At 39.4% G+C, this 246871-nt stretch overlaps 2 protein-coding genes across 4 annotated transcripts; one reads left to right on the plus strand and one right to left on the minus strand.

The window, feature by feature from the left end:
* The first annotated feature begins 1539 nt into the window (after nt 1–1539).
* On the plus strand, nt 1540–54159 carry LOC134538345 (major facilitator superfamily domain-containing protein 6). 3 transcript variants are annotated; one of them, XM_063379586.1, is made up of 10 exons: nt 1540–1686; nt 10868–10992; nt 27289–27572; nt 39250–39580; nt 41048–41238; nt 45164–45300; nt 47119–47234; nt 47950–48195; nt 51439–51591; nt 53487–54159. In XM_063379586.1, the coding sequence occupies exons 2-10, from the start codon at nt 10905–10907 to the stop codon at nt 53585–53587; spliced, it is 1647 nt and encodes a 548-aa protein (XP_063235656.1). In that variant the 5' UTR covers nt 1540–1686; nt 10868–10904; the 3' UTR covers nt 53588–54159. The 3 variants fall into 3 exon arrangements, with proteins under 3 accessions (XP_063235656.1, XP_063235657.1, XP_063235658.1); XM_063379587.1 differs by lacking the exon at nt 10868–10992; XM_063379588.1 differs by lacking the exons at nt 51439–51591; nt 53487–54159 and adding an exon at nt 50851–51426.
* Nucleotides 54160–56100: 1941 nt separating this feature from the next.
* LOC134538352 (protein neuralized) lies at nt 56101–133898 on the minus strand. The gene is given in 10 exon segments (XM_063379598.1): nt 56101–57522; nt 59893–60266; nt 62909–63070; nt 64004–64160; nt 64162–64203; nt 65806–65932; nt 67531–67915; nt 69317–69431; nt 75811–75983; nt 133651–133898. Coding segments are annotated over 10 exon segments (1941 nt in total). The 5' UTR covers nt 133796–133898; the 3' UTR covers nt 56101–57261.
* Between the last annotated feature and the right edge of the window lie 112973 nt (nt 133899–246871).

Genomic DNA, 246871 nt, shown 5'->3' on the forward strand with positions numbered 1-246871 from the left:
CACCCTAAAACAAGTAACTTTCGGTACTGGCTTTCTCCAGAACACTCGTAACCGCGCCCTGCGAGACTTCCGCAGCGAGTTCATTGTGTGATATTAGTGTCGTGTTTTGTTCTGTAAGTAACGTATGTTCACGTAACTATTCAACGGCTCAGACGCTGCATAGCACATTCGCGTAGTGTTTGTACCGGTTCTGCCACCACATAGAGTACGCATAGGGAGTACCGCGTACCCATGCGTACCACCGGAGAAGTCCGTTAATTAAACGTAAATCAACATAACCGGTGTCGCTTACAATTATTTCGCGCCACCCCGTCCTCCACACCGCCGAGCGGCCTCAGGGGATTTCAGGGTAGACTTCAAGCCGCGTACCTGGCGGGGCACGCGGGGGCAGAGTACCCACAACCCACCATCAATGGCCTAGTGTCTCACTAGCCTGGCGCCCCCCGGACAACAGCAGCACTACGACGCCCGTAGCGCCCGTCAGGTACTTCCGATGCCCTCAATAGAGGCCGGGTGATGGCACAGCATATAAAATACTTAGATCATTATTTTTGTGTCTTGGAATACTGGCCTAAGTAATAAATACTAATTTATAACAATAACTTTATAATCTTCTAGTAATTTAATTTCAAATTATAATCACATTGAAACTTGGCAAACGAAGCAGTAAGGATGTTTTATAATGTCCACAATGTGCCAGCTATGTCCATCATGACACCCAATTTGGATAGTTAAGCTGGGTGCACAATTAAAAAAAAATAAACAGTAACAGTAGGTTGTGCGCACAAATTTTGACCTCATTTTTTCGAACCTACTGATTTACAATAGCGCATAGGACGGTCGTGTGCATAGAAGACATAGAAGGGAAATGAATGTATTTTATTTCTGTTATGGACGCATGGAGCAACAAGCAATGAGAGTAGAATAGAAATCCTTTGTGATAGGACTAAAGAACTGTTTATATTTTCAATCATATTGTGGCAAGTTATTACAAAGATGATGTGTAATTCTTGCTTTAAAAATTAATTAATTCTATTAATTATAAGTAACTAGAAACAATTGTAAATAAAAAATGTGTCATGGTAGAAAAATTAACTAAAAATTTTATATAACCCTTATTTGTTTATATGTTGAATAACTATAATCACAAATTGATGTTTGTTGTCACGAGATAATCATTTGTTAGTTAATATAGTTAATAGTTACTTATACCTACTTCCAACAAATAAATGTCGAATACATCGCAAAATTTCCTTGGCTGAAAATAAAAGTAAGATATCAATTGTAAACCAACTACGTACAAGTCATGTGCACTCGCTTATTTTTTTAAATTGTGAATCCAGCCTTATAGGCATTTGAACTGTTCAATGGTAGATTCATAAATTTGAACTGAATAATTTGGGTTAAGGTTAATTCCACTTGGCTGCGCTGTGTATATTATTATTTTGTCAATGGTTGAAACTCGCGAGGAGGAGTTAGGCATTTATCTATGACACCGAACCACTCCCTCATATTTACATTTTTTTGTGTTGTGCTCGCACTTGCAGTGTTGTTGCCTTGGCCTTGAGGCTGTGGTTGTGTGCGTAACAGCTGGCTGCTCAAAAAGAAAGTATTTGTTATGCTCTTGTGTACTCTCATTTGTTAAGAGAGAACGTTAATGTTTCGAGTGTTTTATTAATTGTTCTGGTGAGTTACAATGTTAAATTAAATCTAACACTTAGGAGTGGACATTTTAAATATGTAATAGGTGCATTCATAATTCATATCCTAATTTCTTAAATCTGAAAAAAAAAAAAAAAAAAAAAACTTATGTTAGGCATTTTGGTTGGTTTAAGGTCTTTTAATATTCACAGTTAACAAATGTGTTAATAAATTTTTGAAGCAAATGGATGTCATAGATTAATTTTTTTATGAAAAACTTTTAAACTAGACATTAAATAATATTATTGTATCCCAGATAGCATTTTGGCCTGCGGAGAGCTGTGCAAGCTTACCATGTTGAGTTTTATTCAAGCTAACTTGATAATTATAACACAGATTTGCATCCGAAGGCTTGCAATAAGCTTGAATGAATCTAGCCAAGTTAACTTGTCCAACCGTACTTTACGTTCGATTTAAACTTGAGTCGAGCTTGTGCCAGCTTGATTCAAGCTTGCAGTAGCAATGTTGCAGTTGCAGTAAGCTGGACGCATTGGCGCACGCATAGGATAAAAAAAAAAAGGGGGAGGGGAAGTAAGGGTGTTTAAACTCCTTAAACTGTATAATTTCCGCACACAAATGGAAATAGTGGTTCTACAAACCACATCCCTCCCCCCACATTTTACCACAGAAAAATGCAATTCTGCGAACGCGCTTGACAAGACGGAAAAATTAATGAATGAATAGGTTCAACGTCTCGTCGAGATTGAGGCCATTGCAGACGATGAGAAATCCAACTGGCTCACAGAAACGTCCGCCACGTTTCGCACTTGTGAATATTCCGAGGACGACTCTGCCGAGAATCGAACCCTGGCGCCGTAGTAGTTGACGTGATCTGAAAACTTAGTTACCGTAGACAACCGCCTTCCCCTCTCTTCCCCTCTCTACCCCTTCTTCCCGGCTCTGCACAACCCACGGGCCTTTCTTTCTTTTTTATTTTTTTTTAAATATTTAACGCATGGAGACTAGTAGGTTTAAGGGATATCTGTGGAAGACGTATATGATAAATTAACTAAGCAGAATGTAATAACTTGGTAAGTATTCCATATCACGTATCCAATTTCATCCCTTGTTCATAATGGCAAAATTTTGTATTATACAGATCCTATGATATGTGATGCTCGCTGTCTTAATTTAGTACGTCGAAAGAGCCTGGACATAACAAACACACGAATATAACAACACAAGCAAATTATATCAGGTCTTGTGGGAAGTTTTTATTACGTATACATTTTGCAATCATATATTCATTGTTATATCACAAGTTTTGTTATGTTCAGGTTCTTTCAGTGCACTAAATTAAAGCTGCAGGCAACATGTACCACACGATCAGTTTATACAGAATCATGCCTTCAGGATCAAGAGATATACTTGCGTGCGTTATACGGAACTTTTACCACTTTAATTACAGATGCCATACAGGCATGTCTAAACATGCACACACATCAAGGGAGTACTTGCCGTGTTTAAATTTCAGAATTATCCCTCAAATAATATTTATTACGAGCTAGTCTTTCAGTACTTGCAAGAGACGTGCAAACATTTAACATTGGTGACGAGCATATTTATATCATCTTGTTCGTGTTGCAGATAAACTTACAATACGAGACTTGTACTTGAACTTTAACATAGAATTCTTTAAAATAATGCCGAACGTGATGAATATACTGATTAATAAAATATTCGCGGTTCAAGTACATAACAAAGTTTCTGGACGCGTATCACACACAATTCATTTTTTGTGCCCGTCACTAGAATTCGCTGCCTGAATCATAAAAGTTGCTTGCCACTATCACCCGCAGATGGCAGCACGCCACAAACGGGAATTTTAAACTATTAGAAACGGCTTCGATGAAAGCGAAAAAACACGGCGTTGGACCTGATTTTCGACAAGGAATTTTATTAAAATACTGTCCATCGTGGTATAATTTACTAAACAGTTATTTAATACTGTAAAGTTTCCGCACACGTTAGAAGTTGTACTTCTATGGCATTACTAAAATATGAACCGAAATATTTTCAAACACATAAACACTTAGTATATGTTTGTTTAAACCACAGAAATCAGTCTGTAAATAATTAATACAGACAAACCGTAACATTGTTGAGCTGATTCAACGTTATAATATAATATAATATAATATAATATAATATAATGGATCAAAATTTCTTGGCCCTGGACATCAGGAGAGCCCGGTTGAGTCACGATATATTTTTTTAATCTTGAGTTTACTCTGATAGGACGGAAAATTACAAGTCTATTGTTAATGAAAAGTTTAGGAAACCCTACAAGTAATGCTATACGCTCAGATCACGTTTACAGTTATGGCCACGGTAATGTTTGTAGTATTTAGAGTTTTGAAGTTACACTTCTTTAGGCGCGTTATAGAAAAATGATGAGAGTAATTTCACGATGCGCGCGCACCATGCGACGAAATTTTCACAGGAAAATAGCGGACTCGCATGTATGAACATAAACCAATATACTTATACAGTCACTTTCATAAAAATGAGGGGACATACCAAACGTTTTGGTGTTTCAAATGAAACTTTATGATAGTGAAACTACCCTGGAATATATTTGGTAAATTAAAATAGTGATTATAAAGCGTAATTTCAAGTTAAAAAAAAAAATCCAAGTAGGTGTATACAAGTATTACAACAATTAAAATAATATTGTCCTTGTCAGGCTTCGTAGCGCAGTGATTTCATTGCACTGTAAATATGTTAAAGGTCTGTGGTTCATAAATCGGCAGGGGGAAATATTTTACTTCTGTTTTAAATCAAAGATTACTGGATTGTAGAAATGTTGCTTTAATCAAACATATTTCCTATAATTATTAAATTAATATCTCAGTCCATTGGATTTTTTTTTAATTGTGCGGTTGTAAATTAAATAATAGGGAGGGGACTGGGTGAAATTATTTTTTCCCGGGCCCTTAACTTCTTTGTGTGTACTGCCCACACAGTACTATACCTGACCAATATTTCCAATAATGCATAACCACGATAGAAGAGGTCGTGGTAACAATTAAGCATCCAAACAAATACATACATATTTGTGTCAGCAGTGAATGCTGTTTACGTCGTGATCGTTCCAAAATCACATTTACTCTAGCTTTACTTCTGTGCGTTGATCTTTCAGTACGTGATGTTCCGGAACGCAGTCCAGAAACGCGCGGCGGCGCCGGCGCGTACGGTGCAGACGGCACCGTTAAAACCGTTAACAACTGTTAGAACTGTTAGAAAAACAGTCTGTCGGGACGACGCCGGTAAACTGTGCTATCAATACACTTGGCCCCTGCAGCACACTCGCGATAGCAATAGTGTTTGTGAGCGTTGAGAAGGGACAAGACAAATAAATCTAGTGTGTCTCACGGGAGAAACTATTTGTATCAGGGGCGTAGCCAGGGTGGGGGGTTAAGGGTTCAACCCCCCCACCCTAGCACCAAATCTTTAATTAATTTCTTATTCATCACTCAAACAAATTTAATATTACAATTAATATAATATTTACCATTACAATATTTAAATTTAAGAACAGAAAACTGCTAAAATAGCACTATTTTACACCTTCAAATCCGAATTTTTCCAGGGGGGACCCCCGGACCCCGCTTTAATACGGGGAGGGGCCATGCTTCTTAACACCCCCCATACACAAATCCACTGATTTGTATAGTCTTGTCTCACGCTTAGATTGCATTACAGAGTAAGTAGATTACGACCACTGTTGTCAGTTTGATACTACCATTGTTGATTACAATAAGTTTCAATATTTGTTTTTAAATCTGATTGTTTTTTAAGGCTATAAATGAATGTTTATTGATAATATTGTCACAGTTGTTTTCAATCTGACAAAATACTTCAATTTTAAACACCAATTGTTATTTCAAAGGAGAAACTATTTGTAACAGTCTGTAACTATTAATAACAAGGCATTCCATACAATTATGCACTATGCTAAAAAGCAAAATAAAAAAATAAAATCATATAAAAATTGTTGAAAAATATGATTTTTTTTAAAATTACCACTCGACGCACGAGACGCGCTACTACAGCGCTCCTAGCGGCGTGAGCTGTAAGCATACGTGCGAAATTAAAATTTGTATACGTGTTAATGGGTTACTTAGGGCATGGAGTAATACTTGCATGACTTAGGCATAGTCTTTATCTAAATCCTGGGAGAAAAAAAATTGTACTGAAAATAATGCTATTGTGTATTTTTCGCATTACTTCAAAGTTCTGAAAATGTGTCCATGCTTATATATGTATATATAATTTAAGTGAAATTAAAACGTCAAAATCTTGTTTACAGCGCTAGTTGCAGCTCTTGCCGCCAGGGTCGCTGAGCTCCACTTGTACCGCGGATGTTCGACGATTTTCCTTTATTAACCTACGGGAATATTTGATTACACTAAGTGAATATCTGTTGAAAATATTTGTGGCAGAAAAACAAATGCAGCGCAAGAATAAAAATTGTAGAAATAGCCCAAAAAATAATAGTAATGACGAAAAAATGAAAAACTCATCATGGCATATAAAACCGAGCTTGAACATATAATTATATGTAGACCGTGCACGTGAGGGAACGCAAGAAATGCTTCGATGTCCCCGTGGTTTTTTTTAATTTAAACAATTTTGCATTTGTTCTTTTGGTTCGGTAGGTGGGTGTCTGCATTGAAGTTGAAGTTTAACTGGTTTCTGTCTGTTCGTGGGTTCGTTCGAGCATCACGCAAAAGGTAAATATGTAGTGTAGATGTATTTGCGAGAAAAAAAAAATGTTAAAAATCCGAAAATACTTTTATTATATGCTCTTTCACTTCCTCTTTTCATTAAACCCGGCGGAGATAATAAATTCCAAATACTTTAGGTGATATCGCCGTTCTTATTTTCCAATACAAGTCCTGTGCTATCATTCGACCGTTGCCATGTTTTATTTTGCCGTGTGTTCGTGAATGCCTAATTAATTAAAATGGTCGATTAGGTCAGGTCAGTTACATTATAAATACTTTCAAACTAAGCGGACATTAAAAATAAAGTATTTGTAATTTCGTATCTCCGCCGGGTTTAATGAAAAGAGGAAGTGAAAGAGCATATAAAAAGAGTATTTTCGGATTTTTAACATTTTTTTTTCTCGCAAATACCGCTACACTACATATTTACCACGCAAAAATCTACTGGAGCGACTTTTCTGTGTTTAAAAATCTTATGATTTGGCTTAACAACTGGTGTATATTTCGTCTCGCTACGATTATGGGAGCAGGATATACAACAATAAAACCACAATTTTTTCACAACCAAGTGAGTGCGTGTCATTGCTGCCAGCGAACCAACAGCGCTTGTAACAGTTTCAGTTTTGAATTTCCTCGATAGATGGCGTTGCCTTGAATTTGAAACGCACCAACGTTTGGTGCGTCCGTCACGTCTTGCCCGGGTGTGATCCTGCCTTACCACAAACCGAAGTTGAAGGTTGGCGTCCCGATTTAGCTTATGCGTGACCTTGGTGCACCTTGTTTGCGCAACGGTGCGACTGGGGATAAACACATTCTCACCGGGACAGCTAAAGGAGGGAGCAGCGCGCATCCCAGTAATTTTCCATTACAATTTAAGAAGCTGCAATTCCTGCCAAAGTTCAGCACTTAACAATGACAGCGCCAAACATTGGAAAGAGGCAGGGATTCATTAGGGCACTCCATGCTCCTCGCCTGGTCAGCTCTATGTCGATTGTTCAAGAGTATCGATTCCCAAAAACTTAAACGTACTGGCGGAAAATGATAATATATTATATAATGGTGTCTACAGAAGAATATTGCATTAATAAAAGACTAAGAAACAATATAAAATACGCGATTCTTCTATTTCAATGAAGCTCAAAACTGCAGTACAACAAATACCCGTCTATATTTATTTATTTATTTATTTATTTATTCCCCCCATTTTTCCTCAACGCTGATGCAGTCGCGGGCAAAAGAATGTTATACAATCAGAAAAGTACTTGATCTATAACAAAAAAAAAAAAAAAGGCTTACGCATAACGGATTTAGTAAATATAATTCTTAAAAAGTTTTTATTATGATTTCAATCTTTTATACAGCTGACAATTTATTGTGTCCATTGCTTAAGTAAAAATGTTTTGAATATCACATAATTTTTGTATGATTGGGAAACTATCAAGCAGTGCAATTGCGCGGGACACTATATGTGATGTTCTTTGAAAATCTGCGCCTTAAAGGTGGTCAGTTTTCAATATTAAAATATAAAAATTTGTTACGGCATAAAATTTAATGAAACTAGTGACCCCGTTTAGTTCATTTGATTTTTTTGTGCTTATTTTACTTAGTGCCTTTCTTGGAATCGCCTATTTTGTTTTTAAATTGCTTGTCTTGGCTTGTTATCTGCGTACATGCTAACATATATTACATTTTTGTGTTGGATTTCTGTGACATACATATACCCCGCAACGGCGTATTGGCGTATGTCCGCCATTGCTTCCAGATGAACCCCAACTGTAGTGCTCTACCGTCTTGGCTCTGGGGTAGTGTGTCCGACTTGTGACTTGTAGGACCTGGGTTCGCGCCCCGGCTCCTCCAAGGCGGACTGTCTCTGGCAGATGGTGGCATTTGTCTGATAGGACCACAATCCCTTGCAGCAACTCGGACTACCCAGGAAGCGGGTTGGTTGGGCCGACCAAAACGAATCTGCGCAGTTGGCTTCCGTGATGTTGGTGTTTCCCATTGGCAGACGACATGGGAGGTTTCTCCTCGTGTGTCGTGGAGTTTTGCAACATAAATCACGCGCGTGTTTTCCCAATCACGCTGAATAACGAATTCAGTAATTACTTTACATCAAATATTTTATCGAACATTTGCGCAAAACATCATGTAGTTTTGAAACGAAGTAAACCAGTAATTGTTAGAATTCAGCAAACTGCAAAAACTATTGTAAAATATTTTTGGTTAAAATTTATTTTAACTATTTATTCTAAAGATAGGATTTAGATTTGAAGGTCTGAAAATCGTTTAATATATTCACGTGTTGGAAAAAAAAAATAATCATTTCTTAAATAACAGATGTGTACAAATAATTGAAACATATGAATTTGATTTTTTTTCTTAAAAAAGAAAAGAAAAAATCTGTTTAACGTGAACAAAGTATGAGCTTAGCGCCCTTGTTTTTATATAGAACTAGCTGTGGTATCCGTCGCGTTGACGGACTTGATTACAGCTAGGGCCGTAACTAGGGGGGGGGGGGGGGGGGGCGGGGGCAAGTGGGGCATACGCCTCGGGCGCAAAGCAGTGTGGGCGCCGAAATCGCTTGCATTGTAATTCCTACCACAAATGGTAACTGGTAAAAAGTTTTTGCTTGGAAGTTACAGTAGGTTAGAAACTGTTACATGTAGGTATGGAAAATACTTAAATAGCACCATTTTTCCGTGGGAGGGCCCCCGGACATCCGCTTTATTGGTGTGGTTTGTGCAAAAAAGAGGGGGGGGGGGGGGCGCATGAATCCATTCATGCCCCGGTTGCCAGAGACTCCAGTTGCGGCCCTGATTACAGCGCTATGATGCACTCAGCTCTGTATATAGCTTTATCACACCCCACCCCCCTGAGGACACGGCTATCGAGTGATAAAGCTCACTCGCACACCACCAAGTCCGGATCAAACACAGTAATATTTTTCGCTGAGAGTAGGAAACGTGGCTGACGTTGCCGTGAGACGTTTGTTGGTTGACTTCCGTTTGCGCCCCGCCCTTCTACCCCGCAAGTACTCTGAGCTCGTTTCTGTATTTGTTCCTTATTGCGTATCCAGTTGAATCCAACTATGTAATTACGGAAACATATTTGAGCTATTTTTCTGTTATATATATATATATATATATATATATATACATACCAATTTTTTTTTGACGTGACGTCTAATAAATCGATGAACGCCGGCTGCACGCACGAAAAAGTGTCCCGTTACGTACATTGTCCCGTTACGTACATTGTCCCGTTACGTTGTGCCCCGTTACGCTCATTGTACGCTTGCGCCGCATCTATCTCTCTTCCACTCGATTGGAAAAACCATCGATTTGACTTTTTCGAGGCACATTAAACTTGAAACACTCCCATTCGTTTCCTACTTGGCTACTTTTCCTATCATCGTCCTATCCTTAACAGAATAACACAGATTGGAAGAAGTTAAATAGCAAACATGTATAAAAGTTATAGTTAAACTAATCTCTTCGTTAAAGTAATAAACATATTTGAATTAATGAGTGCAAATAAAATTAAATATCAATTAAATTGTAGATTTCATTTCATCCTTCTTTGTATCCATACAAAATAGTGATAATGCAATAAAAATGATTCAATTTTATTCGTAAAAGTATGCAATCATTTCATCAATGTTTTGTTATGACGTTGTCACGTAAACTATCGTCCGTAAACCGACTTTACAGACAACCAATTTTTTTTTTGTTGGTGGAAGATATGCATTTGAAAATTTGATATAAACTGGACACACGATAATGAACATTGTTCCCGGGAGAAACGGTTACGTGTCGCATATCCAATTGTAGTTCGAAATATTCAAATAAAGTAATTAATTCAGCGTGTTTGTGATGCGACACTGTAGAATAATCAGAAATATTTGCTTTTGAAAACATTGAATTATAACACTTTCATGTGAGTTGGATACGCAATAAGGAACAATGGCCGTTTAGTGTAATGGTTGTGCGGTGTGATGGCTTCAGACACGCAGTTGAAGACCCTTCCTGACAGACACCGAAACATAAACATTTCGATCGATTCGAGATTCACTTATCACCCGACGGGCACGTTCATCACAGTCAAGTAAATTTTTTGAAGTGATGCTTCCTAAACACTTAAACTACACCGTATTTTTTTTTGACGTGTCAACGTCTAATAAATCGCACATTGTCCCACTACGGATGTCCCACTACGGATGTGTCCTGTTATGCCCATTGTACACATGCGTGGCATCTCTCTTCCCGATTTGACTTTGCAATCATATTTTCGTTGTTTGAATTATTAATATTATGTAATTTAACGATCGTCCACCGCTCTTGTGAGCTCTTTTGTGAGCGCTGTACTTCTGAAAGTGTGCTGTTCCGGTGACTGTTCACGAGCCAGTTAGAAACAGAAGGTGGGTTGAATGGTTGCAGTGTGACAGTGTAAACAGGGGTGGCCACAGGCGGCGCGATGTCCAGCTCGTCAGGGAGACGCAGCAGGTGGAAGGTGGACACCCGCCTGCTGCCCATCAAGGCCCACTACTTCTTCTTCATGGCGGGTGAGTGCGCGGCAGACGGTGTCAGGGCCCGCACACGGCCGGTGCTACCGTCGCTACGGCAAAGGGGGCCGTGGGCCAAGGGGGCTCGCGGAGAAAACAAAACTATTAAAACAAAAACAAAAGTAGACAATCTTAAATAAATCATAGAAAACTATTAAACAGTCAGGCCTAATTTCAGTTACTGATGAAATATCACACCAGAGTAATGTGATTTCGGAATATGCTGTTGCGTACATAACGTGTCTGAATCTACAACTGTGAGTAACGAAACCAGCACCATCCGACGTGGCACCATGTTGACAGTGCAGAAAACTTACACTCATTTATTTAAATTAATTCAAAATAATTTTACGCTGACAATCTAAACACTGGCTTAAAACAAGTTTTAAGGTGTGTGTGTGAAAAATAATTGTAATAAGGTTAAAAATTAATATAACTAAAACAATATACATAAAGGCCAAAAAATTTTTTTATCTTTGTCAGTAGGTGTGGGGGGATCATGACTTCTAGCAACGGGGCCCACATGATGATGTGGGGAATCTGGTCGGTGGTCTGTACTCTCAAAAGCAAAAACATTCCAGGCTACTTACGTATTAACGCCACCGCAGCTACAGATTTGGCGGTTTTTCAAGTGCCGCCAATCTACACCTAAAATTTTTCAATACCTGTGCATTGCTTCTGCCATCGCCAAAAAAATTCTTTACCCATGTATGTTTGTGTGTTTGTTTTGATGAACTTTATTCAAATAATGTGAATGGTCGATTAGGTAAGGTTAGCTACATAAAAAAAAAACTACAAAATATTTATTATGGTTGCTTAGGAATTACAAATTTAAGTTGTGGCTTCTGACCTTTGGAATCTTATTTATCAGAGTTCATATGGCGACAGCATCAGGTGAAAGAAAATAGAGACTATTTTGAATCTATGTTAAACTCTATATCGGCCTATTTTCCACCGAAATCCGATTGACTACATTGTTTTTAAATAAAGTGTTTTGATTTTAAATAAAGTGTTTTATTTTATGATTTGTCACAAAAATTTTATGTGTAAATTGGCAGCACCTGAAAAACCGCCAAATCTGTAGCTGCGGTGGCGTTAATACGTTAGTACCCATTCCAGTTGCCATGAAATAGTTTGTGATGCTACAACAAGCATATTGCAACTTTGTACAACACTTGCCTTTGGTAATTTCTGCATGCATGAAATACGTTTTTCCGAGATAATACTAAGCATTTATTACAAAAAAAATTGGCGCTTAGTTCTATATTTTAATTTATGTTTCATTCAAGCTTATATATATTTTTTAACAATAGAAATTAAATTGAATATGAAACAATTTGAATTTATTTTTAACACGCTTCACTTGTAACTAACGAACTACGTACACAAATCTTGGAAGTCTATTTTAACCTAATTTTTATCGTCGTATCGATTGGAAACTTTGCAAGAATATGTAATCCGGATGGCAGTACAATAATTTGGTACCATAGGACTGATATGATGGAGCCAGGAGGTGGATAATTGTTCTTTTAAATTTTTTAGTGTGTTTCTGATAAAACGTGATTTTTTTTGTAGTTTTTTAAACTATATATTTTTTATATTATGATTATTATGTGCGAAGTTAATCTATTTCAGAGTTAATAGCTATTTCAGAGAACGGTTTACAAGCAACTTTATCTATTGGAGTTATTGGGAAAACTCAAAGCTAAATTGCCCGGGTAACAATCCGATCCCAGTATTACTGTGAACACTGTTTTGTAGTAGTACAGTTGTTTTATTGTAAATTTACAACTTTATAAATACAAGAGGGCTGGCGACTACAGCGGCAGGGGATAAAACTAGCCTCGAGCCACGATGTCGCGGTGCCGTAGCGTGGGCGGCGATAAGGCCCCGAGGTGTGACAACGAGCTGAGAATAGGAGGAAGGCGAGTACACGCCTGACTCTTTGGCCGCATATTCCATGGTGTTATAATTGCTAACAAGAGCTTTGAATATGTATACTGTATAGAAGTCGCCAGCCCAGGTTAAAATTTCTAATACGGTTTTGAGGTAGTTGGTTAATTCACCGCCGCAATCGCCACCATCTCTAGGGCATCGACTTGCGGCGGTCCCTAGCGGACAAGTTTCCAACTCTTCAAACACCCCTTCCCCCTCCCGTTGAACGAACTTGAGCTGCAGTGAATGATAGGTGGGGTGGTGCGGGGAATGACAGCGGGCGACAGAGCTGCGCTCTAACGCGTAAATAACAACTAAGACGATACAGGGCGTTACGGCAGCGCACTGCAGCGGTGAAGTTCCCAAGCTGCTCATCATACGCTTCTGAAAAACGTAGAGTAAATCCTATCCACTCGCGACTTCTATGCAGTATATATATTCAAAGACAAGAGTGAGGCTGATATTTTTCCCCATAGTTTGTAGACACAAACTTTAAGCTGATGTTTAGACAAGTAATCAGAATTTTTTTTTTAATCTTGCTGTTTGTTTATGCAATGGCAGTTTAAATGCAAGCCCAGTGTAAATGATAATTTTACGTAAACATATAAATAATTGTTTTCCTATAAGTTTGTATTACCATTTTATACATTGTTATTGCGTGGCGAGGCCAATTATAGTTTACCGTGCCTGATAATTTTACAAGAATATTTCTGTACAACTAAAAAAAAAAAAAAAAAAAAAAAAAAAAACAGTGTACTACCCTTGGAGACGCGATTTCGTGTACGTGATTGCCAAGACCAGGTTTACAAGCGACGCAAAATGTTCAGCAACTATTTTTCAGAGTACCAGCTTATAAACTACGCAAGGCGTAATAACGCAACGAAAGTATTGTTCAACTACCAACTTTATTACGTTTTCGTCGGCCATAATGGAAGAAAAGTGTTCCGAAAACAACTAAGATGTTCTGTTTGATATATACGTAACGTTTTCAATTGTTGGACCTGCATAGAGTTAAAGAAAATAACACCTTTAAATTTATTGACAATTTCTTTTGTTTTCATGATTAATATGAATTATAAAAAAGAAGCTCGGGGTATAAATTTGTTTTCTACTGTTTTACAATTTTAAGTTTTGTTGTTGGTAACTTCTTGGAACTTGCGTGATATATAAAAGTGTAACTTTCTTGCATTAGTTGCGTGTTGCATTGTTGCTACGTTGGAATAGTCGCTTAGTTTATAAACCCACCGCAAAGTGGGTATAAACCACGCAACCAACATAAGGAGATTCGGATTGCAGGAGGGGAACAGTTAGGTACGTGGTGGGCGAACAGATAGAGGAGAGTGCGTCAGCGGCGACGCCACTCCAACGCATGCGCTAGCGGTCGAATGGGAAGACGGCAAAAGGGGGGATGCTATATGCTAGTTGTAACGGCCGGGAGGGGAGACGGCAGGGGAGAGGTGGAAATGACGCAGCAGTGACTCTGCTTGTGTTTGTCTACTCCTCAGTTTTCATAACGGTTAACCATTGATGCTACCATAATCGTTTTATTTTATTTAAAAGTGTCTACAATTAATTTTTTTAGTGCAAAAAAGAGTTATTGATTTGTGCAATTAACTTTATTAGTATCATTCATTTTTATGTGAGTAGTGTGATTGAAAATGTAAAAAAAAAAAGACGTACAGACTTAAGAGGTTAGCTTTATAAGTGTAATTTATTTTAGAGTATGTGAACACTGTGTCAGAAATGTCAAAAATACTTATAGGCCTGAGTGATAGACTTTATAAGTGTAATTTGTGTTCTATTGGGGTGTTTTTTATTCTTTCATTTTATTCAGCAGGAGATAGTGATTTAACATCATGCTTAGAAATAATAAAAATGCAGAAGCAGATAAGAGGTATTATCAAAGGCAACGTGGGAATGAGGCGCCAAAAGGTGCCAGTGAACAGATGCGAGAGTACAGGGCGCGAAAAAAAAAGGCATTTTTTTTTTAATTTGAGATCATATCCTAATCCTTATTCTCAATTGTTACCTCTTGTTCAATTAAAAAAAAATATATCTATACTTAATAGGCTAGAAGGTTCACTTCTTTCGCGCGTGGATTCCGCGTACACATTTTACTTATTTATTTTCAATCATATGGGCAACAACATTACGCTAACGACCATAGACTCGATCCTTAATCGATATTTTAAAGTTCACACCCGTGCCTCGCCCGGTGCTCGAACCAGAACCTCTCTCGTGAGTCCGACTGCGCCACGGAGGTTGGCGACCATTGCGTGAAAATTACGGTCGTTTATAAATCACGGAAGTCTAAAAATGTCACGAAGCCTACAGCTTGAAATTGTAAAACAGTTGAAAACAAATGTATTCCCTGGGCTTCTTTTTTTTTTTTTTTTTTTTTTTTTAAATTTTGAGTGGCCGCTGGAAGTGTCCTCCACCTTAAGGGGCCCGCCTACCTGGGCACACATACGGTGTGCAGAGCTTCAGGAAAAACAACGCGATTTCAAAACTACTCAAGATAACCGAGTGGGGCCTATTTACGAATAGCATTTAAGAGCGTGCATCAGATGGAGTTAAACTTTCTAATACAGTCATCCAGGATTCGGAAGATTACTACTATACTTTTACACGTTTAGCATTTCTGTTGACGCATTAAAAGAATTTAAATGTTGGTGAACATTTTAAATGCACAACATTTTGAAAATATCAATTGAAAGTTGCTTTAAAAGCATACTGTAATTGCCATTTTTAGCCATTTTCAAACGACGTTGTAGCCAAGAAATATAGGCACATCTCCATTCTGTTTTAATAGGCAAAAACTGTATTTCTTCGCCAGAAACTTTGTCGCTTTGTCCCCCATTGTCACCGCGACAAATCTCGAGTAATCTTCCTAAACCGAAGGCACTGCACGCGTTTATAGCATACTGCTGGGCGCGCCGGACTGCCGTGTATGTGTGAGAATGGAACAAGAGATACTCGCGGTTCCTATCTTGGAATGCGAAGAAGCGTCAAAGAGGAGACGAAGATAGATTTCTACCTGACCCGGCGCGCCGCGGCATTGCTGCGTAAGCTCAGATTACCAGGAAGTATTACCACCCTCGTAAATAACCAAAAGAAAATTTTTTTTGTTGTAAATTTGTAAATGTACTATTTTCCTAACTCTGATCATTTAATGTGTTTTAAAGGATAACTATATAAGAAAATAAGCTTAATTAAGTTGTAAGTAAGTTTATTCAAAGTTAATTGCAATTTTGAATGCATTAATAAGCCGCACGATGACTGGTTGTTAGACTGTAAGGTATAACTAAGTGTCTAAATTTTGGCTGTTAGGGTGTACAGAGAGTTTCAATCCTCCAATGAATACATAAAAATGTGTTTAGATGTAGCACCAAGACTTGGTGACCAAGTACTAAACAGCTATATCGTATTTGTTAGCACTTCGAAAATTCTAATTCATAGATAGTGTTGATGATTTTGGTGGTTGCTACCAGTGTAAAAAAAAAATTAAGTACTTAATTATTTATATCAATTACATCATATTTCTGCACGAATTAATTATTTTGAACTGATTTTTGCTACAAGTTGACGCTTCATTTTCAACGAATATCCAAAAACTTATTCCACAAAGTATTTTTTTGTAAAACCATTTCTAGAGTTCAACAGTTTAATGGTAAACGATAGTTTTACCATTATAACTAAATTTATGTTATTTATTTTAAAGGTCCTCTGATTCATAATGGTTCGTGTCAAAATAATTATATAACTATCTAAATTAATTATAGGTTAAACCCGACATTCGTTTTTATGAATTTTATTGTCAATGTAATTAAATTGATTATAACTAAATTTGCTACTTGATTATAGATATAGAGTTGATTTATTCAACCTGTGAAGTTAACTCGCCAATACATATTTTTTTTTGATTGCTTGAATTGATACATTTTGCTTAAAACTTCACACCATTAAAGTATTTTATAGTCTGAAGTTAATTTGAAACCAACAATTGAGAAGGTCATTTGCAATAAAACCTGTGTTCAGAAATTAGTTCAATTGCAATTATGTAACTTTTAAGTTACAGAAAATATTTAAATTTTAACTGGACAAATATGTGAACAATAACTTTTACATTCAAATTCTGGAACACATTATTCCTTATTTTTTTTTTTTTGTACTTTGTAGGACTGTATCAACTTTAAATGTACACTACTGTATCTTATTTATGTTCACGTCGTTTGTTATATTGTGTATATGTTGTATATGTGATTGTGTTACTGTATCTTGACCAGTGTTCTTTGCCGTGTGTTCTTGTTAGCCTACATTGATAAAAATAAAACCACTGTAACTTATGTACTGGTACTTAATCATGCAATTATGTAAATTAAAATTGTTTTCATAGGATAAAATGTCTGTGCTATACAACAGAAAACCAAGAACAATCTCTGTGTTGCTGTAGTTTATGTAATTTTTGTTTTTCATTGTCCTTCTGTTGGTGATCGTTGTGGAAGTAACTGAGAAATCGAGGTCGAGGTAACTCACAGGAATGACTATCGCTCGTTACTAACGCACTAATTACATAATGTATAAAAATTGTGTGCGTGGGTGCCACGCGTATTACAAGTGACATTTAGTTCCGTACTAAATGCCATTTTGTTTACGAAATGCGAACTGTGTTGCTATCAACACTACGTATTTTTTATTTGTACTTGTGGCTGAAATTGGGTATTACTAATTTATATATGAGAAACAAAATTGTCTGTTTGAAACGCAAAAAATTTGGTTCTTTTTTGAAAGAAGTAAATACATCAATGTTATTTTATACACTAAGACTGTATTATGTACGGTGATTATAATTTATTAAAATTGTGATCCATATATACTTAATCGTATAAAATGTGAACTAAGCTACTACGGAGATTGAAAAAAGAACTGTTGGCGACTTCAGCGTGTATCTTAGAGTGAAAACTACGAACTTATAATTGTCCTGCGAAATATCTTGCTTCGACTATTATGCTGGACCACGAACTTCAGGACGAGGGATAACTAAATCAAGAACCCCATAATTCAAATTTCATAATACCTTGAAGAACCTGGGTATACATGATGATAGTCAAACTCCGAATATAGAGTTGATGTCTAAGGATCTACTGGTTATTTCTACTGCTACCTACCAACAAACGCCGTGACAATGAAGACATTTATGGAGTGTCATGACTATATGTTATAGTTGGACGAATAACACCACGATATCCTTTGACTTATGTTTGGAACTACAGAAGGATTAAAGTGGTATGGAGTTACTGTTAATTGACAGTGTAAATATGTATGTGAAATGCTTTGAAATATTAGTAGGTAATCCAAACGACGTGCTGATCTGTAGATTTATTCCTGATTAATTAATGTAACATCAATATTATAATATTCAATTTGCTGCACCAATTATTGTGAAGTAATTTTCCATAACTATCATCAATTTAGAAAAGTAACTGACAAGCCTGTACCAGCTATATTTTGTTTTATTTAACTTTGAGTTCTCTATAATTGATTATGCTAGTCTAGAGTTGGTTTGTATTATCCCAGATAAAGCAAATTAAATGAATTTAAACTAATTTGGAATGTTAATATCTCCGACTTTGATTTTACATTGTTTCTCATAGAGGAAACTGAACCTTGTAATTTGGCGACATGTACTTCATGTTAAATTCAGTGTCACATCCAGAGATTAGAGAAATATACAGATGGAGAATGTCTGACTTTTGACGAGGGGGTTTAGATTATCGTATTTTGTCCGTAGTATTTAAAGATCATCAAAAAAAAATTGGTTGTCTGTAAAGTCGGGTTACGTACGATAGTTTAACGTGACGTCATAACAAAACATTGATGAAATGATTGCATACTTTATTAATAACAATTTAATCATTTTTATTGAATTATCACTATTTTGCATGGATACAAAATTAAATCTACAATTTAATTGATAAATTTACTTTTATTTGCACTCATTAATTCAAATATTTTTATTACTTTAACGAACAGATTATTTTAACTATAACTTTTTGAATGAAAGTGATTGTTTAATTGGAGTGTTCAATTGGCTCCATAAAATAGTATATTCCCTTGCACGTCGGTTAGGCGGTTCAACTTGATATTAAAATTTCTAAATATTTTTAAAATTCTCTTTTATGTTTCTTTTTGTTTATTGCTCTTTATTTTGGAAAAATGAAAAAAAACCAAAAAAATTAATTAATAAAAAATAGTTTAGTTAAAGTACTAAATTTAAAAGCTACTTTCGAGAAGCCCGCCTTAACCTATTTAATATAATAGTAGATTCATAGGCCAAACGAGTGGAAGATAGATGCGGCACAAGCGTAGAATGAACGTAACGGGACAATGAGTCATGCTTTTTCGTGCGTGCAGCCGGCGTTCATCGATTTATTAGACGTTGTTACGTCAAAAAATTAATTAATAAAAAAATTTGGTTGTCTGTAAAGTCGGTTTTCGGACGATAGTTTAACGTGACGTCATAACAAAACATTGATGAAATGATTGCATACTTTATGAATAAAATTTAATCATTTTTATTTTAATATTAAAAGAATAAATACTTGAAATTATACTAGTAATCAGATTTTTAAAATGCAAGAATAATTAACCTTTATTGCCGAAATTGTTGTTATAAGCATTGAAAACCACATTAACTTTTTTCACTTTATAAACAGTCGACGAAACAGTTCACCTGTAGATGACTTGTAATTAATTTTAAAAACTGGCGTTTAGCTATAAAGTTTAAATATAATTATGAACAAGTTTTCATATTAATAAACTGTAATCAAATATCTACCAATTATATGAATCACTATAATTTTTTAGTCAATTGTAACATAGCCTATTATTACTGCACTGGCCGACAGCGTAACGGAACACAGTGTAACGGAACAAAGAGCGTAACGGAACAATGAGCGCAACGGGACACTTTTTTGTGCGTGCAGCCGGAGTTCTTAGATGTATTAGACGTCACGTCAAAAATAGTTTAGTTAAAGTACTAAATTTAAAAGCTAATGATTAATTAATTAATAAAAAAATAGTTTAGTTAAAGTACTAAATTTAAAAGCTACTTTTGAAAAGCCCGCCTTAACCTATTTAATATAATAGTAGATTCATAGGCCAATCTAGTGGAAGAGAGATAGATGCGGCGCAAAGGTACAATGAGCGTAACGGGATAATGAGTCATCCTTTTTCGTGCGTGCAGCCGGCGTTCATAGATTTATTAGACGTTGTTACGTCAAAAATTAATATTTGCACTTATAGAAATTATTAACTAATTTGGAAAATTTTCTATCATAGTTCCTAGTTTCCCATTACAACTATTCGAAATGTATTCAAGTTAAAGTGCGGTATGTATTATAACACCATTTTTACTTTTGTGATTATAATATATTAATATGAAACAAGACTAAATAGGATGAGTGAATCGTTGGAGTGTACATATATACGTATGCGTAGCACCATTGAATATATATAATGTATAGAAGTCGCGAGCCCAGGTTAAATTTTCTGTCCAGTTTCTCAGAAGAATTGTTGTAGTTCCAAGCTCCGTCGCTGCGATCGCTTTCATCGCTGGGTATCGGCCGTATACGCCCCTGGTGGTATTTGGCAGAACTAGGTTAACCAGCCCAGTCGTGACATCATCCTTCACCCCCCCCCCCCCCCCCCCCCAGACACCCAAATCAAAGACCGATTCAAATTACCCGGCAGGTCTTATCAGCATCGTTAGGCGACCTTGAAGAGGAGCTTCCTTTACCGTCGTTTGAGAATGATGAAATCCCAAAAGAAGCTAGCCACGGAAATCACTGAATGATGGGCTTCTGTACCCGAGTGAAGTGAAAATTAGCTATTAAATCTTTGTATTGGGCCAATAGTCAGTGTTCCGTTCAAAATATGGTTTTATTTTAAAAGTAAAATACTTATTTAAATTATATTTCGCGTTTGTACAAATTTACTTTTAGATATTGGCAAGGAAAATCAACATACCTTAAACAACCTTCTCTTATTCAACATTATCTATTAAGTAGTAAAAGGGGTAGATATTATTTTTAAAAATAAAAAATGGATCCCACTAAATCAGTATTGGCAAGATATATATATAAATTAAATAATTAAATACGCATATTAAAATTTTTTGTATTTAACTTTTTTCGGTAATAAAAATTCAGGATGATTTTGGTTTAATTGGTTTACGTATATTGCTATATTTTCTAAATCACATAGAAAAGGGAAAAGAGTACATCAGTGAAAATTCAAAAATTTAGTTTAAGTAATACTAGCCATACCAAAAAATCAATATGCGAGATAAGAAATTTGGTAACTGCTCTACATTTCAAATAAAAATGCACTGGTTTCATGAATACTGAAATGTATGCGTAATAAGGCATATTATGTTATTATCCTAAGCATGACTATAACTAAAAAAATTACAGTAATTTCAAACGATGGCAGTCTTAACATACAATAAGTGCGCGAGTCTTAGTTTATATTTTAATTGGCTTCTTCGTCAGATGGAAAAGAGTTAAGAATTCATCAAGGAAATATATATTCTCAAAGTCACTAAACCGGGAGATAGAAAATAAGGTAGGTACTTAATTTTAAATAAAAGTTAAAATAGGCTTACGCTAAACCAATTAAAAATAAGTCGTAAAAATATTTTTATTTATTAAATATGTTCTATACTTGACAGTTCTTTGTGTATAATTCTTCAAAAATCTTAGGGAATTTAATTCATACTTTTCTTAAAATGGTAGAATATCAGCAATACCCGGAAATTACGTGAGCAAAGTCACGGGTTATTAGATATACTTTTAGCTTTTACTATAAAATAAAAACAACTATACCTACATTTGTAGTTCACGAATGTGATATTTTGTTTATTGCTTCACAACATTCATTTGCCAGTCTCAAATTTCATCGTACCACTTGTCAGAAATGTCACCAAAAATGAGAGATAGATTTTTTTTGACGAATTTCAATTACGAGGAAACCTTTCGCAAGATTTTTTTCTTCGCAGTAGTCACTGGGACACCATTTATTTAAATCCACTAAGATAATAAAATTGTATGTATAATGATTTGTTTTTGTGTATTTATATAACTTCCCAACCAATTTTTAATGATTTTCATGTGAATAAAAACTTGTAAAGCAATTTAATTAACTGTGTCATAATTCTTCTGATTAGATGGAAATACAAACTTTTCATCCGAAATATACGATGATAAAATATATTTATTATTGAAAAATAATATTCACTGTTCAAATGCAAATTTAAATAGATTATTCATACATGTTTCCTGCTAATTAATGGTTTAACATAATAATTTTTAGTATAAAATCCTTTTTCTCTTGTGTTAAAATGGGTTGCTAAAATGAGGAATTATAAATATATCACTTACTAAGTCCGTGCACAGATTTACACAAAACAGCAATGTAGATAATCTTTTTTGGTAGTTTCTAATGTTCTGCCCTGAATAACATGAATTTGGTTGAATTCATACCAAAGCGAATTTTTTGAACAACTTAAATTGATGTCATAAATAAATATTTATTTTATATTAAAAATCCACAAACTGTTTTTAAAATATAATATTTATCACGCCAGATGGAATATTAAACAAAAAATAGCTCCTATATGTTGTCTGTGTTTAAATAATTGTATTATATTTCATGGAAATAATATTAACCTTTCGGTTATTAAAAGAAAATATATTTGTATTCAAAATACTTGCGCATCGTTTTTACGAGCATAACTTGTGTATCTAACCTCAAAGCAAGGAATATAAAGAGTGGCAACTCAATGCTATAACAAAAACTCTTATTTTCTTTGGAGATCCGGGAAATGTGCGTTATTTATAAGCAACTTAGCATAGTAAATCGTTAACTTTTCAGATCTATGTTGGCAAAATTGATTTTTTTAGTGGTCATTCGTTACTGGGAATATTCACCATATAACGTTTAAGATTATTTATTTTGAATTACGAAACAACCAAAACATTATGTAAAAATGCTTCATCTTATGTTAAAAAAATTATAAACTGCATAGCCACAAAGTATGACATCATACCATTAGTTTCAGTTACTAATAACATTACGTGCACGCGTTTCAACAGTCATCGCAGCCATAGTTGTTTCATAGCTACCAAAATCATTCAACGTTGTCAAGAATTATTCCAAATTATGTTTTGCCATTTTACTCAATGCGCCACTCCGTTAACACAACATTTTATAAATTCTGAACTACGAATGTCAGTATTTTTTTTTACGTTATTACGTTTAAGAAATTTCTGTAGTTTTCTTATAATTAAAACCTAAATTTTTATGTTGGCATCTTTTAACAGCACTTTTTTTTTTCGGTGGTCGTACTCCTCCAATTCAGTTGCGCCCGCCCGTATCTAAGCGCTCGGATTTCAACAAAAGGCACCGCCTCTCGATAGAGTGAGACAGAAAATTACGCGCATGACCTTGAAAAAAGCGACGCTACAGCGCTCTGGCGTGGAAGCTGGTAACTACGAGTACCCTCTTGTGGAAAGAAGAGCTGTCTAGCGGCGGAGCTAACAACTACCACAGTTTTGGATCCGAAAATTGGAATAATAAATCCTATCCCCTCGCGACTTCTATAAGTTATATATATTCAATGGTAGCACTGTGGCTGTGGCTCGCATCGGTTGTTGTGCGTCCGTGGCCTTGGGAAGGGTTTATCTTGACAAGGGGCCCGCAAGGTGGGGGGAAGAAAGGTAACACCTCCCGAATGGTGTGGAGAAGACAGTACGAGAGCGATAACCGACACTTTTTTTGTCTCCTCCTTTTGCTCTCTTCGCGGTCACACACACACACACCCAAATGCAGATGCCAGGCGCGAGCTGAGAACTTGCTGCTCTGATGAACGCTCTTAAGAGTTCGCTGAGGGCCGAAAAGTACTTTTAATTTCGGATTAAGTTTTTAAACTGTATTTTTAGAAGCGTTAAAATGCCTAAAACGCGTGTTTTCAGAGTAATTTTTAGACATAAAAGAGTCAGTACATATTCTTGAAAGCACTTAAGGGGCTTGCATAACACCTTTATCTTCATTTCTCCGCCATATAATGTTACGGTCACCGCTCAAATTTCACAGTTATCCTGTGACGACGTGACGAATGCGCGCCAGTTCAGAGCCTTGCGCTTAGAGGCTATACCGCGCTGGAAGCACCAGCGAGCGTCGCGCTTATCATCCCGCCTCACTAACACACATACACCCCTTAAGGGGCCCGCCTCGTCAGGGGTGTATGTGTGTTAGTGAGGCGGGATGATAAGCGCGACGCTCGCTGGTGCTTCCAGCGCGGTATAGCCTCTAAGCGCAAGGCTCTGAACTGGCGCGCAGTCTTCTCGTCGTCAATTGATAACTGTGAAATTTGAGTGCTGACCGTATTTTTATATTACGGGGAAATTAAGATAAAGGTGTAATGCAAGTCCCTTAAGTGCTTCCAAGAATCTGTACCACTTTTTTTTACACCTAAAAATTACTCTGAAAACATGTGTTTTAGCCATTTTAACTCTTATAGAAATACAGTTTAAAAACATGATCCAAAATTAAAAGTACTTTTCGGGCCTCAGCGAACTCTTAAATGCTTTTCGTAAACAGGCCCCACTCGGATATCTTGAGTAGTTTTGAAATCGCGTTGTTTTTCCTGAAGCTCTGCACACCGTGTGTGTGAGCAGGTAGGCGGGCCCCTTAACATCCTTGGAGTTACTCTTCCAGTTTGCAGCAACTGAAGCTTCCTTAAATCATCCAACGGAACTCCTTAGTTACAACTTCTACACGCCGCTCGGTTGCCTGTTCAAGTTGAATTGACTGTTGTTCCTGTCGGACAAGTTGCAGTTCTTGTTGTACAAGTTTCCTTTTTGTTGTGCAAGATGCTGCTCCATACTCTGCACTTTGCCTTCAAACAAGATGCTGGTTTCATCTATCTACTTCTTCATTTATTCTTTGTTCTTCTTGATGTCCTCTATCTCTGTCTTCATAGCATTCTTCACCTCTTCTTGGCACTTCTTCATTTCAGTATTCATATCTTCTTGGCTATTATCAATATTATCCATCATCTCTTCTTGGCTATTATAAATTTTATTCTTCATCTCTTCTCGGCTATTATCAATTTTATGCTTCATCTCTACTTGGCCATTTTTAATTTCATTGTTCATGGTTCATTCCGTGTTCATCGTGACTGAAAACGTAGAAATCGTCAATATTTTGATTTTCTTTCACTTTGCGAAAGTTTGACACGAGAGGGTGTGATGAATATAGTAAAAACACCATCGTGCTTTCTATGCTCATAACGATGGCGTCTTTCAGAGTTTTCGGAACACTTCACTTACAAATTTGAAATGCGGAGACGCGAGAAGTTGAAAGATGGCCGATTCTTGCGTTGCGTAGTTTATGAACTGGCATTTGAAAACGTCGTCTATGAACTTATTGCGTTTGTTGCGTAGTTTATAAACCCGGCATGACTCAAACAAACGAGCGCCGAGTAGATATCCACAAGTAGTTCGGGACCAGCTAAAACCTTGGAGGTCCCGTCTCCTTTAGCCTCTGTGCTTGACCGTGCGGTGCAAAACTCCATCAAATCCAACCATAAATTGTTGAGAAATAAATGAGAATTATTTTGTAGATACATAGCTTAAGTTTTCATTAAAAAAAATTGGTTGTCTGTAAAGTCGGATTACGACGATAGTTTCACGTGACGTCATAACAAAACATTGATGAAATGATTGCATTCTTTTATTAATACAATAGAATAATTTTTATTTTAATAATAAATGAATAAATACTTGTAATTATACTAGTAATCAGATTTTTAAAATGCAAGAATAATTAACCTTTATTGCCGAAATTGTTTTTGTAATAAGCAAGGAAAACCACATTAACTGTTTACTTCACTTTATAAACAGTCGACGAAACAGTTCACGTGTAGATGACTTGTAATTAATTTTAAAAACTGGTGTTTAGCTATAAAGTTTAAATATAATTATAAACAAGTTTTCATATAAATAAACTGTAATCAAATATCTATAATCAATTATATGAATCACCATAATTTTTTAGTCAATTGTAACATAACCTATTATTACTGCACTCGCCGACAGATGCAACTTTTTGACGTGACAACGTCTAATAAATCGATGAACGCCTGCTGCACGCACGAAAAAATGTCCCGTAAAGCACATTGTTCCGTTACGCTGTGTCCCGTTACGCTCATTGTTCCGATACGCTGTGTCCCGTTACGCTCATTGTACGCTTGCGCCGCACCGACAGAAGTGAAAACTTAAAACTTTGTTTATAAATGTGTTTCTACGTCAAATGTACGTAAGAAAATGAATCTGATTACTAGTATAATTTCAAGTATTTATTCTTTTATTATTAAAAAAAGTAGCATCTGTCGGCGAGTGCAGTAATAATAGGTTATGTTATAATTGACTAAAAAATTATGGTGATTCATATAATTGATGATAGATATTTGATTACAGTTTATTTATATGAAAACTTGTTCATAATTATATTTAAACTTTATAGCTATACGCCAGTTTTTAAAATTAATTACAAGTCATCTACACGTGAACTGTATCGTCGACTGTTTATAAAGTGAATTGAAAAGTTAATGTGGTTTTCATTGCTTATTACTGCAACAATTTCGGCAATAAAGGTTAATTATTCTTGCATTTTAAAAATCTGATTACTAGTATAATTTCAAGTATTTATTCATTTATTATTAAAATAAAAATTATTCTATTGTATTCATAAAAGTATGCAATCATTTCATCAATGTTTTGTTATGACGTTGTCACGTTAAACTATCGTCCGTAAACCGACTTTACAGACAATCTTTCTTTTTTTACAATGTGTTTTACGTGCGTGAGAATAATAACACTACAGTAGTGGCATCTAGCGGCGTGGAGCGGAAAATGGCTAGAAAGAAATTATGATTTGCCAGAGTTTCCCACATTGTGGTATCACGGTATATGATCATTAGAGACCCGAAAAATTCGCGGGTTCATTTCGTGTTATGCTAAAATTCAAATAATTATACCTTAGTGCTGCTTCTGCCATTGGTTCACTGTTGTTCTGGAGTAATGAGGGCCAATTAGAGACCCTCACTCATAGAAGTGTCGAATCGCAGGCCACCCAGTCGAGACGACTCACAAGTCAGCAGCCAATGAACAGTTGGCATTTGCCCGAGTGTGTAGAGGATATTGGAGTCTATCCTGGAGGTCATTGAACCCGCGAATTTTACGGGTCTCTAATGATCATGTGGACCGAGCCGTTGAGCGCCACGTGGTGTTGGCTCAGCGATGGGGCCCGTGCTGCCGTTCCTGAACGTGTTCGGCAAGCAGCTGGGCGTGTCGGAGGTGGTGATGGGCACCATCACAGCCGTGCTGCCCATCCTCTTCCTGCTCGCCAAGCCCGCCTTCGGCCTGCTGGTGGACCGCTTCCGGCGGCGTCGCAAGCTGCTGTTCATGTGCCTGGTGGCGGCCACGGGCTGCTTCTACGTGCTGCTGGGCCTCGTGCCGCCGCCCGCCTCGCCGCGGCTGGCCGCCGTCACGTGCCGCGAGCTGCCCCCCTGCGACCAGCCCGTGAGTGCTGCCGTCTCATGCCGCCACCTCCTGTCACCTCCTGCCGTCTCCCGCCACTTCCTGCCATCTCCTGCCACCTCTTGCCACATCCTGCCATCTCCCTCCGTCTCCTGCCACATCCTGCCGTTGCCACCTCCTGCCATCTCCTTTAATTTCCTGCCACCTCCTTTCATATCCTGCCATCTCCTTTCATTTTCTGCCACCTCCTTTCATATCCTGCCATCTCCTGCCTGATCACAAACAACTACCCAACATATCACAACGAGTCTGTTTACGAGACGCATTTAAGGCCCGTTCTATAATGGCACAGACACTGACAGATACGTATTTTCCGGAACATTTCACTATCGCTGCTCACTGCTTACAAAATGCACGGAAACGTAACAAATGCCTACCAATAGTATTGCATTTCAAGGTTACTAATTAAAACAAATGTCTGAGTAATAATAAAACACTAGAGATTCTTTTACTTGAAACAATTTTTCACATATTTATAACATAAACAAACATGGCCACCGCCGCAGCCAAGTACTCGGCTTCTATTGGTCGCACGGAGCAACGTAAACGGAAGAGCTCGGCATTGCCGAGCTAATACGTACGGGTCCGTATACGTCTGCGTGCCATTGTAGAACGGATCTTCAGAATACAGAGAGTTTATTTTTTAACTGTGTTTTGTTAGAGAGTGAAAATGGCTGAAACATGAGTTTTCCGAATATTTTTTAGACATGCAAAATCTGGTAAATATTCTTGAAAGTACTTAAGAGATTTGAATTACTCTTTTATCATGATTGCACAGCCATATAATGTTACGGCTACCACTTAAACGTTGCTCGTATCAACCAGGTTAAGCCACACAGAAAGCTATGCTATGTCGGAAATACGCATGCCGTGGGATTCGAGTGATGATTCCGACGATTATGATTTTATTTTGGCTCCCACAGTATGTAAACGTAAAAAAAGAAATGGGTCCACGAAGTTAATCAAAAAAGAAAAGAATCTGAAGAATTCCATCATTTGATTAAGCATTTGCGCGTGAGGACGGAGCCACATTTTGTGGATTATTTAAGAAAAATTTCAGCTCAGTTTGACAACATTTCCTTGAAGTCAAATCCCAGGCAATGTCCTGCATATCCTGCGTTCTATATTCTTCCAAAGATTTATTCTAGAAACATGGATACGATCTTACATTATCAGTAAACTTTTCCGTCGACATGACTATTTTAAAACACAGTACTGAGAGAAATAAAACTTCTTAAAAAAATTGGTTGTCTGTAAAGTCGGTTTACGGACGATAGTTTAACGTGACAACGTCATAAGAAAACATTGATGAAATGATTGCATACTTTTATGAATAAAATTGAATTATTTTTATTGAATTATCACTATTTTGTATGGATACAAAGAAGGAGTGAAAAAAAAATCTACATTTTAATTGATAAATTTACTTTTATTTGCACTCATTAATTAAAATATATTTATTACTTTAACGAATAGATTATTTTAACTATAACTTTTATACATGTTTGCTATTTAACTTCTTCCAATCTGTGTTATTCTGTTAAGGATAGGACGATGATAGGAAAAGTAGGAAACGAATGGGAGTGTTTCAAGTTTAATTTGCCTAGAAAAAGTCAAATTGATGGTTGTTCCAATCGAGTGGAAGAGAGATAGATGCGGCGCAAGCGTACAATGAGCGTAACGGGACAATAAGTCATCCTTTTTCGTGCGTGCAGCCGGCGTTCATCGATTTATTAGACGTTGTCACGTCAAAAAGAATCGCAGTATTGCAGCCCAATTCAGCTACGTTTAGAAAGAATAAGCTGAGAACCAAACACCTGGGGTGACGACGTCGCCAGTACCGCCAACCTAGCGAACACAGCGAACACTGCTCGGCTTGGCCGGCGGCACCTGAGATGCAGCTGGCTGTATTTCACTCGCGCAGTTGTCATCGCAAACACGGGCGAGCTCAGCGCTCTGCGCTTCTCAAAGGCACCGCCCGTCAGGCGCTCTTGAGAGCCCAAGGACGTTAAAGGCCCTCCGTACAATGGCGCAGAAACGTTTAAAAAAAAAAAAAAAAAAAAAAAAAAACCGAAACCGATCACGCACCCGCTAGATACTCACGTTTCACTATCCGTCTGACGCTCCTCCAATGAACGGAGATGTAACAAACGGCAGCCAGTGAGATGGAACTTCACGGTTACAAAAAAAAAAATGTTTTCAGTCGAAATTTAATATTTTGCGATACTAGAATAAAACACTGTAAGAGTGTGTGTGTGTGTATATATATATGTGTGTGTGTGTATATATATATATATGTGTGTTTGTTTGTATAATTGATAGGTAGGGACCGAAAAAATTCGCGGGTTCAATGACCTGTAGGATGAACTCCATATTTCTACATACACTCGGTCAAATGCCACCCACTCATTGGCTGCTGTCTTGTGAGACGTCCCAACGTAGCAGCCTGTGATTCGATTAAGATTTGGCTGGGTGTTTCTCATTGGCCCAGAGTCATCCAGGTGAGTTGTGAACCAATATCAGAGGCAGCACTGAGGTATAACGATTTTTATTTTATTTTCATTTTATTTTAATGAATTCGCGAATTTTTCCGGTCTCTATCGATAGAACATTATGTTGTATCCGACTCGCAGTCGGACATGTGTGGGTTCGAGTACAGAGGATGTGCCTAATCTCGTAGTTGAATTTAAGGGATAGGTAGTGCTCAGACTGTTTGCTTATCAGACAACACTGCGACACAGTGTGCCGCAAACTGTATTGTCATCATAGCAGTTGCGGGCCTCGTGGTCCGTATGCCAGAACAAAGCATCGAACCAAGGGCCCGCGAAGAGTTCCAGGCCGCGGATTGCCGCCCACTACCTCTTGTTTTAAAATAGAGTTTATGTGTGGATGTCTGTGAAAATATGATGCTGAGTTACTTCTGTAGTGTTGTTTAACTTGTATCCTTTTTTGGGGGGCGGTCGGGGCTTTAAAAAACCTATTTGTGGATAAGAAAGTGGGGAGAGGGAGAAAAAAAAAAAAAAAAAAAAAAGGAATGAGCTTTAGAAACGGGTTCGAGTCCCAATGTGAGCAGTTTCAGTCATACTGCCTGAAGCCTGGCTAAAGAGTCCCTGGACACAAGGTTCGTGTCGTCACGTGACACGGGGCGCGGGGCTCCCCCGGAACTTCCCTGTGCGTCGCAGACTCAACACGCTCAGTTTGCACAGCACACTGGGCAATGTCCACAGGTCTGTGTGCTTGGCCGCTGATGCGTCCTGACCCTCAGCACTGCGCGTCTTGGGTGCGTGCCATCTCAAAACAAATCACAATGAACTATGTGTCATTACCAACCCAATAATTATATACGATTTAAAATAAATTTTAAATAAGACAGTTACAATGAAATAACCATTTCTACATATGTCCCAGAATTCCCGGACACAAACAATAACATATTCTTGTAATACAAACAATTTTGAACGTACTAAAAAATATATATATACACACATACATACGTACATACACACACAATAGTAGCTACCACTACTGCCAAATACCCAGCTTCTATTGGTCGTACAGAGTTTACGTAAACTTAAGTCTTGAGCATTGCCAAGCTAATCCGTATGGTTACTATAATATAGTCAGGGGTGTCTCTGTGTCGGTAAGGCGGATTGATAATTGCGACGCTCGCTGGTGCTTCTAGCACGGTGTCTCCTGTCAAATAAAATGTTATTTCATTGGCTTGAGAAATTCTGTTCTTGCTGTGAATTAGGCAAGTTTGTTTATCATGTTGGCATATGTATTTTAATCTCTCACAATATGAATGGATATTGATTGATAACTTTATCCTAATCACTTAGAATTGCTTGATGAGTTGGTCATTCATTATTCCAATTGGTAAGTAAAATAATTGGTCAGATGAATGTAAGTTTCTTGTAATAAATAGCTTGGCTTGATAAATATGGAAATGTGGTAGATAATAGTCTCAATGCCTTGTGGTCACAGCTTGGTCTGTATTCACCATGGTCATATTGCATGCAGATGTGTGTTACATGACTGTTATCTGTTCAGACTGTTTGCTGATTATTAGTGACTTAGTGCGATAAAAGGCTTTTTATTTACCTTGTGATAATTCTTAACCTTGTAAGTACAATCATAGCAGTTGAGACTTTAATCTCTGCAGTAACATACATTTTGGTACAATTAAACTTAAATCCATTGACATGGACCTTGTATAAGACATACGTAAGCAAGATCAGCTACAGTCTGAATACCCCTTCCAAATGAAATGGGGGGAACAAGACTTATTTAGATGCTAATGACTTAGTCTTAGACTAAATTATTAATAGTAATGCATCCATTTTTGATAAGTATATTTAATAGAAAAAAATAGCCCAACATTTACTTTATCCAGTGTATCTTTTACCCTTCTGGAAGTTGGGGGGGGGGGGGGGGACATGCCCATTTGCCCCCATCTTTTGGCACTACATCTGTATGTAAGTTCAAATACTTTTTTTTTCTAATTAATATACATTTCAATTTATTATAATGCTTCCTTCTGAGGAAGTTGGTCTTTCTTTATTCCCCTTTACTTATAGGTTATAGGGGTCCCCAGTTTGTTTTAAATAATAACTTAACTGAAATTAAATTTGGTATATGAGTTCATGATGGTGTGCTTATACCATATTTTTATGGAATTACATTTTTTTAAAAATAAAATCATAAAGCTATTAAACGTGTCTGATCTAGTTGTGGGAACTCAGAAATTAAACTTATACAGAGTGATCCTAAAGAAAATTAGGCAAACAAAAAGGTTAGTATTGAATATGTCTGACTTATTGCAAATACCAGATAGCATGTAGCATATATTTGGTTACAAAATTCTCAACAAAATGTAATTTGAAATGCTGGTTGAACGGTAAGAGACATGTCACCCACCAACCCGATCCCAGTTTGATTCCTGGTGAGGAAAAAAACCCGTAATTTTTCACGCCTACTCATTCCGTCAACACTCCATTCTCTTATCATCACCTTTAATCGTCTCTTATAACTTTGATATGGATAAGATTTGAAGACTTAATTCATTTGTTGTCTGTTGTGTTGTATGAGTCGCCCTGAAACAAAAAAAATATTTCAATGAAATGCAGTTAACCAAATGTTGGGCGAAGCGAAAACCTAAACAGAGTGCCTCCTTGCTCTGTTGGGCAGTGTAAGTAGGCCTCTGGTATTCCTGCTGCAATGTCTACTTTGCACCAGCGAGTTGACGCAGCGTTGTGATGCTGAGGCTTGCGTCCGGGGTACACCCTTCTTCATTTCAGTTTCATGGTCTCTCCAGGTGCTGTACTACACTACAGTATATTTACCTATACTTCACTATACTATACTGAACTACAATTAATTGTACTTAACAATACACTATACTACAAAAATTATATTTCCCTATACCACACTATACTTTACTACATTAATCTATACTACACTAATATATACTTCATTATACCATATTTTACTACACTATACTATAGGTCAAACAGCAGACTCATTCCCCGATAATCTTCATTTGAATCCTTCAGTGTCAATCTCGGATGAAATTTTTGTTGACTTGTATTGACCTGACATGTCAGATTATCTTGTAGCTTTATAGAAAATAATCATATTATAGATTATGTATGTTTACTTAAAGACTACTCTGGATATAATCCTTTTTATAAGGTTTGCAAGAGTAGTTTATTTATATTTATTGCACACATGATTATATTTTTAACACACATATATATATATATATTATATAATATAATACAGTTTATATTATATAATAATTCATATCCTTTTAGCTTGCTTATACAGGTTTCCAGGGCGTTATTCTGTCATAATTCTTATTCTTATTTTCAAAGAGAGATCTGGTGTATATTTTTAATTCTCTTATTCTTAATTAATTCTTTTCAGTTCATTTATCTAATTTGATATAATATTCCGGCTGTTCGATTACACTATACACAAGAAGAACAGCCAAAGAAACTTGTGTAGGAGATTCAAAGAGTTATTTTATTTTTCTGTAGTAAGTTATTCCGTATCGGAAAGCAGATCTTCCATCAGAGATTGTTCGTGCATCCAACTATCGAAACGCTCCAGTCTCTTGGATACTTCAAAGGTGTAATTTCTCCATATGTCATAAGTCTTCTTATCTCTCACAATTTGATTAATATCCTTAATATCAACATCCTCCATAGCCATCTTCCTTGTGTACTTGTTTCGTATGTCTTCTATTTTAACGCAATCATTTAGAACATGCTCTACTGTGTCTTCTTCCATGCACACAGGGCACATAGGGCTTTCCACTAAGTTAAAAGAGTTTAATTTGTGTTTAAAATTCCCGTGACCTGTTAGGAATTGTGAAGTGTAGTGGTCAGTACTTATCCATGAAAATTTCATCCGTTCTTCTATTGAAGGGAATATATTGTGTGTATGCCTTCCCTTGTCAGAGTTTCGCCACCTTTCTTGCCAGATTTCAATATTTTCTATGTGAATTCTGCGATATTTTGAAGCAGTGTATTCCTTGTTCATCTTTAATATCACAACTTTTGCTCTTTCTTGTATTAGTAGGTCTATAGGTAAGGCTCCAGCGATAACCTGCAGTGCTTCTAAAGACGTAGTTCTGTAGCTTTTTGTTACAGCAATTAGAGCTGTTCGTTGGGATGAGTTTAACCTTCTTCTTACATGTGAATTGCGTAGTAGTTCATACCAGACTGAGCAAGCATAGGTAAGTATGCCCAGGTATACTCCATTGTACAGTGTTGTCATAGTATTAGTGCTCAATCCTACATTTGTAGGTTTATGACTCCTTATTTTTTGCATTAACAGTAGGGCCTTTTGTGATGCTTCTTGTATGTGTTCTTGGTATCCTGTTCCCGTTGTGATTTGTACCCCTAGATACTTAACTTTTTGTTTTATCTTCACTATTCGTTCTTGAAATCTTATTAAAGGTGGTCTGTCTTTATGTAATTTTCCCTTTAGTAATACGCCTTCAGTTTTTTCAGATGATATAAGAAGTCGGACACTGCTTGCCCAGGTGTTGATAGAGCGTAGAATAATTTCTGCTGTCTGCTCTAATTCGTAGCGTGAAGTAGCGGGTATAATGAGCAAGCCATCATCTGCATAGCCATATATAATGTTATTTACTGGTAACTCAATTTTCAGAAGCTCATCAAATATTATATTCCATAGTAGCGGACCAAGGACTGAACCCTGAGGACAGCCCATGGAGAGCTTCTTTTCCACAACTATGTGGCCCAATCGACATTCACACTTTCTATCTTGCAGAAAGCCCCTTATGGCGGCATACAGGTTCTTAGGTGTGTTAAGATTCTTTAAGCGCCATAATACTTGAGGCCACCAAGCGTGGTCGAATGCTCCTGCTATATCTATCGTCACTCCAAGCACATATTTTTCTTGTAGGTTTTTAATATATTGATTTACATCGTATAGCGCTTTTTCTGTACTATACCCTCTTCTGAAGCCATACTGCTGTTTATCTATTCCCTGTATTACTTCCAAATAAGCTGTTAGTCTTGCATTAATGAGCCGCTCATAAATTTTTCCCATGTTAGGCAGCATAGTTAAAGGCCGGTATGACTTAGTTAATTTCGGGTCCTTAGCATTTCCCTTGTATATGATTTTGAGAACTCCTTCCTTCCATATTTTTGGAAATGTTCCTGAAGATAAGCATAAATTATACAGATGTAACAGTACTTCCTTGATTCGAGGGTAAGCTCGCCAAATTAACTCAGTTGTTATATTATCTTTACCTGGTGCTTTTCGTGGTTTTAACTCTTTAATGATCTTGTCAAGCTCTTGGATGGTGAAAGAAACTGTGTCTTCTGTATCAGGCAGTTCTTTCATCGCTTCTCTCTTCATCTTTTGAATATTCGTATCTTCATCTGGGTTGTCATTAGGTAGTAAATCATGTAGAATAGTTTCCAAATTTTCTGTAATGTCAGTAATTTGTCTATTTGCCATCATCATCCCAGGGATTTCAAAAGAACTTCGTACTTTGCCAGCCATCACCTTGTACACATATCCCCAAGGGTCCATATTCCCCTTGTTAAGGACAAGTTTTTCCCAGTATACCTTCTTCTTTAATAAAATATCTTTCTTATATTTCTTTCTCCTTATTCTGTACTGTTGTAAAATTAAAAGTTTATAAAATCCATTTGCCGCTCTCTTCATGATTCTTCTTAGTCTTTCCAGATCTCTTCTAGTTTCTTCTAATTCAACATCCCACCAGGGATTTCCAGGAATAATTTTCGTTTGTTTCCTAAAGCATTTCTCACAGATATTCTGTAATATAATTGTTAATCTCATGGCGAGTGCTTCTGCGGAGTTATATACATCTTCTTCATGTGATAATTCATTTATTTTGCTTGTTATTAATTCATCAAACTTCTTCCAATCCGCGTTCTTATGTATGTACCGTGGACTTATTATTATGGGAGGCATCTCAGTTCTTTGCAATTGGATTTCATAAGTCATCAATCTGTGGTCACTTGAACTGTCCAGATGAATCTTCCATTCATTGACTCTTTCTTTCATGTTGTTATCAGTCAATGTCACATCAATGAAAGTCTCAGTATTAGTTGCTGGTGATAGATATGTTCCTGTTAATGGATCATCATTAATAACATATAGATCTCTTTCCATGATAAAATCGTTCATGATCTCACCTTTTTCGTCATTCACTGGTGAATTCCAAAAAGAAGATTTTGCATTTGTGTCTGCACCAATTATTATATTTTCATGTCCAATTGTATCCAATATTGAATTAAGCTTATCAATATGTACTTCAATAGGATCTGAGAATTGAAAATAGGATGAGATAACGTATATTTTCATCATCCTCATCTGCATGATCATGCAAACATGATGTTCATTAGAAATGCCGGAGAGTAACATCGTAGTTAGAGTTTCATTTCTAATCCAAATTGCCGATTTCGGATTATCTCCTATTGCATATATTAAACCATGGATTCCTGCAACTTGCCCACGTAATACATAGGGTTCTTGTAATAAGATCACATCAAGCTTCATTTTTTCTGCAATCTTATTTAATTCAGCACTGACAACAGCTGAACGTTGTGCGTTTAGTTGCCCTATTTTTATGTTATTTTCATATTTCACCATAATTAGTTCTTTCTATTTCTCTTTCGTAAGCTCTCTTATAGGCAGGGCAATCAGTGCTATCTACCCTATGCTCGTGTGGTTTATTCTCTCGTCTGCAATTTGCACACTTATTTCCTTCATTTTTCTTACTACATTCTGTATACTTATGCCCATCAAGTCCACATATAGAGCAGATAGTTTTGCTTTTACATTTATGTGCGGGGTGTCCGTAATTCTGACAGTTGAAACATCTAGTTATTGACACAAAATCCCTAATTTTACATGCAGAAAAACCAATATACATATGTGTTCTGCTTAGCAAGATATTCCTTATTTTAGGTGTGCATTCAATGACAAGGTGCACTGTTTCTTTATTATCCTTTCTGCCGCGTCTTGTTCGCACCATGAAACCAGCTCTGAACTCCTCCAGTGAGACTTCATCTGCGCTCAGATTCTGAGCAAATATTGTGCCAGCTATATCAGGGTTATCGAACTCCCTAGGCACGTCGTACATAATAACTTTCGGGCCCTGCTTTGTAGGGCGCTCAGTACGTAGTCCTAGTTTAGATATTTTCTCATCTTTTTGCAGTTTTTCAATCGTGCTGGAGTCTTGTGCTTCGATTATAATTCCTCCTTTCGAAATTTTCCTTATTCCTTTGAATTTCAGCCCATTCTTTATTGGATCAATGTTCTTTAAGATCTCTCTTTTGGTGGTGTCACTTGTTTGAGTTTCGTCACTTGGCAGGACAATCAGCAACTCCTTCTTCTGTTTAGGTATGATCTGTTGACGAGTAGTCCCTCCAATTTCAGCTGCACTTGTTACTTCCGCATACGTCTTCCTTATCACAGGGCCTTTACTTAATTCTATCCCCTTTATCACTCCGTTAAGCCGGGAATTGTCTATCAGAACCTTATCTAATAGGCCTTTTAGCTGTGTTACTCTGGGCAGAATATAGTTTGTAGATGCTTTGTTAACCTTAGATATCTCTGTGGTCGTGTAGGTGGTTAGCTCAATTATTAATTTTTCAGCACATGAAAGCACCTCCTGTTCATCCCATTTAGGGTTTATCACAAACTCTTCAGCCGATTCTTCCTTCTCAGCCGTAGTTTTGTCTTTCCTGAAGATTTCCCTTATCATCATTTTAACTATAGTAGGGTCTTGTTCACATATTATGGGACCAACAGATAGCAGCCATTTTCTTTCAGTTAAATTTGGTACTGGTTCCTTAGCCCAGTTTACTTTCTTATCCAGCAATTTGTCAACCAGTATGGTCACTCTCTTCAAGTCCAATCCTCTGTCCTTAGTGTAATCCGTCAAAAGGGTTTTCCTTTCGGACCAGTCTCCTTCTATTGGATGTTTAACTGCCTCTTGCAAATCTTCATGCCAATGCTTTCGATCCATCGTAGAACCAGCGGGCTCACACTGTCTAATCAGTACTATTGACTGTCTGGCATGCGTTAAAGCAGGAGGCTATCACCCCAAGCCAGCTGCCCTCTTAGCCGCTGTTGGTCTTATAGCAGCACACAGAAAAAAACCCGGCTGACTGATAGCCAACAGTCGTTGCCACCCACGGACCAACTTTGAGGTGGGGCAGTGCCCGATACCCTTTAACCTCTCTCCAAGAAAATTTCAATTCCAATTCCAATTCAATGCTCCCATTCACACCAAATCAGCAAAACAGAACGCAGTTGATTATGCAAACCTTTGCGTAAACAACCACGAACGCCCACTCAAGACAAGGTGCAAAATGGGGGGTTTAGCTCGAGGTATAGAGTATGAGCCCAGTGGGAGATACCCCGAGAAAACCTGACATGTCAATTGAAACAATATTTAATGTGTAACATCTTAGCTCATGGTATACAGCATTTGGTTGGAGTAATTTCGTGAATGCGATGGAACTCGCGAAAGAACAGAAATGTGTGTGACGGTGCTGCCATATGTGGCAGGTGGCGCAATCCAAAGTTCACAAAGCCAAAGGGAAACTTTATGATAATAACTAGCTGTTTAATGATGTTTTTTAACAAGATGGGCAGTATTTTGATAAAATTTCCTTGTCGAAAATCAGGTACAAAGCCAGGGTTAATAGAAGCTATTAAACTTAAAAAAAAAAAAAAAAACTGGAAATTTGTTTTCTTCGGGGGTACCTTGAAAAGTCAGGGCGATTTGGTCTTTAAATCTGTGTGGTTGCGATCAGGAGAACTTCTTGATCTCGCCACTGAGAGAAAGGTTTGTTTGCCTCAACAAAATATTTGTTTGTATATGGCGAAATAAATATATTTTGTTAGTTCAAACAAATATTTTGTAGTAGGAAAAGATTCTGTTTGTTGACCCAACAAAATGATTTTGTCAAAATCAACTGTATATTTGGTTAGGCGTAACAAATCAATTTTGTTACTCACCAAGTTTGGTTAAGCTAACAAAATATTTTGTTACAGCAAGTAAATATTAGTTTCGCCATATATATAAACAAATGTTTGTTTGATTCCAACAAACCTTTTTCTCTGCGTGTGTGCCGCGAGGCAGGGTGTCGCGGACTGCGACGGCTCCCGGGCGCTCGCCGCGCTGTGTGACTGGGAGTGCGCGGACAACTCCTCCGGCGCCGGCCTCGCCGCCGTGCTGGTCCGCAACGGCACCGCCGGCGGCGGGGGTTGGCAGGCCTGCGCGCCGCGGGACGGCTCCTCCTCCGCCCCCCCGCCGCCGCCGGGCTGCGACCTGACCTGCCGCCCCGCGGAGGGGCGGGACTGCCTGTACGGCTCTCCCGCCTTCTGGGGCTTCGTGCTGCTCATGGCGCTGGGCACGATAGGCTTCAACGTCTCCAACAGCGTCAGTGACGCCATCTGCTTCGACATGCTGGGTGAACCTCCCCCTCCGCTCATCCCAGTTGCAGAGAGTACTTGCCAGGGGTTGGATCACGGTTTCCCTGAGTGACCGACAGGGGCGTGCCTAGGGGGGGGGACGAGCGGGACCGGACCCCCCCCCCCCAGGGCTAAAAATATTTTAATATTAAATTCATAAAATTAAAAAAATAAATAATTAGTATGAAATTAAAATAAATTCAATTACACAAGCATAAATGTTTAATTAAACTTAGTTCACTTTCCATTTTTAGTATTTTTAGATAGCCTAAATCAGCAATATTGAACACGTATTTTTCAAAATTTTCCCGGGGGAGGACCACCGGACCCCCCGCCTAGCTGGGGGCCCCCCCGGAAAGGCCCTAGCCTTCTGCCTGACCCCCCCCCCCCCCCCCCCCCCGAGCAAAATCCTGGGCACGCCACTGGTGACCGAGGGTTTGACAAGAGATTTGAATATATATACTGTATAGAAGTCGCAAGTGGATAGGATTTACTCTATGTTTTTCATAAGCGTATGATGAGCAGCTTGGGAACTTCACCACTGCAGGGCGCTGCCGTAACAGCCTATATCGTCTTAGGTTGTTATTTACACGTTAGAGCGCAGCACTGTCGCCCACTGTCATTCCCCGCACCCCCTCCCATCATTCACTGCAGCTCAAGGTCGTTCACCGGGAGGGGGAAGGGGTGTTTGAAGAGTTCGACACTTCTCCGCTAGGGACCACCACAAGTTGATGCCCTAGAGATGGTGGCGATTGCGGCGGTGAATTAACCAACTACCTCAAAACCGTATTAGAAATTTTAACCTGGGCTGGCGACTTCTATACAGTATATATATTCAAAGACATGAGCACCAGCTACTGCTGAGATGTGGCACACTCTTAGCTTGAGCCAACTGACTGGCTGGCAAGACGTCTCTACTGCAACCGCAATGAAATAGTACCTATATCCGTTTACCTCTCCGAGGGTTTGGAAGTCTCTGTGCTTAGAGCAACGCGTTGCAAAATATAATGGGGTTAAAACACCTAACGACTTGTAATTATATTTTCTAATGACGTGGAAAACAAATTTTCTTTACTTAAAAATGTATTTAACTTTAACTATTTAAAGCATACTGACATTAATAACTGTCATTTTACTTAAATGACTGTCATTGTACTGTTTCAATCTTCATTGTATCTAACCTTTCAATTGTTTCCTGAATTTAATCAATCTTTTATCAGCATCAATCAAGTTCAGTTTATTGATCATGTTTAAGAAAAAATTTTCATTACTAATTAAAATTGATCTCGATTGAATTTCTAAATTAATAATTAATTTTATACTAATGTTGATATTATAATTGAATACTGAGTATTTATTTAACTAATTTTTGTTCCAATAAATCCCAAAAATAGTTCAGTGTCTTAAATCAAAAAGAAGTATAACTTCTAACGCTTGTACATAAGTGTCGTGGTGTTTGTTTCCAGGCAGTGGTGAAGAGATGAAGTACGGCCGGCAACGAGTGTTTGGAACCGTGGGTTTCGGCGTGACTGCTCTCCTAGCGGGCTATGCCATCGACTGGTGGTCAGCGGGAAGCGCCACGAAGGACTACACGCCGGCCTTCGTGCTCGTCTTCGTTTTCACTGCCGTGGATTTATGCTGCTGCAGTAAGCTGCAGGTATGCGAGGTTGTGCGTACGAACGAGTGTGTGCTTGTTTTGATTCTGTCTCGTGGCCGTAAGAAAGTGACCCGCTGAAGTGGCCCAGCTCATTTGAAACAATACAGCACACTGGCGAGTGATCACGTAGAATGTCTCCCTAGTAATGGAACTAAAGGAATGATTACTTGAAAAAGTCCAGTTAAATATGTAGTAGTAAAGTTGCTGAAAGTCACAATTCTTTAATTTCCAGCAGCTGTTTCGCTAACTTGCGTTTTTTTTTTTTTTTTGGTGCCTCACTTCAGTTTTGAATTGCACATTAAATATAGATAGTGGGGGATAGTCGACTTAAATCAGCTTTCTAACATAACAATTGGCATGTTCCTGAGAATAGTCAGTGTGTTCACCTTCTGGAAAGTAAAAAAAAAAAAAGTCAGGGAATTTGGAGTTGTTCAGGGAAGGTCAAGGAATGTACTTGAAATCCTGGAAAAGTCACGGAAATTACCCAGTTATAATAAACGAGTGGGAAGTGATGTGCTTCAGTCTGCCATCACCCAGTCTGGTAAAGCATTTTTTTGTGATGGTGTTTTAGAGCATTTTCATCTGTATATGTAAAATATTACGTTGGTATTTATGACGTTGATAAACACTGACACTGTTTGACCGATCGCCTGGAAAGTTGGCACATCAAAGTGTTTTTTTCATGGAGAATGGTTTTATGCTATCCATTTTTTTGTATAACTCACTGCTAGATGGCGCTGCAGCATATCAATTTCTAAACCGTTCGACAGATCGCCACGGGTAAACAGAAAATCATAGGTCATAGACATACAAACAGCGATTGTGTGTCATTTCTCTATGTCAACATCACTGTCATATAACGCTATTCATTTTGCTTTAACTCGTGGACAATATATCAACCTGTGTTCAGCCCGGGCAACGCCGGGTGCTGCAGCTAGCAAAATATTTAAAAAAAAGAAAGAAAGTGGATATAGGACTAGGTCAGCAATGAGGATGGGAGGCTGGAATTTTTTTTTTATTTCTTTCAGAAAATTACAACAAAAGACAGGAATATTTTGGTCAGGGAATATCAGGAAAATTTCATTACTGATTTCTGTGGACACCTTGATAAAATTTGTATTTCTTATTATGTTTAATTTTATTATTACCCTGTGATATAAAAAAAATTATGTAAGAAAGTTTATTTAAAAGGTTCTGAAAAAAAGCCCTCAAATTGTTTCATCAGGTATTTGTAGACACCCTGTTACATTAATATGAGCTAACAGGTAACAGCGAGATTATTTGTGAGTCGTTTGTGACACGATACAGTGCGCGAGACGCGACACATGTCTGGCGCCGAGATATTCACTCTGCTGTGAGCCGTCTGGTTCGTCGCGAATCACGGGCATGGCACAGTGAAGGGTTGTAACTGTACATAGGATGTAAGTTGATGCACTGGGAACACTTCAGTGTGTCCACTCAACATAGTTCATCGACATGTAAATGCAGCGGCCATCTCTACTTAATATGCGTGTGCTGTACGCCTACATGGAGTATTGGAGTTATTATAATTGGGCACAGAAGTAGGAAAGCAATAAGGATGACATATAGGCGTTAATTTATAATTTCCCGTTGCCTCTACACACAATGTATGGATCTAAAGTTAAATGATTTTGCATATAGTCTGCAACTATGGGACTTTGAGTCGTGGCTCTAACATCTCGAAAGTGAAGTATCTGAACGGAAAGTCATTACAAGTTCGTACCGTAGTTTTTTTTTCAAATTTTTTTTATCTGATTAGAATATTTTAGAAATGTTCTACAGCAGTCTAAAATAAGCTATTTTAGCTTCGTCAAAGCATAGAAATTTTGTGTTTTTGATATGAGAAAAGTCTAGAAAGTACCATTCCTCAGTCCGCAAAAGTGTATGTTTTTTTAATAGATATTAATTGTAGTACCTTAAAAAATATGGTATGGTTTTCCTGTTGTACAACATTTCTCTGCATTGGCGTGAAGAACATTTCCAAAAATTGGGGTTTTTACTTTGCTGTGTGTTCAACTTCTTGCCCATGCATCGAATGTGCTGCTTCTTCGTGTGCATTATTTGCCATGTGTAGTGTGCTATTTCTTTTGTTCAGTCCTTTCAGTCCTTGTTTACAGCGTCATCGGTTACTTCATATTACTTAGAAACACAAAACTTAGTACAGTCATAACTAAGAATTCTCGAAAATCCTCATAACTTAGAAACTTAACAATCCCCTTTTAGAACTGTCATAACTTAGAAACTGATAATGCTGAAACCCAGCTTAGAAACATCATAACTAAGAAACACATTACTTATAACAGGCATAACTTAAAAAATTCTATCTTGTGTGTGTTTAAGTTATGTGTTTTTTAAGTTATATCAGCAACCCAGTGTCATCATCTTTTACTAGCCCCCAAAACCAGAAAATCACATAGCTTCCAAAAGTTTTTGTCTTCTTTTTCTTGAAATGAGGCTCATATGTCAGCATATTATTATTTATTTATTGAACATTGTTACATTCCAACTAACGGTGTAAAACCTTGGTGGCGGTGTGCTTTACTAACACCTCCGTCATTTTTAGAGCAGTTTGGCTGCTATCTATTACTTTTTCTTTCCTCTAAAAGTTCTTTTGTGTCATCATTAAGTTTTGCCAGCTGTGGTGTAGTATCTTGCAGACATCAAGTAATTTTTTTTATTTATGAATGCATGTTTGGTTGGTGTTAAAATCTCTTTGCTATCTTTGTATTGTTTGTGTGCGATATAATTTTTTTTTTTTACTTTTCTATTACATAACACTTTATTTTTCATTACATTTTATATCTTAATTACTATGATTTTTTTTATTCTAAATCCATAAGTATTGATATGCATAATAAATATACAAGTTGTTATCTAAAATACACCCCTAAACTGTGGGAATATGTGCATGTCATTTGGAAGAAGCATAAATGTTTGAGAACATAGGTCCAGAAATGCTTCTTTTTTTTCCCACTAGAGTCGTTAGCGCGTACAATGAATGAGATACCTACATTGCATCATTCTTATGTAGAATACAATATCAGTGATGGTGTGCGCCGTTCATGACATACCTTAGAATGGTTAGTTGTGTACATTGCTTATTTGGTATTCCACATAACAGGGCTTCAGCATCTCATTGTTAGAGACAAGATTATATGGTGAATTGCTTTAAAACCAAAATAACATTGGAAAAAAATGTCAATACACCATAGAACAACGAGATTCAAATTAATTCACCACAAAGAATCAAAATGCAAATAAAACATGAAACTTATCAGCATTTTTAATCAAAACTTAACTCTAATGACAAATACGTAATCTTTTAAATATTAAATTTAATGAAAGTGATTTATTTAGCATGAAGTTTGTACAACAGTTATGCAAAATAAATGGGTAAAGTTTACTTCTTAAACAAATTTTTTATTTGTTTCCAAATAGTTGGACATGCTCATTACAAATCATTATATTGAAAAAGTGCATCATGTCTCAAAGTGACACTGTTTTGAAGATGTTAGTATCTGGAATATTTAAGTGTCATATTTGTTCAGTAATATATTTTTTTAATAATTATATTTTATAAAAAATAAAACCAATTACACCTAAATATCCTGTTAAAAAACAAAATTGTCATGAAAATAAAACCATAAAATCTTGTCTCTACTCGTTGTACAAGCCAACGATAAACAGAAGCATTTGAAGCCCTATGTTCGTTGACATTTCTACCTTATCTGTTCACGTTTTTGACATTCTGTATAGTGTCCTATTCGGTTGCCACGAACGAAGTTCACTGAGTGTTCAGTTTGTAACCATTCCAGGTTGTGTCGCAGCACGAATATGTCTTATTTCAGAACTTCCTGGCCTGCCGGCACGGGACTTTATTTCTGATTTGTTGTTGGTGTCGCAGCTTCCTCCAATGCCTCAGTCTCAGAGCATTTTGAAGGATGTTGGGAAACTGTTGAAGCACAAACACATCATCGTCTTTATTGCGTTTGCAACCCTGGCAGGGATCAACGACAGTTTCATCATTTACTACCTTTTCTGGTGAGGCTTCTTACGGTTGAACTCTTAAAAAACTGTCGTTGACCGCACACTCAATCCATTAAGATGATGAGTTGTTTTTATTTTATTGACATAGTTACCTAACATTAGTAATCAATGAAAATTTAAAAAAAAAATTTTTGTCAATTATAACTATAGTCATATTTTTATTTAATACATTTTATGTATATATTTTTTTGTTTTGATTCTGCATGGTCTTATGAGGTTTTATTTTTTTATTTTTTTTATTTTTATAGTAATTTATGAAATAACTAAATTTTTTGAAAGGGTGACTTTCAGTAAATCATTTTTATCCAGAAGCAGGGGTAAAAATCTGTAGGATTTTCAGGGGTAAGCTTGCTGAATTATGTTTATTATTCCTGTTTCACAGTTACGATTTTGCAGGCACAAACAGGCTCCCTCGGTGAGGTTTTTTTTTATTCCAGGGGGAAGGGCAGGCCTCCTCCTTCCCCACCACAGTAGTTACGCCCATTTCCAGACGTATGACATGGACAACCATTTCCGTGCTGTCGATAGTATATGATAGAAAAAATTGAAGTAACGGTGTGCTTGCTGTTTACGAATGCTTACTCCAGTCTTATGGATATATTAAAAAGAATCACTGCTATTTTCCCTCCCACCTACTGCACGCTGTGCGTGGGTGGACCCCGAATTCGATCCCAGTAAGAAATGTGTGTTTAAAAATTCTTGTCCAAATCATACAAGAAATTAAATTGCTCCATTCAGTTGCTTCCATCTGCGTGCTAAGCACGGGAAACACAAGTCCCTACCAGATTGGATTTTTCAAATCTTTTGCCTGTGCAGCTTCTGCATTACAGTTTAAGGCTAGACGGGCCACAGAATACATCATTTCGACATTCGTGGACTGGTGCAATTATTATAACACTTGTGGTCACGCTCGTGAAGTAATAGATTATCTCGTCTCGTTGGTCACAGACTGGAGCCTGTAAAAGCATAGCAGACAACAAGGTATAAAAGCTTGAGGTGATATTATTCTTTATGCCTGTCATGCCATATTATATATAAAAAAAAGTCCCAAGATCTCTGGGAAAAATCGGTGTTTAAGAAGTTGTGTCATTTCAGGTGCTGTGGATTCTTTATGTGCGAGGATTGTGTTATAGAGTGGTAACTACTCATAGATTATATTTTGATTTGGGATAAAATGGAAATAATTAAACACCAAAATAAAAGTTAATGCATCAAAATTCAACTAACAACATGAAATTAATCACAATTAAACACAAAAATTTTAATTTTAATATATGTATTAAATTCAATGAACTTAACTTTGTCAGCATGAATTTTGTACAAAATTTATCTAAATAGATTGGAAAAATAATTTTTACTTTGTTTGAGCTTGCGTCTATTATCAGTCACTCATTTTTTACTTTTCTGATGTCAGCTCTATGGTACCTTTTCCAGACACAAAATCACTTGCAGATTTATTTTTATTCTGAACAGTTCTGCCCAAACATACATATTACAAATTGGTAGTATTTTGGTGAAATTAGTATTAAGAAATACTTGATTATGTTGTTTTTTGGAAAACGCACTATTATTATTCATAAAATGAATTTATAAAAATAAAAACATATAACACAGAAATCTCCTGTTTTAAAAATAAAACAATGAAGTCTTGTCCTTACTCATAGGTGAGAGGTGGCATGCGATTAAATCTTGGTGGAAATGAAGGAAGGCCAATTAATAAGGCACAAATGCTGTTGGAGATGACATACACCTCAGAATGTATGCTGTATGCATGCTGCATTTGTAAATAATCATCCCTATTCATTTGCGTAGGTTTTTGGAGGATCTTGCCATGGAAACAAACAGCATGGCGAACGTTAAGCTACTGGAAGGACTTGTGATAGCTGCAGAGACACTAGTGGGCGAAGTAATCTTCTTTACGTTGTCAGGTTTGTCTGTGTCCATGCGTACCCTTTAAGTTGATCAAGTCAAAAAATACTAGGGGAATAATTACGTAAGAAATTTATTCTGAGCTTTAATTGACTATGCAAAAATAGCATATTGATAAATAATAAAAAAATATTATTTTATATGGTATGTGAATAAAATGACAAATTATTCATGAAATTCTTATATTTTTCTAATATAATTTAAAGATAATTAAATATTTTTTTTTACGTATCTCAGGACTCAAGAAAAATTGATGCTGAATACATTACATTAAAAAATATATAAATATATATGTGGGTCTATGATAGAGTGGGGTAACATGACGGAAACAAAAAAAAATTTGGCAATTCATTTTCTTAATACTACCAACAAAATTTTAGTTTTAAGAATTTTGTTCTGTTGACCAAGCTAATTCTATACGTAAAAATAAGAGTATTTATAGTAATTTTCAGTCATAATAACATATTATTTGTTGAATATTAAAAGCATGTACATATATACAAATTTTTTAGTTAAACTTCTATGCTCCAAATATGTCACTTTCTTATCATTTATATTTTTTTCCAAATTATTTCCACTTCCTGTATCTAATTATAATGAATATTATTAAAAAAAAAATTTTTTTTGATTACTTTTAGGCCATTAACTAACTGTCTCCAGTGACCTGGATTTCGCGATGCACGCCCTAATCCCTTGGTTCCCTGTTGTGTGCAGGCAAGATCCTGAAGAGGATCGGGTACGGCTACTCGCTGACGCTGTGCTTCTTGTTCTACGCGGTGCGCCTGGGGCTGGTGGCGGTGATCCCCGGGCCGTGGTGGCTGCTGCCCGTGGAGCTGTTCCTGCAGGGCCCCACCTACGCCATGTGCTACACCACCATCGTGGCGTACGCCAGCGCCGTCGCCCCGCCGGGGGCCTCCGCCACGGTGCAGGGCCTCGTCGCGGGCATGGACGACGGCTTCGGTGAGCTCCCGGCCTCCCGCCTCCCCAACTGAGACTACTCCTCTTCCCGTGCCAATCATTCAACTGTGGATAGTACTGAAAAATCTACTCGGTAGTTTCGATAATGACTAGAGACCTGCAAAATTCGCGGATTCAGTGACTTCCGGGATAGACTCTTACTACACTTCACACACACTCGGGCAAATGTAAACCTGTTCATCGGCTGCTGACTTGTGAGTCGTCTCGAGACCGGGCGTCTGTGATTGGACACTTCTTTCTTTGAGCGAGGGTCTCTGATCGGCCCTCGTTACTCCAGATTAACGGTGAACCAATTGCAGAAGCAGAGCTAAGGTATAATTACGTATTTGAATTGTAGCATATCACGAAATGAATCCGCAAATTTCGCAGGTCTCTAATAATGACTTTCCAAAACATCATAAATGTATTATTACAGCCTTTTAACTTCTTTGTTGCAGAAAAAAGAAAATGCAATTTTTTTTTTACCTGGGAAGTTAGGCAAGTGAGCGCTGAGAAGTCGGCAGTTGCTGGCGGTAGTAACAAAACAGAGGAATAACGCACAGTATGTAAATACGCGCGTTTCCGGGTGGGGGGGGGGGGGGGGGGGGAAAGAATGCACACAACTTCGTGGTACTGATTTTCACGAATGGCAGCACACGAATGAAAACTTAATTTCTGACCGCAGACGTGCATCCGCGGCTTAGGAAAACACCCTGTTCTACAAAAGTTTCGTGTCAACGAGTGAGCGATATTTCATGCGTTCGAGATGATTAAAACAGCGCAGTTAAAGAGTTAAGGGGCTGTTAGTTTTCAAACTATTGGACTCTCCGTTTAACTGGGAGGTATTTGATACCATCCAAAAACCTCAGGTCATTTTGATTGGGAACTATACTCAGAAAATGAACCTTCCGAGTGAGTGATCATGTGCACTTAATAAGACTAAAATTTTATATATTTATATATTTATATTTACCTGACTTTTTACTAGTAGCAGATAACAAGTAGCATATTACTGATGATGAAATTTGCTTCTTAACAAAAAATTCAATGCTTTTACAGCAATTTTGATTATTTATTTTTTTGTCATTACAAGAGCTATTTCTTAAATTTTAACTCGATACCTCTCTTGCATTAGTCGTTCTACCACGTGGGTAAAAGGAGTCATGCAAATTATGATAATTATAATTACAAAGACTTGCGCACCTTTTTACACCCATGATATTAAACTAAGTGAATACCTGTTGAAAATATTTGTGGCAGAAAAATTAATGCCAGGAAATTATCGAGTTAAATTTTATAAATAGTTTAAATAAATAAATAAATAAATAAATAAAAAATAAATTAAAAAAAAAAAGGCGTGTGAATTTGAGCTTTAAAGATGAGAATGTAGAGAGAAAATGGGCATGCTGGGCCATGAAGTAGAGAAATTTTGTGGCAAAAAATTATATTATCAATACAGAAAATATTTTATGGTGAACTGTAATAAAACCAAAATAAGACTGAAATGTTAGCAGATACACTGCATAACTCCGGAATGTAAGTTAATTCACTATGCATCAATGAAATACTAGTCAGTATTCAAATAAAACAGAATTATAAAGTTATCTTACTAAAATAAATTAAATTTAAGGTTTAGTTTCCAAAATTCTATGAATGTTTTAATTTTAGTATGGATTTTGTAACAAAATGTTTGAACCAAGTAGACAAACAATCTGACAATACAGCGATACACATAGCTGGGTTCGCCTGTGCACCATTGCATTGTCGTGTTGTCTAGATGATCTGTTGAGTATCATCGTAGGCTTCCTGTGTCGGTCACTGTGTTGACCGAAGTTGTGGTTTGTCTGTATTTACTGTTTTTGTTGCATCTATCTCGTCATTCTAAGCCCACTGTGTTCATATTGTAATGCTTCGGGATCGTTTAAGTCGAGCCTTGGGTTGGTGGTGTTCTTTGTTTCAGCCCGACCGCAAATGCAAACAAAGAAACATTTGCGGTTCCTAGCATCGCTATAGTACCAGCTCCTTGATGCCGTTTTCCTTTTTCTCCTTTTTGTTATTTCGTTGCCCTTAGTAACACCTTACGATACCACTCACAAATAACAAAATGCTCAGGTTTTAAATTCCAAAGACCTTTTTTATTTTTTATTCACAACGGAACACAAACATAAGCTTCTTCATCACTCTCCACCACCATTGTTATCTCTCTTTAAAAAAAAAAAAAAAAAAACACATCTGGCCACACCAACCTTCTCAATCTAAATTCTCTAGCACCACATCTTACTCCGCCAAATTTCCCAACACAAATAAAAACACCTTCCAAGTAAAAAAAAAAAAACACATAAAGAAAACCCTTAGTCCGGGAGTGCAAACACTTTACAATATGTGCTGTGATATTGTTTCTGACTAGATCACTATGTGTATAACTTTTGGCATGGGCTGTTTTTAGGTTCTTTTCTGTGTGTTTATTCATCTTTCTTGGTCTGTTCTTCAAAATTTCGCTATGACATACATTGCTACAGAAGCTGTGTAAGCTGAACGGAGTGACTGCGCTGTGTTGCAGGCTACGTGGTGGGGAGGCTGATGGGAGGTGTTGTAAGCTGAACGGGGTGACCACATGAGGTGTTGTAAGCTAAACGGAGTGACTGCGCTATGTTGCAGTCTACGTGGTGGGGAGCCTGACGGGAGGTGTTGTAAGCTGAACGGAGTGACTACATGAGGTGCTGTAAGCTGAACGGAGTGACTGCGCTGTGTTGCAGGCTACGCGGTAAGGAGTCTGACGTGAGGTGTTGTAAGCTAAACGGAGTGACTGCGCTATGTTGCAGTCTACGTGGTGGGGAGCCTGACGGGAGGTGTTGTAAGCTGAACGGAGTGACTACATGAGGTGCTGTAAGCTGAACGGAGTGACTGCGCTGTGTTGCAGGCTACGCGGTAAGGAGTCTGACGTGAGGTGTTGTAAGCTAAACGGAGTGACTGCGCTATGTTGCAGTCTACGTGGTGGGGAGCCTGACGGAAGGTGTTGTAAGCTGAACGGAGTGACTACATGAGGTACTGTAAGCTGAACGGAGTTACTGCGCTATGTTGCAGTCTACGTGGTGGGGAGCCTGACAGGTGGTGTTGTAAGCTGAACAGAGTGACTACGTGAGGTGTTGTAAGCTGCACAGAGTGACTACGTGAGGTGTTGTAAGCTGAACGGAGTGACTACGTGAGGTATTGTAAGCTGAACGGAGTGTGCGCGCTGTGTTGCAGGCTACGCGGTGGGGAGCATGATGGGAGGGCTGCTGTACCGCTGGCTGGGCGGGAGAGCAGCCTTTGCCATCGCCGCCGCCCTGTCGCTGCTGTGCAGCGTGGCCCACGGCGTGCTGTACGAGTGCATGCTCAAGCACACCATGGTCAAAGCAGGTGGGGGCTGGTCGTCAGGCTGTTCATACTGTAAGATCAGTTGACGTGCAGACACAGTGCTCCAGCATTAACCTGGACAGCCAATGGAGCTGGATCACCAGCTCAATGCATTTTCGAGAAGTTCCAGACACACACACTTAGCAGTGCTCCTAGGATGGGGTTTTTCTTTGAGCCAATCACAAGTCAGCTGACTGGGTGGGAACGGTACTACACTGAATTATTGCCTTAGCCTCTTGCTGTAGCCCTTCCCCAAACACCTCCAGTTTCGATGAATTGGCATATCCATTTCCTCATTCTGGGTATACCATGCTAATTCAATCCTACCCTTCCTGCTGGCTAGGCTGTAGCCAGGATTTTGTGAAGGCGGCGGTCCGGTTTAATCATATCTTTTTTTTATCAGGAAGGTTTCTTTATGGTATAATTTGAAAACAAAATACATCATCACACTAAAATCCCGAGGAATATTGGACTTTTAGAACTCCAACATTTACACATATAAATTTAAGCAGTGATTTGTTATAAGAAAAAAAACTAAACCTTTCACCTTTGGGTTTTTATTTAAGTGTTTTAGTACTTTGTTTTTAAGTTAATTATTTGAAGACTCTCAGCTGACTGTATGGGATACCTATTCCTATTTCTGAAACAAGCGCATGTGGAAGATGAAAATGAGCCCAGAAATGTACATAGCATAGTGCTCTCTCTAAATCTATTTGGCCAAGTACCTATTCTCTGTCCTTTTCACATCAAAAACTTTTCACAACAATGTTTCACAAAAACATTGTCTTAAAATTTGGTATTGAAATTTTAATCTCATCACACCCAAAGAAGTTTCACTTCCAAAAGATCTACATGTAAATTTACGGCAGTAAACCACTCACAGCTGTTCGATGATAACCTCAAACAGAAGTGTTGTCAGCCATGGCTGTAGTTACTAAGGTGCCATGTTAATGTGATAAGTTAAACCAATGTTGGTTTTAAGTTAAGATACGGTACAGGTTTTTAAGGGGCTAGTATTCTAAATTATTTTACTTTTAATATTTAGTGTTCAGTCCTACCATGTACTGAAAGCATGAAATCACGTAGTATTCAGGTTTTTATTAACCATTTGTAAGTAGCATTTATCTTAAAACTCTTTTATTTTTAGTTTAGCAATCATAATTCAATAAAAATCATGTTTTCGAAATCATGTAAACCTGATTGGTAGAATTATTTTGTATTGTGTTTAGTTTTGCTTATTGTATTAAATTTTATCATTTAATATAAAAATGTTGTAAAAATATTCTTTAAATATTTCCTGAAATTGGTTCACATCTTATGTATGAACTTCTTGCAACAGCGACATAACCAGGTGAGAGGAATACAGTAGTTTCTGTGAAATAAACAAAGAAAGATGCATGATGCAGAGGCGCAGATGTGACAAATCATATTTATTGCATCCTTTGTGAGAGAGACGAAGATGTTCGCTGGGTCTGGAGTGGCTCTCTGAAAGGGGAATCACATAATAGTAGTTGTAAGAACAATCTTGTTAGCCAAAAGGAAGTTTGTACTTTCTTTTTTGCACTGCGCTGTTAATATTACTTCATAATACGATAAAGTTCATCTGCCATGGTAAGTTTTTCAGAACTATGTGGTTCCTCTGTACTCGTACGTGGGACTACAATATTAGACGTACAAGATTTGATTTAATTTATGTCATTCTCCATTTACAGATACAGCCAGTCTTTCATGTTTATTTTGTGTTTTATGTTGGGCTTTATTTGTCGTCAACGAGGTGATTATGTGAATGCAGAATCGTTTGTGATCATTGAAGAAGTGCCTTTCCTTACGTACATGATTATAAAAGCAGAACAGATAATATTACTACTACTTTACAATATAAAAAAAACATGTTACAGGTGTCACGAGCGAGCAAGGATACAAGTCCCCCGAGGCAGCTACAGCAATGACGGTCACTGCAGCAAGAAGTATGGCCGAAAACGAAAAGAGTGAAACGTGACACCCCGTGTGAAACTACATGGACGTAATGGGACGTGGGAAACCAAGACTGAAGCAATTTTATAGCTGGCAAACCAATGCAATTTACTTAAGACACAATCAATTCTAAGATTCATTCTTTTTTTGGTCCTTAAGTTTCTCTAAAGGAAAGTTCTAACCTAGAAATGTATGATTAACTTCAACTTAAGTAACATTTATTTGTATATTATTTCAGAACGTTAACTATGGTGCATTAATTTTTCTTAGGTGTAGGCTAATATCCCAAGTGTTTCCTAGATCTACTGGTTGACCTTTTTATGTAGTTGCTTCAGTAGTAGAGTTTACTTAAGTAAGAAAAGTAAGTTGTACCAGCTTTTTATCTTAATGTGACAGTTAAGTATCCACCACCGTGCCACATCCTGAATTCCCAACTTGCTAAATAAGATATCTTCTCTACTTATGTCATAGATTATTTTAAAACTTAAAAGATGCATCTTAGAATTGGATAAATTGCATACACATACCAAAAATATTTTCTCAACTTGTTCTTTTTAAATCTCTGACTATAAAGATTAAATATATTTTTATAAGCTATTTTGTTATGTGTGTATGTGTTCATTTTTTTAAATTTAAATATTTAAAGTCTTTTTTTGTTTTCATGACAGAAGGATATCAAAATTTTTTATACATGGAGCTATCTGCAAGAAATTATATGAAATATTAATATTTTTAAATAATGGTCAAAATGACTGGTGGCTTTCAGCAGATTTTCTGTCATTTTCAGAAGATCATAAGGGAAGCAATTACAATGCCACAGGTACGAGCTACTTTTATTTATCTTAATAAAAAGACTATGAATCTTTTTTTAGGTAGATTTCAAAGAAATACTACATATTGCAACTGTTACCATGGTGTGACTTCCAGAAAATTTTTATATAGTTTTTTGTTTCATGATCCATAGACCCCAAAACCATAGTCAATTCAAAAGTTTACGTACATTCACATATTTATGGGCATGATAATTGCAGTAATTTTTCACTCTCATAAATAAATGATAGTAGAAAATCTTGGTTGATTTCGTTCGTTAATGAGCAAAATCGACCAAAGAGGCAGAAATGGGGGGGATGTTATCTAAAACTTTTGTCTGACAATTTCTAAAACTACATAACATTACCATTCTTATTTTTGTTTAACTTTAAATGTTGTCTAAATTAAATCTTTGTGACCATTACTGCAATGGGTAGAAATATCAAGGGTTGAAAGACAAATTTATTTTTATTTTTAAATTTTAACGTAGGTATACTGTAAAATCCATTATAATTTATAGTAAAATTCCTAAACAATAGCTAAAATGTTTCGCTGACAACTTATTAGCATAAAAATATTATCTTTGAAAGATTTGTGCAATGGGAGTGCATGACTTGATGTAGGCTTTTGGACATACGCCGTTGCTATGCTCATGTATGTCTGTAGAAGAAAACTAAAAAAAAAAAAACAAATGACAAAAACACAAATTAAGCAAAACATTGCTGTTGTCAGGATATAAACCACACAATACTCCACAACAGGAATATGGTCAACAAAGAAAAATGGACTAACAAAAATGAAAAAAAAACCACAAATGATATCACAAAAATACCGAACCCAAAAAATTCAGCACAACAGTTGAAACGAGACAAAAAACACAGCAAAATGAAAATACGAAACAAACAATAGTTTTCCAAAACAGAAGAGAATGATCAATATTTTTGTGCTATCATTTGTGGTAGTTTTTTTTTTGTTAGTCGTAAGCCAAGTCCCTATGGCCCTCCACGTAGTGGCACCAAAGTCAGACAGCCATAACACACCTAATGAATTATGCAAACTCCCCACGATGACATCTCAATCACTACAATCATAACTTATTATCTAACCATGCGAGATTGAGAGTCATTCCATTACACCACTGTCACTGTTTAGTGGATACATATTCACATCAAGGCTACATTGGATGTAATTTATTTTGGGGTATATATTGTACATCATCTTTTATACTTTATAATTTTCTTAAAGTTGGCAGTAGAGAACATATTAGCAAGAAAAGGGAGGTTTCAGGGATCAAAATTGAATTCGCAAAATGAAACAAGACTGGCTTTGCAATTAGCTGATGGGTTTCTGGGGGTTCTCCATTTACCGAAATCCACACATTGGTGGGGTGTGTGCCACTCTAGTTGGTTTGTCATCTTTCATTGCTGGTGCTCCCAATGGCAATAAGATTTATTGTCATTATTCATTTGTTTACTTATCTGCAGAAATAGTGAAACACCAGGATATTTCCCAGCCATTACTATGTTCCCTACACTGAGTTACCGAACAGATGACAAAACATACACCATTCCCAATTAATTCCTTCACTCCTATCAATGTGTAACGTAATGTGCATAAGTTCTCAGTTTACAGCAAACATGGCAAGTTCTGTTAGTAAACATTCATGTTACAGTTAAATACACATCTAGAATGAATGTGGTACAGAATTTTAATGCATTAAAAAAAATCTTTTTCATTATTATATTAATATTTAATTTCAAAATTTACAAATTGTGTACCAAAGACAATTTAAAACACCAAGAAAAAACATATGCAACCTTTTCTTTACTCACAAATAGCCATTAAACAGAAGAAAGCTGTACAAATAATAAATAAAACATATATACAGAATTGCACTCAACTGACAGACTTACAAGTGACAGAGTATAGAAGAAACTAATAACATCACTGTTTCGTGCTTTACACAGTACGTATCTTACATTTGCATTATAGTTTGCGCAGAGCAGAGACCGGAATCATGCAAGCATCCCGATTATTTAAAATATACTTGCGAGACATTCAAAAACATTACACATATTGTTGCATGAATTTTGTGTGCTGCTACAAACAAAAATCTTGATAATTTTAGCTAATATAGTGCATTTGAAAACTTTTAAAGCAACTAAAATTCAATAAAATAGTCAACTGTTACCATAATCAAATCGTCTACAAAACCCTTAAACTTGCACAAAAAAACATACAATCAGCAACTCTGACTAATTTTAAGATTTCCGAAGAAAATATCCCAAAACATACAAGTTTTTAAAAAGTTACTGAAGAAATGAAGCTTTCTTTCAAAAAACAAACATTTTACACACAAGAAATTATATTTTTGTAAAAACTTAAGCTGAACAGCATCAAACCATTCACTACACATTTTTGCATTAGTAGAAAAAAAACCAAATCCGGCTAAAGTCATATATACACACACACCACGAGAAATGTTTCCCAGCACGAGGAAACAAATTGACTAGACAACACTAACTACAGACATGGAATGTTGGCTCGCCCAAAAAAAATTTCTGCTTCGACTAACCTTCCACTTGCATTAAACGGTACAAATCTTCTTGGCAAAAGTAGAAAAAGCACATCCGGCTAAGACTACTTGGGGATGAGAGTTATTTTCTTCTACGTGGGAATCAGTCGCAAGTGCAGCACCCCCGGTCCTCAAGACAGATCGCGGAAACACTCGGCCCCAGTCGCAATTGTAACACACACTAGGTTTTCAGCAGGTCGCCAACACGCTGGTCTCGACGGAGCGGTCCACGAACGCGCCTGGCGCCAGTCTGGGCCTCAGACGCTGCCGACGTCCTAGGAGACCGCCACCGGGCCGGACTCGGGCGCTCGCCATCAGGACTTGTAGGTGCGGATGACGTCGCGGATGACGGCGCGGCACAGCGGGCAGTGGCCCCCGCCCTTGCCGCGCCACTGCTGCACCGCGCAGTCGTAGCACATGCACATGTGGCCGCACATGTACAGCACGCTGTCTATGGGCCGCTCGTAGCAGATGGTGCAGTCGGCGCCGCCCGCGCCGGCACACGCCGCGGCGTCCACCCACTGCTGCATCGTCGCCGTCGAGTCCAGCGTCGAGTAGGATGTCGTGGAGATCGGCTGTGCACACGAGCCACGCGTCGCTCAGCTTCCTTCCGTGCTCACCCGAGTACACACTCTCTCTCTCTCACACGCACTCACACACACACTCTCACACTCACACTCACACACACACACTCTCTCACACACATACTCAGGGGCATAGCCAGGGGGTGGGGGTTTTAGGGGTTTTAGGGGTTTTAGGGGTTCAACCCCCCCCCCTCCCCCCCCTCCCCCCCCACCCCTTAACACCAAATCTTTAATTAATTTCTTATTTGTCACTCAAACAAATTTTATTATTACAATTAATAAAAAAATTTACCGTTACAATATTTAAATTTAAGTACCGAAAACTGCTAAAAATAGCACTATTTTACACCTTAAAATCCAAATTTTTCCGTGGGGGGGGGGCATGCTTCTTAACACAAATCTCCTGGCTACGCCACTGCACGCACTTGCAAATAACCTGGCTTACAAGAGTTTTAAGCTTTTTGCCTTTTCAAGGGTTCAAAATTACAGTTAAAAGGATGAAATTGACATCTGTTAAAATCATCTAAATAAGTCATACTAGATACTGGTCGAAACCATATTCACAGAAACATAAATAGAAACTATCACAGATGAAGCAAATACATTTCATATACCTAGATATTCTGGAATGTTTGCGAATGCTTAACTTGACATCTTCAGGAGCTAGATGTATTCGGAAATTTCCCTAATTTTAAGGCAAACTGTTTTATTTTCACAAACATAAAAATTCAAGGATTTTAACATGTTTTTGCAGCAACAGGAATAAATATGGAAAAAAAAAATGCCTTCGCTGTGCAGCAGTCATCAGTACGAGGCAGAAGGTGCAAACGCAACGTGAATGGTTTTGTGTTGCAATGGACAGTTTTAAATTCTGCACCACATTTCCTGCTTGGTAAAAATGCTGATTTGACCCAGTCAGTAATAGAGCCTGAGATCACCTCTGTGAGATGCGAGTGATCTGAACACTAACACAGCCCCATAGAGTCAAGCAACACAGTGAATTAGAGTTTAGAACAGTTTTTCCCAACCTATTTTTGGATCACTGCACCCTAACCATGGACTGCTGAAGTTATTGGGCCCACTGTGTGTTTTACTACAATTTTTTTTACACTTAACATTTATTTTTGAATTCTTCCTTTCCAAATGGACCACAGTCGATATTCGTAGAAAAAGAATGTAAGCGAGTCGTTCAGTACTTGCCAGTAATGTGGAACATGTAACCTCGGTAATGAGCAAATTCATGTGTCCTCATGTTGCAAAACTACTCACGAAACTCCTAACAAAATTTTACGTAGAAATCTTTAAAATAATACTGTTGTGTGATAATTACTCACATGTGAATTGTGGTTTTCAAATAAATTTCTGGACTCGAATCTCTCATATTTCCAGACCCACTGCTAGAATTTGCTGCCGGAGCAACCACGTCTACTATCGAATCATTTGATTTGCAGAGCAGAAGTGAAATATAGTGAAATGGCTCCAACAAAAGCGAAATACTAGACTCCAGCTTTGGACCTGATTTTCAACAAAGAATTTTATTAAAATATCTATTATGAAAAATGTATCCAATGAACAAAATTATGTATTTCATAATATTATTGCAATAAGATAAACAAATAAAATTTATTTATGTACATTTGCTTAAAGCATAAATTGTATAATACAGTTACCTCTTATTGAAAATAAGTGAAAAAACATTTTTCTAGCGACTATATTTTAATCACGTCCTTTGAAGTTACTGACTACACATTATATGTACCTTTGCACTACCAAGCTAATGAGGATATTATGATTGTAATGGAAGTTTTCTTAGTTACTTAAAGTTTAATTGGGCACATAAATATGTTTAGTACGTCCTCTTTTAATGTTTACCAAAAATAGACTATATACTCCATGTTGCTACACGTTGGACCGCCGTCTTAAGTCTCGATAAAACAAAAAAATTGTGTCACAATATATTCCATTTTCATGAAAATTACTCCTACAAAATGCTGTATACTGGAGAGCCTAGAAGTTTATACACATAAAAAACGAGTTTACACCCAGAATAATAATTTACGAGGTCCACACACCATATTTCCAATAAAAGAGCATCATTCCTGTTGTAATTGTGCAATCCGAAGGCCTGATATTCCATCCCTTTACAAATCTATTCATCCAACTTTTCTAAATTTCTTTAGTTTTCGGGTTAAAGCGACTAATATCTGTGGTGACACACCATATTTCCAATAAGAGCATCATTCCTGTTAAAATTGTGTAATCTGAAGGCCTGATATTCCATCCTGTTACGAATCAATTCATGCAACTTTTCCCAATTTATCTAGCTTTTGGGTTGACGCGACTGCCGTGCCAGGGTCTCACCTCGATGTAGGTGTGGCTGTAGGTGGACATGAGCGTGCCGGAGGACGCGGCCTCCAGCGGCCGGGCGTGCGGCGGGGGGGAGGGGTGGTGATGGGCGCCGGCCTGGTGCTGGTTCAGGTAGTTGGCCTGCGCGGGGGGCAGGTTCACCACCAGCACGGTTCCCCCGCCCGCGCCGCCCTGGTACTGCACCAGCTCCGCCGTGGCAGTGGCGGCGGGCGGCGGGGGGACTGGCCCCGCGCAGCAGAACCGCGCCTGCGGGGGCATCTCCGGCGTGCCGCTGGGCGAGGAGGGGCAGGGCAGGTTCACCCTCAGGCGGCTCACTGCCGTCAGGGCGGGGTCCGCGGTGCGGGGTGGCGGCGACGAGTTCCTCGAACCTGAACCAACCACACACACACACACCATTAGCTAGGAAACTGACCACAACCCCAACCACACACCTTTAGCTAGGAGACTGACCACAACCCCAACCACACACCTTTAGCTAGGAGACTGACCACAACCCCAACCACACACCATTAGCTAGGAAACTGACCACAACCCCAACCACACACCTTTAGCTAGGAGACTGACCACAACCCCAAACACACACCTTTAGCTAGGAACCTGACCACAACCCCAAACACACACCTTTAGCTAGGAACCTGACCACAACCCCAACCACACACCTTTAGCTAGGAACCGGACCACAACCCCAACCACACACCTTTAGCCAGGAAACTGACCAAAACTCCAACCACACACCTTTAGCTAGGAACCTGACCACAACCCCAACCACACACCTTTAGCTAGGAACCTGACCACAACCCCAACCACACACCTTTAGCTAGGAACCTGACCACAACCCCAACCACACACCTTTAGCTAGGAGACTGACCACAACCCCAAACACACACCTTTAGCTAGGAGACTGACCACAACCCCAACCACACACCTTTAGCTAGGAACCTGACCACAACCCCAACCACACACCTTTAGCTAGGAACCGGACCACAACCCCAACCACACACCTTTAGCCAGGAAACTGACCAAAACTCCAACCACACACCTTTAGCTAGGAACCTGACCACAACCCCAACCACACACCTTTAGCTAGGAACCTGACCACAACCCCAACCACACACCTTTAGCTAGGAACCTGACCACAACCCCAACCACACACCTTTAGCTAGGAGACTGACCACAACCCCAAACACACACCTTTAGCTAGGAGACTGACCACAACCCCAACCACACACCTTTAGCTAGGAACCTGACCACAACCCCAACCACACACCTTTAGCTAGGAGACTGACCACAACCCCAAACACACACCTTTAGCCAGGAGACTGACCACAACCCCAACCACACACCTTTAGCTAGGAACCTGACCACAACCCCAAACACACACCTTTAGCTAGGAACCTGACCACAACCCCAACCACACACCTTTAGCTAGGAGACTGACCACAACCCCAAACACACACCTTTAGCCAGGAGACTGACCACAACCCCAAACACACACCTTTAGCTAGGAGACTGACCACAACCCCAACCACACACCTTTAGCTAGGAACCTGACCACAACCCCAACCACACACCTTTAGCTAGGAGACTGACCACAACCCCAAACACACACCTTTAGCTAGGAGACTGACCACAACCCCAAACACACACCTTTAGCCAGGAGACTGACCACAACCTCAACCACACACCTTTAGCTAGGAACCTGACCACAACCCCAAACACACACCTTTAGCTAGGAACCTGACCACAACCCCAACCACACACCTTTAGCTAAGAGACTGACCACAACCCCAAACACACACCTTTAGCCAGGAGACTGACCACAACCCCACACACACACCTTTAGCCAGGAGACTGACCACAACCCCAACCACACACCTTTAGCTAGGAACCTGACCACAACCCCAACCACACACCTTTAGCTAGGAACCTGACCACAACCCCAACCACACACCTTTAGCTAGGAGACTGACCACAACCCCAACCACACACCTTTAGCCAGGAGACTGACCACAACCCCAAACACACACCTTTAGCCAGGAGACTGACCACAACCCCAACCACACACCTTTAGCCAGGAGACTGACCACAACCCCCAACCACACACCTTTAGCCAGGAAACTGACCACAACCCCAACCACACACCTTTAGCTAGGAGACTGACCACAACCCCAAACACACACCTTTAGCTAGGAAACTGACCACAACCAGAAACTTCTGTTACAAACATAACTGATTGATTACTAATTACACATAATCACAATAAAACTACCTAAATTGATAACTAGTAATATTCAAATAATACAAAAACCTTTAAAGTATATTAAGATTTTGAAATTATTTAACATAGTAGTATATATCTTGACTGGGACAAATTATTGAAATAAGATTTACCCCGTTTGTAGACTTTAAGACTAAATTTTGCACATTTTTCATTTGTTCTAAAATGGGAAGGGGAGAGGGGGAAAGGAGGGCAGGAGGAGGAGGGATTATAAAAATATAATATGAATTTTTTTCCCACTCAAAATAAATACAAGAATTCAACAATTTATACTTATTTAGTCTATAACTTAAGATCCCCCCCCCCCCCCCCCAACATCAGTTTACATATTACATGCGACACACATTAGTTAATGATTACAGGAATAATTTCTAACATTAAACAAGTATACATGCTGAAATATTATTTTTTAGCAATGTGCTGCACTCCTGAAAAGGAGTACATATCAAGAGTGACACCTTCAAGCAAATGCATATAACTTTGACCTTCTGTTAAAAAAAAAAAAAACTATAAGGACCAATGAAGAAAAAAATTCATATGGCTTCATAACTTCATCAAGGCAACAAGTTACACAAAATTTTGTGGAAATCCGTGCTGGCGGGTGACATGGTCTGGGTGATTTGACATGGAATGACCCATTAGTTAATGATTTAGAGCTGTCCGTTTATTGGGAGAGCAAGGATTCGTGGCACCAATGCCTCGATGCCACCGGTACGAGTGCCGGTCGCTCACCCGAGGCGGAAGGGGCCGGCTGGGCCTGCTCCGTGGTGCTGCCCAAGATGCGCACCTTCTGGGTGCTGCCGTACACATCCAGGAACGCCCACAGCTGGAGGCTGTGGTCAACGTGCATGAACACCGCCGGCACGCTACCGTTCTTGCTGAACTGCACCTCCCCTGCACAACCAGGATGGCAAGTTTAAGACAAAACGTGCTTAAATAATCATTAGCTACTACCAGGGGCGTAGCCAGGAGAGGGGGGGGGGATTTAGGGGTTCAAACCCCCCCCCCCCCCAGCACCAAATATTGACTTCATTTCTTATTCATCACTCAAACAAATTTCATATTAAAATCAATAAAAATTTTTACCATTACAATATTTAAATTTAAGTACCGAAAACTGCTAAAACAGCACTATTTTACACCTTAAAATCCAAATTTTCCCGGGGGAGGACCCCCGGACTCCCCGCTTTAATACGGTGGGGGGGGAGGATGGGCGCATGCTTCCTAACACCCCCCATACACAAATCCTGGTTACGCCACTGGCTACTACAGTCATTGAAATCGAACAACAAACACAGAGACCTGGAAATTTTTCGCCGATTTCTTCGGTTGCCAGTTCTGACTGCAAAAAAACTATACCTTAGCACTGCGTAATCACAAGTTCACAATCGTATCTCCACTCCCCTCTGTACATCTGTGGACCACTCAGCCACCAGCTAAGAGACAATTACATCGACCCGCTCGAGAGAATGGCAAGCGTCCACGTAAGAAATCAGCCAATAGGGAAGCATGTGCAGGTTAAGCATACAAATAAAATAAATTCTAAAGTCTTAACTCTTAAAATAATTCTTCAAGAAAATCTGAAATTGGTAAATAAAAAAAAATTCTAAATGAATGGTGACACCAAGCCAACTTGCGGCCAGGCAACAACAGGGGCGTCACTCCTTCCCGATATGGCTGTCGTAAGATCCTCTCGATGATTCCTTAAAGACATTAAAAGGGTCTTTTTAAATATGGAACACATGTAGTAACCCCGCCTCATCAGATCTGGCTAGCATGCGACCTCCAGCGTTCAGGAGCAGAACTCTGCACGGCCCGGACACTTGCCATTTTGCGTGACGCAGAAGGACAGCTCGTCGCCGCGCCGGGGCTCGCCCGCCACGGAGCTCGCCACCACCCAGTACTCGGGCCGGTCCACCAGAGAGTCGCTGTCGTCGGGCAGCTCCGAGGCCTGAAGCGTCGCCGGGTCGCAGGACGTCACCCCCGAACGCGAGCGCGCCCGTGTAGGCAGCCTCCGTCGCCAGCACCTGCGGCAGCCCAGTTCCCCGCTCATAACATCCGGTCAGCCAGCAGGATGAGCGAGTGAAGAGATGAAACCCTTATACTCTTGGCAACATTTCACATTCGTAAAAAATCAGGCTTCGATCCCACCCTCGGAAACTGAATACCAGATCGCTAGAGACCTGCAAAATTCGCGGACTCACCGACCTCTAGGACAGACTCCACAGTCCTTTAAAATACTCGCGGAAATGACACCTGTCCGTAATTCGGCACTTTCTTGGTTTAGTGTTTCCCATTGGCTCACAGTTCCCCCGGATAAAATGTGGGCCAATCGCAGAAGCGGTAAGAAGGTATGGTTGTTTTGATGCCATCCCATTGCGAAATGAATCTGCGAATTTTGCATGTCTCTACAGATCGCTTTTGTCTCAGGGGAATGGTCTGGACACAACCACCGCCGCCGCCCAGGTTGAGTTCAACTGGATTTTTCATTTTAATGTGAAATGAAGAGAAATGATTGGCACCTATTACTGTATCTAATCATGCTGTGAAGGAGAGCAGAAAATTTTTTTTGATTAATTTTGAGTTAGGCTAAGATCGAAATACTAGTAAAATTCTGCTACTCCTGCGATCAGCTTGTAGTTCATCTGGAGCTCTTCACCAATGGGCAGCACTACTGAAGGAGTTCTAATCTTACTCAAAACTAGTTGAGACATTTGTATAATCTGGCACAAGCCACGTATTAATTGGCTGTTGACTTACAAAGGACTGAAGACCCTATCCTACAGGTCAATAAACCTACGAATGTTTCTAGTTCCTATAATGTGAAGTGTGATTGAAGCAATGTTTGAATTTCCCAACTAGGGTTTAAGAGAGTGGTTTTAAAAGAGTATTTAATCCATACATCATTCATGAGTGCTATATGAAATGAAATTGGGCATTAGAAGATTATTTGTTAACTCTAGCATGTTTACTACTCCTATTTACTAATAATTAATTTGAAACCTTCAATATCAACAAAGGTGAAAAGAATGAATGTAAACAAATATTATGTGTTTGGTGATTAACATGCTCTTATTACCTAAATAAGGTAATACCAATTGTCGGGCCTCACACTACGTGCAGAAGAATATTAAAAGGGATAATAAGTATGCTATGCCATACAAGACCCACATCACAACTAAGCATAATCCATGCTGAACAGTGGAAATTTTTTAAAGTCAAATTTTCACCTTTGGGGGGTTGCCCCTCCCCTTTAATCATAGGAGGGATTTCTCAGAGCTTAAATACAATCCATTTACCTGGGAAAGTTTGAATTATGAGCAAAAATTTTGGTTTTGAATAATGAGTACTATCCTAACCCCTAAAATAATTACAGCACCATTTTTCATAAATTTTAATCAGGATTCTCAATAGGTATTTCTATAAATAATATGCTGGTTAATCCTGCGTTATAGATACTTGTACAGGAATGCGAGGTAAATTTTTATTTTATGAAACAAATTTTATGAAATCTTAAAATTTTAACAAAAAATAACAGCACATAGAAATATAACAAAATAATTTGATATCAATTTTTCATAACTAATTACAGTAACAGAAAATTTTAAAAACACGTATATATGCCTCACCTGTATCACAATCTTCTCACCCAGTTGGACGGGTCTTGCTGTAAAAACGTAGCCATGGCAGAAATCCACATCTATCCGACTCGCAATGCACCTGTCGTTGCTCAATCGAATGCTACGTCCTCGCGTCCTGCAACAACATTATGGACATGACCAGTTAGTTTCCACAACATCAGCAACGCGCTGCACTCCAATGCTTACAAAAGAAATGTTACCCAACACCAACTAAAACATCAAAAAGGTCAGCAGAGAAGTGCATTTATTGGAGAAATACAAACACCCCAAAAAATCCCACAAGCTGACAGCTTCAGATATAAAAATATTTAGCAACTTTTTATTTACAATAACCCATGGAAAGGCACCAAAAATCTATCATTGATTTTATTTTGCCATTATAGCAAACATTTTGTTTCAAGCCTATTAAAAATTAATAGTAAAAACTATACTTTTTAAATATCATTTTTGTTATCCTAAGGTGGTTGAGAATTTCAATAAAAATTAGCAACATTAAGCGATTCAAACCCAGATTACTAAAAATGTTCAATATTGTGACATTTCGGGGACCTGGCCAACTTTCAAAAACCTGTGATGCTGGACACGGGCGGGCCCATCCTCAAATTTAAAGGGGGTGGGGGAGGGGGAAAAGAATAATCGGAGGAATTTGGGGTGTGGCGGACAGGTCTTGTCAAAGAGAAGGATGGGAATTTGACAAACCTTTTAAACTATCGTTAATGACTGCGTGGCAGGCAAGAGAGATGACAAAACACGTCTATGAACTATGATTCTGTTATGAAAAATGAACTTGCCGATGGTGATTGGTTGAACGATACAGAAGTTGATGTGCTGCAGTGCCATCTAGTGGAGAGTTTAAAAAAAAATTAAAATAAATGGATAACATACAATGGTGGCTTCAGGATGACTTTTCGGGAGGGGCTATCGCACAAAGAAAGGTCGTGGTTGCAAAAAAATAGGTGGTCAGAAATTGGCCTTAAAATATTATTTACACATTACAGGTTTCAAATACAGAACCTTAGTAGCTCCATGCAACTTTTGATGAGATAAAAGTTTAACATATGAAATTAAATATTTAAGTAAACATAAATATACACTAATCAATAAAATTGGTCTCGGGAGGAGCTGTCGCCCCCACCGCCCCCCTTCTGGAGCCGTGCTTGGTAGCATAAAACCCTTCTCCACGATTTAACACATTTTGATAGTGTGATCGGTTTGAACAGTGTCGGCAGTGTCGGGCAGTGTCGGGCAGTGTCGAGCAGTGTAGGCAGTGTCGGAGTGTGGGGCAGTGTCGGGGGAGTGTCGGGGGAGTGTCGGGGGAGTGTCGGGGGAGTGTCGGGGGAGTGTCGGGCAGTGTCGGGCAGTGTCGGGGGAGTGTCGGGCAGTGTCGGGCAGTGTCGGGGGAGTGTCGGGGGAGTGTCGGGGGAGTGTCGGGGGAGCGTCGGGGGAGTGTCGGGGGAGTGTCGGGGGAGTGTCGGGGGAGTGTCGGGGGAGTGTCGGGGGAGTGTCGGGCAGTGTCGGGCAGTGTCGGGGGAGTGTCGGGGGAGTGTCGGGGGAGTGTCGGGGGAGTGTCGGGGGAGTGTCGGGGGAGTGTCGGGGGAGTGTCGGGGGAGTGTCGGGGGAGTGTCGGGGGAGTGTCGGGCAGTGTCGGGCAGTGTCGGGCAGTGTCGGGGGAGTGTCGGGGGAGCGTCGAGCAGCGTGGAGCGGTGCACCGACCTGTGGAAGGGCAGCGGCGCCAGGGCCGCCCCCTGCTGGTAGCGCGGCGGCGGCAGGTCCCCGGGCGCGGCAGCCTCGTGCAGGCTCAGCTGGGTCAGCGACGGCACCACGCAGCGGTCCACGGCGTCTCCCCCGCCGGACCGGGAGTTGTTGAGCTGCTGGCGCGGGTCCACCAGCTCCACGGCCGTCGAGTTGCCGTACACGTCGAGCACGGCCCACAGCGGGCCCTTGGTCTCCACGCCGCCGAAGAACACGCCCTTCTCCTCGCCGTTGATGCCGAAGTGCACGTCGCCGGCCGGCGTCACGTAGTAGAACAGCACCGTGTCCGGCTCGGCGAAGCGCTCCGCCAGCGCCTTGGCCCAGTAGCCGGGCTTGTTCGTCAGGTCTGCAACCGCAACACACCACACACTTCAACCTCTACCTCAACCAGTGGCGTAGCCAGGGGGGGGGGGGTTGTTTAGGGGTTCAACCCCCCCCCCCCACCCTCTTAGCACTAAATCTTTAATTAATTTCTTATTCATCACTCAAACAAATTTCATATTAAAATTAATAAAATTTTTACCATTACAGTATTTAAATTTAAGAACCGAAAACTGCTTAAATAGCACTATTTTACACCTTAAAATCCTAATTTTCCCGGGGGAGGACCCCCCCACCGCTTTAATACGGGGGTAGGGAGGGGGGGGGGCTATGCTTCTTAACACCCCCCATACACAAATCCTGGCTACGCCACTGGCCTCAACCTCAACCTCGCGCAACAACTGCCTTCTTCGAAACATTCGTCACGAGAAATGTGACCCGCCAGGAAACAGGAAAATCTTGCGTTGGAGCAGGGGCGCAACAACGGAGGGGGGGGGGGGGGCAAGGGTATTTCCTCCTCCCCCCCACTTCTGAAACCTTGAAGTGGGGGCAAACGGGGGCAAAGAAAGTGCTGTGTAATCAATTTTCAGATAATAAAACTTGCTTAAACAGCACCATTTTTTCCACCTTGAAATACAAATTTTCCCGGGGGGGATCGATGATTCTTAATAAAAAGGTATATTGCCCCCCCCCCCCCCCCTGGAAATTTAGTTGTTGCGCCCCTGCATTGGAGTGAAAACAGACGCGGTAAAAGCGGAACTATCAATTTGTCCGTCGCATCCGTCTGTCCGACAAAGAAACCCAACGAGACAAAATCATCCACACGTCATATTTTTCTACTTGGACGCCGTCAACTTAGAATCAACGCTTACACTGCCTAGAAAATTTTATCTCGTACAGGTTTACCAGTTTGCCTATTAAGCACGCTAAGCACTTACAAATGTTTAAACAAACACTAAATAATGTATTTAAATATATATTTCGAGTTGCCGTGCATCATTAAATTACTTCTGGGCTCAAGAGAATTTTCGTGTTATTAAGCAGTGTTAAAAAAAACATAATACGGAAGCAGCTAAACAAATAAACCAAATAAATAAAAAAAACTTTTAAAGTAAAGACAATTCCTACAATACATTTTTGAGGTTATAATTTCATCCGTACATCCGTAGAAAGTTAAAGCTTGGCAAGGCTTTGACGGACGGACGGACGGACGGACGGACGGACGGACGGACGGACAGATAGAATTTTTCGGGCCATCTGATTGGCTGAAGATCACGTGATGACGGACGGATGAGACGGATCATTGAGTCGAGCTTCACGATTAACTGCGAGGGAACTAAGAGCGCCGACAGTGCAGTAATGTAACACAAATGGGGATATAATTAAGACCTTCCACTACGGTTACGTTACTGAGAGAAAAACCCACCTGGACACACGTATTTGGGCAGGCCGCACCGCAAGTTGCTGGGATCATTGCAAGTGAAGCCGAACCTGATGACTCCACTCCAATTGTTCGACACCTCCAAGAACTTCACACACACCTGGAAAAAAAATTAAACAAAACAAGGTCGTAAATCACTAAGCTCTTAATAGCGCACTAGATCAAGCAATGCCTAGACACCTATTCCTGGTAATTACCAAAAGAAAATGGGAAACATGCAACTTTAATGACATATGACAAATTACTAGACTACATCAATAAAGGAACCAATTCACAGACTCAAGTCACCAATATTTGTTTGGAAAACTAAATCGCAACCGTCTCCTCTGTTTTAGTTTACGCATTATTTTGAGACATCCACAAATTTATATAAATCATGCGGACTAGAGCTAAACGTATAGGGGCTATCTGCCAGCAATCAAATATATTTTTACAGTAAGATTCATGCCAGGAAAAAAAAATTGTTAGGGTATTGTTGGATTATTTAATAATTTCTATACCGAAAGTAAATACCGAAAAGTACTTTTTTTTTGTTGGCATTCCCGGGTGGAAATGAGATTTACCCGGAGAAGAAACTTTTTCAACTTCATTGTTATGGGTTCCTGAATACTAACAGGAAATAATTCAGTCACGCAGTTACAATGCCTGACTAGTAAAAAAAAAAAAAAACCATCCGTTGTTCCCAGGATACCTATTGAATAACAGATTCATTAACTGAAAATTTTAGTCTCACACATACATTACATTTGTTATACATGAATATCTAGAAAATTTCTTCAAATGCTAATTTGAAATAACACAAGAGTGAACATAAGCAATAAACGAACCCACTATTTCCACGAAATTACTGCCGCCAAATGCAGTGTACCGAGAACTAAGATGTTTGCACATCAAAAACATTACAGAAAACAAGATATTTTAACGAATTTCTGACACATTGTAAGTCGTCATCAAAACCGTATTTGTAACCATTTTTAAATAGTACAGCACTTACAGAAGCACTTTATATATATATATATATAATTTCATACACAGCGGATTTATTAGTTACATTTAGAGTTCTTTTTTTTTTATTTGTATGATTGGGTTAAGGGGGTAAGTGGAGGGGGGATGGGGGAATTGCTCCCATGGTCCTCCCCACAGGTCCGCCACTGCCTGAAACCAAAACTTGCCGCCACGATCCTGGCGGGAGTGGGTCGGCGCGGGAGCTAACAACCTCGACGCCGGGCAAGGTCACGTGCGCGCGTGTGACGTCAGCACGGGACGGCCTCAAGGAGACAGGGGTTACGTCGCGCCGAGCAGCTAGCTACGCGCCAGCACACTCCGGACCGCGAGGTCGGCACGCGACAAATACCCTTCTCCACTCCCCCCCCGACCCCTCACACGTCCATCAACACCTCCCCTGACCGCCGCCGCAGAGCCAGGCGCTGCGAGCTAAATACCTCTCTCCTTTCTCCTTCTTACCATCCTCGAGGCACAACATTTACGAGCGAAATACTTAAAATATCTACAAAAAAATTTTGTACCTATATTTCCCACTAACAAAAGTAAAGAACAAACGGCGGGCAAAGTGGTTCCTCCCCTCCACCCCCTTACCAAAAAAAAAATTGTTTTGTCCACTAAAATCTCAGGGAATAATTAGTAAGACTTCCAGAACGCCCACAGTTTACAAATTTAAATTTAATAATTTTGCTTTAGAAAATTTCTTTCTAATATTTTATAATTCAGTTTTCTTTTATTTTACTGTTTTTAAGTAAACCACTTGATGATCTCTTAAAAACAAGTTTTATATATATGTTATTTAATACATGAAATACACATGTCAAGTTTGTTGAGACATGACCAGCTATAAGCGTGGGGGGGGGGGGATGCATATTGTAGCCCACTATCGATTACAATAATACTAAACTAATCTCTGTGAACTTGTCTAATTATTTTCTAATTGTCTCTTCGCCTCCCCCCCCCCCCCCCCCCAACCTGTAAAGAAGGGTCCTGCCTACGCCCCTGCGGGCGTGGAACCGCAGTTAGGACCGTATAAAGGCAGTACAGGCCGCGCGCAATGAGGACCGCACTGACTCAGCACGCCATACGAGCCAAAGGCTTAGCACGGGGCGAAGGCCGCCTGGTGCTACCTGCCGCTAAACCGGTCAAGGATCATTCATTTCATTCATTCAGTCCGCGAGCAGAATTGCCACGCGACAAAGAATTAAACCACGGTGCCAGGCACATTTTTTAGACATTGTTCCAGCCCTTTTCTCACATTAGTGAACATTAATAAGCCCTTTTAAGGATTTAAATATCTCGAAATATGCAACAATACCAATTGATATATAATTATTTTCTTTACTCACAGTTTACAGTAAAGTAGAGCCATTATAATTTTTATTCGAATATATATATATATATATATATATATATATATATATATTCACTACTTCACCACTGACAAAAGAAATGCAGGCACAGAGTATATGAAGAGCTGAATACCACTGGAAACACAATGCATGTGCGAACACTCCTTTGCTGTCAAAGAGTCCAAAATGAAAACAAAATTTAAAAAAAAAACACACAGCTCAACGTGTTTCTGATTGTTTATGAGACTTGAATAATGTGTTTATTACGGAGTTTTATTGAATACATGATAAAAAGGTAATTTAAGGGCTTTCAAGCAATGAAAATCACATCAAGGAATTTTAAGGGAAAAGAGACGCACGAACCATGTTAGAGTTGTGGTATTTTTCGTAGAATCATGGTACACTGCTACTTGAAAGAAAGTTTATACGTTGATTTTTCACAACTATTGTACATTCCCTCTATTTAAACAGAGAATCTTTGTAAAAACCTATAAAAATAAATTAATATTTATCAACATTTAAGATAAGGTAAAAATTGGACAGTAAAACATGAATCATGACATGTACTGTGCTCAGCAAAAGTCACTAAGCAACTATAGTCTTGTGTAATGTAATAAGTCCCAAATTTTTATACTACTTTCGAGAACTTGTTCAATATCAGACAGTTAACTCTGCAGAGATTATACCGATTATTTTTACGTCATTTAAAATTTAGTAATTTTTTTTGCAAGGTACAAATGTTTTTTTCTGGAATCATTACGTACCAGGATGAAACAAAAAGTTCAGGCACCACGTGTCAAATTCTGGTATGCGCACCATATATCTGGTACGGTGTGGCGAAGTCGCAAACTGGGTCACCGACGATCGGCGAAAGCGAAAAGTTTGCGCGGTCCTGATTTGACTGCAACCCCACTCCCCCCCTCCCATCACTCTCTCTCTCTCTCCCACGCAGCGACAATTCAGGCGCAGTGCGTCACCTCGCCGATTATCTCGAAACGGCTGTCATTTGCTCGCGTAGAGGCCGGTATTGCAACATCGGCAATCGCAATCGCACGCTCATTCCTCCGTCTCTCTCTCTCTCTCTCTCTCTCTCTCTCTCTCTCCCCGAAGAAAATTTTCTCATAGCACTTTCGAGATTACTACTTCGTAAAAAAACAATTGGTTGTCTGTAAAGTCGGTTTACGGACGATAGCTTAACGTGACGTCATAACAAAAATGATGAAATGATTGCATACTTTATGAATAAAATTGAATCTTTTTTATTTTAATAATAAAATAATAAATACTTGAAATTATACTAGTAATCAGATTTTTAAAATGCAAGAATAATGAACCTTTATTGCAGAAATTGTTGTTGTAATAAGCAATGATAACCACATTAACTTTTCACTTCACTTTATAAACAGTCGAGTGGAAGAGAGCGAGATGCGGTGCAAGCGTACAATGAGCGTAACGGGACACAGCGTAACGGAACAATGTGCGTAACGGGACACTTTTTCGTGCGTGCAGCCGGCGTTCATACGAATGGCGAGTTTCTGTTCAAAGTAATCTCCGTATCTGTCAATTTTCAAACGGTATTCATAGTTTTTTACTTTAGCATCTGTATGATTTGCATGTAACCGGCGTTGTTCGTAAATTGGTTGACAATAAAAGGGCACGACTTGGGAAAATTCACTTCGAGATGAGATTGTAACAGGAGCATATCTTCAGGGTGTTCGCCCTTCAAAATAATAAAACGCACTGGCCAGCCGATTCCGATAGAAAAAGGAATTTTAAAATTTAAGCCCAACGCCGCGGCGGCCTGTGGTGTGGTGTGGTGTGGTGTGGTGTGGTGTGGTGTGGTGTGGTGTGGTGTGGTGTGGTGTGGTGTGTGGTGGTCACGTGCCAGCCGCCAGACGCTCGGGTTTTCTAAAGCCTCGCTGGTCACTTTTATTAATTAAAAATAACAAATCCTACTGTTTACAAATATTAATTTAAATGCAAATAAATTTATTCTACCTATTAAAATTTTGTAGCATATTACTAGATTACAAAACTCATTAGAATTGTTATTTATAACAATACTAAAATATTTTTAAAATTTAGTAATTACTTTAAATATATTTAATAATAAATAAAATAATGTTTTTATATTTAAATTTAATATTTGTAAACAGTAGATTAAGAAAAATTAAATTACTAAAATAAAAAAAACCACCAGAGAATCAAAACACGGCTAGCAAGTAGCCTACATTACCACCTAAGCAGCAAAACTATTAAATAGACTCTGCTTAAATTTTCTAAGTTATTTTTTTCCCCACAGGATTGGCTGGCCAGCGCGCTGTATTTCATTAGGGGGATAACACCCTAAAGATAACTCATAATACACAGAATCTCATCCTTAAGTGAATTTCCCTAGTCGTGTTGTCCTATTGTAAAATTAATAACAATGAAGTACCGCAAAGTTACTCGTGTAGGAAGTAAAAAAAAAGGGGTGGGGAATAATTTTCAAATCAAAAAATTTTTGGTTATAAAAAAATTACAAAATTTTTCTATCATTTATTTATAGTCAGCTTGTAAGTAAAAGTGCAAAAACGTAGAAAGTAACCAAAACAAAAACTGTGGAAAGCTGACGAGAGTTGTTTCGTTGGATGCTTCTGGTACTTTCTCGTAAGCACACACACTGCGTAAAAGCATCAGTAGGTCACACTCGAAGAGCAGTGCGCAGTAGAAACCCGTCATGCTTACAACCAGAGAAGTGGAGAGTCGTGGGGTCGCTGGCAACTTCAGGTTGAATTGGGAGTCGTTTCGAACAGACTCCGACCTGACAAGAGTCATTTTCAAGCTCAAAGATGCCGTTATTCCGTTGAGAAAACAAAATTACCACGTTCAATCAATTTTACAACAATTTTTTTACTTAATACTAAGTGATATTTACTCCCTCTAAAAATTTTGAACATTTTATCGACTAATAATTTCATTTTGAACTTCGGACGTTCTGTCTAAGCAAATGACAATCTTCGCTAATAAAATACCATGGTCATTTAACATCTTACGTTTCAATCCAGAGTCCCAACAGCGAAAAAATTATGAGCCTTAATACAGGTTACCCTCAGAAATTCTGTTTTCCAATACGTATACTGACACCTATACTGGACATTTTACAAATTCCTGTGATTTGAATCCTCTAATATGAAAAGTAATTCTGAAGAAATAAAAAAACTTATTAAAAAAACTAAGTCAAAGATAATTTCCAAAACTCAAAATAAGAACAATGTTGGAAATTTTCAAACGCCAGATAAAGCAAGCGTTAAGTATAACTTCTTACCACGAGGCGTTAAGCCCAAACGCAGGCATAAAATTATCATGTACATAAATTTTTTCCTACTTGTTTCATACAATACCTAAAAATTTAAATTATCACGTATTAACGTCCTATTACACAGATAACAAAGTTTGTGTGGATTCTAGAATTATCCGCTCGCGTGCGTTCAAGAAATAACTGGATATAACAGGCCGTGGAAACCGTGCAGTCACAAGTGTGGCCTAGCGGGAACCGTGCAGTCAGAAGGGTGGCCTAGCGGGAACCGTGCAGTCAGAAGGGTGGCCTAGCGGGAACCGTGCAGTCAGAAGGGTGGCCTAGCGGGAACCGTGCAGTCAGAAGGGTGGCCTAGCGGGAACCGTGCAGTCAGAAGGGTGGCCTAGCGGGAACCGTGCAGTCAGAAGGGTGGCCTAGCGGGAACCGTGCAGTCAGAAGGGTGGCCTAGCGGGAACCGTGCAGTCAGAAGGGTGGCCTAGCGGGAACCGTGCAGTCAGAAGGGTGGCCTAGCGGGAACCGTGCAGTCAGAAGGGTGGCCTAGCGGGAACCGTGCAGTCAGAAGGGTGGCCTAGCGGGAACCGTGCAGTCAGAAGGGTGGCCTAGCGGGAACCGTGCAGTCAGAAGGGTGGCCTAGCGGGAACCGTGCAGTCAGAAGGGTGGCCTAGCGGGAACCGTGCAGTCAGAAGGGTGGCCTAGCGGGAACCGTGCAGTCAGAAGGGTGGCCTAGCGGGAACCGTGCAGTCAGAAGTGTGGCCCAGCGGGAACCGTGCAGTCAGAAGTGTGGCCAAGCGGGAAGCGAGCGGACAGGGAGGGAGCCGGGCGCTCACCTTCTCGGCCACCTTGACGGGGCGGCTGCTGAAAGTGACGCCCTTGCAGAAGCTCTCGGCGCGGCGGGCGACCGCTCCGTCGCGCGACAGGCGGATGTTGTCGCCGTGCACCTGGTGGAACAGCAGCGGGGGCAGGTTGTTGGTGCCGCCTCCGCCGCCGCCGGACCTCGCCGCTGCAACAGATACACCACCGCCCCGCTGCTTCACTCCGCCGACACAAGCACTCCACAACAGCACAAGAAGGGGCGACTGAATTGTAATACTGTAAGAAAAATCCTGATGGGCTGCCCATCCAAGGGCAACAATACAGACAACCTTTCAAAAACACTACGGTCAGAAAAATCCTGATGGGCTGCCCTTCCAAGGGGCAACAATTCAGACAACCTTTCAAAAACACTACTGTTAGAAAAATCCTGATGGGCTGCCCATCCAAGGGGCAAGTTTTCAGGATTATTTAAACTCTTAAAGGAGCGTGTTTTCAGAAATTGGATGGGCTGCCTTTCCAGTCTCTGTACAAATGAACCACTGTCAGAAAAATCCTGAAGGGCTGCCCTTCCAATGGGCAACAATTCAGCTCCCCCCACAAGAACACACAACGTGCGCAAGACAACTTGAAAGCGAGAACACGTAAAGGAGAATTTCACAGAAATTACGAAGCAAATTCGCTTACGCTGAGCGATAACTTACGTGGGTCTACATTTTCAGGACGGGAAACGCCAAGAGGTTGACACTTGGCAAATACTAACGTCGCGATTATTTTTTTTTATATCTGGTGCACTTTAAAGTAAAAATAACGTTATCAACAGCCGTTTACAGTTCTTTCGTTTGTATAATTCTGGCCTAACACGAACTCGCCGACGAATTTTCACGCGTTAACATTTCAGTACGTTTACAGACTTCACAACGGAGATTACGGCGACGGGTCCATCGTTCCGGAAAACCGTTGGCATTTCCAGGAACCACCAGGCGCGGGAGATATTTGATTCGACATGGCGTTGACGTCGTACGGTTGGTTACTCACAGAGGCTAAGGACCCCGCCTATACGAGCAGCTTATAGAAAAAAAAAATCCAGCACGATTTAGAAACTGAAATATATATAGGAGTGATGTCTGCATGCGGAAAGGATTTAAGAATACGCCAAGGACGGATTAGCAGTTTCTTTTTCGGATTTAGTTTTTAAAATGTATTTTTGAAAGTGTGAAAATGGCTAAAACTCGTGTTTTTCAGAATAACTTTAGATATGAAACTTACGGTCGAGATTCTTAAAAAAAAAAAAAAAAAAAAAAAAAAAACCCTCTATGGACTTGCATTACATATATTCATCTTCATTTCTCAGTCATATAATGGTATGGCTACCGCTAGAATCTCACAGCTATCCTATGCACGACGAGAAGACTGACTGAGTGCCAGTTCAAAGGCGACATCGCGCTAGGACACCCCCGACTAGGCGCTCAGCACTTAAATGAGGTGGCATTAAGGGCGACACTGGCTCGCGCATCACAACGCGTCTTCGCCTCTACGATCATTCAGTCTTCGCGCCGGTAACGAGTCTCTACGGTTCTAAGCGCTGACGCAATACTTTCTATACCACTTCACTTACAATACCAAGCATAAGAGTTGTTCATACTTAAAAAAAAAAAAAACGTTCGCGAAAGCACCCGTCTCAGAATTTTTCACCGTCCAAAAAAATACATGTTAAAACGAAACTTGTACAGACACGTGCAATAGCTCTTAAATGCTATTCATAATCAAGACACTTTCAAGAAATCTTGGTGGCCGTATCCAGGCGGCCGCCTTAAGAATTCAACCTATGTTTGACCAAAAATATATTTTTTATACCTTTTTTTTAAAAAAAAATTCAAATTGCGAAGGTGCGATGAAACGCGCAGTGGAAGCAGTGTACATAACGGAACACGGCACGGAGTGGGGGCAAGGCTGGCGGAGTAGGGTGGTGGGGGAAGCTGGAGAGGGGGGGCGGGGGGGGGGGGGGCGAGGCGGCCACTGATCCGCTCTCGGCAAGGCCGCGCGTCAAACCGCTTCCGCTTCCTTCCTCGCCGCCGCCAGACTTCGCTCGGAGCAGCGTCAACAACTCTCGTGTTCCGCTGCGCGCGGAAGTGCTCTTTGTTCACTCAGCCCCGATCAATCCCGAACATGCCCGAAGTTCACCGCTCGCTCGAGCAACTACACGGTCCGGGGGGGCGGGGGGGATCATTTAGGCGAGATTTTATGCATGTTCTATATTTTAGAGTATTTTTAATACGGCCATCAATACTTCATTTCAGTTATGATCAAATAAGTGCCAAAATCTAGCCCCCACCTTTTTTTTTTTTGGAATTTCAGAATTTAAAAACAACTAATTTAACAATATATTAGACTTCGACAACATTAATATATATATATATATATATATATATATATATATATATATATATATCTACGAATGCGAATTATTCCGTTAGACTCGGGAACAGTTAATAAGTATCCCTTCCTCCGCGCCTCATTATCTGCTAACCTGAGAGCCACAGAATATCGGAGGGTTTAGGTTCCCGGCCCGGAAAACATGGCAGACGTTGCCGTGAACAGCTGGGGTTCTCGAGGTGATCCCATTTACGCCCACTCCCCCTTTTTTAACTTTCATTTTCCAACAGCATCTCGCAATGTTTCGTCATCTGCAACGATCCCTAGCCGACTAGACATTGAGCCCTATGTAAGCCGTCCATCACGTGGTTAGATGAGAGGAGAAGCCAGACGGCTAAGATACCGCCACGCAATTGGGGGAGCTGAATTGTTGCCCCTTGGAAGGGCAGCCCTTCAGAATTTTTCTGACAGTGGTTAGTTTACGTTAGGTTAGGTTACGTCACTTTACAAACTAACCACTGTCAGAAAAATCCTGAAGGGCTGCCCATCCAAGGGGCAACAATTCAGACAACCTTTCAAAAGCACTAATGTCAGAAAAATCCTGATGGGCTGCCCTTCCAAGGGGCCAGTTTTCAGGATTATTTAAACACTTAAAGGAACGTGTTTTCAGAAATTGGATGGGCTGCCCTTCTAGTCGCTGTACAAACAAACCATTGCCAGAAAAATCCTGAAGAGCTGCCCTACCAAGGGGCAGCATTTCAGTCGCCCCACGCAATGCCCAGCACAGAAAACTGACGTCAGAGGCGAAGTTTCGGTCTAGTGGTTATCAAACTCGCAGACACGAAACCACATTATTTATGAAGTCGTGGGATTGAATCCGAGTACACAGTTACGTACTTGCGACCTCGCGTACTTTACTTACACTCAAAGTGTACTATAGCAAATCGAGTTTATTATTTAAAGTGTACTATAGCAGTCCTCGAGTAAATTACTGGCACGTACAATTCACTAACCGATAAACGTGTAAAACATTCAATACCTGTATTTCAATAATTAAATTAACTAGCAAACAATTTACCTGTAAATAAGACTCAACTACGAGAATATAAATTTATGGCAATCTACTACAGTTTACACATTTAGTAAAATATTCTTGCATTTATTTATTGGAATTTCCTTAAAAACCCAGGTAGAATATTTTTACAAGCCTTTTAGTTCATAAGAGTTCTATCATATTTTATTTTATCTACAAAAAGGCTTTTCAAAATTGTGTTACTTTATCTGAAATTAAGCACAGCGAAACAGATTAGTTTACTCTGATACCTGCACACTTCTCTCTACACACCGTAAATGTGGCCAAGAAGATTGGCGGAATAGGGACCTTAATGAAGTTGCGCAGCATAACGAAATGTTAATTTTCTTCATGGTAATAAGTTTTTATTTTATTTTAAATTTTAGTATCTCGGAACATATTCTCACACACCATGTTGGTGGTTTCATTTGCTGGTCTTTAATATAATTTTTTTTTATTAAAATTTATTCCTGCAGCTCTTTTGCAGGTGGTTGTCAGTACTCGTGTGGTGATGCTTTGCAAGTGACACGTGGGAAGATGGTATTATAAATGCAGTGTTGCCAACTCCCAGGCACACCCGTCAGTAATCACAGTGACGCATGCCATAAAACAAGCGTAAAACAAACACGATAAATTCTACTTCAAATACCACTCCCCACAAAATAACCAACACTAATCCTATACATTAAAGAACTGATCCACCCATTTAATAATTATACTAGTTTTCAAACCACTTATATTTAAAACAAACTAAAATAAATTCAGGATCAATATTTATGTAAAGTAATTTGAAAAAAATTACATTCGTGTTACATGAGCGGTATTTACAGTAAGAAACGATGGTACATGCGATATTTAGACAGGTTTTTAAATTTTGACGTTTTCGTAGTAATTAACTCTCCATGGTCTTAATCAGTAATAATTAACGGGAAATCATTAATATTTTACAGCACTGTAAACAGAACTGACAACTGAAAATATTGCAGAGAGCTGTTGACAGTTTGCAAATTTTCACTCGTTTAGTCGAAGGGGAATGTCGACAAGGAAAGGTGATTTTGCGGTGGCCAAGTCTCGTACACTGGCCCACCACAGTAACAGGAAATCACTTCTACACTACTTAATAAACTGAACCCAAACGAGAGTAACACAATCCCGCACAATTTCAAAGTGTTAAGGCTTACGTTTTACACGCCATTTCCAATGATTTTTTTTCTCGACATTACTATTATTTAAGAGCTATTTCTAAACTTGTAATGCGACAACTCTGTTATTCAACAGTTATTCAGTAAAGGTAACATAACAGTGGCGCAAGTGATGACAGCTACGAAAACTTGCGTGATATTGTACACCCGTTGTTGCACTGTTCACGAAGTTTGTGACAGATCAAAAAATGCAAGGGAGGCATCGTGTTAACATTTCAGTTTCAGCATTTGAATGATGGCAATGATGAGAAAATGAAAAATTCTAACTGGTGTGTGGGTGCCTTAAATTATAATTTTGTTTGCTATAGACGAGAGCTACATGATTAACCGTTTTGTTATGTTCAAAACAAACAAAAAATTTCACCGTATCATTATTAATAGTGCAAAAATACTATACAAATAGTGATTCGCTTATTTTTTCTTAATGAACATGTTAAACAGTTATGCTAATTAATGTTAACTATTTTAAAAATTATCAGTGCAAGTAAAATGTTAACTCAACATATATTTAATTAGAAATTTCACTGAAAGTAGATGGCGAGGGGGAATGCGACCACCTACTTAGCCCTGTTAAGCACACCTTGTCTCGCCCTGGCGTACAACTACAATCAAGGACATCCTCGCTAAACAATCAAACCAACCCTCGTGTCGACCACGTGTGCAAGTTCCCGACCACCCCCAAATCGATGGCGGAGCCGGAAGCACCCACAATAAACTTCCGCCGAGGGGAAGTACGGGTTCGCTTCCTGCCAGCTGTCTCTGGAGTGTGGCGAGCACAGAGCACACAGAACCAAGTAGGGTACAAATGCGGAAGTTCCTAGTCCAGTATATTTTTTTCCCATTTAGCTACTGTGTAAACCAATCAGGGTAAGACAAATTCAGGTACTGAATCTACTACGCTAGTATTATACAATTAATTTGTGCTGACAAATTTCACGGCTATGATTTATGAATATATGTACTACTAACTCGCTGTAGGAAAGGTTTTGATGGAGATTAAATTTTTTTTAATTGTTTGAATGGTTAACGGCTTTCGCCCACAACCAGAACTAAATCATTCCAATCTTTTATCATTTCGTAGCAATCATATCTCTTACTGTAAATAAACATCCATGCCTTACCCGGGACTCGAACCCAGAACCTCTCGCACCGTAAGCCGGTGTGCATCCGACTACGCTACGGAGGTCGGCAATGGAGATTAAAAACTGACGAAAACTAGCTTCTACTACGCAGCTTAGGTTCCCCCTTTCCTTCTTTGCGACAAAGAGAGGAGTGACGGAAATTCTCTGTCGCAAAAAATGAAGGGGGGGGGGGGGACCTAAGTTGCGCAGTAGAAGCTAGTTTTCGTCAGTTTTTAATCTACAACAAAACCTTTCCTACAGCGAGCCAAGTACCGCAGCAATGATTCCACGCACTGATTGAAAACCCAAAACTGCCAAAAAAACACACCAATGCTGAAGGTGACAAGAAACCTGGAAATCACGCACACGTCGGTTGCTTTTTTTTTCTTCTTCACAACTGGTCCGTGTGTGCACTGTGCAAAGCTACCAGCAAGCATGGAGATAAGATAGCAACTACCGAGGTACACTCACGAGACAAACACAGGGTTCAATAACTGCGTGCAGAGATGGTTCTAAGGCGAGTTCGCAGTACCAAGTCGCATTAACGATTAATGAGCTATCCTGCCAACCCGATAGTCGCCACTCTAACACTATTATATTTACAAACAAATGCTCTGGTTCAGCGGTTCCACATATTTTTTTTTTCGGCCAGAGAACTCTATGATCGACTTTTTTTTTGGTCGACAATAATTGTGCATGCTTTATATGAAATTCGTCCTGACTCACGGAACACCAGGGAACTGGCAAACACCTTTTGGAAACCACTGCTCTAGTTCCTTAAAAAAAATTAAGTACTCAGTCAATAGCTCAGCAAAATTGATTTAATCATAGAAAATTACTTCTTTTTGAAGTGTTTCTTTTTGCAGATATCGTCCTATCCTTAACAGAATAACACAGATTGGAAAAAGTTAAATAGCAAACATGTATAAAAGTTATAGTTAAAATAATCTCTTCGTTAAAGTAATAAACATATTTGAATTAATGAGTGCATTTAAAAGTAAATTTATCGATTAAATTGTAGATTTCATTTCACTCCTTTGTATCCATACAAAATAGTGATAATTCAATAAAAATGATTCAATTTTATTCAAAAAATTACGCAATCATTTTATCAATGTTTTGTTATGACGTTGTCACGTTAAACTATCGTCCGTAAACCGACTTTACAGACAACCAATTTTTTTTTTCCCCATCAAGGTTTGTTAAAATATACGCATTTGGCTGTAAGATATTAATTGTTCAAATCTTAGTTTAGCGACTAAACTCCAGAAGAACAGTTTAAATGATGCATAAGGAACCTCAGAACAAAGAGCCACTTCTCACGTGCGCAGACCGTACACGAGCAGCTCAGAACGCGGGGTGAGTCCTTCGAGAGAAATTAGCACCTGGTAAATGCGTCGACCACATCACCAGCTCAAAAGAGATTTAGGACCGCGTGACCAGGAACACTACTGTGACCTGCATGAGATTTAAAGAATCTTAAGAACTTTTTACGGAAACCCAAGTTTCAAAAATACAGTCACGCAAAGATATTTTTTTAGCACGAGTGTTTTAATTTCTACAAAATGAGTAAGAAAACATATCCCCCCCCCCAAAAAAAAAATATTTTAAAAGTGTCAATAAGCTAGCATGATGAACGGACGTACAAGTAAATATCAATTTAAGATAGCATACTCTTATTACCAGGGGCATTTATTTTTCTGGAGAAAAAAATTGATAGCTCATTAGACTGCATTAAAGTATGCCCGCGCTAGAGACTGTTCCATTTTAACTGGTGACTGCAAGAGAAGCTATTTATTTGGCCTGGGCCATTCAGGACGCGTTTGATTCCGCACTTGATGGCTCTGACGTGTAGGTACCTACCTGAAATAAACCCAGTCAACCACGAAACACGGGCAATGCTAAAAAAAAATGTTTTAACACACAGCTGGTCTAGATATCTTTTCGCGAAAACATATGGCCCTACTTATTACGATAAAAGATTTAAAATTTAAACGCGTTAACACTTAAAATTACGCTGAGCGAGTTTGCTAGCTGCTAATTGTGGATTATGTCGTTGAGAGTTAATTTTAAGGCCGGTATACTTTTATCGCCGTTCGCTTGTCATCGCTTTGTTTTCAATGGTCGCTCCAGTACTGCTAAATAGTTGAAGTAAAAAAAATATATTTAATTTAATTTTAAGCTATAAATATAAAGCACCGGGATGAAGGAAATAAAATATAACTTCAAGGCAAATCTCTTGGTGAGCGAGTGAACGGATTTTACTCGTCCTGTATAAAAGACACTCGCTATGCTAGTGAAAACGTGCTCTCACAGGCACAGTATACTGAATTTTTTTATCGTCTTTATTGGTGGCGAAGTTAAGGCGATACGCCTTTTCTTACCCCAAACCACATTTACAAATGGTCTACAATCACTTTATATATTGCAAAGCAAATAATTTTGCGTAACTAAAAAATAATACCTTATAAGTAATATGATCAACCTAACACTAGCTGCATGTTCAAAGATAAGAGTTAATAAAATAAACTGACCAGAAATCTTATCTACGTGTAACAAATGCACACGCATTTGTGTGTTTACAATTGGACTTTGCAAATATAAGACAAGAGATAATATTACATTAATGCCGGTCTCACACGAAGCCTAAAGCAGCAAGGTATGTCCCTAAATAATTCTTAGCAGGCGATACAAACGTTTAAAGGTAGCCAAGTCTTGGAGATTGCCTTGTCGCCTGGTCCATTCTGTTTTGAATGAGATTGCGCAATTAAATTGAAGCTTATTATTGCAGCACAAATTTAAATGGACGTCTCCCACTGCCCAACCAACTACAAAAAAAAAAAAAAAACACCGAACAACATACCCGTTCTTTGGGTTTCGTTTGTGCTGCCAGTCCATTTCAAATTCAAATAACAAGAAGTACAAGTATCGGGGATTATTCTTTATTGCGTATCCAGTTTATATCAAATCATTTTTTAGTTCAAAATAAAATATATTTTGGTTACAGTACAGTTTCGCATCATAAAAACATTCAAGAGCTTACATTTAAAAAATATATATTTTACGTTAAAATACTTTTGGATACGTTTCACGGACGATGTTCCTTTATCTCGTAACCAAATTATATCAAGCATTTCTTGAAATTTTTTTGGCAATTGTCCAGTTTCAAGTCAAGAACACATCCAACTTCTTACTTACATTTTCTTTTTACATTAAAATACAATTATATATGTCACATAGACAAATTACTCCCGGCAACAATGATTCTAAAAGTTTTATACACATTTTAAAAATCAAATATATTTGGGTAATTAAACAGGTTTAGTATCAGACAACAATCAATTCCTTTTATTTTAACATTTAATGTTGAAATACAACTGGATACGCAACAAGGGACCCTGGGCTGCTCCTCACCTGGTGCGGCGAGCGGCGGGTAAAACGCGACCACCATGACGCGACGCGAGAACAAAAGACTGTCCCGGGTCTGAAAAGGCCGCTGTCGTCTGTCGTCTCCCGTCCGCAGCCCGCCGCGCCGCGCCAGGAACTGCGGGCCGGCGGGACCCGAGCGCGCCCGAGCTCGCACGAAGCTTTACCCCCTCCACGCCCTCGCGGTGACGTCACCCCCGAGGCCGGGTGACGTCGAGCGACGGCGCAGTCCGCGCCGCGCTTGGGTTTTTATTTCCGACGGGCGCCTGCCTCTCTTCCGGCCTTGGGCTCTACGTTCCTCGGGGCGTATTTTCGGTAGTTTCCCCTCTCGGCCGAGCCGTTCCGTGCGTCGCGAATCCCGAGAATATCCGGCACAGGTGCTAGTTTCTCCATTCCGACGAACTGCGCGTCATTGCGGAAACATCTGCGTAGCTATTTCAGACGGGAGTTCCCGCCGCCAGCGTCACAGACCGAGAAACATAATAAACACATGAGATTTGCACTATAAACGTAAAAGTTATGTGTTACTATTAGCCGTGTGCCCCGAAGAGAAAGTACTTGATGAATTAGCAAAAAAAAAAAAAAAAAAAACGCTGATACAACTGACATTTATGAACAGAAGCATACCTATACAACATTTTCCATATTTCTAACATCAAAAATTACAAATTTGCAGCCCTACTTAACCTCATTAGGGGGGTGAATTTTAAAAAATCGTTAATTAGATAAATACTTTTATATTACTTCGGAAAAGTTTGTTACAATCGTAAATTAAAACAGAAAAATGTTTCTCATTAGATAGGTGGGAACAGGAGTTGCCGTCTATCGGCAAGTGAAAAGCTATTGGAGATTATTTTATATATAATATAGTGCTTTGGTGTATTCACGAAGTAAAAAAAAAAAATCCCATACGGCAAAAGAAAATAAGGTGTGCAGCTAATGGTGTTTTGGGAACAATGACAGTTTCATGGGAACCGAAACTGTTGATATTTGTGGTTTGAGAGCACGCCCATAAGTAATTACATTTATGGATGCAATAAATTACACGTAAAGCTAACGTGATAAAGGATACACATACTATGAGCTAAACCATGCTTTACATCGTTTAAAAATTGCATAGGTCTAAAACCAGTTTAATTAAAAAAAAAAACTAAAATAAGTACCTGGATGTATAATTTTGGTAAGTAACGAAAACTTTGCACGCTTGGGTTATTGACTATCCTGATGGGTAAATATATTTCTGTAACACATCCAATAATCAGAATTATGTAAAAAATTGATTTCATCACAAAAGGGTATTTGATTATAGTGAAAATATTGATTTAAAAGTTGTTAGCTTTACAGTAAACATTTTTCAAAACCAATTTGGCCAACGCATTATTCAGAAATATATATGATTATTATAAGAAATCATTAATAAAATAATTAAATTCTCATGCTTGACCACGTGATTGAAAACGCACGGGATTGGCTGAATCTGGCGTGACGTCACCTGCTTGTAAACAGTTAATGCCAGTCGAAGTTTTGTACGGTGCATCGGTGTTTTCTTCAAGGTTTTTTCGTCATATTAACTAGTATTCTTATCTAATGCTGACTAAAAGTAATAAATTATTGTAATTATTAGAAAAAATACGATGGAGACCAACTTCATTAAAGCTGACAGTAGAAACCTCCCGAGAATAGACGCAATAATGGTCGGACTATTTTTTAAAAACAATCCCGATTTTTATGCTGCAGAATTAAAAAACGTGAAAATAGCGTTGTAAGTGTTATTATAAATGATTAAAATATACTTTTAAATAATTAAGTAAATTAGAAAAGCCTAAAATAAAAACGTTTTATTATTGTAAACATTTTATATAATGTTGACAGATTTATTGGATTGACCATTCAATAACAAAAGTAGGGCTCCCGTTAGAACTAATTTAAAGCGAATAAAAATGAAATTATGTATTTCAATGTATATAGATATAAAATTATTCATCAAATTATCGTTTTGTGAACCACAGTTATGTCAACATTACTTTAATAGGTAAGAGTTCCGTATCGCGTATCCAAATTGGTCTCTTGCTATGGATGGCATGATCCTGTACATTTTTGTTACTGTGGTACATAATTTTTCTGTTTTAGTTCGTCGAAAGATTCTGGACATAATCAAAATTTGTGGTAAAATAATGACTAATGGTCGTAAGTTGAATGCACGATATATTTTACTTTTTATTCAAATCAAGATCATAATTCATTGGTAGATCACGGGTGCGCCATCTAGTATCGAGTAACGAAACGTTACACACGGCTGGATTTCGTTACTCGCATTTTTCGTATGTTTTACCCTGTTTAACGCATGCGCGCGCATATTCGATGATTTTACGTTACTAAGAACGATGTTTGTTTATTAAGTATAATTTGGAAATTCGTCGTCCAAGTTTTTTACTGTTTATAAGAAAGTATTTTTTTACAAATTAGAAATATGTATGTTTTTGTTTTTTATTATCGCGTTTTTTCACGTTTTTTTGTTCTTATCTTAAAAGAAATAATATAATAAAACTGCTCTAATGAGATTTTATTGTTACATGGTTAACAAAAACTGTTAATTATCAGATATTAATTGTTTATATTCTATTTATTATTTACGCGACGTCATACTGTACGCGTACGCAATACGACTCGATTCGTTGCTGCAACATAATATAGCATTTTATGCTGTATCAGAACTAACAAGTAACGTAACGATACGATAGTAACGAGTACTAATTGTTATAGTAACGAATACATATGGGTATGCTTTTTTTCGTTACTTTTACACCTCTACGTGAAAGCTAACAGTTTGTTTACAAGCATGTGACGTCATGACATCAGGTGACCTGCAAACATGGCGTCTCGCCGTTTTGGCGGCTTTTTTATTCATTTAAACTTTGATGGTGATATTCATAGAAAATAGATAACTTCACAAAGAATTAATCAAATTGCTTAGGTATTATGTCATAATGAACAATTTTAGACATTTACCTAAAACCTGTCAAATACCCTATTATTCTGCCATACCCATGTAACCAACATGTAATGAAGTTTTTGGTTTTCTACAATACATAAACAACATTCTCTAATTCCGTAACTGGACGTGTAAATCAGTAATAATTACTGAAAATCCACACTACTAGGTAGCAATGCAATATTCTTCTGCTAACTGGACAACACTCCAATGTTGTGTTCAACGTGTCCATGCGCGTTTTAAAAACGGTTTTGTTTAGGAAACTATGATGTAGTCTTTTATAATGTTATTTAGAATTAGTTTTTTTCCCCGTTAACTGAATGTCATGCGCAGAGTTGGGCATTTACTTTTTTTTTTTAAATTACATAACTATAATAATAAAATATTCACAGTATTTTAAAGAATACTAGTTTTTTTACTAGTGCGGAAAAAAAATCTCGTCACAATATCTATAATAGAGCTTGAAGAGATTAAGAGCACAAGACGAGTTTTTTCTTCATTATTTGAGGGGCTTTCCTGAAAATCTATCGTCCAGAATCATCTCTGGAACACACGTCTAACCCAAGCAGTGTATCCGAAATTTTTAGCCCTAATATTTACTTTGATCACAAATTACATTTACTTCATAACTTCAAAGTAAGACAGTAAAACACGCCTTTGCAGTTTAAAGATAAGATAAAAAATACAAAAAAAAAATCAAGTTTCTCTTTACATAAGATGTAATCACGGGGCTCGAAATCCCCCAATTATATTACGTAAAGCGTTGTTTGCTGCCAGGTCGGAAATAAAATAACATTAAAATACCCGCATTTATCCATTACTTGTATGCTATCAGTCTCTATTAAAGAGATTTTACGGATACTTAGTGAAATCGAAAGAGATTTTACGGATACTTAGTGAAATCGAAGGACATTTTAAGGATATAAAGGAGGCGTAGCAACCCCGATTGACCCAACGACAAATGCCGAAAGCTATCGGAATAAACTAATATGAAAATCCATTAATGAATGCTAACGCCAAGAAATAATTAGTGTCTCATACTTCTAATAAAGTGCATCGAAATTCAGCGTAGTATATTAATACTAAAATGTCACCAGTAACGAAAGTTGTTTTGTACAGCATCCGATTTTGAAAATGTATATATATGTATGTATATATATATGTATGTATGTATATATATATATATATATATATATATATATATATAATTCATTTACATTGAAAGAAACCGTACGGTTTGGAACTGTGTACTATGTGTTATGAAGTAGCTTGGCTTCTGGGTTGTAGCCGTGTCCTAGGTGAATAATTCACAGACGTTTCGGTCGACATTTCAGTCGCCATCATCAGGGAGTAGTTACCTACAGTAGTTAACTGCTCCCTGATGATGGCAAGTGCAATGTCGACCGAAACGTCGGTGAATTATCCAACTAGGACACGGCTACAACCCAAAAGCCGAGCTACTTCAGACAATGGCCGTGAAAGCCTGCGAACATTATTACAGTGTGTTATGTCGTGTACACGCTCAATAAAAAGATGGAAGAAACCAAACCAAACCAAGCCAAGGAAAGGAAAGGAAAGGCGTGAGTGAGCCCCAAGCGCGGACTGTGTGTGACGACACGTGCCGAGTGCCGACACGTGCTGCACTTGACCCAGTGGCCAGCACGCCCGCTGACGTCACTCCCCGACACGAGCCCAGCGCGCCTAGCGGCCGATCGCCTGACTGGGGAAGCCTTCTTTTCGAGAAGCCTATGATGTACATTCTGTGTTGCACAGACCCGGACAAGCCCGAATATCCATACCTTCGGCCAACTACGGGATAATTTTTTATTACTTCACAAAATTGTGGATGGTTGATGTTAGGTTAGTATATAAATATTGTAGTATTAAGTATAAATATATAAATATATACTGTAGTATTATTAGTATAAAAATACTGTCAAATCATTTTAATGGTTGTTTAGGAATTGGCCGAAGGTAGATATTCGGGCTTGTTCTGGTCTGTGCAATACAGAATGTACATCATAGGCTTCCCCTTCTTTTTCACTGACGAGAGAGCCAAAACCCGAAGTTCCCCGAAGTTCATGTTTTTTTCTCCCGTATCTTTTATGTAGCTATCCTAACCAAATCAACCGTCCACAATGTTTTAAAGTATTTACAATGTAGCTAACCTAACCTAATTGACCATTAGTATCCTTTTACCAACACCGCCATATTTATTTACAATGAAAAAAAAAACAACTCCGAAGATGCACGATCGGAGGTTTGGCTCTCTCGTCTGTGAAAATAAGGATTCCCGCCTGACTGCGCCAAGTCACCAACTGTGCGGTGACCATCGTCACCTGGACACGCCGCGCGGATGTGTAACACTCCGGCTCTCGGCGGACGGCATCTGGCGGGAGTCGTTTCGTGAAGCGAACGGAAATGTGTGACAGGAAGTTTCGAGGGGTCGTTACCACAACGCCGAACGTACAACAGCGCCGAATGCCAAATTGACCAAAACGCCGACAGCTAGAAAACTGCTGTGCACCACAACGCCGAAATACAGCAACGCCGAAAAATGTTGCTGCGGGGAAGGGGGGGGGGGCACAGGAAAACAAAATGAAAAACAACTGAATGAATTTGTGCGCTAACCTTACCTAACCTAACCTTTGTGGCAGTCCTGCAATGACATTTTTCGGGGTTCATGTATTTCGGCGTTGTGGTACCTACACAGCAGTTTTCTAGCTGTCGGCGTTGTAGTCAATTTGGCATTCGGCGTTAATGTACGTTCGGCGTTGTGGTGCGTCCCCAGTTTGGAGAAGCGCGCGGCGCAGGCTACAGTCGACGCTTGTATCGCAGCGTGTCAGCGAGAACAGGGCCGGCGCGTCCACACAGGCGAACTAGGCAACCACCCAGGGCGCCAAGTAGCTGGGGGCGGCGCAGCACGACACATAACAGCTCATATAATATTATTAACGATTATTGAAACTAGATGAAAATGGATTTTTGTAACAGTTTGGAATGTTTATATTGATATAAGTAATTATATAAAGTCCACGGTGACCTGTTTATGATTTGTAATAAGTAAAAAAGTAAAAAAAAAAAACACAAGCCTGCTTACATTTGGTTATTGACAAAATCTTAGACTTAGATGTATTTTGAGGCAAGAAAATTTTTTTGGTGGTGTCCGGCCCGGGGGGGGGGGGGCATTAATGTTCTTCGCCTAGGGCGCCAATTTACCTTGCACCGGCCCTGAGCGAGAAGATAGATAACACACGGCTGTTTACCGTTCAACACCGCCACGCATTGCCACGTGGCTTTTCTAATACGCTATGAAATAATAACGTATAATATGAACTATCAATTCAATATTTATAAGCGTTTATACACATTTTGTGATGGAATAGGTTAGATCAGCGGTTCCCAAACGGTGGGTCGCGACTCGATCCTAAAACTATCAGAAACCATCCAATAAACCACCAAAAAATATAAGAAAAATCGAAAAAAAAAATGGAATTGTGTGCAAACACATCTCTATTGTTAAATAAATAACTGTTTTGCTACAAAGTGCTTATATTTCGTCAACCATTTTCAAATCAGAACACAATTTTTTTTATCAATAAGCAATCGGTATCTTAAAAAGCACACACACACACAAACACACACACACACACATATGCAATACTTGATGGTAAATTATATATATACATAAGGAAGGGAGACGATACAAATAAGTTTATTTTTTTACTCCACCATGGACCGGTAGACCGTGGAGGTATTCCTATTAGGAAAGGTGGGTCGCCAGCTGAAAAAGTCTGGGAACCAATGGGTTAGATGTTAAAATATCACTGGCGAGTACTGAAAAACTATCTCACTTTTATTTCGTTCCGAGCTTCCAGGAGCTCATTTCATAGAAGGTACACATCTTGCAAGTAGCAGTTGTTACGGTCAGGGCATTTCACACAGACCGTCTAAAATTCTAACAAGTGAACGTTTTGTTCGTGTGAGGGCAAGAGTTTAGTGGTTGGTACACTTGTAAGGCCGGGCGCACACAGAATCAAACAAGACACGTTCACCATGCCACGCGTACGTTGTATTTTCTCACGTTCTCGAAATCAAATTGTTAGCGTGATACTCGTCATTAGATGTTGTCGCCTCTGTGTCAAATTCTGTGCACATCGCTTTTATATAAATACATTTAGGTAATCCACTATCAAAAACATGCAAGTCATCCACTATCAAAAACAATGAAGTCATCCACTATCAAGACAAAATGTCGCATCATGCTTCATTCTGTGTGTGCCCGGCCTAACAAATAAGATTTGCTAACATAATCTTATTTAATTAATATACTGATAATTATTGTTTAGTTGTATCATAACCTTTTATGATTATAAGTCATCTGCATTTTTTTTTTTAATTTTTAACTTAGTAGGCCACACATTTTGCTAGTATTATTATTAGTTAACTTGTAATTGTAACATATCTCAAAAAAGTATGTATAAAATTATTTGACAAAAATTGTCACTGCAATTTTGTTAGTTATAACTGTCAATAACCCACAGTTTTTAGGTAGCCTAAAAGCAAATAACTTGTAAACTTATGAAAATTCACTAGTCATTTAAGTTAACACGAGTGCTTTTGTAAAAAAAAAAAAAAAAAAAAAAAAAAAAAAAAAAAAAAAACAACCTTGTAACTGCATAGTCGCAGGACCTCAAAAATAAATTTAAAAAAGTAGAAAAGGAATTTTTAAACCGGGGGATCATTTTGTTAATTCATGTTTATCGTTAAAAACTACGAAACTGACAATAGTTTTGACTTAAAATATATTCCTCCAATATGCGAATGTTTTAACAAGTAAAAACGTGATTTATATAATTAAAACAGCATCGTGTCTTTCTGTGCACATAATGTCTACGTCTTTAAAAAAAAATTTCTGAGCACTTTACTTCAAACACGGAAAAACGAAACGCAAGAAGTAGTCGATGCTTGCGTTGTTTTTTTTTTTTGCGTCCTGCATAATTTTATAAACGTGTTCAATTGACCTTTTCGCGTGCTGCGTTTCGTAAGTAGTTTATACACTCGGCCGTTGCTAGGTAGGCTGCTAAGACGTAACTAAGTAAGAAACTAAGTAACCAGCTTAAAATAACGAATATGTGGCTCAATTTATAGCCACTGAACATGCCTTCTCTTTGCAGCAGTAAAACATAATGCAGGGATGGCGAACATTTATTTGTGAACATGCCACTTCTAATGAGGAAAAAAAAATTGGCTATGACGCGTCACCAAAGAAACTTGACTTAGTGATAATAATGACGGATAAAAACAATAAAACTACATGCTATTAACTTAAAAAAAAAAAAAAAAACTATATTTGTAACTCGAAATCTGTACAGCAACCAAAATGTTTACTATTTTATGTTTATTTAAATAAAAGAAAACGTTAGTTGCTAAACATCTTATATTAGGTTCGCACTTTCCTACCCCCTTTTTTTTGCGATCAAGGACACAAGATTCTTTAATTATTGGCGTGCCCGAATTATTTTGTTGCGTTTCATTGTTTCGCTATCCATGATCATAATGTAAGGAAGGATCTGCCGTTCGTAAGTGTCACGTTTAATTTTTTTAAAAAATTAAGGTCTTCATATAGCCAACAAATGGGTATTTAGTAAAAAAAAAAAAAAAAAAATCTAGGGAGGAACACCGGAATAGCAGCTTTTCTCTGGTACGGTGAAAAAAGGTGAAGGGGAAGGGGGGGTTGTTAAAAATTTATTCTTGTTATAGCTTCATTTGCCCCTTCCCCCACCACCACAAATCCTAGCTACGCCCACGGACGCTGGAGGGAAACATTCTCTCTCTCTCTCCCCCCCCCCCCCACCCATGGCACACGTGACTGCTCCAGGAGAGCAGGAAGTGGACGGTTTACGTCCAATTGCCCCAATCTACGGCAATGAGAAACAGCACCTCCTTGACGCCCTGTCTGGGCGGCCAAGAGACTAGTGGAGTTTAACTAAGGGCACCTGATGGCAGGGTAGTAGCCAGGGGGGTGGGGTTTAGGGGTTCAAACCCCCCCCCCCCTTAGCACCAAATCTTTAATTAATTTCTTATTCGTCACTCAAACAAATTTCATATTAAAATTAATAAAAATTTTTCCATTACAATATTTAAATTTAAGAACCGAAAACTGCTAAAATAGCACTATTTACACCTTAAAATCCAAATTTTCCAGGGGGAAGACCCCTGGACCGCCCGCTTTAATACGGTGGGGGGGGGGGGGGGGGGGCATGCTTCTTAACACCCCCCCATACACAAATCCTGGCTACGCCACTGCCTGATGGAGTCTTTCCACGGACAAACGTTCAAGACGTACGTAGCGGACTCAAAACTATGTAACGGAAACACACGGACGCGGGGGTAAAAAAAAAAAAGCCGGCTTCGAAAAATTGTAAAGAAACGCGACGTCTGAGCCGCCACGCAAAACCCGCGCGACGGTGAACGACCTTCCGAATGAATCCGCGACGGAGCTGCCTCTGCCATCTAGCGGCGACCGCTAGAAACAAGAGCGCGCGCGCGCGGGGAACGCCAACCCTGGAAGCCTCAAAACTCATCGACTCCCGATCAGCGCCAAGGAAATATCCGAAGGAAATATCAAGGTCGAATAATAATATTATAACACGTTTGCACGACTTTAAGAACATTTTAAAAGACGCTGACGTAACCCTACCAACCTTTCTTTTTGTAACTGCCATGCAGACGTGCGAAAAATCTAACTTTCCGAAACTAAAAATGACAACGAATTAATGCGAGTATTTTATTTACGGAACAGTCTTGAACAAACCTTAAGTTTACTTTAACAACGGAATAAAAATGTAATTCTTCCGTATTGCGTATATACAGTTTATATTTAAGTTTTATAATTCATATTCACAATCATCAAATATTTTTGATTATGGTACAGTTTTGCATAAAAAATACGTTTACTTGCTTAATTAATTTTATTTTAAGCTAAAATATAATTTGATACGTTACACGGAACAACAACTGCTCCCGGGGACAATGTTAGTTATCGCGTGTCTAGTTGATATAAATGCTTTTCTTCAAAATCAAAAATATTTTGCTGATCAATTTGTTAGTATGTAATTTCATGTTCAATTCCTAGATATAACTTATTATACGTTATGTCACATGGTTCAGTGTAATTCGATCCATTTGTGGTTTTTTTTTTACCTAATTTTCCTACACTTCTATGTATCTTCTTGTCGTGTACCGTTTGATATATTTGTTCTGGTGTCACTCTGTACTGTATCCGTGTCATGAACTGCAGGAAGAGAATATGAAGGTCTGACATTTTGGCACTGCAGCTAGTGTGTGGAAATAGTTTATTGCGTATTCATGTATGTATATTTCTTGGCTTCACCGCCATTTGTATTCATATTTCTACAGCAACAAAAAAAAAATTATGAAACTAAAACCTTAAGAGAAGGCGTACACTAAAGTCGAACACAAAAAAAACTGCGTCCATTGTTGAGGCGGTGCGCAGAATCTAGTTGTGAACATGCATTCGCGCAACGACCGCGCCGAAAAGGGGGGTTTTTAAACAAGGGGGGTGGGGGGGTGGGGGCTGAGGGAGTCGCGACACCCCTTGAAAGCTTAGACGCAAGACGTAACACAACACCGCGTGGCGAATGTTTCCCACGGGTCGAGTGACTCTGGACGAAAACAACAGCCAGCAACAAACCAGCAGCAGTGTGCTCTGTTGCCAGATGTACCCATAGAGCATAAACGTTTCAGACGAAACTTTTTAATGTAATGATTTTTTTTTTCAAAACTTTTATTTTATAAAGGAAAATTTGGAAATGAGAATTTCGGGAATACATTTTCCTTGTCGTATTTCGTCATCATATGACAATGTTAAATTCTTAAAAATAAGGAAACGTAACTGAAAAGACGCCATCTTGATTGCAAAAGTTTTGGCTCTATTTGAAGATAGTACACAATTATTGGGATGCTTTGTAATTTAAAAATGACAGACTGTTGCACATAGTTTCTCTGGTGAAATAATAATTGGTGTTTAAAACAATATTACTATCTTGGAAAAATCAACCAATAGATTTTAAAAATTATATATATTCAAAATTTACTGTACGTTAATTTACTCATGGTAAACGAAATAAGAATTTTAAATGTCAACAAGCCAGGTTAGTATCAATCTGGCAACGATTGGCGCCATTTTCTCTGTATTGCAATCTAACATGGGAAAGACTATAGTTTCTCTACGGCAGTGATAGAAATGCAGGTTAAACACCCGAATTTAATCGCACACCAAAGAATTATCCCACTTCTGCTTTCCCCCAGGGTCAATTTCCAAGGCTAGCACTGTCACACCAGATAGTTTAATGTCGTGGGAAAAATGTTGACACGGTAAAAATAAACGCAAAGCCTGTAAATCATGCACTGAAGTGACGTTTCTCACATCACACTTCAAGGCATCAACACCGATGGACTGGGTTTATGTGCTAAAGAATGAGACACTGCTCAGACATACTTGGCACACCATTGTCCAGACACATACATCGCAATAACGCGTAAAACGCACGCGGTACAAATTTCACGCCAAATTCTATATTTTGTAAGAAATCATACACAATAACAAGCTAAGTCATCCTTCAAATAGTTTAAACACAGGTTAGCAAACTACATGATATTTAAAAAAATTGAAGGAGGTTTCAGGACTTGTATTATGTTGAATATTTGATTGTTTAAATTTTACCTTATTGCATGAGCTACTTGAGCGAAATGTATTTTTATTTAATGATTTACTTCGGTCACATGCCCATCAACACGACAAATTCAGATACGGACAAAAAAAAGTCACTGCAAGTATTCGGACACTCGGTTACGCCGATACCAAAAGAACGGGCAAGCACTACCTGGAGGGAATCCAAAACAGGTGGGCACATCCGCAAATGGCCAAATCACGTAAAGCGAGTCACACACTTGCAGCGACAAAAAAACCATAAACAGACACAATGTATATTTCAGATGTGTCGTTGAGTTTTTCTGCTTCCGTAAATAGACAAATAAAATTCCATGATTCCGAAACTCGACATGTTAAAGTCAGTCATAATTACGGGAAATCCGGAACACACCTTGGCAGCACCGGCCAAAATAAAACAACTACTGAACTCAAAACGCAATACGCACGACACGGTTAAAGGGGCAAGCGAAACAGGACGAGACTTGTCTCTAAGTTCTCTAACCCTCTGACCTGAACGTGGATTTTTCCACAGTTTCTGAATCAGCCTGACCGCGCCACGTTGTTGGACACCCGGTGCAGAAATAACAAAAGACGGAAGCGGGCGGGTGTCGGATGCAGCGACTCGCCAGCGGGTCCGGATGCACAGTAGGGGGTGGTGGGGGGGAGGGTGAGGGGGGTGTGGAAAGGCGGCGAGATCAATACTGTCGGCCGCCGCGGGCCTAAGTGAGCATCCACTGATTCCATTGCCAATGCTCCCTCCCCGCCCCCAACCCCTTTACCACGCCGGCCAGTCCGGACAACTGCCCGCCAATGTCCTCTCGCCCGCGCCATCTGCTGCAGCGACGATAACACACGCGCACCAACTATTCACGGCCAAATATTTCCAACTAGCTAATGCCCGGCATGCGTTCCTATGACTCTTTCAATTACTTTTTTTGTATTTATTTGAAATAGGTACACATATACAAAGCATATCTATCTCTAAAAATCTCTATATATTTCTATATCTATCCCCATCTCTCCATAACTCTATGTATCTGTTTATATCAATATCTCTTTATATCCCTCGCTCTATCTCTCTATATTATATTTATATATCTCCTTATACCTCTATATCTTAATCGTTACAAAACAGAAGACGAACACAAAACATTCATTTATAATACATATTTACCTATCTATATTTGTATCTATCTTTTTGCCTGTCACACACGTGTGACATAGATATACAAAAAAAAAGCGCGTATTCGAATGCAACGCTGCGTCAAAAATTCAAAGCAATCGGCGAAGAACTTTCTGAGATTTAGGATCTTGAATGAGCGAACATTATATATATATACATATACACACACATAAACATATAGTATATCGCTAAGGGCGATACTGGCTCGTGCATCTCACGCCACTTCGCCTCTAAGCGCAACGCTCTGAACTGGCGCGCAGTCTTCTCGTCGACCATAGGACAACTGTGAACTTTGAGCGGTGACCGTTAACATTATATATGGCATAAAAAAAAGTTAAAGACAAAATGCAAGTACCCTTAAGTGCTTTCAAGAATCTTTACCGGTTGTTTCACGCCTAAACGTTAATCTGAAAACACGCGTTTTAGCGATTTTAAATCTTCTAAAAAAATACAGTTAAAAAACTTAAATCTGAAATCAAAAAAAATAATTATTTCCGGCCTTACAGCGAACTCTTTAAACGCTTTTCGTAAGCAGACCCTACTTAGATATACTGAGTGGTTTTCAAATAGCGTTGCCACCCCCCCCCCCCCAGCCCACCCCTGAAGCTCTGCGCCCGGGTAGACGGATGAGCAGTCACGTTTCCGTACTTGATTTCTTTTTTAACTGTAGATCTTTAGGAAAATTGAAGTGGCGTGACGATAATCGACTTGGCCGCCTGGTGTTGCGAAGAGCTTTAAAACGCGTGCTTCCTGAATATAATGCACCACGCCTTGAAACACCCGGCGGAGATTCTCGGAAGCACTCAAGGGACCAGGGCCGCAACTAAAAGGGGGGGGGGGGGGGGGGGGGGGGAGCAAGCGGGGCATACGCCCCGGGCGCAAAGCTGTGGGGGCGCGAAATCGCTTGCATTGTAATTTCTACTACAACTGGTAACTGGTAAAAAGTTTTTTAACTTGCATGCCAGGAATGTCTAATCTGATTTACAATATAACGTTTAGGTAAAACTATTGTATTTGTTTGTTTTTTCGTTTTGTCATGTTTTTTGTCTCGCTTCAACTGTTGTGCTGAATTATTTTGGGTTTGAATATTTTTGTGTTGTCATCATTTGTGGGGATTTTTTCGTTCTCTTAGTACATTTTTCTTTGTTTTTTCTTTGTTTGCTGACCATATTCCTGTTTCGGAATATTTTGTGGTGTTCATATCCTTGTTGACAACAGCAATTGTTTGCTTAATTTTGTGTGTTTTTTGTATCTTTTTTTGAGTATTTTTATTTTTATTTGTATTTATTTATTTTATTTATTAGTTTTTCTTCAACAGAAAAAGTTCTTAGCAATGGCGTATGTCCAAAAACTTACATCAAGTCATGCACTCCCATTGCACAAATCTTTTAAAGATAACATAACGTCTCAACATATTTAATGAACAAGTCTAGTGATTATACGGACTACTTTATGGACATAGTGGGTTCATGCATGGAAGTTACAGTAGCACAGAAACTGTTACCTGTAGGTATGGAAAATACTTAAATAGCACAATTTTTCCGAGGGAGGGCCCCCGGACCTCCTGTTTTATTGGTGTGGTATGTGCAAAAAAAGAGGGGGGGGGGGGGGGGGCGCATGAATCCATTAATGCCCCGGGTCACAGAGACTCTAGGTGCGGCCCTGCGAGGGAATTGCATTGCACACGCTCAAATCTGCGGCCAAACGCTCAAATCTCAACACGCACGAGAAGAGAAAGACTGCGCCGGACACACTGCGGATAACACACTCAGGAGGAGTTCAGAGGACGAGCGAAGAGCAGCGGCTGGAAAGAACGCAGAAAAAGGGTTCGGGGGCGTCAAGAGAGTGGAGGAGCAATTTCCGAGCAATCCAGCCCCAACGGGCGAGAGCTGGAGTGGCTGTAATCGGCGTGGGGGGGGGGGGGGGGGGGGCAAGGCGTCTACCGGGGCGATGGAGGACCCCCCCTCCCCCGACCCAGTTACCCCGGGGCTAGGCACGCGAAGAGGCGCCGGAGGGAAAGAGGTTCCCACGGTGAGCGAGAGAGACAGAGGCCGTCGGGCGAGCCAGCCTCGCGCTCACCTGGCTCCGGTCAGGACGCCCGAGCGGGACCGTGTGACGCTCTCGGAATACGGGCAAACACACGGACTATAGACACCGACTGAAATGATGATGTGTGTTATAAAACTATAAGTCCTTCTGTAACTGACGTGATTTACAATACTGTGAAATTTTGAGGATAGTATGACCAATAGGATGTTAATTACATTGGCTTGATACGTCGCTTGAATGAAATTTAAATGTTAACTTTGTGATGAAAGCTGCAAGTGCGTGCATTGTGTGTCCATTTCGTGGAAACGAAAAGTTCTTCGCAATTTCAGACACACTGCACTTTTGCAGAAACTACGCCGTATTTCGAATTCGTTGTTTTTTTTTTTTTTTTTTTTTTTTGGTGAAGTATATACCAAGATCATTTACTTAGTACCCATAAAAGTTACGAAGACAACGTGTTTCATAAATTTTAAAGCCAATTTTTTTTTTTTTAACACTGTGGCGCTGTAGAAATGTGGATGCTGATGCGTGGGCCTTCCATTGGAAATTACCACGGACATCCCCTCGCAGACACTAAAGATTCGCGCCAATTGTTGAAGTCACTACTTTTACTTCACTTCGCTACTGACAATGACGCAAGTCTTGACGACGGTTAATTCAAGTATGGATTGGAAATCTCCGTCCTTGGAACGCGGCAGTCGTTCGAAAGTTTTTCCACGGTGCAAAAATGCTGGGCCGATGTTGTCGAGGGGGTCCAACCGACCAAGAGCACAGAGACCGTGCAATCGCGCAGACGTGGCGCAGCCGGGCCTTATCGCCCGCAGGAACTGATAAGGGCTTCCTGCCACCTACTCCCGGCAGCCCAGCCCGCGAGGGGGAACACGCGCCATGGGGCCTAGCGGCTGTGGAGGTCTCGAAAAGGTGCGTACGGACAAGCGAACACGTATGGTGACGCCGACGCCATCCCGTGTCATACATAAAGGCAATGTCGTGACACAATAAGTTCCATCGCTCGTCGATTTTCCACCGTCACATCAAAGGGCGCGTTTGAGTTGCGCATCCTGGCTTACATGGACGGGACTGCGCGCCTCAGTTTTCAAACATGGCGCGGACTGGAATTTATCCAGGTTTACTGCAGTAAAGAACTGTCGTGAGACTGAAAACATCCTAGATGCTATAATAAAATTAAAAAGGGGAAGAAAAAAAACACACTGGGATGAACTTTGCGCGACACTTTCAAACTACGTCGGATGAATGGAATGCAAAAAGAAAAGTTAATCTTGTGTCAGCGTTGAGAAGGGGAAAATGGCAAACTCGGGGTAAATGTATATAATGAATATTATAATCCATCACCATGTATAAGTTGATCACTCAGATCACACCTGAACACGCACACGTTTTCACATCGAGTGAATTACGGAACGGCGTGGTGTTTGCAAACATCCGTTACGCGTCGATGACCTGTTGCAGGTGCGATTCGTTGTTGCATGTCTGGACCTGTCTTAAACCCGCCTTCCGGACCCGCTGGGCGATCGTTTGGGGCAGTTCAATGACGACAACACATTCTTTGAAATGATTCTCGCAAAGCCGAACTTAGATTCTACTGGCAGTATTATTACAGTTGAAGTCGATCTGACAGAAAAAAAAAATTAAATGTCAAACACCAATTATTATTTCACAGTAGAAACTATTTATAACAGCCAGTCTCTGTTGATAACAAGGCTTTCTACGAAAGTATGTGCGAAGCAAAAAAAAAAAAAAGAGCCAAAATTTTTAAAATTAAGTATGTATAAAATAGAATACACCAGGAAAATGTATTTTAACAGTCATTCCAAATTTTACCTAACAAAATTTTTTTCTGATACACGTAACAAACTCTTCGTTACAATTCTAAGTTGCGTATGAATTTTTTTTTTGGTCTATGACGTACATCTGGTAACAAGAGCACACCGAAACAAGGACAGCGCTAACATCAGTCAGGGGTGTATGTGCATTAGTGAGGCGGGATGATAAGCGCGACGCTCGCTGGTGCTTCTAGCGCGGTGTCTCCTCTGGACTGGCGCGCAGTCTTCTCGTCGTGCACAGGACAACTGTGTAAATTTGAGCGATCACCGTAACATTATATGGCCGAGAAATGAAGAAAAATGTGTCCCTTCAGATCTTTCAAGAATCTGTAACGGTTGTTTTACGCTTAAAAACGTGCTTTTTTAGCAATTTTAACTCTCTAAAAATACTGTTTAAAAACTTCACCCAAAATCAAAAGTACTGTTCGACCCTCAGCGAACTCTTAAATGCTTTTCGTAAGCGGATATCTCGAGTAGTTTTGAAATCGCGTTGTTTTTCCTGAAGCTCTGCGCACCGTGCGTGTGCCCGGGTAGGCGGAGGCCTTAATTGGAAAGACAGAGGCAGAGAGAGATATAGTAAATGCACACTGCAGTTCTGAGGTCCAGACGCGCATGTCCGAAGCGACTGCTTCGATCCGGGTGTGACGACGACGCGGTCGGCGGCGCTCCAGAAGGGCCGAGGCCCGCCTCGCAAGGAGGGCAAGCGCCGGGATCGATACAGGGGCAGGGGCGTATCCCCGGGGCATCGGGGCGCCCCCCCTCGGAGGGTCCGACGGGGCTCTGAGTCACGTCGCCGCTTGGCGCGGCTCCCAGGGGGATCATCATCGGGGGCAACGAGGAGATCCCCCCCGAATGGCGGCGCACCCTCCCCCCTTACCCCAGCGGGAGGTGTCATAACTGCACTCGTGTGCCGTCGAGGGGGGGCGGCAGAGTTCCAGTGCTTCAACCCTCCCACACCACACCACAGACCTCCAGCCCATTGACAGGCGGGGGGCAGACAAGGGCGAGTGGGGTCCTGGTTATAGTCCACACAGTCGGTGTCTGTTCTAAACTCAAAGTCTCTATGCTTAGAAACTGTTTAGCATAACAGCATTACGGCTGATGCTGGAATTTGTTTCTATATATTAGCTTTGATGGAACTCACACGGAAGAATTTAATGACGTATGTCCCGTTCAATGTCGTTATCACATATTTTACGTTCCACACGGTTAAGCTTGCCGAGATTTATGAGTGGCTGAACTTTCAACAAAATGATAAAATATATATATATGTATATCGCATGCATGTTTAGCAGTATGGGTAATGAGAATGAAATTGGACATAAAAGTAAAACTTTTTTTTAGGTTTAAAGTCAATTTTACTGGCTGCTACGTGATACGTTTTGATTTCTCTCTCAGAAACAATTCAAACGTTACCACGCAATAGCCTCCAGCATTGCCTTTAAACCCAAAAAATTTCAGTTATCAATTAAACTTGGTACTCCTTTTCCATACTGCACAAAAACGTTAAAAATTCGACTCTGTAAGCTTATTAAGCAAAAAGTATGCACTATGCATATTTATATACATTTTCTCTCTTTTTGTTGAAGTTCGACCACCCAAAAAGTCTACAAGTTCACCCGTAGAACGTAAAAATAAAATAACGACATGTAACGGGACAATTAGGACATTAACAACATGGCTGAACGTCACCTGACGTCAAATTACGTTAACTTTCTTAGACAGAGAATTTCCGAGAACGACGAGACCGTTGCAACAACATAAATGAATACGAAAAAAAAAGAAAAGAAAGAAACTCAGGGACCACACAGCACAGACGAATACAGCGATGAAACTAAACAGACAATCGGGACATCACTGCCTTCCTACACAGAATTCAAAACAGCAATTTTCGACATTTTTTCTTTGCGTGAAAAGACGCGAATAACAAACAATAATTATTACAGTGGGAGTTACATGGCCAACTAAGATCTCGCTCTCATCTCCTTGACAAAGTATCCAGACGTTTTCAGAACTACCAGAAGAGAAAGTTCGAAATGAAAATTTTTAAAAGCCACGCGAGAGCGTCATGCGGGCGAACAGATGCAGTAGTGTATCGCCGTCTCCCCGGGGTGATACAGGAGTACCACCGCAGATGCCGCGGTTCCACAGTTCCCCCCACCCCTCCACCGGGCGCACATGGGAATGAAAGGGAGGAGGGAGACACGTGACTCACAGGACAGTCGAGAGAAGAGGGGGGGGGGGGGGGGGGGGGCGGGCGGCTCTCTCCAGGCACGCAGTCGGCGAACGAGAGCTAACGAGATTAGCGCCGTCCAGGGTTGGAGGGGAGGGGGCGGGGGACAATGGCGAGCCGCAAGTGTGAATAGAACAGGGACGAGGGGACAGGGGAGCCGGACCGTACGGACGTCGATGCAATGCGCAGGCGCGCCGGGTGGCATGCCCCCAGTGCGACATCCGCGGGGGGAATCTCGAACCAGGGTAGTGTCGCACAGTTAGTACTTTCCTACTAGATCTAGTACTTTCATAAGTTTTTTTTTTTAGTGGTCTAGTACATTTACGCTCAGATCTAGTACTTTTTTTTCTTCTTTAATATAATCATATCACAGTAACTCCAATATGTTTTATTATTAAGCGTAATTGTTTTTAAAAAAGTATGGAATTTGTGTGTGTGTGTGGGGTGTGATATCTAAGTTCAAGCATTGCAATGCCATAATAACTTCCTAAATTGTTAAAACCACAAAAAAAAAATTATAATTTAGTACTTTTTATTTCAGATCTAGTACTTTTTTCTCGCCTAAATTGGTACGAAATATTTTTTTCCTTGTGGAAACCCTGTCTCGAACCGGAATGCCCCGAAGACATCACACTACAAAGCGATCCTTTCACTCAAGGGAAACTTAACTCTACATTTGCAACGGGGAAGTGATAGGGAACGCCAAAATCACACTTTGTACAATTTATTGTTCCTCAAAGAACGATATAAAAAAAAGTCTTATGAATTTTTAATTTTTATTTTAGAAATAGTATTTCGGTATTTACTGCAACATCATCATCACCAGATTTCAAACCCACGGTAAGTTCATGTACGTGGACGTTAAGAAATGCTAATACGAATAGATATTTAACTTCTTCCAATCTGTGTTATTCTGTTAAGGATAGGACGATGATAGGAAAAGTAGGAAACGAATGGGAGTGTTTCAAGTTCAATGTGCCTCGAAAAAGTCAAATCGATGGTTGTTCCAATCGAGTGGAAGAATATAGATGCGGCGCAAGCGTACAATGAGCGTAACGGGACAATGAATCATCCTTTTTCGTGCGTGCAGCCGGCGTTCATCGATTTATTAGACGTTGTCACGTCAAAAAAATAACACATGTGCTAGAAGATAAAGATATCTTACGTGACACGTTGCAGCAGGACGCAAACAATGTTCGGTAACGTATCTGGCGAGACCATCTGTGACAGAACAACGAATACGAAAGAGCTATTGCAGCAGGTTTATAGGAATTTGACTTAGAATAATACTAATAGCTTTAAAATGAAACAAAACCAAGACGGCGGTTGAGGACTAGACTCTCTTCCCCCTGCTACCCGCGCCAATGACTCCGGGCAGCGGCGTAGCCAGGATCTGTGTATGGGGAGTGTTAGGAAGCATGCCCCCCCCCCCCCCCCACCCCGTATTAAGGTGGGGGTCCGGGAAAATTTGGATTTTAAGGTGTAAAATAGTGCTATTATAGCAGTTTTCGGATCATAAATTTAAATATTGTAATGGTAAAATTTTTATTAATATTAATTTTGTTTGAGAGATGAATAAGAAATTAATTAAAGATTTGGGTGCTAAGGGGGGGGGGGAGGGGGTTTGAACCCCTAAACACCCCCCCCCCCCTGACTACGCCCCTGACTCCGGCAGACCACGGATGAGTTCGTGCGTCGCGAATTGCCGGCGCGGCTACTGTTCCTAGCGGGGGGGAAATGCGGGAAGCGAGGCTACATTACTTTCTGCGGCTTCCGTCTCCTTCTAGCCCCGGGCCGACGGGCCAGGTTCCGTTACTACAAGAAGAAGAAAAAAAGCCTCGTGGGAGAGTCTTCCAGTGCCCGCCAGTTATGCGCAAACTTCTAACCCCGGTGACGAGAGCAAATACACGTGTTCTCGTGTTCTTCGCGTTGCAAATGAATCGGAAAATGTTAAAAGGGCCTCAGTCACAACAACAAAAAAAATTGGCTAAGTGAGTTAAGCATGAAAATTACATGTTATAGGATGGCTTCAACCATCTGTGCTAAACGGGATTGAGTCACACGCGCTGGTTAGCTAACATTAGCTAGGGAAGTTCTTAACGTTCAATATTTTTGTGCTGTCATCATTTGTGGTTTATTTTTTTCGTTCTCTTCTGTTTTTGGAAAACTATTGCGTTTGTTTCGTCTTTTCGTTTTGCTGTGTTTTTTTCTCGTTTCAACTGTTGTGCTGAATTTTTTGGGTTCGGTATTTTTGTGCTGTCATCATTTGTGGGTTTTTTTTTCGTTTTGTTAGCCCAATTTTTCTTTGTTTGTTGACCATATTCCTGTTGTGGAGTATTGTGTGGTGTTTATATCCTGAAAACAGCAATTTTTTGCTTAATTTGTGTTTTGTCATACGTGTTTTTTGTAGTTTTCTTCTACTGACATACATGTGCTTAGCAATGGCGTATGTCCAAAAGCTTACATCAAGTTACCCTTAAAGAGTTGCTTAGAGACAGATTTATTAGTTTTTTTTTCTTCAAAGTTCTGGGTTGCTTGGACTGAGGCCCTGTTAGCATGTGCCGATTCAAATATAAACTTACAACACAAAAATAAAGTTTCATTTTTTTTTTAAATAATGCAGAGAGTCATAAGTATACTGACAAAGTATTCGCTTTTAAAGTAACATTTCTGGAAGCGATCACACACGTGTGATTTACTACCATGCCGCTAGAAATCGCTGCCTGAACCGTAAACGTTGCTCGCTCGCCCAAATCACGCGGACAGCGTACGAGACAAGAAATTTTAAACTATTTGAAACGACTCAGATAAAACCCCCGGCTTTGGACCTGATTTTCGACAAGGAATTTATATTAAAATACTGTCCATCGTGTTAAAATTCACTAAACAGATAGTACTATAAAGTTTCCGCACATGTTAGCAGTTCTACTAAAATATTAACCTGAATTATTTAAAAACCCATTGTATAACACTAAGTATATGTTTATAATATATTTGTATTTACTTTGACTAAAATTAGCCTGTAAATACTTCCTACAAACAAACCTTAAACTTATTAAGCTGATTCAACAGTATTATATATTTTTATAATGTTATTAATTTTTTTTTTAAAAAGTTTTTCCTGTGAAGAGAATAAAACAACGTTCGTTTTGCTTTCTACTAAGCCTATGGGGAATCAAGGAGGATAAAATGCAGTATAATCATTATAATGCAAGGTTTATAACTTATTTTAAAATGTGAAATTACTTTTTACTATGACTATTTTAGATTAACCAAATATATTCCGGATAATTTCACTATCAGATACATTTGGCACATTAACACGTTTGGTATGTCCCATCAATTTTACGAAAGTTAATATATACGGGTTCATGTTGCTACACGTAGGTCCGCCATCTTGTTTACACATTTCCGTTTACCTACTTCCGTTCCATTTTCACGAAATTAGCACAAGCAGCTGATTTTGAAGCTAAACAGGTTTATTTTTCTTCCGGACGTACTAACCAAAACCCGTTTAGTTTATAAACAGGGCGTAACAGTGGCGCAGCCAGAGCTTAAATCGGAGGAGAGGTTTTTCCAAGTCAACCAAAAAGTTTACATTTTGAAAAATTTAATCAAATTTCTTTTTAACAGATCGATTTCCCTGGATATCCTTGGTGTGAGCCCTGCAGAAACCGTCTCACGTGACCTCGCTTAGGCAAGAAGTATATCTTTACCTTAAAAAAACCAGACATGTCATTCGCTGTGAAATTTGACGGAACGGCCTTCGGAAACTGGAGAGTCTTTGCTGTGCGCTGCCTGCCATCCGGCTTCAAGGCATCGTATGCCCGCAACTAATTATATATATATATATATATATATATATATATATATATAGTAGAAACCTTTCTGTCGAAGTTTGTCGCGTCGATTCTGACCCACTCTGTATATTTCCAACATTTTTTAAGGAAATGCGCAGAAAAAGAGACAAAGTCAAACAAAGCGAATCCCGAAATATACATGACCACAATGCTTCCGAGAAAAATTTAAAAAAAAAACTATAAAATATGCCTATATTACGAATTCATTTGTAATCACGAGCCCAAAAAAAAAAAAAAAAAAAAAAAAAAAAAAAAAAAAAAAAAAAAAAAAGTAAAGAGTCCTTTGGAAACGTCAGGAGTCGATACTTTTATTTTACAATGAAGCACGACTCCACGTAAAACGCTCTTCTACCCGGGCGTTCGTGAATCTCCATCGGGGTCACGTTATCGAACCGGCACAAATATAAACGGACGGAGACATCCCGCATGGATGTCCCACCCCCCTCCTCACCCCATACTCCTGGAAGAATCTCCTACCGACCGCGTTTCTCCGAATCAATCGGCCGCTCACCACGACGAGGAAGAGGCAGACCCCGTCCATTTCCAGGGTCGACGGAAGACGACAGGAATTTACGAGACACGCACGAATAATGGACGCGCGCACGCAACAAGACGCCGACCACTAGACGGTCCTCCCCCCTCCCCCCTACCCCCCCACCCACGGGGCCCAACGGAACGAGGCTCTTTTCGACGACTTTCTGCCGAGTTATCATTTGTCCAATAAGTGGAAGGGTTGGATGCGTGACCGCCGGTAATGAAACACAAATTCCACAGCGAGCATCGTTCGAAAAAAAAAAAAAAAAAAAAAATTCTCCTGTAATTTATCTTCACGAACATATAACAGTCCCCATAACAGCAGATACAAATTTAGGAAATATTTTTTTTTCTTTTACTTTAAATCTCATCATAGTAAATCCGACAGGAGTATCGACTACTTTCTCTGCTTCTTCTGGGGCATTAAGCCACGTCCGTGAATTCGTACGGGGAGGAGATAGCAGTTGCTGATACCAGCTACCGCCCAAAAGGATACAACTGAGCACCTACTAAGCATACATCCTGATTCGCCAGACCAACAGAAGCTCGGCTGTGTTTGGTCTTATATAAATAATAATAAAATGTTTATTTTCTTTTTTTTCTTTTACACTAACTATAACCCACTAAATTAAACTGGAAAATTGAAGCACTCACAAAAGCAAGCTTGCGTGTGAGTGCATATAGTCACTTTAATCCATATATTTTTGACTAGTTTATAATATTTTTAAAAACTGTTAACAGCTAAATAAAAATATTTTAAGAAATAATACATTAGACTTTTACAAAGTTTAAAGCTAAAAAGAGCAAATTATTTAAATACAAGATAAAGTATAACATCGTTTCAGAATAAATTTGTACACAAAAAATATATATTTAAAGGAAAGAGTACAAGTACATAAGTTACAACAGTTAAATTATCAAGCCTAAGAACGAAGATTGACAAATTTTTTTGTATCAAAATAAATTTCTGATTTTAATTTCTCGGATGGATAACTGCAATTTTTTGAAGCAAAAATGTGCCAAAACATCAGACCTGGTTAAAAACCAGTAGCGCCCCCTTATTTCATGTCACCTAACATACCTACCTCTCGCAAAGCTAAAGTCTCGCTCGCGAACTAACAACCAAATACACCAGAGACTAATAGCGGGCAGCTCTATACTAATCCAGGCGAGTGTGTGAAAAATAACCTAGCGGCAAGACGTGTGACTGCAGAAATATTTTATAGATAAATCGTAAAATTACATATTATATTATCTGGTGTTTATTTTCCCCCATAAATCTTTATAATTTTTAATACGTTTTTCTAAAGTTATTTTCGTCGTCATAATGTTGGTATCATAGCTATGTTGTTCGGACTGGGCATACAGGCTGCCATCTACCGGACTGACGTGGAAACAACGCCCCAGGTATTCACACAATACTCTTGGAGCTGTCCGATGTTCGTCTCTATGATGTATTTGACGCTACTGTTGCTTCACTCACGACTATCACACAGGTTTATCCAACACTCTCTACATCTCTGTGCCCCTTCAAGCTGACTCTTCCTAATGGAGCGAAGGCTACACAGGATAGTCTAGTTCGCGATGTCGGGAGACACGCATTCCGTGGGATTGGAGTGATGATTCCGACGACGACGATGATGATATTCTGCTGGCTCTCTCACAGTATACATACGTAAAAAGAAACGAGTTCATGAATTCAATTTTAAAAACAAAAGAACTTGAAGAATTTCATAATTTGATGAAGCAGTTGCTAGTGAGGACGAAACCAAATTTATGGAATATTTCAGGATAAATTCAACTCAGTTTGATAGCATTCCTTTGGAATCAAATCCCAGCATTGTCCTGCATATCCTTCCTTCTATATTCTTCCATAAACATGGATATTTTCGAGATGTTTCAATTAACGTTTCAATCGATTTGACTATTTAAAGCACAATGCTAAGAGAAAATAATATTCATAAAAAGCAAACGTAAAAGTACAGCGCGAAAACAGATGTTTTTGTTTACCTGCGCATGCGACGTTATAGAAAAATAGCCTAGAACCAAACACCTGGTGACGCTAACATAGCTTCGTGTGGCCAGTGACACCTGAGATTCAGCTCGCGTAGTAACATCTGCAACATAGCGAGCACAGCGCCCTCTGTGGCCGTAGCTTTAGGGGTGTGACCATGACCGTAATGGCACAAGACCACCCTGCCAACCACTGCGATGCAAGGCCATCCTTTTACAATATAGGGCTTTCCCTGAGGCATCCATTCTCAAACAGCACTTAGCTACTAACACATTACCTGACTTTCAAAGTCTTAGAAAAAAATTGTTTTCCGCCATTAACTATCAAAAATCACATTCAAAATCGGAAACGCGTAAGCAAACCAAACTTTAAATATCAATTATTTTATTGCACTTCTGTCGGTACCACTGTTGACCAACGCGTGGTCGAAGTGCTGATACAGGGAGGAAAACCTTTTTGTACCACTTAGATATTGGTTGGAAAGGAGGAAGAAAGGATGTGTACGTGGAACCGGTACAAATCAAAATAAATGCCTGCCTTAAAATTAATTTTTCCGTTACCTCCGCACTGAAAAAAAAAAAAAACCTGCATATTTAAGAAATTCACAGTGTTTCCCCTGTTGTTGAAAATCCCCTGACTTTTTCAGGGCTTTCCCTGTTGGTAGCCACCCTGTGACCGAAAGGGCCACAAAACTGTGAAGGGGCTAGCTCTGGCATAGCGGTGTTGGGAGTTCAAATACGTTTCGGTGCACCTAGCAATCCGTATTTTCAGGGTGACAACCAAGTAGATACCATTTGTTTTAAAATGCACAGGGTGGAGGGCGAGAGAGAAATAGTTAAGGGGATTGGTGCAGGACAAAAAACAGTCATTCGCCAGAATTTGTTGGAAATGAGCTTAAGTGTTTCATAAATGCTTGTTTATTACTACTGTAAGGCCAGCCAGCACGTATATAAGCTAGCGGGTTAGATTTGGCGAGTTAGTGGCGAGAGAGCTTCTGTGGGTGGAGGTTGTCGAAGGTCGCAGCTCTGAGGCCTGCCATCTAGCGGGAATCTTTCGAAGGTCTTCCACAATATCGCCTTTCTCTCTCTCTCTCTCTCTCTCTCTCTCCAACACGGACGGAAAGCGAACCGCGATAACCAGCTATTATCTTCGCTTCCCATCTCGCCCTATCCTTCATTCTCGGATCAGGTAGCCGCCCTACCCCGCGTAGACTTTCGTGTTACTCCAGGAAACCAAGACTTAAAAATGCACAAACCTGTGAAAAATTTGTCCAAAGCTGAATTTTTGTACTGTGGTAGAGTTGACTATGCTTAATAACATACAGAAAGTTTACCGCTGTAGACTTTGTACGTTATCACCGAAAATTTGCATTTAAGTCCTAGGTGACAGCAACTTGCATCAGTCCATTAAAATGCTACCCATTTATACAGTTTTTAATTTTGACTGTCCGTAAACTTACCAAAATAATCTAGAAACTGTAATACACCCATTAATGTTAGAAAATAAATAAATTTTTAATATTTAAGATATGATATAAAGCGATTAATTCACGAAATATATTTTTTTATCTTTGCCACCCAGATAAAAATACGATTTACACCGATTTGAAGAGCCCAATGCGAAAAAATGTCTAATGTTTTTTAATTATACTTTTAGCTTTAAGATAGTATATTTATAAAGAGTCTAGCATAATTATTTGCCTCATTAAAGCTGCCCGAGCGTTGCAGTGTACTGCAGCCGTACTGATCTTTCACGGCCGGCGGGCTTTGAAACACGCTGCGTACTGCGACACTCAATAAACTTAGTCTTATTTACGGATTACTTAAAATATATTTAATGCATATGATATGGTGTATTCATGTTACATCTATTGAGATATACATATTCTTTTTTCTTATATGAATGATTTTTGATACAATAAAATTAATAATAAACAATTTCTGCTTGGAACTTGTAAATCAAAATTCTAGAGGACCTCTGGTTTTATATATATGTGTGTTCGTATTTTGTTACAAAAATTTTATTATTCAAAATGATTTTAATACCAAAAAATATAATTATTTTTTATTTCTAATCTTAATATATATAAATCTCGTGTCACAATGTTTGTCCTCAATGGACTCCTAAACCACTTAACCGATTTCGATGAAAATTGGCATTTATGTGTAATTTTTTCCAACTTGAGAGTTAGGATAGTTTTTATTTCGATTAATGGTCTTAATCTGATAATTTTAGAGTTTTCTAATGTGATGTATGTATGAGTTGGCAGAAAATCACCACGGCAACGGCTGTAGCATTGTTGATGCTTCATTCGTCTCCATGGCAACGACTATTTCATTGTTAGTGTAGTCCTCATCACTCATTAAATACAGACCACCAATTTTTAGATATATACAGGTAAATAACTATACACTGGTAGAACAAAGTCGGTCGGGATTTGAAAGTGATATAAATTATTCAAATTAAGAAGACAATTACTAACTACATCTGATTTCTAAAAAGGTCCAGTGAACTCTTTACCAAGTCAACCGATTTCGATGAAAATTGGCATTTATGTGTAATTGTTTCCAACTTGAGAGATAGGGTAGTTTTTATTTCGATTAATAGTCTTAATAATTTATAATTAATAATAAACTGATTATCAATGTTGATTGGTGTTTAAGCCCGGGAAACAGTGGGTACTTCGTCTCCATGACAACGTTGCGTGCTCGAGAGTCGGGAAACCATCGGTGCTATTCGTTTTTTCTTCGGTACATTACAAAGCATTGTATTAAGTTTTTGTCAAAATTAATTAATTTTCATTTTATTTCATTTATTATAACTGTAAATAGGAGATTTGGTCTCATTTTCCCCCCCATAAATACAACCGTGCGAAGCCGGGTCGGGCAGCTAGTACACTATATTATTTTCGATCAGAACTATGCAAAATTTTAATGTAGCCTATATTATAATATATATATATTTCATTGTATAAAATTAGTTTACTACATAATTGAAGAAAACCATACACCGTAAATGTACTTATTGAGTTTTGTCACTTTTATAACATAATTCGTATGATAATATAATTTTTTTCCAGAAAATAAATAAAACATAAGTTGTGTTGTAAAATGTATTGATAGAATTACATATTTAGTATTTTTTTTTTTCTAAGTTAATTCATTGGAGTGCTGCGCCTAGCTTACTTCGTTGAATTGCTAGTGGCAAAGAGCGGTGGTGGATGTTTTTGCAAGAGTTTGACCGTATTTTATGACCCTAGCTGTGAGAGGGTGTTTGTCCCAGAAATCCTAACGGTCAAGGAAAATAGCCTTTCTCTGTAGTCACGTACGGGTCTGCTACTCGCGCAATATCGTCAGTTTATCACAACTTTCTGGGAAGTTCTATTGTTGTTATTTATTAATAATTTAGAAATTAAAGAATTTATCATACTAACACTTTTACCTAAGCAAATCGCATCCTGGAAGATTTTTATCTACGTTTGCAGCAAAAATCACTTGTAGTTAGGAAACTTTTATTCTTTCAGAGTAAAATTCAGTCTGGAATTACCATACATTAAAAACCTTAGTTTTCTGGAGCAAAAAACGTCCCAGCACGAGCGACTTTAACACTGCTGCACACACACTACGCAGCTTGAAATACATCAGTGGTCAGACTATTGTACCAGACACTCAAAATATACACATTTAAACCTTTAAAAAAAAACACACACACAGACAATATTTATGAAGTGATTTTGACGCTACGCTCAACATATTTAATTTATGTAACATGTAGTCAAATTTCTATAAAAATATATTTTTTTCTTACCTTTTATGATTAAAATTACCAATTTAATAATATGACGTTTAAACTTTGAGGTGTTTATCACAATTACCATGTAGGGCATTCTTTTATATTACATTGGTGTCATAATGAGAACCGACTTAAAAAAGTATTAAAGTTATTAAGTTTACGAAACATTTTTGTGGATCATTGTAGAAATTATCATTAAGGACTCAACTGCTCATTATTGGTGTGATCACAAGGTTTCATCGGTAAACGTTTGACGTGTTACTAAGAAATGTTCATTCTACTACTGTACAAAATTTTTGCTTTGGGATAATTTTCCATGTATTAAAAATTTTTGTTTCTTAACAGCGAAATTCGTCCCGACCCGAGCCTACTTCGACAACCTCGCAGTAGTATACACTACGCGCTCGGATCGCTTTAGTGGTCAGACTAATTGTATGAGACACTTAAAAAATTTACCAATTTAAAGATGAATAAATATGCAACAACGTTTACTTCAAGCGATTTCCACGTTGGGCTCTTTAAGTTTATGTAAGATGTATTTATATTTCCTTAAAATTGAATGAAAGTTAATTCGTTACCTTTAATGATTTAAAAGGTCTATTTTATAGAAACATGTTTAAACTTTGTGCTTTTTATCACTATCCTCAGATAGGGCAATGTTTCTAGATTATTTTTGGTTCCATACTGACGGTCTACTCCATAAACTGCATTAGCAATATCCATTATTGTGGATCGTTTCAAAAAATTGTCATTTTGTACTTAACTGCTCGTTTTTGGTGTGACGCAGGGGCGGAACAACTAAATTTCCAAAGGGGGGGGGGGGGGAATATACCTTTTTATAAAGAATCATCGATCCTCCCTATTGAAGCGGGGGGTCCGGGGGTCGTCCCCCTAGAAAATTTGTATTTCAAGGTGGAAAATGGTGCTATTTAAGCAGTTTTATTATCTAAAAATTGATTACACAGCACTTTCTTTGCCCCCGTTTGCCCCCACTTCAATGTTTCAGAGGGGGGGGGGGGGGGCAAAATACCCTTGCCCCCCCCCCCCTTGTTGTTGCGCCCCTGGTGTGACGCACAAGGTTTGCGGCTGTACTTAAACTTTTGACGTGTTACTAAGAAATGTTCATTCTACTACTGTACAAATTTTCGGCTTTGGGATGATTTTACATGTATTAAAAACCTTTGTTTCTTCACAGCGAAATTCGTCCCGACCCGAGCCTACTTCAGCAACCTCGCAGTAGTATACACTATGCGGCTCGGATCGCTTTAGTGGTCAGACACATTGTACCAGGCTCTCAACAAATAAACTAATTTAAAATTTAAGAACTAAATCGTGATCGTAAAATGGCCGCCATGGTGATTTGCGAATTTATGGAGAAATAAAAGCAGTTAAAATCTTATGTAGTTTCCAAGAGACATTATTACATCACCAATCATCTAAACAGGTTTAAAAATTTTAAACATATTCAGTAACTGGTCAGTTTTTTCAAATGTGTTAGTATTAACAATCTGGACCATATCTAGTCGGTGAGGTCTGTTTTGTTACAGACTATCTGTATTCTGGTATTTGGATTTTGAAGCTACTTAATGATTCGCTTTCAATGTCTATTAAAATATACCTAATGCTAATTGCAGGAATATTTCTACTCGATTTCAAAATTATAATTCCTGAACATTTGTAGCGGACACATTTCAATGTAACACTTAGTGATTTTCGAGTTGTGTTGAGGTTTCACATGCCACTTCGTATATACCTGCTCTGGTAACAATGAGTCATCACAACCGGTGCCGTCTGTACGAGCGTCTTCACAAGTTATCCTGAAATATGTTCTTAAATATTAATTCAAGTGAATTCTTAAAATCCTACACACCTTATCTTAAGTGTCGTAAATGAATCGTTATATTTTGTAAATCCATATAATATAGGAGCCAACATGGCGCGAAGCGATGGACGCGATACGAATAATATTTTTTTTTTTACCAACCACTACATCAGTAAATATTTGTGGTTTCCATTCGCTATGAATTCAAGCATGTAACATTTGTACTGCTTCTTCAATTCGGCCACAGTTAAATGGGAGGCTCTGAATCACTGAAAACTCCTCAACAAAATCAACGATGAATCACAGGCATTACAACAAACAGTTGTCACAAGTCAAGTAGCCAATGAGCAGGTGACATTTTTCGAGTCCGTAGAGGATTGTTGAGACTATCCTACAGGTCATTGGCAACGCGCCCTTACGCGCATGGTTAATACCCCGCATGAGTAGAGTGTAAAGGCGTAAGCATGAGACACATCTAGGTCCTCATCTAACCGCGCACACTTATATTTAACTCAGGATAGGGTGAAAAATGTTTACTAATTTTGCAGTCCTAACAGTCACCAACGAAACGCCAGCAAAATAAATAAATAAGCTCACGAATATTGTTCGTGAATGAAGGCGAAGCTGATACTTTGGAAACGTTACCAGCAGATATTAAATAATGTTTAACTATTATTTACGTAGCTTACTTCTTAAAACTGCATTCATGTAAACTGATTTTGTGTGAGACTATGTTGAGTGTTTTCTGCTACACTTATTTTTCTGAAAAAAGTCTATTGTGGCTTAAAAAACTTGTTAACATTGATGCCTCTCATAAAAAAAATTCAAACGTAATTATACGTATACATGTTGAGTATAGTTTATGAATGGTTCACGCATTGCTGGAAAAAAAAACATGTTTACAATTTTACACATCTTTTTGTTGTCGCATCGCGTCCATCGCGTTGTACATACGCAACTCTGAAAAATAAATGTATAAAAAAAACATCTTATCTTTCTTTATTCTTTTTTCTAAGCGCTCTAATGGCTTTCGATAGTTTTGTTCTTTTGTGTACTCTGCTTCTTCGGCATTTTATTCCTGAATAAATCTCACGCTTACAACAAAAAACATCTAGCTAAATCACTGTGCTCAATAATAACAGAGAATAACCATTCAATTATACGCCGAGCTAGACCAAACACGTTCTCTTATCTACTGAAAATGAATACGTTGACTTCATATCAGTTTCACGCGAAATCCCGTCTCCCCTTCGTAAACAGCAGACAGCTGTGGCAGGGTGGGAACGGGCTGCAACAAGTTCGGGAAACTGTCGCAAGGTGTCACTACTGTCCAGCGCGCTCCATAATTTCTCGTATCCGAGCTTGCACGCGGCTCAAACATCTACAGCTACGTTTTTACTTTAGGTCCGACTGCAATAAGCTAAAGACTAAAATAAAGTCAATCATTCAGCCGACAGATATGTAGGCGTTTGAATTACAAATGAAAACGCGAATGTTATTAAATTCGCAAATGAATATCACGCAATTTCGTAGCAGCTCATTTATTAAAATTTAAATTGTAAATACGTTAAATTAATAATTATTACAGATAAAATAATGCTCACAGTCATATCTCCCGTGTCTGAAAATTTATCTGCGAAAGTTTTACCACTGAATTCTTTATAGTTTTTTAATAAAGCTTGAATTTAAAAAATTCCCGAAAATCAGCAATAATCTAATTAAAATAAAAAAATAAAAAAATAAATTTTACACCAGAATGGTTCAAATCTTCTCTAGCAGCTGAATCATTCACAAATATATTGTTTTTTATAATACGATGCTGGTGCACCAATCCCCTTAAGGCGCCAAAATGTTTTCAACAGTATTTATGCCAATTTTTTTTATCGTTCAAGAATTCTTGTTTTATTGCAACATTTACAAATGTTTGCGCCAGATATATTTTACACGTATTCTGATATTCGTTAAATAATATTAATAAGAAAAATAACCTGTGATCAAGATAAAAACAGTGGCAGACTGATGTGTAGAGCATAAGACATTTGACAACTGGCAAACAAGTTACGTGGCACACACTATAGTGACCACGGCCAGCAAGCCCTCTTCGCTGCAGCGAGCAGACAAACTGGCCGGGGATTGGGCGAACGGGGTTGCCAGGCAGGCAGAGAAGACAGAAGAAGAGCGCGGGAGGGGGATCGCTATGGCAATCGATCGTCGTTTAACGTGGGAGGGAGGGAGAGAGAGAGAGAGAGGGCTTGCTGAAGGGTCGCGGGCGCGCACACACACTAGCCAGCCCGCGCGGGACACGTGGTGTGGTTGGTACTGTTACGAGGATGGCTGAGACGAGGCAACGAGGCAGGCCGGTCGTCCAGCACAACCGGGGGGGGGGGGGGGGGGGGATCCAGGGAAGCCCCCCCCCCCAACCCAACTCCCGGACAGGTAGCGCCCGTCCCACTGCGGTGATCATATCAGGAGCGGCGCCTCTCTCTCCCCGTCTCTCGAAGTGTTCGGCGCGTTGCGTGAAGTGTCGTAACTAGTACGCCATTGTTCTCGAAGCTTCGAGTGTCAAGTCGGGGATTCTGATGACGCGACGCTTCCAAGGGCTCAGAAACCTTCCCAGGGCGGGGTTGAGAGGTATATAAACGGGGGAGGATGATGACTCGCGAGGGCGAAGTGACCCCCTTGGTGAGCGATAGTGGACGGCGAGACGCGGACTTCGTGTTGCGAAGATGGGTGCATCGAGGACAGAATCACCCGAGTGTTGCATGTGCGGCGGACGAGTGAGCAGTGGGACAGAGGTGCGAAGTAAGAGACGAGCAGTAGAGAGAGTCACTGTCGAGCCGAGCTGCAGTGGGGAGAATAAATTATGGACAAGCAATCAGATTGTTATAACTCAACCAAAAGAGTAAATATTACACAATAAATAAAACTATAATTAATTGGGCTATCCTTTCCGAACCTGTTCTCCCACTCGCAACAATACATATATATGGGTACACGCATGCGCTCCGCCATTTTTCTGCGACATTTCACTCGGCTGCCGATCCTAGACTGGTGACGATACAACAGCGACATCCACCGTCCGGGTGGTTGGGGTACCACCATTGTATTAGGATCTGTCGAAGCCAATAACATCGGTATTCATAATGGGAGGTCGGAGTCACAAAACTCACGCAGATAAAAATAATATTTTTTTCCCCCTTCGCAATTGGAAAATATGTCGGACTTTGTCTTGGGCCGGTGGAATTTTCTTAACTCCCGCGAGAAAAAAAAAATAAATTTCTGGGTCCGACCCCACGAGCCGAATGGGCTCTGATCTCGGGGAGGGGGGGGGGGGGGAAGGTTGCCCCATAACTGTGGAGGCAATCGCAACTGTAAAACGAGAATGATAAAAAATGCAAATTCTGTATGTCTTGAATTCCCCGCTTACTGCACGCATATAGGCCTAGCCAGCCTGGTGAAATGACTACCGAGGGTGTGTATTTGTCAGTGAGGCAGCATGGTAAGTGCGACGCTCGCTGGTGCTTCTAGCGCGGTGTCGCCTCTGAACTGGCGCCCAGTCTTCTCGTCATCACAGGATAACTGTGAAATTGGAGCGGTGACCGTAACAATATATGGCAGAGGAATCAAGATAAAGTTGTAATACAAGGCCCTTAAATGCTTTCAAGAATCTTTACCGGTTGTTTTACGCCTAAAAATTACACTGAAAACATCCATTTTTTCTAAAAGTACTTTTCGGCCCTCAGCGAACTCTTAATTCTTTTCGTAAGCAGACCCCACTCGGATTTCTCGAGTAGTTTTTGAAATCGTGTTGTTCTTCCTGAAGCTCTGCGCACCGCGTGTGTGCCCGGGTCTCGTCAGGGGTGTATGTGTGTTAGTGAGGCGGGATGATAAGTGCTACGCTAGCTGGTGCCGTTAGCGCGGCGTCGCTTCTAAGCGCAGGGCTGTGGGACTATGATTATTCGAGTGGCGGTGTAACTCAAGTGCCTTACGAAAACACGCCCTACTGCGATGTCCCGAGCAACTCCTGCGCACCGGGTGGGCAGAGAAACCCTCGGGCCGCAGATCCAGCCGGGAGAGTCGGAAGTGGCGTGACCTCTGACCTCCAAGCTGGGACGTGGGCGAGCAGAGCCGTCAGAGGGGTCAGCCAGGGAGGGTAACGCAGGAAGTCGTCGTCAGCGGTCTTGCCCACGCAGTGGGCGCGACACCAGACACATATGCCCCTCTCCGCCTCCCGACCCGCCCCGACGACTGACGAGATCAAATTGGGAGGGACGAGATCACACCCGGACGAGTACACACCCGGACGAGTACACACACAGACGAGCTCACACATCAAAACGTTTTTCCGCAAGAATAAATAAATTGTAGATACTTTAAATAAAATAAATAGGTATGACAGCATCAATCGACAGCCGTTACGAAAACTGACAAACACAAGCTGCGTTACGAGAAGTCCGTAGCATCACTTCTGCGTCATTTCCACCTCTCCCCTGCCGTCTCCCCCTTACAGCAGTCACAACTAGCATACAGCATGCTCCGTTCTTTGTCGTCTTTCCATTCAATGCCCAAAAAAATATATAATTTCCCTCCCCCCCCCCTTTTTTTTGTACGCAGACACACAAAGAGAATAAATTAATTCTTCGAATTAACGTCTGATGAAAATATTCTGTACTTCATTATAATATGGATTAAGAAAACTGGTTTATTTTCAATTATCGCATTTAAGAATGTTAATGTCGGCGCGACAGCAACAACAAATGCGAAGGTCTGTCTGCCTCGTCAGGGCGCGCGCACAGTGCTAGATTCCAAACTAGTCGACACTGCACAGTCGAGCAAAAGGGGTGGTATCATACAATTGTTTTGCTTCCATTACTTTGTGTTTTTGCTCATGATTATAAATAAATACACAATATAGACATATTTGATGTTGTTTAGTTTTCTTCGAAAACGTGGCAAATTTTTTTATGTCAGTCAAGCATGTACTGAAAGAATGAACAGTTTTGGATTTGCATGTAGCCTTCGTCTTAAACCCCTTTATTTTGAGCACATCATCCATAAATAAACAAAAATTAGGTTTTTTTTCCGAAAACAGTAATTTATTGCGTTATTGAATTATAAACTTAAAATAACTTTTAAGTCGATGGATACATACTGAATATTTGTCCAAAACTGTACACCAGACGCTAGGATTGAAAATATAAAAATTGGCCGTAAGTCCGTAAAAACCATTAAATAAGGATTTTATTGGTAGAAAAAAAGAGTTTGTATTATGAATTTACTAAAACATCAAATGCAAAAGTAAGAAATATTAGTAACATAATAATTTAGGATACCATCACCTTAAGAGCTCCGCCTACCCGGAACATATACGGTGCGCAGAGCTTCAGGAAAAACAACGCTATTTGTAAACTGCTCAAAGATATCCGAGTGGGGGGGTTTGTTTACAGACATCATGTAAAAACTCGCTGAGGGCCGATAAGCAGTATGGTTTTCGGATCAAGTTTTTAAACTGTGATTTTAGAAGATTTAAAAATGGCTAAAAATATGTGTTGTAGAGTAATTTTTAGGAGTAAAACAACTAGTACAGATTCTTGAAAGCACTCCAGAGGACCTGCATCACATCTTTATCTTCATTTCTCCGCGTGGATCTCATAGTTGTTCCTACGCATGACGAGAAGACTACGCGAGGCGACTAAAATGCTACCCCTTGGAAGGGCAGCCCTTCAGGATTGTTCTGGCAATGGTTTATTTGTACAGCGACTGGAAGGGCAGCCCATTTAATTTCTGAAAACATGTTTCTTTAAGTGTTTAAATAATCCTGAAAACTTGCCTCTTGGAAGGGCAGCCCATCAGGATTTTTCTGACAATAGTGTTTTTGAAAGGTTGTCTGAATTGTTGCCCCTTGAATGGGCAGCCCATCAAGATTTTTCTGACAGTGGTTAGTTTGTAAAGCGACTGGAAGAGCAGCCCTTCCAGTATCATAAAATGTTGTCTATTTTCGTAATTTTATAATCCTGAATTGTTGCCCCTTGGAAGGGCAGCCCATCAGGATTTTTCTGACAGTGGTGTTTTTGTAAGATTGTCTGAATTGTTGCCCTTTGGAAGGGCAGCCCTTCAGGATTTTTATGACAGTGGAGTTTTTGAAAGGCTGTCTGAATTGTACCCCTTTGGAAGGGCAGGCATTCAGGATATTTCTGACAGTGGTTAGTTTGTAAAGTGACCTAACCTAACCTAACCACTGTCAGAAAAATCCTGATGGGCTGCCCTTCCAAGGGGCAACAATTCAGCTCCCCCGACTGCGCGCCAGTCCAGAGGAGACACCGCGCTAGAAGCACCAGACGCGATGCCCTCCGCCAAGATATCAGCTGCCGTTGACCCCGCCACCATTGGGATTTGTACCGATGTCGACGTTGCTACCATTGAGTACGGATACACATGAATATTCATATACCAGACCTATATGCAGACAAGTCAATCCATCAGATCTGCACTGTACCACTACAAGAGGTGGACTGAGGGACCTGCTGTCCGAGACTCGCCTAAATAACATGTGTCCGCTTGTATGATACGCAAGTCAATACAACTTGTCGTGCCTATCATCCCGCCTCGCCGACACAGACGCACCTCGGACCAGGCGGGCCCACTTAGCGGGGGGGTTAGGAGTGCGGTGGAGGGCTGCGAAGGGCCAGCTGCACCCCCTCCAAGGCACGCGCGCGGACCACCGACCCCCGACCGCTGACGTCACACGCCGGCGCACTCGCCACGGACCAGCGGGCTGATTACGAACACCATCGACGACTAGCGTTATTCTTCACGCGGTAACGAAACACGTATCGCATTTGGTGATTACGACCCACCTTGCGATATGCGTTTCGTTATTTTCCACGGTAACGCTAACCTGCGATACGAATCCATGACGTCAGAGGACAAGCAACAATTGAACAATTAATATGTTCGTCGAACAGACTATTTTGTAAGTGAATCATGAATACTTAGTGTTACTGAGAACAAAATAATCTTTTTTAATGCACTAATTTCTTAAATAAAGTATTTAAAGCTTTTTTGCTGCCTTTTTCGTAGAAGTTTAAATTAAAAATGCAGTTAAAGATTTCGCATCGTCATTGTGGCTAACTGCGTCTTGCCATGTAAACATAAACATCGAACGAGAAGCATGTTAAAAAACTTCAATAGAATGAAAATGAGGCCACTCTACAGGTTACAAAATTAAAGGAACAACTAATTACCACGAACCCGTGTCTGTTTTTATTTTACCTATTATTGATATGATATGAAGAATGGAATTTAACAAATATTTAGTCAAGTTTGGTGTGCTTGTGTAAAATCATAACCTTATACTTCAAAGTTATACATATATGTGGTTATTAGCATACCTAATAAAAACAACACTTTTTAACATATTTCCAGCGGTGAGCTTTCTAGTTTATGTAATCTAATCAGTTAAAATTTTATAAATATATTTTAATACTCATGTGCTTTCGTGGATTTTATATACAAGTGTTTTGAAACAATGTTTCCAAGATATTAGTACCATTCGTAAATAAAAATAATTTTGCTAATATTTATATCATAGGTCACTCAAACATTTTTTACTCCCTTCGTACACTTGGTAAAGTTTAATTACAGTAGATTATTTAAATTTGTGGTTTTCTTGATTAGAGTGCACATGCCGCTATTAAAGAGGACACTGTGTTGAATTTTTATGTTCTCAGTTAAAATAAGCCTTAGAGTGGCACTGGTAAAGTTACTGCTGCCCAACAGAAATCATGGTGTGGTTTATTAAGAGCCACAGGGAGTTTGCAGCCAATTTTTCTTCAAATAATGAATGTGAAGCTTGCATGTATCTGTGGATTTAACTGGCAAAGAGGCTTAACAAACGTTTAGGGACATTAAAAACCATTACCATTGGCAAAATATTAGTTTTCTTATTATTTTTTTCTTTAGTGAATATAGCGTTACAATTTTTATGTAAGCAGCAGCCTTCAATTACAATGGAGAAGATATGGGCTACTTTTTGTATTTTCATTTTTTGAAGTCTGTTTTAAACTCTTCAGTGTGTTAGGTTGCATATTCTAAGGATAAAATTAGGCCCATAATGTTTCAATTTAAAAAGATTGACATTTTAAACAGTTATTATGGAACAGTTCTTGAAAATTTTCAGTGTAAGAACAGTATTTTTTTTATAATCTGAGGATATGAAAGTTCATTGCTATGTTTTTTTTAATTGCTGTTTAATTTAATCTCACCAATGACTTAAACAAGTGAAACTAAGTACTGAGTAAATAGAGTAAGTACTGAATAAGTACTGTGTAAACAACTTTGTTTTCAAGATGGCATTCAAGTTGGTTAATGATCCAACATGTATGTAAATTATTAATATGCTGCAATTATTTTAAAAACTGTCTTGAAATATTCAATAATTTTAATTCTCCGCCCCCCCTTTTTCCCATTAAGATAAATTAATAGATTACTTTTTCTCAGCAAGTTTAGAAATTGATGGTTTAATATGTAAAATAATATTCAGTTTGAACAATTTCTGATGTACATGCATACCAATTATTTAATCCATTTTTTTTTTAAATTCAGTAATGGATCAACATGATATATGCTGTAATAAAAAGAGCAGCTTAAGCAATAGCTGCTAAGATAACAGCTGGCAATATTATCCAAGTTATATTTCTGAGCAGTTTTGACCAGAGAATTATCCAAATCTTCGGTACAGCATCATCATTGGGAATGATGTAGATTCTAGAAGGTGGTTTTGTCCCTCAACCTCTGGTAGACATTATATTGTGGTAGTCATGCATTTTGTTTATTCTATACTTTTCCAAATATTTATTTGAAAATTAAATATATATTTTTTTCAATACTGGTATGCTTCCAATTTGGTTTGAGATTGGTGTAGTGGGTTTAAAATAAGAGTGGTGAAAATTAAGTAGTTAAGATACCTGAAAGTTGACAGAGAGAAATTGGAGGTGTGCTACATTTAAAATGAAACACAAAAAAATGACTTGCATGAACATGGAAGTGTTAATAGTTCATATTAAAAAAAATTAAAATTGAAGTTGTTCTACTCAGAAGTGTATGCAGAATTTTGTTATGAGGGAGGAAGGGGGATGGGGAGGAGGAAAGTGGTATAGAAGCACTTAGCCTGCTGTTGGCTTTATTTTTTTTGGGGGGGGGGGGGGGGATATAGATTTTTCTTTTAGGATTTTGGGGAGGCATATATTCCTCTTGCCCCTACATATACCCCTGGTAGGTTCATTATTAAAACAAGACCTCTTACAATCCTTGTGTTTTCATAAGATAGCCAAGAAACCTAAGAGTTTTTTTATGCATATTTGTTATAATAGCCATCAGTCACAATCAGTTACATATTAATTTACTGTATTAGTCTTTTATTTAAGTTAAATTTTACTTAATATAGTTAAATAAGCTGTTCAAAGGCTTCATCACATATTTTAAGAAACATTTGATTTGATCTCTAAATACTAGCTCAAAAATTGCTTATTTTAATATTCACACACATCTAAGCACAGATTTAATGGTTATTGGTTATTCTGATGATAAATAGAAAGATAAGAACAGTGAGTGATGATAACAATTCATAAGATGCAGTGTGTTGACTGGGGAGGTGCAAGGAATGGAGCTGTACCAAACTTTATCGCAAGATGAATCATACTAAGTCAATATTTGTTCCTGAATTATCTAACTAAATGCAATATGTGCCATTTAATTTGTTTGTACTTGTCTCGGTCTCAATAAACATACCTACATTGATTCTAAACTTACAATAATAAAAATTAGTTCAAAATATTTTTTTTATATTCATCCACATGAAACAATGTCTATACTGTATACAAATGGGCTCACTGGCAACAACTAGCAGTTGTACCTGCTGGAACTTGCATTGATAGTCAGCTAGCCTAATGAAATTCTTCCATGTTATATCTTGTTTACACAAAAAAAAAGAAGTAAAGAATGGTTATATACAAGCATTGTGAAATCTTTGACTGGAAAAACCTTGATAATACTTTTAGTCAGCATACTTTATAGAATGTGTGCTTTGTTATTAGCACCTCCTTTATTATAACTCTGCCTCTATAATACCTAGTGTAACCTATACAATTCATACTGGTAATGATTAATAGTACAATTTAAAAATAATAAAAAAAAGAGCAGCATTCAAGAAAGATAGCTGGCAGCTGATAAACAACATTCAAGAAAGACAGCTGGCAGCTGATGAGAAGCATTGGGAATATGTGCTTCTGAAATGGTAACAAGCAATTTGATTAAAAATGCATCAAAGAACTTAAAGAAAAGTTAAAAGGCATGCTGGAAGCATGTGCTAAAATTGCTAATTATGAGAAAATATTGTGTTAAGAAATCATTTTTTGTATCCTTACAGACATGTGCATTGATTTTTTTTATTGGACAGGCTATTAATAGTTAATATTAATAATTGTTTAATTATAACTATCCATGGAAATAGTTGAGCTATTAAATAATACACTCTTTGTAAATATTTTTTGTTTAAAACCAAAACAAAGTCTGAAATTGCAAAATTTTTAAATAAAAAACCTGTAAACATGAAGCAGCACACGTATGTATGAGATTTACTTTAAATAACAATCTATCATTAAATGATTCATAGTATCTATTTTTTACACACAAAAAAAAACAATGGTTCAAAAAAGCCACTGCCAACTCTCTCAGGACAATGAGATCTGCTGAAACCAGGAAACAAAAATTTAACATGTGTTTAATATAATATCCAAGTTATACTCAAAAGTAACATGGAAATGAGTGAACACTATTTTCATTTCACAATTTCTTTAATAAATGCAACAAACTTGATAACAAAGTATTTATTAAATTGCATAGCTTGTTTCTTCATGTTTCTAAGGTTTTCCAACTGCTATGAGGGTGCAATCTGGCAATTCGAAGGGATTTTGATGGTTTCTTAACAATCTTCTCTGCCTTCTCCTCCAGTTCGATATTTAGCAGAAAGGCAGCAAAGGCCATTGTGTAGAACCTGAAATATTTTCAAACATTAACTAAATTAGTGTAATATAGTTTGGTAGGCTACTAATTGTTAACAAGAGGGCCTGATTAATAGAAATAATTTTTAATATGGTATTATTGAGCTAATATTCCTCGATGTAATGCATAACTGCATTCATTTTTCTTTAATTTCTAAAAACAATTTTAACTTTTTTACTTCTTTTCCAACAATTCTCCATGAGTGTGTTGTAATTCTTCAAGCAGTTAAACTAGAAATATGCCATTTTAATAGCTTGTTAGGTTAGGTAAATCAAAAAATTTAATACATGAGAATGATTGGTTGGCTTAAGTAAGCTACATTAAAAATACTGTGTGATTTTGTGAACTGTTTCTTAAGTTATGTTACCAACAAAAATAATAGGTATAAACTGTAGTGTGGTTGGTTAGGTTAGAGTTAGCTGTGTTACAATATATAATTCTTAAAAACTGTTAAAATGAGTTCACAGTATATTTAATATAACTACCATAACCTAATAAACTGTCTACACTACTTTCAAGTACTGTATTTGTAGTTAACCTAATCAAACCAGCCATTCCCACCATTAAGTTAGATGAATTAAAAATAACAAAAAAATAGTGTGGATCTGTGTGAATGGTTAGTTAAGATAGGTTAGTTACATTAATTGTACTACAAAATATGTGTGGATGGTTGGTTAGGTGAGGTAAGCTTAATTTTCTATTAGTAAAACAATGTTACAGTATTGATAGCCTATGTTAATTATTGGAATCAATGTCTGAAAACTAATAAATAAATTTAAAAAAAAACATATGGAAAAGTAGCTTTTCACCAGATTTACCTCATTATACAATATTTAAAATGCAGCTAACCTAACCAAATGTAGACATGAATAGATTTGCAGTATTTGAAGTGTAGCTAACCACACATAACCAACAATTTAAACAGTAAACAACTTGAAATATCTCAACAGAAATAAGTATCAAGGTTAATAATAGGAACTCAAAATTACCGTTTTCATAAACTTATTTTTATAATAAAGCCTCGCCTCCCCTACATAAAAGCTCGAAATGTTATTTAATAGAATCATCCTGCTTAAGGAGGGGAATTCCTAAATAAATTATTCATCAAGTTATTTGTTTTATGATCAGCCCCACTTGTTAACAATTACCTATGTTAACACACTTAGGTAATAGAGCCAATATGTAAATGAATGAGCACAAATTAAAAATTTCTTGCACAATTGAACACACAAGGAGGCCGGAAATAGCTTTCTGAAACTAAATAGAGAAATATACCATTTACTGTCTGAAGTCTACAAGCGCACAGATTAAACAAAAATGCATGTTGAGCCGTTCGTAGGCAACGGTTGAGCAAATACTCAAACACAAAATATGCATAAGCAGCCTATTTGAACTATTTATAGCTATGTTATGTTCATAATGTGCGTGTAAATAATATCGCTCTTTAGGTTAGGATTAATTTGATAAGCTATGACACGGCATTTATTTATTCTTCTTACCTACTTTGATCGTATTTAAACCACTTCATAATTATTCCACACAAACTATGCATTGAAAACAATGATTTCATGGTACAATTAATAAACATAAATAGCATGTTAAAAATAATGTTCGCGTGTTAAATATACACACGCTAACCTAAAACAATTGTTTTCGTTTAACTTCATCGCTTTACATCGTACTCGACTATATTTAAAACAATAATGTGCGATTATAATGCCGTTTTTATGACGGGAGGACATTATTTTTAAGAGTAATTATATCACTTACCTCACAATCGCTTCGTATCACCACTTGAAATGCCCGTGATATATAACGTAGCTCCGGTGCGATAAATATCACTTGAAAAGTGTGCTCGTAATCAAAGTTTGCGATATATACCGCCACAACGTCATCAATATTCGAAGTTTAACGAAACACGATGTGTTCGTAATCACGTTGCTGGTTCCTGCGATATTCTTCGCAAACCTTCGTTATTTATCGCAACTTATAACGCAAAGTGTGTGCTCGTAATCAGCCCGCAGGGCAGCCCGGATCCGGCTGTCGTACGGGCCACGTATCGTGGAAGTCTTGACGTGTAACATCTTAGCTCTCCGCATACGGCATTTGGGAGGAGTCACCTCGTGATCGGAACGGAAATGTGTGACCACGGTAGCTTGCCATCTGCGGAGGATGGCGCGAACCAAAGTTAAAAAAAAAAATAAAGGGAATCTGTTTGGTGGAATTAATATGGTCAGTATTTAAAAAAAAAAAATTCCTTGTCGAAAATCAGATCCAAGTCTTGTTTTTTTTTTTTCTCTCTCGCTTTTATCGGAGCCGTTTCATTATATAGTTTAACATTTCGGTCCATAGTCAAAGTACCAGCTCTAGCGGCGGGTGCGGAAAATACGTGTGATTCGCGTCACGAAATGCAGTTTTGGAAAAGAAAAAAAAAACACGATCTGCGTGCACTTTATCACCCTTCGGCATTATTTCTGTGTCAAGAGTTTCGTATCGTAAGCGTAGGTACTTGCAACGTCGAGAACACGCGAGGTTGTACTTTTTTGCACGTCTCCGGCGAGTTCCAAAAGAGTCTCTCTCTGCACGGACTCACCCATGGGCGTCGCAACCGGGGGGACGGGGGGGGGGGGGGGACACGTCCCCCCAAATAATAAAATTCTTCAATTTCGTCCCCTCCAATAATATATTCAGTTTCGTAGTTTCTCCTGATGTTTAAATTTATGATTTTGTGTGGTAATAGCACCAGCAGATATGTTAACTGTGTTTTTACACATTTGTTCTCTGAAAATATTTTTTATAAAAAAATAAATTATATATTGCAACCAACTATAATTAGGATACTTAGGAAATAAAAATGCCTAAAAACCACCTTTTTGCACCTTCAAACCCAAAATTTTCCTGGTTTTCCAGGGGGTGGATATTCCTCAATAACTAAATCAATTGAAGTTCCCCCCCCCCCCCAAAAAAAAAAATATATATATCCTTGCGACGCCCATGACTCACCTACACCTCCGCGGGCGCCGCGGGCACTTCGGGAGGTCGCGGGTCGCCGTCGAGACTATTCCTGGAGGGAGCGACGGCAACTATAAATACCCGCTTCCGCCACGCTCGACGTCTGTGCGGGAGGGACTCGGAAATGTGGCGAGGTGAGAGAGGGGAGTCGTAGGTTCGGTTGACAGTCAAAAAAAAGTGAATGCATAGCAGTCCATTCGCACGACCGGTGCCAAATAGGTGTTCACGGTTGAATTTTTAGCCAATGGAATTCGGCGACGAACATAACCTCAACTGGTAGCGTAGGTTTAAAAAAAAAATTATTTTAATTATGCTTGCAAACAGTATTTATAAATTCAAACATTATGATCAATTACTTATCTGTATAATTCCCTAACACCCTATAAATAAGGATTAACAGTTCACAACTCCCGCTATAATGGCATCCTACTCTGTTCTCATTGGCTGTTGCGCCATGCGTCCGTAGGTTTGAAAACATGGCGGTCACATCTTGTGCACACGACATAATATGGCTGTTGCAGTTATTATTATTTTAAATTGTTAACTCAGCCTTAGGCCGGTGTCACACACACACGAGTTTCTGCAGCTGCGGCTAAAACTTCCACTTTTTTTGTCTTCAACAACCGCGTCCAAGGCGAATGGTTCACAGACGTTTCGGACTGGAAAATAAAAGTGAAAACGTCCGTGAACCATTCGCCTTGGACGCGACTGGAACCCATGTAACAGTATTGTTAATCGTTATTTTTTTTTTGTTCTCAACAATTGCTTACTTCGAATGTTTATTTAAACTTCAACGACTGGACTTTCGACGCGACCAGCAACTACAAGCCAAGCAGCGCCGGACGATATGGCCGCGAAAGTCTACAATCATCAATACGGTTAGTTTAATTAATTCTAAAAACAAATGCAAAACACGAGTACAAACAACCACAAAATAACTTCGTTCGAGAGAGTGATTTGGGGTGGGGGGGGGGGGGGGGAAAGAGAATAGAGAAGAGTTGTGAGGGGAAACCCTAGCAGTATAAGAGAACTTGAGCAAAATTGTCAGGGTAATAAAGAGAACGAGAAAAAAAAAGGGGGGGGGGGGAGAGAGAGATAATGATGGCAGTGATAACCATAAAGACCCAGTCAGTGTCAAATTTTCGCTTCTAACAACTTCCAATATGTTGCGTCAAATAAAGTTGGAGGTTTATGACGTCACAAAAAAAGTCACTAGCGCAGTTATGTTTTGTTGAAATGTTGGATGACTCGAGTTTCCATAGTATATTTTTGCATACTTTATTCTGTGTTTCTTGATATATAAGTGTGTGTATATTTGGATTTCTGCGTCAACCCTTGACAGAGATGTTTTCTTAGTAATATGGAGGTACGATACCAGACGCACAAAAAAATTATTATTACGTTTGATACACGTAATGACAATTCCTTTCAAGCGTCAGCTTAGGTTCTGTCGCACGTAACAAGTCGTCGCTTCGCATCTCCGTACCGCGTCGTTTTCCCTAAAGCTCTGCCCATGTAGGCGGAGTCCTCAGAGCACAGAACAAACTTACGTCACTATATTTACATTGCAGGTAATATCCACAATAATTTTACACCATCCGTGAACCCGAAAATAGGCCTACCGCCAAACGTTTACCTGAACCCAAGCATGGCGTTGGCTGAGTCACCGCACAGGCTAACGTAAAATGATTTATAACATGACAAGTTCTTGAAAATATCTCATCGTGCCTCGATATCCATATAAAAAAATAAAATAAGGAACTGAATAAATCCATTTTAGGGTGTTTGCCCCCCCCCCCTTTTTTTACAGTAGACGATTACCAAACTTGAGATAACATACGCGTATGCATCAATGAAGATTAGTATTCCAAGTTACAAAAATAAGGGTTTAGGTGTTGAATATGCTACACCTGTACCCTAGCCGTATTCCTAGTGCACGATAAGACACGACCAGTCCCTTATTTTTAGGCAACCGATTGTTGTAACCTATCTGTTGCCATAACTAAGCGCATGCGCAGAGCTCACGTTTTCGTCGATTGCGTCCAGATGGCTGAACTGCATCTGGCGCCATTAATTTGTATATAGACATTATGATTATCGAATATATACGGTACACTTTAATAGTAATGACGAAAATGACCTGAGAAAATTAAAATTACACATTTTAATTCGCACGATAGTGCTGCTATCTGTAGGATATTTGGCGTAGCAACTGTATCGGTTGTTGCCAAACGTCCGCTAGAATGCTTTGAAATCAGTTTCTAGCCTCGCGCAGGGCACAGTTTATTAAAACTGTTGCTTTTTCGTTACCTAACAGGGATTGGGTTTGGACACGTTCTGGAATACGGCCTGCGAGTTAAGTTACAGTTGTGTCCCAACAAGGCAGTGCTTATTCGCTCCTCACCCGAATGTCTTGGAATACCGCCCTAAGATAATATTTCGCTACTAGATAGTCAGACAGTGTCGCTGCATGTTTTTGGAAGCAGTTCTCGAAATACCTTCAGAAAAACCTAAAAAGGAGGAAAATAAACAATGTCTACTCGACACACTCTCTCAGCTAATGACAGCGTAATATAAGTTTAATCCGAAATAAACTCCACCGGTTATAGTATGTTTAAGCTAATCTGAACAATTTTGTGAATTTTTTTTTTCAAACTAAAACCTGATCATAATCTGAACTAGAACATAATGTGTCACACATATTTTGAGCAATCACTAACAACAATAAATCACTTAACAAGTATTAAAAAATGTACATAAATAACCGTAACAGAACTAGTTTATAAACTTACATGCAAGACGTTACAAACTTTACAGCTTGAAATCGCAAAACTGAAGAACATTTTCAAAATAAGGACAAGATAAATAAGAAATTTAAACGATTATGAAACTTGGTAAAAACCCGCAAATGACTATAGCAAAATATAAAGTATTCTGAAGTATATAAGTACAAAGAACGTTCATCATAATAATAGTTTTAGTCCATACTGTATATTACTGTATATTATACATATGTGTGTGTGTTAATATTACAAACAAAATGTAAAAAAATACCCGAAAATTGTCATGTCTCAAAGCAATAAACGTATTATTTTCTTGTAAATGTATATTTCAGTGTAGCAATGTATCACTTTAGATAATATGTAAATAACGTGTTGCATAGCCGTACGGTATCAACCAAAATCAAGGGAAGCCTTCTTTTCACAGACGAAGCCAAAATCCGAAGTTCATGTTTTTTCCCCCGTATCTTTAATGTAGCTATCCTAACCAAATCAACCGTCCACAATGTTTTAAAGTATTTATAATGTTGCTAACCTAACCTAATTGACCATTAGTATCCTTTTATCAACACCGCCATATTTATTTACAATGAACAAAAAAAAAAACCGAAGATGCACGATCGGACGTTCGGCTCTCTCGTCTGTGAAAAGAAGGCTTCCCCAAAAATCAAGCCTCAACGGAATGTATAGACAAACGGTAGTGAAGCCAATCCTTGCGCTGCAACAATGGCGGTCGGCGGAACTAACCTAGTCCCATCCGCTTCTTGAACTTCTTCAGCACCTTCATCTTGCTGCGGATCGGCGCGAGCAGGTCGTCCACGCACTGGCAACGGCCCGCCGCTGAGCTCACCCCCGGGTTTGACCCGCCGCCGGCAGACACCCCCATCAACATGCGACCCCACACGCGCGCAGCACCGAACACCGGGCAAGAGCTCGCGACTGCACTGGAGCGAGGCACGTCCGCTGCGCTCGACCGCCGGGCGACGACTGGAGCGGCGGAGCGGCCGGGTGGACAAGCGGCGGCAAGGGGGAGCGCCGCCCGGGCCAATGGGCGCGCGCCGCCGCTCCGGGGCCCCGCCCACCCGCGCAGCTGCCACCGCGCACCCGTCGCGGCGCGCGTGCCGACGGCTGTTGGACTCCACACGCGCGTGCTTCCCCCCCTTCCCCCTTTCCGCTTTTCAAAATACTTCTTTTCCACCGGCGACAATAAAGCACGTGTCATACTCTTAACGGGATGGTATCCTAAATCGTGTTTTTGCATGATTCAAATAAATTCATAATATTACCATATTGTATTGTTTAAACAAGTCGTTACAGATTTTTTTTTACATATTTACAGGAAGATTTTTATGTCAGTCCCAGCATGTGCCTAAACTGAAAAAAAAAAATAAATAAATACACGTGTTCCAGTGGTTTTGGGAAAACCCTAATTTTTGTTGATTTAATGCACGGTTAAAAACTTTTTAAGACGAAAGCTACATACGAACGGTTAAATTAAAACTGCACAACACATGATTTCAAGCTGACATAAATATGCTAGGGGAGACCGGGGATGGTTGTAACATTTCAACTTTGATGACAAATAACTACAAAGTTTTTTGAGTTTTAGTCAAACAAGTCATGGAAATAGAAAGCCGGTAATGTTATTTACGATTGATAGCAGATAAAAAAGTATCTTAAGTGATACAACTGACAAAAATTTGTGAAAACTATGTGGAGGCAGAATGTTACAACCATCCCCACGGCGGGGTTGATTGTAACAGTACTTGGGGTTGGTTGTAACAGCACATTAAGACAATGAATTTTAATCAATAAAGGCTGTAGACTACATGAAAAGTAACATGGATAGTATCTAAACAAAAGGATAATGTTCAAAACACACGCCAAGGAAATATTTGCTTAAAATACATTTAAAAAATCCGTATTTAACAAAAAAATTTCAAATTTAGGCCTACCCTATAAAACAGAATTTTAATATTTACATAATTCATCAGAAAAACACTTTCTCTGTGTGATGCATATATATTAATAATACACAAAGTATATTTCAATTATAAACTCACGGGATTTCACTTTAAATAAATCAAAGAAAATACAAATATAGCTAAATAAAATATTACAATGAAAACAAAGAAAAAAATTAAATAATAATGCTTCTGCAAAAATTTTACTAGGCACTTCTTACTCGGATATTCCATCTGACATGTAGTTGAGACATATATACCGCTTGGACTTCTTCGCACATTGAAAATAAGCCCATTGCTTGCAGTCTAAACATTGTACCCACTCCTCCCCAGGTTTGCTTTTTGAAAATGGTTCTATGCAGACTAAACACAAACAAGCTTCGTCATAATCTTCCTCTTCAGATGAAGTTATTTGAATATCCTTCGTGATTCTTTCTTTCAAGTGTGCTCTTACAGTAACTTTCTTCTTCTTTTCTACGTGTTCATTCTTGGAAATTTTTCTTTTCTTGTATTAATTTTCGATAGCTTGCTTCTCAGGAGTATCTGTTAACACAACACTCTTACGCTCAATCCTCTTCCTTGTTGTTTTCCTTGTTCCCGATTTAGGAAATGGTAGCACTATTTCAGGAGAAAATTTACGTTTTGATGGTATGACTTCAGAACCAGATTATGTAGACTACTTTACTGGTGTTGACGGCAAAGAAGACACAATAACTGAAGTAGACCTAGGTGAAGTGGCCATTGGCCTAGAATACTCGTCAACTGAAGTGTTCATCTCTGGATTAGGCAACAAAGACACATTAGCTTGGGCAGCCTGTGTGTTTCAATCGTGGCCTTGCCGCGATCAGTTTTCCTCTTGGGATTTCTCATCTACAAATAAAAAAAAAAATCATTCAAACATTTTAAACATAGAATATAACTGATTTATTCCCACACATTTATTTCCAATATGCTGTTTGAAAAAATATATTCACTAAAATGTATTAAAATTAACTTTAAACAACGAAAAAACATCATGTGTGTTGCATTATTACACCAGAGGGGCCGGGGCAGGTTGTAACAAAGATAATTCATTGTTACAACCTGCCCCAAACGACACCATTACCGAAAAAACCCTGTGTGAACAGAACTTTTCAAAACATTTGGAAGATAGAGCCAGGTATTTGTAAAGCACAATTACGTTATCCGACAACGTATTTTAAACATCATCATTGCTGCATTACACAAGAGAGGGGAACGTAAGTTCGATGAAGGATGTAATTCACTTACCTTTAAAAAAATCAAATAATCTGATGTGGCGAACGTATTCTCCGGCGTAGGGCGTTGACAGTCACGTATAAACTGACTCATGAACAGGCACGTCGGTTGATGTAGAGACAGCTGCGCTCTGTTGAGACCTGAACGAACTATGTCGTCTGTTACAACCTACCTCGTGTAACAACCATCCCCGGTCTCCCCTACTAAGTAAAAATAAGTAAAATAAGTACTTGCTTAGTTGAAAAATTGTGGTGTAATAATATATAAATAAATATGGACCATTAAACGATAAACTATATAGAAATTTTTCCGGAAGTCACGCCATGGTAACGGCTACAATAGGTAGTATTTCTTTGAAATCTAACTAAAACTGAGTCTTTCAATACTTGCCAGAGATGTATAACATCTAACCTCGGTAACAAGCAAATATTTTTTTTTATCATGCTGAAAATACACTTATAATACGAAACACTTGACACGAAATTGAATATATATATATATATATATATATATATATATATATATATATATATATATATCTTCAAAATAATGAAGAGCGCGATCAAAAATAGTGTTTTCAACTACATTTCTTGACGCAAACTACACGCAGATACCGCACCCGCCGCTATAATTCGCTACTGGGGCAGCTACGTCAACTATTGAATCATTTGATTAACAGACAGAAATGTTAAACTATATAATGAACCGGCTCCTATAAAAGCGAAAAAGACTAGAAAATATATTAAACCCCGGCTTTGGACCTGATTTTCAACTAGGAATGTTATTCAAACACTGCCCATATTATTGTTCAAATCCATAAAACCGTTAATGCGTTAATTCCCTTTGGCTTTGTGAACCTTGGTTCGTGCCATCCGCCACAGATGGCAGCACCCCGGTTACACATTTCCGTTCCATGCGACATCCGTTCCATCCACGAAATTACTTCAAATGCCGTCCGTATACTAAGAACCAACCAAAATGTTACACACGTGACCTTTAGGACAGACGTAATAGTCCTATGCATACATACTATGACAACTGCCACATGTTCATTTGCTGCCGACTTACGAGGCGTCCTAACTGAAATGCCTGCGATTCGGCACTTCTTTAAATGAGCGTTTCTCATTGGCCCAGATCCAGAAATATTAAGGGGATTCATCCGGTGATAGATTAAAATTCAGTCATATGTTTAAGGTACCCACACATGCTTCCCTATTGGCTGATTCGTTGTGTGGAACACTCCCTTCTTTGGAGAAGGTCGATGTGACTTGGCCACTCTACAGAATGGCGGAGAAATTGTGATCCAATCATCAGAGCTATGCTAGGGCATAAGGCGCTTGCAGTCTAACTGGTGCCCGAAATAAACCGCAAAATTTCTGGGTCTCTACTCAAAGGTTCCGAAGCCAACCGGATACAAACAAAATTTGATTTTTTTTAATATAGGAAATCACACCCTTCCTACCTTTACAAATTATTTTATGTAAAATAAATTTAATATTTCACTATGGTATTTTGAACTAAAGAGATTTAAAAAAAAAGCCTGCATGCGTGGGTAATATTCCCAAGGAAAATAAATCTTCGCTGCCAAGCGAAAGCCTATTGTTGGGAAATTTTTTTCCAGAAGAGCTTCAGCAAGGGTCAACGCACCTCCGGACACTTGGCTGTAGATGCTATCACACGATGTTACAAACAAGAGATTATTAAGCAGGGCTTTATAGCTGTTCCCACGCTATCTGCGAAACGTGTACTACCATTAGGAAGGCGTTATACTTTTGTCAAACCTAAACAGCTGTCATTTCGGGGACTCCGTATCATATAATTACATCTAATTTGTGCGCGGAGGAATTTTGAAGAGGTGAGGGGGAGAGGGAAAAAATTGGCCACCTCCTGTCGGGGACAGCTTATCCCATTAATTTTTTTTCCCCGTAGCACGCCAAAAAACAAAGTACATAATGGACAAGTCTGGCGCAATGTATTTCTTATGGGACTACGATTTTTGGCGGTGGCTTGCCAAACGTAAGGATTCGGCCATCTTCGGTAACATTCGTCTCTTCTCATCCGCAATCCTGCAGTGGTTTGCAGTTGTGCTAGTGCCGTCTGCGAGGGGCACTATCGTCGTGGATAGATAATTTTTAAAATATTTTTTTTTTCGGAATTGGCTACTTCTACTGTAAAAATAGTTTGTTAGTTCTTTTGGTGGTTCCTTAAAATATTTAAAGAAGTTGAAAATATTTCATTGGTGGGCGGATTCGAACCCACAACCTTCAGATTACCAACTCAAGTGTTTTAACCGCTCCGCTACTGATTCTATCAAAATTTAATGTTAGATTATACGTGTACTCTATAATTAATTTCGAACTTTGATAGCCCGTACCTCTGGATTGGAAAACACACGCCTTTGACTGCACGGCTGGATTTTCAAGACTTCTGTTGTTGTTTTTTTTTCGAGTGCTCCTGATTATTTATTTCAATATGTTATGCTCCTGGTGCTTTTGGTTATTCCTAGCGAGACTTCTGCTGATGTTCTACGAGTGCTTCTGGTTATTTTTGAGAAATAAATCCCTGTATTAATTTTTTTTTTTACTTAATGAGACACACAATTTTATTCAGAGTTACATTTAACTAGCGAATTTCTGTTGCTATGTCAGCACTTGAATTTTTAAAAGGTGGAATTCAAACACGAAAAAACATTTCTCTATCAAATAATAAGTATCCCTTGAGACCGCTGAGAATCACTATCATGCAAGAATTTCTTTATCCTTGATGTCTAACGAAGCCCTCCTTCTCTTGCGATCGTAATTGAGCATCCTGCATCCAACATGAAAAATAAATACTATTTACCTCCACCCAACATCTGGCGACATTTGTTGTAAAACATTTTCCAATCTTTTTAGTATTACGTTTTGGTACAATTTCATGCTGAATAAAATATAACCTTGACTTTAATGTATAAAAATATTACGTTTTTAATGTGTAACATCTTAGCTCTCCGTATACGGCGTTTCCTAGGAGTAATTTCGTGAATGGAACGGAAGTCGCATGGAACGGAAATGTGTAACCACGGTGCTGCCATCTGTGGCGAATGGCGCGAACCAAAGTTTACAAAGACAAAAGGAAACGTTAAGGTATCATCGGTTTAGTGAATTTTAACAATGTGGGCAGTATTTTAATAACATTCCACATCAAAAATCAGGTTTAAACCCGGGATTTAGTATTTTTTTCCAAGTCTTTCACTTTTATCGGAACCGATCTATTTTATTTTTTTAAATTTTGCTGTGCAAATCGAATGTTTCAATAGTCGACGTAGCGGCGGGTGCGGAAACTACGTGTGATTCGCGTCCAGAAATGCAATCAAAAACTCCATTTACACATATTTATTACGCTTGGCATTATATGAAAAAATTCTAAGTTAAATTTCGTGTCCAAGTTTCGTATTATAAGTTCATTTGCAACATGAGAACACACAAATGTGCTCGTTACCGATTTTAGATATTTGGATTTGAGTTAGGTTTTGATTAAATATGCTGATTAATTTGAATAATTTCAGTGGCGTTTGGGAACTTCAAGGCTTATTAACTTTCATTTATATGTCATGTGGCGTATTGGCATGTCTTTAGAAGTTATTTAGGTTGTCGCGTCTCTCCGCGTAATCCTTGTCCCAACCTATTGCTCGTCGAGAGACGGGGCGACTGAAATGCTGCCCCTTGGAAGGGCAGCCCTTCAGGATTTTTCTGACAGTGGTGTTTTTGAAAGGTCGTCTGAATTGTTACCCCTTGGATGGGCAGCCCTTCAGGATTTTTCTGACAGTGGTTAGTTTGTAAAGTAAAGTGACCTAACCTAACCTAACCTAACCTAAAGTAACCACTGTCAGAAAAATCCCGAAGGGCTGCCCATCCAATGGGGCAACAATTCAGCTCCCCCGAGCTTTGACTGTATATAGGTACTGTATAGAAGTCGCCAGCCAAGGTTAAAATTTCTAATACGGTTTGAGGTAGTTGGTTAATTCACCGCCGCAATCGCCACCATCTCTAGCGCATCGACTTGTGGTGGTCCCTAGCGGACAAGTGTCGAACTCATCAAACACCCCTTCCCCCTCCTGTTGAACTACCTTGAGCTGCAGTGAATGATTGATGGGGGGTGCGGGGAATGAGAGCGGGCGACAGAGCTGCGCTCTAACGTGTAAATAACAACCTAATACGATACAGGGCGTTACGGCAGCGCCCTGCAGCGGTGAAGTTCCCAAGCTGCTCATCATACGCTCCTGAAAAAACGTACAGTAGATCCTATCCACTCGCGACTTCTATTCAAAGCCCCGAGAGACGACGGGTAACGGGATCCGAACCTGCAACCCTTCCTCGCACGACGTGATCTCGGCCATCGAGGATACGGCACATGGAAGAGGTAGATAGGGAGGGGGAGGAGGTTGCGGTGGAGCGGAAGTGGCGTCAGGGAGCAGAGGAGAGGGGAGGGAGCTGTGATTTCCGGGGCTTGGGCAGCCAGTGTGTCTCCTGCGCGGCGCGTCATGGGCGCGAGCACACGACAGCTGCCCCCCCCCCCCCCCTCGTCACCATTTTGGTTTGTTTTTTTTAACTTACCCCCAACACATCACCCCCCGCCGCACCGAAAACTACGTGAGTGGTGCCTTAGCTCCACCTCCAAGAAACGAAGGCGCCACCTAGGAATGATATCTTCCTTCCCTTGTGTATGCTCCTGGCGCATACTTCTCAAGGACAAACCCCCCCCCCCCCCCCCCCCATTACCAAGGCTTCGGATAAAAACCACGCGATTTTAAAACTACGCAAGATGTTTGCAAAAAGCACTCAATAATTCGCCGAGGGCCGAAAAATACTTCTGATTCGGATTAAGTTTTTAATCTGTATTTTTAGAAGAGTTAAAAATGGCTAAAGGGCGTGTTTTCAGAGTAAATTTTAGGCATAAGGCAACCGGTATAGAGTCTTGAAAGCACTTAAGGTACTTGCATTACAACTTTACCTTCCATTTTTATGCCATGTAATGTTACGGTAACCGCTCAAATTTCGCAGTTTTCCTACGGACGACGATAAGACTGCGTGCCAGTACAGAGCCTCGCTCTTAGAGGCGACACCGCGTTGGAAGCACCAGCGGGAGTCGCGCTTATCATCAACACACCATCACCCCGACTAGACGGGACCCCTTAAAGGGGAGCGATAAAAACCGGAAAAAATGCCACTTGGTCTCAACAGATTTTTTGGCAATAAAAATATTAATTGTATAATATTGCACATGCTTTAACGAAACAGCAATTTTACGGACTGAAGTTAATAGCGACTCTCTGCTGCAAATGTTTTCCTCTGTGATGTCATTGGTGTCTCGTGTTGAATTCAATCTTGGGAATGATAAATGGTGAAACGAAGCTGTCAGTAAATTGTATGTAGTCTTATAAAATATTTTAGTATGGGTTCTCTGCTTTGAAAGGCCAATTTTCAACACTACTCTCGAAATCGACGTGGCGTTATTTCAGACCGAATTCGTTGCACTGGCTGCTTCTTTTCCTGAATACGCGACGGAAAGTAACCCTGAACACGCCGTGACGTGTCGATGTACAGCCGAACATCCGCCGGAAACAACGCGACTGCATGGCTGGGGGTTTGTGGCGAGGGGAATAGGAGGGGGGGAGCAGGGAGGGAGGGGGGGGGGGGGACCGGAAGCGTCCTCGCGTATGGTGCATGCCCCGCGAACCGACCCGACTCTTCTGCAGTGTTGCCAACAATTTCGCAGGTGATACATCGGGCACATTAAAAAAAAAACATATTTCCACAGATCTGAAAAATTCGCATTGTTGTTGTAATTTGGTGACAGCATGAGGATGCAAAAGTTTGTTCACTCGAATGACCCTTTTTTGACGTGACGTCTAATACATCTATGAACGCCGGCTAAACGCACAAAAAAGTGTCCCGTTATGCACATTGTCCCGTTACGCTGTAGATTTAATTTCACTCTTTTTCTTATCCATACAAAATAGTGATAATTCAATAAAAATGATTCAATTTTATTCATAAAAGTATGCAATCATTTCATCAATGTTTTGTTATGACGTTGTCACGTTAAACTATCGTCCGTAAACCGACTTTACAGACATTTTTTTTTATTATTATTGGATCGCGGGTTATTCAACACGCCGCGCCGCCACGGGACGGACTAGCTGCCAATGATAAACAACTCAAAAAAATAAAAAATCCGACCGAATCATGCGCGACCGGGAGAGAAGGTGAACTGTGTCAGCAGACAATGAACGCATGGCATCGACTTAGTTGTAAACAGGTTTCAACAGTCGAACCCGACACCAGAAAAAAAAAAAACCGCGAATTTCGCAAGTCTTTACACTTAAAAGGCCTCTTCACAATAGCGCGGCGCGGCGCGATGCGACGCGTAGCGATGTGACATCATTCGATACCAACCAATCAGAGTTAACATCGCTCGCGACGTGAGCACAAGCGACAAGACTGCCTTGCCGCGGCGGGCGACATCGCTGATGACTTAAGAGTAAACAGCCAATCGCAAGCAATAATTCGGAGAATTATAAGAATATCAGTTGTTAGTAAACAAACGATTGAAATAGAAGGCAATAGGTGTCTGGAAAGTGATATTGATGTAAAATAATTTCCTGATGCAAGGTACCTTAAAAAAATATATATATAAAAAAATCAGCCAAATTCAAAACAATTACAAGAAGTGTCTGTACTTACAAAATCACAATATCTGCACTAGACAAGCAAGTTAGCAAGTTATACCTTAGTGTCATCGACAGTCTTTCTGCTGGGTTCAATGGTAGGCGGTGAGAATTTTTTTGTAACATTGGACCAACAATATGCAGCAACGCATCAAATTCATTAGGATACATCCTCATGAATACGAAATAATTGTCACTGTCTCCTAATCGCATTTCTGAGATAAGATTATGGTAGTCCCCTTGACCCAATCTATTTGCATTTGTGGGCCTTGTGTGCCATCTTCTGTTGTTATTATTATTATTATTATTATTATTATTATTATTATTATCAAGTAATAATAAACACAACAACACTCTCCGCCTGTGAACATTTACTGCATGGCGATTTCTAGTCATGTCTCTTTTCACCGATGCTTAGTTACAGTATACTTGCATATGCAATGCCAGACCAAAAAGAGAAAATTTTAAAATACATCCACAAAGTTTGTTTATATTTACTTATATGTTATCAGATGTCGCCGGCAGATAGCAGGCTGTTTCAATTTTTTTTTTTTTTCGCCAGTCGTATCGCGCCGCGTCGCGCCATTGTGAAGTGTACAGCCAGCGACTTAGCGTTAGATCGCGAGCTATCGCTTCATCGCGTCGCCAGATCGCGCCGCGCCGCGCCGCGCTATTGTGAAGAGCGCTTAACTTGTAAATATTTGATATAATAGATATACTGCTGCCTTAGATTTAATGCCTTGATTCTACTCTGTGGCTTCACCCCGCACGTGCGTGGTCTTGCAAAAAAAAATTATTTAATGTTCCATTTTTTAAATCAGAATTTAATAATTTCAAAAGGTTAAAAATAATTAAATAAATTTTTCTGAGGAAATTTTAAACATTACCACGCAGTAGCGCCACCAGAACCACCTTTAAAACACCAAATTTTTTAGTAATTTATTTCACTTGGTTTTCCTTATTCATAATGTACAAAAATGTTTAAAAAAAAAAATCAAACTTTACCAGCTAATAATGCAAAAAAAATGCACAAAAAATATTTATTTTCTTTTTGTTGAAGCTTGGCCATTGAAAAAGTCTATATGATTGTAGGATTTTTATTTATTTATTTTTCTCTTTTTACTACCTATACAATGCCCGGAGTTTCTTATTTCCCGAGTGCCTAAATCATTTTAATTACAGCTTGAGGCTACGTGAATAAACCTGCTTATGTTAACACGAATACAAACAAAAAAAAACTGTGTTTACCTTGAAACAATTCCAGGGAACTGAATATTATCCGTTTTTTAAATATAGCACACGATAAAAGACTGTCGCAAACCACACTGATGTCTTAAAATTCATATAGAATTTGCATTTAGAGTCGGGGTAAATGTTTAACCGTTATAATTTTTACAAACTAAAAAAAAATTGAATATTTTTTTATCCAATGAAATTTCAGAAGATTTTACACACCTACAGCTAATTTTATATTTCTGTAACTACTTTCATTTTTATCTTAGCGTGTGAAATAAATATAAATACTTGCTGTGGTTATTTTAAAGTAAAATAATTTTATAAACAAAGCTTATTTGGACTTATAAAAAAAGTAAAATAGTAACCGTAACTATATCCTGTATTTTAAGGTTAAATAACATTCTAGAGTGTAGGTACGAAATAACCATGCAATTATAATAAAGCGCGTGACTTGTAAAATGAGAAGGGAGGGGGGGGTGTCCAGGGCCCGTAATCGAACGTGGGGGATCATGCTAGCGGGGCAGAGTGCAGCACTAGCTGATCCGCTGAGGGTTGACGGGCTTCGCTTTAGCAGTTTCCCGCACGTCTTCTCGAATCGGCAATACGAGTCAACCGCTCGTGGCACTCAACCAGAGCGAAAAAGGCCAAGCGTGGTACGTTCTACCTTTGAATATATATACTGTATAGAAGTCGCGAGTGGATAGGATTTACTCTACGTTTATCAGAAGCGTATGATGAGCAGCTTGGGAACTTCACCGCTGCAGGGCGCTGCCGTAACGCCCTGTATCGTCTTAGTTGTTATTTACACGTTAGAGCGCAGCTCTGTCGCCTGCTGTCATACCCCGCACCCCTCATCCATCATTCACTGCAGCTCAACGTCGTTCAACAGGAGGGGGAAGGGGTGTTTGAAGAGTTCGACACTTGTCCGCTAGGGACCACCACAAGTCGATGCCCTAGAGATGGTGGCGATTGCGGCGGTGAATTAACCAACTACCTCAAAACCGTATTAGAAATTTTAACCTGGGCTGGCGACTTCTATACAGTATATATATTCAAAGGTTCTACGGACACTCTCTTTTCTCGTTGTCTTCTCGCACTTCGAGAGAACAGAAGTTGCACGAATGTCCATTGGGTTTCCGTCGATGCACCCTCAATCACTAATGGACCACCACAGGTCTTTTTTTTTTCCATGGCAATCTCTCGCTCTTTCTCTCACTCTCTCACCGCGGGAATCCACACAGAAATTATTTTCTGTACGTTTACTAAAGACTCCTTTGGAAACCAGTTGCCAAGAAATAGTTTGTAATACTACAAGAAATGTGCATTTCCAGATAATACCTACTGAGTATTTCCTATGATAATCGATGTGTTTCATTCAAGCATGAAACTTCTTTTTTTTTAAAACCACGGAAAAGTTAACTGAACATTCAATAGTTGGACTTCATTTTTGTTTTATCAGGAAACGTTTGAACTATTTGGAGGTACCGTGTCAACAACAAGGCACAAACGGCCGGGGTTAAGAATACCGAGCCCAGTGTCACTGCGAACAAAGTAAAGAGTCTTGATGTAAGATTTTGGACATACGCCATTGCATAGCACATGTATGTCTGTAGAAAACTACAAAAACTACACTAGTGGCGTTAAATCCTGACAACAGCCATTTTTTTTGCTTAATTTTTGTTTTTTGTCATTTTTTTTGTAGTTTTCTTCTACAGACATACATGTGCTAAGCAATTGCGTATGTCCAAAAACTTATATCTAGTCATGCACAAATCTTTCAAAGATAATAAAGTAAGAGTCGTTTTGACGTAAACGTGCCGATGTGTAACTTGGAAGCACCTTTGAATATATATAATGTATAGAAGTCGCGAGTGGATAGGATTTACTCTACGTTTTTCAGGAGCGTATGAAGAGCAGCTTGGGAACTTCACCGCTGCAGTGCGCTTGCCGTAACGCCCTGTATCGTCTTAGTTGTTATTTACGCGTTAGAGCGCAGCTCTGTCGCCCGCTGTCATTCCCCGCACCACCCCACCTATCATTCACTGCAGCTCAAGTTCGTTCAACGGGAGGGGGAAGGGGTGTTTGAAGAGTTGGAAACTTGTCCGCTAGGGACCGCCGCAAGTCGATGCCCCTAGAGATGGTGGCGATTGCGGGCGGTGAATTAACCAACTACCTCAAAACCGTATTAGAAATAACCTGGGCTGGCGACTTCTATACAGTATATATATTCAAAGGAAGCACGCAGCTTGTAGCCTCGTGTAGTAGTCACGACGGGCTGGTGGGGGGTGGGGGGCAGAGGCCTCGCGCCAGCGCCGGCTGGCAGGACTTGCGGCCCAGTGGTCTCCACGCCCCGGCCGGTCCGACCTCGGGCGCATGCGCGGCGGCAGGAAGGAAGCGCAGGCCGGCCGTGACGTCATTACGTCTCCATTCACGGCTCCCGGAGAGGTGGTGGTGGGGGCAGGGAGGAGGAGGAGGAGGAGGAGGTGGCGGGGCAACGACAGCCCGACCACAGATCCGCGCGTCTCGCGGTCACGCCCTCAAAGACCCGGTCGTCTCCAGCTACATCTGACAACTAGCTGATGCGCTGCAATGCCTCCATTATATATATATACATATAGTAATTTATTGAGGTACATATATACAAAGTATATATATATATATATACAGTGGCGTAGCCAGGATTTGTGTATGGGGGGGGGGGGGGGTGTTAAGAAGCATGCCCCCCCCGTATTAAAGCGGGGGATCCGGGGGTCCTCCCCCGGGAAAATTAGGATTTTAAGGTGTACAATAGTGCTATTTTAGCAGTTTTCGGTTCTTAAATTTAAATATTGTAATTGTAAAAATTTTATTAATTTTAATATGAAATTTGTTTGAGTGATGAATATGAAATTAATTAAAGATTTGGTGTTAAAAGGGGGGGGGGGGGGTTGAACTCCTAAACCCACCCCCCTGGCTACACCCCTATATATATATATATATATATATATATATATATATATATATATAGTTACGACCGGGTTCGTAAAGGATAGCCCAATTATTGATTTTACTACCGCACAGTTTTATTTATTGCCACTATTTACATCACCAACAAATAATCTTCTAAAACGCCAAATAATCAATTGAACTTAAAAATGTTGCTTCCCCAGTCACTCGTTTCTCACAATCCGCACACCTCGCTGGGCCGCACCTCTGGCGCAACTCTCGCCGCAGCACTCCTCGTGGATCTACGTCGTGGGACTCTCGGTCGCCGCACTCCGCCGCCGCCGACGCACTTGCCCTTCGCCGAGGATCCGCTCGACGCCTCGCTCGGAACTACGCTCGGGACTCCGTCGCGCCCGCGACACTATCGCCCGGAACTGAACTCTCTGCCCTGGAACCTTCGTCCAGGGACTTCGCCACTCTGCCGCACCCGCGGCACTATCGCCCCGGAAACTCCGCCGCAGGAAAGCTCCCGAATCCACTCACTGACTCCCTTCCCTGGAACCTTCGTCCACGGACTTCGCCGCTCTAACGCACCCGCGGCACTATCGCCCCGGAAGCTCCGCCGCGGGAACACTCCCACCTCCCAGCTGAACTCCACACGGAGGCCGGCGTCCCGGACTTATATATCGGCCCAGGCGCCCTTCTAGAATTCACGAGCGCGGCTGGGGCCAGTCGCGTCATTCCGCGCCGACCCGACGCGAGATAACTCTAGACACGCGTCGGCAGCTGCCAGGTGGCTCGCGGAACTCCCCAGCTGTCAGGTGTCAAGTGTCGGGTTATCGGCGCCGCGCGAGGAGCGGAGGGAAGGAGGGGGGGAAAGCGGCGACCCTTGTAATCTACAGACGCGCGCGGCACGTCTCATGTTGCGGCGGCCACATGATGTCAGCCAACTGTGCAACTGCACGTGTTGCGGCCTTGCTCACGTTCGTAACAATATACATCTCTCTACTTATATCTTTATCCTCTATGTACCTACATCTATAAGGTATGTCACACTATATATAGCAATGAAAATATTCAAAATTTATGTTTTTACCTATCTATATTTTTACCTATCGTTTTACCCGTCACGTGCGCGTATTCGAATGCAACGTTAGGTCAAAATTTAAAAGCAATCGGCGAGGAACTTTTGGAGATTTTAAGGTTTTTGAACGAACTAACATTTGCATTTTTTTGTTTATACGGATAGCAGCAGCATTGGACTTTAAAATAAATCCATCAAATAAATTCGGACAGATAACCTCAAATATTTGGTTTTTAAATCATAATCACGATATCAAGGTTTATTTATTTTTGGTCCGGGCTACCGCAAAAGTTTCAATTGTAACCTCATTTTGAAATTAAAAAAAAGCATCACAGTGCGGGATGGTATTTCTAAACTTCTTTTAATGCTATTTGAGCATTTATAAGGTTTTAAACATGCATAAATTGAACTCACACTAATATTCGTTAAACAATAAAATTAATGTTCAGTGATATTTGAAGTTATGAAAACATAATTTCCTTATTACACACATACGGCATTCATAATAACATTATTTTAGTTACGTATTTCACTTTTATAACCTCTTAAAGATTCGTTCTGACGGAAACGGATGCAATTTTCAATAGGCACGATTCTGACTGGCTGATAGCATTCAACAACCAACATATATCAGAAACCGTCCTATTTGGACACTCAAGTCATCAAACTTATCAAACAAACTTGACCGCGCTAGTGACGTCATAACTAGAGGCCCGGAAATTTCTCGGATTCGTCTGGGCTCAAGGTAGAAGTCAAAGTCATAGGTGTGCTCAACCCATGTTTGGTTTCCCATTGGTTGATTTATTGGCGAGAAAATTGTTATCCTAGTTAACTGGCACTACCTGATTCGCTTGCTTCTCTTATAGCTGGGCGTCGTTGGCTCACGGTCGTAGAGGGGCGTGTACAAATGACTGCGGTCCAATCACGAGCACGGTGCGAGAGTGTGAAGGTTGGCATTCCAGCTTGCGACTTAATGAAAGATCGAAATTTCCCTATCCCTCTAGTCAGCAGATGTTGCATGAGGAGTAGGGACTTGTATTTTTTCGCCTAAAACATATGATCACACATTAGACTGCAACAAGGTATCCCCGCGATAGCGGGTGTTCCCTTGCAATCAGCGGCCAGCGAAGCCATTGCCCCATTTGGCCGGGCCAATCAGGACGCGTTTGCTTCCTCAGTGGATGGCTGCGATTGGTGTGCCGACATTAACCATGTACCTGAAACCATAGAACCCAGATTGTTCCATGTTCTTGGGAAAAAAACTAATTTTTAAAGATTTATGAATAATCAACAAATAAATAAGGAAGTTGTAAGACGAATGGTACAACCAGATATGTAATCCAAAACTGAGTACCACATGATTTCATGTTTTCAGTGCGTGCTAAAACTGACATAAAAATTGTCTTTGAAGTTCATAAAACCATTAAATAAGGACTTCCTTGGTAGGAAGCGCAATCAATAAACAATTAAAAATGAATATTATAAATTTATTTGAAATCAAGTGCAATAACACGAAATAATTGGAAGCAATATAATTTAGGCTACTACTCCTAGTCAGGGGTGTATCTGTGTCGGTGAGGCGGGATGATAAGAGCGACGCTCGCTGGTGCTTCTAGCGCGGTGTCGCCTCTGAGCTGGCGCGCAGTCTTCTCGTCGTGCATAGAAACAACTTTAAATGCTGTGCGGTAACAATTACATCAGATGGCGGATAAATGACGATAACGGTGTAATGCAACGCCCTTGGGTGCTTTCAAAGAATCTGTACCGGGCGTTTCATGTCCAAAAATACCTCTATAAAAACGCGTTTTAACCTACTTCACTCTCCTAAAAATACAGTTAAAGAGTGTTCTTAATTTTTTTTTGTACACAGACACCACTCGGATATCTTGAGCAGTTATCAAACCGCGCGGTTTCCTCTGAAGCTCTGCACACCGTGTGTGTGGCCGGGTGGCCGGGGGCCTTACAGGGGATTATATCCCGCCATCTTATATAATACGATATTTTCGCTGTATTTATAATTCTGAATAATTCAACCGCAATTTTTGGCACGTCAAGGCGGGCCATTTATACCTTGTCGCAGCCACACGTTTACTAACAGGCTCCAGTCCGTAAGCGCCGCGAGGAAATGACTTATTACTAGGGGCAGGCATTTTTCGCGTAAAGATCTGAACACGTATTAGACTGCAACAAGGTATACTCGCACCAGCGGTTCCTTCCCCTGTGATTGGCGGCCGTCTAGCGAGAGAAGCCGTTGCCTTATTCGACCGAGCCATTTAGGACGCGTTTACTTCCGCACTGAATCACTGTGATTGGTGTTGTAACAATCGACGTGGAACTGAAATGAACTCACCCAACCACGAAACACAGACGATGCTACAGTGTTTTAGCTCTCAGCTAGTCGCGGCATCTTTTCGCGAAATATGCGTGCCCCTACTTATTACTAGAGACCTGCAAAATTCGCGGATTCATCTCGTGATATGCTACAATTCAAATAATTATACCTTAGCGCTGCTTCTGCCACTGGTTCACTGTTAATCTGGAGTAATGAGGGCCAATTAGAGACCCTCACTCAAAGAAGTGTCGAATCACAGACACTCGGTCGAGACGACTCACAAGTCAGCAGCCAATGAACAGGTTTACATTTGCCCGAGTGTGTGGAGTGTAGTAGAGTCTATCCTGGAGGTCATTGAATCCGCGAATTTTGCAGGTCTCTACTTATTACTTGACGCGGCCGACTACAGCTATCATGATAAACCACACAAGTTCTCAAGTGTTGACTTGAACCAGTAGTCAAAGCTAAGGCCAAAGCTGTATCCGACCAAACAATTTAGCACGGGAGCCTTATTGCAAGCAGTATCAGAATCTTTGAAACTGCAAGACGGAGACGCCTAATCATCCCACCTTTTTTTTAAAAAAACAAATACGCACATCTCCCGGGCAAACGGACCGAGGACCCAGAAGGAAGAAGGACGGGAAATGCAAATCACGCCCAGGAAAGGACGAGGGGGAACGAACGGCGGAGGGGCACAACGAAACAAAGAACCCAAAAGGCGCAAAGCCGAAACAGGCGGAGGGACACGCACCGCGCGAGGCGGAAATTTAAATAATAAAAAAAAAAACCCGCAGGCACTTGAGGGTCAGAGGAAATCAATTAAGAAACGTGCGTGGTGCGTAAACAGAGGAAGTGAGGGCTTGAGGAGGAAGGAGTTATGCCTCGCCGGACAGTCGTCCTTCGGCGGAGGAGGCGGCGATCAAGGACTCGTCGAGTCCCGACTAGGGTTACCAGACACTGATAACAAAAAAGGACATTCACCTCGCAAAAGGAGGACATTTCACTAAAAAGGAGGACAATATTTTTTTTTTTAAAAGCCATGAATTAATTACAATGGAGTACGATATTTTACAATGTTTTGGCATTTAATACAGTTTCAGTATAAAGAATCAAACAAACTACGCATATACAGCATATTAAAAACAAGTGCTTCTGCATGTGCTGCTACCTGTCAAGCTGTCATAGAACTACTTACTAGTGGGGTGACTGCGGACAGCGCATTAGCGCGGACAGCGCATTAGCGCGCACCGCGCGCTTTACTCAGAGTGTAACTGCAGGAATTATCTCACTTTATAAAAAAGCCGGACATTTTGGAATATTAAGGAAAATCCGGCCGGACGCAAAAAAAATACAAAAAAAGGAGGACATGTCCTCCTTTTGCCGGACGTCTGGTAACCCTAGTCCCGACGGCAGGAACGTGGCCAGAAAGAAGGTTCGTGGCGACCCCTGGCTTCCAGAATAAAATCAAGCGAATATGGAATAAGTAACTTACGTCTAGGGACCGGAAAATTTCGCGGGTTCAATGACCTCCCAGGATAGACTCCACTATCCTCTACACACTCGGGGCAAATGTCAACTGCTCATTGGCTGTTGACTTGCGAGTCGTCTCGACTGGGCAGCCTGTGATTCGACACTTCTACGAGTGAGGATCTCTAATTGGCCCTCATTACTCCAGATTAACAGTGAACCAACGGCATAAGCAGCACTCAGGTATAATTATTTTAAGTGTAGCATTTCACGAAATGAATCCGCGAATTTTTCAGGTCTTTACTTACGTCTAGGGACCGACCGGAAAATTTCGCGGGTTCAATGACCTGCAGGATGAACTCCATAGTTCTACGTACACTCGGTCAGATGTCACCCACTCATTGGTTGCTGTCTTGCGAGACGTCCCAACGTAGCAGCCTGTGGTTCGATACAGCTTTGGTTGGGTGTTTCTCATTGGCCCAGAGTCATCCAGGTGAGTTGTGAGCCAATAGCAGAGGCAGCACTGAGGTGTACCTATTTGTATTTTAGCCTATCACGAAATGAATTCGCGAATTTTTCCGGTCTCTACTTATGGCAAATTAGCCACATAAAGTCACAGAGAAAATGATTTTGAAGGGTTACTGTAATCCTTAGTGTATTTACTTCAAAATACAGCCCGACATGCCTCATACACTAAAACCGGCAGGAATCATGTTTCTAAGACAAGTAGTCTATATTTAATGCCGGTTTGTATGTGTGTTACTGTAAATAAAAACCTTATATTTTTTCCTGTATTTAATAACATTGGCGCATTTATGTATTTATGACTTGTTTTAACGAAATCATCAAAAACAACTGACTTAAAAACAAAGAATTTAAAACAATAAATAAAAAAACACATTCAAAACGTTTAAACGTTGGTTTTCTCAAAATCTTCACTTCCATGATATTCTAGTGTGACAATCAATTTTCTGTTGTAAATCAGTCTTGAAGAAAACATTTTCACAAATATATATATATATATATATATATATATATATATATATATATATATATATATATATAGTGGTTACACTGGACCCCTCCGTCACAAAATCCTGACTACGGCACTGTTACAGGCACGGAAATGTAGCGGATTCGTCCGGTGACAGGCTAACATTGTATACTGTAACCTCATATACTCTCCTATTGGCTGATTTATTACGTAGTCACTCCACTGCTTAGTAGTGGGACAAAGTGATCCGGTCTCTCTACTGCTGGCTGGAACACTGTAAATATATATTTTTGAAGCGAAATTTCTTTGCTGCGGGGGATACCATTTTAGAGCGTTACAGAAATTCCGATCGCATGAGGGGAATAGTTAGGTACGTGGTGGGGGAACCGGTAGATGAGGAGAGTGCGTCAGCGGCGACGCCACTCCAACGCATGCGCTAGCGGTCTAATGGGAAGACAGCAAGGGAAGGGATCGGTACGTAACGTAGCATGCTACATGCTAGTTGTAACGGCCGGAAGGGGAGACGGCAGGGGAGAGGTAGAAATGACGCAGCAGTGATGCTACGGAATTCTCGTAACGCTGCTTGTGTTTACTACCCTTTTTTTTTATATTATACCCGCGTCCTTAGTATTCTCAATTATTATGTGCTGTTCAGTAAAAAATACTAATAATTTATCTCTTTCTATACCTAATAAGCAAGAAGTTTCACTTACGTAGCGCGTGGACTTCACACACACACTTTTTTGACGTGATAACGTCTTATAAATCGATGAACGCCGGTTGCACGCACGAAAAAAACATGACTCATTGTCACGTTCCGCCTGAGCCGAGCGTGCAGGAAATGGCCAACGATCGTGCGAGAAAATAATCTACAATATCAAACAGGTTAAGGCGGGCTTTTTAAAAGCAGCAATTTAAAAAAAAAATGATTTCAGTTTATTTATATAACTAATTATTGTAATTATATTTAAACAAATTATTTAAATTAAATTTGCAAAAAACTGTAAATAATATTTGCAAATTAAAAAAGTATTCAATTTTTCATCAATTTTTTCTTATGACGTTATCACGTAAAATTATCGTCCGGAAACCGACTTTACAGACAAACCCTTCCCCCTTTTTTTTGTAAATGGAACAGCAATATTCGTGTAAAACTATAGATATTTGTAAATTTGCAATTTAAATGAAAGTAACTATATCGGTACAAAAATTTCTCGCAGTAATACTGGGTTCGGATTCTTGCCCACACATTTACGCTTCGTGTTGTACCAGTAGCTCCAATAGTTATAGTTATTTGTGAAGCGTTCTCTGAATAGTATTTCCGTATTGACTGCGCTCCTAAATTAGCATGAATAATAAAAGTCAAAATGTTGAATATTTGATTATCTTTTCCATCATTTGAAAAAAAAAATAATGATTGTATTAAACATTAATTCCAATTTAAAATCAAGAGCCAAATTCGTATGCGCGACAAGACACATTCAGCACTATTTACAAAAATGTAAATCATACATGCAAAATTAACCATAGAATTATGTTGTAAAAACTAACAATTTTTTTCTTCTAGTTTTTACAAACTATTATTTGGCAACTGGTTTCTACGGGAACCTTTTGTAAAAGTACAAAAGAAAAAAGATGCGTGTACTTATGTAAGCGCGCAAGGAGTTTTAATTACTTGGCGTAATAAAAATCTAACTTTAATTTTTCACGCAAATAATTAATAGAAATAAAATAAAGGAATGCAGTGATATTATAAATACGGTTGGTAAATCATAAATTCAATCAAATTTTAAAAAATACATATATAATCAATATTCAATATTACTCAAACACACGTATAAAATTAATTAATTGAAATAATCCGGATAAACTTTGAATAGTAATGAAAAATAATAAAAATTCTGAATGTTTATTCCTAATTAATAATTTTAATTATTTATGATATAATAATGTAATAATTTATAATGCCAGGAGTCAACTAAACCTTCCACAGACACTCCCTACCGGCGACAATGGAAGCTTACAAGCAACTTGACATCGTTATACGTAAGGGAACATAACCTCTCTTATATAAATACAATTGAAAAAAATTATTAACACAATTTTCATCACTAATATTGACAAAAAATAAAATTTTTAAATAGTATGAACCAGTATTCAATATCAATCACTAAAGTATGAGATTTATAAGCACATAAATATTTTTTTTATTTGTATGTTGCCTTTTTTTCATCCTGTCAATTTTTGTTGCATGGTGTGCGCACCGTAAAAATTCACTCTCGCCATTTTTCCATAACGCGCCTAGAGAAGCATAACTTCAAAAAAAGTATTTGTAGTCATGTTACAAAACATTTACTTGAGAAAGTGCCTGTCAAGTTACACGGGAAATCGATTACTTACAGCTAGAAACGATCGCAATGTTTATGTTGATGTTTTGGTGTTTGTTAGGATGGGTATTTCCTTGCGTTCCCACACACGCAATTATTCTGTAATACACAAAAACAAATCAGTTCTTGTATTTCACTAACCTGTTGTTTTTTCTCCATCTTCAAGTCTCGTCTCGGCCATCTTTTCAACCAGGGATTGTTAATGTTACACCAGCCAATCACAAGCGAGCATAGAAGATTTGTTTTGCTAAAAGGAATGGCAAAACCTGTTTAGTCTGAATGAGGAATAAACCCAATCTCGGAACACGTTCAGAAAACACGTAACCAGTTACCAAGTTAAAAGTATTAAAATGAAGCAGTGATCTAAGCCCCAACTTTACAGGAGAGTAAAAAAAAAAAAAAAAAAAAAAACTCTTTAAAAGCTACTATGTTTTCCATCAACCTCCATATGCGTGTAGCCGATAAGAGGGAATTTACGATTAACTTCTTTAAATTAGAGAGACCTTTTCCAATAGCCACAGGTACGTAACATTGTAACTGGAATTAACTGTGTCTGGTTAAGGTAAGAACTGCGTTAAACAAAAACAAAAAAAAATAAATTAATTGGGCTTGTTTGGATCTGAGGTAGAGAAACTTTCAAAGAAGTATGGACCGTAAGTCATGGGTGTGTTCGTGTCAGTGAGGTGGGATGGTAAGTGCGACGCTCGCTGGTGCTTTTAGCGCGTTGTCGCCTCTAAGCGCAGTCTTCTCGTGCAACTGTGAGATTCGAGCGGAAACCATAACATTACATGGCGGATAAATTAAGATAAAGAGATAAGTCTACTGATTGCTTTCGAGAATCAGTACCGGGGGGTTTCACACTTGAAAATTATTCTGATAACGCGAGTTTTAGCCATTTTCGCTCTACTAAAAATACAGTTTAAAAACGAAATACGGAAACACAACTACTCGTCCGCCCTCAGTGTATCCTTAATTTTTTTTTCTTTTTCGTAAACAGACTGGACTCGGATATTGGATGATTTTTAAAATCACGTGATTTCTTCTGAAGCTCTGCTCACCGTGTGTGTTTCTTTGGGAGGGTTTTCTTGGTATTTCCAGATAATTGAACTTTCTCATGCGCTACCGGTACACAGAAATTCGACTTTCGAGCTGTGAGCTCCGTTGAAGGTACATGGTATTCAGAAGAGAGTAAAACAAAACTATGGTTCCGTCCATTACGTACGCAATACCACGCGGGGATTTGTGGGGTAAATCCTCCCGATGGGTGAAGATAGTAAAATACTGGGCGTACAAAGAAAATACATCACGTCTAAAATTTTTGTTTTGCAGTTTGGCAGATAAGTCTCTATAATTGTATGTGCACATTTCTTAATAGTTGTATTGCATTAAGAGGGTATATCCCGTTCTAGGTCATTATTTTATTTTTACGTTTAACATGGTTACACTTGAGACGTTTTTAATTTTCTAATTTCAACAAAATGAAAAAAAAAAGTATATAGACCTATATATGCAGTCCATACTTTTTGCATCATTAGCTGGTAAAGTTGAATTTTTAACATTTTTTGTGCAGCATGGGTAAGGAGAACCAAACTGAATAAAAAAACTGAAAATATTTGGGTTTAAAGGAAATGCTGATGGCTATTGCACGGTATGTTTAAAATTTATTTCAGGAACTTTATTTAGTTTTATTTAACCTTTTAAAATCATAAACGTACTATGGAATTTAATAGGCTAGCTAAAATAAAATAATTTCTTCTGAAATATATTAAACCTTATCACACAGTAGCCAGTAGCATTGACTTCAAACCTAAAAAGTTCTAGTTTTATATTACACTTTATTATCCTTATCCATAATGCACAAAAACGTTAGAAATGCAACTTTACCAGCTAATAATTATAAAGAAATTCCTTAGGAAACCAGGTACCAACAAATAGTTTGTAATATTACAAGAAATATATTGTAAATTTGTACACAACACATGGCTATGGTTAATTTTTAATACCTCCTCGAGATAATGCTAAGTATTTCTTACGAGAACTGGCGCACAATTTCACTACATAGTATAAAACAAAGTCGCTTCCCACTGTCTGTCCGTTCCTATGTATGCTTAGATCTTTAAAACATCTTTAAAACTACGCAACGGATTTTGATGCGGTTTTTTAATAGATAGAGTGATTCAAGAGGAAGGTTTATATGCATAATACACGCATAATATAGTAGAGAAACACTGATAATTTTAGAGGTTTCTAATGTGGTGTTAATAAACACATTTTTTTTTGCGCTTACATTGCAAACGGCATTGCACCCGTGCGAAGCCGGGGAGTGGGGGGGGGGGGGGGGGGGGGGGGTCGCTAGTTATATTAAAATAGATTTTTTTATTCAAGCGTAATTTTTTTTAAACCATGGAAAAGATAATCGAATATTAAGCACGACTTTATTTTGTTGCATCATGCTTCATTAATGAGCGCAGTTAATACTGGAAAGATATTCAGGAAACGAACTATCGGGAGGTGCTGTGACAACATCATAAACCGGGAATTACTGCGAACTACATTTTGTAGTGATACAGTTAGTTGCTTTCGTGTGAATGTACAAAAATTTTTTTACAAATATCTGTAAATTTTTCCTGTTCCATTCACAATAAAAAATTTCCAGTGCGCCGGTTTCAAACACGCGTGCCAATATTTCACACAAACACGTGAACATAAAAAAAAAAAGAAAAATGGCGGCGTCTCCCCCCCTCCACCGCGGTGCGATGCGTCACAGTCCTCACTTAGCGTAACGAATTCTTTGATCCTTTAGCCATCCAGTGGTGTAATTATATTTTGGATGGAGATGATAAGATATGTAGCTGCAACACCGATTTCGTTATCATAAGTTTTTTTTTTTAATTGCCTCCCGCTATGGAAGCAATTTTAAAGACGTATTCACGTCAAAAAATAAAATGAATTTTTTTCCCCCCTCTCTCGCAACCCTGGTTCACGGACGACTAGGCAAGGGGGGAGGGCGGGGGGTTCCCTTGCGCGCCCTGCGATTACCACCGATGACCAGGAGCAGTCGGCTGTCGTGATGCGAGCGGTCCCTGTATCCCTGGTAATGGTATCGACTGCGACTGCGACGAAGGGGGGGGGGGGGGTTGGAGGGGGTGGGGGAGGGTCCGGCCCTCCTGCGTTGCCCGGGTCGCCATGGCAACGCTTCTCGTTGCGATCCCCGTGATTTACAACCTTCGTGTGGGTTGGGGGGGGGGGGGGGGGGGGAAAGCGCCTCTACGCCCTCATGCGCGGTCGTCTCGTCGGCAACACCGCCTCTGTTGGGGACTTTTTGAGAAGTGACCCTGGGAATGTAGGTACCTTCCCGGGAACACATGCGGTGCGAAGAGCTCCAGGAAAAAAAAAAAAAAAAAGATTGTCTGTAAAGTCGGTTTACGGACGATAGTTTAACGTGACAACGTCATAACAAAACATTGATGAAATGATTGCATACTTAAATGAATAAATTTGAATCATTTTTATTTTAATGATAAAAGAATACATACTTGAAATTATTATACTAGTAACCAGATTTTTAAAATACAAGAGTAATTAACCTTTATTGCCGAAATTGTTGTTGTAATAAGCAATGAAAAACCACAAATAACTTTTCACTTCACTTTATAACCAGTCGACGAAACAGTTCACGTGTAGATGTAAGTTGTGTGCTGCCGCTGTCTTTCTTCTCCTCGGACGCATGGGTCAATCGAGTGGAAGAGAGATAGATGCGGCGCAAGCGTACAATGAGCGTAACGGGACAATGTGCGTAACGGGACAATTTTTCGTGCGTGCAGCCGGCGTTCATCGATTTATTAGACGTTTTCACGTCCAAAAAAAAAAAACAAAGCGATCTGGAAACTTCTCAATACTCTCTGGTGGGGTATGTTTAGGAAAGGCATTTTCATTAACTCGCCAACGGTCAAAAAAGTAGTTTTGGTTTTCCGGATTAAATTAAAAATGGCTAAAATACGTGTTTTTCCCAGGCGCAAAACAACCAGCGCTGATTCTCGAAAGCACCCGAGGGCCTTGCGGTAGACCATATAATGTTACGGACAAAGATCAAAGTTCAAAGTTGACGAGAAGACCGCGCGCCAGTCCAGAGGCGACACCGCGCTAGAAGCACCAGCGAGCGTCGCGCTTATCATCCCGCCTCACTGACACAAGGTACACACCTGACCAGACGGGCCCCTTAAAGACCAAGTATCCCCACACTTTTCTAAACCGCTTACAATACTGCGTAACAAACATCCGTTCATAGCCTTTTTTTTAACTGTCCAAAAAATGCACGTTAAAGACGAAGGCAAGTTTGGAACGAAATATGTGTGGACAAGTGCAATGGCTTTTAAACTCTATTCGTGATCCACAGTCTTTAAATAAATATCGAACGGGTTGTAAATGGCACGTTAACAACCGGAACTCTGTACGTCGTTTTGCAACCCAGCCATTTTGGATTTTTCCCCCCATCTTTTTGCTATAACTCTAATTTTGAGCTAGTTGTCCCAATTTTTTTTTTGCTTGAATTGGCATAGTATCTTCCAGACCTTCTGCCCCAGTCCGCGTCCTTTTTCACACACGACAGTTCCGACTGTTCAATTACAACTGGTAGTCCGAACAGAAAGTCTTGACCGATCATATGTTTGTTAACAGGCTCTAGTCTGTAAGCGCCGCGAGGAAACAACATTATTATTTCACGCGGGCGATAATCACACCAGTTCACAAGTGTTGACTTCAACAAGTAGCCAAAGCCGTTGTATATACCATGTCATACAAAAAAAATTGGTTGTCTGTAAAGTCGGTTTACGGACGATAGTTTAACGTGACAACGTCATAACGAAACATTGATGAAATGATTGCATACTTTTATGAATAAAATTGAATCATTTTTATTGAATAATCACTATTTTGTATGGATACAAAGAAGGAGTGAAATGAAATCTACAATTTAATTGATAAACTTACTTTTATTTGCACTCATTAATTAAAATATGTTTATTACTTTAACGAACAGATTATTTTAACCATAACTTTTACACATGTTTGCTATTTAACTTCTTCCAATCTGTGTTATTCTGTTAAGGATAGGACGACGATAGGGAAAAGTAGGAAACGAATGGGAGTGTTTCAAGTTTAATGTGCCTCGAAAAAGTGAAATCGATGGTTGTTCCGATCGAGTGGAAGAGAGATAGATGCGGCGCAAGCGCACAATGAGCGTAACGTGACACTTTTTTCGTGCGTGCAGCCGGCGTTCATCGATTTATTAGACGTTGTCACGTCAAAAAAAGGAAATGTGTTGCAGTCGGAATGAGGATGTTCGGGACTGGGAGACGGCGAGGCCTGGGATCGCAGTGGGTATCGAAGCAGAGACCCCCCCCCCCCCCCGGGGTCGCGACGCCGAGGGCAGGTGCCCCGCGGCGCGCGAGGCCCGCATGGTCCCCGGAGGGCCCCGACGACGCAAACAGGTGCGCCCCGCATCTGTCCCCGGGAACAGCTGCAGCTGGTTCGGAGTCCGCCCGCGGGTGCCGTCTTCCAGTGGCTTGGCGACCGGGCAGCAAGAGTCGACCGGAGGACGCAGCGCTTTTCCAAAACCGAGGTGAGTGCGATGTCCCGCGTGCGGACGACTTACGAATTTTCCTTCACGCGTAACGTCTCGGCTCTCGGTGGCGATAATTTAGTGAATGGAAAGTAAATGTGTGACCACGGCGCTGCCATCTGTGGCGGATGGCGCGAACCAATGTTCACAAAGCCAAAGGGAAACTTTGTAGCATTTTTCACTTTTATCGGAACCGTTTCATTATTCAGTTTTAAAAATTTATATATCGAAATATAATATTAGTACGGATGCTTCATTCACAATATTAGTACGGATGCTTTTAACGAAGAAAAATTTTGAAATTCAGAAGAAAGGATATTTGTATGGCTTGAAAACCTGGAAAAACACACGGTGTGCACAGCTTCAGAAGAACCCATGCGATTTTAAAACTTCTCAAGATGTCCGAGTGATGTCTCTCTACGAAAAGAGCTCTGAGGGCGGATGTGTAGATCTGTTTCCGTATTTCGTTTATAAGCTGTATTTTTATAGCAGCGAAAAATTTTACAACGAATGAAGCACCAGCGAGCGTCGCACGTGTAATTTCGCCTCGCTGTCCAAATACATCCCTTTCCCCAGGCATAGCCTGCCATACTGCATGTTTTCTAAATAATGTTTTTTTTTTGTTCCACGCAGGAAAAAAAAAATTGTTTCTGCTACAAAATATTTGTGTCGATATAAATCCGATGATTTTTTGTTTTGTTTTAACCAGTGTGTCTACAAATAACTGGTAAACTGATTTCATAACATTTAAAAAAAATTTCTTACAACTTTTTACAATACACTAAACTACTAAGCAAGATTCCTAACAGCTTTACTATTTACTACAAAGACAGATTGTACTCCCTGTACTCCAAATTAATTCCACCGCCTTCCCCTTACAAAAAAATAATACGAAAAACATTAAAAAAAAAAGTTCAATTACCGAAAAGGCGCGGCTGGCCTTAGTATCATGGCTAATGTTAATTTCGTACGAAGGGGTTGGATGAGTCTTACTTTTGAGAAGAGAAAAAAAGGTTGGGAAAAAGAGGGGGGGGGGGGGGGGGTTAGAAGAAGCATAAAAAGTGCCTGATGTGTTGACAGGTGTCCCGTCATCGTGGCCGATGATTGGCTGTCGTTACCGCTTCCTGCGGGCGAACACGTAATTACTGGTTGGTTCACATTAGTGCCGACCGCCGTTAACTACAAACCAGTTAGCACAACAGTCTGCTCACGAACTGCACCGTAATTTTCTTACAGTAGATTAGATTAAACATATTTCTCATATAATGGGGGTATTAAGAAGCTGCCACATTCGCGCAGTCAACGTCTTGAGTGAAGTATGGGAGCTGATGGTGCATGCAGATGGCGCAGATGCGGGTATGGCATTCCATCGGTTCGTGCAGAACCCATGACGCCAGGTGTTTATGGTGCAATCGCGCGGAGCGAAAGTGAATGACAGATTCTGGCGAGAACTTGAACTTCCGAGGTCAGACAGATCAGACAGCACCATCTGCATCTGACGTCACGAACAACATTCGCACTGAGAACCGTGACGAGTATAAGCAAACGGTAAAACCGCACGAAAATACTTATTTCCAAACCAACCTTTCGTTTCTTATCATTTCGTCTTGGGTTCCATTCCGTTGCACTTATTGTCCATTAAGTCGCTAGGAAACGTAAAACGAAGCACCCGGAATTGTAAATAAATAGATAAACGTGTGTAGACGTGAAAATCACAGGTTTGCCAAATTGTATACTAAACTCTTAGTTTAATATGTGTATAAGTTCAATTAATTAACACTCCCACTAATCTATATTTTGTACAAATCTTTCGAGTAAAGCCTAGATAAATATATGTATCATCTAGTAGCATCTGCCGTGATACACTCTATGTAATATGATGTGAACCAGATGATTAGACAAATGAATGTAGCAGGCTGCTATATTACAGAAAACATGTCCGACAGCATGATCAGGCAGCAAAGTCAAACCGATCAGACAGACGCGACTGAGAAAATTCTGGCAGTAAGTCTTTTGAGCGGTTTTCTGTTCCAAAGCTGAATTCAATCTGGTTAGCAAAACAAGCCGTAGTAACATAAAGCTTAATGCTAGAATTTTAAGTGGGATTGGTCCTCGCCACCTTCCAATTTCAAGTATTCTGATAACTGCTTGCAATAAAGCTTCTTGATATATATATATTTTTACATGGCATATAAAACTTAGCTTTGGCTACTTTTTGGACGACAAAACTTGTGAACTGGTGTGATATCGCGATGGTTGTCGCGTGGAATAATAAGCTCTTTTCTCGCGGCGCTTAGGCCTAATGCCCCTTTAAGGAACCGAGAAATGCCATCTTGTTTCAACAATTTTCAGGCCATAATAACTTTCCATAGTTTAATTTTCAAAATTAAGCTTTTTTGAAGATTGGTGTATATATTTTAGTAAAATCCCTGAAGTTTAAAGTGACTGACTGTTACAAATAGTTTCTCCCGTAAAGACACTGGCGCTTGTTAGGGGCGCAAATCTGTAAGATTGCAAGAGGGCCCGTGGAAATTCTAGGGGAGTTGGGGCGGGGGAGTTGGGGTGGGGGAGGAGTGGCGAGAGTTTTTCGCGTGTGTTTTAACCGACACAAGTAATCTTTCAAGTGGGTGCTAGTATGTGAGTATGTAGTATGTGAGTACTGCCCTTATGTTGGCCCATATGCATGCAATGAACAGAAAATAATTTTAAAATACACAAAATATTTTCCATAAAACATTGTTTTGACGTTTACGTTCATCAACCCAGTTTCATAGTCACGATTTTGCAAGCGCAAGCGAAACCCTTTAATTCGAAAGGGCCCGGGTCCTTTAAACCTCCACCCCCCTTATGATGCTTGGTACTGAATTAATTTCTGGAAATGACTACAACTTGTAATGGTACTGTCAACAGACACCATCAGCCATATGCAGTCATTTTTTTCTTTTATGCTCCCTAAAACGAAAAAGGTAGCCTTAACTACACTGCACGAACCAACTTCCAACATCCCTTCTTGAAGGCGCCCTAAATCGCAAGTAAAGGAAGCTGTCAGAGACTATGCCACCAGACCAGAGCCTTAAGGCCTCCTAAATAAAGATGGAAGGCGAGTTTTCGTAAAACCAAGTTGTTTAATATCACTTCTACGTTAATTTAGAGAGGAATTGGAACATTTTAATATTCTAGCTTTAGAGCACTATAGCATCTGTTACAGACCAGACATTTGTTTACATTAGACCTGTTGTTAAAGTTATGATTAAATATACAGTTAAATCTTTTTGTGTTAATAATAAAAAAAACTTCGCTAACTAATTTATATTTTCAGGGAGAGTTTTGGGTGTAATAATATGTAACAAAATTTAGGCGTTTTATAATTATATTCGTAGGTATATTTGGAAATTATAAGCATAAGTGTGCAATGTTAATATTTGAGGTTCCAATGTTGCTGGCATCTTTCAAGCTTCTTTTCTCTTCACATTCTCAAAATGTATTGTCTAAAAGTATTTTAGCGGTTTTTTTTAAAATCAAGAACGTAATTTGCGAATATTGGAAACACATTTATGTCGCTCGTTTGTAAGAATGACGCTAGATTAATTTCTGGGTTTGTAGCATATATTGATTATGTTCTACAAAAACTGACTATTACATTTTGGATATATGCCTTCAAATTCACCCGTGTAAATGGTATTGTTTACAATAAAGTATTTTATGGTGCAATAAAGCCTGTGTAACCATTAGTGGGGTACGATGAATGATGAAAAAGCGTAATTATATTTGGATCATGAACTTAATAAATTAACATGTTAAATAATGATTGTTCAGGAGCAAAGTATTTTTATACACACGGTTTAACGAATAACAATTTATTAATATATTCTAAAGGAGAGCTTTTCTTCACATCAAGTAGTTGACCAGTAGTTTGTTATTTGAACGAGCGATAAGGTTAGGTGCATTCAAAAAACATAAATTTGTAAGAATATAAGTTACATTACGTAAGCTACTTTGAAAATATTTTTAAATTGTGTGGATGGTTGGTTAGGTTAGGTTAGCTCCATTAAAAATACTGTAAAAATAATTGAACGATTGGTAAGAAATGCCAATTTTCAATGTAGCTAACTTTGCCAAACTAAGCTTCATTACTATTTCGTATTACTTATAATCTAACTGAAAAACATAACCATCCGTTGACTCAATTTTAAATTATTTTTAATGAAGTTAACCACAACTATCTAAAGAACTAACTATTCACGATTCCACGGTATTTTTAATGAAGCTAACCTAAACAAACTTAAACTGTTCTAAGGTTTAAATGTACCTACCCTACTTAAGCACTCTTTACAACAGTAATATAATGATGAATTACTTGAAGTAGGTATCAAAATCACTTCTCAAGAGAATGATTCAAAAACATGCCCGGAAGTGAACACAAAACGTATTTTGTAATGCATTTTTTTCCTTCACAAGTCTCTCTCCTTCAGAATTATCAAATCATATTTGTAGTAACAGCTAAAAATTAATGACAGCTAAATGGGGAATGAAATACTCTTGTTCTTGTTAATTCATTGCTTCATAAGGGCATAGTAGTTGCCTAGATGTTACAGAAAGGTGATTAAAAAATCTTTAAAATGTTCAATGAATTAGTTATAACACACAAATAGTATTGACGTGACGTCTAATAAATCGATGAACGCCGGCTGCACGCACGAAAGTGTCCCGTTACGCACATTGTCCCGTTACGATGTGTCCCGTTACGCTCATTGTACGCTTGCGCCGCATCTATCTCTCTTCCACTCGATTGAAACAACCATCGATTTAACTTTTTCGAGGCACATTAAACTTGAAACACTCCCATTCGTTTTCTACTTTTCCTATCATCGTCCTATCCTTAACAGAATAACACAGATTGGAAGAAGTTAAATAGCAAACATGTATAAAAGTTATAGTTTAAATAATCTCTTCGTTAAAGTAATAAACATATTTGAATTAATGAGTGCAAATTAAAATTAAATTTATCAATTAAATTGTAGATTTCATTTCACTCCTTCTTTGTATCCATACAAAATAGTGATTATTAAAATAAAAATTATTCAATTTTATTCATAAAAGTATGCAATCATTTCATCAATGTTTTGTTATGAAGTTGTCACGTTAAACTATCGTCCGTTAACCGACTTACCAATTTTTTTATCGTAGAACTATCAATAACAACAGATAACTGAGCTTTGCGTACTTGTTACATGATGGTGAGAAACATTTTTTTTTTTTTACATCACATATTCTGCTCGGGCTACATACGCAGATGAATCAATGGAATACCTGAAATGATACATGCATTTATAACAGTCGTTTCATGTTGTATGCTTTTCTGTAACATGAGCCCTGCACATGTACTAGAACTACATGGGAGAAAAACATTATTTTTAATATTCTCGTGTGACGTAAATACAAGGGAAAGGATGGTGTTGAGTCAACATCAGGGTAAAAACATGTACATTTGGCTACGCATCAATAAAGATATTAATTATGAAAACTGAGTTTTCGGATTTCACAAAACTCAACGGCTTTTTTTTTTTTTTAATCAGTCCATGTCCTCACACATCAGCTTTTTGGTCTGAAATCTCCATCAGACTGCTTTTTTTAGCATATACATAAGTTACTAAACTAATGCTGTAGGTGGATTTATAAATATGCTTTTTCAGATTTTAAAGAATACATTTGTTTTACTAAAAAAAAACAGTCCGAAAAAAAACATGTAACATTAAAAATGTTAAATGTAGAATGAAATTGTTGATGGCAATTACAAACACTTGTACGCTATTATGTAACACCTAGGAAGTATCTAAGGAAAATATATGAGAATGTAAAAAACATTTTAAAGTGTTTAATTTTACAGAAGTAGCCCTTAACTAGTAGTAATGAAGAGAAAAAAAAATGGGATGTGGCTGTGTAATGGAAACCGGCCGTGTGTTGTACGTGAATACGTGTACGTAAAAGGTAATATTTTCTATACAATATATAAAATACGCTATTTTATGTATTTTATAATCATGTTTGAACACTAAGAAGTCGCGTACAGGTAGACATTACTTATATATTTTTTTATTTTAACACAATATATATTCACTGCAATTATTTTACACTTATATTTTATATAAGCAATCTATTGATTTTGACGAGAGCTGACGATTGAAACTCAAACGAACGTCGTAGCTTCTCCGAGTCAAAAGTTATACTAAATGGAAACTTCGAAACGCAGCAAAACTACTTTTAAAAATGGCGGCGCTTCCCCCTCCACCACACGCGATGCGTCACAATCATCACTTAGCGGTAACGAATTCTTTGATCCTTTAGCTATCCAGTGGTGTAATTAAATTTTGGTTGGAGATGATAAGAAATGTAGCTGAAACACCAAACTGTATCCCTCAATTTTTTTATCATTCGTTTTTTTTAATTGACTTCCACTACGGAAGCGATTTCAATGACGTATTCACGTAAAAAAAAATCAACATGGTGTGCGAGACCCCAACTTAAGGGCGTATGGTCCGTTCCAGGTCATGATTTTAGATTTATATTAATCACTGATCAACTTTTAGACATTTTCAATCGTTTAACTAGAAATGGTTTGCATTTCTTTCAGAAAATATTAATTAATTTTACCTGACATTTCAAAATTCTCAAAATTTTTATGATCTTGACAGCCAAGAAACATGAAATGAGTTTTTGTGATAGAAATGCAAACAATTTCTTGAAGTAGCCAGTGGCATTGCAGTTAATCCTAAACAGTATCAGTTCTGCAATAAATTAAATTCTCCTTATTTGTACAACCCAAAAAGGTTAAAAATGTAACTTTGGCAGCTAATTATGCAAAAAGTATGCAACTATATATATTTTTTTCATTTCGTGTAAGTTAAACGCTTGAAAATGTCTAAAGGTTGATCAGTGATTAATATAAATCTAAAATCATGACCTGGAACGGGACATACGCCCTTGGGATCCTATAGCTGGTGCCGGACCTTCGGAAGTGTACCGTAGCAAACTCCCTCCAGGGTAATTGCGGCCAAGAGGGACGAACATCTGCCCGCCGGCGGCGATGACGGGGGGAATGGACCATGAGAAGGGGAAGGGGGTGGGGAGGGGGGAAGACGGAGCGTCCAGACACACCGCCGGCGGACGGTGGGCAATTAGCGGGGAATAACGGTGCGTGAGGCGGTCATCGAATAGGGCAGGTGTCCCTAGCATGTCCCGTCACCTTGCACACCCCACACCTTGCACGAACCCCGCACTCCACGAGACAAACGCCCCGCCGCCGAACAGAAACACAAACGGAAATGTTTTTTCATGAAATTTTCAGATGTTACATTTGAACCGGCGCGTGCTCGAAAGGGCCTATGTCCACACTGAGGAAAAAAAGGGTCGGTTCTAGGAACCAAATAAATTTGTTCGCATAACTGGTTGTTTCATTCAAAACAATATTTGTTTGATTCCACCAAATATTTATCTGATCGTACTAAACGTTAGAAGCGCCAAACAAACGATAAGTGTTGGCATAAATAAATTATTTGTTTAAAATTAATTTGTTGGTACCGACCAATTATTTGGTTGGGTCAACGCTTTAGACGAATATTTAGTTCAGCTAAACAAATCATAACTAATCTTCATCAATTCAAACAATTTTTTTTTTTTCGCTATACTAAACCATTTGGTTAGCAACACTACGTAAGCAACCCAGTTTTGAGAAAAAACGAATAAATCTGTCTCTAAGCAACCCTTTTTAGCGTATGTATAAGGATTTTGCCTAGCTGATATTAGCTAACCCGCGCTATGACTCAATCCCCTTTAGCATAAATAATTGAAGCTAACATGCTAGTTTTCATGCTTAACTTACTTTGCCATTTTTTGTGACTGGGGCTCTTTTAGCATGTGCCGATTCACTTATACATTTACATGAAAACAACTGTATCACTACAAAAAAAAAAAAAAAAAAAGGAGTTCGCAGTAATACTGAGATCGGATTCTTACCCGGGCATTTACGCTTTGTGTTGTTCCCAGTAGCTCAAATAATTGAACCCACGCACATTAATAAGCATAATAAAATAAAGTCCAATTATTTAATGTTCGATTAACTTTATCATGGTTTAAAAAAAAAGCTTGAATAAAACGTGAACTAACATATTAAATATTCGTAAGAAATACTCAGGATTATTTCGAAATACGTATCTCACATATGCACCCTTAGCCACGTATTGTACAAAGTTACGTTATCTTTCATGTAATATTACAAACTTTTTCTTGGCAACTGTTATCAAAAGGAATGTTGGGTAGGTCTATAGCAGTATTTTTTTAAATAAAAATAAAAATAAATAATACACATCAAAATCTTATCAAGCTTTAACTTTTGACGGACGGACGGATGAAATAACCTCCATAATGTAGGCAAGATGTTTATTGCCGGAAACCTTTACTATCTTAAAAGGTTTCTGAGTAGGTTTTGTTTGTTTAGCTGCATTAACTTAATGTTTTGAATTTATGTTTGAACACATTTTTAACACAAAACATATTTTAATAAATATCATAGCGAAAAAAAATTTGAGTTAAATTTTATTACGTGAGACAAGGGCGTCGCCAGCCGATGGCCAGCCGATGGCCTAGGGGGGGGGGGGGGGGGGGGGGGCAAGTTGTGGGAAAAGTGTGTATTTTTTTTGCATTTGGCTACATTTTTTTTTAATCTCCAGGGCTCTAGCGGGGGGCAGCTGCCCCCCCCCCTTCCCCCTTGGCGACGCCCTTGACGTGAGCAACTTTCATGATCGTACGTGTACAAGATAAATTTTCACAACTATACAAGCCTTCTAGTCGGTTGGCGGCATCAGAATGGAAAAGTATTATGATGGACGTGCGAATCATAGTGAATTGTTCGGCTATTTTGTCGGACGGACGGACGGAAAAGATGGCAGACGGACGGGTGACGGAAGGGGGCGACTGAAATGCTGCCCCTTGGAAGGGCAGCCATTCAGGATTTTTCTGGCAATGGTTTGTTTTTACAGCGACTGGAAGGGCAGCCCATCAGGATTTTTTTGACAGTAGTGTTTTTGAAAGGTTGTCTGAATTGTTGCCCCTTGGATGGGCAGCCCTTCAGGATTTTTCTGACAGTGGTTAGTTTGTAAAACGACTGGAAGGGCAGCCCTTCCAGTATTTTAAAATGTGTCTATTTTCGTAATTTTAAAATCCTGAATAGTTGCCCCTTGGAAGGGCAGCCCTTCAGGATTTTTCTGACAGTGGTTAGTTTAGGTTAGGGCTGCCCATCCAAGGTGCAACAATTCAGACAACCTTACAAAAACACTAATGTCAGAAAAATCTTGATGGGCTGCCCTTCCAAGGGGCAACAATTCAGGATTATTTAAACACTTAAAGAAACATGTTTTCAGAAATTGGATGGGCTGCCCTTCCAGTCGCTGTACAAACAAACCATTGACAGAAAATTCCTGAAGGGCTGCCCTTCCAAGGGGCAACAATTCTGCTCCCCCGACGGAAGGACGCGACAGAACATTGTGAGTCCAACTTAGGGCTACGGTTACAGTGAATGCGTGTCCTGACGCAAATGAATTCGTCATAACAGTTCAGATTCGTTCATCAGATCACAGTGGTATCAGAGCAGGCGTGTTCTAATTATCAGTTTGCTTCTATCCGCCAGCGAAGATGGAACCCATAGACGATGCGCATTTCCTTGAAATTCCGATATTAACAGTAGGTACTTATTGAGTGGTGAAAAAAAACAACCGAATATGCTAACGGATTTTTGCTGCAAGAGACGATAAAGGAGAGTATCAAATATTCTTTCAAGATATTTCAAGCCAACCAATAAAGTTTTATGTGTATTTCAGAACGACGCCCACTCACGGGCATTGAGGAGAGAATAAAAAAAAAAAAAATTTCATGTGCGTGTATTTCGGCATACGAGACCTAATGACAAGCACGTGAACTGGTTTGAACGACCAAACTAGTTCTTGCGTGCGCAATCATCAGCAGAGGTGGCTACAGGCAGTGTTTCATTCTCACTGTTTGTTCCGAAGATCTCGTCAGAACTCGCATCCACTGTGCATAACCTCCACATTCGATTACGGGCCCTGGACCAAGAGTCGGTGACAAACACCGCCCCCCCCCCCCCCCCCCCCACAATTTTACAGTCACGTGCTACATGATAATTGCATGGTTATTTCTTACCGACACTTGTTAGAATGTTATTTAAACTGAAAATGCAGGGTAAAATGGGTCGTTACCACAACACCGAACGTACAATAACGCCGAATGCCAAATTGACCGCAACGCCGACAGCTAGAAAAATGCTGTGCACCACAACGCCGAAATACAGTAAGGCCGAAAAATGTTGCTGCGGGGAATTGGGGGGGAGGGAGGGGGGGGGGGGCGGCACAGAAGCAAAATGAAAAACAACTGAATGAATTTGTGTGCTAACCTTACCTAACCTAACCTTTGTGGCAGTCCTGCAATGCCATTTTTCGGCGTTAATGTATTTCGGCGTTGTGGTAATTCGGCGTTGTGGTACACAGCAGTTTTCTAGCTGTCGGCGTTGCAGTCAATTTGGCATTCGGCGTTATGGTTTTCGGCGTTATTGTACGTTCGGCGTCCCCGGGTAAAATTATGGTTACCATTTTATAAGTCCAGACTAAGGTTTATTTATAAAATTATTTTAACTCTAAAATAACCACATATTTCACACGCTGAGATGAAAATAAGCAGGGCTGGGTCCAGGTCCCCCTCCAGGCCCAAGGGTCCACCCAGGCCCACCCTTGCGGGGGCCATGCCACTGTGACCATAGCCTTATTAGTAGAGACCGGAAAAATTCGCGGATTCATTTCACGATACGCTAGAATCCAAACAACTATACATTTACATTGCTTCTGTGATTGACTTACAGTTTATCTGAAGGACTTTTGAGCCAATGGAAAACTTTCAACCAAAAAAAGTATCGAATCGCAAAGCGTCCCAGTTGACAGGTCTCGCGAGTCAGTAAGTAGCCAATGGGCAGGTGGCATTTTTTACCTGAGTGTGTAGGGGGTTGTGGAGTCTATCCTAGATGTCATCGAAAGCGCGAATTTTTCCAGTCTTTACTTATTAGTAGAGACCCGGGAATATCGCGGATTAATTTCGTGATATGCTACAATTCAAATAATTATACCTTAGCGCTGCTTCTGCAATTGGTTCACTGTTAATCTGGAGTAATGAGGGCCAATTAGGAGACCCTCGCTCAAAGAAGTGTCGGATCACAGACACTCGGTCGAGACGACTCACGAGTCAGCAGCCAATGAACAGGTTTGCATTTGCCCCAGCGTGTGGAGTGTAGTAGAGTCTATCCTGGAGGTCATTGAATCCGCGAATTTTGCAGGTCTCTACTTATTAGTTGTGAGGTACCAGCGAGAAGGCCTGGTGGAAGGATGTTGAGGGGTGTGGGGGGCGCACAGACTAGGAACGCGACCACACGCGGCCGGAAGCAGTCTCTGGGGGAGGTGCAAGCGCAGGAAGAGAAGAGGAGGGGGGGGGTAAAGGGTTGCCCCTCGCCGGGCGAGCATGTGTGAAGGCAGCAGCTGAGAGACAAACACGGCGCGGTCGTCGACGGTGTTTAGGAGGGGGGGGGGGGGGGGGGGGGGGGGAGGGGGCTGACATCTGGTGCGCGCGGCAGGGCAGCTGAGCGAGCAAGCGGTCTCGACTAGACAGTCCCCTCCCGACGGAGACAAACACGCAGTTCTTCGTGCTCCAGAATGCGATCACAGCGAATCAGCAGTTCTTGTTTCCGTATTTATAGATCCTTCAGTAGAGGTGAGAAAGGCTGAGAACGCGTGTTTTCAGATTTTTTTTTTTTTTTCCACACTTTTATCTTCATTTCTCCGACACATACATAACGTCGTGGTCGCCAGAAGCTTTGAATATATATACTGTATAGAAGTCGCCAGCCCAGGTTAAAATTTCTAATACGGTTTTGAGGTAATTGGTTAATTCACCGCCCCAATCGCCACCATCTCTAGGGCATCGACTTGTGGTGGTCCCTAGCGGACAAGTGTCGAACTCTTCAAACATCCCTTCCCCCTCCCGTTGAACGAGACCTTGAGCTGCAGTGAATGATTGATGGGGAAGGGGGGGGGGGTGCGGGGGGAATGACAGCGGGCGACAGTGCTGCGCTCTAACGTGTAAATAACAACTAAGACGATACAGGGCGTTACGGCAGCGCACTGCAGCGGTGAAGTTCCCAAGCTGCTCGCCATACGCTCCTGATAAACGTAGAGTAAATCCTATCCACTCGCGACTTCTATACAGTATATATACTTATTCAAAGCCAGAAGCACCAGCGAGCTTCGCTCCATATCCATCCCGCCTCACCGACACAGGTACACCCCCCCTGACTAGGCGTACGCCTTTGACGTCATCATGGCACCTCGGCTAGCACTACAATCCAGCCTCTAAAAAACTAGTTACGTATCGAAATATACCTACTACCTGATCCGCAAATTTCAGCTGAGTTGAGTCAGAATTCGACCTTCGACCGACAAACTTGCAGCTGCAGGTTTATCACAGGAAAGAAAAAAAGGAAGGTTTAAAAGTTGAAGTACTTCCCAAGGTTGGTATTCGCATTTTGAATTTGAAACTGAATATATATGCATATATATATATATATATATAAATATATATATATAAGCAAAAAAAAAAGCATCTGGATGTTTTATTTAAACAAATTTCAACGATCACGGAAAAAAAAAAGTCGTCTTAAAAGATTTCCTTGGTTAAGGATCGGGTTTTGTGTCGCTCCTTCACACCTTTGTGCTACGGAAGTCAACGGGCAGCCATCGCAGAATCATCTCGCTTGGATCAACTCCCCCTTTCTCCTGGTCAGACCACAGACACTTGCCAGTAACGATGGCTGGGAACTAACCCAGCCTCCGGGCTGTTCACCCATAATCATTATCAACATAATAATCATTAGAGACCGGAAAAATTCGCAGATTTATTTCGCGATAGTCTGAAATTCATCCACGTATACCTTTAAGCTGTTTTTGCTATTGGCTCACTGTTCGTCTGGGCGACTCATGGCCAATGAGAAACCCTCAACCAAAGAAGTAACGAATCACGGGCAAACCAGTTGAGACGACTCACAAGTCAGCAGCCAATGAACTGGCGTTATTAGCCCGAGTGTACAGAGGACTGTGTAGACTATCCTGAAGGTCATCGAAACCACGAATTTTTCAGGTCCCTATAATAAACATCCATTATCCTCACCATTCATTGTAATTATCCATCATCATAATCATAATCATCCATTATCATCATAATCGATACTTAATGATAAACATCCATCACCCATCCATCATTTAAACATAATTTATATTCATCAATCACCAGCGAACGTCGTAGCTTCTCAGAGTCAAAAGTTATACTAAATGGAAATCTCGAAACGCAGCAAAATGACCTCAAAATGGCGGCGGCTCCCCCTCCACCGCGCGCGATGCGTCACAATCCTCACGAATTCTTAGATCCTTTAGCTGTCCAGTGGTGTAATGAAATTTTGGATGGTGATGATAGATATGTAACTGCAACACCAAACTGTATCCCCCGATGTTATCGTTGTATTTTGAATTGCCTCCCACTATGGAAGCAATTTTAAAGACGTATTCACGTCTCAATAAAACAGGAGAAGGGGAGGAAGATTTTTTTTTTGGCCTTCGCTCGCTGACAGTCGCGGCACAGTTGGGCAGCGTGGCGGGTGGTTCTTCCCCCCCCCCCCCCCCCAATAACCATTTTTCCTCCCCTACCGCCCTTTTTCCATCCAAGACTGATTAACAACCCAGGCACTTGACTCCTGAAACGTCCCGAACTTTATAGCCCGCGTAATTCACCTGCAGGTGTAGGCGACGGTGTGTACAGTCCGTGTCAAGAGTAGCGCCAATGGTCTGGGCATCCTTCTGCCACTGTTTTGTCCTGTCAACAGCATTCGCACACAAACATCACGCCACATGCATTGCCACTGACAGTTGGGAAAATGGACACCACTTAGAACTACCTTGAGAGAACTGTCAAATTGGAGACGAATTATCGGACACAGACTATATATAGTTCTGGATAAGCCCACTCGCTCGAACGACACCATCGGACGCGAGACAACAAGCGGCTTATTCCAAGTATATCGTTACATCCATCGAGTCTATCTCGATAGGGTTTCTGACGACAGAAAATATCGAGAGCACGTCAAGTGTATTCTAAGTAGGTAATTGTTAAGACGCTATAGTCGTTCGGGTAAGTTCCGTTTTTTTTTTTTTTAATTTCTTCTCCGAGACTCGAGAGTGGGCATGGCGTCACAGCGGCAACGCAACGAATGTAAAAAAAAAAAGTATATATTTCTTAAATAATATAAATAGAACACATTTTTTTCTGAAACGCGAAAGTGTCGTACTAAAATATTTAATGATTTTTATAATCATAATTTTATTGGTTGGTGGATCAATACAAAGATAAAGTGTAATTATAAACTATGTAGGTCACACACTTCCGTGGTAAAAAAAGTTTGAGTTTACAACTGTGGTGACACTGCGAAAGTTTGTACAGCAGTAGAAAAGCAAAAATTGGGTTTCTACACACATATGATACTTAAAATACTAACAGAAAAAAAAAACCGCCAACGTAGTTACCGACCAAATAAACGGCTATTAATGTAAAATAAACACGATATCTCAAATAACACACACTATAAAATCATAATAATAATAATAACGGAAAATTCAGCCGTTTCTTCTAAATTACTTAACTCGAGAATGAATTTTTGATACTTCATAAACTATACTTCACTTGCAAGAAAATGCAATTAAGTTGACTTAGTAGGTATTAAAAAAAAATCCTGTGCAATTTTAGACTTAACGAGATTATATTTTCTTTGATATACAAGTTTAGAGATTTAGTCAAATTATAAACAGTTTATAAAGGGGATTTGTGTCCGCTTTGAAGCAGAATGTAAGATAAACTATAATTCTAAGTGAAAGAAAACTTATCTCGTATTTTCATTTGCCAGGTGTGCAAGTTCATATAACTGCTTTATCTATGCATATTTTATTTATGTAGATTAATTTCTTAATAAGAGGTGTTCCATTTAAAATGATTATTTTTTAATTATTTGAGTCGTGTATTGATTGTTTATTTTTATTATTAGTAAAAAATATAAGGCTATAGACCTACTCAGCATGAAATAAGGAAACAAATGGACTAAGCTATGAATTTAAATTATTATAGCAATTATATTTAAAAAATAATTTTTTTTAATTTTAAATGAAGTGCAACTTACTTAATGCCACAAGCTGTTTTTTTTTTTTTTTTATTTCAGTGACGAGGTTTGAAACACATCAAAACATTTGCTGGAATGACGGGACTGCGCACTATAACCAGATGCGCGTTACAGAGACATAGTACAATTCCAGTTTGCGTATTATACAGCGTGATTATTTCTAGCCATGACTATGTAAGTTCACAAAATGCATTTCAGGATAGTTCCACTATCACAAGTTTCAACATTGGCACACCAATTCGTTCGGTTCATCCCTATATATTAATGAAAGAGAATATGCACGGGTGTATGGTATCACACCCGGATCCGCCATCGTGAAGACTTCGGATCGTGAGAATGGCAGAAAAATATAACACGTTTTAGTGCGGTTTTGGATAAGACTTTTAAACCCAGACTCATGCTCTCTTTGAAGGATGCTAAGTTGTAATCTACACAGGAGCAGAGGTGCGCAAGAAGAAATTAAGCATAAAAACTACTTGGAAATGGGCATCGTGTGGTGGTTTTAGATAGCTTGTACCCTCTCGTTAAGAAAAAAAAAGTTTGTAACGATTTTATACATAGAGAATGACGTCACAGAAAAACTAAAAAATTGTCGAGAGCGAAAGATATTCGATAGGGAACGACAAATTTTATCGAAACGATAAACTTAGCCCAGGCCTTAACAACAATACGCGACATTTGTTAAAGGTTGTTTTATACGTAACGAGGGAAAATAAAAAAAAGACCTTCCCTATTACCAACCATCTCATGTTTGTGTTTCCGAGAAGTGTTTTAAACCAGCAAGGCGATGGTTTAGCACAACTGCAGTAGACATTTACTTCAGCAATGACTTACTGAAACATAAATTATATTAATGAAACCAGCCCCCCCCTTTTTTTTTCTACACGGCACCCAACGATGTTGCACGTAGGCTCATTTTTTCGCTATGAAAAGGTAGGCCCTATCTGTTACGCTACAACTGGTTAGCTCTCTTTGAAAAAAATTAATAAATTGAATGGTATCGAGGTAAAACGTCACAAGTCTCATTTTTTCCATATTCAGTTAATCCCAATATGGGGCAGTATTTTGAATTACCTTTCATCTGGTACAAGGAAGTAAGTCTAGGGGCAAAAAGAGAGGGTGCTATCATATTCATAATGTAAGTATAATAAAGCAATATTGCTTTTTGTGTCAGAAATAAATTGACATGTTTATTTTTGTCAAATCAGAAACATTATTTTTGAAAAAGAAACCCTTTTTTTCTATGATTTTATTCTTCATTTACCGCTGGTTTTACCAATAGATATGAAGAAAATATTTTTCAGCTAGAGTAGATGCAAAAAATGCTCGATTATCTTCCAGTTAGGTTTCACATCGAAACCTATTTCTTATCCTCTCATATTACCGGTTCTATCGGATGAAGCTTCATTGGGCAGCAAAGTAGACTTGAAGCACATATACATCTGCTTCAAGTTGATGATTGGAGTAAAGTACTTTGGACACACCCTTGACGACCCTGAGCCAGTCGTAAACAAGGAGAAGTGTTTACCCATATCACGTGCAATCCGCTAAAGGATGTGACCTTGTTATCGACCAATGAGTAATGAGCACTTTCAAAGGCTTGATTATGAATAGACAAGTTGAGTCTAGCCTGAATTGGTTACTGGAGTCGAACAGTTATTTCGATATATATATATATGTCGAACAGTTATTTCGATATATATATATATAAACGAATTGTTTAATGTTACTCACCAGAGAAGGATACGTCATAGTTAATTTTATACCACTTATTCTAGATAAAAATCAAAGTTTAATATTTTTTTTGAACATCTGAAAAATTATCTCAATTTTCTCCAACTGGCCCTTAATGCGCTTCTAACGCGTACTCTGATGTGACATGTGTATGTATTAACCTAGTTAGATCCTGCCTGATAAACGTTTAATATGAAAACCCATGGAGGGATATAATGAGTGGCTGTTAAAACGTTTTGGGGTTCTTTTACCAGGCACGAAATTGCGCTGAAGTGTGTTTGAAATACTCGTTTTTAAAAGAAACAATTCAAAGTATTTAGCATCCACAAAAATCTTAACACTAAATTTAAAAAAAAACAACTGACTTTGCATTTTTGTAAAACACACTGAGGCGGTCTACGTAAAAAGGACACACTGGCATATGCACTTTTTTTTATGTAGAATGCACATATCTATTATCTTTCGCTATCATTAATAGCACAAGTCGTTAAGTTCCCAGCCAAATATATCTCGAAAATTGAGGTTGGTACAACTGTTTTAAATCAAGATGTGCCAATGTTTCGCAGCGAATTTTTCTGTGGTTTCGTTTACTAATTTCTGCATTTGATTTTGCAAAACTGTAATCTTCTTGTTTTTATGTAGCCTATATTACAAGAAAGTTATTCCAAAAAGTTAATTCCAAGCGAACGAAGTCTAGACCAGCTAGTCTACACTGTTAAAAATTGTCACCTTAAACTTAAGAAGAACTCTTGTTTAAAAAAAAGTATCCAGGCCCCTTCATAAATTCATTGTCTTCGTAAATTCACTGGTATTAAATTCATTCACCTCGAACATGAATCTGCAAGAACAATGTTAGTATATAACCAAAACATTCATAAACTGGTAAAGACGTTTATAAAACACAATTATTTCTGCTACGTGTGTGTTTACTGTGTTTATACAGAAAAACAGAACTCGAAAATTTAAATACTGAGTAGTTTAAACGAAGATACAGTAATCTGAAATTACGAATATATCTTCCGTTTCTTCGAGGGGGAATCTTCGTTGAAATGTACATAAATTCACTGTAATTTCTGAAAGTGTACAGCAATATTCAAGCGAGTGTATGAAAAAAAATAACAGTAAGAGTTTTTCTCATTCAAAACGGGACTCCAGAACATTCTCGAATGTCGAGTGATGGAATCGCAATGCAGAGACAGACAAGACGCCGTCGCTGCGACGCGAATAACACGGTTTGCAAAACTAATCCACCTCCCAGACATCTGCAAAACGTCAGCGGACGTGACATCTTTCGAATGAGAAATTTATTTTCATATACTTTCATCGCGACGCCAGCACATCGATATTTCCTTCTCGAATGATGGTACGACTGTGACGCGGTGGTGAATTCACTGACTTCTCAAAGAATAATGCGGCTAAAAAAAAAAAGAACTATTTGCAGGTGTGTAAAAGTGAAATATAATTGTTCCGGCATTCTACGGTTTAGCGCATTCTGTAATCCAGCATCATTTCTTTCTCTTTCTCTCTCTCTCTTTCTCTCTCTCTTTCTCTCTCTCTTTCTCTCTCTCTCTCTCTCTCTCTCTCCAGGCAGGCGGAATCCGCCTAGTCAGGCATTTGTGTGTTAGTGAGACGGAAAGATAAGCGCGACGCTCGCTGGTGCTTCTAACGCGGTGTCGCCTATGGACTGGCGCGCAGTCTTCTCGTCGTGCGTAGGGAAACTGACTGTGATATCCGAGCGATAACCATAACATCATATGTGCGAAGAAATGTAGTTAAAGGTGTAATGGCAATTCGTTTATATTAGTGCTTTCAAGAATCTGCACACGGTTTTTTCATTCTTGAAACATTACTATTTGAGAAATCGCGGTTTTTTTCTGACGTAACAAATAACAAATCTATGAACGCCAGCTGCACACACGAAAAAGTGTCCCGTTACGCACATTGTCCCGTTACGCTGTGTCCCGTTAAGCTCATTGTACGCTTGCGCCGCACCTATCTCTTTTCCACTCGATTGGAACAACCATCGATTTGACTTTTTCGAGGGACATTAAAACTGAAACACTCTCATTCGTTTCCTACTTTTCCTATCATCTTCCTATCCTTAACAGAATAACACAGATTGGAAGAAGTTAAATAGCAAACATGTATAAAAGTTATAGTTAAAATAATCTCTTCGTTAAAGTAATAAGCGTATTTGAATTAAAGAGTGCAAATAAAAGTAAATTTATCAATTAAATTGTAGATTTCTTTTCACTCCATCTTTGTATCCATACAAAATAGTGATAATTCAATAAAAATGATTCAATTTTATTCATAAAAGTATGCAATCATTTCATCAATGTTTTGTTATGACGTTGTCACGTTAAACTATCGACCGTAAACCGACTCTACAGACAACCAATTTTTTTAGTTGCCATTTTAACTCTTCTAAAAATACCGTTCAAAAACTTAATCCGGAAACAGAACCACTCACACCCCTCTCGGCGTATACTTAAAAATGATTTTCGTGAACAGACACCGCGCGTGTGTGTTCGGCAAAAAACTCTAATTGCCGAGACTGAGACCTAGTTTTTCGAAGTAGTTTTGGGCCCACCCGCTAGATAGCAGCTTTCATAATATATTTTAACATGGCTACATTGACTGTGAGAATTAATGCACAAACCGGTGAAAATCAATTATCTTTATTTTGGTTGCCAGTTGCCACGTATTTCGTGGTGGAGCATACCAGAAAATAAGGCATACTCATTTACATCGAACATGCCTTTTTTTTTTTTTAAATTACGAAACACCATCTCTCAGTTTAAATCTCTTTTACTAAGCAATTAGTCGTCAAGTAGTTAAATTAACATAAGTCAAAAAAACTTTGGATTTAAACATCTGGCCCAAGTTTTTTTTTTTTTTTTTTTTTTTTTTTTTGCTGGTAGTTATGGGTCCACCGAACAGATAGCGTCACATGTTGCGCGAAACGTGGTTTTAGTTTCCACTGTACGAGCCGCACTTCTATCTCCCTCCTTGTAAATATATATAAATAAACCCGAGGTTGGCCGAAGGTGAATATCCGGGCGTGTTCGGGCAGGGACAGAACTTGATGTGCATCTTAGGCTCCCCCCTTGCAGACACGGGGGACGCTCGCCCAGACAGCGACGCTATGCGCTCGGGAACAGACGCGGCAGCTGCCGGCTGGTAGAACACCTCCCCTCCCCCTCCCCTCACCCACAGGAGGTCCCTCCATTGTGCTCGCCCCTTGCGGCGGTTTGCTGTCCCCGAGGGTAGAAGAGGGAACACTCGCATCGCTCCACGTGCCCCTGGTGTTGGGTGAAGAGAGAGAAGGGGGGAGGAGGTCTGTAACGGAAGGAAGTGCGGAAACTGCTTACCTGGCCCCTACGTCGGGAACCGCGCAGGGGTGTACACCCAGCACCTGGTCCGTCCCTTTTCGAGCATCTGTCCAGGGCCGAGGACTTATACATACCCCAACCCCCCCCCCCCCCCGACTATAATGTGTGCAGGGCTACAGAACCACCTCAATTCCCCCCCCACCCCCCCAACACCACGCGATATGAAGTGTCCGTCTACGAACAGCATTTAAGAATACGTCGATTTGCGGATGATTTAGTCCTAGTTTCCGTTTTTTTTTTGTGTTCCGTCTGTGAAAAATGGCTAGAACGCGTGTTTTTTTCAGAATAATAATTTTTAGGCATGACAACATCCGGTAGAGACGACGAAAAGACCACCTCGCTAGCGAGCGTCGCACTTATCATCCCGCCTCGCTAACACACACACACACACAGTCACACACCTCTCTACGAGAACAAAAAAAAAAAAATAATCCTTAACATAATCAACCAGCAAACTGTAAGAACGACTCATAAAAAATAAAAAAACGTGTCCAAACAATTTTTTTTGAGAATATTACTTTAGAAGTGCAATGTAAATTGAAACTAGGTTAGCCATCATAGTGATGTAATTTAATTTAGGATAAAAAAAATTTTCTTAAGATTATTAATTATAGTCTGCTAAAAAAAAAGAGTGTAAAAATAAACAAGGGTTTTCGCGCGTTTGTTACAGTTCAACTAGCCACGCTTCTAATAGGCAAATACTGTACGTGACGTCAGCTGTAGATAGTTCAGCCTGACCTGCCTGACCTTAAAAGTTCAAGTATACCAGCTTCCATCAGACAGGCCGGCTCCAAGACTCAAATAGTTCCTACATCATCAACTTTGATTTCACAAAAAAAAAGATTACTGAAAAACCATTTGCATTTTGTGAGCAACACTATCTTTAGACTGATTATTAATATTATCATCACTATAATATTTTTTGTGCACAATTTTACTTTTTTCACTACCACACATATTTAGTTATCAAACAATATATATCTCATATCAAGAAAAATGTATTCCAGCGTAAATATTTTTTTTATTATTGAAGCTATTGTTAGTGGAATAGTTTGTACAGGATGAACTGGGAAAATAACGGTTTCAAACTGCACAAAGTGTGTCATACTTTCATTGGAAAGAAATAACACGTCAGAGATCCATTTATTTGACGTCTATAAGTAAGAAGAATACTAGAACATGTTAATAGCACTCAGAAGTATCGAATTCCATTTTCTGCACCACAAGTCGTCGTAAGGAGGTATCATTTCGAATTATTGTGCTTTTGTAATGTCGTGTTTCTGGCCATGATGTTAATAGACGGTTCCATCAATTCAATAAGTATTTATTTATCGGTATGAAGGATGTTGAAGAAAAAATTATACTTGAATCTTCACATGAACTGGGAGCTAGTAATCAAAAAGTTTAAATTTTTAAAACTAACCATATATAATAAGCCCTTGTAGAACTCTTTTGTTTTAGGGCACCAGTGATAAATTAAAAAAAAATGGTTTAACCAATTTCCTGAAAGAAAGAAAAAATAATAATTTTGGGAAAACTCAAGTTAATTTCAAACTGAAAACAATCACTTGATTACTAGCTCTCAGTTCATAGTAGTGATGGATTATAAATCGAGACCTTTAATTTTCTAAAAAACACCATTAAACACTCACTGAACTGAAAAAAAAAATTATACTACTAACCATAGTTGCATTATGAAGTCAATCTAATACTCATAAAAATATAAAACTATATAAGCAAAATAATTTATGAACTATCTACTCAGCACGCAACAAGGCGTTCACATCATTTTCTAACCCTACCGTTGTCAAACTACAGATTAATGAAAAAAAAAAATAATAATAATAATGTGAGTGAGTCTTTCTGTATTCGCCCAGATATGTTGAACTTCTAACGTCGGTAAAGAGCAAATTCATGTGTTCAAATGTTGTAAATACACTTATGATACCAAACTCGGACACGAAAAATAACGAATAATTCTTTAAAATAATGCCGGAGCGTGATAAATATATACGCAACTTGTGTTTTCAACTACACAGCTTGACGCATCCGCCACTAGAATTCGCTGTCGGAACAGCTGCGTCGACTATAGAATCATTTGATTGGCAGACCGAAATGTTAAACTGTATAATGAAACGTCTTCAAAAAAGAAAAAAGAAAATACTTGAAAAAAAAAATTACTAAACCCCGGCTATGGACCTGATTTTCGACGAGGAATTTTATTCCCTTTGTCTTTGTGAACTTTAGTTCGGGCCATCCACCACAGATGGCAGCACCGTGGTTACACGTTTGTGTTCCATTTTACGAAATTACTCCTACCAAATGCTGTGTACCGAGAGCTAAGTTGTTACACATAAAAATTGGTTGTCTGTAAAGTCGGTTTACGGACGATAGTTTAACGTGACGTCATAACAAAACATTGATGAAATGATTGCATACTTTTATGAATAAAATTGAATTATTTTTATTGAATTATCACTATTTTGTATGGATACAATGAAGGCGTTGAGATGAAATCTACAATTCAATAGATAAATTTACTTTTATTTGCAATCATTAATTCAAATATGTTTATTACTTTAACGAAGATATTATTTTAACTATAACTTTTATACATGTTTGCTATTTAACTTCTTCCAATCTGTGTTATTCTGTTAAGGATAGGACGATGATAGGAAAAGTAGGAAACGTTTGGGAGTGTTTCAAGTTTAATGTGCCTCGAAAAAAGTCAAATCGATGGTTGTTCCAATCGAGTGGAAGAGAGATAGATGCGGCGCAAGCGTAAAATGAGCGTAACGGGACACAGCGTAACGGGACAATGAGTCATCCTCTTTCGTGCGTGCAGCCGGCGTTCATCAATTTATTAGACGTTGTCACGTCAAAAAATCTCTAGAACACCCGGGCGCAAAACCTAAATCCTAGCTGACTCCTGGAAGCAGTCGGGCTAGGCAAGCAGCTGCCGAGGGCGGAAGAAATAAAACCAGTATTTTTTTTTTTTGGGGATGGCAGCTACCCTCCAGGCTGATCGTGTAAACCGGCCTCGCCACTTGCTCGCGGCGGACTACAAGAGTCGAGGCAGACGGCATGCCTCGCGTGACTGGAACAAGCCGGTTGGAAGCAGGCACTCCACTGCAACAGGTCGAGAATTACGTCACCTGGACAGGCGGAATATCCCACCCCTTACCCAGGCACGTTATCGTTCACGAGGGATTTTTGTAAATCGAATTGTACGCAGGTAATTCTGAAGGAGAGCCTCGTATCAGGAAAAAAAAAAAAAATCCCAGTAAGGAATCAAAACGGTAACAATTTCAATAAACGGTGCCCTGCGCGAGGGTAGAAACTGGTTCCAACGCATTCTAGCGGACGTTTCGCAACCACCAATACAATTGTTACGGAAAAAAAAAACCTAGAGATAGCAGGACCATCGCACGAATTAAAATAATGTTATTTTATATTTATTACGTACTTTTTAAGTTGCAATTATTATCTTGTTATGACCATTAAAGTGTACAAATTGTACCTATTCCAGTATACTTAAGGTACCATACATTTTCAATTGGCACACAAATCAGTTTGGGACGTTCCCAGACATTCACGAAGTTGAATATATACGAGTTAAAGGCGCCAGACGCGGGTCCGCCATCTTGACGGAATCAACTAAAAAGTGAACTCTGCGCATGCGTGGAATTTGGGCAACAGGTAGGTCACGGACCGGACACAGAAATCCGTTCCCTAGAAATAAGGGACTGGCCGTGTACCTACTATCGTGCACCAGGAATACTGTTAGGGTACCTACAGGTGTAGCATATTCAACACCTAAACCCTTATTTTTGTGTCTTGGAATACTGGCCTAACGCCTAAGACTTTCACTGCCCATGTTCATCAAACTTCGCAACGGACGCAAGAGCGCAAGGACGCAACACGCAAAAAACGCAAGAAAACTACGGTGGTTTCTAAAACACGCAAAATTCAAGTCTTCAACCCTATAACTTGAAACTGTAAAAAAAAATCTTCGTTGTTTTTTTTTATATGTTTAAAAATCGTAATTTAGTTTCACTGTGCAACGTTTAATAAGTGAAACAGTGACGTGTGTATTAACAAAGATAAATCATAGTCTTCCATGCGCATAACGTCCGCATATTTCTAAGTTTTTGGAACACTTCACTTCAAATAAAGGAGGAGGGAACGCGAGCACCAAACGCCAAGAAGTTGAAAGTTGGACGATGCTTGCGTTGCGTTTTTGCCACTTGGCGTAATTCATTAACGGGTAACCACAAACGTCGTTTGCTTCTCGCGTATTTATAAACACACATAGGGCTACCGGGTAACATTTGTTAGGTAGTCTATGAAAGTATCAAAATGAACTTGAATCCCTTGTATGTTAAAAATAACGGAAGGTAATATATAATCACCGAGGTAAAACCAGGCACAGTTATAAACCATCTGTTGATATCGTCGAGCATTACCATACTAGCCAATACGACACCGATGGGAAAAAATTATAAGACTTTTTAAAATAAATTTACAAAAAAATTTTTTTTGTGTGTCACGTAACATGGCCGATAAAGATTGAATTTCGAGCAACATGCATTAAGCGTACACTTTCAATCAATGCATACATCCTAGAAGAAGAAAAATAGCAGTTTATCACACACAATAACTTTGTTTTCAAGAGCTAATTAGGAAGGGGTGGGGGGAAGGTTAAGGGCTCCGCCTACCGGGCACACACACATTGTGCAGAGCTTCAGGAAAAACAACGCGATTTCAAAACTACTCCAGATATCCGAATGGGGTCAGCTTACGAAAAACATTTAAAAGTTTGCTGAGGGCCGAAAAGTACTTTTGATTTCGGATTAAGTTTATTAAACTGTGTTTTTATAAGAGTTAAAATGGCTAAAACGCGCATTTTCAGAGTAATCTTTAGACGTAAACCAGTACAGATTATTAAAAGCACTTAAGGGACTTGCATTACACATTTATCTTCATTTCTTCACCATATAGTTTAACGGTCACCGCTCAAATTTCACAGTTTTCCTGTGACGACGAGAAGACTGCGCGCCAGTTCAGAGCCTTGCGCTTTGAGGCTATACCACGCTAGAAATACCAGCGAGCGTCGCGCTTATCATCCCGCCTCACTAACACACATACACACACCCCTGACGAGGCGGGCCCCTTAAGTACGCAGTATTTAACACACAAGTATAAGTTTTCGCTGAGATTATTTCAGAAAAAATGTATCAAACAAATCGAAGCTTATGGGGGGGGGGGGGGGGAAAGGGGAATTTTTTTCTAGCGAACGTATGAGTCCGAAGTCTTGCAAAGCATCCCCTTTCCGTTATTCAAACCCCTCCCCCCTCCAAAATGGCCCGGGTTACCCCCCCTCCCCCCCGAGGGAAGAGAGGAGCCCTAGATTCCTGTGGGAACCCCGACGGTGAGGTTTTCTCTGGACCCAGGAACAAAACAGACCATGTCAGACAATACGTGCGCGGAAGACATGGGTGTAGATCCCGCAGTACCAGCTTCTCGATGCGAAGGCAATCGTAACTGTGAAACGGAGATGACTAAAAGTAATACTATGACACAGCTGGTCCGAAAATCTTTTTCTTTGCGAAAAATGCATGGCCCTACCAATTCCACGTGGAGCCGTAAGATGTAATACTTCAAGTCGTGGCTCAGTGTTCGCAAAACAAAGATGGCGCGGCCGAGTGGATGCTGCGTGAAGCTTGTTTCTGTCCAACAGGTAAGTCTGCGCCATGTTGGTTTGACGCCCAAAACGTTGGCTGAAGTGTAGTGTTTCCATTGTGGAAACAGATCCAAGGAGTGGGGGTGGCTAATTTGAAGAAGGGTACATATTCTGCGGTCCCAGACTCTAACTCTAAGTTCCTAGAGTGCTATTTCCTGGTCCTAAATAACAGTTGTTTTTTTTTTCCTTGCCTCATCGGTCTATGGATATATTTCAATATATCAAACACATCTTAACTAACATACCTAACATGCAGAACTGACTATTTCTCATACACAATACATTGTTTGCACTGTTATCATTTCCATCAACGTTACATCAACAACTTTGCCAGTATGGAAAAGAAAACGAATAAATATTTGTTTGGTCAAACTTTGAAAGGGTATAATTTGTTATCAATTTTATCGCGCTTCAGATTAGTATCCCTCATGTTTAATTGATGATGGTAAAATCACATATGGATTGTCAACAGCACAAAAATTGTATGATAAAAAAATACTTACTAGTTTAAAGGCATCAGGATACTTATTAATTTAAAAAACATACTGATACAGTTTTTCAACTAAGATATTGTTAATTTTTTTAAATATTTCAGGTTTTTAAGACACCTTTTGAATTTCCAGAGTATTCTCAGAGGGAAATTCTAATCCATACTTAAAAACGCCAATTTTTCGGGCGTTGCAATACGGCGTCGGTGATTTCAACTATAGGCCTACGTCAGGGCCCGCTCTCTCTCGACTGTTTCATGTTAACGGGCCTTACAAGTCATTACCATTAGTAGGGAGCGGAAAAATTCGCGAATTAATTTCGCGATAGGCTAAAATACAAATCGTTGTACCTCAGTGCTGCCTCTGTTATTGGTTCATAACTGACCTGGATGACTCTGGGCCAATGAGAAACACCCAACCAAAGCTTTATCGAATCACAGGCTGCTACGCTGGAACGTCTCACAAGACAACAGCCAATAAGTGGGTGGCATTTGACCGAGTGTACGTAGAACTATGGAGTTCATCCTACAGGTCATTGAACCCTCGAATTTTTCCGGTCCCTAGTCATTAGTCAGTTGGCAGACGGAATTTTCCTCGAGTACGCTGAGGGTCGCGGAGTTTCATCCAACAAGGTCATCGTCCTGCGGAATTTTTTTTTATCTCATCGTGACTTCCTCTTCCCACGTCATTACGCTCACTCCGACCTAGCGTCACCTTTTTTATCTTTTTTTTTTTTTTTGCCGCGGTGACGGAAAACGAGAGAAGAAACGAAATCCGCGTTCGGAACAACACACGAGAGCTTGCGTGCAATCACGGAAGAGAAGAAAAGAGTGCAATTGGGCACGTATTCTATCAGAGACCTTTGACCCCAACAGAACAAAAAGAAAATAAGTAAAAAAAAATCTAATAATAATCGTACGACACGACGCATCCACAGGCAAGGTTAAGAAACGCGGAGAAACATATCAGCGTCGTCTGAATCAACAAAATACTAGGTTTACGTGCTGCCAAACAAATATGACAGTCAGCATGCACGTAGATCCATTTGGGGTGGGGGGGAGGGTAGAAACAAAAGCCCCTCACTGTGCGTACATGCTTACACTTGCAAAATCGTAACTGTGAAATTGCTAAGTTTTCAGGGTTAACATTGTGAAAATTAAAAACGTTTTCCGCTTATTGCATTTGGTGGTTTGAAATGCATGTCGGATTATTATTTACCATGTCAAACAAACATCTACGCACCAAAATAACTTGTTTTCTTTTGATGTACCTGTTAATACCTACCCTTTCTGTTACAGCCATGATGCAGGGTTATTCAGCGTCAGCGTCAGCGTCAACTTCGCGCCCCCCCCCCCCCCAGAGTCTTACAGATATGCGTCCCTGGCAGTCAAGAGCTATTTAATCAGGGATTAATCGGTTCGGAACATTCCGTTAGTCCGGCATTGACCTACCCCCTCGCCATTATTGATACCTATATAACATCTTAGTTCTCGGTATAGGGCACTTGGTAGGAGTAAGGCGGTGGACACAACAAGGCGAGCACGAACGCGAGCGCGGGCGCGAACGACTGGCGATCGAACCCAGTACACACCAAAGCGAACAGAGGCAGTCGCGGGAACAAGGTGAAAGACGTCTAGAACATATTTTAAAGTCTGTAATTGGCGTGTTTGGGGCCTTTCAAAATCAGAACCTATTTCCTAGAAGGCCTGCAAATTATGCATTTGAGATCCGCGACAGATTTGTTTCCTTTTTTTTAAATGCTAATAATGATAACTAACAAAGTTCCTATATCACTTAGTACGTTCAATTTGTAAAAACCTTGTAGTTATGTGTACCAATTTTGTTGTTATTTCTATAACTACCTATAATAATTAAATAATTACCTGGCATTCCTAGTATGATTCCTATTTCATCCCATTTCTAGTTTGTTACTCTGTTGTTTTTTGTATCCTTCAATAGACATATTGTACAGCACTTCATTCACTTTTACAAGTTCTATAAGTCGTTCGGTGATTTCTGAATCGGTCAGCTCGCAGCTCGCGCTCCCTGACCGCGCAGACCACGTGGCCGCGCGAACTGCTCGCTCGGCGGTGTGTGTTGCTGCACTCAGTCCTTCATGTTGCGTTGTTCGCGCCCGCGCTCGCGTTCGTGCTCGGCTTGGTGTGTCCACCGCCTAATTTCGTGAACGGAACGGAAGCCGAATGGAACGGTAATGTGTAACCGTGGTGCTGCCATCTGTGGCGGATGGTGCGAACCAAAGTTCACACAAATTCAAAAGGAAACTTCATCGTATTAACTGTTTGATTAATGTGCAGATGATTGATGTGATTGATGTGCAGGTTTTACTAAAATTCCTCGCCGAATATCAGGTCCAAGTTTTTAAAGTCTTTTAATTTTTTTTATCGAAGCAGTTTCATTACATAGTTTTAAAATTTCGCTTTGCAAATCAAATGAGTCAATAGTCGAGGCAGCTGCTCCTGCAGCGAATTCTAGCGGCGGATGCGGAAACTAAATGTGATTCGCGACCAGTAGGTGCTGTAGTAGAAAACACAACTTGCGTGTTTTTATCACGCTCGGGATTATTTTAAAAAAATTCCACGGTGAATTTCGTGTCTGCGTTTAGTAGATATTATATAAGTGTTTTTGCAGCATGAGAACACATGAATTTGAAAATATGACTATCTCACATTTTCTCGTTGTTGGATTCGGGCGTTTGTGGAAGTTGACGTGCCTCGTCATGACTCTGCGCAGGCCTCTTTTTTTTTAATTCGCGAATAGTTTTTATTTTTTTCTAATAGATCCGAATCACAAGATGCAACGTTGATATGAATCATAAGACCTTTTTATCAAACAAAATTGCTCGAGCGAGTTGTTTATTTCTACAGACCAGCTTATTATAACTTTTTTGTTTTAAATATCATAATACAGTTATGTTTTCTGTACTTTACATTCTGTAATCAGGCAAATTCACTAATCCGGCACTGCCGTGTCATAGATTAACCCACGATGCATAGTTAAAAGAACAAAATTTTAGTTTTCAAGTTGTGTGTTTCTAGGTTATGACTGTTATAAGTAGAGACCGGAAAAATTCGCGGATTCATTTCACGATATGCTAGAATACAAACAACTGTACATTTATATTGCTTCTGTGATTGGCTTACAGTTTATCTGAAGGACTTTCAGCCAATGGGGAAACCTTCAACCAAAAAAGTATCAGAATCGCAAGCGTCCCAGTTGACAAGTGTCACGAGTAAATAGCCGATGAGCAAGTGGCATTTTGCCTGGGTATGTAGAGGGTTGTGGAGTCTATCCTAGAGGTCGTCGAAAGCGCGAATTTTTTCCCGTCTCTAGTTATAAGTTGCTTGATTCCGAGTTACGTGTTGATCCCGCGTGCGATGGATCGGCTGCGGCGTGGTGGCATTCTCCCCCCCACCCACCCCCCTTCCAGGCTTCGCCCGACCCCCGCCCCCCCCCCTAAACCCCCCTCCCGACAGACAGCACATGTGTGTATTAAGGGGGAGCGGGAAAGACCCCTCGCGGCGCCATCTGTTGCCACGCGCCCCTGCAGGCAACATCCAGCCCCCCTCCACCTTTCCCCAAATCATCGACCCTAATGCCGACGGTTACCGAGCCCCGAGCCACAATGCCAGCAGTAGGCGCTCCATCGCACTTCGTGCACGAACAGTAACGGGCGAGGTTGCATGGACCAACATTAACACGAGAAGGGGGGGAAGAGACAACGATTACGATGGCAACCTTCGACCCACACCCCTCCCTTCCCCTTGCAAATCCTACAGAATTACCGCTCACGTATAGAATTTTTTTTTTCTCTCTACTGGATTCGTGCGTTTGTGAACGTTAAAACGTGACGTATCTCAAGAGGTTTTGTATTTTTTTTATTTTATGGATCAGAATCACATGACGCAACATATGTTTTTTTTCTCTATTTGGTTTTATATAATCCGGAAAAATCGCCAATCCGGCACAGCCGTTGTCCAGGACCAGAGACCCGGAAGTTTTGCGGATACATTTTTTTTTTCTTCGTCATCCGTTAGAATGCAATCTTAGCACTGATACGATGATTGGATCACAACTGTTTGGACACGCCCTTCTACGACTGTGGACTAGTCAGCTACCCGCTGAAAAAAATTACATCGAACCACTCAGAAGGAAGAGAGGCTCTACGTAAGAAATCAGCCAGTAGGGAAGCATACGAGGACACGGTATATACGTGACACCACCTGAATCAGCGAAATTTCTGGGACGCTACCTTATTACTAGAGACCGGAAAAATTCGCGGATTCATTTCGCGGTAGGCTGGACTCCAAACTCGTTCACCTTCATTTTGAGTCAGTGATTGGACCGCCGTTCACCTGAAGGACTCTAAGCCAGTGAAAAACCGTCAACAAAAGAAGTATCAAATCACAAGCATCTCCGGTAACACGTGTCACGAGTCATTGTCCAATGAACAGGTGCAATTTGTCCTAGTACATAGAGGATCGTGGAGTCTATCCTAGAGGTCATTGAAAGCGCGAATTTTTCCAGTCTTTACTTATTACTGAGGTTGACCAATGATAAATTGTTAAATGCACAACATTTTTAACACGAAACCCGATTTCGTTGTGTCAAAAAAAACACGAGGATGAATCACCGCATGAGCACGGCGTAAAAGCCACTTATAATTCAGCCTATGGTCCAATCCCGTGTTCGCTAGATATCCAAGAACATTAGTGATGGGTCAAATAACAATTTTCGAGAAAGAGACAGAGAGAGAGAGAGAGAGAGTACCTCGAATACAGCTCACGAATCTGAATCTAGGTGTCAAGGATCAAAAATAAAATAATGTGCAATAAATAGAAAATATTAACTATGGTCTTGAAACATTCTACCCTTTAAATGGTTGTTGCACAATCTAAGTTTTCATATAAATACATACTTATTGTAATTGTATTTATATAAATATATGTTAAAAGTACAATATCTTGGGGAATGGTAACAGGATAGGTGTGAAGGAAAACAATTGCAGCCGTTATAAGAGTTGAATTTATTAATTTACTTTATTTCCTATAGTAAATTTCTTTGAATATTTTTTCTCGAATATCGAATACTAGGGATTTGGTAGTATTTGAGGATATGATTGGCCCATCCCTAATTCTGACGGAAATTTTAATTCGTACTTATTAATTTCCATCGGGCGTTGTCAGGCCCCATTTCCGCAAATGTTTCTGATGTTGAAACATGGCGATTGTGAGGTGACATACTTTAGCAACAAACGATAATGTACTTAAATTTTCCCACAAAATACAAATGACCACTGTCTCCAACTTTACAGAGTCTTATAGTATATGCACATGGTGTCGACAAATACACAGTGAACCAATTTCAGAATTCCTCAAAGAACGTTTTAAAGAATTACCTTTAATTTTTACATCAAAGAGTTATTAATGTTATTTATTGCTCTATTATTCTTTATTTTTCTCTTTCCGTCTATCTCTCTCTTGTTCTTTCTTTCTCTTTCAGTTTCTTTCTCTTTCTAATTAGCAAAAATAAAAATAAAAGACTTGTATATCTGCAGAAGAGTCTAAAACACGATTCGTATTTTTTTTAAATATAATTCTGAGGAAGCAGCACGCACGAAGAATCTCTCCTAGTTCTTGGACCGCAGATCCACAAGTCCCAGAGAGAGCGCGAGAGGAAGAGAGCTTCTGCGTCACCACTGCAACGCAGAGGGAAGCCCGCGGAATAACCCAGTTGTTCCCGTCCATTGGCCAGGCCCTCGACTGCCCTCCCCCCCTCCCTAGACGACCCCAACCCCTCCCGGGGCGTCCGGTCATCCGGAAACATCGCCCTCGTATCCATCCGCACCAGCGCTTCTCTTCCCACGATGTCCCCCCCCCCCCCCCCCCACCCGCCAACATACATCTTCGAGCGGCGACCAATCATTTTGGAAACCAGTTGCCAAGAAACAGTTTTGTAAGGGTCGTTACCACAACGCCGAAATACCACAACGCCGAACGTACAATGACGCCGAATACCATAACGCCGAATGCCAAATTGACCGCAACGCCGACAGCTAGAAAACTGCTGTGTACCACAACGCCGAAATACAGTAACGCCGAAAAAATGTTGCTGCCGGGAAGGGGGGGGGGGGGAAATCACAGGAGCAAAATGAAAAAAACAACTGAATGAATTTGTGTGCTAACCTTACCTAACCTAACCTTTGTGGCAGTCCTGCAATTACATTATTCGGCGTTAATGTATTTCGGCGTTGTGGTAATTCGGCGTTGTGGTACACAGCAGTTTTCTAGCTGTCGGCGTTGTAGTCAATTAGGCATTCGGCGTTATGGTTTTCGGCGTTATTGTACGTTCGGTGTTGTGGTATTTCGGAGTTGTGGTGCGTCCCCGTTTTGTAACACCACATGAAACATATTGCAATTCTGCACAACACACGGCTACAAATATTTTTACATACATGAAACACGTTTTTTTCGAGATAATCCTGAGTATTTCTTAAGAAAATTGGCGCATAATTTTATATTTTGAATTGATGTTTCATTCAAGCATACTTTTTTTTTCTAAACAATAGGAAAAGATAATAGAATTTTCCATAATCTGACTTATTTCGATGCACCATGTTTATTATGTGCGCAGTTAATACTGGAAAGCTATTCAGGGAACGGTTTACATATTAACTACTGGAGGTACTGGGACAACACAAAACATAAATTCCCGGGTAATAATCCGAACCCAGTATTACTGCGAACACTATTGTGTTGTGATACAGTTTCTTTCCTCATGCAAATGTTCAAAAATCTGTAATTTTAAATTAATATTTCTGTATCATTTAAAAAAAAAAAAAGTCATGTATGAACAGAGGTGAAAATTTATCTTGTATAGGCTGATGATCTTTAAAGTTCAAATTTAGGAATATTTTTTTAGCCTGATATTTATTAATATGTTTTCAGAGTTACATAAGGAATTTCTTACACTTCTATGCCTCGAGAAATTTTTGTATCAAAAATCAAACTTAAAAATGTGTTCAAAGTTAAGTTAAAAACATTTAATGGAAGCAATTAAACAATAAACAAAACTTTAAAAAAACTTTCTACGACAGTAAAGGTTGCCGGCAATAGGTATCTTGCTAACATTTTGGATATTATTCAATACGTCCGTCCGTCAAAAGTTGAATAAAGCTTGGTAACGGACGGATGGAATTTTCCGGGTTATCTGATTGGCTGCACGTTGCGTGATTGACGGACGGAACAATCCAAATTTAAAAAAAAAATTGTGAACATTAGAAATTGCCAATTATTTCAATAATTAAATCTTAAAAGCAAAACTGAATTCAGGCTTAACATGTTTCGTCGATATCAGGTCATCAAAGACGATTACGAGAATCAATTGAATTACTTAGCGTGGTAAAGGGAAATACCCGGAGAAAACCCAGTTAATCACAGCAACGTTGCCAGGTCTTCAACAAAAAAAAAAAATCCTGTTGCACCCTGCTGGGAATCGAACTCATGACCACAACCACCAGGACCCTTATGTTAAAAACACTTTTGAATGCTTGCCAGGTGTTTTATTTCACGTACGTTTGGAACACGCTCAAGGTAGGTTATTATGATCGAGCTGGATTTAGTTGCGTGGTCGACAGGCACGATTGTCGATAAGTCGACTCCAAACTCTTAGAAATCGGCACGTAACGCACAGTGATAAAAGCGATGGTGGCGAAAAATCCCGCGAACATCATTATCCGTTCAACGAGTGTTTTAGGCCGTTCTACAATCCAAACAAACAACAACGAATTCTGGGTTCACGATTGAAACACTAAGAGGGGAGTGCATAACAGGCTATGCACTCAAGCTAAATAGATTAACAATCGAATTATTATGGATTAATTTATGCCAATATAACATCACGATGTGTGCGACATCTACTGGCAATGTTCGTAAATAAATATTTGACCAATTTGGTACCAGGTGATTATTCCACTACAGCTGACCTGCAGCCTATGAAAACAGTGATCTTTAATAATTATATAAAGTAACTTATGTTATGATGGATTATATAAAAATTTTAATAAATAATTCAAATCTCGCAACTTATTTGTTTTCAGTAACATTTAACGCAGTTACGTTTTGCAAATAATTGGCATGATTTATTTCTAAAGTGGGAATCACCTGAGCAATTAATATCTTGACATTTTCTTGCCACAGTTTGTAATAGATAAATATGAAGAGTTCTCAACTCCCGCTAAATTGCCACCCTAATATGCTCTCATTTGATGTTGCACCATGCGTCCGTCGCAAGACAGTGTTCACTGCAGTTCGTTCAGCGTTACCAACCGCGAGGGAAGAAAGAGGACACGCGCAGGCGGCCGTGCGTTTAGGACATGCAGGAGAACTTGATGTAAGTTTTTGGACATACGCCATTGCTAAGCACTTTTTCTGTAGAAGAAAACTAAAAACTAAAAATAAATAAACAAAAATACCCAAAAGACAAAAAACACAAATTAAGCAAAAAATTGCTGTTGTCAACAGGATATAAACACCACAAAATATTCCGTAACAGGAATATGGTCAACAAGCAAAGAAAAACGTACTAAGAGAACGAAAAAAAAAACAACCCACAAATGATGACGACACAAAAATATTGAACCCAAAAAAATCCAGCACAATGGTTGAAACGAGACAAAAACACGACAAAACGAAAAGACGAAACAAACACAACAGTTTTCCAAAACAGAACAGAACGATAAAAACCCCACAAATGATGACAGCACAAAAAATATTGAACCCAAAAAAATTCAGCACAACAGTTGAAACGAGACAAAAACACGACAAAACTAAAAGACGAAACAAACACAATAGTTTTTCCAAAACAGAAACAAGCGACGTTTCGGGAACTGCTATCTGCTCCCGTCCTCAGGCAGAGACGCACATGGTACGAAAACACAGGAGACCCGCGTTCGCGGCGGTGCCATCGCAACACACCAAAATGACCCATTTTTTCTTCGGGGTTGAAATCCCCAACGTTCCTTCACCGAGTCTGTTCCACGGGCATTCCCTTGATCATGTCCCACGCAAGACTTGGGCTGAGGACAGCGGCCAGCGTCAACACTGAGGCGTCGCCAGTAACAGCGCTGTCAGCGCGAACACAGTGGGGCAGTGCACTTCATCGCGAGACCGGCCCACCATTTTCGAAAGGGAAGGTAGGAGCGAGAATCGCCGAAACAGTCGCGGAACCGAGGTTTCAAATACGGCAGCCACGCTCAAAAAAAAAAAAAATGCTTCTCTTTAAAGTCGGTTTACGGACGATAGTTCAACGTGACAACGTCATAACAAAACATTGATAAAATATTGTATACTTTTGTAAATAAAATTGAATCATTTTTATTTTAATAATAAAAGAATAAATCCTTGAAATTATACTAGTAATCAGATTTTTAAAATGCAAGAATAATTAACCTTTATTGCCAAAATTGTTGTAATAAGCAATGAAAACCACATTAACTTTTCACTTCACTTTATAAACAGTCGACGAAACAGTTCACATGTAGATGACTTGTAATTAATTTTAAAAACTGGCGTTTAGCTTTAAAGTTTAAATGTAATTATGAACAAGTTTTCATATAAATAAACTGTAATCAAATATCTAACATAACCTATTATTACTGCACTCGCCGACAGATTCTACTTTTTTATTATTAAAAGAATAAATACTTGAAAGTATACTAGTAATCAGATTCATTTTCTTACGTACATTTGACGCAGAAATTATTTCATATTACACATTTATAAACAAAGTTTTAAGTTTTCACTTCTGTCGGTGCGGCGCAAGCGTACAATGAGCGTAACGGGACACAGCGTAACGGAACAATGAGCGTATCGGGAGAGCGTAACGGAACAATGTGCGTAACGAGACACTTTTTCGTGCGTGCAGCCGGCGTTCATCGATTTATTAGACGTTGTCACGTCAAAACAAATTGTGGGCTTTTTGGGGAGGCCGAGACGATATGTCTGCTGAAACCGCGAAAGAATAACAGCGACGGTGAGAGAGAGACTTTAAAAAACGGCGCGGTATGCGAGGCACTTAGGTTGTTTCGTGTGTACGTATTAGGAAGTAACTAGACGTGTGACCAATTCGGCTCACGTATTTACTGTAATCTAAAACGAGGCAGTAAAGTTACAGTCGAGCCTTTATTTTAACCGTCTTTGATTCCCCTCGTGACATTCAAGTAGGTGAAGAGGGTAATATCGGCTGGCGTCGTGACAATACCGAAGTTCCCTCTAAAACACAAACCATCCCACCAGACTTGTAGACTCGTAATTCAGTTTCACTGGTGTGCCAACTTTTAACAAACAATCCGAACAGTTATTCTTTGGGGAAATATATTGAGTTTTACAATCGCAAAACTGTCAATGGTGATACTTAATAACTTGTAGGCTTGGGATCCAAAAACGTTTGGCCGGCTCATGTTTTCGGGAAGTTTCGTTACGTTGGCAGACGTGCGGACCTCCCCTCCCCCTCCTTCCTCGCAGCAGGAGCGGCAACATGCCGGCCAGGTGTCGCGTGCCGCTACCACGCCGTCGTAGGGGGAGAGAGGGAGGAGGGGGAAGCAGGGCCAGGTGGCCTGTGCGCGCGTGCCGGCGGTAAGGGCGACCGCGCCGGGCTGCGGGCGCGGCCGAGTGGACCCTACGAGCGGGGGCCAGCTGTTCGGGAGCCACGCGCCACCAGTCTCCCCTTCCCCTGCCACCGCCCCCACCACCAACCCTCAAAAAGGCCGGCAGCCGGCAGTTGCTGCCCAGACAGAAACCCCCCTCGGCCGTGCGAAAACCGAGCAAGTCGCCGACATCCCCAGCGCGCGCAAAAATGACTCGGGTCGCGAACAGGTTTACAAACTACGAATCTAACGCAAGAAAATCACACTCGCTTATAAAAAAAAGTTATATTTTTTTTTGACTTGACGTCTAATAAATCGATGAACGCCGGCTGCACGCACGAAAAAGTGTCCCGTTACGCTCATTGTACGCTTGCGCCGCATCTATCTCTCTCTTCCACTCGACTGTTCATAAAGTGAAGTGAAAAGTTAATGTGGTTTTCATTGCTTATCACAACAACAATTTCGGCAATAAAAGTTAATTATTCTTGCATTTTAAAAAACTGATTACTAGTATAATTTCAAGTATTTATTCTTTTATTATTAAAATAAAAATGATTGAATTTTATTCATATAAGTGTGCAATCATTTCATCAATGTTTTGTTATGACATCACGTTAAACTATCGTCCGTAAATCGACTTTACAGACAACCAATTTTTTTAAAACACGCTTTTATTAAAATGTACTAAAAAAAATACTTTATGACCGTCAACTATATAAATTCTTGCAATGTGTGTTTTTTTTTTTTCCACGAGCCATCGGAAAAATTCGGAGAACTTCGGAACTGCTCTGGTGTGGCTCTAACTCCTGTGAAATGAAGTCGTGTTCACATTTTACAAATTTTAAAACATATTAAGTACGTAATAAACCCTGGTTCTAACCCAGGATTAAAATTTAACTTAGTAAATTATTTAAAAAGATTGAAAATATTCCAATTGTATTAATATCTAATACTTACTGAATTTAAATATGACGGACCTAATTCAAAATGGCGAAATCAGTTTTATATAAAAGTTTTGTTAAAATTTTAAAAGTTTTCCCGATTATTGGTTAGTAACGGATTTTCAAGATGGCGGACTAAATTCAAAATGGTGGAATTTGTGTTTATCAAAAAAAAAATATTGTTATCAGAACTGAACAAGTATGTAAAATTTCAGCCCTGAAATCAAGAGGAAGTGGTTTGCATTAAACTCGCAAGATTTGAACTAAACAGACAGACAAACGAACAAACATGTTAGGTTAAATATAAGCTTGTAAAAACGCAAGTCGCAAGACATCCATCCTATAACTTCACATTGTGATACAGTAATAAATATACTTATATTATTTATTTATTATCGTCTTTAATGGTGGCGAAGTTAAGGCGATAGACATTTTCTTACACTTAACTATTTCTGATATTAGATCATACTTTGAAATTTAAAAAAAATAAGCATAACATAAACATAATATATGATAAAATGGGGAATACGATAGAGAACAGAATTAAACTTTAACTAAATGTTCAAAGATAAGAGGTAACAATTACAAGATTTAACCAAAAAGCTGATTTAAAGGGAAATATAAATTAAGCATAGGCATACACGTCCTGGAAAGTAATTACCACTTTAAAAAATTCCGGCGTTTCCAAAAGAAGATAATGGATAAGTAGTAATACATTAAAACCAGTCACTCGAACATTCACACACAGACTCAAGCAGTAGGTAAGCCGAGAAGTGATCAGGTAAGTAGGTTTTTTTTTCAGCCTGTGCTTGAAATTAGCTGGGTTTCTTCATTTCTTTGTCGCCTGGTCTATTTCATTCCAGATCCTGCTTGCTATTCGTGGTCCCAAAAGATCGAGATCCTGACAAACATTTGGATGAATGTACGGGCTTCTTTTAATAATTTACATTTTTCACGAATAAATAAATATTTAATAATTTTTTTTAAAAGTAGTATTTCCTTTCACTGTGCGAAAATTTAACAGGAGTAAACATGATGTAGGCTATTTAACAGAAAGAACATTGTGTGCTTCTATGCATATTACATCTGCGAATTGAAAAAATATTTAGTAACAATCGCTACAAATAAGGCCATCGAAAACGTAAGTCAACACGCAGTGGAGTTGGAAGTTGAACATACTTGCGTTGCGTTATTCGCTTGCGTAGATTATAGACCAGGCCTAAAGGCTAGGGCCATGAGTATTTTTCGCGAAAAAACATTTCGAGAGTAGTTGAGTGTTAAAACACCGTACCATCGCCTGTATTTCGTTGATTGATCGAGTTTCTCGCAGACACGTGTTCACTGTTGGCACACGAATCACAGAGAAACGCGTCTCGAATGGCCCGGCCAAACAAGGCAATGGCTTCCTATGGTAGACGCCCGCCAATTACGAAGAAGAGGATGTAAAATGTGAAAAGAAATTTAAGCCCGAGCGAGACACACTGTGTGTTTCAAAACTGCATTCTGCGTTACAAATTCCCTTAAAAGGGGGGGGGGGGGGGGGGAGATAGCTAGCTACAGAAAGGCGCCATCTTGGTTCAAACAGGTTTTTATAGACCATAACAATTATTCATTGTTTAGTACTGAAAATTCGTTTTAGTTGAGGTAGAGCTCAAACGTAACTAAGAGATCTCCTGTAAATGCATTCCAATAACACCTTTGTACTTGATGGATCACAAATAATTTCACCATATACTTACTAAACGTTAGTTTCGAGCTGTAAAAGGCCAAACAAGTGATCATAATTAAGAACACTCGCATAAAGTTTTACCGGTATTTAATATCTTTTTAGAAAATATGGGCGAAACAAGAGCGCTATCGTGATGAAACAGCCCTTAGTGTTGATAAGGTCACTTTATACAGTCAAATTCCTCTTCAAATCACGTAAAATTTATATTGAATTCAAATACGAAGACATAAAAATTAAAAAAGGCAAATAATTGCGATTAAATGAATTTAATTCGAAGATATCCGTTTCTCTAGTGCTAATATATATATATTTTTAATTAAAAATTTTCACACGTAACTTTGAATAGCTGCGGTGTTTTCACGACAACGGAATGAATCCCTAAGAGAACTTAATGATGTTTTATGAACTGATATTACGCCAAATTTTATCAAATAAAATCTAGACAGATGGCAATCCAAACACGCGTACATATAGGAAATTTCTACTTTTTAAAATATTAAAAATTACAGTTTCAAAGCAGTTTTTACTCGAAAAATTGAAACAAACCAAAGATAAACGAAATATTACAAATGTAATTAATTATCTACCTAAAAAAATTAACTGACTAAAACATTACCAACATCCCTAGTGTATCTAATATCTGGAAATTTATCAAATGTTTCCTGAATTCAAAAGACTGAACAGAACTCAAGAGAATTCAACAAAGGATGTGGTGGTGCGGAAAGGCCTCAAGCCACATCCGTCCGGAGTTGAAATATCGGCGACGAGTGTGCGTCACTTCAGGAAATATTCCAGACGACACGCAGTCGATGTTATTGTAACAGTCTGTAAAGCCGGGCCGTCAAGGAGTCATGAACGTCAGCTGCCGTGAGCCGGGCCGTTCCGAGAACAAAACGAGGAGGGGGGGAACTAGACGCCAAGGCATTTGGCTCGGATAGTACGTCCGGAAGACGACAGGTGCAGCGCAGTCGTGAAGCTGAGTTCACAATACGTAACAGTAAAAACATAAAGATTGCAGGCTTTCGTGGCCGTTGTCTGAAGTTGGTTGGCTTCTGGGTGGTAGCCGCGACCAATGCGAATGCATCACCGACGTTTCGGTCGACGTTTCAGTCACCATCATCAGGGTAGCGTTACCTAATGAGATTATCTTTAATTTTTTGACGTGATAACGTCTCATAAATCGATGAACGCCGGCTGCACGCACGAAAAAGCATGACTCATTGCCGAGCGTGCAAGAACCGGCCAACCACCGTGCGAGAAAATCTTCTATAATATCAAACAGGTTAAGGCGGGCTTTTTAACTAATTGTTCGTGATTATATTTAAACAAATTATTTAAGTTAAATTTGCAAAAAACTGTAAATAATATTTGAAAATTAAAAAGTATGCAATTTTTCATCAATGTTTTCTTATGACGTTATTACGTAAAATTATCGTCCGTAAACCGACTTTACAGACAACCCCTTTTTTTTTCCTAACCTAACTAAAAACTAAGTGTGTTTGGGAGGGTTTCGGGTTAGGGAGGGAGACTAAGTGCGTCTCAGGCCGAAGCCTATACGCTCTAATCATGCAGGAGATTTAGCATGCATCATGTGCTAGGAGGGGGTTTTTGGCCAGCCATGGCAGCGATTGGCGCCATGACTAACTCCCATTACTGACTATTCTAGACTAACACTAGATAAGTTGGGCCCAGGTAAAACCTGCATAGACACAGGGAAAACCCTGGGCACTTACATGCGGGATGCAAAAATTCCATGCATTAAAATCAGGCATAGTTTGGTTGGCCCACAGTTGCAGCCAATCGGGAAACACTCCTCTCAGACGAGAGTATTAAAAGGCAGGAGAACTTGTAATAACCTGAGTACATAACTCTACCCTGAAGATGGCGACTGCAACGTCGACCGAAACGTCGGTGATATATTCGCCTTGGATGTGGCTACAACCCAGAAGCCAAGCAACTTCAATAATAACTAACAACATAAGCGTGTTCATAGCAGGCTGTGTTGTAGACCTGTGAAACGACCTATGCGAAATTAGTTCCTAATTTAATTCTTATTTAATAACGTTACCCTATGGAATTTGGCTATTGGTAGTGCTGATAAAATAAATATTTTAAATATCTTGTGATTATTCCGCGACAACTGACCACCAATATCTGAACAAAGGTTTTAAACATATACATTAATTAAAGCTAAGTAAAACTTTTAGTGAATAGTTTTAACATCGAAACATTTTTAGTACATAAATAAACAAGGAAAGTAAATACCAAAATATTTTTTTTTTTAACTTTCAACAAAAAAAAAACAGGGTAGGTGGTATCAGATACGCCACCACAGTAATTTCCGTGAAACATCTCATGAGCCGATCAATTGAAGTTCAATCCACTATAACTATTGATGGACACTTATTATTAATTATATTTATATTTGACGTACTTAGAAAGCTACGAATTCGAAATAACGCGACCACTTTCGTCTTAATCAGTACCAGGTCTGCCAGTAGAGCCAATCTATATTATACCGCTTGGTGTCTGAAATTATACAAAATCGGATATCATTATACAAACCACCAAAACCGCTGAAAAATAGTTTGCAACAAGTATAGTTATTAATTTTCCATTGCTGTGACTTACGATGAATAGGGAGAAGATTAAATATTCAATATCTGTTCATTTCTATCAATTTTAAGTCCTCATTATTGCCTGACGGGAAAAATTTATTACTGTGGCTGTAAAATTTGAATCTAGAGAAGAAATGAAAATTTTATATTTGCGAAAAGTCATGTCATACACCCACATTTACACACATAGACAATATATATTAGGTGTATCACGTGTTAAGAATGAAAATGAAAATTACGAATTGTTACAATAATTATAGACAAAATATTACCATTCTCATTGTTTTACTTAATGCAAAAATGATATCCAACACCAGGTGATAATTCAACAATGGTTTTATTTTATTCAATTCACCATGCAGAGTAACGAAGAGAATACAATTTCACTTGAATTTTTATATTTGTATCCAATTATACAGATACATGGGCTATACAAACAGGATAAATGGGATACCCACATTATACACATTTTGTATCCAATTATGTATCATGTGGTAGCCCTGATTCAGTACACGTACTGACGAGTTACGAGCAAACGAAAGCCTTGTAAGCGTCAATTTTCAGCCCAAACTGCGACGTGTGCCACGCGGCTCTGGCGCCATCTAGCTGCATTGAGTCACAGGCCGCGAGTAGTGGCTACTTTGCTCTACTCAACGATATATTAAAGGATAGCTCTTGGCACATAGTCACAGAGCTGCAGTCATCACCGAGGCGACATGTTTTCGTTGCATGCGGTTTGAGCAAGTGACCCCCTACTTGCAGAAATGAAAGACGTTTCACGTCAAACTAGTTTTCGAATAGGTACTAACTATTGCGAAATACTCTGAAATTAAATTTTCCCGTTTTTAAACTGACAGAATATTTTTAATCCATTCAAGCGTCCTCCAATAAATTTAAAATTTTAATCAGTAAAGGATCCAATAAAATAACTGACAAGTGGCTGTGAATTCTGTAGTGCATAACATGAATTTCCCTCTGTAAGGGAAGTACATCTGACTCAGGTAGCTATTTCAGGCGTTTGGTCGACATCAACCCAGGTTGTATCAGAAATAACGGTGTCATTAATTTTTTTTACGTCAACTTAACTATTTTTAAAGCTTTCTCAGGCTGCGTCAACAGCGACGAATTTGTCAGCACCTTTGAAAGAGGTATAATATAATACCTGTAATCAAACATATTACTGGCTATTGGCCAAAGTCCAGTTCTGAATCAGCTAATCCTATTTGCCACCGTTTTTTTTATTATAACCACATACATTTTTTTTTGTTATACCATCACAGATTTACATAATTAATGATAGGCTGACATACGGGTTACCATTATTTATTTCCTGCACGTTGGTAGGCACTGTTTAAACAAATAGTTATCCCTATCGGTTGGTAGAGGGTTTATGGGTCCTGCCCTACTCTCAAATGTTACGTACGCTATTATGCAGTAAAGAAAAACAAAATTTATGTTTTATTTGATTCTGTTTGTATAAAAAGATTTGATTAAGTTTATTTGTGTTGTTTCAGTGAAAGTATAATTTTATGGACTTTTTTTTCTGTTCTGCAGAATATGCCTCCGAGGTTCAGATATACAGTTTGTGACATGTAACTTGACACAAATTTGAACATTCTCGAAAGAAGTAGGTTACCAGTGAGTGATCTTTGCCATGTACAATGTTAACTCCGTTCAGTCTTATTGTAAAAAACCTTAAATTATCTGCATTTTTCGTCTGAAATAATTTTTATACGACCAACCGTTACTGCAAGGGGTAGAATAAACAAGGGTTGGAAAACAAAAACAAAAAAAAAAACATAACACCCTTCGTAGGCATCACATCGAATTCATTCGGATATTTTGTAAATCTTATAATTTTTATCTAACACTTTTGTCTAAAACAATTTATTATTATACGAACCACTAATGCAAGGAGTTGAAAAAATGAGGAGTAGAATTAAAAAAAAAATAATAATAACTAGCTTAGTACGTACACTATTAAATACTTTCAAATTGTTTGTAAATCTTATAATTTTCCCCCAAAACGTATGCCTTAAACAAATTTTGATCATAAAAACTATAACTGCAAGGGGTGGAAATAACAAAGCTAGAAAGACCAAATGTTATTCTTTTTTTTTTTTAAGATATACTATCTAATTCATTATAATATATTGTAATATAGCTAAACTTGACCTAAAACCTTGGTCTAAAACAATTTTTCATTAAACAAACTATTATTGTAAAAACAGGGTTTGAATTTTTAAAAAATAATACTTTCTTTGTATTCAATTCGCCGAAATTTATTAATAACCATCTATATGTGACCTTAAACATTTGTCCAAAATAAATTAATACAACCACGCATTATTGCAAGAGATGAAAAATATTGTTTGAAGATAAAAAATAATTGCATAACTACCTTGGTAGGCATAATACGAAATTCGTTAAGATATTCAATACTGGATGCATCAAGTTAAAAAAAAAAAAACATTCAAAATATTTTCGCTGCATGGAATACGAGAAAAAGTTAAAACGATCTTTTCTGAATATTGGCGAACATATAGCATGCTATGTAGGTTTCATTAAATTCTTAAAATGTTCCCGGAGTTCATTAGAAGTTTCCAAAATATCCTCAGAGGAAATAGGTACTTCGAAATCGACATACGCCTGTAGGCTGTGCCGAAAGGGATTTTTTATGTTTCTCTTCTCGCGGGATAGCTTCCTCGGGTACTAAACATAGCACTGATCTCCCGTTGGGAAGAGAGGTTGACTCCACAAGTTGCCTGGTGTGAAACCAGCCCCAAAAAAAGAGTCTTCCACACGGCTGTCAACTAGTTGTAGAAGTCAACCAGGCAACTTGGTTTGAATCAACCGAAACCGGTCTTAAAGGGGAACCAGGCGCGCGCATTCTTCTCGTTTTGTGCGCAGGGCAACCGTGGACATTTGAGCGGCGACATTTTCAGTTGGTGCTCCCGATGTTCAAAAATCGGAACACGTTATGCTGGCTGCAACACGTGGGTCCGCCATGTTGACGACTTCGGTCCGGCTGTAGCGATGACGGGGGGGATTCTCCTCAATGTGGTATTCTCAAATACTAGCGACAAGCCACAGACGAGGAGTTCGACCGCAGCTAGTGGCTCATGACTAGAGACCTGCAAAATTCGCGGATTCAATGACCTCCAGGATAGACTCTACTACACTCCACACACTCGGGCAAATGTAAACCTGTTCATTGGCTGCTGACTTGTGAGTCGTCTCGACCGAGTGTCTGTGATTCGACACTTCTTTGAGTGAGGGTCTCTAATTGGCCCTCATTACTCCAGATTAACAGTGAACCAGTGGCAGAAGCAGCGCTAAGGTATAATTATTTGAATTGTAGCATATCACGAGATGAATCCGCGAATTTTGCAGGTCTCTACTCATGACTAGAGACCGGAAAAAATCGCGAATTCATTTCGCGATAGGCTAAAATACAAATAGTTATACCTACCTCAGTGCTGCCTCTGCTATTGGCTCGCAACTCACCTGGACGACTCTGGGCCAAATAGAAACACCAAACCAAAGCTTTATCGAATCACAGGCTGCTACGTTGGGACGTCTCACAAGACCGCAGCCAATGAGTGGATGGCATCTGACCGAGTGTACGTATAACTATGGAGTTCATCCTACAGGGCATTGAACCCGCGAATTTTTTCCGGTCCCTACTCATGACGACAGTTCTTCGATTTCCGAGCTCCTGCGCGAGAGGCAAAAATCACTGGCCGCACGAATACCGGTCAAACGGGGGAAATTTGCGAGATGACGCCGCTCCGGTCGCAGAGCGCGCCCATGGCTTGTCGTCACAGCACCAGAGAGTATACTGGTCGGCCCGGCAAAGCTACGCGGCACGAGCTGTAGGTGGAAGATGGCCGTGGGAATCGGCCGCAGAGAAAGTTACAACCCGACCGCTAGCGGGAAGGGCCGTGGGGAACTGGCCATCCGAGGGGCTCCCGGGGAGAAGAAGGGGGGGGGGGGGGGGGGAATTCTTTTGAGTGCCCGAACCAGCGGAGCCGTTGCTGAGCCCGCGGACACGGGAGACGGGTCTGCCAGCCTCTTCCAAGCCTCGGGGCGAACCCCCCGAACCCCCCTCCAGCTCCGTTACGAGCGCAACCAAACGGGTCGCTGTATGAAAAAAAGTCCTAATCCCCCCCCCCCCCAACTAAACAGATTGACTCCATATAAATAAAAATGTAATTGTTTGTTCAAAAATCTTAAACATCCGAAAGTTCTTCACCGATTGCTTTGAAATTTGACACAAAGTTTCATTCGAATACGCGCGTGTTTTAATATACCTATGTCACACCTGTGACAGGTAAAGAGATAGATAAAAAATATAGATAGGAAGATATAAGAGAAGTATAGCGAGGGATATATATGTATAGATATAGGTAGGGAGATAGATTGAGATACAGATAAAAAAATACACACACATAGAGAGAGAAAGAGTGATATAGGTATACAGATACATAGAGATATTTTTATATATAGAGAGAAATATAGTGAGATTTATAGAGGGACATATATAGAGAGACACAGAAAGATGCTCTGTACATGTGTACCTACTTCAAACAAATTTAAAAAAAAATATGAAGAGGCATAGCAACGCATGTCGGGCATTAATTAGTGAAATATAAATAATAATAATAAAACAACAAAGACAAACTAGAAATGCATAATGAACGTGATAGTTATTTTTATGCAACTTCATGTAAGGGTGTGTTGTTTGAACGAGTTGTGTGTTGAGTTAACTACATTGTTTTGTATTAAATTAAACCGTTTCAAACATTATTATTTATTTTAGTGTTTAGTTTTTAATGTGATGCACTGTAGAGTACATATATATTTTTATATTAGTGACCTGTGTTTTTTCAATTATAAATTAGGCTAGCATTTGTGTGCCTACTTTGAAACAAAACTGGACCTTTTATTACTACCTGCTATTACATTATTAGTTTAGTTAATTATATTCAATCATTTCTCTGAAAATAATTTTTCTAAAAACTTTTTACTAATATCATTTTTAAACGTTATCTTTGTTTTTATCAGTAAAATAAATTAATCTTAATTTCCTGGGGTTGAGTGTAAGACGAGAAGGTCGTCGTATTAAATTGACGACAAGTAAAAAAAAAAAAAGTAAATAAAATTAATACATGTTTACATTTCTTTAGAAGTAGAAGTTTGGAAATCCGAATAGACTGTTTATCCGGTTAGAGGTAGTTACGGATTCGAAGTGCGCGAGAATAAGTCACAGTTTATTCAGATCAGGAGAGGCAGTCTGTACAATTGTAAGCGCTGTGTCTACAGTGGGTTCTCTCATACTACCCCCCCCCCCCCCCCCCCCAAAAAAAAAAATATGGATCAATCCATTTCGTTGCTGTTACATTCACATCACGTCACACACAAACCACCCCCGCCACCACGTCATCTCTTAGTCCATTCTTATTAAAAGAACCATTCTTGGACAGATAGATTACCATAAGATTCTCGTAAATATGTCTGTAAATCTACGGAAAAAATTTTAGTGTGCGCACGCAAGAATAATTTTAATATACTCAGTAAACAAGCCTTCGCCAAGCAAAAAAAAAAAAAAAAAAAAAGATTGCAAGTAACATCTCATCGGTTCTTTGTGATAAAATGAATAACCGATGAATATATTTCCAGTATTAAATGCGCACATTAATAAGCATAATAAAGCAAAATGAAGTCAAACTATCGAATATTTAAATATATTTTCATTTTTTTTAAATGCTAGATTGAAACATCAGTTAAAATATAAAATTATGCTCCAATATTTCGTACGAAATACTCAGAATTATCTCGAAAACCATATAGCCATGTGTTGTTGGAAGTTGGAACATCTTTCTTGAAGCATTACAAACTATTTCTTGGTAACTGTTTTCCAAAGGAATTTTCTTTTGTAACAAGTATCGATTTCTTTTTTCTTCTGTGCGCGGAGCGTACGAAGATCCGCGCAGTCGATCAGCGTCGAGTGATCGACCATCCATGCGGCACGGATAAAGAGGGGCGGGGGGGGGGGGGATTCCCCCCACCCCTCCCACACCCCCGTGCGAATCCGGGCGGTGGCGAGCAGCGGGGCCAACCAAGCCACTCGAGAAACAAAACGCGACGTCATCGGCCCCTTGCAGGTACCAACCGCACGGCGAGAAAACAAAAGAAGGACGCGGCCAGCACGGCGCGGGGTCGGCGCGGGGTCACGCCGGGATGGCGTGAGCGATCCTGACAGACGAGGGTGGGGGTGAAGGAAACGAGTAAATAGATGGCATGGGGCAGACGGAAAAAAAAAACTGGATTGGGAAAGGGAAAAGACGTACGGGGGGAGGCCGAAAAGGCAGCAGGCAATACAGCTTCCTTCTATAGACGCTTACGAGCAGCACCTTCCAACGATGCGAGAGATAAAACATCCTCACCATTACTGAAACTTCTTTATTACCATAACGAAAATCGCAACGCTCAGAAGAGTGGGGCGCTCGATCGCGGATAGAAGGAAAGGGAAATATCAAGCTGACTCCCAATACTCCCCCTCTCTCTCTTTCTCTGCAAGCATCAGTAAAGCGACGCTACACCGCTGGAAACGACTTAAAAGTGTTTTCTCTCGAACACATTCATTTAGTTCTAGCGAATAAAGACACATATATTTCAACGCATGGTTACATGTGTTTCAAATATTTGTGTATCCTACCAAATTTCCTTGTCTGTATCTGTGAATGACTTGATGTAGGCTTTTGGACATACGCCATTGCTAAGCACATGTATGTCTGTAGAACTGTTGTGTTGAATTTTTTGGTTTCGGTATTTTTGTGCTGTCATCATTTGTGGTTTTTTTTTTTCGTTCTGTTAGTCTATTTTTCTTGGTTTTTTCTTTGTTTGTTGACCATATTCCTGTTGTGGGGTATTGTGTGGCGCTTATATCCTGACAACAGCAATTTTTTGCTTAATTTGTGTTTTTGTCATTTGTGTTTTTTGTAGTTTTCTTCTACAGACATACATGCACTTAGCAATGGCGTATGTCCAAAAGCCTACATCAAGTCATGCACTCCCATTGCACAAATCTTTCAAAGATTGTATCTGTGAAGTTTCACTTCTAACCCACGTGGCGACCACGTGTATATATTTTTTAAAAATACGTACTTCACAAGGGTTTAGCGATGTATAGCTAAACAAAGTAGTATAGTACGACCCACTAACGAGCGCATTCATCTCATCTGACAGTTAGATAATAACTTATCGAAGTGTTAAGATTGACAGCTGAACATTCTTACAGCAATTCTTAAATTATTAATGACAAATGGCTGGCTGGCCTAGTTCTTTGGAAAACGAAGCACTTTATTTTATTTAATGGGATAATTTCTGTGTAATGGCAGCTTAGAGCCTCACGAATCTATCAAAAACAAAATTACACTCGTCCATGGAACCCTTATGTCTCAATCTATAACTAAGTGTTTCAATCGTGATGTCACTCTAACTGGTTTAACTTAAACAGTGTGGAACTTTAGGTTTTAAATTGCAACTATTCAGGTTCATCTTTCAAAATATAATATTGGAAATATTTTAAGCTAAAATATTATAACGTTTTTAAATGTGCATTTAGTAGAATACTACCTACTGCAGTCGTTACCATAGTACGACTCCTGGGAAATTTCAACTTGGTTTTCGTATTATTGTCCCCAACATCAAGAGCATCGGTAGTTTATGGACACTGTAACTGCCGTAATTTTGCACAAATCACTTTCATACATATACATAAAATATTCATATGGAAAATCTCGGTCGAGTTTGTTAATGGGCAAAATAGGACCAAGGACTAATAAATGGGGAAGGTTTTTGAAAAACTGAAAATCGACTAAAACACCCTTATTAAAATCAGTTGCAGACATCCGGAATTATAATACCTTCTAAGAGCATAATTACAAACATTTATCGGTTATATATATATATATATATATATATATATATATATATATATATTGATATATATTGATATAACCATCACTGCACGGGATGAAAAATCAAACATGGATTGGAGTGAAAAAATTTCATAAATTAATCATAAAGTACAGTATCAAATCCATTTCAAGTAAATGCGAAAACTTACTAAATATTATCGAAAACATTTGTGGGGAGCAATTTCTGATACGACCAACCCTTGCTGACTGCAAAGGATGAAATAAGTTCGCAGTACAACAACGCAAATCAAGTTCGTTCGAATTCGATTCCTTCTCCTAGCAGTTTCACTGGTATAGTTCTGACCGTAGGAGAGTAATTGCGTAAGAGGGGGTCCGGTATAACTAGTATATCAATTGTTTTTGACCAGTAATTTTTTTTCACAACTGAAATTTAAAAGGAAAATTGATTGTCACACTTAACTATCAGGGAATAACAGACTTTTACGACATCTTCTGTGTTTTTTTTAATTACACCATTTAAATACTTTGTTCTTAAGTCAATTAATTGTTGGATGATTTCGTTAAAAACAAGTAACAAATAAGTATTATTAAATTTATGAAACACACATGTCAAGGTGGGTATGAAAGAAACACTTGCATTAAGACAGTGCATTAAATATAGACTAATTGGAAATCTTTCCTGCTGCTTCTGTGTATGAGACATTATTGTAGCACACTAAGGATTAAAATAAACCTTAAAAAATAATTTATCTTTAACGTAATGTAGCTAAACAGTTGTATTTTTCTTATTTTCTTCTCTTGAATTTTTTTTATTATTAAAACGCCTGGTAAGGAGCAGTCCAGACCAAAGCAACAAACTCCCCACCCCCACCTCTTCCCAAATCTACGACCTTGTGTCGACCAAAAATATGTACAGAATGTTCACATAAATCTCAGGAAAAAAATTCCCTGACATTTTTATGACTTTTCAAGACCAAAATTACAAATTCCCTGACGAATTAAAAAAATAATAATTTACCTATTTTGTAATTTTCTGAAATAAATAAAGATAATCCAGGTTCCGCCATCCCTATAGCTGCACTAGTTCAAACAGAACCTTGCATGCGCCCTTTATACAATGTAGGTCTAAGCACTAAAATACCATCTGGAAAAAAAAAGAAGTGTTAAAGTCTGGGTGATGACATACTGGACCATGACATTTCCCCTTCAAAATTATTATAACTGAGGAATCTCCACAATATTTCCAGGAATTTTAAACTTCCCTGACTTTCCCTGAGAAATTTCAACTTCACCCTGACTTTACTCGACCAATTTCCATCTTCCCTGATTTTCCTTGACTTATTTCAACTTCCCTGACCAATTTAAACTTCCCTAATTTCCCGGACCAATTTCAACTTCCCTGTATTTCCTTTACAAATTTCAACTTCCCTGACTTTCATTGACCAATTTCAACTTCCCTGACTTTCATTGACCAATTTCAACTTCACTGACTTTCCTTCACCAATTTCAACTTCCTTAACTTTCCTTGGCTTATTTCAACTACTCTGACTTTCCTTGACTTATTTCAACATCTCTAACCAATTTCAACTGCCCTGACTTCCCTTGACCAATTTCAACTTCCCTGACTTTCCTTCCCCAATTTCGACTTCCCTGACTTTCCGGCACGTGGACACCCTGATAAATAAAAAATGAAAAACGCGGAGCGTGTTCGCGAAGCTGGAAAGATAACGGAGGCGCCGCGCCGTATACGCAGGAAGCAGGATGAAGGGGGGGAGGGGGTTTCCGGAGATCTATTTGTGCGTCGGGGCTCACTTCCAGAAGTGTGGGAAGGGCCTTCGTGATGTGACGAGCCGCGCCAGAGGTGAAAAAACCTCGCGACCCTTCTGCTGACGGGAACAGTCGCGTCAAATACACTGCCGACTACAATGTTCAAAAGTTTCACCTAAAATTTTCGAAGAACGCTGGTTACAAATTATCCAAGGATACATATATTTTTTTTAATTTACCGTTGTTATCTTCGCAATTTTAAGGGTGCTAAGTTCACTTATTTTCGATATGAGTCAGCAAAAATTAATCTTATTATTAGAGACCTGCAAAATTCGCGGATTCAGTGACCTCCAGGATAGACTCTACTACACTCTACACACTCGGGCAAATGCCAACTGTTCATTGGCTGCTGACTTGTGAGTCGTCTCGACCGAGTGTCTGTGATTCGACACTTCTATGAGTGAGGGTCTCTAATTGGCCCTCATTACTCCAGATTAACAGTGAACCAGTGGTAGAAGCAGCGCTAAGGTATAATTATTTGAATTGTAGCATATCACGAAATGAATCTGCGAATTTTGCAGGTCTCTACTTATTATATAACAAAACATTCAAAAACACATTAACAGCGAAAACCTTCTTTTTTTCTTCGACGCGCGTGTTTACCTGGTTTACAAACTCACAACTCGGAATTCAACGTAATTTCTACGAAGGAACAGCTACCTGGGATTGAGAAGAACTCCTCTTTCTTCCAGGTAAATTCTCCTGATGTAAACACCGTATATTTACATCATTGTACCGTCATGGAGTCATAGGAACTGCCAGGAGACGGCATATTCGACGTCACTTTTGAGATTCTCCATCACAATATCATCACGCCAAAAACCCTGGTAAATGGTGCTCTACCATGGATGATGATGGTTGTTAGCAAGAATGAATTAGAATCTCTATGGTTAAACGGGGACGCACCACAACGCCGAACATACAATAACGCCGAAAACCATAACGCCGAAATGCCAAACTGACCACAACGCCGACAGCTAGAAAACTGCTGTGTACCACAACGCCGAATTACCACAACGCCGAAATACATTAACCCCGAAAAATGTCATTGCAGGACTGCCACAAAGGTTAGGTTAGGTTAGGTAAGGTTAGCACACAAATTCATTCAGTTGTTTTTCATTTTGCTCCTGTGCCCCCCCCCCTCTCCCCGCAGCAACATTTTTCGGCCTTACTGTATTTCGGCGTTGTGGTACACAGCAGTTTTCTAGCTTTGCGGTCAATTTGGCATTCGGCGTTATGGTATTCGGAGCTATTGTACGTTCGGCGTTGTGGTATTTCGGCGTTGTGGAAACGACCCTGGTTAAACACAGTGATTCCCACAATACGCAGTTATTTAAAATTATTTCCACAATTAAAATGCACACTTCAGCCAATGTCTTGCGCGTCTCACCAACATGGCGGAGACCATGAGACCGGCGTCATTCACGCAGACGGCATGTGATACCAACATTATGACAACGAAAACAACTTTATTTTCTCGTCATACGATTTATTTGGGGGGGGGGGGGGGGGGGGGGGGTAATAAATAAACCTCCAGCGCTTCGAATTTCTTAAAAGAATAAGTTAATAATAAACAATTAATCCATAAAATATTTTTGTAGTCACACGTCTTTCCGCTTGGTTTTCACACTCTGCCTCCTATATTGTTAGTAGCCTATAGAGCTTTCCGGTATTAAGTCTGAAGTGTATTTGGTTGCATAAGCTCACACCTGGGGCGAAAAATTTGTAAGTTTCGCAAGGGGGAAGGGGAAGAATAGAGAAATATAAAGAAAGAGAAACAGAGAGAAAAAGAGAGGAGAGAGAATGAGGGGAGCGGGAGGGGAAAAAGAGAAAGAGAGAGAAAGAGAGAAAATCCCGAGGAATCTGCCGGCGCAAGGGTTTTGCGTGTTGATGGTTAATCGACACAACCCAACTCTGTATTGTTTCATATCGATCTTTTCCATTGCGGAGATTAATTCCAAGAACGTAATAAATATATCTGGTTACAACACTTGCGGCCCAAAACCAAATGTCGGAATGAACCGACAGGAGAATCCGTTAACAGTGCCAACTTACAGACACACCCATCAGTAATCACATACAATAAAAAACGAAAAAAAAAATTGCCATAAAGTTTACGCTCCAAAAGATAATTACTAATCATCCCTATACAGCGACAAGGCTAACTCATTCAATAAATAATTTAAAAACTACACACGTTTCCAAACCACTTAATACTTAAAGATATAAAATAATTTAAAGGATATTTTTAATGTTAAGTTTCTACTTTACATGGGCAGGAGCGTACGCAGAATTTTTTTTGGTGAGGGGAGGGGAGAGATAGAAACATTTTGCAAGCTCTTTGCTTTCAAATTCTTTCCTTTTGTTGGTGGGAGAAAAATAAATTACGATATTAAAACAGTATCGTTAAGTTTCTCTGTGTGTGTCTAGCGAATAAATTCGCTAAATTATTACGAAAATAGATGCCTCAATCGGGAATAATCAAGGGGAAATCCGTAACACTTGGCGAAAGTGCGTCTGTGATTTAATGTCGCTAAATAATAACAAATTGAACGAAATTCGGTGTCTCGCGAGCCATTTCCTAACAGCTCGTATCGCCAACCAATGTCAGATTCAGACTCATCGTTCCGAAAGTCCCGTGTTGTGTCTTTATTAACGTCTTGTTCATTTTCATTTCAGTTTTTTTTTCTTCTCGCCACTGTTCATATCTTCATTTCAGTAAACAGGCGTTTCTTGTACTAATTTTCCCTACCTTCTTACAGCTTCCGAAGTGTGGACATAAGGTGATGGTCCCCGATTGAACTACAAACGACACAATCCATTACAGTGGAAGAAACTAAAAGGTTTGGCACTCTGTACTGTGTGTGTTGTGTATTACGCCATGGCGTTACCACCTCATGTAACAAAAACTGTGCCTATCCCTACTAATAAGCCTACTAATATTATAAATGCGAAAGTGTGTTTGTCTGTTTGACCTTCCTCTACGGAACAACGGTTCAACATGATTTTTTTTGCATATATATAGTTTATTGGCCAGAGTGTGACATAGACTACATATAACTATGAGATTCAAACCCTAAGGGACAGAAAAAAAGGGATAAATTCAGTTTTAAAATAGAACATCATGAAAGTTGCGTCATAAGACACACAAGCAGTGAGCTTGTGTCATGCATCTATGTCCGCCACACGGTCATATAGTCAGGTCTGGCAACTTCCTATCCTTCTCCTTGGCGAGACCCGTCCGCTTGGTAAAGTTCGCGGCTGCTAGCGAACTAAAGGCGTTAATAACAGTTTAGTTTAGAACTTCGTAAATAGATGGCGCCATCTTTCGTTGCGTCCGTCACTTCTTGCCCAGGGGTTACCTGCCTTCCCAAAAAAAAAAAAAAAAAAAAAATGAAGCTGAATATTGGCGTCACGGTTTTGCTGATGCACCGAGATTGTGCAATCAATGTGGCTTTGAAACCCGAAATTTCCTTCCTTCTTTCCCCCCCCCCCCCCCCCCCCCCAAGCGTATGTCCCACAGACTTGAAACTCGGCAGAGATGTTCCTCATGTCGCGATGTGTTAAGAGGCCGTGTCACAAATTTGCGCTCCTATCTATATCAATGTTATTTTAAAAGGCAGTTTTTCTCAAAGTCTATAAGAGGTAGGGGCCGGAAATTTTGCCTACTGAAAGTATATAATACATTTAACATAACCGCTTTTTTCAAATTTAGTTATCATATCATATATTATTTCTGTGATGAAAATAATATTATCAATATTTTGATTTGTCCAGATACATTGAAATTTTGCTTATATTTATAATTATTTAGCAAAAACTGAAAACGCCATTGAAATGTATTGCACATTACCTTTCGATCAGTGTCTTCATGATCATGATGGGTTTATAAACCTGGGTGTAATCAAGTCTTTAACTATTACATGACAACATTTATACTTAATAATTTGGAGATATGCCTTTTCTATCCTCAGCCCCTGAGCTTTTACTATCTGGTCTGGCGACCGACCTGACACTCTTCAACCACCCCAGGGGTCTCCGATTGCACATCTTATCAAAAAAAAAAAAGCTGTTCGTTCATTTGTTTTTGTGTTCGAGCGAAGGTTTACTTCTCCATAAGTGCCACAGACTTCACACATTTATGCCAAGGGAATATTCCGCTGATGTGACGCCATACGAATGTATTATTTGCGACCATACAACTTTTTTGTTTGTCATCGGGAAAATGACGCCGCAGTTTGATTTTTTGTGGTGATATAAAATAAATTTTCTTGCTAGGGAATGTTCATTTTGAATTGAGCATTTTCAAATGTCAGCGTAGAATATGCTTATCTGCCAATTTTGTTTCTTTCCATAATAATGAGTAAAGTTAACATTGTCATAGACATTTTATTATATTCGTTTGCCGTCCAAGTACAAATATCACACTATATCGCACGTAATTATATTTTTTACTAATTTGTTAGTTGTCATTTTATTTAAGTTATAAATAACAGTAATAAAAATTATTTTTTAATAGTCCAGAATAGAGATTGAGTTATTATTCATTTAATAGGGGTTTAAAATATGGTACTACATACATATTTATATTATCTTGTTGTCTTCTTTGTAACTTTACTGGAAGAATGGCATTTGGTATGTATGTTAACTCACAATGAAAATACTTCAGAAGTACTCAATTAACAGTGAACAACCTAGGGCCTATACTAATTTCATTATGTTCATGAAATATAATTGATATTACTAATAATGAACTGTATGTGTTTTGCGTAGAGATATCGTACGAACTGTATGTGGTACAGACCAACATTAGCTAAGACTCTGTAAATAAGTAATTTCAGTTAATGTGTAGAGAATATTAAAAGTTAGAAATAATGATATATATATAAAACAATGCAGAGTTATCAGCATAAAAATAGAAGTTGTTTTTACGTAGCGCCTACTGGAATGTATATTTTGTGTTGAATTATGTGGTATGATTAGTATTCTCTTATTGTAAGTGTGTTTTGTTAAAATCTTATAAAACATCACTTACTGTTCAAGGATTTTCATTTTTTTTGTGATGATCTTACTTAAACAAGTTTTAATTATATTACACATGTATATTTTAAAATCATTTTAATGTATACTTATAGAATTGTAATAGGCTTTATACGGACTCTCACGATGCATGTGAGCATCTATAATTAATAGAGACCGGAAAAATTCGCGGATTCATTAGGCGATAGGCTAGAAATCAAATACATATACCTTTTAGATGATTTTGCTATTGGCTTACTGTTCATCTGGACGAATCTCAACCAATTATAAAACACCAACCAAAGATGGATCGAATCACAGACAAACAAGCTGAGACGACTAACAAGTCAGCAGCAAATGAACTGCCGTTATTTGCCCGAGTGTACAGGGGAATGTGCAGTCTATCCTGAAGGCCGTCGAAACCGCGAATTTTTCCGGTCCCTAATCTACATCAATATTATGGCCGTTTCACAAGATCAAATATTTATTGAATTCAATCTTTTGCATTCATTGTACATGATTTTCGATATGTACATTGAATTCAATACAAATTGAAGATGTTACTCAACTAAGCTTATTCTTATTAACTTATAAGTATTTTGTTTGTTCAGTACATAAAAGTAAAAGATTCGTTATTATTTAAATAATGAGCATCTTTAAGCAATAACGTTTTCAAAATATTTACATAAACATAATGGAATATATTTTTTAAATACTTTATATCTACGATCACATCAACGGCAGTATTATGTAATCAATGAGGTAATGAAATATCTTGAAAGGATATTTTCTTCTCTGTAAAGTAAATTTGTAATGCAGCCCTCTTAATGTTAGTCTTGTGAGTTATTTCGTCTTCTAATATGCTACAGCAATGTATAAAATTAAGTTTTGTTAGTTTTTTTAGTCTTGTGTAATGTTAAAGTGTAATGTGATAAATTCAATAATTTTTTTGTAAGTTCGTATTCATAAAGGTAGGCTACATATCGTATTAAGATAAATAGTAATATTTGTAAATTTAAATTCTTTGAAACAACGTCGATAAGAGGTTCACCTACCTCTGTTAAACTGTATGATGGTGCATTGTAAAAAATTAGGTAGTCTGACTTAAGTGAGATTGTATTTAGATTGTGTGTGATGCATATGCAATATATAAGCATATGCATTTATGTTATTATCCTTTTAAAACGTTACATGATGAATTTCGTATACTTTTTAATGTCAACTAACATTATTTTTCACGGACTATTACATCCAGATAAAGAATAATTACCACATGTTTGAAGATTAATTGTATTCCGATACGTTTAAAGTATTAAAATTTTTAGTTTTAGTTTTAGATACGACTCATACTACATTTGTTAAAGTGAGGTTTCTTGATTCTGAATCCCTGCATCCGCAATTTCCTAGTGAGCCGCCGGTCAGATTGTCATCCTCTCAGATTGTCGAGGAACCAGATACATTTTTCGTCGAGTAAACTCGAGCTGTCAACCTTCCCACTAATCCTGTGATAAGGGTATAGTAGCTTTATCACGCGCTGCGGCTACAGTTCCTTCGGTTGAAAAAGCCACTAAATCTCACTGTTAAAAGAGAGAACTTCTAGAGCAGAATATTGGAAATAAACATTTACTGACACGGCCTCTTAAGCCCGTGCGACGCCGGGTACTTCAGCTAGTGACGAATAAAGAGATTGTCAAACAAAAAACCGTTGGTCCACTTAGGGATCGTCCATTAATCACGTGAGACTCGAAAAGGGGGGGGGGGGTCGGGAAAAATCACGAAATATATCAAGGGGAGGAGGGGGGGGGGGTGTAGAGAGATATCACGTGTATTTATTCTTTCCGCCCCATTTCTACTAAACCGAAAAGCGACGCGTGACCTTGACTCGCCGTAGCCAGGCAACAATATCGCCGCCCGCCGCAACATGAACCACCCGGCTCGGCTTGCCAGTCGCCAGTACGTCTGTGATTTTGGCGCCGAATACATGCGTAAATCACATTATAAGCCTTTCCTTTATTATTTGTATGCCAGTGAGAATAAACCTGCAACCTTAATGTGTGTCTGGACATTTTCATCGCTGTGCCTAATTTTCCAGAATCAAATTAGATTATACCTATATTTAAAGATAATATTCTGAAATTTAAAAAAAAAAAATACACGTGATTTATTGTAGGGGGGGGGGGGGTTAAAAATTTGCTAAAAAAAAAAAGCATCACGTGATTAATGGACGACCCCTTAGCTGCGCAGCGTTGGACGACAGCGACGAGAGACCGCGCCACTCGGCATTCCGCGCGGGAAACAGCGGCGGCGGCAGATCCAGCTGGGGGCTCTCTTCGGGCGACGCCTCTGGCGGAACGGGCGGAAGCTTGTCGTAGGGGAGGGGTGGTCCGGACCGTGACGGGCGTCCAGCGACGCGAGGAAGCGCGGCGCTCTGCACCGGAAAAAGGGGGTTAGGTTCCCACCGCCCGCCTCCGCGACAGACCTGGACCATCCGCGAACAACGCCAGAACCACCACCACCACCACCAGGGTCGTAGCCAGGGGGGGTGTTTTGGGTGTCCAAACACCCCCCCCCCCCCGAAATATTAAATATATATATATATATATATATATATATATATGAAGTTATGACAAAATTTACACTTGTCTAGCTGTTGCAAATGCACTTAGATGAAACTAAGATAGAACCCTTGAGCCGATAACCCTTAATATTCAGCAATGAGTTTTTCAACAGTGTCTCGTTAAAAAAAATATCATAAAGTCGGGACACAAATTTATGTTATTTAAATTCAATATTTTAATCACGAAAGTGCTTAAATAGCACCAAATTGCACATTAAAATCAAAACTTTTCCTGGGGGAGGGTGTAAGTAAACAACCCCCCCCCCCCCCCCCCCGAAAAGAAATCCTGGCTACGCTCCTGCCACCACCACCACCACCACCACCGGCCCACGTCCTTCGGCAGGAGGTACGACCGCAAGGTCAGGTACTCCATGTCAAACTGCAAAGGTCCCTCGGGAGCCGATCAGCAGGTTGGATTGTCGGGGGGACCCAGGCAAACAAGAGTTCACACTCACACCGGTTTTTTTCCCTAACCTAACTAAAACTAAGTGTATTTTGGAGGGGTCCGGGTTAGGGAGGGACCTAGGTGCGTCTCAGGCCGAAGCCTATACGCCTAGTCATGCTGGGATTAGCCATGCAGGGAGAGGGTCGCATGCATCATGTGCTAGGAGGGGGATTGGCCAGCCATGGCAACGATTGGCGCCATGACCGACTCCCCTCACTCTTAAATCTAGACTATAACTAGAGATAGGTTGGGCCCAGGTAAAACCTGCATAGACACAGGGAAAAAAACCCTGGGCACATTGATGCGGGATGCAAATTGGCAATGCATTACGTGTAGGAATTTACAGGAGACATAGAGGATGGTCTGGATGAAGTGTTGGACAGAGTAGAAAAGAGTCTACCATGCGGGGGTTGGGCACTTGGGACTCGTGGTCCGTTTTGCTAGTTGTCCAGTACTGGATTTAGTGACCAGGGACGCAAGCGCCCCTGGTGGTGAGTGGTTGCACTGACCACTCACTCCGCCGCCAGTCAGCACCACACGCCGGCCCCGTACGCGAACCCCCCGCGTCAGGACGAGCCCAACACGTAGCACGGCGGTCCCTGGGGGTCTCTCGCCTGACTTTCCCCGACCAACGTTTCAAATTTACCGTTTCCCTGACAATAACTTTTGACGTTTTTCCTTCTTTAGGCACGTTATTGAAAAAAAAAATGACGAAGAGTGGGATTGCAGAAGACGGATGAGCAGACACCTGCAAAAGTCGCGGATTCATTTCGCGATAGGATAGAGTCCAAATACTTTTGACATTATTTTGATTCAGTGCTTTGGGGCCACAGTTTATCTGAAGGACTCCTGGGCCAAATGAAAAATCTTTTAACAGAAGAATTAGCGAATCACGATCATTCCAGTCAACAGGTGTGTTGCGAGTCGGTAACCAATCAGCGGATGTAATTTGCACGAGTGCGTAGAGGATCATGGAGCCTATCCTTTAGGGATTTGAAATCGCTAATTTTACAGGTCTCTACGGATGAGTAGTTATGTTTTCGGATTCCGTTTTAAAACTGTATTTTTATAAGAGAGAAACGACTAAGCGTGTATTCAGATATTATATATATATATATATATATATATATATATATATATATATATATATATATATATATATATGATGAAACACCTAGTACAGGTTCTTGAAAGCACTGAAGGAAATTAAAAATTACACCTTTATCTTAATTTCCATTCCATTCAATGTTACGTTTGCCGTTCGGATCGCAATGTTGCCCTATGCACGACAGAGAAGACTGCGCACCAGTCCCACCTCGCAATAACCGGTCAGTGTGGACCTTATCATCCCGCCCAACACAGTGATACACCTCTGTTCCCGTAGTTCCGTTACTAGACGTCCGAATCGGCAATAGTTACTGAAAATCCGCACAACTTGGTAGTACTGTGGATGTTTCACCATTAATTTAATTTCTTTTTTTGTGCGGGAGCCCTGCACAAAAAAAAAAACCAAACATTTAACTACTCAGTTCGGAATGAGGTCAGAAGCTGTCGTTGGACTACAAGCAAACAAAAATGGCGGTATCGTGGTGTGCGATGTGTGGTTGTTCGAACAGAAACGACAGAGACGAAACTTACGTAAGTTTGTCTTCAGATTTACGGCGGTTTTTAAATCTGGAAAGAAATGTGAATCAACTAAAAGAAGAATATCATCGTGTTAATATGTTAAACGTGTTAATTTAACGGAAGACAAGGCTTCAATATAACAATATTATGCTATGTTAATATTTTTTTGGCCAGGTAGGTGGTGGATTATGCCCCAAAAACTCGGGCTCAATACACAACAAATCCATTCCAAAGCTCCGTCTGTCGTCCGGCTTGATGTTCGCAAAAGGAAACACGGGTAAAAATGACGTAACGCCACGTGATCCGACATTGCCACGGGCCAAAGTGACATGATGTACGCATGCGACCGACACCAAGTGGGATATAACTTCAGCTTCAGGCACACGCAACGCGAGAAAGTGAAAACGCAGCAGGAGGGGGTTGAAGATGGGGGAAAAAAAAGGGGGGGGGGGGGAAGGCGAGATGAAGGATGATCCTCCGCTATGTTCTCACGGGGGCCCCGGCGCGCCGCCAGAGGTCGAAAGCCCCGTGGCCCCGGTGCTGTGCGTGAGGCCAGAGAGTCGTGCGTGGTTGCCCTCCCCCCTCCCACCTTCATCAGCAACCCTTACAAAAGGAGAACCGCGTGAGAAGCGCCGGCTCACGCCTGAAGGTGTCCCAGTAGGCAACCCGCACGGCGCCGCGACACGCCGTGGCTGCTTGCTCGTAAGGGGGCTCACCGCCTCCAGTCGCTATAGTCCGCCACGCGTAACTTGTCCCAAATATCACACTTCTCAAAAGTAGTAGATACAAATGATCTACCTGTCCTTCAGTCAACGGTGTTTACTAACAACTCCATGCTGACTGTCAGCGTTCGAAAACAAACATAATACGTTCCTTTAAAAAGGGTATTTGGGAAAATGGTATCAAATGGTGATATTTTTGAGACGTGTCAAATTTGAGATAAGCACACAGACTGCACTGCTGCGTCACACCAACTTCTGTTCCCCTGATTACAACTCTTTTTTAACTGTGTTAAAGCCTACCAGCGATGATACTAAAATACAAAATTTACTGAGACAGAGTAACGCAAACTACGTGTTTGCCTAAGATCGAATACCTGACAGCATCGTCCCTGGCCCAACATTTCCCTTGAATTAGTACTGCTACAGATTTCAGAGGTAACACCAGTACGTACCCAATTCCCAAATGTCGCTATTTTTCGGAATACAAACTGTTTAACGTGTTGCTACATTAACCTCACGTGTTGCTACATTACCCTCTTCAGTTTATGCCTCTGAGCGCTTCTCATATATGTCGCAGTGTCTTTATTTCGTAATAACGTAGAGACCTGCAAAATTCGCGGATTCATTGACCTCTAGGATAGACCCACAGTCCTTTAAATACTCGCGGAAATGACACCTGTTCATTGGCTACTGACGCGTGAGACGTCTCAACTAGGCTGTCCGTAATTCGGCACTTTCTTGGTTTAGTGTTTCCCATTGGCTCACAGTTCCCCGGATAAAATGTGGGCCAATCGCAGAAGCGGTACGAAGGTATAGTTGTTTTGATGCTAACCTATCGCGAAATGAATCCGCGAATTTTGCACGTCTCTAGCTAATAAGTTTATTACAAGTGTTCAAATACCAACAACCAACCATTTAGGAAAAATCAGAAGTTTGTATAGGCCTACACATTTTTTTTTTTGATGTGTAACATCAAGCTCTCGGTATAAGGCATTTGGTAGGAGTAATTTCGAAAATGAAACGGAAATCGCATGGAATGAAAATGTGTAACCACGGTGCTGTTATGTGTGGCGGATGGCGCGAATCAAAGTTAAAAAGCCAGAAGGAAACTTTATGTTTATGTTTATAGAAATTCAACTTTGTTGACAGAATTTGTATGAATTTCCATGTCGAAAATCATGTCCAAAGCCGGGGTTTAGTATTTTATAAAGACATTTTCGCTTTTTTCGAAGCCTTTTTATTATATAGTTCAGAATTTCGCTTAGAAAATAGAATTGTTCTATAGTCGACGTAGCTGCTCCGGCAGAGAATTCTAGCGGCTGGTGCGGAAACTACGTGTGATTAGCGTCCAGAAATGTAGTTGTAAACAAAATATTGGTATATTCATCACACTCAGCATTATTTTAAAGAATTCTGAGTTATAAACATATGAATTTGCTCGTTACCGAGGTCAGATGTTAACACATCAATGGCGAGTCCTGAGGACAGTATTCCAAGACACAATAATAAGGGTATGGGTGTTGAATATGCTACACCTGTTTCCTAACCGTATTCCTAGTGCACAACAGAACACGGCCAGTTACTTATTTTTTTAGGGAACTGATTTCTGTGTCCCATCCGTGACCTATCTTGTGTCCCAAACGTTGTCGTTGATTTCGTCCGAATGGCGGACCCGCGTCTGGCATCATCAACACACACATATATATATATATATATATATATATATATATATATATATAATATATATAATTTCGTGAAGGTACTGGTGTGCCAAATGAAAACTTATGGTAGCGGAACTATCTTAGAATACATTTTGTACACATTAATAGCAATTCTAAGAAATAATCACAACCTAAAAGTACTTAACGAAAATTAGAATAGCATCATTTAATTCGTGCGACGCTGCTGCTGATTCTAGTTTTTTTTTTTGCCGTAAAAATTCTATCGATGGTTGCGAAATGTCCGCTAGAATGCGTTAAAACCAGTTTCTAGCCTCGCGCAAGGGCACCGTTTGTTAAAAACGGTTGCCTCTTTGTTACCTTGCTGGAATTCAGTTTGGACACGTCCTGGAATACGGCTCGCGAGTTGTATCCCGACGAGGCTACCTTATTTGTAGGGGGCATGCAGATTTCGCGAAAAGATCTGAACACATATTAAACTGCAACAAGGTATAGCCGCGCCTGTGGTTTCTTTCCTTGCGATTGGCGGCCCGTCTGTGAGAGGTCTTTGCCTTGTTTGACCGAGCCACTCGGGACGCGTTTACTTCCGCACTGAATCACTGTGATTTGTGTTGTTACAATCGATATGTACCTGGAAGAAACTCACCCAATCACGAAACACAGACGATGCTACAGTGTTTTGACTTTCATCTAGTCGCGAAATCAGCATGCCCCTACTTATTTGTAAGACCGCCACGAAAGACTCGCTCACACTTATTTTCTTCTTCTTCTTCTTCTTCTTTGAAATGCACAATGTGGTTTTTGTTTGGAAAGTGCGGTGAAAAAATTGCCTTAACCCAACTCGTTCTCGCATGAACTTTGCATCGGTCCGTGATCACAGGACTCGTATTCCACAGGAACTCGAGTTCCAAATTCCGATACGACCATCCCTCCTCAACGTTCTTACGTGGTTTTCTGACAATTCCCCAGGCAAATAAATACCTACAAGTTTCCTCACTCGCGACTGCTTTTGTTACACTACATGTCACAGAGAAACCCTCAATAACGGACAAAAAAAATTCGTATACAATAATACACAGGAAACAAGCCCAAACCATGCCCATTACAAAAGTTACAGAGAATTCCATGGAAATAATTAGCTAGAAAAAAAATCATAGCACAGACGAACACGCGCTGACATCCACGAGACAGTCGCAACAAAAACAGAAAATACAGACCAAACAACAACTTTTGACAACACAGACAAACCCAACGATATTAATCAGATAATGTAGACAACATAACCACCACAGCACACGCAAACACAGTACACTGTAATTTGTTTTTGTAAATGGAAAATAAATATTCATGAAAAAATACAGATGTTTGAAAATGTGTAAATTTGCATGAAAACAACTCCATCACAACACAATAGTGTTCGCAGTAATACTGGGTTCGGATTCTCACCCGGGCATTTATGCTTTGTGTTGTCCCAGTACCTCCAATAATTAAAGTTATTTGTAAACCGTTCCCTGAATAGCTTTCCGGTATTAACAGAGTGAGCATGATACAGCAAAATCAAGTCAAATTTGTTTAATATTCGATTATCTATTCCATGGTTTAAAAAAAATATATTTGAATAAAAAATCAATTAAAATTTAAAATTATGCACCAATATTTGTAAAAAAAACTCAAAATTATCTCGAAAAAAGTATTTAATATACGCAAAAGTAACCACAACCACGTATTTCACAAATTTACATTATATTTCTTGTATTATTACAATATTTTTTTTTGCAACGGGTTTTCGAACGAATCTTTTGTAAAAAAAAAAGTACAGAAATTTCTCTTCTGTGCAGGCTTCCTAAGAACAAACAGCTGCGACGTTTCAGGAGCTGAGACATCGCTCACATCTGGCACAAACAGACTGATCCAGCAATGGCTTAGATCCAAAAAAAAAGTTTTAATTCAATCTTTTCCGTTTTGCAAGAATCATTCAAAGAACCGTGTAGTTGATTTTATTCGGTTGTAATGACCTCATTGCCGACGAGAAGCGAAGATATATATATATATATATATATATATATATATATATATATATATCGTTTAGAATGCTGAATCTAACTCGGTGGAGATACATTGTTAGAAATTACAGTAAACTTCCGGATTTTTAGCGACGAATTCACCTTAAATTAACGACAAATGCTTCGTTAATTTCAGATAACTGGTTCTTCGTAGAAACAACGTCGTGTTTCAACTTCCACGTTTTGTTGATTTGGTGTTAACAAGATAAACACACACGTGTGATGTTCTTGCAGGCTTGACCTTTTTTTTTGACGTGACAAAGTCTAATAAATCGATGAACGCCGGCTGCACGCACGAAAAAGTGTCCCGTTACGCATTTGTTCCGTTACGCTGTGTCCCGTTACGCTCATTGTTCCGTTAATCTGTGTACCGTTACGCTCATTGTACGCTTGCGCCGCATCTATCTCTCTTCCACTCGACTGTTTATAAAGTGAAGTGAAAAGTTAATGTGGTTTTCATTGCTTATTACAACAAAAATTTAGCCATTATTCTTGCATTTTAAAAATCTGATTACTAGTATAATTTCAAGTATTTATTTTTTTATTTTTAAAATAAAAATGATTCAATTTTATTCATAAAAGCATGCAATAATTTCATCAATGTTTTGTTATGACGTTGTCACGTTAAACTATCGTACGTAAACCGACTTTACAGAAAACCAATTTTTTTTTAAATTATTTTCCTTCCATACCGATATTATTCTTGTGGATTCGCGTTCAAAGTAAATGAGCACAGAACCCGCAAATTTACGGAGATCACGACAGTCTTACGAAGATCCCTGAATAATTTGTAACCAGCATTTTTTTCCTTAAACTCAAGGTGAGAATTTTTAACAGTGTACTTTTCCAGGCGGCTGGTCTCGACAGCGCCTGGACGATTTCAGCGTGCGAGAATTTGTTTCCATTTCTCCTACTCCGGGTCGCGTTTATCACCCCGCCTAGCGTGTATAAATGTCTAAACACACACAATAAATCATGTTTAAAAAAATACTTTAGGAGCGTTTCCGCAAACAGGAGAAAAATTCGCAAAACCGGGAAGTCAGGGAATAAAAAAAAAAAAGTCTTTAAGGCGGTACCTCCTATTTCAGGTTCATGATTTTATATTTACAGTAATCAAATATAAACTTGTATACTTTTTAAATGGTTTAACTTTCATCAAATTGAAAACATACACATTGCGTTTTTCATAATTATCTGCCAAAGTTACATTTTTTATGTTTTTGGGCTGTTCAATTAAGGAGAACCGACTGAAAAACAAGACTAAATATTTTTTTAGGTTTAACTGCAATGCTACTGGCCACTTCAAGAAATGGTTAGAATAGCTTTTTGAAAATATTATTTTATTTTACATGGCGTTTAAAAATTCTCAAATTTGTGACATGAGTTTTTATAATACAAATGCAAACCATATTATGAAGTAGCCATTAACACTGCAGTTAAACTTTAAATGTTTCAGTTCCGTAATACATTAAATTCTCCTTATTTATACATAAAAAAATCAAAAATAATGCGAAGTATATATGATATAAAATCATGATCTGAAATGAGAGACAACACTTTAAAACCAGGAAAGAAAAAAACAGAGAAATCTACAATATATTAGTTACAAAATGTTATCAGTAGGTTTTCATGCTATGTAGTATCAATGTGGTATGTAATTAATAAATTGTATGTACCTACGTGAGCAACAAATAGTTAAAACATGTATTGAATCTGTATGACATAACTAGTGTGATTCTTTTCCGTCAGTACGTAGAGCAGCAATCCTGAATTTTTTTTTCCAGGACGTAGATACAATTTTTTAAAGCTAATATCACGATAAAAGATTGCAAAAAATTAAATATCAATGTGTTTGTCCTTGAGGTATTACACACGATACATAGCTACATATCAAACTCACGCGTATTTCACAAAACGAATTGTACAAAAAATTGCACAAAAAATAGCAACCATTGTATTCGTTTCATCCAGCGTCAGCAAGTTCAAAATCTAGTATAAAATCGAAATTAAATATTATTTATGGTGTTTAAAAGTAATAATAGTTAAAGAGTTTCGAAAAGTTGAAAATAGGAGAAATTAAATACCTAATGTCAAAATATAAGTAACATAGTCGAATTTAAAGTTTTTTTTGTTATTTTCACAAAGTTCGATTTTGAGTAAAGCCGCAATTGCAACAACCCATCGTCTCCGTCCGTCATCGGTTCGCCAATCACGTGACCTGCAGCCAATCAGAAGGCCCGAAAAATTTCGTCCGTCAATGTGTCAAAACTTTGACGAACTCATGCTAATGACAGACGGGCGGATGGGTTGCATCCATTGTGTGGTTGCGCCAGTCAATTATAGGCCTGTAGAGTTTGCATTTATTCTTTCAGATGAATTTCATGGTAGCACAACGGCTGTCGAAACTCACTCGCAAACAATTCAATCACGACTGTTGGATTCTTCCTAGGATTTGCTAATACGTTTTGCGTACAGGAACACGCCTTGGATAATAAACAACATCGAGGTAAGCCTGCCTTTCTTGACCCCGTCCCACACTCTCTTCTTAGAAACTAAAATACGACCAATCAAAATGCAGATTCAACTTGCACGCATAATTTATTATGTACAAAATTATCAATAAGCTGAAACATGGCAATACTTCTTTTAAAAAAAAAAACAATGCTATCCATTGTCATGACACAAGGCTAGCTGGAAATATCCACCTAGATGCTTTTAGCACAGCTAAATATGGATCTGCTAGTGTCACAGTCAACATAACCAAACACTACAATAACTTGCCAAAAAAAAAATATAAAGACATGAAACCTGAACATTTGTCAATAAAAAAATAAAAAAAATAAAACCTCTGAGAGAAAACACGGATTGTTGGCACACGGATTGTTCCGAAGGATGGGAGGAGTCATGTTTTTTGACCGACGAAAGTGTGACGGACGAAAGTGTATCGGAAGAAGGCGACGGACTGTTGCAATTCCGACCTTATGACCACTGGAGAAAAAAAAAAACTGGCTTACAACGTTGTGCAGTGTCCACTCCCTGCATGTTTTCTTTTTTTTTACTCCCCATCGTTATTTTAATTATTCACACGGAACATACAATACTATACATATTCAAGCCACGTAACTATTAGCGGAGACAAATAGTTTCGTAGTTTGTTCAGAGACTAACATAAACCTATTTTAGATCCATCATACATATCGCGTCTAAATCATGTCTGGGTATATAGGATTGGGACAAAACCTTTAAATTTGACCAGAATATGATATTGAGCTCGTTTGAAATAATTATTTCCAGTAAGACAGGTCGTCAGCTGTGAGACGGAGTTAAATGAGGGTGATACGTACGACGGGTGTATCATACCAACGACGCCTAATCAGGGGTTATCGTGTATGTGTGTTAGGCGGGATGATAAGTGCGACGCTCGCTGGTGCTTCTAGCGCGGTGTCGCCTTTGGACTGGCGCGCAGTCTTCTAGTCGTCCATAGGACAACTGTGAAATTTTAGCGGTGACCGTAACATTATATGGCATTAAAATGAAAGTAAATCAGTAATCCAAGTCCCTTAAGTGCTTCCACGAATCCGTACCGGTTGTCCAGCGTCTAAAAATTACTCTGAAAACACGCCTTTTAAGCCATTTTTAACTCTTCCATAAACACAGTTTAAAAACTCGATGCGAAACCCAAAGTTCTTTCCGGCATTAAGCGAATTCTTAAATGCTTTTCCGTAAACCAGGGTGGCCACTCGATTCAGCTGAAAAAATTCCCTGACTTTTCCAGGTTTTTTTGACCAGTCAAAATCATCGGCAAAATTAATTTAAAAATAAGGCCCGTTGTAAACAACACATACATGCAGACAAATCATGCTAAATATTTATTTCTAACAAAGAAAATTAAAAAGAGAAACAAATGCACAGTGTAGGCCTAGTTAAAATTCCAATATTAATTAAAATTTAAAGCAAAAATTGAGATATATTCAGGCCTAGGTACATACCTATTCAAGCTGCTGGTACTTGCATTTTTTGTAGCATATCACACAACACAAACAAATTCTTCAACTTGACTCTTTATTATTTAACACATACACTAACTTGTTTTATTCACAATGTTAAAAAAAACACGCCACAAGAAAGTTTTACAACAAAAACTATCCATTTAACTGTAACAAGCCATGCGCAAGGCCTAATTATCATGCAAACAACAGAACGGAATAACGGATTTACCAACCATAAAATAATAGCGAGACAGGTGCACCAACTTAATGTATGAAAGCCGCAAAATGTTACGAGACAACACGAGGTCTCGAAAACACAAATTCAACATAAATCCTACCTTTCATTTTCTATTTTACTAGTAATATTTTTAAAAAATCCTGTTTCAACGAAAAATTTCCAGATTTTTGATGAAATTCCCTGACTTTTCCTGATTTTTCCCTGTAGCTACAAAATTCCCTGACATTTCCAGGTTTTCCAGGTCGAGTGGCCACCCTGTAAACAGACCCCACTCGGATATCTTGAGTAGTTTTCAAAAATCGCGTTGTTTTTCCTGCAGCTCTGCGCACCGTGTGTGTGCCAAGCGCGGCTCCAGAGGAAGGGCGCAGGGAGGCGATAGCCCCTTCCGAGCCCAAATTTAACTTCTTATTTCCCTGTAGGGAATATTAATGTTAACTTAGATACTTTTGTTAATGTGCTCAACTCTTCTTTCAATCAAAATTTGTACGAAAATACTAAATTTCAGTATTTGAGACCATATATTTTGTGGATATCCCAAGGGCAATGTCATGATTATTAACTGCATCCTCCTGTGTGTGAGAGTCCTGACCGAGAGGTCTTCCTGGAGCCGCCATTGGTGCGTGCACGAGCGGGCGGGGGTCTTAAGACGACTTTAAGGGTTCCGCCTACCTGGTCACACAGACGGTGCGCAGAGCTTCAGGAAAAACAACGCGATTTCAAAACTACTCAAGATATCCGAGTGGGGTACGTTTACGAATAGCATTTAAGAGTTCGCTGAGGGCCGAAAAGTACTTTTAATTTTGGATCATGTTTTTAAACTGTATTTCTAGAAGAGTTAAAACGGCTAAAACGCATGTTTTCAGAGTAATTTTTAGGAGTAAAACAACCAGTACAGATTATTAATAGCACTTAAGGGACTTGCATTACACCTTTATCTTCATTTATTGGCCATATAATGTTGCGGTCACCGCTAAAATTTCACAGTTATTCTGTGACGACGAGAAGACTACGAGTCAATTCAGAGCCTTGCGCTAGAAATACCATCGAGCGTCGCACTTATCATCCCGCCTCACTAACACACATACGCCCCTGACGAGGCGGGCCCCTTAAATCCATGCTCGCTTTCAGTGGCGAAGCGTCACAGGGATGCATGCGTCGTCCCAACGACGGGTTGAAACGAGAACCATGATGGCACGCAGTTTTCGACGCGCGCGTGCGGGATTAGGAGGGGAGGTGATGAAGGGAGGGGACCACAAGGTGGGGGGGAGGGGGGGGCAGCTGTGGCGCTCGCCGGCCGTATCGGGTGACGGATGTGGTCGCGTGCTTCGAGCACCGCCCTTATCACCCCCCTCGCCCAGGGTCTGTTCCGGTGTCATCTTCCTGGTCCTAGCGGGGGTGTAAGCCGTGGAGAGGGGCACCCTCCCCTTCCACACTCGACCCACCCCTTTCCCCACCGCGGGTTTGACAGCGACCACTTCCCCTCCTCGTCAAACAGCTTCACCAGCTGCAGATGTGGCCACTTCGAGGGGGCAAAAAAAAATAATAACAACATGCCCTGACTACGTATTTATCGACTACGGCTTACAAACAAATGACGGTGCGACACATCACCCAATGTATAGTCTGTTTCATGTAACAAGGTCCAAAATTAGTGACAGCGCCGCCCTGGGGCAAATATTTTTTGTCGGGACTCCTTCCTATTATTTTATGTACAACTTTTCAAACTCCCCAGAAAAAAAAACAACATATGTACCTGAAACGTCACAGGTAAGAAAGAGAAGAAATTTTTAGATTACTCTCAACATTTTAAACATGCGCAATCATGCATTGAAAATAGACCTTTATTTATCTACTATTGTCTGCCCATGATACATAACCCTATTGGAAGTGTGAGTTGTTACAATTCTAATGCCAACACCGGATTCAACCTCACAGTTGAGAGTTTAGAGTTGCGAATTACGAGTTTCGAAAAGTATGCAAAAGTATGCAAAATTATGAGAAAGTATGTAAACATTAAAAAAAAATAGGTTGTCTGTAAAGTCGGTTTACGGACGATAGTTTAACGTGACAACGTCATAACAAAACATTGATGAAATTATTGCATACTTTTATGAATAAAATTGAATCATTTTTATTTTAATAATAAAAGAATAAATAGATACTTGAAATTATACTAGTAATCACATTTTTAAAATGCAAGAATAATTAACCTTTATTGCCGAAATTGTTGTTGTAATAATCAATGAAAACCAAATTAACTTTTCACTTCACTTTATAAACAGTCGACGAAACAGTTAAAGTGCAGATGACTTGTAATTAATTTTAAAAACTGGCGTTTAGCTATAAAGTTTAAATATAATTATGAACAAGTTTTCATATAAATAAACTATAATCAAATATCTATCATCAATTATATGAATCACCATAATTTTTTAGTCAATTGTAACATAACCTATTATTACTGCACTCGCCGACAGCGTAACGGAACACTGAGCGTAACGGGACACAGCGTAACGGAACATAGTGTGTAACGGAACACAGCGTAACGGAACAATGTGCGCAACGGGACACTTTTTCGTGCGTGCAGCCGGCGTTCATCGATTTATTAGACGTTGTCACGTCAAAAGTATTCGAAAGAATATGAAATCATGCGCTGCTGCCATTTGTAACCGGCTGTGAAGATGTTTCAATTCAAAACCCCTCGCCGTCAGGCAATGTAGGCTACGTTGCATACGTTACACACGTTAACTCCGTACTCCTTCCGTTACCCTATGATTCTGATACCTATGCTCACCCCTCCCCCCCGGACCCACCCACACGCCGACGACCATTGTTCAGGTTAGCGATAAAACTTGTCAGACCACTCGCCTTCCAGCAAAGATATCCCGGTTCTGAACCAGGATTACCGTGAATAACGTTTTATCGGAGTGCTCCCGTACTCTCCCATTCACTCACTCCGCCAATTATCCACACTCATATCACAAATCGTCGTCTCTAGAGCTGGACTCCTAATGTTCAGCACGTCCTTCATAGTATTTTTCTTCTTGGATGCTGCCAACTGACTAGGTTTACATTTTTGAGAAAATTTATCTTGTCAAGGTTTACTAGTTTGACACTTATAAATCACTAGTTGAAGTACCCTGCTTTTCCCGGGCTAAACACATCATAATATATAAAGAACATCATTACCGAGTTTCAAGTCTGTGAGACATAAACTTGAAAAACAGGAAATTTTGATTTTAAAGTCCCATTGATTACACAATCTCGGTGAATCAAAACTACGCATCAGAAAAACCGGGACGCCAATCTTCAGCTCCATTTTGTGGGAAGGCAGGTAACTCCTGGGCAAGACGTGACGGACGCACCGAACGATAGTGCGTTACAAATTCAAGGCAACGCCATCTATTGACAAAGTTCTAAACTAAACTGCTATTAGCGCCTTTAGTTCGCTAGCAGTCGCGAGCTTCACTAAGCTGATGGGTTTCGCCAAGGAGAAGGATAGGAAGTTGCCAGACCTTTATTATATTACCGTGCGGCAGACATAGAGAAATGACACACACTCACTGTTTGTGTGTCTATGACCTACCTCCTATGATTTTCTATAATAAAACTTAAATTAGATCTTTTTCACTCCCTTAGGGATGAGATTTCATAATTATATGTAGTCTAAGTCACTCTCCGACCCATAAACATTCCATATGCAAAAAATCATGTCGAATCGTTGCTCCGTCGCTGCGTGAAAGGACAAACAAACACACATTCGTATATATATTAGTAGAGATTAACGAACTAAAAATATTTATTTAAATATATTTCAGAGTTTTCTTGCGTTATTAATTACACTTTTGTGTCTCGGTTGATTTTTTGTTTAAAATAACTAACTTAAAACGTTTTCATAAGCACGTGATAAAAACAATACGGCAGCAGCTCAACAAATAAACAAACTAAAAAATAAGCCTTTTAAAATAAAGGCACTGCCTTTCAGACATTTTTTAGGTTATAATTTCATCCTTCCGTCGGTAGAATGTTAGGAGTTTGGTAAGGTTTTGACGGATGGACGGATGGACTGGTGGAATTTTCCGGGCCATGTGATTGGCTGCAGGTCTAACGAGGGAAGCCTGCGATGCAAGTATCCTTTCGTACACGCCCCACAATACTTTTCTTCGTGTTAACTTGGAGATTTTTTGACGTGACAATGGCTAATAAATCTATGAACGCCGGCTACACGCACGAACAAGTGTCCCGTTACGCACATTTTTCCCGTTACGCTAATTGTACGCTTGCGCCGCATCTATCTCTCTTCCACTCGATTGGAACAACCATCGATTTGACTTTTTCGAGGCACATTGAACTTGAAACACTCCCATTCGTTTCCTACTTTTCCTATCATCGTCCTAACCTTAACAGAATAACACAGATTGGAAGAAGTTAAATAGCAAACATGTATAAAAGTTATAGTTAAAATAATCTCTTCGTTAAAGTAACAAACATTTTTAAATTAATGAGTGCAAATAAAAGTACATTTATCAATTAAATTGTAGATTTTATTTCACTTCTTCTTTGTATCCATACAAAATAGTGATAATTCAATAAAAATGATTCAATTTTATTCATAAAAGTATGCAATCCTTTCATCAATGTTTTGTTATGACGTTGTCACGTTAAACTATAGTCCGTAAACCGACTTTACAGACAACCCATTTTTTTTTAACTTCGCGTGTAAATAACCGTTTAAAGAGTTCGCCTGTGCAGTAATGCGGGCGCTGCCTACCCGTGCTAGCAAACAGCTTGCCTCAGCAATGACATGGTCCTTGAAAACCAGAACCTGTCGCGCAGCAACAGGTATCAAGTGACGTAACATAGATACTTTTAATGGCTTTAGGTATCTTTGGGCGCGGTTACACGGGAACTCCGGTTTAAGGTTTAACAAACGCGTTTACAAACGCGAAAGTGTACGGTCACACGGCAGTTGGTACAAAAGTCTGTTCAACTCCAAAATCCGATTGTCTGCTGTCACCGAATGAGTGGATTGCGGATCATATTTATTTGAACAAAATTACCTCTGTTAAGAGAATTACGCTCAACATTAACTCTAAAACAATTTAAAAAAATTACCTGTTCGTCTTTTTGAGTAACAGGCGATTTGCCTAAAGGCGGTTTGCCTAAACATGAATTCGTTGGCGATTTGCCTGAAGTAATTTCGCCTAAAGGTGTTTTACCTAACTCCTATTTTGCCAACGGCGATTTTCCTAACCGTGATATGCCTAACGGCGTTTTGCCTAACTCCTATTTGGCCAACGGCGTTTTGCCTAACGGCTTTTTGCCTAGATGGCGTTTTGCCTAAAATTAGGCAAAACGCCTTTAGGCAAAACGACACATGCCCGTCTTTTTTTGTTGCAGTCGGACTTGGGTCAGGAACATTCTCCAACTTGCGTTTTTCACAAAGGACTGTTCATATTCTCGACACCTAACCAGCCAGTCAGAGGTTTATGCAGAAGAGATGTCGTTCTGAACTACTTAGCCAACCTGTTTAGGTTGAATGAGAAATGGCCTCGAACGAAACATTTTCAGACTGTATGCAACTTCGCACGCAAAGTAGTTCAGAGTCCAGTGTAACCACGCCCTTTATTACGCCACTTGATACCTTCATGTCGCGCTTTTAACCCACGTGTGTTTTTTTTTTTAAGTTAAAAAACTCTCCCGATGTTAACGAAGGGCGTGTAAGAAATAATTTGTCCATCGTATGTCCTCTAATGATCCCGAAGACGAGTAATTTATTAATTGATTGATTTATTAGTTTTTTTAATTATATCATTCCTAATATATGTCCTAGATTAATGCATGTCATAATGCAAGACTTAATTGAGGTTTTTCTTTGTGATTATACGTAATTTTTCATGGTATCACCTTGCTACATTAAGTATAGAATTAAGGGGGAAGGATAACGGAATAGAAACACGTTATTTTGATTTCAACAGTTTTCAAGCCATAAATATGTTTTATCATTTAATTTTTTTTGTGGAATTCCCGAAGTTTATAGTGATTGGCTGCTACAAGAATTAGTGATCGAATTGGCGTTTAGTACTGAATATTTTGGGATGAAACGACTGCAAAGATACTGTCAGACTCAACATTCTGGTTTTCGGATAATCGCTTAATGTATACGATCCCCGCCTTAACGAAGGCAAAATTTCCAAAATCATGCGGCAAAAAATTGTTATGGCATGAAAACTGTAGAAACCTATATGACGTCTTTCTGTTCCTATCAACACACTCCTCCTCACGCTAATTATTACGCTGATTGGCCACAGCTGGCGAATGCCCCGAGCATATGCTACCCTCTCCTTAATGGTGGAAAACCTGCATGATTAGTATAGGAGTTGGAGAACCGATCTATCCCGGATCCGCCCCTTACTATAGTTTTAAGTTAAGCTACCGGGGAAAAAAAAACTGAAATAAAATACGAGGGCCTGTCTAAAAGTAAAGAACGTTTTTAGCTCTAGAGATCTTTATCTAATAGTAAACTATCCGACAGCTGGTTCCTGCAGGTATATTTTTTTTAATGAATGATTAATGATAATGTAATACACTACTACCGCGTAGCCTATCGAAAATTAGTCGCAACTACCTTTAATTAAATATATTGTAATTAATTTATTTTAACGAATATTAACAATATATATATTTTTATTGTGAACTTAAAGTCATTTGAAAGAAAAAAGATGCAAAAGATCTATAAAAAAAAACCATTGTCAGCTCTCAGTCAGTCGCAAACTCTAAGTTACCAGGTGTAAACAGGTATGTTATTGTTAATTAATTACGCTCACCATGTTTTTCAAACAATTTTTTAACTAAAGGAAAGTTTAATATTTTCTGTCCACAATAATACATGATTTCCTGTACAAAAATGCCCGTTAAGTTGAGATTGCCGTTATTCGAGTTAATAAGATAATAAAACAACTTATTTTTCAACTTATTTGTCATAGCGTATCACCAGCTTTTCTATGCCTTCTGCGTACTCAGTTACCGCTAAGTTGAAGTTGTCGAACCAGTAATTAACGTCATCTTTCAGTTCGTTGTCACTTCCATAGTGGCTTCCAGCCAAAAAATAAAAATAATAATAAATCCTTCAACTTGGATAAAAGATGGCAAACCTTGGAGTTTTTCAGAACTAACGGTCTGTCCGAGCGTTCTTCATGAATATTCGTTCGCCAGTCTTCAAACACGATGCACCATTTTCTAACTGAAACTTCATACATCACATCACCATAAACCTCGGTTATCTGTCTGTAAATTGCGATAGAGCGGATATTTTTTTATTTCGCACTCAAGGTTTGTATCACACCACTAACCTCACACTTGGAGGGATCTTTAATTTCGTCTTACATTTCTAAATCACGCTATGAACAGTAAACGACCGTTGCGACTCGCTGTTGAAGAGTCAGACCACAGAGCAAGGAAGATAAAAGAGTCGCGACTCAATGCTATAACAAAACACTTTATTTTCTTTGGTAATCCGGGAACTGTGCGGTATTTATCTGCAACCTAACAACCTTAAAAAGTCGTTAACTCTTCAGAAGTAAATGATGTCAATCTTGATTTTTTTTGTGTGCGTTCTTTGCTGGGAATATCAACCTTATTATGTATAATATTATTTATACTGCAATACGGAACAACCATAGTAAGATGTTCAAATGCTTTAGGTTTTGTTTCAAAAACATAAATTCAATTTCTATTACAAAAAAAATACAAACCTCACCTTTATCACCGAATTAATATTTATCTATGGTACGGAAACAGCATTCAAATACAAATTATGTGCAAACATGATTCATCTAATGCAATGCACTATGCTTCTAAAGCATAATGTTTTGCCGTTATACTCAGTACGCCACTCCGTTTATACACGATTCCATAAATTCTGAAATAAGAACGTTTGTAAAATTACTTTTTTATATTTAAGTTATGTTTTAAGAAATTGGTTCTATGTTGATTTCCTCATACTTAAAACTTAATAATTGATGTTGAAATTTCTCAGTCGAACAGTATTCTAGTGGCCATATTCCTCCAATAGACATGCTAGCCCCCCCCCCCCCCCCTTTTTCCCCACCACAAGTGGCAGACTGGCGCGAAGGAATGGGGAGGTTATGACGCGACGAAGCGTGATGATTTAGGGTTGGGGGGGGGGGGGGGGAAGGAGGTTGGAGAGAGAGAGAGAGAGAGAGAGAGAATGAGCTAGAGCAGTAGCTTTCATAACGTTTTACCAACATAGCTATTGTCAGGCTAACAAACCAGTGAAAATTAATTCACTTTATTTTGGTTGCCACATATTTTGTGGTCTCCTACTCATTTATGGAACATGTTTTTTTAATTTTTTTTACATATTACAATATAGTATTGTTACGAACGTGAGCAAGGCCGGGACACGTGCAGGTGAAGAGCTGGCTGGCGATTGCCGCAACATTATATGCGTCGCGCGCGCCTGGAAGATAACAAGGATTGTCGCTTTTCCCCCTCCTTCCCACCCCAGCCCGCGCGGCGCCCTGCCTTTGACACGTAACTGAAACCTGACAGCTGCAAGTTACGCGAGCCGCCAACACGTGTTTCGAGAGATTTCTACCGTCATGTCGGCGCGGAGTGACGCGACTGGCCTCGGCCGCTCTAGTGAGTTCTGGAATTGCGCCGGGGCCTATATATATGCCCGAGGACGCTGGTCAGGGGTAAATAGAGAGCGAGGAGAGTTCAGAGTGAAGTCGGGAGTTTTCCCGCGGCGGAGTTTCCGGGTGATAGAGTGGCGAAGTCCCTGGATGAAGGTTCCAGGGCGAAGAGTTCAGTTCCGAGCGAAGTTCCGAGCGAGGCGTCGAGTGGGATCTCGACGAAGGCAAGTGCGTCGGCGGCGGCGGAGTGCGGCGACGGAGTCCCGCGGCTGAGACCTATGAGGGGTGCTGCGGCGAGAGTTGTGCCAGAGGTGCGGCCCAGCAAGGTGTGCGGTGTGTGAAAACGAGTGACTGGGGAAGCAACATTTTTAAGTGAAATTGATTATTTGCCATTTTAGACTATTTGTAAGTGACATAAATTGTGGCAGTAAATAAAACTGTGTGTGATAAAAATCTTTAATTGGGCTATCCTTTACGAACCCGCGGTAAATCGTAACAGTATTACATGTTTTACAGTTTGAATCTCTTCTACTAAGTAGTTAAATTATCGTTATAAAGCTAACACTTGGGAATTTAACATCCCACCCGAGTATTTCTGGTAGTTACGGGCCCACCCAACAGATAGCGTCACACGTCGCGCAAGACATGGTTTCAGTTTCCACTGTGAAGAGTCGCGCTCCCTGTTCCAATGCGGCAGCTGCATTCAACAAGGGCTGTCCGCCGCGGGAGAGGGGAAGAGAGGGGTAGAGAGGGGCTTCAGGTGAGAAGTAAAACTACCCACTTCCTCCCTCCCCGGCCAGGACCGGAAAGAGGGAGGGGCATCCGTCTCTTTGTGCCTTAACCCGGCGAGGGAGACGCACGCACCCGCATGGGCAACCAGGTGGAGGGAGGGAGGGGGGGGGGCAGTGATGTCAACCGGAACTTGTCTACGTCACGCCGGGAAGGTGGACGTGCGGGTGGAAGCAATGACATGGATGGAACATTGACGGAATGCAATTGATGGAAGAGTAAAAGGGAGTGCCCCGAGAAACCTCTCCACCAACCCCCCCCCCCCCCCTCACAAAAAAAAATCAGGATTTCATAACTTGCCACGAATCGAACCCAGATTGCCTTACTTAGCAAGTAATCTGACCACTGAACCACCGTTTCCCCTATCTCACACACACACACACACACACACACACATATATATATATATATATATATATATATATATATATATATATATATATACTAGATAATGCCCGGCATGCGTTGCAATGCCTCAATCAATTTTTTTTGTAATTTTTTAAACGTATACTAAGCATCTCTCTTTATCTCTCTAATTCTCTATCTCTCTATGTATATCTCTATAACTCTCTCTATCTTTCTATTTATATCTCTATCTCTCTATATATCTTTCTAGCGGACCCGACAGACATTGTCCTGCCCAAATGTACTTTTTGTGAGATATGGATATGGCGGTAAGTATTTCTACGCTGGACATTTTGTATCTTCTCATTATACATACCCCTCCTCTTGGGCACGCCACTGCCGTTACCAAAAACCTTTCCCATGGTTACGCAGAAGGCAACAACAATGCAAAAGCCCGTTGCCATGGAGGCTAATTATCAACAATGCTTAGTTTTTTTGCTTTTAAAGAGTGTATTTTTAGTTTTTCTTAACTCAGAATCGAGATAAAATATCCAATTGTGAATCTAAACCATCCTCGAATCCCCGTGAACTCACACACAAAATGTCATCAAAATCGGTCCAGCCGTCTAGGAGGAGTTCAGTGACATACACACGCACACAAGAAATATATATATATAAATATAAAGATATATATAAATATGTGTGTGTTTTCTCTCACACAAATCTACAGTTATACTCCGATCTGGACGAAATTTTTACAAACATGACCTTTGGAAACACGAAAAGGTCATGAGAAGATTTCGAGAAAACCACCCGTTATAGAGTAGCAATTCGATACTCATTGATGGGATTTCACTGTTGAAGCTTTTGTTTTCCATCGTAACCATGACAACGGCTATTGCATTGTTGGTGCCTTCTGTGTCTCCGTGGCAACGGGCATTGCATCGTTTGATTTTTTTTTTTCCCCCATTCGAAACGCGTCAGTGGCGTACCAACGAGGAGGGTCAGTGCAAGAGTGTTCTGCGTGTAGACTGCCGAAGCGAAGCACGAGTAATATATTTCCCTTTCAAAAATGTTTAAGTGTAGCCAACGAACTATTTTGTTTAATTTAAAAATCTTTCTACTACAACGTGGTTAACACGTGGAAAAAAAAAATCGCAACGAAGTATAAGTATTTAGAGATGTCCGTGGTATAGCACCCATAAGATATTTCATTCCTACTAAATTCAATATATTTTTTTTTTTTGTAAATTCTTGGTAACTGCTTAGTTCAGCCAAGTTAAAATATAAAGAGTATGTTGTCAGTTTGTAACAGGCGTAAAGTGACTAAAGCTTGAAGTTGCTCAGCTGTCGACAGGCTTAACTCGTCACAAGCTAATTGAGAAACGTTCAGATAAGCTCTTGTTGGTTCGGGGGTGGTCACAGTGGCCGAATGACCAAATCACGAGTGGGAAACATTGCGGACGTTGCCACGGTGCTATGATGACAAAGCAATTGGGGGGGGGGGGGGAGGACTCTTAATCGAGATGTTACCCCCTCCCCTTACTTTGTTTCCATCAACGCATTCCGTCGCCGCTACATCCGCAAGTAATAAGACACACCCCTCACAGTCACCAATGTTCACGATATCAAAGGCCTGCCCAGTCAGAGGGGTGTGAAGCGGGTTGATAAGTGCGACACTCGCTGGTGCTTCTAGCGCGGTATCGCCTCTAAAGCTCAAGGCTGTGAAGTGACGCGCAGTCTTCTAGTCGTGCATGGGACAACTGTGATAGTTGAGCGGTGACCGTAACTTTTATGTCTTGCCTCATTTGATGTTTGTGTATGGCGGATAAATGAAGCTGAAAGTGCAATGAATGTCCCTGGAATGCTTTTAAATGATCTGTACCCGGGTGTGAATTGTTTTGAAAACCCAGCGTTTTAGCAATTTTCACTCTTCTAAAAATAGTTTTAAAAAAAATACAGAAACAGAACTTACTCATCGTCCCTCAGCGTATTATTTAATAAGGGAGACGGGAGGTGAGGTCTATTCGGGGTTCATTCGCTTCACTATAGTTGGCAACACTGGTATCTGGAAAGAGGGAGGGTGATAAGGGGGGTTGCCGGCGCGTGGCAAGGGGGTCATCTTGCGCTCTGTGCGGAGGAACAGGATCGCATTGTTGCTCGCCAGTCTAACGCCGGCAGCAGATAGCTGGGGGAAACACCCCCCCCCCCCGGCCCAACACAAAATTTCCTTTCCAGGACAAGTAACAAAAAAAAAAAAAGCTAAAGGAAGACTGGACATCTGCTGGCTGCCCGCATGGGGCGCAGTTGCATTTGAAACTCCGCTCCTGTCCCTGTCCGCACATAAAAGGTCACACAAGCAGTAACGTGGCCACGGAGTTTGGGACTATCCAAGAGACGGCGGGCTGAGACGTAGTTGAAGCCACTTTTTTTTTTTTGCTATAAAAAATTGGTTGTCTGTAAAGTCGGTTTACGGACGATAGTTTAACGTGACAACGTCATGACAAAACAATTGATGAAATGATTGCATACTTTTATGAATAGAATTGAATAATTTTTTATTGAATTATCACTATTTTGTATGGATACAAAGAAGGAGTGAAATGAAATCTACAATTTAATTGATAAATTTACTTTTATTTGCACTCATTAATTCAAATATGTTTATTACTTTTACGAACAGATTATTTTAACTATAACTTATATACATGTTTGATATTTAACTTCTTCCAATCTGTGTTATTCTGTTAAGGATAGGACGATGATAGGAAAAGTAGGAAACGAATGGGAGTGTTTCAAGTTTAATGTGCCTCGAAAAAGTCAAATCGATGGTTGTTCCAATCGAGTGGAAGAGAGATAGATGCGGCGCAAGCGTACAATGAGCTTAACGGGACACAGCGTAACGGGACAATGTGCGTAACGGGACACTTTTTGTGCGTGCAGCCGGCGTTCATCGATTTATTAGACGTTGTCACGTCACAAATAAGAGAATTTAAAACCAAACAGTGAGCAAAGGGTTTCCATATACCCCTTCCCCCCCCCCTCCCGCGGAAAATGAAATTCTGCTTAACTCCTGCTCACCTTGTCAAGCCCAATAAATTACGGGAACTGGTGCTTGACCGCATCTGATGATGTTTAGTTAAGAATATGAGTCGTTGAACACTATCACTTCCATGAAATGAAACTGTTGCCACAATGCGAACACTACACTTCACTTTTCTAACAAACTTTCTGGATCACTACCACTTAACATTTCAGATAGTCTTACTTCCTGTTCGCAACTTACAACATAATGTGGTTATCAACATAGACATAATACAACCACCGAGAAGCTTGTTTTAATGGTAAAAGCTATTATTTTAAAATAGCCAAGTAACAACAATTTGTTCTGCCAGGTGAAAAATTTGCACGTAATTTATTTCACTAATTAAAATTCTCGGCATAGTCACTAACCATTTATTTAGCAATATAAAAAATATATGTGCATGTAGACAAAATGTGTACAAACAGCTGTAGAATAAAAATTATTATTTTTTCAGTAAAATACATCACTACATTATACTAGATACTTTTTCAATGTGTTCAGTTCATAATAGGTATTATCATTATCAGGAAACAAAAACAAAAAAAGAAAATTATACATTAAAAAAATATGATTTAAAAAAAAAGATAGACAATATTATTGTCCTGCATTAAAAATTAGGTTGGCCACCTATTATCTACCACTTATTCACAGGTGTAAGATCTCTGCAAAAAGAAAATAAATTTCCCAATTTGTTGCTTAACTACAAATAGTTTTGAATAACTAATAATAACTGTGTTCTAAATGGAGCCTAATTTTCTTACTAATCAATTTGGAAAAAAAAGTTGTAAATATCTTTTTGTCTTATCGTAAGGATACACCTATTGTGCTTTGTCAGTGGTTTCAATCATTCTGCATTAATAATTTAAAGTTTTTTTCTTTTGAGCCAAACTTTCCTTCAATGCTGTCACGAGTCATCTGAACGAGCCAAAAAGTAGCCTAAAGTAGATTCCAAATAACATTCGTTTTATTACAATTTATCACATGTAAAAAAAAATTGGAGCCTACATATTTTATATTATAAATACTTGAAACAGGAAATATACCAATGAGTTGCATGAAACTTATACAAACATCAAATGAGGCAAGACATAAAAGTTTTAAATTTCACTGTGGCATTTCAGTGCAGTAACCAAATGGCTTGATATAAAAGTTTTTTGCCCTAAATTAGAAGCTTTATAATAATACATTCTTATTATATTGCTCTCTGGTTAGTCAGGAAATGCCTTAAACATAAATTATAAGTTAATATAATTATAGTTATTACAAAAAATATTTATCATCTTTGTTTTTAGATAGCTTATTGAAGTTTAAGAATCAGGTTATAAACACATTACATAATCACAGTATATTTATTTCCAAAATGGGACTAATTAACATGACTTCATTCTAATGGTGCATTATAGATAATTCAAACACTTTTGTAGTCTTATAAGATATTACTTTCAGTCAAAAGGCATTAAAATAAGAAACTACAGCTGTTTCTATATTCATCTTTAAAAAACCCTTTATCCTGAAGACTCCTTAAAGAATGCATCTTAAAGCTTGTTGGCCATTTCTCTTGACTACCAAATAGTTGCGAGGATCCTTACAGTACTGCCGTTGCAGCCTCATGAAAAGATGAGTTTCTCATGTCCTTCCACGCATCCTTGTGAACTTCCAGGGCTTGAGACACTGCCTTTAGTAACAATACAAATTAAATACGGCTTGAGGATAGATCACGGGATGATCCGTAAACAGAAACAAATGACAGACTAAAATGTATTCATCGATGTGTAACATCTTTTATCTATGTATACGGCATTTGATAGGAGTAATTTATGAATGGAACGTAAATATGTAACCATAGTGTTGCTATCTGTGGCAGATGGCGTGAAACAAAGTTCAAAAGCCAAAGGGGAAACTTTATAGTATCAACTGTTTAGTGAATTTTAACAAGAGGTGCAGTATTTTAATAAAATTCCTTGTCGAAAATCAGGTCCTAAGCCGAGGTTTAGTATGTATTTTTCCTAGTATTTTTCGCTTTTATTGGAGCCATTTCATTATATAGTTTTACCTTTGTCTCTGCAAATCGAATGATTCGGTAGTCGACGTAGCTTCTCCGGCAATGAATTCTTGCGGTGGGTGCGGAAACTATGTGTGATTTGCGTCAAGACATCAGGGTTGAAAACACAATTTGTGTATGTACAATGGTCAGCATTTCTATAAAATAATTCTATGTTAACTTTTGTGTCCGTGTTTCGTATTATAAGAGTATTTGTAACATGAGAACACATGGATTTGCTCGTTACCGAGGTTAGATGTTACATG

This window comes from Bacillus rossius, chromosome 13, assembly GCF_032445375.1.
Source record: "Bacillus rossius redtenbacheri isolate Brsri chromosome 13, Brsri_v3, whole genome shotgun sequence".
Taxonomy (NCBI): Eukaryota; Metazoa; Arthropoda; class Insecta; order Phasmatodea; family Bacillidae; genus Bacillus; species Bacillus rossius.

Coding starts and splice junctions, on each gene's coding strand:
- LOC134538345 (XM_063379586.1), top strand. CDS start 10,905: ATGTCCAGCTCGTCAGGGAGACGCAGCAGGTGGAAGGTGGACACCCGC. Junction 27,573..39,249: donor TGCCCCCCTGCGACCAGCCC/GTGAGTGCTGCC, acceptor GCCGCGAGGCAG/GGTGTCGCGGACTGCGACGG. Junction 45,301..47,118: donor ATCATTTACTACCTTTTCTG/GTGAGGCTTCTT, acceptor TCATTTGCGTAG/GTTTTTGGAGGATCTTGCCA.